Genomic DNA, 288,358 nt, shown 5'->3' on the forward strand with positions numbered 1-288,358 from the left:
TTTCTCTACATTTGGAGACTATTCATCTGTTAATGTAGATGCAAAAGAAAGTCTTGTTCAAGGACTCCAAAGACATATTTAACACTTAATATTAAACATTGAACATGCATTTTAAGCACCACTGCATTCTGGTATTGCTTAGTGCCCTTTTGATTATATTTGCTGGGGCTATTTGAATCAGTATGATCTATTTTTGTAAAATCCTTAATTTTTTTAATTAGAGGATAAGTTAGCACAGCCCTTTTAGAGGGTAATTTGAGAGTATCTGAAAAATTAGAATTCACAGTATGAACATTTAAACATACTAATGAATTACGTTACTGCATGCTAGGTAGTGAACTAACGTTAGATACCTTGATTGAAGCAAGGAGAACAATTCCGATTGCTACTGTGAAGGATATAAAAGGGGTTGGTGTATACTGCTCTTAGGACAGTAAATATAAGACCTTGGGGTCAGGCAAATTATACTTGGTAACTGAATTCTTAAGAGTTCAGTGCCGGGGGGCTAAGTCTGCTCCTGGATATGATAAGCCAGTAAATGGCTTGGGAAAAAAATGGTCTAAGACAGAGTTGTAGAGTTAGAGGACCTGTCATACAAGCCTTGTAAGCTATAGAAGGGAATTTACATGGTTATGCGAAGAACAGTTGAAAAATAGTAAACAGTTTGAAGTGACCTAGTTTTAATACAAATTGGCCACTGCTTGGAGAATAGATCAGAAAGAACTCTACTGGATGGGAAGGGAATAGTAAGAAGTGTTACTTAAGCAAATTAAAGTTATTACAAATTTATATGATCAAAACAGCACTAAATTTTAGGGTAACTACATGACAGAGACCAATAGTGTTTTAAGAAGTTTAAAATGTGAAAATAAAAGAAGTGGAAGTAGGTAATTTGAGCTGTTGTGAGATTCATTCCTCAGTAAATGGTAAAAGTACTATTTAAGTAGACTCTAATAAATCATGGAACCATATTTTAATCTCCATAACCACTAAGAGAATAATAAAGGTATAACAGTGGAGGAAAATGGAGTAATGAAAATGATTAATACAAATTAGTTTTTTAAGAGATAAAGAATGACAAAACAGCAAGCCAGTTAAACTCTTGTACCTAGAGGTGGATTATACACTCCAATTAATCCAGAGTATCAGACGGGGTTAAGATAAATTGACAGAACCAATTGTGTATTTGTAATATGTATTTTCAGTTTGGAAATAAGAGAATGGGAAAAGTAAAAGTTTGAAATTAAACATCCCCATGGGTCAGCAAATGTGGGATTTTTTTTTTTTTTTAATGAAAATACAATTTATCAGGCCGGGTGCGGTGGCTCACGCCTGTAATCCCAGCACTTTGAGAGACCGAGGCGGATGGATCACGAGGTCAGGAGATCGAGACCATCGTGGCTAACACGGTGGAACCCCGTCTCTACTAAAAATACAAAAAAGCCAGGCGTGGTGGCACGCGCTGTAGTCCCAGCTACTCGGGAGGCTGAGGCAGGAGAATCCCTTGAACCCGGGAGGCGGAGGTTTCAGTGAGCCAAGTTCGCACCATTGCACTCCAGCCTCTGTGACAGAGTGAGACTGTCTCAAAAAATAAAAAAAAGAAAGAAAAAAGAAAAGAAAATTTGTCAACACCTGTGAGATTGAGCTAAAGCAGTGCTTGGAATTGTGTGACTTTGAAAGCCTACATTAGAGAAAATTAAGTCAATTAAGCTTTCAAGAATACAGGAAAATACTGGCAGATCAAACAATTCAGAGAAAAAAAGAGCAGAGGACTTCTGCTTCAGGCCAAGATTTACCCTTCAACCTGTAACAAACTAGACAAAATTTATCAAGCAGCATTTTTCAGTAAATTGAATGTAAGCCTGTGGAGGAGAGGTACCTGAGAAAGGAAAACAAGGTGAGTCCTATTAATGCTTCCCAGACTGGCCAGATTTTCTCACAGCATCCGGCATGTGCACCACGGTGAGTACCAGAGTGCCTGGCCCCAGAATAGCCGCTGAGTGCAGGGACCCTAAGGACAGTGGTGGGGGTCTGGGTACAAGGCCAGAGGAGTCCCTGGCACCCCTCACCCACCCCGCGGGACACCCCAGTTGACACCGTGTGCCAGCAAAGTTGGGACCTGATGGTTTTGGGAACGTAGGTCATTGAAAGTGGCCTGCAGCACACAGCCTGTAGGGAGCAGGCAAGGAGGGTCCTTATCCATCCACCCCCTCAGGCTGTCCTTCCCGTGGTGCCATGCCACCTAGGCAGGAGTGTGTAGGACTTGCGTGGCTGGAACCCACCCTTGAAAACCGCCTGAGGACTTGCCAGCGTGTGGCTGCGGGCTCCAGACCACGTCGGCTCCACCTGCCGGAACCCAGCTGCCACCAGCGCTGGCTGGGAACACAGGCTTGCTGTCTTCTCTGGGTCTTGGGAAACCTGTACTTCTTAAGAATCATTCAAGATCAGCATGTCCATCCCAAGGACTTCTTCAGGAAAGGCACTCCCTCCCCACTAAAGGAACGTTCCTCAAAGCAACCTGAGAAGCGCAGCCCATCCGCCTCCAGCTGGGTGGCCGCAGACACATCAGGCTCCCGCCTCCCTGTATTTTCATGCCCCACAGTGAAAAACATGGTGGGCATTTCTTTCCAGTTATGTCCTGAGCCAAATGTGGAGCTTTTCTGCCCAGGAAGGGCAAAATTCTAGCACTTGCAGGGGTGCAACCCAAGGGGTGGCCGGGGTTCTCACTGCCCTTGGCCACGGGGCAGGCTGGTCTAGACAGCAGGGGGATGTTTTCAGGGTTGGAGTTTCCCTCTACCTAGTCCTGAACCCATTGGGTCATGGAGCACCGGTGTTCTCATGAGGCCAGTGTGGGCCACACATGACTTCAAAAGGCCCTTGAGGCTTGATTAAGTGTGCCAGTTTCATTCTGAACATGCTGCTCTGAAACATCCCTGCTGAGCCACAGGAGGATCAGATACTGTGAGCTTCTGGCCTGTTGATACTCAAGAGCCAGGGCGTGCAGGGAAGACTCCAGAAGTCCTAACTCTTGCTAACCTTACATCTGGGATTCTTACATCCTCAGCTGAAGAACTTGATGAATTTCAACTTTGAAGAGATTCTTCTAACACTTGGCCATTTCAACCAGGCTTTGCTAAAGTCCTCTGAAATTGGGAGACTGAAAGTCAATTACTTAGATCACAGGTTGCCTGCGAAATCTGCAAGGACCTGCTGTCAGGGCTCATTAAACCCCAAAGTATGGCACCTTGGCATGTGGACTACTCTGACCCAGAGGAGACTGGAAAGTCTCAGAAGCCTAGTCTTTGTCCTTCCCTCCTGGTTCCTGTGACCTTTTCTCCCGCAAAGTGAGTCACAGAAACCAGAATTTGTTTTCCCCAAGGCAGGTCATAGAAACTAGAACTCCCCTCTCCCAAATATAGCCATAAAACCTAGCAAGGTCACTCTCTCCCTTCTCCCTGGAAGACCCTCATTCCCCAGGGGTCCTGCCCCATGCCCAGGGGAAGGGGAATTGTACAAAGCAACCTTCCTGGGTTTCCCCACTCCATCCATCACCATTAGGCCACGTTAGCATGGGTGACAGAGTGAGACTGTCTCATTAAAACAAACAAACAAATAAAACAATAGAATTTCTGTGCCTACTAACTGAAAGAGATAGTCACACGTTCAATACAACAACGGCAACAACAAAGCTGCAGGAGTACTTGCAGTAATGATAGAGGAGAAAAGAGGTCACAAGGAAAAATCCTCTTTTAATCTCAGAGGTTTATAGTTTTAACAGGTACATTTAAGTCTATTATCTATTTTGTTTTGTGGTGTAAGATCTATGTTCATTTTTATATCCATACAGCTATCTGCTTTTTCCAGCACCCCTTGTTAAAAAGACTGTTCTCTTGAATCACCTTAACACTTTTGACAGAAATCTGTTGAATGTCTGCATATGTGTACACATATCTATATCTCTATATGTGTATATATGATGCTCTCTATAATACTCTTTCATTGATCTATAGATCAGTGTCTTAGTTTGTTTTGTGCTACTATAACAATACTACAACTGGGTAATTTATAAAGAATATAAATTTATTTCTCAATGTTTTGGATGTTGGGGATATTCGAAAGCAAGGCGCCATCATCTGGTCTCTGGTGAAGGCCTTCTTGCCCTGTCCTCACATGTCAGGATGACAACAAAGGGACCAAACTCCCTCTGTCAAGCTGTTTTATAAGAGCAGCTAATCCCATTCCCTCAAGAGATGTCCTCATAGCCCAACCACCTCTTAAAGGCGTCACCTCTTAATACCATCACAGTAGCCATTAAGTTTCAACACGAATTTTGGAGAAGACACATTTAAACCATAGCATGCCTATCTTTATTCCAGTATCACGCTGCCCTGCATATAACAATAGTAAAATATGGTTAAATTTGTAAAAACAAGTATTTGAATTTTATTAAACTATTACATTGGAAGGCATTGAAAAGCATACAGAAATCATAGAAGAGAAAAAAAGACCTGCAAATGAAAGGAGTAAAAATTATGACTTACTGGTTTTTGGGATCGAGGATCCTGCCCATTCTTCATGACTATGGCTATGGGAAATACTGATAGAAAAAAAAAAAATCACAGCCTTACTGGCAAAAAGTTCCAGAGACTGGAGTTAAGGCTTGAAAAGCCACTGCAAATTTAAGTAGGAAATCTTGGTAATGAGAATCAGAGAAGAAATGAGATAGAACTACCCAAATTCATGTCTCACAGCAAAACTCTGCATGAGTGAAGGAGACCCCATGAAGCCTGAGGAAAAAGCAAGCAAAACCCAGATAGAAATCTAGTCCCAGCACTTTGGGAGGTCGAAGTGGGAGAATCATGAGGTTAGGAGATTGAGGCCATCCTGGCTAACATGGTGAAACCCTGTCTCTACTAAAAATACAAAAAATTAACCAGGCGTGGTGGTGGGCGCCTGTAGTCCCAGCTACTTGGGAGGCTGAGGCAGGAGAATGGCGAGAATCTGGGAAGCTGTGCAGGGAGCCAAGATTGCGCTCCTGCATCCAACCTGGGCAACAGAGTGAGACTCTGTCTAAAAAAAAAAAAAAAGAAAAACCATTATTCAAGAATACATCTACTTTGATGCTTTACTTAAGGGGATGTATTCCTCCCTGTGCTGTGTGTACTTTGGGTGGGAGAAAGCTGAAGCTTCAGAAACTTGAAATGTCAGGGAATAGCCCTAAGCTGGCAGAGTAGCTGGAAATAAGAGGAGAATCCCTAGAATCGAGGAACCCACACAGAAGGTGATCTCCATTGCTAACTGACCAACAAATTACACAGGCATAGAGAAATCAATCTCTAGGAAGCCAAGCTAAAAGAGCATGGAAAACCATGAGAATGAAGCAGAGATATCAATAGCAGCATGCCCCAGGGGAGGCAATATTGGCAGTTTGAATCCGGACAAGTTAACTGTCAAACAGAACAAACAAACATAAAATCGATAATACTCAGGGAAAAAATCCCGGTAGACTCCAGAGTCATTACAATATATTACAATGTCCAGTTTTCAATAAAAAAATAACAGGCATGTAAAGAATAGAAAGAAAAGACAGGAGAAAAGGCAATCATAGCAAGCGACTCTTTGATCTAGCAAAGACTCCTAGGCATTGCTTTTATTTTGATACAGTAATTACGTTGATTGATGTTTAAATGTTAAGTCTACATTGCACTGTACTTCCATGGCAATCATTCTGAGAAGACAAAAGCCATGGGATCAGTGTTCTTTCTTCTGTTATTTGGCACTTAGAATCAGTAATTTTGCACTAAAATATGAACCCCATAAATACAGGGACTGTTACGTATTGCTTTTGTATCCCTAGTGACTGAAACAGTGTCTGACATAGATTGGGTGCTCAATGAATAGTTATTGAATGAATGAATGACTAAAATATAAACTAAAATTACTGGTTGGCTCCATGAAGAAAGACTTTCAGATATTTTCCATCCATAGTGAGGCAATCAAGGGCTGATCATGTGACTAGTTATTAATCTTATTTTGTATCCATATTTAAGATTTTTAAATAGATGTTTAATAGAAGTAAATAGCAAAATAAATTCATCACTAGCTAAATATTGACATACATTATACATTTTAAGCTGTAAGGTACAAGAAGGGTACAATTAAGTAATCTGTGAATTTAAAACATGTCCAGGGTAGAATTTCATTGAAAACATAATAGGTGAATACATACCTTAAATTAAAAAAAAAACATGAATATCTGGTCTTTCAGTTTAATCCTCTACTGGTTTATTGACTGCTAAACAAAGTTGCCAATTTGTAACCTCAAAGGAAAACAAAGTGACCACAATTATGTACTGATAGGTAGATCTCTAGGAAAGAAATCAGAGATTCCCTAAGCAAAGCATCCATTGGCCCTTTGGAAATTCTCTTTAAAACAGCATAAAGCATGTTATTAGCCTTTTGGTCACTAGAGGGTGGTGTTGTTTCAGACCAACACAATTCACACTATATCCTTAGTAACTGACCAGAAAGTACCAACCAGAATCCAACTGCCAGCTTCAGACTGTTACTCCACAAAACCTCACAGTCACTTGTTTACAAGGTGAATAGCTAAAGGCAGACAATATAGGATGAAGCAAAATGCTGAAAGAAGAGAAATGTTACCAAAATTATCTGAAATGCAACACATTTTGTTCATTGGCGTAGAGGTTAGTAAGAGGCTAAAAATTCTTTACTAATACATGCCCCGACGCTTACCATGCTTATCAAGTCCAATTGGCTACAGCAAGCACTTCAGTGGGAGAAGTAAAAGTTTCAAGGAAGTCAAATATTTGTGAATAAAAATGAGAATAGTTTTTGATGTAACTGGAAAAAGATAAGCCTTGCTTCCTTTGCTGTGTGAATGGTGATATGGTCTTAAATTTTAAATATTGAATTACACTAGAATTTTACTAACTGTAGACGGTATAAACTTGATAGCCACTTTCATCCAAATGCTTTGGATAAAGCTTTGTCTAACAATAACCTCAAATATTATTTTATTTTCAAATGATATTAGGCTAGAAAAATACTATCCCAAATACAGGTTTGAAATTAATTCAAAATAATAAGACAAAAGTTTGGGGAAGATTTTAGAATCAAACCATTTCACCCTTCCTAGCTGTTTTTCCCATTGTAAACATGACATTTTAGTCAATAAAATGCAAAAGTGCAAAACATTTTTAAATGACAGCAAAACACAAAATGAAATTCATGTTGTGATTAATGCATCTTATTAAAATGGAGTTTAAGTTGCATTCTTGTTTTTCCTTCTTTAAAAAACGTATAATGTTACCGTGATATTTTTTTCAAACTCTCATACAGAATCAAGACAACAGCACATAAAGAAAGCATGCAGAGGGACATATCCGGATCATTCTTACCTCTTAACAGTAATTTAAAAGTTAAGAACACCCATACAGAACATCAGCTAAGCTAGGAAAGGCAAAACTGATTGGTCTTGTTCTGAAAGTCGATCTGTGTCAATCAATCAAAATAATGGTCTTTAGAGTGCTATATGATTAAGTCTAATTTCTTAAATATGAGGAAAAATGAACTTTGCAATTACTTTTTAAAATCTTTTCATTTCTTAGTGTAAAAAGGCAAAAAACAAAACAAAAAACACAAGCCTTTCCCAAGATTAGGGGAAAACGATCTCACCGTTAATATTCATCTGCTGAGAGCAGTTATGGGACCCATGTCAGGAATACATGCTTCAAATAAGATGGGACTTGAGAATTGCTGAGAGACTTCAGGAACATTCTTTAACTTCATGGGGCCTCAGTTACCCCACCTTTAAGGGAAATAATAATAGCAATAGTACCTTGGAGGATTTCTGTGATAAAATGAGAAAATGCTTGTGAGAAGTACATAAAATATTGGCTTACTGAAAGATGTTACGAGGCAAGCAAGTATGCCTATTTTCATTCAATGTTTATTATTTCAAAGGCAAAGTTTCCATATAGATTAAGGCCTTCATAACATCTAAATACCTTTTCTAGTTCTTATTGTGTGAAGATAAGAAGGATGGTTGGAGGCTTTGTAAGGAATACCCTTCTCCTCTGCTCCCCTCTCACTCCCATAGGCTGGGAGCAGTTGATTTCACTATCTCAGATATGCAAATTGATGCCACCTTCCTGTAGCCACTTTTGCCATAGCTGACCTTTTTGTTGGGTGGTGGGGAGGGGAGCGGGCAGGATTAGGCGAGGGGTAGTAGTTGGGATTTCTTGGTCTTGGAATTCAACCATCCGATGTATTTGTTTCCCTGTGTCTATTCCCTTAAGTCTACAGGCACTGTCTAGTAATTTTATAGTTTTCAGCGGCACCCCAGGGGACAGGACACCTTGGCCTTTTTTATAATCACTCTAGAGTCCCAAAGCAGAAAGGAAAAAAGTTAACGGTCAGCTATGCAAAGGCTTGTGTGGATTGCTTAAGGACAGGCGATTTTCACTTTACCAGCGTTACTAAAGGACTTCAGGAGAAGGATCCCGTCCCTGTAGGAGCGTTTGTGGTTGAAGAAGCAGGAGGACGAGCGCTCGGGTGCGCCTCGGCAGTTTGCCTGGTGTCCGCAAGTCCACTGCGACTTATTAGCCGCTTGCCGCCCACCGACACTTTGGCAGAGAACTGGAGGAGGCGCCCAGTGGGCTCCCGATCCGGCCAGGAGCAGGGCGTTTCAAAGGAGCCCGTCTGGGGCTTCCCAACCCAGGCGATCAGGATAGGCAACAGCCAAGAGAGGCACTCAGTTGCTTTGCACCCTCCTCCCACCTCGGTTCTGTCCACACCCACGGGAGCCCCGCCCCCTCGGCCTTATAGAGGGGACTCGGCACCTCCGCGCGCCTCTGAGCCAGAGGTTTCCCGGAGAGGAAGGCGTGGCTCCCTCCCGGGCCAGTGAGCCCTGGCGCCGCCGCGGCCGCGGTCCCAGTAGCGGAGTAGGGCGGCGGCTGCGCCCCGCACCATGGAGGGCAGCCCAGCCTCAGCCGCGGTAGACGCCGACCTCCGCCGCCGCCCGCGCCGCGTCTGCCCCCTCCCACTGCGGCTCTCTGGACGCCATCCTCTCCTCACCTCGAAGCCAACATGAAGGAGACCCGGGGCTACGGAGGGGATGCCCCCTTCTGCACCCGCCTCAACTACTCCTACACAGGCATGTGGGCGCCCGAGCGTTCCGCTGGTGCTCGGGGCAACCTCACGCGCCCTCCAGGGTCCGGCGAGGATTGCGGATCGGTGTCCGTGGCCTTCCCGATCACCATGCTGCTCACCGGTTTCGTGGGCAACGCACTGGCCATGCTGCTCGTGTCGCGCAGCTACCGGCGCCGGGAGAGTAAGCGCAAGAAGTCCTTCCTGCTGTGCATCGGCTGGCTGGCGCTCACCGACCTGGTCGGGCAGCTTCTCACCACCCCGGTGGTCATCGTCGTGTACCTGTCCAAGCAGCGTTGGGAGCACCTCGACCCGTCGGGGCGGCTCTGCACCTTCTTCGGGCTGACCATGACTGTTTTCGGGCTCTCCTCGTTGTTCATCGCCAGCGCCATGGCCGTCGAGCGGGCGCTGGCCATCAGGGCGCCGCACTGGTATGCGAGCCACATGAAGACGCGTGCCACCCGCGCTGTGCTGCTCGGCGTGTGGCTGGCCGTGCTCGCCTTCGCCCTGCTGCCGGTGCTGGGCGTGGGCCAGTACACCGTCCAGTGGCCCGGGACGTGGTGCTTCATCAGCACCGGGCGAGGGGGCAACGGGACTAGCTCTTCGCATAACTGGGGCAACCTTTTCTTCGCCTCTGCCTTTGCCTTCCTGGGGCTCTTGGCGCTGACAGTCACCTTTTCCTGCAACCTGGCCACCATTAAGGCCCTGGTGTCCCGCTGCCGGGCCAAGGCCACGGCATCTCAGTCCAGTGCCCAGTGGGGCCGCATCACGACCGAGACGGCCATTCAGCTCATGGGGATCATGTGCGTGCTGTCGGTCTGCTGGTCTCCGCTACTGGTAGGTAGTTCCCGGGTTGGGGGAAGTCAGGATGCGTGTGCGAGTAAGCGGGAACCTAAGACTTTGCTAAGTGGCAGCACCTGCTGGGGTGTGTTTGCAACCGCAGAGCGCTGGAGTGTCCTTTCCTCCTGCCCGCGCTGTCTTGGTTACAGCTTCAGAGCTGAGCTCCTCACTTACTAGCTGAGCGCCTTCCAAGAGCCAGGATTCGCATTAGGCACTGGTTATGAGTACATAGAGATCACAGGGCTGCTCACATTCTAGTCGGGGAGAAGACAGGATGTGTCATTGAAATGACATATATGCAGAGATAGAGGTTTGTCCTGAGTGCATTAAAAGCAGAATTGCTATGATAACTGTAGCCTGATATTGTGGGTTTTTTTTTTTAATTTCAAATTCCTCTTTCACGTTAATGAGATTTTCAGTCTGCAACCCCATACAGTCACAGCCCTCCTGCAACTTCTGAAACACTGCGCGACCTAGGGGTGCCTTCAAGGTTCATTCTTGATGAGGCAGGAGAATGAAAGATGCGAGTTGCCTCCTCAGCCCTTCGCCATGGTGCTTGACCCTCTAGGAAGTGCCCGAACGACAGTCTGTGGGATCCGGAAGCTCAGCAGCTGCTTAAGGCCAGCATTTACTTACCCTTGTAGCACTCAAGCAGGGTTCGCTAATCCTGAGATAGGAGGTAGAGGTTTCTCCATGTCCTAGTTCCTCACACCAGAGCAGTGCAGAGGAGCAAGGGATGTTTGCAGAGGCTCTTTGCCTAACACCTGCCCTCACATGATATTTTTGAGATTTTTTGTCTGTGTTACTTTTAGCTAGAAATGTCCGTGTGTAAGTGCCGTTTACTGATTCCTGAAGAATGGATGCTTACTTAGGCCCTGGGGAGTCTGGGTTAATAGATGTTGCAGAAAGAGCGATTTGGTCACTGTTACAAAGGTATAACCAACTATATGTATTATACAATTGTGGAAAACCTTTGAAACACGTGAACACAGTTTTTTTTTTCCTAATTGTGGTAAAATATATTACATACAGTTCAGTATTTTAACCATTATTATGTGGGCAGTTCAGTGGCATTAGGCATTAAGTACGTTGAGTTTTTTGTGCGCCATGTATGCTTTTAAATCCCTTGCGTTTGAAAATAGAAATGTAATTTCTTTCACCTGGTTTGGTAGATTGAAGCACAAACCTTGGCTCCAAATCAGTGACATGAGGGGACAAGGAGAGTTATGTTGAGACCTAACTGCCCACAAGTCGCTGTATGGTCACAGTTCTTTATTCCAGGAGTTGGAACTCAGGCTGATGTCATCACTATGGCTTATCAAAACCAGCACCAGTTTTAGATATACGGTATTTACTTTTATGACTGAGGAATGGAGTGTACAGGTGGCCAACTATGAAGGAAGAAAGAGTTCTAAATAGTAAACGCTTTACTAAAGTGTGGTAATTAATATAACTTTAAAGGCAAACAGGGTATCTGAATTTTTCACAAGTGTCATTTGAGTCCCACATCTTTGAGTTTGCTGTATCACATGATTTATATCCTAGGGGAAAAAAATGCAGTTAAATCAATTGAACAAAATACCCATACAGTTAATCAGACTTATAATTTATTGTTTGTGTATTTTGTTTTTAAGTCAAAGCGAAACCATGTAGTGTGTTTTTGATTTAGACACTTTAATTCTAGTACCAAAAGTATGGTGGCCTCAGAAAGAAAGTAGATCAATCTTGAAAACTGTAATTTAGGATGGCCAAACTCACTCTTTCAAGAAAGACTGTATTTAAAACTAGTCTTACTTAATTTCGATTTATTTTCATTCGGATAATACTTATCGATTTATAGCATTTTACTGGGCACTTTATTAATTCAATTATAAAAACATTAAACAAAATAAATTCAACATGTGATCATATCAAAAAGGAGAATTTTTTTTTTTTTTTTTTTTTTTTTGAGACAGAGTCTCACTCTGTCACCCAGGCTGGAGTGCAGTGGTGAGATCTCAGCTCTCTGCAGCATCCACCTCCCAGGTGCAAGTGATTCTACTGCCTCAGCCTTTGGAGTCACTGGGATTACAGGCACCTGCCACCACACCTGGCTAATTTTTGTATTTTTAGTAGAGATGGGGTTTCACCATGTTGGCCAGGCTGGTCTCGAACTCCTGACCTGAGGTGATCCACCCGCCTCGGCCACCCAAAGTGCTGGGATTACAGGCATGAGCCACCGTGCCCGGCCTAGGAGAAATGGGAACTTTTTAAAGAAAATGGTTCCATCGGCTGGGCGCGGTGGCTTACGCCTGTAATCCCAGCACTTTGGGAGGCCGAGGTGAGTGGATCATTTGAGGTCAGCAGTTCAAGACCAGCCTTCCAACATGGCCAGACCTCGCCTCTACTAAAGATACAAAAATTAGCGGGGCATGGTGGCATGCGCCTGTAATCTCAGTTACTTGGGAGGCTGATGCAGGAGAATTACTTAGGCTGGGGAGACAGAGGTTGCCGTGAGCTGAGATCATGCCACTGCACTCCAGCACAGGTGACAGAGCAAGACTCCATCTCAAAAAAAAAAAAATCTCCAAATATCTTCAAAAAGATTTACTGTACAAAGTTGGAATTACTTCAAAGAAAAGAAACTGGCAAAGCTGCTTTCTTAATAGAGAATTGTAAGAATAAAAACACTAGAATTTAGTGAATTGAATTTTCAGCATATTAGTGTTAAAATGAGAGATTAATGCTGTTTTTTCTAACTATGAGTGTAATATAGATTTCCTGTTAGCATTTGTTAAGTTGGGTATAGGATACCATTCTAATTGTCCAAACTTCCTACTTGAAAGGACCCTGAGTATATCCTGGAAGACTATCATGACTATAAGAAATATTCAGTTGTTACTGCAAGAAAACTTGGTAGGACAGAAACACCATAATAAGAAAATGTCCCAACAGCTACAAGTTCACACTACATAAATACTTAAATAGAGGTTTATGTATCCTTAAACAAAAGCTTTGTTTCCTTTTTCTTTTTCTCAGAAACTTTGCAAAATACAATATAAAATGTGAAATTAAGAGAGTACAGTGGGAAATGATGTCGCCATGATAGATGATCTACAGTTTTTAGTTACTGCTTATGTAAGGCATCCCATTGTCATTCTGTTGCAATCAGCCAGTTGATCCAGCAATGCAATCTATTTGATTTTTATCATTATTGTTTTATATTTTATGAATGATGCTCACCATAGCTCAGTTGTTTGACCTGATAGCTAAATTTCCAGAAATGGGAATAACCTTAGGATTTTGTTCAAAGGAAGCTATAAGTACTTTGTACTTTTATAACTTGGCACTCCCAAACAGGTAGAATGTGGCTAATACTGTAAGCTATCTCAAAAACAGTAAATATAAAGCCAGCTATGAACATTGTGAAAAGTGGGGTATGAGCAACAAACAGTTTCTCATCATCAGTCTTGGAACTGGATAAAAGCAGCCTTAGAAACTTTTGCCTTTAATCTTGAACCACTGAATTCCCTGCTCAGTATCCACAAATACAGAGATGTTTCAGTTCAAGAAGATATTTCACAATGTAGTTGTAATTTTTTTTCGTTTTAGTTAAGGAATCACTGATGTATTTTGACAAGTGAAATTTGCCTTTAATATGCCACATGTGGTAGATATGTATGATGAATTATTTTCAGAAATAATATTGTTTTACAGCATATAAAAGTATTATTCAATTGCTAATCTCTTCTGCCTCTTTCTGCCATATTCAGGATGTTGCTTCAGAGAAAGTGATTAAACATATGAATCCACATTGTAGGAAAAATATTCTATAATTTTTCTCTTTTGAAAAAGGTGTGAAGATCAACAAAATATTCTATGATTATAAAACGGATTAATGTTATAATCTGTTCAGAAAAGCAGAATTTCCACATGTATGAGTGAAATATTTAAAGAACTATAATACAAGATAGGATGTAATTAATGCCTTTGGCTCTCAGAAAAAAGTCAATCTGAATTTGCCAGAGGAGATTTGCAGGAAGATGAATTGGCATAACCTCACTTCATGACTTCATGACTGAGAGCAAGTGTGTCCCAAAACCCAGCCCAATGAGAACAAAGGGTGCACACTAGATCAATGGGAATGATGTTTTAAAAATGTTCAAGAAAACAAATTTAGATGGTTAGTCCCTGAATGACAAGATGAGGACTTCACTCTTTTGAGTTTATCAGAAAGAGCCAAGAATTAAACACTTCTTAAGCCATCATCTTTGAAGAAATTCACATGGTCTGAAGTTGAAATATAATTGTGAGTCACTGGCCCTTCTCTTTTGAACAAGCTGTGAAGGTCAACAACTAAATTATAAAAGTTTCCATAGGTTTAGTTTTCTGGGACTAACACTCAGGAATATGCACCACAGGCATCTGTAACAGACTATGATTCATCTGACGGTGCAGAGGGGTGGTAGGTGAGGGATACTGGGTGCTAAGTTTCAGTTTTTAGTTCTGCCCTTGCATTGCAGGAAAGAAATGCAGGGAAGTCCCTCCTAAAATACTGTACATCTGTGTAACATTTTTGCAACCTGCCAGTGTTCCATATTTATCTCATTCATGCCTCACAACACTAAGATCTACAACTGTAACATGTCAAATTCTTACTCTCCCATTTTTTCCAATTGCTTTACAAAAAGACAGGAAGGAAGTTTGTATTTCAACTCCTGCCAGCTGTGCTTCTTGAGAATCATTAGACAATCTCTCAAGTCCTCCTTTTCCCTAGAAAATTCCAACTTTCATAAGGATGGTAACCAATGAAGGAGCCTTATTTTGGGGGGGGTTCTTCTTATATCTTGTCCCCTAAGTATATGGCAACATTTTACTGTAAACATAGTACAGACAGTCTCCGACCTACGCTTTTTCAACTTCATGATGGTGTGAAAGGAATGCACATTCAGTAGAAACTGTACTTGGAATTTGGAATGGCGATCTTTTATTGGGCTAGTGATATGCAGTATGATACTCTTTGGTGATGCATACACAGCTCCCAGTCAGCCATGCAAACACAAGATAAGCAACCAATACTCCACAGTGGACTGTGTTGCCAGATGATTTTGCCCACCTGTAGGCTAATGTAAGTGTTCTGAGCATGTTTAAGGTAGGCAAGGCTAAGCTATGATGTTCAGTATGTTAGGTGTATTAAACGTATTAAACGCATCTTTGACCTTACAATATATTCAACTTACAACATTTTCAACTGACAGTGAGTTTACCCAGACGTAACCCTGTTGTAAGTTGAGGAACATCTGTAATTGATTCTTATACAGAAATGACAGTTGGGAAGCATATGACTGAGATACATACAACATGGAAACTCTCTGTGAATTCCTGCACCCTGCTATCTTTACACAGAACACTTCTTTCTCCATTTTTCATTGCCACTTTACCCCTCAGCCATTCAGCAATATCTGCCAAGCACTCACCTCTCTTGGATTGGCTAAGATCTCAAGTCAGAAGCCATTTTCTAGCGAAGCCTTCCTTCATCCTCTCTAGGCCGTGATTGGGTGCCCTGATCTCATGATACCCCCCATTTCCCTTTCACAGTCTGAGTCACACTTCATTGGAGACATTGGTTTATTGGCTTTCTGCTCTTTTAATTCTGCCAAGGTCAAGTACAGTGTCTGTCTTGCACATTATTTTTTTCCTAGGAACTATCATAATTACTTGCCACATAAGGTCTGCCCAATACGTGCTTATTGACTGAATACTTTCTTTTTTCTTTTAAGACAAAGTCTCGCTGTTGTCCAGGCTGGAGTGCATTGGCATGATCTCGGGCTCACTGCAACTTCTGCCTCCTGGGTTCAAGCGACTCTCGTGCCTCAGCCTCCCGAGTAGCTGGGGTTACAGGCGTGCACCACTACATGCCCTGCTAATTTTTGTATTTTTTTTTTTTTTACTAGAGATGGGATTTCACCATGTTGGGCAGTTTGGTCTCAAACTCCTGTCCTCCTGTGATCCTCTCGCCTCTGCCTCCCAAAGTGCTGTGGCATTACAGGCATGAGCCACCGCCCTGGCCTTGATTGAATACTTGAGCAACCAAATCAGAAGACAGGGTCTGGTCCCATGTAAATAAGCAATTACTTTTTGGCCTTAGATAATTCATTTGATATTTTTATGAACCCTTCCCTTCCTTTCCTTTCCTTTCCTTTCCCTTCCCTTCCCTCCCCTCCCCTCCCCCTCCTCCTCTCTCTTTTCTTTTCTTTTCCTTCCTTTTCTTTCTCTTTCTTTCTTCCCTTCCTTCCTTCCTTTCCTTCTTTTTCTTTCTTTCTTTTTTTCTTTGTTTCTTTCTTTCTTTCCTTCCTTCTTTCTTTCTTTCTCTTTTTTTCTTCTTTCTTTCTTTCTTTCTTTCTTTCCTTCCTTCTTTCTCTTTTTTCTTCTTTCTTTCTCTCTCTTTCTTTCCTTCTTTCTTTCTTTCTCTTTCTCTTTCTCTCTCTTTCTTTCTTTCTTTCTTAAACAAAAATGCCTACCCAGCTCATTTCACAGTATTATAATGAAAACCAACAAGATTAACATATGTGAAAATAATGGGGTAGTATACAGTACTATGAAAATACTTTATTACTGAGTCCTTTTAGCAAGCTGGGAATATTCCTTCCATATGAGGAATACCACTGTGATGTTTTACTGGATAGTAATGTTGACTCTTGTGTTGAGATAGACCTTTCACCTAGCAAACTGGAGAAAAGAGGCAAGCAGTGTTTCACAGCTTCATTAGTTATAGTTCATTGGGGAAAAAAATGTGGTAGAGAATGCAACTTTCAGAAACAGAAAGAAAAATGGTAAACCAACTGTGCCTAATTTTTTTTTTTGTTTTTGTTTTTGTTTTTGTTTTTGAGACAGAGTCGTTCTGTCACCCAGGCTGGAGTGCAGTGGCGCAATCTCCGCTCACTGCAAGCTCTGCCTCCCAGGTTCATGCCATTCTCCTGCCTCAGCCTCCCGAGTAGCTGGGACTACAGGCGCCCACCACCATGCCTGGCTAATTTTTTTGTATTTTTAATAGAGACAGGGTTTCACTGCGTTAGCCAGGATGGTCTCTATGTCCTGACCTCGTGATCCGCCCGCCTCAGCCTCCCAAAGTGCTGGGATTACAGGGTGCCTAAATTTTTATAAGATATTGTAATTCATCCCTCCTTCCCGCCTCCTGCCACCATCCCTCCTCCGCATTCTCTCAGCCCTGTAATCTGTTCCCTTTTACAGCTTCTAGTTAGCTCTCTAACTCCAAAACACACTGATCACATTTCCCCTTTCCCTTACACCTGAGGGAGGAGCTAGTACCTTGTGTCCTGAAGACTTCTGTCACAGGTCTGGAATGCTCTTTTCTGCTCTATGGCCCTGAGAAGGTGAGGACTCATCTGCAGTGAGCAGTTCCCCTCCCCACCTGAACAGTCATTCCTCTGTGTTGGAGTTAAATGTGGGTCTTGCTAGCACCCACAGCTTCTCACGTGAGCTCTTTCCAGTCAGGGTCTTCTTCCTGTTATCCTATATGTGCACAAACCTATTCTCAATGGAATCTTGAGTTGAACTAATTGTGCATCTAACTGTTGTCTAGGATCAAGTCATTCTGCAAACTTCTTGAGAGAGTCTCTCCCTCAGTTGTCTTCATCTTTTCACAGGCAATTAGAAATGTTGGGACTGAACAGAACCTCTGCTGCTGACTGACAGCCCAGAATTGAATTTACACAAGCCTTAAGTCAGACCAAAGTGTGTGAATCATAGAGTTGTAAACTGCTTCACACAGTTTGACCAGGTCCTGACAACACATTAATATTATTTGCAGCCTGCAAATAGCACAATGTGTTATTTTCCTATCCAGTGGCCTTCCCAGATATTCTCTGGGACCACATTTATAAGGAGGACTTTTCAGTGACTTATGTGGGTGCTTACTTAAAATCCAAATATTATTTTAGCGAACTAATTTTATGATAGATATTTGAAGGATCATCGATCTAAAATGAAAAATGGTAGCAGAAATGGAAGAGGAGACTTGAGTATTCCCACTTTATATTGGAAAAAAGAAAATGCCTACTAATTTAGGCAAAAGTTGTGCAATATAAATACAAGATAAATTCTCCACCAGATACCATTACTGTTTAAAAACTCTTGGTAATACAAAAACAAAAGGCCATGTTGGAACTGGAAGCCTATTTATTTCAAGCAATAATTGGTCCCCAAATATTAAGTGTAATTTAAAACATATACTTTCCACTAATTTTTTGTTATATCCTGAAAGTAAATTTGATTTGTATATCTTTTTGTCTCTCTTTCTGTGCACATAATAAATGTCATTTTCTATGGTTGAGAATATGCTGCTGTTGTGATTCATAAAAATTTGGAAAAAAGAAGTGTGTAATTAATGTTGAAAATGATGAAAGAGTGATTGTAAAAGGTAAGATTCATTCTGAGAAATTCACAAGACAGTAAAGTGGAGCACTAATTGCTGTTTGATATATGAAATTTCATTGGTAACATCTTGCTACCAACAACCTTATTCGAGTCAGAGCTTCTGGCAGATCACACACTTTCATATTTCCGCAAATAGAAGAATGCCTCAACAGCCAGCTCCTCAGCCACAGAGTAGCATCAGTGATTAAGTGACCCCCGACTTGTGAGGACTCCTCTCTGCTTCATAAGAAGAACAGAAGAAAGTTATTTAAAAAGCAAGTGAGTGCCACAGAGAGAACAAGGCACTGGATGGCAAGAGACCTGGATCCGGTCATGGCCTTGCCATGTGATCTAAGTCACTTTATCTTGCCGGACTTTCCTTTTCTAATCGGTAAGATAAAACGATTAATGACTCTAATCCTCCTTTCAGTTCTCACTTCCTGTAGTTCTAAATAAATTAAATGGTCCCTATGGACATACTATTTCAGATATATGGGGGAAAATACGTAAAGACTTATTAGGAAAAAGCATAGAAATGTATGCAAATGGACAAAATAGATCACACATTCTTTTATCCAGTGATTCTATATTTATTGAGAGCTTGTTATGTGCCTGCCACTCTCGTCACTCTGGTAATACAGTGGTGGGCAGCACGGATTCATTTAGCTATACAGGTTGAGCAGTTATGTTGCTCGAGAGAGTGCTATTCACATTATATTGTAAGATAATGACAATCTTTGGAGTTGAGCAGTACACAATCTGTGCAGCTCTACGTGGTAGCCTCAATGGTAAACCAAATGGAATGTTATCTTCCTTCACGTAGCTTTCAGTCTGCTAAGGTAGATAGACAGTAGATCATCAGTCTTTCCAATAAGCAAATGTAACTAGTCTGATAGGTCTTACTGTGCTTGCCCTTACTACCACACATGAGACTGGCCTCATGTGGGCAGGACAGGGCTGGTCCAGTGCAGCGTGATGGCCCTAATGGAACACGCTTGGCCCCAGCAGTACTGGGTCTGTGCTTGGACTCCATAATTAGGGAGCACATTAATTCACACCTATGACTCCAGCTGTAATGCTCAGCTGCAATTCTCCAGAGCACAAACACTGCCAGAGTGAGTACATGGACTCAAAGGGCTGCTGACCTCAGGCCACACGCTGCTCTAGAATCAGCCTTACCTCTGGGGTCATTAGGCTCTGGGTGGTACTCAGATTATCTCCTGACAAATGTGTCTTTCCCTTTTTTTTTTTTTTTGAGACAAAGTCTCGCTCTGTCACCCAGGCTGGAGTGCAGTAGCGTGATCTCGGCTCACTGCAAGCTCCGCCTCCCGGGTTCACGCCATTCTCCTGCCTCAGCCTCCCCAGTAGCTGGGACTACAGGAGCCCACCACGACGCCCGGCTAATTTTTGTATTTTCAGTAGAGACGGGGTTTCACCATGTTAGCCAGGATGGTCTCGATCTCCTGACCTTGTGATCCACCCACCTCGGCCTCCCAAAGGGCTGGGATTACAGGCGTGAGCCACCACACCTGGCCCCTTTCTTTTATTTTTTATTTTTAATTAATTTATTTTATTTTGAGATAGGGTCTTGCTCTGTCACCCAGGCTATAGTACAGTGGTGTGATCATAGCTCACTGTAGCCTTGAACTATTGGGCTCAAGTGATCCTCCAGCATCAGCCTCTGCATAGTTGTACTATTAGGTGTGCACCACCACACCCAGTTTTTCCCTTTCTCTAAGTTTTCTTTTAAGGCTTGTATGTCTTTTCCCTGTAGTGAATGTGGCCAAATCCACTCTGCTCCAAGTTTTTTGGCTTCAAATCTTGAGAGAAGAGGTTCAGTTTCTTTATCTCCTCTTTGACCAGAAGGCCCTGGTTCCCCTTAAGCACCATCTACCTCTTCCCAAGTGACCAGCAGTCTATACCACAGAGTGTTGTGTGGGTTTTCCTTTGTTATACCACACAGTTTCCCATATGTAAAGCTAATGATTCCAAATTTACCAAAATAAGTAATTCTTCTGAAACTTCTGCTCCAATGTAATTTGCTCTGCCCACTTGACCAGAGAAGTGCAGATGGATGCTGGCATACCTTTTTATACATCAAAAACGAGCACTTTATGAAGGCAAGAGAAAGGTACTTTGAGAGAATGTCAAAGAAGATCTCCTATTGATGCATTGGGATTAGGGAGGGCATCTCTGGGAAAAAGGTCATGTATGACGAGTCTTACAAGATAAGACTTCAAGGAAGAAAGAGCAGTATGTGAAGGTGTCAGTGTAGGAATACACTGGAAGCAATGGAGGAACTGAAAGAAGGCCAGATGGATGGATTAGAGTGAGTGAAAAAGAGATTGCCTGCAAGGCCAGTTAGGGAGGGAGGCAGGGCCAGATAATTCACAACCTTGTCATTTTTGTTTGGGAGTTTAGATTTCTACCACAAGTACAATGAAAAACAACTGAAAGCTGTAGGGGAATGATTTGATCTGCTTTGTGTTTTAAGACCACTTAAGGTGGCCTAATGGATTAGATGGGTAGAGCATCAGAGCCCTCGAGTACTGAGGATAGATGGAGATGTAGAGACATTAATATAAAGAAAAACTTTCTTCCTCAAATGTTGCTTTAAAAGAAGAGTGGGAAGTAGCTTGGCCTAGAATCGGTGAGAGAGGGGAAGCGGCAGTGGATCTGTGCAGATGCACCATGGAAAATATTGAACCGGATGTGCTGGGAATGGTAAGCAGATCTGTTTTTGTAGAAGTACATTTGAGAATGTCAAAAACTATAGATATAGTCAAATAGAGACTGAAGGGAAAGGGAGAAACACATAAGTAGATTGCTTAAGATTAGGAATGAGAATTTGTATTTCATTTTGGGCAAGTTGTATTGATTTTCTATAGTGTTCTATATTTGTAAAATAAGAGAGTGTGTATTATAAAACCTGAATTCACAAAGCTCGTTTAGGAAAACAACTCATCTAATATTTGATATCTTTCTAGAATATTCTTAGTGAAATTGTTTCAGCTTTGTTTACACTTTGTTGAACACCCTTAATAATAGGAAATTTTTTACCTTTCAAGAGCTCTAGGAATTTTCTTAGAGCCAAGATTGTGCCAGGCTCTTTCTCACACATACTTTTTTTTTTTAATTTCTTGCAATAACCCTGTGAGATAGGCATTTTTGTCGCCAAAGTTATTATGATGAGAAAACTAAAGCTGAGAGGAATTGAGTGATTTGTTCAAGGTAGCAAAGCTATTAAGTAGACAGGCTGGGATTGAAAGGCCAATAAATTTTCAATAAAGAAACAAAGCTGAGAACCATTTGGAATTCATTTGTCCATGTTTCCTCCATGCCATGATGCCTTAGAATACCCCAATTCATCTTGAGCTGTTCTTTCTATTAGAAAAATTCATTTCCCTTATATTGACTGAGTCAGAATCTGTCCTCCCTTTTGCTTCCACCCTTCGGTGCTAATACTAGCTCTTGGATTAGTTAGAACAATACTACGTTTATTTTTATTTTACTATAAAGAATCCAGATACAGACACATCATAACAATACTAAATTTACTTAAAGACACCTTTCATTTTTAAAGTTGTTTTTAATTTTCAAAGATAAAAATACTATACCAATAACTAGTTATACAGAGTAGTATTACTAATGCAGCATTATATTATTAGGTAATGAGGAGTTCTACTAAGTTTATAAGCAGAAAAATAACAAAAAAATACCTTGACCACGGCAGAGGGAGGAGCCATGATTTATAATTTATTTAGCAGACACTTATTGAATACTGATTGTGTGTGAGGTAGTGCTACAATGACGTGACCCTTGTTCTCAAGGAATGCGTTGTCTTTAAAATGATTTCCTGGAGAAACTTGAAATTGACTCAAAAAAAAAAAAAAGCAGCAGCATTTTCCATCTTTAATTTTCAATAAAGAAACAAAGCTGAGAACCATTCAGAATTCATTTATCCATGCATGCAATCAATATTTGTTTATTGAGCCCATACAATGTGTCAGACACAGTTCTAGGTGCTGGAAATACAGCAGTGAATTAGGCTGGTTTCATGCTCTCAGGGAATTAGCATTCTAGTAGAAGGAGAGAGGCAATAAATAAACTAGAAGTCTAGTGATTGTGATAAATACCATTAAGAAAATGAAGCAGTGTGCCAGAATAAAGCCTGAAGCATCCTTCTGGCAGCTATGTGGAGCTGGATTGCAGAAAGGTATGTGTGGGAGCAGGGACACCAGGTAGAAGGCTGTTGAAGTCATCCAGGTAAGAGGCGGTGACAACTGGGATTGGAGTGGAGAAGTACCCATGTTGACATAGTGTTTTGGAGACAGAGTTTACCAGACATTTTGAAATTTCTCTAATCCGTGTCCTATGACTCTGACAAGAAATAGGACCTCTCTCTTCCTCTCCAGGCCTTTGGTTTTGAGGTGGCCAGCTATCTACAGATGGCTTTCCATTTGGCTCCCCAAGAAGGAAGTGACTGCTCTAAGGTTACACAACTAGGAAGAGATAGAATTAGGAGGTAAATTTGATCTAATAGATGTTATTTCCTTTTTTCTGAGACATGAATCAGAACAGTCACACAGAGACACAGAAGTCAGCAACGTTTGCTTATAAAATAATAGAATGTCATAAGATTCGTGATCCCCAGAAGATCTGGAGCATGCTGATTTCCAGGCTAGGTCTCAGAAGAAACTTTTTGTTGTCATTGTTCTTTTTAAACGGGCTCTGGTTATTGTTGGCCTCTTTTTCTCCTAAACGGAGAGCAGTTCTCAAATTAATACTCCCTACTTTTAAAATCAGGATTGTTTGGCTGCAAATGATCGAAAACTAATGCAAACTAGCTTAAGCAAATAAATAAATATAAAAAGGTAGGGGGAATTGCTTGATTCACATAAATTGCAGGAGTGTGAAGAGTAGAGGTGGCCTTATAGAAGATTGAAGCCAGCACTGTCTCTTTCTGAGCCTCTAACTTCAGCTTCTTGCTATGTATCAGAATCCCCACTTCAGGCTCTGCTCCTAAGGAACCAGCCTAAGCCATAGCTTTGCAGCTCTTTGGCTAGGTCTTGTGTTCTTTTTTCAAAGCTTCAAGCTAATAAGTTTATATTTGTGGTCTACATGTGAGGTTTTAATTTTGCTTTTATAATAATACAATATTTTACTGAATACATCATCTTGAAGCACTGTTTAGACATCATAGATTTTTTCTATTGTTTTGTTTTATAAACACAAGAAACAGTCATAGATGACAAAGTTGCATTTTCAAAGACTAGTATGAGTTTTCTAAGCTACGAGGAAAGATTCAGGCTCAGAGAATTTTCCAGAAGTAAGGATATAATGAGAGGTGGCATTATAAGACGAAAATCTCACAAATACTCCATTAGCACCATAGTGAGATGACTAGAGAAGAAAAAAGAAGTTCTTTCTTGATTTTTCCATAAAGGATGAGTTGTAGTCTGGGTTTTATGTTATTCTGGCAACGAGCTTTTTCTTTATAAATCAGTAGCTGTGCTAACAGCCAACATGCTGGGTGGCAGACTTTTGAATTTATTTAATGGTAGTAATTTTCTCCAAGAATAGACTACGGATTTGCCTGGATCCAAAAGTAAATTTCTTAATATTAGCTTTTGCTCTATAAAAGACATTAGGGAACATTTTAAAATTCTTTTCTCTAGCATCTATTTCTAATTAAATTTTGCTACAGATCAATATCAGGAAGCATGGAATACCTTCTGACTTCAGAATTCTACCCTCCTCCTTAGACATGGTTCCGGGTTGCAAACAAACAACTGTGACTCCAAGTGCAAAGAGCATATGTAGAAGGATTTCAGGAGCTCACAGAGTCCAGAGAAATCTGGCAGGTCAGGTTTGGAAAACAGGCAAGACCCAGGATGTTCTTGATGATGCACTTCAGGCTGCACAGCCAAAGTCCTGCTGGAAAAATGTTTGCTGCATGCCGCTGTGATGAATCCAATGTCTAAAAACCCCCTTCTTCTTTGTGTTGTGCTTGTAAAATTCAAACTTCTGTTGCCAGCCTGACTGCTGTAGCTTGGGTTATTTACCCCCACGCTATAACAAAGGATGAAGGCTCAGGCACCTCCAGCACTTGGTTTATGACATATGTGCTGGGATTTCTCTCCCACCCAGAATACAGAGAAACAGTTATCCAAAATTGGGATATTAATAATAAAAGGTGGGGGTTCATTTTTACCATCTATCTAATTTATTCATAGAAACATTATAATAGTAACATATTTTTGAAGCCTTGTGCACGTGTGTGTGTGTGCACGTGTGTGTGTGTGTGTGTGTGTGTGTGTGTGTGTTTTCCTGCCACATATCTGTTGGGAAATTGGGGTGGCAGTGAGACTGGTGGAGCGCATACTGAAGAGAGCCACAAAAAATAAAAGGACTTCTATTTACTGAATGCCTGTTATGTGCAGGTACATACTTGACAATTACCCTTTCCATATATTATCTAATTTAATCTACACAACAATTTTTGAGTTTGTTACTTTTCATTCCCGTGTTTCAGTTGCAAATAATAAGACAGAAAAGATTTGATAACTTTCCCTAATCATATTCCTAGTAATTGGTAGATCTTAGGCTTTGTACACTATAATGCTATGTGTCACGTTTTTCTCTCTTTCTTATTAGTTTATAAAAATATTTTCAAATCACTTCATTGAAAATATTGTACAAAAAAGAACAAATTGATTGAGAATAGTAAAAAAAAAAATCACTGAAATTGTCTGGGTCAGATAATTATGGTGATGAAGATTTCCTGTAGAATAGCTATTGATTCATCAACTGATTGACCTTTGTAGGAGCTTGAGTATCTAGGGAGCATATTCTGAAAAATCCCGTAGAAGGTGACAGGAGCTTTCACTTGTCTGACAGTAACTTGTAAAATGATTCCATTCACCATGATACTGGCAATTTAGGAAGTGTTTTTTGTAAAGGTGTGGCATCAATTTTATTTACTTCTGTGTGTCTTTTAGGCTTGGAACATTCACATCCAGTGATAAAGTTTTACTAGGCAAACATTTTTCAGCTAGTACAAGTCACATATATTATTCTTTTCACTAAACTATTTATAAAACAAATGAAACTGTATATTGAGTTCTCTTTGCTTGGTGGGAAAGTGTTTGACTACAGTCAAAATTAGAAACTTTGTTTTGACAGTTCTAAAGCCTCCAGTATGATACAGTGCAATTGGGATTCTTGCAAACTTACTTTCATCTTTTTTCTTGTAATTAGGGAAAAGAGAAAGAGCCTTAGAGAACCTCAGTGTGACCACGGTGACTCTCTAACAGAATTCAGGCATGTTACTATAGTAGCCTCTCACCCAGATTAAAAGGCTTCAGATTCCTTAGTTTAATCCTCAAGATCTTGGATTTGGCCACATTTACCACTGTACCATTTTTTTCCATCCCTACCCCAGCATCCTTACCTTCAGTGATAAAAATCAGTTTGCCGCTCTTATAATGATTCACACAATTTCACACTCAGAAATATGGACTTTGTCTCAAATACCTGCAAAGCATCTGCTGTTTTGGGAGACAGGGGTTTCTCTGAACCTAGAAACTTATTTATTTATTTACTTATATTGTTGTTGTTGTTGTTATTATTATTATTATTATTATTATTATTATTATTTGAGATGGAGTCTCACTCTGTTGCCCAGGCTGGAGTGCAGTAGCGTGATCTTGGCTCAGTGCAACCTCCACCTCCCAGGTTCAAGTGATTCTCCTGCCTCAGCCTCCGGAGCAACTGGGATTACAGGTGTGCGCCACCACACCCAGATAATTTTTGTATGTTTAGTACAGATGGGGTTTCACCATGTTGGCCAGGCTGGTCTCGAATTCCTGACCTCAAGTGATCCTCCTGCCTAGGCCTCCCAAAGTACTGGGATTACAGGTGTGAGCCACCACGCCCGACCATAGAAACTGATTTAAATGCCCCTCCTCTTTACTCCATAGTGCCTGTGCATACCTTTACACTTAATTATGCGCAGTTATAATTATGACAATGAGGATGATTGGCCACAATAGACAAATGCTTATTTTATAATTCATGCACATTGCATTTCACAGATATAATTTCATTTTGTTCTATTGATGACAACTTGAGGGGATACTGTAATCTTCGTTTTCGGAAGAGGAAACTGGTTTTGAGATGTAAAGTAACTTTCTTGGGGTCAAATCCAGATTTGTCTGATTTTATTGCCTATGTAATTAACCACTAAGCTTTATGGTCTCCCTCTATTTGTCTGATTCAATTTAAATCATAAAGTGCTTAAAATCAGAGATCTTGCCTTGTTTGTCAATAAATCTTCCTGGCCCAAAGAAATCACTCAATAAGTGATTGTGAAATGAATGAAGAAGGGAAGTGTAATTAAGTGAAAAGGGCACTAGAATAGGAATAAGAAGATCAAGGTATAAATCCTAGCTTTAAGAGTTTTGCATACATTAGATGGTTTTTAATCTTCACATAAATCTTGAAATGTAGGTGACATTAGTTCCTGTTTTTTGTTTTATTTTATTTTACTTTTTCACTGTTGAGTAAGCAACTTGCTTTAAGGCCACAGATGATAAATAGTGTTGAGTGAATCAAACTCAAATCTTCTTCATTCTAAAGCCACTAATCCAACTTGAATCTAATGAGTCATGGGTAGTATTAATACAGTAAAATTTGTTAGTATTTAAGATAATAGTACATATTTTTCTTTATTCTTTACTTTTATTGTTCCCACTTTGCTGTTAGTAATAAAAATTCTAGAGAAGATTTAAACATACCTTTAGGGTAGACAACTGTAAGAGAGACAACATTGTTTTTATAATGGAAGAGAGAAGTTAATTGGAAGCAATGGGAAGGAGCACAAGAAAACAGTTGCTCTAATGCCTGGTGTTCAAAGATGGAAAAAATGAAAGCGATGTTTGGAAAGGTGCCCTGGGGATAAAAATTAAACATGAGGAATTTCAGCGACAATAGGGAAACATAGTAAAAAATAAAAAACAAAGGAAAAAACATAATCCTTCAAAAGTTGCTCCAGAGTGTCACTATATTTTTGTTGCCCTCAGTCACTATTAGAGATGATGTAATATAGTGGTTTGGGAATAAAAAACATAACTGAAATCCAAAATTAGGGCAGCCTTCAGAGTTGGTTAATCCAAAAGCTCAGCATCATCATCTAGGACCAAGATTTGCCCCATCTCTCTTTCGCAGTACAGTCTTGGCCTCATCCTACGGCTTGCTCCCCGTAAGTGGTAGCAGAGTTGCTAGTACGTGCTTCCTGGTTAACTTCCAGCAGGAGAGAGAAGCTGTATTTTTCTATGACTTTCTCTTAAAAATGAGGAAACTGTTGGATCTCATTAGCTAGTATGGGGTCACATGATCATCCCTAACCCCGGCACATTCTTGTAGCTAGGGATGGGGTCAGCCCTGAAGCACATAGGATCCAGTGAAAATAACTCTGTCGATGAGCAGGGGAGATGGAAGAATGGACCCTGGGTAGGTGACCAATAGTGGACACTGCAGTGATGATACCTACACAGTTTAATTGACAGAATAAAGGTGGGAAACCCTCAAAAAGAATAAAGCACTAAACTTTCATCTATACAGCACAGTAGCCACTAGCCACATATGGTTATTTGCCTCTTAAAATGTGATTAATCCAAATTGAGATACTTTAAATGTAAACTACACAGCAGAGTTTTAAGATTAAATACAAAAAAGTGAAACGTAAAATATTGCATTAATAATTTTTATGTTCACTACATGCTGATGTAACATTTCAGATATATCGGGTAAATTAAAATTCAAAATGTTTCCTTTTACTTTTTAAAAAAAATCTGGCTACTAGAAAATGCAAAAGCATACATGTGCTGCAGATTTGTGGCTTGAATTACATCCCTCTTAGATAGTACTGCATTAGGCTGATGATTTTCCAATTGTTTTAACCGGGGGGGACTATGTCAACACATCTCTTTAGAGAAATAGATGAAAACAGACCTGTTCTGGTTAAATGGGATGGGGAACCGGATAGTTCCAAGTCTCAATAGATCTATTTGCCAATTCCTGCAAAACCATTCCTGAAAATATCTACTTCGCCTTGGTGAGGTGACATAAAATCTTTTGTTTTTAATTCCAGTGCTTTGAGAGGCCAAAGCAGGAGAATCACTTGAGGCTAGGAGTTCGAGACTAGCCTGAGCAATGTAGGGAGATGCCTGTCTCTACAAAAATTTAAAAAGAAAAAAATTAACCCGGCATGGTGGCACATGCCTGTAGTACTAGCTACTAGGGAGGAACCCTTGAACCCAGGAATTTGAGGCTACAGTGAGTAAATTATGATGGCATTACTGCACTCCAGCCTTGGTGACAGAGAAACCCTGTCTCTTAAAAAAAAATAACAAAAGAAACTTACATCAAATATAGGATTTTAGATGAATCCACCAAAAGCATTTTCCCTATGATAGTTGTAGGAACTGTTTTATTATTACTTGTTTAAGGTCCTCCCTAGAAAGGTAAGTAGTACAGTAAGAATTGCTTTCACTGGGTTCACACGTTAAGGAGAGAGGGAGTCAATGGTGTTGGGATCTGTTTATCTTTTTACAGGAGCCTGGGAGCCTGTGATCCTCATAGGAGTTAGGCATTTGAGTCATGGTAGGAACAGGTTTCTTCCTCATATTTGCTTCCTTCTTGTTCTTATTATTTACTTTGCTGTTGGACCAACCCAGAATACAGAGAAAAAGTTATCTGAAATTGGGATATTAATAATAAAAGATGGGGGTCCATTTTTACCGTTTATCTAATTTATTCTTAGAAACATTATAATAGTAACATATTTTTGAAGCCATGTCCAACAGCCATGTCCATGACCAAAGTCCCACAGCAAAGTAAATAATAATATAGTATTAATCTAAATAACATAATATTAGTAATAATATCGTATTAATCCAAATAAATCAATAGAGGAGACAAAAGCAGCCTAAGGGGGTAAACATAGAAGATGAACACATTATAATTTTCCATTTTCCTGCATTGCATACAATACAAATTGTGTCTTATTCAAACTTCCTTCAAACCTGGTATAAAATTGTAAGTACTAACCATTATTTAAGTGAGTTTTTAAAGTCTGATTTCCTGAAAAACAAAAGAAACATTTTTTTCAGAAGTTTTGGAAACTAAAGTTTACAATGAGTAATATAAATATCGCATGGCACTTGCTGGTTTTCAGCTGCCACCTATGTGTTGCTTCCGTTTGTAATACATAACATTCAAATAATAACAAAACAGCAAGTAGTACCTACATAGCACTTATATAGGTCAGGGACTGTGAGTATTACTCAGTTCCTATTTACAGTCAACAGGACAAGAGTTAGCTGTAAAGAAAGCTGGTAAATTTAGCCAGGGGTGTGTTTTGTGTTGGGAAAAAGAAAATGAATGAATATAATGTTAGGAAGTTCCTGATGCCAATACTGAGTACAAACCTAACCCTGGCAGGGAATTTTGCAAGTGCTGAATTAAACTGTTACTGATGTATTATCTCAGATTCTGAGGGGTATTTTAAATATTTATTACAGTATAAGCAAGGGGGGAGTAATCACACAATGCTAGATTCACAACTTGAGGAGCTGAAAGTGTCACACGATAGCATTGTGTGACACTCTTTAACGTTAAGAACAGTCTGTGATTTCCTAGTCATGACAGGAAGTTTGGCCTTCAATGCCTCAACCTTTCCAAAGAGAGCCATGTTAACTGGGTTTAACCTACAATTTTACTGCTTGGCTCTTGTGAAGGAAGGGAAAAAGTTGCAACCAAATATTTCTGGTGACTTTCTCTCCTCTTGGGGCTACCCAGTAGCAGCATTGAAGACATTCCTGCAACCCACTCACCTCACGGGTAAGCATAGTCTCTTATAGTAAGTATTATATAAGCATTAGTTTTTATTTTGTTATTCTTCTTCTTCAGTTGTTAAGCATAAGATATGGTCTTATATTTTTGGGCAAAACTTCTATAAGCAAGGAGTGCTAGAATCATATATAACACTTTTACAGTAATAAAAGGACTTTTGATACTAAGTATTAAAAATTTGATGGTATCCTCATTAAAGACTGTGTTAATATGCATAATATCTTCTTTTTTTTCTTGGGCTATATTTTTAATAAATGTTATTAGATAAGTAGTTAATAGAATATCTTCTTATAGATTCAATATATTTTATTTTAAATACTTGGTTCTCCTTTCATTCTATAACCCCAACTTACCAGCTTGAGGGTTACTACTGGCTGTCATCTGAACACCAGAACGTTCCACTTAAAATCATGAGTGATAAGAAAATGTGCTTATAGTACATTAGCACCTAGTTTGAAACTGTTATCCTGGCTAATTATAATAACAAGAAGGAAGGAAGGAAAAAAAGGAAGGAAGGAAGGGAAGAAGGAAAGAAGGGAAGAAGGAAAGAAGGAAAGAAGGAAGGGCAGGCCTGGAGTCTTGAAAAGGGCTGAATGTTGGTAGATTTGTCCATTAGATGAAAACTCTAGAATCTCTGCCCCCAAATGGGCAGGATGCACTGTACCCTTGCTCTCATTCACTTATTTGTTAATTCAAAAACTATTTATTAATCTGTTGGGCTTGGCCCTTGCTGTGATATACCTAGAATATAGGATAGAATTGATCCCTACCCTTGTAACAATTTTCGATTATTGAGAAAGACCAACAATTAAAAACAAGCAGCAAGATAAAATGTAGAGAAGTAGAGAATTATGGGAATCCATATGAAGATTGTATTAAGGCTTGCTTTTGTCAAAGGAAATATCAAATAAATTGATGTTTCAAGACCACACATGAAATAAGTCAGAATTTTTCAAGTAAAGAAAAAGAGGATGAGAGTTTTAAGACTTAGAGATCCACATTTGTAAAGCCTCAAAAGCAAGAAAGAACTGTCACTTTTAAAGACCTGCAAGAAGTTCAGGGTAATTGGAATATTGATGCATGAGGGTAAGAAATGGTGGGAACTTAGGCTAGAGAACACAACAGGTACTCACCAAGTAAAGAGGAGCTTTGAGTTTAAGTGTTTGGACTTTATACACAGGGCAATGTGTATGAATGAAGGACTTTTCAAGGTGGAATAACAAGATTAAAATTTCATTTTACAAGCATCTTTTCTAAGCAGCAGCATGGGCCAGGCCAGATGGAGGCCAACAAATCATGTCATAGATGATTGTGATAGTTCAGACAAGAGATTATGGAGGCCTCAGTTTATGGTCAATTGGGGGTGTAAATGGGAGAAGTGATAGATTAAAAAAAACCATAAGAGGTTAATTGGAGACTCCGTGATTGATTGGATGTAAGGAATATGGTGAATGTGGTGGAATGTGGAGAGAGACAGAGAGACATAGAGAAAGACACACAGAAAAATGAATCAAGGGTAACTCCCAGGTTTCTGTTTTAGAGATGGGGATTTACTGTGATAGGGAAGATTAATGTAGAAACATCTTTGAGGAAAAAGATAAGAATTTTCATTTTGAAAATGTTGAATTTGATGTAAGACATTTAAACAAAGCCAGGCAATAGCAGCTAAACTCATCCATTTGGAGCTCAGAGAAAAGGTATGGCCTATAGCACATAAATGGCCATCGAGATGAAAGACCACACATAGTCAGTTTATCCACAGTAAGGAGAGGAGGCTGTCTAAGATAGAATTCAGAAATGCTAACATATTTTGAGAGAGAGAGAAACAGGAGCATATAAAGGGGACTGTAGAGGAATACCCAGAAAGGTAGCAGGAAAATTAGTAATAAAATCAGAACAAATGGTGACCCGAATATTAGGGAAGAGAATGTTTCAAGAGACAGCTACACTCAATTAGGTCTGATGTTACAGACAAGTAAGACTGTGGCGTTGATTCTGCAACCTTATTGATGGCCTTGGGAACAGCCCTGTCTGAGGATTTGTGAACACAGAGGTCAGGTTGTAGCAGGTTTTGGAATAAGTTTAAAGATAAGGAGGGTAGACACCTCTTTTGGGAAATTTGGCTCTAACTTCTGGAGCAGTCTATATGTAGGTAGGTGAGAATTCCACAGCAGGTTTTATTTTCTCAAGGTGGCAAAAATTTGGACATGTTAAAATGTGAATGAGAAAATGCCAAAAGTGGGAGAAGTTAACTCTAAAAGAGGAAGGGAACACTTGAGAGTACATGGTCTCTGAAATTCAGGATGGATAAGATCCAGGGGCTAGACAGAGGGTATGCCTTAGACAGACAGGACGCCTCTTCCAGTCAAATAAGAGGAAGGAAAGAATGGATGGCTGCAGATGCTGAAGTTGGTGGCAAGAAGGTGGGAAGCCCCCTAAACAGATTCTGTTCATTTGTGTGTGTATGTGTGTGTGTGTGCCTGTGTATATGTGTGTTTGTGTGTGTGTGTAAGAGAGAGAGAGAGAGAGCACTGACTAGAGAATGAATTAGGATTGGGGAGCATACATTTAAGGACACCCCAATCTGCTCATATTCACCCGGTGTCTATCCTGAATATAAGATGCATCTATTTTGGATTCTTCTGTGAGATGAAGTCTTAATAGGTTTAACAGGTAGTGTCATTTTGGCATACCGCAAAGTTTAATAAGAATTTATCATATCAGATTAGAACCATATTTATCACCCTGCATTGTGTACCGACTGTGGCACAGGAAGGGATTCTTTTGTATGTCATGGCTGTATTGTCCATGAGGTCCATCACTGAGGCCAATAATTTATCACTAAATTTAGTAAGCCATAATTAATTTGTTGATCAAGCTAAATGTTTTGATCAATTATAGAGTGTCAGACTGCTTACCTCTTGTTAAATTATGCACACATTGACCTCTTAAGAATTCATCCTAAAATGACCACCTTATAGTTCTAGGATTGCAACACTAACACTTTACCAATACATAGATAGATGATTGTTTATAGCTAAGTCACCGGCTACTCTAAATTTAATGCTTTTTAAAGTGTAAAAAATAGCATGTGTATTGTAAAGAATTTGGGAAAAAAATACAGAGAAGAAAATAGATATTGCCATAATTCTCACCCAGAGAAAACTACTTCTGGCATATTTTACTATAAATAAGCACAGTTATTTTTTAAAGTTTGGATTATACTGTGCAACATTTATTTTCACTTTTCACATTCTGAACATTTCTTCATGTTACTAAATATTATTCATGTTACTAATATTCAACAGCATGATTTTAAATGTCAGCATTAGAATAGATATAAATTATGCATATGAAGGATGGTACATAGTTTAAACAGAGATCTATTGTCAGTCATCTAGGTTTTTCTAATTTTCTATTTTTATATTGAGGTGACTATCTCTGCACACACAATTAATTCACATCTCTGATTTTTTTTCCTTTAGGTGTTTAGTTGTTTTTAATTGTCACTAATACTCTGATTCTCTGAATGGATGAAAATAAAATGGAACATTTGGGGTTTAAATGAAACTATATTTTGGGAGGAAAAAACTCTGAAATCTAAGCATTTTTAAGGATTAATGTACTTTAAGCCTTGACAATGACATATTATCTAGACTTTCTTTTGACACCTGAGATATAGGTGTTTGAAATATAGTAAAGAGAACTCTTCTAACTTGTGTGTCACCCAGCTAATCCATCATCTATAATCCAAGAAATGAATCCTATAGAATAGATTTTGCCTTCCCCCTTTCAGCCAGAATTTGAATACTTACTTAGATATTGACATTCTGTGACTGTTCTAATAGAAAGATAAACATTTATCTAGACATATGTCTTGAGCTATTCTGAGCCAAGTCATACAGAATTTACAATTTATACTACTTGAAAGGGAAATATTTTATGTAGCAAATAGTGTGGTAGCGGGCTGCTGGCTTCTTTATAATTTTGATTTTCCATATCCAGTAACTGAATAATGATTCTGCATTACTAAACATTTTTAAAGTGCAAATTTGAGGTGAGTTTTCTAAAACTACTTTGTTAGCTAGAAATTCAAGGAATATAGACACAATGCATTTATTTCTTTGTAGTATTCCCCTAAGCATTTTTTGTTCTGTTTGTGAATGTTGCGGCATTTTGTTTTGGAAGTATCTGCAATAGTCTGAGTGCCTGAGGCATGGGAAGAGGTATGCTATATAAATTGAAGGTATTCATTATTCTTATCACATTTTAATTTTTGCAACTGCTCTACTAGATGGAGACAATACACAGTAAGTGTGTGTGAATCATGTTTTAGAGAAGGAAGAAGTTAAGAACCAAAATTAGGTAACTAGTCCCCAAACTAGAAGCAGAATTGAGTCAGACTTATGAAAGTTCTTTAACTCTTGGTCAGTATGTTTACCAGAATCTGCTATTTCTTTTAATAAAAATACCCCCACCCCACTACACACACACACACACACACACACACACACACACACACTGCTCACATACACCAAAGCTTTATGAATCTAGTCCCTTGTTCTCATACACTGTCTTCTAACTTTGTAATTTTTCTCTTTCCTCCATTTGCCCCTTGGAGTTTTTTTCTGAAGAGGAATTTTGACTTTTGTTTCACACCTATTTCCTGTAGGTTTTAATTATTTGCCAAATGAAATCCTTTCATTTTCCAGCTTTGCCCCAAAAGTCATCAGAAAAAAACTGTAGAAGTGTATGCAGAGGCCATCCAGTCCAGCCCCACTGCTTAGTAGTAAATTTAATAAAGTTCAGAGATAAATGACTTTTCTAAAGATGTAAATGATGGCAAAACCAGCAATATAATTTACTTGATTCTTAATCCATTGTTGTTTTAAAAAATCTTATAAAATTACGTAGTAAAGATGAAATGGCACAAATTCTAGTAATTTTTTTAATGTTTATGAGCTGTTTATTTGTAATGTTTTCAGTTTAAATAAGGCAGGGAAAGCTTTTGAAACAGTAGTCTAGGATCCAGAGATGATTTGACAACTGGAGAACAGTTGTAACTAGATTGGAGAGACTACAATTGTTTCTTATTCCACAGTGAAGCTTCTTCCCATGCAAATCCTTCAAATTATGTAATTAACTACTTTAAAGGGCCCAGACTGGTTTTAGTGTATTATGATGAAATACACTTATCAAATTATAGGGGGGAATTTCCAGTAGAGCAGGTTATTCTCCCGTAGCCTAACAACAGAGAATTACGGAAAACAAAACATCACAGATAAAAAGTGGCTTGTGAGGAAACTTCTCTTAAACACTTGCATTAGGAATAAACTGGAAATGCAGAAACACCCCAGAATTGAGCCTAAGGGCAGCTAACCAATTTATTTCCTCCCCCAGAAATTAATTTTTCTGGGTTTCCTCATTTATCATCTTTACTAGATATGTGCGGCCTACAACCCAAGGCACTTTTAAACTAATAAGTGAAGTACTAAAGATTTTTAAGTGTGTGATTATAAATCCTGCTGCAACAGAATAAAATCCAAGGATAGAATATTAAAGACAGCCTCCCTGGTTAATGCTTTGAACACTTAAAAGAACGTTATCACTGGGGAAAGGGTAAATCATTTTTTTCCTTTAGGATGGAACAAGGTGATTGTACTTGACAGTAGGCAGGGATGGCAAATTTAGAGGTCACTGATGTAGTTGTGTTCCTGGTTATCTCAAGTGCATAAAGAGCTCTCTATTACTGCTGATAACCAAGGGAGAGCTCTGCTAGAGGGCCTGGGAGAGTCACGTGGAACCTAGGGAAGGGGCGGACAGAAGAGCTGCAGCTCTGTTCAGCTAGAATTGGTCTCACCACTCCCTTGACCAGATCATTTGTTATATGAGGCTGTTTGAAAGAAGAAATAGTGCAGGGTATATGTGTGTTTGCTAAAACCAGTAAACAGTCTCTCTGTTAGCTGAGCATCCTGCTTTTTCTTTGGCCCCTCTCCCTTGCATGACATAGAATTGGACTAATAGGAATAATTAATTCTACCAGAAATCTACATATTCATGCCTAAGGTTTTCTCTCAAAGTCTAAACAGTCTGAAAAATATTTGCAAACACATACACAAAAATTATAATCACTGCTTAAATATAAAGACTCAACAGATGGATGCTAATTTGAATTTATGTTCAAAATTGGATGAAGAATTTGGAGCCCCACTTTCATCTCTGCTGCCATTTGGAAATGACAGTAGCATGCTCACTGCTTCTAATTCCAATTATCTCTATATTGCACATCTCATGATTTCTGGGGAAAGCTAATGTCTCTCCTCATGTGCCAGCTACTGCTTATAGAGCTTGATTTTATAACTTCATAATCATTGCATTCTCAATAGGAAATTACAGTGTACTAAACAATGTAAGGCATACGAAACCTATATTTGCCTCATAACAATAATTTTAAATTATTAGCCTCACAAAAATTAATTTTCAAATAATCAAGGAGGACTGTGTAAAATGACTGACGTATCATTTTAATAAGTAATTTTGTGAATTTTCCTGATCATAAAAAGTTAGAGAAATCCAATTCTTTATTTTATAGAGAAAATAAAAACATAATTTGAGTTTTTAGATAATTCTAGACCAGGCCCAGAACACTTTCTGGAGGATGGTAAGTGGTCAAATATATTTAACTATTGGGTGGGGTAAAGGACCGAAAAAAGATAAGCAAAACTTTTCTAATAGTTTTTAAAAAGAGGGGAAAGGGATTAATAAGCTTTTTTTTCATAAAGCCAACTGAGTTGAAAATATTAATTTTATACCTTTTAGTCAAACACATTGATGCCACTAGAATAACAGGCATTCGGTTTTGCATGTTGTAAATTTAGAAATTGAGATAATTTGGACAGGAGTTAGAATGAAGTTTACTTTTACTTTATTCATTTATTTTTAAGTTTCCTAGGAAAGTAAAAAATTTAAAGAAGCTTCCTAGGCTATTTTATCTATGAGAATGAGAAAATCGTTTTCAAGCTCATTCCTTCCATTCCTCTTAACATTGGTTGAGAGCTCAGTGTGTGGGCATATTTGTTTTCTACTGCTGCTGTAGCAAATTATTGTAAGCTTGGTGGCTGTATTAGTCCACCTGAGACTTACTGTAAAGAACTACCTGAGGCCAGGCGGTGGTGACTCACGCCTGTAATCCCAGCACTTTGGAAGGTCGAGACGGGTGGATTCCCTGAGCCCAGGAGTTGGAGACCAGCCTGGCCAATACGGTGAAACCCCATCTCTACTAAAAATACATAAATTAGCCAGGCCTGGTGTCACATGACTGTGATCTCAGCTACTTGGGAGTCTGAGGCACAAGAATGGCTTGAACCTGGGAAGTGAAGTTTGCAGTGAGCCAAGATTGCACCACTGCATTCCAGCCTCGGGAACAGAGCAAGACTGTCTCAAAAGCACATGGTTCTGCTGGCTGTACAGGAAGCATGGCTGGGAAGGCCTCAAGAAACTTGTGATCACGGTGGAAGGTGAAGGGGAAGCAGACACATCTTCACATGGCGGAGCAGGAGAGAGAACAGAGAAGAAAGTGCTACACATTTTTAAACAAGCGTATCTCATGAGAAGTCACTCAATATTATAAGGACAGCAAGGGGGAAGTCTGCCTCCATGATCCAGTCACCTCCCACCAGGCCCCTTCTCCAACACTGAGGATTAGAATTTGACATGAGATTTGGGCGGGGACACAGAGCTAAACCATATCATGGTGGCTTAAGAGCAACACACATTTCTCTAACTGTTCTGTAGGTTAGAAGTCTGATAGATCTCACTGGGCTAAAGTTAAGGTGCCACAGGGCTGCATTACTTTTTAAGTCTCTGAGAGAAAAGTGTTTCCTTGCCTTTTTCAGTTTTTAGAGGAGGTCATCCTCATTCCTCACCTCCTGGATCCCTTCCTCCGTCTTCAAAGCCAGAGATGCTGTGTATCTCTGACCATTCTTCTATAGTCATGTCTCCCTCTGGCCACAGCTGGGAAAAGTTCTCTGATTTTTAGGACCCTTGTTTTTACATTGGGTCCACCCAGATAATCTAGGATTATCTCTTCACGTCTGGGTCCTTTACCTTAATCACATCTGCAGAGTACTTTTTGTCTTGTGTGGTAATGTATTCACAGATTCCAGGGACCGAGAAATGGATATCTTTGTGTGTGGCGGGAGGGGCATTATTCTGCCTACTATGATGGGAGGTAGTATTTGGCTCATAGGATGATAAGCCAGCCAGCATCAGAATATATTGATGTAAATATATTTATTTTAAGTAAATTCGGTGTATAATTGTCCATATTTATCAAAGAAGGGAATAATAACTTTCTGCTTTCTTTAAATAAAAGACTTTCATTAACATCATTTGAAATGTTTTTATATACATATAATTTTTTTTTTTTTTTTGAGCCCAAGTCTCGCTCTGACATCCAGGCTGGAGTGCAGTGGTGCTATCTTGGCTCACTGCAACATCCTCCTCCTAGGTTCAAGTGATTCTCCTGCCTCAGCCTCCCAAGTAGCTAGGATTACAGGCACACACCATCATGCCCGGCTAATTTTTTTGTTTTTAGTAGAGACAAGGTTTCACCATGTTGCCCAGGCTGGTCTAGAACTCCTGGGTTCAGGGGATCCATCTGCCTCAACCTCCCAAAGTGCTGGGATTACAGGCACGAGCCACCGCACCTGGCCTGTGTACATACAATTTTAAAATTAAATTATATTGTTTAAAAGTAAATTATTGTTAAATAGCAATAATTCCATTGCCTTCCACAAGTCTGCCTATTTTAAATAATATAATAACAAAACTTTATATATAAAGTATCTTATATTCTGTTTTTTTCACTTAATACTTATATATACTATTTGTGAATTACTGTTTTATTAAACTTTACACCTGATGTTAGCAATGTATGCATTTGCAATTTCTTGCTGGTATATATAATGCTCCTCTGAACATTTATTTATTGTATAGCTACTATTTGCTTTTATTGGATAAATCATTTGGAAAAATTCCTGTGAAAGAAATTACACAAGAGGATTGCTTGAAGCCAGAAGTTTGAGATCAGCCTAGTTAACATAGTGAGACCCCGTCGCTACAAAAAATAAAAATATTAGTTGAGTGTGGTGGCATATACCTGTAATCCCAGCATCTCGGGAGGCTGAGGCAGGAGGATCATTTGAGCCCAGGAGTTCAGGACTACAGTGAGCTATGATTGTGCCACTGCACTCAAACCTTGGTGACAGAATGAGACACTGTCTCAAAAAACAAAATATGAGTCAAGCTCCAGAGCATAAGTTTGCCTTATAAGCCAAAACTGGAAATTCCCATCCCTTTTGCCAGGGATTTGTTTAAGAATAAAAACTGTGACTAAATAAGACAAAAGGGAAATGGCTGGAGACCAGTGTCACACAGTCTTGTAAGAATTTTGGTGTATTATTTCCTCTCTCTCTTGTCTGTCTGCTTAACCTGCTCTACCTGCTTTTTTGTTATATATTTGTATTTTTGAAATAAAATTGAGTATACATGAGCAGAATTGGCAATACCAGAAATTCTATGACTCAGCTTTCTTTTCCTGTTGACTTATCAACACTGGGACCAGTCATTATCAGCTTAGTGGAAAAAGACACAGAAGACGGGGAATTAAAAGAATCAAGTATTTACTTACTTCAAGCTAATATAGACAATTACATCTTTTATCTCACAATAGTAGTCAATTTTGCCAACAAGAGTAGAAAATACTCAAACCTGATGGTTAAGTATCCTTTTTCCCAAAGCAAATCGATTTCAGATATGTCAATACTTTGTTCAATTGCTTGCAGTCAAGTTCAGTAACCTTGGAGCCGGGTTCCTATGTGTTGATGTTATGTCCACTTTAAATCTTAGAGACCCACCTTTACTTCCCCCATACGTCCAAGTTTTTGAGGGACATGTGGATGCCTGCTAGTATTGTCTATCTGTCTGTCTACTACAAATATGTGGTTATATCACACACACACACACACACACACACACACACACAGTTGTAGGCCTTCAGAGGCCAGTGGTTTGGAATAATCAGGAACGACTGAGATAGTTCTGAAAGACATGGAAGTCTCAGAAGTAGAAATGACGAGGATTAAAAGTGTTCCAGGGGTAGAAAACAGAAAGAATAAAGGCCAAGAGGGAGGAAAGAATAAAAGGATCTTCTAGACCAATGGACTACAGCTAGAGTTTGGAGTCTGTATAGGCAATTAGTGGGAGACAAAACTGGAAAGAATAGTTTGGACAGTATTGTAGAGGGCTTTGAATACCAGAGTTAAATTTCTTTCGATGGACAATGGGAAGACATTGATGATTTTCTAGTTGGAGAGGATTTGATCACAGCTGGGATTGGAAGCTGCACCTGTGATGGGCAGATATCTGTATACACTGTCTTAGTCTGCTTAGGCTGCCATAACAAAGCTGTAAACCTGATGGCTTAAACAGCACACATTTATTTCTCACCATTCAGGAAGCTGAAGATTCTAAGATCAAGGTGCCCCCAGATTCAGTTTCTGGTGAGGGCCCTTTTCCTGGCTTGTAGACTGCTGTCTTCTTGCTGTGCCCCACATGGCTGAAGGAGAGACCTGTGGGTTCTTCTCCCTCTTCTTATAAGGATAATAATCCCATTATAGGCGCTCCACCCTCATGACCTCATCTAAACCTAATTACTTCCCAAAGGCCTCACCTCCTAATACCATCACATAAAGGGTTGGGGCTTCCACATATAAATTGAAGGGAGGCACACACATTCAGTCTGTACATGTACCATCTGGGTGTCTGTTATTACCACAATTCAAATGAGAGGAAGATCTGGACAAGGATGAGAGTGAAGCAAGAGCAAAAGGCATTGCAGAGGATGAGGAAAAGAAGAGTTCACAGACTCTGAAATGTTGAGCCAGGGTGAGTGTAACAAAGTGCCGTCACTGGAATTGTGGTTAAGTGGTTAGGGATGTTTTGGATGCTCAGGGATGTTGAATCCAATTTAAGTTATGTGACCTGAGGGCGGAACGTACAGATAAGTGTAAGCCTCGAGAGAGAGAGATTAGGTTCAATAGAAATGTACTGTGAGCAAAAAAAAACCACAAGCCACATATAATTTAAAGTTTTCTAGTAGCTGCATTTTTAAAAAGTCAAAAGAAACAAGTGACATTAATTTGAATAATATATGTTTATTTAACACAATATATAGAAATATTATTATTCCATTATGGAATCAACATATTCTAACATTTCAGTGTGCTTTGGCTACATGTCAAGTACTCAATAGCTGTATAGGTCTAGAATGGGAGCCAGTTACAAAGTCCGCTCATTTCTTTGCTTGGGATTGTGAACCCATGTTTGAGTTGTTCCTGGTTTTTTTGCTATTATGAACAATGCTGTTATGAAACAGTCATATACATTACTCTTGGTGCAGGAATTCTAGACAGTATATTCCTAGGAGTTACATAGCTGGGAAATAGCAGGTGAAATAATGCCAATTTGTTTTCTTTCTTTTTTTTTTTTTTTTTTTTTTGAGATGGAGTTTCGCTCTTGTTGCCCAGGCTGGAGTGCAATGGCACGATCCTGGCTCACTGCAACCTCCACCTCCCGGGTTCAAGCGATTCTCCTGCCTCAGCCTCCCGAGTAGCTGGGATTATAGACATGTGCCATGACACCCGGCTAATTTTGTATTTTTAGTAGAGACAGGGTTTCTCCGAGTTGGTCAGGCTGGTCTCGAACTCCCGACCTCAGGTGATGCACCTGCCTCGGCCTCCCAAAGTCCTGGGATTACATGTGTGACCACCGCGCCTGGCGTGCTAATTTGTTTTCTAGGTTGTTCCAGTTTACACACCCGCTAGTAGTGTGTAAAACAGTCCTCACCTTATTCCACATCCTCAGGAACAGTATAGTCACATTTCTTCATTTTGATCGATCTAGACAGTGTAAAATGGCTTTGCATTTTGTTGTAATTTGAATGTTTTCTGATGACTAATAATTTTGAACATTTTTCATATGCATAAGAACATCTTTTTAATTCAAATATAAATACATATTATATAACATACTGTCATTTGTGTGTTGTATATTTCTTCAAATATAAAAATTTGTTCTCACACAAATACATATAACTCATATACTGTCATTTATATGTTGTATAATATATTCCTTCAAATATAAAAATTTGTTCTCTCACAAATACTTATTGAACATCTGCTATCTGCTATATATTGATCTAGGCACTTGGGGAAAAAATAGTCCCAAATTCCTGCTATCATGGAGTTTACATTGTAGTGTATACTGGGTGGGGGCAAAGAAAAGTAAAATACTGTACATTATATTTTATTAGTCTGGCTCATCCAGAAGGAAGTGGTAATACTACCTGTCTTATGCTGTTTATTAAATGCATATGAAGAACTTGGCACCATGTCTGCTAAACAGTAAGGATTCTGAAAATGCTAGTGGCAATAATAATAATAATAATAATAATAATAATAATATTTCCTCCTTTCTTGCTTCTACTTTTTCTGCAGTAATTTTTTAAATTAGAACTACTGGAAATTTAAGATTAAGATGTTTTTGTTATTGTTGAAGTGTTGGCTCTCATTTGGGTGAACTTGTGGTGTTTTCTGCAACAAACATGACTTTGGCTCATTTTGAGATGTGTTATTTTCAAGCTTCTTAAATTCCAAGAACCAAGAGCCTGAAGACATGCATGTTTTAAAAAGCTACATCATGTTAAATAGCCACAAATGTGGGAAAATACCTAGGAATGTCTTGTATAATTCAGGACTGTGTTATCCGAGTATAAATGTTGCTTGAATTAATCATTTCAATTCAACAACCAATTTATTGAAAACCGACTGTGTGCAAAGTACAGTGTAGAGGAGATGCATATGACCTTACTAATCTTTGAAACAATTATTTGTCCCCTTTTCTTAGATAATGATGTTGAAAATGATCTTCAATCAGACATCAGTTGAGCACTGCAAGACACACACGGAGAAGCAGAAAGAATGCAACTTCTTCTTAATAGCTGTTCGCCTGGCTTCACTGAACCAGATCTTGGATCCTTGGGTTTACCTGCTGTTAAGAAAGATCCTTCTTCGAAAGTTTTGCCAGGTAGCAAATGCTGTCTCCAGCTGCTCTAATGATGGACAGAAAGGGCAGCCTATCTCATTATCTAATGAAATAATACAGACAGAAGCATGAAAGAAAACACTTAACTTGCATGTGCACAGCTTTTGGTAACAAATATCGCTAAACCTTACTGTGAATTTAGGCATCTCTGGCATGCCACTGTTTATGCATTGAAGTGGAATTTTTGATATAAAGCTAAATGGTCTTAGAAGCATAGAAAATCCCTATGTGCCAAAAGTAGTGAAACACAAACAAAGGAAAATATATTAATAACCGTCTAGTGTTTTTGTTGAGTCTGCCATTTGTAGCTGAATATGTGATTAATTATGTGATGAAAACATTTTTTATAGATGATCTTGGTCTATTGGGGAGCGAGGATAGTTAATATTCCAGTACACTGAATACATGAGGAATTTAACCACATATATCATTGAAGACAAGGGATAGCAGTTTGTTTTTATTCAGACATTGCTGTGTTCTCTTTCATTGCCTCTCTCGCTTTCTGTCACTTTTTTCCTCCTTACATTAAAAAAAGTTTAATTACAGTTAAAAAATGTATAATGTATTTATAATATTCATCGATACTGTTATTCAAATATTGCTCAATATAGCAAATTAGCTCCTAACCTAACAAAGTTTAAGTTTAGTTGGATTGATAATTAGGTTTACTGTTTATCTGAATAAGAACCAATTCCATTTGTTTGAAATATGGAGTTTGTGACTACCCAAATTGCTAATTATTCTTTCTTTTGAATATATTTTACATTTCTACGAGCCTAAGGAAGATTCATGAAACTGACCTATGAGAGTCATGAAGTGGTTTTTCAGAATGCTATGTAAGGACCGAGTTGAGCACTAACTATAGGTACTCTGAATATATATTTCCCTTGATTTTTCACCAAAAGTGTTCCCCAGTCTTTGACTCTTTAAATTCCATACTGATTCCAAAACAAATAAATATTTTGAAGATTCAGTGAATACTTTCCATATTTTGGCCTATTTATATAAGAAAATTAATAACATCGACCCTTCACAGCTCTTCTGCCTGCTCCTCAAAGTGGCTCTATCTAAATATTTATTGCTAAAATGTTTTTCCTACAGTCTACATGAATACAAACCTCAATAGCTAAGCTTGACATATCTGTGCACAAGTAGATCACTACACTAAGTTTTGGGAATTGCACTTCTTAAAAATATCTCCCCACCAAACATAGTAATCCTGTAGTTACGCCTATACAAAGCTTGTCATATTCTTTGGTGCATTCATTTTGTAAACCCATTAACATTTTATTGTGAAGATTTTCATTTGCGGTTTCTTGCACTGCTTTTCTAGTTTTTTAAAAGCTTGAGATTTATTTATACTTCTTGTAGTAACTGCATATTTGTGTGTGTGTTTAGTGGTCATTTGGTAAAGAATTAATTTCGATAGGTACAATATGTCTGTCAGATTGATATATACACCAGCCTATGCCAATCAGGATTAATCATTTTAAATGACCATGTCAAATTGAATTTGGAGACAAAATCTGCTGAGAGTGCTTTTGTAATTAATTATGGTTCTACTAATCTGAATTTTGGAAAAGGTGATAAATAGACTATACTAAAATCTCTCTATGCCGTAGAATTGGATTATCCCATAGGTCACCTCATTGGGTATAAGACAAAACTACCTACTTTTTTTCAAAAGTGCACTTAAATCACATAATAAAGAGGCTTTACCTCTTGAGTGGTCCTGTTACCCTAAGTTCTAGTCAGATAGACACAGAGGCAGTGTGAATTTGAGTGGCATGAGCATGATTAGGTTATTCCTTCTAGCATCTAGTATAGCACCTGGAATATAGAAATTGTCTAATAAATATTTATTCAGTGAATCAATGAGCAGAAGTTTGCCAGGACAGTACACATTGGCAAGGCACATACCATATGATTGAAGTGCTTCATGCCATTACAGTCCATCAGGCTGATAAAGTGAATTATTTCTGCTTATTTAATTACAGAAGTATGAATTTATCTTCAAGGGTGTAGTGTCATACTATTGTACAACAAAGTGTTTATTTATACTAATAATTTAGGAGACTGATACTTCCAAATGATAGTGGACATTACTATCAAAAGAATATCACTTTTCATCACAACCGCAAAAATGCAGAAAGGCAAAAAGCCTGAAACTTATTCTTAAGTGCAAAATAAATTCCTACCCAGGGGATATATTTTAGAAGGGGATGAATGGCAGCTTTTGTGTTTTTTTAACAAGCTTGAAAGGGAGGTGGGAAAGAAAGAAATTATATAAATGACATAGGAGTTTTATTGTCTAGGCATTCGTTAGTCCGGGGAAACCTGATAAGAAATGAAAGTCCCAAATGATTTCAGCCTCTTCATGATGGTTGAGGTTAGATTTCAGAGATGTACAGAGACTAGACCGGTGGTTAGAGGATATATCTAGTCACAGCAGAAAGACGTGTCTAAGTTCAATTTTATTGGCTTTCAAGTTCACTCGTGTATACTTAGTTTGTCCATACGTATGTCTAATCAGGAAACATGCATGTGTAGATTATGACAGTTCCTGAACTTTGAAGTATGGGATAAAAGACAATTAAAGGCCAAGAAAACCATGGTGGAAGAAGTAAGCGAATGAAATGTAGAAATATATGTAAAATTAGCAAGTGTCAATTTTACCAAGTAGTGTTGATGTTCCAAACAATTAATTTATATACTATGCTGAGTCATAGAGGAGAATGATCACGTTACTTAATGAGAGCAGTTTCCTTTTCAAATAAAATAGGTATGATGAATGTCTTAAAAATATCTTGAAGTTGAAGAAACAAAAATGAGTTATCTCGATATTTACCAAATTAACCTAGTGCTGTATATATCCCAAGATATTGTAGATAAATGTAAGTGTTCAATCATGCCAGATTTAAACTAGTCTGAAATATAAGGTATACATATATTTCTACTTACATTTCTTTATTTTATGAATAAAATAAATAGCTTGACCATGTTGCAGAAAATAATTGCAAAACCTCATGTAAGTTAACTATGAAAAATCCTGTGAGCACATTGGCATCGAGTGACAGACAAACTAAAAACTGGCAAAGAGTATTTTAATAAGGGGGTCACTCTGTGGCAGTATTCTAATATTGGATTTTCAAGTAGATTAGGCTTTTTATTTATTCAATGCTTTTTATAATTTTGTTCTTTTTGACTCCAAATTATTGGTCAGCTTTCAACCTTCTCCACATCAGCAATCACTTAATAGTTCTTTTGGTTGAGATCAACTCAGAAAAAGAAAATAGAAAACTTTTGTTCTTTGAAATTTTAGACATGCATAATATCTATTTATTTTCATAATTTAACCCCAAAAGCTTCTCCTGCAATACACAGGATTCTAGTTGCTGAATGACATAGGGAGACTACAGAGTATTTATTATTACAAACACATAAAAAGCTTAATTTGAAGAATTAAAATTTCTATTTTTTATCTATATAACAAGTACAAACCATCAACAATGACAAATTTTCACAGCTGCTTGTTTATTCCTTGTTTTATATGTTTACATAACTCAAAATCTGTTAAAACTGAGGTCTAAAAAATGTGCAGAATTGTGCAACTGTGACTTAGTCCATAAGACTTTTCTGAGTTGCAAAAAAGTGCTGACACAAAGTAACAGATGTCTGTGATGTTTCATGACATAGGTTATGATCGAGCCAATTTACAAAATTTAATAACCAACCTAAACTCACATACGTATTTGTTAAGAAGCTGACATCAGTTCAGTATTGTAAGGAAACTAACTAGGTGGTGATGATGATAAAAGAATTAGGGAAAATATTTTATTTGATATATTCTCTGTTTTATAATTCCTAAAATGTAGATTCTATTTAAGGGTTATAATTTATATAAGTTTAGTCATATACCATTACATTATGATACCATAAGCCGAGTGCATTATGATTCTCTAGAAATACAATTCAATCAGATATGCATCATATTCATTTATATGTCACACATTTTCTTTACTGAGAATAAAAATTATCTTATTTTCAGAAGCTTTGTATCAATCAGTTTCATGTAATAGGCAACTCAGATATCTACTAGATTACATATTTCTTCATTTGAAACTACACTGTTTTCTCCTAGTCCCCTTGACTCTGCTGTGCTTATCCATTCTTTCACAGAAAGAAAGTAACAGACATAATTCCTGTTGGTGAGGCTGTTTTTAAGAGGAGAGGTAATAACTTCATTTTTTTACATGTACCCTAAAACTTAAAGTATAATAAAAAAAACTTCATATTTTTAAAGTGCCAGTAGCCTAATATGTGAAACAGATCAGAATCTGTTGTGTAGTAAGTCTGCTTTGTTGAAGAATTTATTATGGGAGTAAAGATAAGAAGGAAAGAGATCACCATCAGAAACAAGTCAGCCTTTTCATGCTTTTTTGAGCATTTTGGAGTGATTCTATTTCTCAAGTTATTAACATTCGTGCATCTCTTCAATACTATTGTTAAATGCTTTAGAATTAGAATATTTTGATCCTTTAATTAAAGTAAGCCAAACGTCTAGGCAAAAACAGCCAATCATTAAACTTTAATAGTAATTCAAATATAGATTTCTCATACAGTTTTCCATGTCTGTAGAAATCAAAGTTGTAATGTTAAGCAGAGGGAAATGCATATGATTTACTAATACACTTCAATATTCTACTTTTGAAAGGATACTCATGTGGGTGGGGCAGAGAACATAGAAAAAGATATGATGGAAAACCTGTCCATTTTCTACCTGTTATCCTTCATCATTTTGCACCAGGCCCTGGAAGCAAAGAGAGGAAGAGACTGACTGCATTTATCTTTGAACACTTGAGCATCAGTAGTACTACTGAGTGGCCAGGGGTCTTGTCTGTCAAAGCAAATGATAAGTTCACTCAGGCCATTATTGACTGCTGAACTCTCTTCCTTCCCAACTCTTCCTTGAAAGAGAAAAAAATAGTTTGCCTTCTTGCTCTCCTTATCAAATGTTTTTGTACAAATAGTATAAGCCTGTTTAAGCAAACCAATTAAAATAGGCACTGATTATTTTGATCTGTTTGTAACAAATGAATGTAAGTACTATTTACATGGTGTGCCTAAGGAGGAGCTGAAATCATTGGCACTTTAATCCATATTGCAAAGATCAGTATTGAAAGCATAGTGTTCTTCACCTCTCCTCCTCAGCATCCATCTCTATATACTTGATTAAATGGAAAAGTCTCTTTTATCACCTCTATGTAAAGTTTTATGGGTAGTTATCATCAGTGTATTTAAATATATTTTCTAGTATGTTTTAAAGGCTGGTCTTCAATACTGTGGAGACAAAAAATGAAAGAGCGTATGAAAAGTACATTAGACTTTTGCTGGCATTCAAGTTATGGCTAGTCTGTGTATTTAATAAATGTGTGTTATTTATGTTGTGTTTGTCAATGGAAAATAAAGTTGAATGTTCTGAAATGTCCCTGCGTTTTCTTCCTGATGTCAACTCATGTCAGGAATACTTTACCTATAACTATGTTAAGTATTTTGCTGAAATCCTGTTTGATGTGCTTTGTCAAATAATAGCACAATGTAATGCAACAGCCCCATGCTATCTGGAAAAATTAGATCATTTTGTTTTATATTCCATAATCATGTACACAACAAATTATTGTTGATTTAATATAAATCTGAGAGTTGCTCTTTTCCCATTTTCAACATGATGTTTCTTTGTTTTATAATCTCAAGATTATTGTTCTTAACACAAAGTGCATTTATAAATTATTCTAAGCTTAGTTATTCCCCTTTCTTGTGGATTTTGGTGTAATCTACAGGCAGCCAAAATAAGAATTGTCCTTGCTCATAGTATAACCCTTTAATTGACTTGTGCCTGAGTACTGGTGTGAGCTGAGTATTGGTGATTATGAATACTGGGCTCCCCAGCTATTTGTTCATGTACTTATTGAGGTCACTATTGGTCTTCCTTCTTCAATGAAGGGAGAAGCTCTGTCAAATGTAGACTGCAAAGTCAAGCTCATTAAAAGTATCCCTCTTTCTTCCTGAGAAAAGGTATCCAAGGAGAATTCTGTCCCTGGTTCCTCCCATGTGGGGGTTCTAGGCCTAGGACCAGATCTTATTGTCTCTACAATCTTGATTCTTTAGCATTTCAGGATAGGCAGAGATTTGTTAAAGTATACAAAAATCATAGCTAGATAAGAGAGATAATAGAAATAAGTTCTAGTGTTCTATACTCCTGTAGGATGACTACAGTTAATGCTAATATACAGTTACAAATAGCTAGAAGGAGGCTATTGAATGTTCCCAACAGAAAGAAATGATCAATGTTTGAGATGATGTTGATGTGCTAATTACCCTTAGCTGATCAGTATACATTATATGTATCGAAACATCGCTCTGTACCCTGTGAATATGTACAATTATTATTATTAAAATAAATACATAAATAAAATGTAAAAGTCATTATGACTACTATGGCTATGGCTCACCCGAAATTTCCACCATCATGCTGGTAAACCTACAGGCTATGGGGTGAGACATTCCCCAGTTTCATGTCCTCAGAGGGCATGGGGCCAAATGTTCTTGGGGTCGGTGTGCTTGCTAGTACTAGCCTTGGGTAAATCCATTCTGGTTGGATGTTTGTCATGGAGAATTTAAGTCACTTCTCCAGGCTTGCTCTTTCCTTCAACAGATATTTATTGCATACCTATTATGTGCCAAGCTCTGGTAGGTACTAAGACCCAAGAATTAATAAAAACAGCAAGCTCTCAATGAATTTATAACTTGGTAGGGGAACAGGAAATAATCAGAGCTGCAATTAGAGTAAGCACATGGTATCATGAGAATACATGGAAACGTGATGCTAACATGGGAAGTATTCCTGTAGAAGGTGACATTTAATCCTCATTTTGGGGAAAGGAATAGGTGTTAACCTGTAAAGGAAGGACATCGTAGGATATTTTTTCACTTCACTCTGTCCAAAGCATTACAGTTTCCAAATCTGTCAAATGGACTAAACTTTAGTGGCCCTGTGGGTAGTGTGGCTCTACATAGAACCTATCTATATAACCTCTCAGGGTCGTCAAAATGGCATGGCTTTAGGGCAGGGTTTCTCAACCTTGGCACTATTGACACATGGGACAGGTAATTCTTTGTCGTAAGGACTGTCTTATGCATTGTAGGTTATCGCCCAATGTCCCTGACTTCTACCCATGAGATGCCAGCAATACCTCTCTAGTGTGACAATCAAAAATATTCACAGACATTTCCAAATGTACTATGGGGGACATAATTGCCCTCAATTGGAACCACTCCTTAAAAGCAAGGGCCAGGGCCACTAAACAGGTGCTATGTATCCAAGGGTTTGAGGGGTGAGGCCATCTGTGGGGCCTTGGTCCACATAGGCACTGTTCTGGCATTTCCTGAAGCAGCAGGTACTAGAATGCCAGTTTGTGTCTGACTGCACAAAAATGTGGTGCTGCCACTACAACAATGCCTGGATCACCACAGGCCCTGATCAGCTTCCATAATCACATAAACCTATTCACAGATGATTAGGCACAATTTCTTAGAAAGTATCATCTTTCTATTGATGACTCCAATCTCTATTTTCTTTTTGATAAAAGGACTTAGGGTTTGTATGTCTCTCAAAGTGATACCTAAAGTGAGTCCTTGTCTCCAAAGACCTTTAAAAAATCTGTTATAGGCTGGGCGCGGTGGCTCACGCCTGTAATCCCAGTACTTTGGGAGGCCGAGGCAGGCAGATCACGAGGTCAGGAGATCAAGACCATCCTGTCTAACACGGTGAAACCCCGTCTCTACTAAAAATACAAAAAACTAGCTGGGCGTGGTGGCAGGTGCCTGTAGTCCCAGCTACTCGGGTGGCTGAGGCAGGAGAATGACGTGAATCTGGGAGGCGGAGCTTGCAGTGAGCCGAGATTGCACCACTGCACTCCAGCCTGGGCAAGAGAGCAAGACTCCATCTCAAAAAAAAAAAAAAAAAAAAAATTTGATATAATTCTACATCTTTATGTACACATTTCCAGGCAATTCTCTCAGAAGGAGAAAACTAATTTAACAAACTATTTCTTTAAATTAGATGTTTGCATATTTAGTCTGTATAACAAAGCTGCAGAAGCTTCATTTTATCTGAAAGATGATTTTTATCAAAGGACAAATATTGGGCAATGCCTCTTGACGAGCCTGTGCCTTTCTGAGTTCATGCCAGTCTTCAATTCCTCGGGTCTAGAGTTATTATCATACATTTTGATAATAGAGTTCAAGTCATGATCTCTATAACTGACACTACTGAAACCTATTGTTTGTATAAAATGGGAAGATGGGTTTACGTATCAAACTGAAAATCAAAATCTGATAAAAAAATACAATTAGAATGAGGGAGCTAATCTGTTAACTGTAAGTTTCTGAGGCCAAGTAACAAAAGACTATGGATAATCAGTGTTCATGCATAATATTCTTACGCAATTTTTAAAAAGAAGGCTTTGAATATAACATACAAGGTTGTTTGAATCTGATTTTGCAAAGAACATTGAGAGAAAATAATTCTGAAATCCACAATTGAGGCCGTTTTAGATTATATTTAATTAGAAAGAACACTGGCTCTTAATCATTTTAGGATCAACGACCCTTCTGAGAAACTGATGATAGGTATGTGGTACTCCCACAAAAAGTGCAGAGGATTTTCGCACAGTGTCAGAAATTGTACAGACCTGCCGAAGTCTATCTATAGACCTCTTCAGCATTTATGCCTATAGGTTAAGAAATCCTTCTGTAAGAGTCTCTATGATTTAAGGAACTGCAAAACTTTCCATGTTTGGTTAGGAAGCTCAAACCTAAAACTGGAACTAAGTCAATGTAATTACTTCCCGGTGAATGCCAAAATTCCTTGACATCTAACTATATGTCCATAACAGTAAATCAATGTAATTGGAGGTAGAATTATTATAAGGAACTGCAATCATTTTTTTCTAAAAATTACTATCATGTGCTGATAAGAAATAACACAATTCAATCGGAGAGGAGCAATACAGGTTACTCACCCCAAAACAGGTTGAAAAGTGAAAGACCCATTTAAAATAAATATTACAAGTTATCCAATGACGCATTTGCCTTACAATAAAGAGGTTGTTTTAGTTTTGCCTTGTGCTGGCCCAACAAGAGAGATTTATAATGTAGCGATTTAAAAAATCAATAAAAAAAGTCATCTACCCACCTCCCTGGAAAAATGTAATCTCCTATACAGAATCAAGCTACATGGTTAAAATGTAACTTTATGATACTAGGATATATATGTAGACACATATCTATTTATACTTCTACAGGCACTAAATTTGTGCATTGCCATTCAGAGTGCAAGTGGCAGGGATGACGTTATTGATTGAACCTTTGAATAAGAAAGCAAGGCATGCAGTCACAGACCGTCTTACAAATGTATAATTAATAATGATTTAAGCCAACCTTTAAAGCTATTAGTAGATTGTCTTACTGATGTTTATGGTTTGCATTTCTCTGGAGGGAAAAATGCAGAGCAATTAATGACATGTATTTTTGCATTTGTCTTTCCTTATTAAAGAAGATGAAAATGGAATCTTAGAGCATTGAAGTATTTGTCAATCATAAACAGCTCTTTGATACCGAAGCATCCTACATTCTGGATGTATGTGCATGAATTGGACAGATACACAGTATGTGCATGACATTACAAGTTGATTTTAATGAGTCAGCAGTGGTCTGTGAGTTGGAGTCTTCTTAGAAGATCCAGGAAGAGCTGTTTTGAGAGGAAAAGCAATTGTCCTTTGTTAGTTTCAACATTTCCTGACCATTTAAATTTTTTGCCCAACATTTTTATTTTAAGAATTAAGGAGACAAAATGGGTTTTTACTTGAAATATTTTGGAGACATAATATTGGCATGTCACGAAGTGTAATCACTGCCTTAAATGTTGGGCAGCTCTAATTAGATATGCATGACTCTTATCCCTGTCCCAGATTTTCTCACACCATGACCATTTCGAATATCCCTATGACTATTTCAGACTATTAATAATTCAAAGCTGAACTAATTCATTTATTTTGGCCACATGTAATTTAAAATATTTTAAAGTATATTTTAAATACAGTCATTTTACAAAAATGCTCTCTAAAGTTTTGTGTGTCATAATGAAAGAGAAAATGTTCTACATTGGACAAGGAGCCAGAACACCTTGGTCCAATTATTTAATTTGTTATTTACTGGTTATTTGCCCTTGACAATTCATTAAACCCCTCTGAATCAACTTGAATTTTCTTATCAGCGTAAGATTGTTACAATTAAATGAGATAATGAAAATACAGACACTTTTTTTTTTAAGAGATAGGGTCTTACTCTGTCCCAAAGGCTGGAGTGCTATGGTGTGATCATAACTCATTGCAGCCTCAGCCTCCTGGGCTTAAGTGATCCTCCCACCTCAGCCTCCCCAGTGGCTGGGACTACAGGCATGCAACACCTCACTAGGCTTATTTTTTTATTTTTTATTGTTTCTAGAAACAGGTCTTACTATGTTGCCCAGGCTGGTCTTAAACTCCCGACCTCAAGCAATCCTCCTGTCTTAGCCTCCCAAAGTGCTGGGATTAGAGGTATGAGGCTTTGCACCCAGTAAAGACACCTGAAAGTGCTGTACAAGTGGTTAGTGTTACTTTGTTATCTTCATTTCATTAATGGAACAATATTAGAAAATTAATTATGATTGTTCTCATCTCATGTTTACTACAGCCTTCCCAGTTTAGTATTGGGCAATCACACATTCACCAGAACACACAAGTGATGTTAGAAAACTGGTTCTTATCACAGACAGGATGTGCAAACTTGGGAAAAATACACAGCTTCTTTTAGGCTTAGTACCTCATCTGTAAAATAAAGGGATGATATTTCTATGTGGTATCTTCTCACTGAAAAGCCATGATTCTCCTTTCTCTCTGGAAATGTCATGAAGGTGGTCTTGTCAGCTAAACACAGACAAGCTTTTTTCTTCTGAGTCCTGGAAAACAACTCACAGGAAACCTCTAGGAGACAAAAATAGCAAGACTCAAAAGTGTAGATTCTTTTTTCCTCCAAAAAGAAATTTCAGGTTCCCACTCTTTCTCCTGAATGAGACTGATTTCTTTTCTCAACCAAATTGCAAAATCCTTGAATACAGGTACCATGTCTTCCATTTGTTAAGATTTTCTGCCTCCTTTTGCTTTACTCTTCATCCTAACTACTAAATCTTATGCCGTTAGTTGTTAAATGATGGGTATTTATTTATTTATGGCTAAGGAACTCTTGTAACAAAGAGTAAGTTACATAGATTTTTATACACTTGTGCTTATTTGTGTGTGTGTGAAGGAGCAAGAGAGATATCTGTTATACCTCAAATGTGTATTTCTTTTCTTAAGTTTTTTCATAAATTTTCATTAAAATATTATGTGCATCTCTTTAAAAAGTCAAATAGTGCTGAAAGGCTTATCAGGCATGAAACCCACAGTCCCCATTCTAACCCTACCCCTATACCACCTGCTTTCCAGTGGCTACTCCTTTCAGCTTATTTTTTCAATGTTTTTTCTAGCATATGCCACCATAATTTTAAATAATATATTGTTATCTCACACTTAATCAACTTTATAGACATTATATGCTGATTTTCTATTTTGCTGGATTTAGCTCTCTCCTCACCCATTCTCCCATTATAGTTATAACTGACTTTCATTAAATCAACATTCAATGTTTGCATTTTCATGATAATGAAAATATCCTTCACTGCTGAATCAGTAGTACTGTGATTATGTTTCTTTTCTTGAATACATTTCTCTTTTTTTTTTTAGAGTTATGAACTCATCAAGTTTTGAATTTGCTTAAGTTTGCTTTGGGACAATGGCTAAATCTTAACAGTCTTCCAAGTGCCCAAACCTATCTGATAATCTTTACCCACTTTGGGAGTCTAACATTTTTCTGGTTTTCTCTGCTATTCATCTTTTTGCCTCTTTTTTTTTTAATTGATATCCCTTTGTCTAGATCCCATGTCTTCATCCTTCTTGAATTATTCACTCATTTTGACCACATCTGCTTTAAAATGAGCTTCTTTATAGTAAAGGATGTTAAGTAACCAAACTCCTAGAAATGGAAAGAGAATGCTTTCAGGGACACATGAACACTAACAACGTTGTAAAGAAATTTGAACTGGTGATAACGACCATAGTGGCAGATACCATTTTATGAGCACCTGCACTTTTCGTATGTTATCAAATTCTCATGTCAATGACAGCAGGTAGGTGTTATCAGCACTTTCCAGATAAGGAAACTGGGGTTCGTGGAAGATAAGTCACTTGACCAAATACACAAGAGTTAATGAGAAATAAAGCTGGGGTTCACACCTGATTTGGGGTTAGAATATAATCATTGTGTTATCCCTGGGCAAATAATTACTACTGTGATTAGTTTCAGAAGCTTCAAGTTTATCTTTGAGGGTTTGTCTAAAACCCCATGGAAGAAAGGTTTTGACTCTAGTATCAATGTCTGGACATTTTCAAACCACCAGAAATAATTTTGGGGAGCAGTTGTGAGGCAGCATTTCTAAGAGTGCTGATTAGATTAAGCAAACAAGATTCTCAGCAAAAAATGTGAAGGTCCATATGTCCAATCCAGGCGTGTGCACGTGACTGCAAACATTTAGATCCTTCCTTGTTTGATCCAGGACCACTTCTGCAGTGGAGAGACTATTGGTTTCCTGGCAGCAGATGGTTGTACGGAAAAACTGCACTTCTACTTCCACACAGGCCTGTGGTTTTTGCTAAAGCCAAGAGTTTAATTACAATTTGGGTTACTAAGGATACATCTCTTTTGGCCCTATTGGCTTCTGTGTCTTTTTTAATTTTTCCTTTTACCCGTCCTCTCTGACATGTAATTTGGGAGAATGCTTACTGAAAAGCAGAAGGTACTTGTGCTTCCTAGTTACAGAGGAACTCCTAAGAGACTGTAGAAAATTCAGGACCTAGGGCAGACTATTTGTCATCAGTGAAACTATTCTGATTATCATCTCTCCCTGCTTAATTTTGAAATTTGCTTTAGCTTCTTCTGGGAAAATACAATGCAGTTTGAGCGGAGCACATTTTGTCTTTCAGAAAGAAAAATTCTTGCCCTCTGTTCCTGAGTTTTCCATCCCTTTCTGCTAACAGGTGAAATCTATTTGATGCATTTGATATTTTATTCATTCATCAGTTTTCTCTTCAACTGACTGCTCTCTGATTTCCACAGATCTGATCAGACTGATTAGAACTGTGCAAAACATTTTGTTCAAGGAAACAAAATCTCAGTGTCTCCAAACTCTAATTCTATTATTATCGCTAAATGAATTCAGAACGCAACCTATCCATTGATATATAAAGTTGAAAAATTTGTACATCTTGATGTTTATCTTCAGTCTTATTTTGTACATTGTCTTTTGAATATTTCAATTTAAGTGTGACAATGGTCAACAGTTCTCAGGCATCTCTGGGTTCAACTGACATTTATTTGAATGAATTCAACCCAAGTAGCTGGGACTACAGGCGCCCGCCACCACGCCCGGCTAATTTTTTGTTTTTTAGTAGAGAAGGGGTTTCACCGTGTTAGCCAGGATGGTCTCGATCTCCTGACCTCGTGATCCACCCGCCTCGGCCTCCCAAAGTGCTGGGATTACAGGCATGAGCCACCGCGCCTGGCCACACGCCAGGTTTTAAATATGGTACTTATCCACCATCATCATAATAAGCACCATCGTCGTTCCCTGTGCAAAATTTTCATAGATGTATCGAGATTCAAGCAGAACAGTAATTTATTTCTGAGTACCTCAGTTCATCTCTAGCTGTAAAGTCACAAACAGAACTACCAGAGAATTTCCAGACTGTGATGTATTTGAGAAATACACAATTAAAAGGGGCATTAAATCAATTTGAATTAAGATGGAAGTGATTCTTTTCCTCTTAGTACTTGGATTCATAGTAGTAACAACTTGGTTCTTAGTGGAACTGTTACTTCCCAAGTGATGACTGTCTCCAAGTAGATTTTGACCACCGATTAAATGAATGATTTGTTGATTTATTTAGTCATATTCACATTTTTAATGAGCTTCTATCATGTGGGTGTAGGTTGTGGGGACATTGAGGTTTATCACTTGCAGATTTCAGATTTCAGATTCTCTCATACTTCAAAGTGAAGTCTCAGTTTTCACTGATTGCGTTTAGGACTTAAATATCTTTCCCAAAGTGTAAATAGCTCTACATTTTCTTTCATTATAATTAGAATATATATTCATGTATAAAATTTAAGCAATACAGGAAAGCACGAGGACCAAAGAAAAATTCCCTATACTTTACCACTCAAACTTAATCATTGTTATGGTTTTGATTAATATTCTTTCAAATATTTGTCTTCGTAAATTTCCCTTCAAACCTGACTGCATCTAAGAACCATGGTGACATTCTCTCAAATGCATGAAGGAGTGTCACATTAAATAGGGATTTATTTCATATGCCCTGAAGGGCAGACTAAGAAGCTACAGAGAGAAAGAGTCTGACTTAATCTAGAAAAGTGCTAAACCAATGTGCCCTAAGGTGGCAGGGCCGACCTTAAGCAATAATGAGTTTCCTGTCACTTCAAATATTCAAGCAAATACCAGAAAACCACTAGAGAGTTTGCTGTAGATGGATGGAATACAAATATCTTCTTTAAGCCTTCTTCCAACTCAGGATTTTATGATTCTATGTCTCAAAACAGTCATACTATGGCTACAATATTGGAATTGGTGTAAAAGAGAAAGATTTGTCTGAATATAGCTGCTGAGCTTAATATTCTGCTTTCAACCTCTTCAGATGTGGCTTATATTCTGCTTTATGTGTCACTAAATGCATTGTTGTTGACCCTAATCTCAAAGCTAGAATTTCAAGATTTCTATGTTCACTTTATCAGTTTACAACATTTTTGGAAAACTTTACTCATAAAACAGCAAAACTGTTTTTTTAAAAAGAACTACAGCAATTACTTTCCAATAATTAAATCAGAATATCTGGTGGTCATTAATAACAATTATAATTGGATTATTGGATTGACTTCATTGAATATGAAAGTCTGCCAACAATATGAATTTGATCAAACTCTGCTTATTATCTATTCTGATCATTTTTTGCTATGTGTAAAATATACACATATTTCAGAAGAATAAATCTATCATGAATAACAATCACCAAATTTTTATACAATATTATCCAACCTGTTATGTATATATTTTTAAGTTTCATAACCAAGAGAAGAGACGTATACCTTATTTATTTACTTATTTTATTTTTATTTTTTGGGAGAGTCTCCCTCTGTCACCCAGGCTGGAGTGCAGTAGTGCAATCTCTGCTCACTGCATCCTTCACCTCCCAGGTTCAAGCTATTCTCCTGCTTCAGCCTCCCAAGTAGCTGGGATTACAGGCATGCACCACCACGCTCAGCTAATTTTTGTATTTTTAGTAGAGACAGGGTTTTATCATGTTTGCCAGTCTGGACTCGAACTCCCAACCTCAATTGATTTGCCCTCCTTGGCTTCCCAAAGTGCTGGGATTATAGGCATAAGCTACCACGCCCAGCTGAGAAATATACTTTAAAACATAGAAACAGGCCAGGTGCGGTGGCTCATGCCTGTAATCCCAGCACTTTCGGAGGCCAAGGCGGGCGGATCACGAGGTCAGGAGATCGAGATCATCCTGGCTAACATGGTGAAACCCCGTCTCTACTAAAAATACAAAAAAAGGCCGGGCGCGGTGGCGGGCGCCTGTAGTCCCAGCTACTCCGGAGGCTGAGGCAGGAGAATGGCGTGAACCCGGGAGGCGGAGCTTGCAGTGAGCCGCGCCACTGCACTCCAGCCTGGGTGACAGAGCGAGACTCCTTCTCAAAAACAAAAACAAAAAAAATAGAAACAAATGATTCAGTAAATGTTTAGGGAAGATTTTAAAGTTTAAAATAATTATAAGGAACCAATACCATTACGTAAACAGGGAAGTTTTTTAAAATCTTTTTTAAATCAACAGTAAAATTATTCTTAAAGACATTATTTTGTCTCAGAGAGTAGGATAGAATGGGTAATTTTTTTTAGGTAAGTCAAGCCTAATTACCACTTACCTATTCAACCTGATTCTTAACAGGGTTAGAAAGAGTTACATCTCTTTTAAAGCACAAAACCAGACACTCATATCTTTGTTGGAAATGCTGAAATTTCTGGCATCATTAATCGTTCCCTGAAGACGTCATTTCAGTGTGCCACTGTAAACTCCAAGGTTTATAGCATCATCAATAAGGAAGGCAATAAGTAGCCTTATGGAAGGGATTTGGGGATTTAAAGACATAAATTTGAAGTATGGTTCTTGACTTACCAGCTGTGTAACTGAGTAGGTTTTAATCTCTTTCAGCCTCTGTTTACTCATCTATAAGTTGGAGATAACAACACCTATTTCACAAGATAGCAAGGAAATGAGATAATATGTATATATAAAGCCCCGTAGGAACGCAATCATTTATAGACAATATTAACATCAAATAACACTAATTTCCTTTCCAGAAATATATTTAGGAGTTATATTAGTTGAATAGTGATAAACATAAAATAATATTAATAGTCAACACTTATAAAAGTATTTTATACTTTCTAAGGCATTTTAGCATCTGTAGTTTTATTTGATCAAATTTTTAGTTAGCTAGGGAGTGTTATTATTCCTATTTTATAAATAATTAAATTGAGATTAAGACATATATCAAAACATCATGTTATTACTATAATTTTTACTTGTCAATTAAAATAATTCTAAAATCTTTTTAAAGAAAGACTAAGACTAGGTGTAGTATTTGGACGCTAGAGTGAAACTTCAGCTCAAATATCACTTTTATACTTTCTTTAGATGAGTTTCTTACTGCTTCTAAGCTCAGTTTTTTCATTTGAATAGTGGAGATAGTAGAGTGTCCTCGACTATCTATTTCAAGAGCAGAGACTTAGAGAGTCCTTTACTACTTTCCCAGTGCTCACTGTACAAAGCCCAAAAGGTTTAACTTGTTCAAAGCTCTCAGTAAACCAATCCCAATCTACCATTCCAATTTTTTTCTGGCAACGCTGATACCAGCCTTTTTTGAATCCTCTCCCCAAACACATTATGCACATTCACAATTCTGTTTCTAGTGTTTACTTTGCTTAAATGTTAATTTCAATGAAGAAAATTCTGCTCATTCATTAAAGCCCAGCTCAAATGACACCTACCCTAAAAATTGTTTCCTTATGCCTGATTCAGAATTACTGATTCCCTCTTTTGTACATCCATAAGCACCTCACTTATGCCTCGGTGATTACTTCTCACTGCTCTACTTATATTACAGTGAGCTGTGTGTGATTCTAGCTCCCCCACTTGATGTTTACCTTCTTGAATGAAAGACACATCATTTTAATCTTAGTGTCCCAGCCCCTCCAACTTCCTCTCATCCCCAGACCTTCAGCTTCCAAGAATGTGAAGGCTTTGAATTATAGATACACAGTAGACATAGAAATACTTATTAAATTGATTTAAATGACCAAACAAAATAGTACAAATAAAAAAAAATGCAATAATGCCCCAGAAGAGGTTTTAGTTTATAAAAATTAAGGTTTGGCTGGTCGCAGTGGCTCACGCCTGTAATCCCAGCACTTTAGGAGGCTGAAGGGGGCAGATCGCAAGGTCAGGAGACAAAGAATATGTTGGCCAACATGGGGAAACCCTGTCTCTACTAAAAATACAAAAATTAGCCAGGCGTAGTAGTGCACACTTGTAGTCCCAGCTACTCCAGAGGCTGAGGCAGGAGAATCACTTGAACCCGGGAGGCGGAGGTTGCAGTGGGCCGAGATCGCGCCACTGCACTGCAGGCTGGGCGACAAGAGTGAAACTCTGTCTCAAAAAAAAAAAAAAAAAATAAGGCTTACAGACTTACCACATTGATAGATACAGCATACACTACATGTTTCCGTAAATAGTTAACTATAATTAGGGACTGAAATTAGAGATAATGGCATCCAAACTTTTGGCATGCTTGCTATTCAGAATGCCTCTTTTTCCATCCCAGTAAAGATCCCTTGGTGTCAGCATTGGAGAGAATATTAAATTGAATGAACTACCAGTCTTAGTGGGTGCAACACTTCTTACATTCTTATATTAAGTTTCTGAGGTGATGTGAAGGGAAGACAGTTTTTGATTAATTCAGATGTCTGCAATGGCCCTAGCTGGAGAATGGCCAGGCTGAGAGGTGAGCGGCCAGGCTAGAAGAGAGAAGGGTAGCTGTGGTTGGCAGGAGCAGAGCAATTGGCAAAGAGCAGAGCAGCCTTTGGCCGCAGGGTCTAAACCCACATCCTTGCTCCCAGCCCTTTTGGTAACACAGCTATGAAGTCAGAGGCTGATAAAGAGTGAAAAAACACTTTCCTTCCAAGAACCAAGAGCCTTTGAAGAAAACTTCTGACCACCTCCTTTTGAGGCGCAAGGAAGTTGAACAGGATTTTGATCTGTTCATATTTAGAAATTCTTTTTGCTTCCTGCCATGTGTTCATATCACTAGACTGCAGTTTCTCCATCAATTCTTCTTACTGTTCACTGCACCCCTTATTCCTTCACTCACTCGGTTTGCATTCAGCTTCTAATTTTTGCTTATTATTATACTTACCACAGTGAGGATGCAAATGCCCTTGAGGAGCAAAGAATGCAAGTAACACATCTCAAAGACTGGAAAACTCCAAAGCACACCTGAGCAGCCTCCCAGTCATTCCTGAAAGTCTTTCTTCTGAGCTCTCCAGAGACTACAGAGCTTCTTGTTATTAACACTCTTCACCTACACCTCAGTTTTGTTAATGGGCTGCTGCAAAAGGAGAGCCTAACATGGTTAGACATTTTAGCCTAACTGTACAAAATGTAGACTTCTGCCCAAGACCAGTTCACTTTTCAATACTTGGTGAATTTCTCAGAAAATGAGTATAGCATGATTCCTCTAGCTTTTAGGGTGTCATAAGCTCTATCGCAGAGACATATTCACCCATGTCCCATGTATACACATGCACTTTACAAAGCAAACCAAAGACCCAGGAGTCTTGCACTGTCTCTCTAGAAGTTTTCCCTTTAACAAGGACACCATCTGTGATACATTCTGCTTTCTTAGTGGGGGATATGTAACAAATGTAGGACAGTAATACTGAAAAACAAATGGTTTAAACATGTATGTGTTCCACTATGCAGAAAAAGAGAAGTGAGATTCATAAGAGAATATCTGGAAGTGGGAAGAAAGTAAGTATATCCAGATCTATATCTAGATATGCTTGTTAGAAGAGGGGGGAATTTAACGTTGAGGGACCTCATGTCTAATTTTATTGAAGAAGAAAACAAGGTTAATTGAATTTATTTTCAAGTATCTAATGAAATTAATCTCAAAAAGTTCTACCCAGAGCAATGTTGTTGTTATAAATGTTTTGGGTCTTAGTTATACTGTTGCTATAGTATTCAAATTAGCATGGATGACCTTTCATCAAATGCTTCGAAGATGGTAGTCACTGTGCTAAGTGCTTAGAAACTGCATTTCTCATCTCTGCTTCTCAGAGGGAAATACATAGTGTAGGGTGAGGCTTTAATTAGCATCTTATATTTGGTTGAGCCCTGAAGGAAATCAAGTAAAATGATGACATTGATGTCCTTGGTTGCTCAAGTGTTGCCTCTTTTCTGTCTCTAACACTAGGCTGTTTCCACCTGAGTGCATGGTAGAGAAAAGAGCACATTTTGAGACATGAAGCTGCTAGGTGTGTCTACACAATTGGTTACATAGGGTCCTGTAGCTGAAAGAAGCAGTAGAGATCATTGAGTCAAAAGGAGTACAACTGGTTCAACAGAGCGCTGTCTTTAGTAAGGGGTGAAGGGTTCAATTTTGAACAACATGTGGGCAGCTATAACAGCAGTCTAGGCTCGATATCTCTTTTTTATCTGTTGTGTATATCAGGCTTTTAATTAGGATTTCATTTAAAGAAATCGTTCTGCTTCCAAAAAAACAAGGATATCAACCACAAATTCAGTTCAACTGAGAGAGTTTAATGGCTTGCTCAAAGTTGCATAGCTCCTTAGAGGCAGAGCCAGGTCTAGAACTCAGGCCTTCTGACTCCCAGACTAATTTCAGCCTTGATGCTGTTTTTTACAGCTATCTGGATGAATAAAGAGCAGGGATTCTGGAGCCAGACTACTTGGTTTCAAACCCCAGTTCATTTCTTACTAGCAGTATGACTGAGGGTAAATTACTCACCCTCCTCAGGGCTCAGTATTTTCATTTGTAAAGGTATTAGTACTTTCCTCTGGGATTACTATGAACATCAAATGAGCTAAAATGTGTAAAGCTTTTAGAAAAGTGCTTGATATTTAGTATAACCAATTAAATGTAGGCTATTTTTATTATTTAAAGGGTTTCCAAAAGCTTTCCTAACCCTATAGGATCCACCATAAGACCTACAATCTAAGAATTTTCATTTCTTTGAGCAAGAACACAAAAGGCCCTTCTTAGAAAGTAAATGCATTATCTGAGTAATAACACAGTAAATCACTGTCATTCTCTCATATCTCATAAATAATTATTTCCATTACCTCTAGCCACTTAGTAAGGCCATAGAGGAATGGGACGTAGAACAGTTAAGCCTTAATGATGAGTTAGAGTTAGGATTTCTTTGGAAAAACCTGGGAAAGACACGAAGGGCTGGGAGGGAGCAAATCTCAAGAGAAGACAGACACCTGAAGCTATTGTAGCCCATTTCAAAATTCTCTTCTGGGCCCACCTCAGAGACTGAGGCATGGAATGCATCTCCCTGCAGTTCCCAGAAAGGACTGGTGTCAGGGTCTCTGTGTGCTCATTCCCTAGAAAACTTCCCTCCCTGTCTCACTCCACATATATTCTCTATACCCTAGCATTCTGGCTCAGAGAGTGTAATGAAAGTAGTAGTGGAAAATTAAAGAAAGAAGGCAGGCTTATAAGGGAAGACTGAGGGTTTGGAGAGGAGAGGATAAGAGAGGAAATGTCTCACCAGTCAGCCTCGGGGATTGTGGGCAGAGAGTGAGTGGGGTTTCCAAGAAAGGAGCAGTAAAACCAAAGTGTAATGTCCACAGGCCAGCTCCTCTTTCCCCACGTTTCCTTGGACTGTCAAAAGTGTGAGGGTAGGGCCAAGCCCTGAGTATATGTCCTTGTAGAGTGTCTCATTTTTCTAGATTGTATTGGAGTGCGGGAGTTCTAATCGTATGTGTGTGAGTGTCTGAGAGAGAAGAATTGAGTGGAGTTTAAGGTTAGGTGACTTTTATTATTAATCAAATGGAAGCCCAAGGTCAATGAGATGCACATTGGAAGGAAGCCTATGAAGTGAATGACATTCAGAAGGCAGTTCTCAACAATAAATTCAAATAACCTGCTTTCTTTTGAGCAAGAAATTAAATCTTACCTTTACTATTTGTGAAATGGAATTGTAGCATTTTTCATTCTGCTCCAGGTAAACACAGATAATGTAGTGTTTTTATTGCTATTAATATTAATCTCCATTTATATGATTGTGGCGTGGTACATATCAGTTAGTTAAATATTTTAGTTCCAGGCAGGTGCAGTTGCTCATACCTGTAATCTCAGCACTTTGGGAAGCTGAGGTGGGAGAATCACTTGAGCCCAGAAATTCAAGAACAGCTTGAGCAACACCGTGAAACCCGATCTCTACAAACAAAAAAATTAGCCAGGTGTGGTAGTGTGCACTTGTAGTACCAGGTACTTGGGAGGCTGTGGTTATGCCACTGCACTCCAGCCTGGGCAACAGAGCAAGACCCTGTCTCAAATATATATATGTACATACATGTGTGTATATGTGTACATACATGTATATAAAATGCATGTATGTGTATATATGTATATTATATGTATACATAATATGTATTTTACATATATGTGTGTATATATATATTTTTTTTGTGAGATGGAGTCTTGTTCTGTCACCCAGGTTGGAGTGCAGTGGCACCATCTCGGCTCACTGCAAGCTCCGCCTCCCGGGTTCAAGTGATTCTCCTGCCTCAGCCTCCCAAGTAGCTGGGACTACAGGTGCCCGCCACCACGCCTGGCTAATTATTTTTTTGTATTTTTAGTAGAGATGGGGTTTCACCATGTTAGCCAGGATGGTCTTGATCTCCTGACCTCGTGATCTGCCCACCTCGGCTTCCCAAAGTGCTGGGATTACAGGCATGAGCCACCACGCCCAGCTGTATGTGTATATATATTTTCACATATGTACACATACATACATGTATTGTATATCATGCCCAGAAGCTTGATGTGTATATACACACATCCATACATGTATGTATATATTTTCACATATATATTTTTAAAAATACATGTATATATGTGAAAATATATATGCGAGGTGGAGCCAAGATGGCCAAATAGGAACAGCTCCGGTCTACAGCTCCCAGCGTGAGCAACGCAGAAGACGGGTGATTTCTGCATTTCCATCTGAGGTACCGGGTTCATCTCACTAGGGAGTGCCAGACAGTGGGCGCAGGTCAGTGGGTGCGCGCACCGTGCACAAGCCAAGGAAGGGCGAGGCATTGCCTCACTCAGGAAGTGCAAGGGGTCAGGGAGTTCCCTTTCCTAGTCAAAGAAAGGGGTGACAGACGGCACCTGGAAAATCAGGTCACTCCCACCCAAATACTGCGCTTTTCCGACGGGCTTATAAAATGGCGCACCAGGAGATTAATATCCCACACCTGGCTCAGAGGGTCCTACGCCCACGGAGTCTCGCTGATTGCTAGCACTGCAGTCTGAGATCAAACTGCAAGGCGGCAGCAAGGCTGGGGGAAGGGCGCCCGCCATTGCCCAGGCTCCCTTAGGTAAACAAAGCAGCTGGGAAGCTCAAACTGGGTGGAGCCCACCACAGCTCAAGGAGGCCTGCCTGCCTCTGTAGGCTCCACCTCTGGGGGCAGGGCACAGACAAACAAAAAGACAGCAGTAACCTCTGCAGACTTAAATGTCCCTGTCTGACAGCTTTGAAGAGAGCAGTGGTTCTCCCAGCACGCAGCTGGAGATCTGAGAACGGGCAGACTGCCTCCTCAAGTGGGTCCCTGACCCCTGACCCATGAGCAGCCTAACTGGGAGGCACCCCCCAGCAGGGGCAGACTGACACCTCACACGGCCTGCCAGGTACTCCAACAGACCTGCAGCTGAGGGTCCTGTCTGTTAGAAGGAAAACTAACAAACAGAAAGGACATCCACACCAAAAACCCATCTGTACATCACCATCATCAAAGACCAAAAGTAGATAAAACCACAAAGATGGGGGAAAAACAGAGCAGAAAAACTGGAAACTCTAAAAAGCAGAGCACCTCTCCTCCTCCAAAGGAACGCAGTTCCTCACCAGCAACGGATCAAAGCTGGATGGAGTATGACTTTGACGAGCTGAGAGAAGAAGGCTTCAGATGATCAAATTACTCCGAGCTACGGGAGGATATTCAAACCAAAGGCAAAGAAGTTGAAAACTTTGAGAAAAATTTAGAAGAATGTATAACTGGAATAACCAATACAGAGAAGTGCTTAAAGGAGCCAATGGAGCTGAAAACCAAGGCTCAAGAACTACGTGAAGAATGCAGAAGCCTCAGGAGCTGATGCGATCAAATGGAAGAAAGGGTATCAGCGATGGAAGATGAAATGAATGAAATGAAGCGAGAAGGGAAGTTTAGAGAAAAAAGAATAAAAAGAAATGAGCAAAGCCTCCAAGAAATATGGGACTATGTGAAAAGACCAAATCTACGTCTGATTGGTGTACCTGAAAGTGACGGGGAGAATGGAACCAAGTTGGAAAACACTCTGCAGGATATTATCCAGGAGAACTTCCCCAATCTAGCAAGGCAGGCCAACATTCAGATTCAGGAAATACAGAGAACGCCACAAAGATACTCCTCGAGAAGAGCAACTCCAAGACACATAATTGTCAGATTCACCAAAGCTGAAATGAAGGAAAAAATGTTAAGGGCAGCCAGAGAGAAAGGTCGGGTTTCCCTCAAAGGGAAGCCCCTCAGACTAACAGCGGATCTCTCGGCAGAAACTCTACAAGCCAGAAGAGAGTGGGGGCCAATATTCAACATTCTTCAAGAAAAGAATTTTCAACCCAGAATTTCATATCCAACCAAACTAAGCTTCATAACTGAAGGAGAAATAAAATACTTTACAGACAAGCAAATGCTGAGAGATTTTGTCACCACCAGGCCTGCCCTACAAGAGCTCCTGAAGGAAGCACTAAACATGGAAAGGAACAACCGGTACCAGCCGCTGCAAAATCATGCCAAAATGTAAAGACCATCGAGACTAGGAAGAGACTGCATCAACTAACGAGCAAAATAACCAGCTAACATCATAATGACAGGATCAAATTCACACATAACAATATTAACTTTAAATGTAAATTGGCTAAATGCTCCAATTAAAAGACACAGACTGGCAAATTGGGTAAAGAGTCAAGAATCATCAGTGTGCTGTATTCAGGAAACACATCTCACGTGCAGAGACACACATAGGCTCAAAATAAAAGGATGGAGGAAGATCTACCAAGCAATTGGAAAGCAAAAAAAGGCAGGGGTTGCAATCCTAGTCTCTTATAAAACAGACTTTAAACCAACAAAGATCAAAAGAGACAAAGAAGGCCATTACATAATGGTAAAGGGATCAATTCAACAAGAAGAGCTAACTATTCTAAATATATATGCACCCAATACAAGAGCACCCAGATTCATAAAGCAAGTCCTGAGTGACCTACAAAGAGACTTAGACTCCCACACATTAATAATGGGAGACTTTAACACCCCACTGTCAACATTAAACAGATCAACGAGACAGAAAGTTAACAAGGATACCCAGGAATTGAACTCAGCTCTGCACCAAGCAGACCTAATAGACATCTACAGAACTCTCCACCCCAAATCAACAGAATATACATTTTTTTCAGCACCACACCACACCTATTCCAAAATTGACCACATAGTTGGAAGTAAAGCTCTCCTCAGTAAATGTAAAAGAACAGAAATAACAAACTATCTCTCAGATCACAGTGCAATCAAGCTAGAACTCAGGATTAAGAATCTCACTCAAAACTGCTCAACTACATGGAAACTGAACAATCTGCTCCTGAATGACTACTGGGTACATAACGAAATGAAGGCAGAAATAAAGATGTACCAACGAGAACCAAGACACAACATACCAGAATCTCTGGGATGCATTCAAAGCAGTGTGTAGAGGGAAATTTATAGCACTAAATGCCCACAAGAGAAAGCAGGAAAGATCCAAAATTGACACCCTAACATCACAATTAAAAGAACTAGAAAAGCAAGAGCAAACACATTCAAAAGCTAGCAGAAGGCAAGAAATAACTAAAATCAGAGCAGAAATGAAGGAAATAGAGACACAAAAAACCCTTCAAAAGATCAATGAATCCAGGAGCTGGTTTTTTGAAAGGATCAACAAAATTGATAGACCGCTAGCAAGATTAATAAAGAAGAAAAGAGAGAAGAATCAAATAGATGCAATAAAAAATGATAAAGGGGATATCACCACCGATCCCACAGAAATACAAACTACCATCAGAGAATACTACAAACACCTCTACGCAAATAAACTAGAAAATCTAGAAGAAATGGATAAATTCCTCGACACATACACTCTGCCAAGACTAAACCAGGAAGAAGTTGAATCTCTGAATAGACCAATAACAGGAGCTGAAATTGTGGCAATAATCAATAGCTTACCAAGCAAAAAAAGTCCAGGACCAGATGGATTCACAGCCGAATTCTACCAGAGGTACAAGGAGGAACTGGTACCATTCCTTCTGAAACTATTCCAATCAATAGAAAAAGAGGGAATCCTCCCTAACTCATTTTATGAGGCCAGCATCATCCTGATACCAAAGCTGGGCAGAGACACAACCAAAAAAAAGAATTTTAGACCAATATCCTTGATGAACACTGATGCAAAAATCCTCAATAAAATACTGGCAAACCAAATCCAGCAGCACATCAAAAAGCTTATCCACCATGATCAAGTGGGCTTCATCCCTGGGATGCAAGGCTGGTTCAATATACACAAATCAATAAATGTAATCCAGCATATAAACAGAGCCAAAGACAAAAACCACGTGATTATCTCAATAGATGCACAAAAGACCTTTGACAAAATTCAACAACCCTTCATGCTAAAAACTCTCAATAAATTAGGTATTGATGGGATGTATCTCAAAATAATAAGAGCTATGTATGACATACCCACAGCCAATATCATACTGAATGGGCAAAAACTGGAAGCATTCCCTTTGAAAACTGGCACAAGACAGGGATGCCCTCTCTCACCACTCCTATTCAACATAGTGTTGGAAGTTCTGGCCAGGGCAATTAGGCAGGAGAAGGAAATAAAGGGTATTCAATTAGGAAAAGAGGAAGTCAAATTGTCCCTGTTTGCAGATGACATGATTGTATATCTAGAAAACCCCATCGTCTCAGCCCAAAATCTCCTTAAGCTGATAAGCAACTTCAGCAAAGTCTCAGGATACAAAATCAATGTACAAAAATCACAAGCATTCTTATACACCAAAAACAGACAAACAGAGAGCCAAATCATGAGTGAACTCCCATTCACAATTGCTTCAAAGAGAATAAAATACCTAGGAATCCAACTTACAAGGGATGTGAAGGACCTCTTCAAGGAGAACTACAAACCACTGGTCAAGGAAATAAAAGAGGATACAAACAAATGGAAGAACATTGCATGCTCATGGGTAGGAAGAATCAATATTGTGAAAATGGCCATACTGCCCAAGGTAATTTACAGATTCAATGCCATCCCCATCACACTACCAATGACTTTCTTCACAGAATTGGAAAAAACTACTTCAAAATTCATATGGAACCAAAAAAGAGCCCGCATTGCCAAGTCAGTCCTAAGCCAAAAGAACAAAGCTGGAGGCATCACACTACCTGACTTCAAACTATACTATAAGGCTACAGTAACCAAAACAGCATGGTACTGGTACCAAAACAGAGATATAGATCAATGGAACAGAAGATAGCCCTCAGAAATAACGCCACATATCTACAACTATCTGATCTTTGACAAACCTGAGAAAAACAAGCAATGGGGAAAGGATTCCCTATTTAATAAATGGTGCTGGGAAAACTGGCTAGCCATATGTAGAAAGCTGAAACTGGATTCCTTCCTTACACTTTATACAAAAATCAATTCAAGATTGATTAAAGACTTAAACGTTAGACCTAAAACCATAAAAACCCTAGAAGAAAACCTAGGCATTACCATTCAGGACATAGGCATGGGCAAGGACTTCATGTCTAAAACACCAAAAGCAATGGCAACAAAAGCCAAAATTGACAAATGGGATCTAATTAAACTAAAGAGCTTCTGCACAGCAAAAGAAACTACCATCAGAGTGAACAGGCAACCTACACAATGGGAGAAAATTTTCACAACCTACTCATCTGACGAAGGGCTAATATCCAGAATCTACAATGAACTCCAACAAATTTACAAGAAAAAAACAAACAACCCCATCAAAAAGTGGGTGAAGGACATGAACAGACACTTCTCAAAAGGACATTTATGCAGCCAAAAAACACATGAAAAAATGCTCACCATCACTGGTCATCAGAGAAACCAAAACCACAATGAGATACCATCTCACACCCGTTAGAATGGCGATCATTAAAAAGTCAGGAAACAACAGGTGCTGGAGAGGATGTGGAGAAATAGGAACACTTTTACACTGTTGGTGGGACTGTAAACTAGTTCAACCCTTGTGGAAGTCAGTGTGGCGATTCCTCAGGGATCTAGAACTAGAAATACCATTTGACCCAGCCATCCCATTACTGGGTATATACCCAAAGGACTATAAATCATGCTGCTATAAAGACACATGCACACATATGTTTATTGTGGCATTATTCACAATAGCAAAGACTTGGAACCAAGCCAAATGTCCAACAATGATAGACTGGATTAAGAAAATGTGGCACATATACACCATGGAATACTATGCAGCCATAAAAAATGAAGAGTTCATGTCCTTTGTAGGGACATGGATGAAATTAGAAATCATCATTCCCAGTAAACTATCACAAGAACAAAAAACCAAACACTGCATATTCTCACTCATAGGTGGGAATTGAACAATGAGAACACATGGACACAGGAAGGGGATCATCACACTCTGGGGACTGTTGTGGGGTGGGGAGAGGGGGGAGGGATGGCATTGGGAGATATACCTAATGCTAGATGACGAGTTAGTGGGTGCAGTGCACCAGTATGGCACATGTATACATATGTAACTAACCTGCACATTGCGCACATGTACCCTAAAACCTAAAGTATAATAATAATAAATTAAAAAAAAAGAAACAAAACAAAACAACAAAAAAAGAAAATATATATGCGTGTGTGTGTGTGTGTGTGTGTGTGTAGGTTCCATTGACTGGTAATATGTTTTTGATAATTCAGAAGGCACTTCAATATTTTGTAAGTACAGGGGCATTTTTACTACCATTGGTAATTGATCAATGCTATCAAAGTAAATGCTGCTATGTGAAATGTCTGGATGCTTGATTCTGGGTTGAAGAAATTTTACTGCATATAGCACTTGGATTTCAATCAGTAAGTGACACATTCTAACTGCACAGCCTTCTATAATTTGTTAATAAATTTATTTTTATTTTCAGTCTCAGTCCAAGTGCTTCTCAGCTAGTTTCAAAATAAGCAGTTATGAGTTAGCCAAATACAAATTCTCAATAATATTCTTTTAGCTAAAAATATTTGCATACATGTAGCTCATGAAAATTCAGACATCATAAAAATAAAATTGTTCTGCAGAACCATAAAAGTGAGAAGGTAGAGAAAATAAGATAATGCAAGCAAAAAAGAGTCCCTTTTAAAAGGTAGTTATTCCAGAAAACTGAAAACAGAGTGCCTCTCCCAGTGAAACGTAAGTGAGCACCAAAATGATTTTAGTAACAACAATAACACTTTGACATACATTTATTTTATTTGATTATTCGAACTTCCTTGTGTAGAAAATGGAGCTGCTGTTATCATTATCCTTATATTATAGATAAGAAAACCAAGCTTTATAAAATTTAAGCAACTTTCCAGGTCTGTAGTGTCTTAAGCTTCAAGCATTCTGATTTCAGTTCTGAGTTCTTTCCAGTGCCACTATCTGTATTGTAAACCCAGTATAAGGGCAGAGCAGATTTTTATTACACAGTAGTATGATACTGTGTCACCTCTCCTCTTTAAGAATGTCAAAATATTGTACAAGTTTTGGGGGGGAAATTACATGCAAACAATTTGAAATTATCATGGAACTTCTGGGCATGATACACAATAAAACCAGCCTCCTCATGTTAACTCCCAAAGCCTTGGTGACAGAACATTTTAGGTAATTAACTTCATTTTAGGCTAGCTATAATGAAAGTTCTTGGTTTCCTTATAAGCGTGGCTTCTCTTCACATTACTTTAAGTTTTCTCTTGATAACTGCTCAGAATTTATTCTGGCTGATGGGATGACTTTATCACTATGTTAGGTTTTGGTCAGCTTCAGAAAAAAAAAATAAATAAATAAAACAATGATTAAAAGAACACAGATGGGTATCTCTTTCCTACTTATATAAATTCTGGATGTAGATAGTCCAGGGCTGATCTGGCTACTTCCTGGTTATCAGAGATCGGAGCTATTTCTAGCTGTCATTCTTAGTGCACATCCTCATAATCCAGTATAGCTGCTTGAGCTCCAGCCATTATTTTGCCTTCTGGTCAGCAGGAAGGAGGAAGGAATAAATAAAGAAGGGTGTGCCTCTTTCCTTTAAGGAGACTTTGTAGAAGTCTCATCACTTCTGCTCACAAATAATTGGCTGGAATTTGGTCATGTTGCCACAGCCAACTGGGAGAGAGTCTGGAAATGCAGTGTTTTAGTTGGTACCCACCTCATAATCAGGGCTCTGGTAGAAAGAGAGGAGAGTGGAAGCTAGGAAGCAATTGGAAGCCTCTGCCATAGTCCAAGAATGGTTCCTTATTTTATGTACCCTTATCGCATGACTTTTAAAACTTCCTATGGGTTATTTTATGTGAAAGAATTTATCAAGGTTTTGCTTGAAGATCACAGTTACTACGTTATTAAGAATAAGAGAAGCTGAATGATAAGTAATTTGCTGTATTACTTCATATTTAAAATTAAACAACTGAGTTTTTAAACACTTTTATGTAAGATCCAGATTCCAAATGGTCATATTGTGACTAATGGGGCTTTAGTCATTTTTATTTTGATACTCCTATCACTGAGAGAAATGAGAATGCATTGTGAATTTAGATGCTTCATAATCACTAACTACATACAATTTACACTACATAATGAGAGCTGTTTAACAATAAAACATTTTTATTGGTGAGGAGTGAAAGTTTTCTTTTAATGCCTAGCACAGTGTCTTACACATGAAAGATATGTAATCAATGAGTGCTAAATTGAATTGACCTTCACTACTCAGTTAAATTTGTTTATCGGATGTATAAAAGACCCTTGACAGCTTCTGCTAGTATCCAATCGTTATTCTTAGGGCAGTGTCACACTAGCTGTGATTTAATTTGATTGTATTGGGTGATTGTGGTTATGCCTATGCACAGCTGGGACCACAGGGAACAAATCACTTCTCAGCTGTGTTAAGTGTTTTGCCCCAGACGGTGAACACACCTGCAGCTTCAGGGACTAGGAAATCCTCCAGAACACTGAAGTGCATAGAGATCAATCAAATCAGCTCTTACTTGGAGAATAAGGATTGATTTATCATGGAACTACTTAGTGCAATTACCATATTTATGATAGTCTTTAATCTTATTTAATCCTCCTCAACTATTGATGTGGTAATATACTAGAAGAGTGCATTTAATATTTTCTTTTTATCTGAGCTATATTTCTTGTAATTTACCTTGTAAAAAACTGTAGATAAAATTGCAATGAGACCCTTGATTGACTCCTATTACTGATTATACAACAAAACATAACTTACACGTTTTGTCAGACTTAATTTGTCTTTAGACATATATTCTTAACTTGTGTGGAATTAGAATGGCCTGTTTTTATTTGACATGGTTTCCATTTCCTTCCTGGTCACCTTTATAATACATCAAACTGGAAAAGAAAAGGATCATATTTACAGATTTAAAAATGGGAGAACCATAACCATATTTGTTTAAGGCCATTGATATCTGTTTGGCTCTTAGAGTCTCTGTTTTTGCTAATGGCCAGGGTGAAAATTATATAGTGTACAACTAGGCTGTAATACAATTACAGTAAATATTTTGTAAAATTAATACAATTTTAGGTGCTTAAAGATATCTGTTTAAAATTTTTCTAGATAGAACAAAACTCTCACAGATATTTGGTCTTTGCTGGCTGGAGCAGGAGCCAGGAGGTAGAAGAGTAGGAGATGGGTTCTTGATTTTGCAGTTGAAGATATTTTATCAATCCATTATTTTCTCATTTTGGGTTAATTCAGTCTCTTTGAGGCAAATGTTGTCTTTCATGGTTTCTCCCAGCACGCCCTTCCCTCAGCCAAGATGGCATCTTGGTATAAAGGAGAAAGCTCACATACCCTTGTGATAACACAGGTAAGTGAAGGGAGGTAGCTTGTCAAAAGCAGGTCCTGATCCTGCCCTTTGAGTCCTCCTGAAATCCCCAGAATCAATTGTTGTCTTGCCTGGCATCCACCATCGATTTCAGTGCTGGTGAAACCTGGGAACAGTTTCGTCAACATGTTCTAGCCTTGTGGTCCTGCTTCCTTGACTTGACCCCACTGTCATCTCAGTGGCACAGAAGACCCTTGAGGCACAGCCACTTCCTTCCTCCAGTCCATTGCCTTAGGCTCGTCCCCTCATAGGAACTGCTGTCTCTGCCATGGCGTTACAGGAAAGGGGTCACGATCCAGATCTCAAAAGACGGTTCTTGGATCTCAGGCAAGAAAGACTTCAGGGTGAGTCTACAGAGTAAAGTGAAAGCAAGTTTATTGAGAAAGTAAAGGAATAAAAAATGGCTAATCCATAGAAAGAGCAGCCCCGAGAGTTGCTTGTGGCCCATTTTTATGGTTATTTCTTGATGATATGCTAAACAAGGGGCTGAGTATTCATGTCTCCCCTTTTTAGACCATATAGGGTAACTTCCTGTTGTTGCCGTGGCATTTGTAAACTGTGATGGTGCTGGTGGGAGGGTAGCAGTGAGGATGACCTGAGATCACTCTCGTCGCCATCTTGGTTTTGGTGGGTTTTGGCCAGCTTCTTTACTGTAAGCTGTTTTAACAGCAAGATCTTTATGACCTGTATCTTGCACTGATCTCCTATCTCATCCTGTGACTTAGAATGCCTAACCGTCTGGGAATGCAGCCCAGTAGATTTCAGAGTTGCTCTGGTTCAAATGCCTCTGACAATGTCATCTTAGCCCTAATCATAGCTGTGACAGACTGCCACTGCTACTACTTGAGACCATCACTACTGTTACTGCCTGAGACCGTCATTAAAAGACTGAACAAAGTGACAAACATAGAAATGAAAACTTAAGACAAAAGTAACTATTTTAAGGAAGGGTCCAGGGGAAGAAGAGAGCTCCCTGCTTCTAGCGAGCAAAGGCAGCCCTTTGTATTTATTGGGTAGAAAGAGCAGGGAGGAGGAGGTAATGACTGGTCAGCTGCTTAATTGATCACAGGTTCACATTATTACTAACAGGCTTCAGATTTGCCTAATCACAAGAAACACTAGTGCCTGGATTGTGACTGCCCTCCTGCAGTCCTTCTGGGTGGCATACACAGTTTGTCAGTTTGCCAACATTCTGCATTTATGAGAAACAGTGTGCTGTTTACTCATATAGCCTCCAGTGGTACACTGAGTTGATCGCGACCCTCACTCTTTCGGCCTCCAACAATAGCAACTTCATGGCAGTCTCTATGGTGTTCAGCTTTCCACTGCCTTCCATAAGCCCCAGGGAGACTTCAGGGAGGCTGGAGGAGAGTCAGGGAATCATAATTGGCTTTCTCCTTCATGTCCACACACGCATGCGGTGACACCTCATGAGTCTGTGTACTAAACAGCTTGTGACCATTTCTTCTTTCTCTGTAATGTTTCTGTTCTTTCTCCTGCTTCTGGATTTTGACTCTGAGGCCATTGTAATGGAGAAGTAAGGATGTTATCTCCTACTCCTCTTTCTATGCTGTCTCCTCTTCCAGCACGAGAAGGATTTCGTCTGCAAAGGCTCTTCCTTGCAAAGGTTTCCTCCTGCTGCTGAAGTTGGCATTAGCTCTCCCATTTCCCAAGGGCTATCGTGATGGAAGGGTTTCCATGAGAGTGGGGAGGGGATGGAAGACAATATTATCACCAATTCAAGAAAATGTATTAGGAAGTTTTTGAAGATTTAGAGAGCATTTTTGTTGTTTCACTAAAATATCTCTTTAATTTTTCTGAATTGTGTAACTTTATTCTTAACTGTCTTTGAAAAATACATCTTTTTCTTATTTTTTTCCTTTAAATTATTAACTAAGAGGTGAGTTCTTGGGCTTTCCTCATTGACTTAAAAATTTTTTTTAATTTTATTTCTAGGGACAGGGTCTCACAGTGTTGCTCAGGCTGGAGTGCAGTGGTACAATCATAGTTCACTGCATCTTCTAACTCCTGGGCACAAGGGATCCTCTCATCCTCCCACCTCAGCCTCCTGAGTAGCTGGGACTATAGGCTCACACCAGCATACCTGACTAATTTAAAACATTTTTTTTTTTGGTAGGGACAGATCTTGCTGTGTTGCCCAGGCTGGTCTCAAATTCCTGGCCTCAAGTGATCCTCCCACCTTGGCTTTGCAGAGTTACCCTTATTGTTTTATTAGTAGAGCAATTTTGAATAGTTAGAATAATTTTGTTAATTTAATGAATTTTTTTTTTTTTAAGGCAGAGTCTCAGTCTATTGCCTAGGCTGGAGTGCAGTGGTATGATCTTGGCTCACTGCAATCTCCATCTCTCTGGTTCAAGCGATTCTTGTGCCTCAGCCTTCCAAGTAGCTGGGATTACAGGTGTGTGCCACCACACTTGGGTAATTTTTGTATTTTTAGTAGAGACAGGGTTTCACCACGTTGGTCAGGCTGGTCTCAAACCCCTGACCTCAGGTAATTCACATATATTGGCCTCCCAAAGTGCCGGGATTACAGGCATAAGCCACCACACCCAGCCTTAATGAACTTTAATAATGTTACTATTTATATTGATTAGCAACATAGCAGATAGTCACAACAGCTAAACCATACAGAACTCTTTATCTAGTAACAACATTTTCTATACTCAACCCAATGATTATGTGTACAGTTCGTCCTCCGGCCAGTTCAGGCTTTCCATGGCAATAAATCCCTGGGGACTAGGACCTTTCAGGAAGCAGCCTCTGGTTAAAGTCTACTTCCAGGGATATGGCTGTTTCCTCATGGTTCTGAGAGCCAGGAGGCTCTACTTGTGGAATGAACTGACCAAATTCAATGAATCAGGAAGTGACAAAGATAGTTCAGGGAAGGGTTTGTCTGTAGATTACTGTATTTTTGATACCAATAATTGTTCTTCCTTTTGCTTATTTTACCTTTACAGAGCTGGGAGCACATAAAAGATAAGGCAGGATGTGAATTTGACCAGGTGTGCGTGGTTATCACCAGGCTTAAAGAAAAAATATCTCCCTTTGACATATAAAGAGCCTTCTAAATCAGACAGCAAATCATAACTAGTGTCACTCAGTGTCAGGCATTGTGCTGGGTTCTTTAGAGTTACAGAACATTTATGATACGGTCTCTGATTTCAAAGAGCTTGAGTCTTGTTGAAAATATTATCCATTCATTCACTAAATATTTAATGAGATCGTACTATGGGAGAGGCACTGTGATATGTGGGCATAGAGCAGAAACAAGGTAGATTTGAACCCTGCCTCAATGGAACTGATAATCAAGTGGTACTGAGATTCAATAACTGACTCTGGATGTTTCCAAATATCCCCAATTCTAGCCATAGAAAGTTCTGGTTTTTTTTTTTTTCAGATTAATTAAAAAAACTCAAGCACATCCTGGGTGACTTCATGAAATGCAGTCCCTCTCGAGCACTCTGATGATTCCAGGGAGTCATTAGGTTCTGGCCGTCACCTGACAGGTCTCTCTCTGGGCTATGGTTTTGCATTTCCACAGGTCCCTTCAGGCTGTCTCTGATCTGTTTCTCTAGGTGGCTGTCCTGTCTCTACTGTGCTTCTAATCAGTCTGGGGAGCCTCCTTTTTTTATTCTTCAAAGCTTCACCCTCATAAAGCTCCTTATTCACTTAGTTGTTTAGCCTCTTTTTAGAAATTTGTGATTTATTTTATTTTTAATTGACAAATAATCACTGTATATGTTCTGTATTTATGGGGTATGTTGTGATGTGTTGATATATGTTTACACTGTGCAATGATTAAATTAAGCCAATTAACAAATCTATCACCTCTTTATGAGTCTTTACTGAGACCTTCAACTGAGCCAAGGGTGAATGGGGAAGGAGGAAGTGAAAAAACAGTGGAATTTAAAAAGCAGAGTTAACTACTCCTAATGTTTATTGACTGCTCCCTTGCATAGATGTCCACAAATGGACAGTAAATTTTTTAGCTCTGCTAACATGGAGTCGGAGACAGAGAGGAATGATGGTGGAAACATGACAGGAGACTTGTGGCCCATGAAATAGTTGTTTGTCTTTATTTTAAGGATAATAGAAAAATAAGAAGCAATTTTACAAAACATATATGTTGGGATGTCTGTGTATATATGTGTGTAATGAGCAGGCTGTCTTTAGAAACAATTGTGTGGAGAATGGCTTAGCTGCCAATATTAGGTGGCATATGCTAGAGGCTGGATGAGCAGAAGTAGTGTCATACACTGATCGATGTTTTCCCTCCCAAATCTGACAGTAGATCTGTCAGACATCAGGAATTTCTTCCCAACAGCCCAGGGGGGTGGAATACTGCAGTCCAATCACAAACGATATTCCCAAAGTAGGAGGCAGCAGGTGTAAGACTGAGCTTATTTATGGAGCAGGTCTGTATGATTACACACACTATTGTAAAATATACCTGGTAGAATAATTTCATGGAGAAAAAGTCCCTCTTAACCTGGTATCAGAAGTAGATGTACAGGGAAGTGAATGAAGCTGAAGTTTCAAAGTCTCTCACTTGCACAGGCCTTTTCCTAGGGACATAGTTTTATATTCATTTTATTAAAGAAAGTTTTATACTCTTCAGCTGCCACAAAACCTGGATCCACCTCTGTCTAGTATAGTCCCCAGGTATTCATGGAGAAAGTGGAATTTGAACTTGCCCTTGAAAGAAAATTAGTTTGTGCATATGTCAAAAAGAATGGGAGCCCATTCTGAATGAGGATAACTGTGGGGGCAGCATGGAGGGTGCACTGGAGGGCCATGAGTCAATTGACTGATGGGTACCAGGGATCACTAAAGCAAGGGTCGGATACCCAAACTCATCATCTAAGGTGTTTGCATTGGTTGGTTATTTACGTTCTTTGGGCCATAGGAAATAGATCACCACTTATGTTAGCTTAAGCAAGAGGAGGTTTATTGTAATAGAAACAGCATTATGGGCCATGCACAGTGGCTCATGCCTGTAATCCCAACACTTTGGGAGGTTAAGGTGGGAGGATCACTTGAGCTCAGGAGTTAGAGACCAGCCTAAACAACATAGTGAGATCCTATCTCTACAAAAAATAAAAACATTAGCAGGGTGTGGTGATGCATGCCTGTAGTCCCAGCTACTTGGAAGGCTGAGGTGGGAGAGCCCAGGATGTCAGGTTGTAATGAGCTGTGATTGTGCCACTGCACTCCAGCCTAGGTGACAGAGATAGACTGTCTGAAAGAAAGAAAGAAAGAGAGAGAGAAAGAAAAGAAAAGAAAAAAAGGAGAAAGAAAAAGAAAACATTATGGCTTGGAGTGTGTAGGCTGGAATTGGAGAGTAGATTAACATCCCCAAAATCAACAACTGGAGTAAATGGAATCTCTTGCCTATTGTCCACCATTATTGGACCCAGTTATTTTCTACTTGTCATAATTATGTTTCTATTAACAGTTGCCTATTCTTTCTCTGTATTGTCAATATAATTCCTTAGCTTAATCATCTTCTTCCTCATGGCTCTGTTCCTGATACTAATCTTCCTCATTTTCTTGACATTCTCAAGAAAGGAAGTCTCTTTTAAGGTCACTGTTCCTTGACTGGCAAAGTCATAGGTCAGTGGCTAACCTATGGCTTGAGCTTGCACACCTTGTCCAATCAGGTATGCCTAAAATGTACAGAATCTTTGCACAAAATAGATGACCTGTAGTTGCCTCTTCAGAAGTTGTGGGCCAGGGAATTTCCCTTACAAGAACCTGTAGGTGAGGCTAGCATAATAAATGGCCTGTCCATTATGGCTGAAATAGGAATAGATAATATCTTCTGAGTGCTTACTTTGTGTCATTGCATCAGATTCTGTTCTAAGTGCTTTATATACATTAACCCCTTTTTTAAAAATTTAAGAGTCAGGGTCTTGATCTGTCACTCAAGCTGGAGTGCATTGGTGCAATCATGGCTCGTATTCCTGGGCTCCCTCAAATTCCTGGGCTCCAGGAATCCTCCTGCCTAGGTCTCCCAAAGCACTGGGATTACAGACATAATGGGCGGCCTGCATTAACTCTTTAATCCCGCCAACAATCTTATAGGGGTAGTTACAACCTTTATTCCCATTCCACCAAGAAGGAAACTGAGGCCCAGCAAGTTGCAGTAACTTGCCCAAGGTCATGCAGCTAATAACTGGTGGATCCAGGATTCCAGCTGGACAATATGTTCTAGTTTACCCTTCTTCCTGCCTAGGGTTTTTGGCTATCATTCCCCCCAAACTATGTCAAAGTCCCCACTTATTTGAAAGTGGTAACAGTTCTATTTCTCCAATTGCCATCCAGCCCTATCCAATCTTAGTCCAAAAGTGAAACATCCACAATAACCAGCTGTATTTGCTTGCTGCCTTCCACTCTTGCTCATTCAGTCCTGTCTTCGTTCAAGACTTCCCCGCCTCCCTTCCAGTTCTTCTTTTCATGCTCTGCACCTCCTTATGAAACCTCAACTCCCCTCAATTACTTTTATATTTCCCTTTTCTCTGAATTCTTAAGACTTCCACAATCTGTACTATTGTAAAGAGACCAGTATAACTGCATTTAAGGTCTATTATCTTAAAAATATATTTTGATGTTTTAGAAAGAGAAAAACATAGAACCCCCTTAAAAGATGAAGATTCAGAAAGCAGTGCTAGAAGTTACAAAGCCAAGTAACTGTAAAATCTCTTTGGATAGTGAGGCTGTAAAAATTCCAAAAGATGAAATTAAATTGAGGAGACAGTTGTAAGGCATTAGAGTCTTTAATATAATTTGAGTTGATCAGAGTCTCATGAAGGGGTGTGAGAACATTCATTGGAAGGACGGTCCCTGGCCTACCCACTTTGTTTCTCCAGACAGTTTGAATTCTGAGAGGAAAGATAAGAAAGGAAGGAAACTTTGAAAAGTAAGAAGGGGAAACCGTTTATTTTTGTTGTTAGTGTGATATAGCAGGCCCCGGACTAGAAATGATGGCTCACACCCAAAAGACCAGCAAGTAAATAATGACAGTAGATAACGTGTCAACTGTACCCATTTCCTCAGAATTCTGCTGAAGTGACAAATCTGTCTGTATTCTCTGTACAGAATAACTAATTAATTTTTTTATGAAAGCAATCTTTTTACAACTAAATCATGAATTAGGCACCAAAAGCCTGGTTTCTAGTTCTGGTTCTAGGTCTAAATTTGAGCAAGTCAACTTCACTCAGCTTTAATTTTTTTTTTCACCTATAAAATAGAAATAATATCTACTCACTTATAGACATTGTATATAAAAACATGTAGAAGAAATCATTCATTCAAACACCACATAGTAATTAAACCACGTTGTGGCTGACTCTGGTTTACTCACTGAGGGTCCATCAACAAACAGAAATGTGAAAATCTCTGCTCTTGTGGGGCTCACTGAGTAATATAATTGGCTAGCTCACATGTTTTAGTTTTTTAACCCTGCTCAGTTATCCACACTTTTATTTTTTTAAGAAACAAGCATTTGCTGAATAAGGTATGTTTTAGGGTATTTATGCGTGGATTAAATCTACAAATATATTATTGGGCCTAGTGATAGAGCAGAAAGGGGAAGCTAGATTCCAGATAGGACTTTGCTGCAAGCTAGCTTTGTGACTGTAAAAAAATGTGGCTTCATATCCTCATCTGTAAATAAGAGAGTTAGATTACATCATCTCCAAGACTCCTTTTAGCTTTAAAATGTGCAGTTTTGTTTATGCCCACAGGGATCACTATCCTCTTGGTGGCAGCTGGCATGGTGCCTAAGAAGAACTTGCCAGTGCTCAGAATATACTCTGCAAATTCTAACAAAGTAAATGATGGTGAACATCACCATCCTATGCTCTGGAGTGTGACTATGTGCCATTTTCTATTATTTCTTGTTATTTCAATTGCTTCCCAACTAGAGTACACACTCCTGCAAGACAGGAATCAAGAAGTGCATTATACATATTATTATCCGGATCAGGAAAGACTCCTCTGATATCAGAAGCCTGGATTTGCATTTCTAAAATTATCTATATTTTCCCCCTTGAGTAGGTCAAATGCTGCTCCTACTACTTTACATGTTTTGCTTATTAATTTGACCAATTAACCCTATTTTATGTCATGAACAATATAAAATTTAGTTCTACCCTTACCAGAATAATGTGTTCATTCCAGCTTAATGAAGTTTAATTATACTTGCATAAAAAGAGGGGGGAGGTTTGTAAATACTAGAACTTAATATGCAATACAGGTATATCTAGCCTAAGTACTACAATCAAAGATGAGAGCATATACCAAAAGTTTCTAAGAGACTAGTTTTATTAGCACAGGAATGAAAACCAATTATAGAATTTGGAGGGAGTGAGGCAGTAGAGTGTGGTTAGGACATGTGTTCTGGAACTAGACTGCTGGCATTTGAATTCACACTCTGCCACTCATCTGGAGGTGACCTTAGGCAAGTTAGTTTACCTATCTATGCCTCAGTTTCTGCATATCTCAAGTGAAGATGATAAGAGTACCAATTACAAATAATTAAATGAATTATTATTTGTAAAGTGTTTGAACAGTTTCTGACAAAGGGAGAGGACCTTCTAATTCTGGTCAGTTGTTTAGGAGGGAGCTAAAAGGAGAGGAATTAGGAGCAACTGAGACTGCATGTCACTTAAAGAATCTGGTGTTAAAGGAAGGCAAAACATTCAACCGCAATTGTAGGAAGGAGTCGAGACAGTCAAGCACAGGTGTTTGTGTGTATTGGTTTCCCAAGACAAGGGAAGCCTCCACATATCTGAAAGTGGATGGAAAGGAGCCAGTGGTCAGGAAGTTGGAAGAGGGAGGGGATAGCTATGGGAGTGGGATGACCTGTAACAGGGACTCAAGTAATCAGAGGTGAAGAGAGGGAATTCTAGGATAGTTTTCTCTTTTTCCTTCAAAATCTAGCTAGCTTTATGCCATGTTACAAATCTGGCCTCAAAATTCTGAAGGTGACAGCACAGACCATCATAGTCCTCAGTTATTCAGGATCAAGCAGTGGATGCGGATAAATTAGTGAGCTGGTGTGGGTGAGCAGAAATAACTATTAACGACATGATGGAAAGTAGCTATAACCCTGTGGTACAGCTGGGTCATTTTGGAAGGAATCTCGTAGACAAACTAGCATAGTGTTCAGCCCACAGAGGCAGCATGGCTCTGTGAATGCAGGCATCAGGCATGGTCAGCTAAACCAAAAATGGCCACAGGGTTCACAAACGAGCAATAGCAGAAGGCCAAACAAATGAGCTATGTTTCTGGAGTCTCCATTTGGTGTCTGTGACGTCCCCATTCACACATCAATCATCTTTCAGAATTGCCATAGGAAAATAATTTGGCCCAAGAGTTAAATTCAAATTGGAAGATCAACACCGACCCTCCCTCCAAATACACAATTAAATAGCCTGCACCACCTTAACTGAATTATTTTAAAATATCCTGTAACACAGCTTAGTAAATAAAGCTGTCTAAATTGAAATCTTTGGGCTCTCACATCCAGAGGGAGGGTAAACTTTGCTGGAAGATTGGATATCTTATATACTTGGCAATTTGGGAAGAACACAACAGAGCTCCAAGTTTAGTTGAAAGAAGAACAAGATTTATTTCAGGCGGGAAGATCCTAGGGAGCATAAAGGAAAATCTTTATGGCTACAAGAGCTGATATGTGTAAGAGAGGCTCATCAGCACCTGCTCATCCTTATGATTTCAGGACACGCCATATTTGGTGTGAATGAAGATCAGTGTATTAAAGGTTTAAGCATGAAATGAAATTAAAAGCAAAGGGGCTTGGCATCACCTGACATATGGTAGTCTTTATCTTTTAGAAATGGGAAACTTTCATAGATATTTATGATTTGCCAAGATTTGCCTTGGAAACAATATGAAGGACATGTTAAAGAGAAGGAAAACTTGGGTCAGAAACAGTAGTAACAAGGCTATTAGTAGATCAAATCATATGTAATCTCCAATATACAATAATTTTTTAAAATGGAATTTATTTTTTGGAGCAGTCCATAGCAGAATTGAGAAGTACAGAGATTTTTCACAGACCCCCTGTCCCCACATATGCGTAGCCTCCTCCATTATCAATTTCCCCTACCAGAGTGGTATGTTTGTTGCAATTGATGAATCTACAATGACACCACATTATTACCCAAAGTCCATAGTTTACATTAGGGTTCACTCTTGCTGTTGTACATTCCATGGGTTTGGACAAATGTATAATGACATGTCCACTATTATGGAATCATAGATTAGTTTCACAGCCCTAAAAATCCTCTGTGCTCCACAGACAGTGCCACTAGGGAAACATGTGCTTCAGAACTCTTGGCTTTTGACAAACTACCTTGCAGTACCTCTTCTTTCAGGTTTTTTTTTTTTAATCTCCCGCTATTTGACATTGTACAGGTATGTGATATCGAAATTCCTACAGCTGTAGTCTGCTTCTAAAGTTTAGCCAACAAATAATGCAAGCCCAAGGGCATTTCCTTTGTTAAAGCAGGCCTCTAAATAAGAACCAAGCAGCATAATAGCAGGAAGAGGAACCTAGTGGTCAGCTAAGGTGAGAACTTATAATAACCAGATCGTTCTTTAGCAGTTGGAGAATCTTCTCACATAGGAGTACAAAGGGGGCTTTGAAAGTCTTGCAGAAAAAAAATTTTAAAAATCCCCAAAAACCTGTTCTCCTTTCTCCTCCAAGTCTGACCACTCTTCCAGAACCATAAAATTTCTGTGCAAATTGCCACTAAACTTTTTCTGTTTGCTGTGGAATAGGTATCAGTCAAAGTGTAATTTTTGCTGCAAAGAAAACATGGCATTTTATGATTCTTCACACAGCACTGCCTACCTAAAACGGAAATCATCCATTTGCTTAACACAGTTAAGGATTGGAAAACTATATGTCTGTCTGGACAGCTTGTATAATGCCATGCCACTTAAGATGGCCGCGCTGTTTAAGATAATCTTAATTAAACTTTTGAGAAAAAAAAAAAACTTTAGAAAGCCAATTAAAAAAGACTGAAGAAACACTGGATTTTATTTCTTTCTCCTTTCTCTTGTAACAAATTTTTATGATGAAGTCATTTTATTCTGTCTTTTTCTTATAAGACAATTACTGAGAAATCTATAAAAAAAGGAATCGTTTTTCAGCTGTGACATCCAATGAATTTAGGAGATGTGTAATATGGAGAATGCTGTTGAGGGATGGGCCTCAGGACTGGCTGTGCAGCAGTGTCCACTCAGGCCACAAATGCTTATCCACCATGATTTCTGTGCCAGGCACCGTGGTAGCTGCTGGAGACTCAGTGGTAAGCAAAACCAGGCACGGTTCCTGCTCTCATGAAGCTTATAGCTTAGGTACAATAACACATATTCAATAAATAATTACACACATAACTATACGTTTCATACAACATGAGTTCCTGAAAGAAAAAATAGTAGATGTCATATAGTGGGGGACAAGTCCTAGTCAACAGGATGTTCTCCAACAAAGTGATTCCCTAAGTTGAGATCTATCAGATGAGTAGAAGTTAGCCAGGTGATGAAGAAATGAAAGCATACTGCAGGCAGAAGAAAGTGCAAGTACAAAGGCCCTGAGGTATAAAGGAGAATGACACTGTTCATAATGTTCGAAGATGGCTGGTGTAGCCTGAAAGCGTAAGATCAAAAGGCAAAAAGTTTGAAAAGAGGCTGAAATTGCATCCCGAGGCCAGATAAAACAGCCTTTGATGTCATGTTAAGAATTCTAGTCTTTATCCCAGAGCAATGGGAAATCACAAAAAATAATCAGCTGGAGGGTGGTTGAATTAGATTTCCCTTCACCAATTACTTGAGGTCAATGAGTTCTTATTCAGCATTTAACAAGTGCTGTGATAACTTCCCCAGTCATATCAGACATGGTCTCTGCCCACAAGTGGAATTTGATGTGTAAGTGTAGGAGGAAATAAGTGTGAGTCAAAGCACGGAAGTAGAAATGAGATGGTCCTAGGAAGGTAATATCTAAAACATCCTTATTGATCATAGCCAATGTGACCTTGATATGCAGGTTTTGGTTTTGCTTTTCTTTAAAAATACTCAAGGAAGTGTCCTGTGAAATCCTCTGTCTGTTCACAGATCAGGTACCACACAAACAACTATGCATCCAGCTCCACCTCCTTACCCTGCCAGTGTTCCTCAACCTTGATGCGGAGTGACCATTTGGAAAGGTGAGATTTAGAAACTGCTGGGATTTACAGCATAGCCTTCCCCCATCTCTCTGTTCTAATCGGAGTTGATGCTACAAAGGCAGAGCATCTCTGAGAATTAAAATGCAAATTAAACATATATGTCTGATTAAGAGTACTAGATTCCTTAGAGGAGTTGTTGTTTTTAATACTTTACTTAAGTTTCTCCAACCAAGAGTTTTTTGAAACTGGCTCGAGTCTGATCTTGTGACTGATCAAGTCTCTTGCCATGAAAGAATCTGTAAGTCACTGATTTTTTCATAGTAAGGACAGTTTCCAGGAGTATGTTAAGGCTAAGCTACTCCTATTTTAATTAGGTATCAGAATCCAGCGTGTTCACCATATGGCTCATATGGCTAGCATACTCTTAGTCACATTTTTTATTAGATCTATTTTGAATAAAACATGTACTTCAATGAATGAGTACTCTAAAAGGCAGAACTTAATCCCAAATGTCATGTATGATTGGCCATATCAAATTTTGAGCTTTAGTTTCTTCTCTCAAGCACCTCTTTTTAGTATTTCTATTAATGGCTAATTGAATGGAAAGTCTGCTGGGTATTATAGCATTGTGTGATTTTTTTCTTTTTAAGAAAGACTGTGAAAAGGTTTATTTTTGCAGAGATAGCACAGTTGACTTATCAAATGAGTTGAACTCTTCATTTTAGTGAAAAAGCATGCTTATTTTATTTTATTCTCTGGGTAATGTCAGGTGCAGTAACTCCTCTGCCCAGTACAAGTTGTTATAATGGATATGAACATTCAAGCAGCTCAATTTCTTTAGACATTTATCCTCATGGTTGAGGGAACTGAGAGATAATCTCCTGTTTTTCAGAGGAAGAGATGAATGCGTTTTTTTCAATAGAGATATATAGTGTGCCACTTACAGGATAAGAACAAGCTGGTTGATTCTGGAAAATAGCTTAAAAATCATGAGGTCAATACAATTTTTACTCAACTCACATTTATAATCCTATATCCTTCCCCACATCTATCTATCTATCTATCTATCTATCTATCTATCTATCTACCTATCTATCTATCTATCTATGTATATAACACACACACACACACACACACACACACGTGCACACTGGGTACTGTTTTGCTATTAATACAGATTCCCCTAGAAAACAAATGAAGGGAAATGAAGAGAGATCCCTTGTTTCCATCTCTTTTTTGGTAGGTTCACTCTAACTCCATTTTTAATTTTTTAAAGTAAATCTTATTATACTTTTGCTCAGTTACAAAAATAAGCCCTGTTTTCTATGGAAACTTCGGAAAATGATGAAAATTAGAAAGAAAAGTAGCTTACTAAACTTTAGTCTCACTAGTCAGTAAAAATTCAGTATCATATTAGTGTATGTTTTTCTATTCTTTTTTTCCTACAGTTTTTTAATTTTGTTTTACACACTTATGTTAATATTATGATATACATTTTTTAATCTTGTTCTCATTTTATTTAGCATAAAGTAAGCATTTCTCAGACTATTTGCAAGTTCTTTGTATAGCCATTTTAATATTTACATAATAGGCTATCTAAATAATACACTGTAGTGTACTTAACCATATGGTCAATTTTGTGGTCAAATTTGCCACATTGATGAAAATATTACTGTATCATTACCCAAGTACTGAAAGGCAGAGGTTTTTAAAAACTGTTTTTATATGTATATATATATATATTTTACCATAAGGAGACTTTATGGAATAAGTAATATGTAATATTTAATGTTCTTTAAAGATACGTGTAGTCAGACTGTTTGCTAAAATAATTAGATTTAAAATTTCATCAACCATGTGTGATAAAATTTGCTTTATACTAATTGGCACTGTGTACTATCTTAAAAAAATAAACAATACTTTTATTTATTTATCTATTTATTTATTTTTGAGACGGAGTCTTGCTCCATCAACAGGCTGCAGTGCAGTGGCATGATCTCGGCTCACTGCAACCTCCGCCTCCCAGATTCAAGCGGTTCTCCTGCCTCAGCCTCCCAAGTAGCTGGGACTACAGGTGCACACCACCACACCCAGCTAATTTTTGTATTAGTAGAGACGGGGTTTCACCATGTTAACCAGGATGGTCTTGATCTCTTGACCTCATGATCCACTCACCTCGGCCTCCCAGAGTGCTGGGATTACAGGCGTGAGCCACCGCATCTGGCCTACTTTGATGTTTTGATAGGAAAATATTCTATTTCCTGGCTATTTCAGCTTCTATTCTTCCTTATTTCTTTTTAGACTAGAGTTATATACTAATTGAAACTTGTTTTTACAACAAGATTATTTGACCATTTATTGTGCCTACGATTGCTTTTTTAAAAATAAAACACATGTAATTACTTCAAATGAGAATGTTTTAAACGTTTAAAGCAAATTTATTACTTATATTTTACTCCTCACACCATACACAAAATTTAAAAAAATCCCCATCCATGCTTATTGCATCTTTCTCTCTCTATTCTAACAGATAATGAAAGAACGGAGTTGGACATTTTATTGCAATTCCTGCTTCCCTGAATTTATGTATTTCTTCCCACCTGAGAAGGAGAATTATATATTTTGATTTGGATTATTTCTTCATTTTTATCTTTTTATTTTAATGATTCTTTTGTCAGTAATACCCATGGAGATCAACTTTATTATTATAATCCATGCCTCTGAATATTAGATTGGTTTCTTGGATGGGATTTTGAATATGCATTTAAGAAGTTCGGAAGAATTTCACAGGTGATGATTGGAGGAAAAGTGATGAAAAGAAAGACCTGTGTTCCAGGAGTTTTCTCCAACTTCAAACCTTTACGTGAATCTTAACCAAAGTGGACATCTTTACATTTCATGATAGCTTGCTTTTACAATATGAGTTTGAAAAATCAGTATAAGCTTATGATGGTGAAAAGTCAACATATTGAGAGCAATAATTCAATTAATAGGATATGAACTTAATGAGATATAAAAGCAAATGAGGGCAGGAGGGAATTGTGACAAAAAATATTTGTGCCCAATTATGATTAATGTTTTACAGATGTTGTGTCCCTGTGGGCTTAGCATGGAACTAAAAGTTCCTAAGTCTCAATTCTAGTTATGTGTTATTTAGTAACTCAGGAATCTGCTTAATTGTTATTTCTAAGCTTTTGACAACAAAGGAGTGATGCAGCTAAGGGCATCTTTGGAGTGTCATAAAAAACAAATTTGAGGTTGAATGATTAGCTGCGTAGTTAGAGTGATAAAAAAAATCCAGGTAGGCCTTCGGATTCACCATGACCAAGTCAGGATTTCTTAATATTTCTTTGCTGGCAGCATATACAAAGGCAAAATTAATAAATAACATAGTTGTTGAATAACAAATTTTATCACATTTTTATAAAATGAAAGAATCTATTTTACCTGTATTAAAATAAAAACTTTGTGGCCTTTTAAAAGATATACTTGAGTCATCTAATAGTTTTCAACTGATATGCCGTTACCTGCTTTTAAATTCAAGCAGCCTTTCTTCTTCTTGTCCTTTTTTTTCTCTTCCTCCCTTTCTTCTGTCCCCTCATTTACTTAATTCACCACATATTTACTGAGTGTCTCCTCTGTAGGTACCATGCTAAAGGCCATGCTGTCACCTATAGGACATCTTGGGAAGCGATGAAAATATGGTATCAGAAGTTTTGCCGTAGTATCATATGCTGTGACTACATATCGTTTCTGCCAACTATAATGACTCAATAGTAGAGTCCTTCTTAAATAGCAGAAACAGTTGTGAATTAGCTATAAACTATATTTTCTTCCAAATCTATACTTAAAATGGTCTTAACTAGCACAAAGCTGATGCTGTACACAATCCCTTTACTTCGGTTTCAATTCAGTGAATTTTATTGAGTACATAGTATTTGCCAACATCAGAAGAATGCCCATTCTTCTGTTACTTCTATCTGTTCCTCATTCATCTCTGTGACTAGCTTTCATCTATTCACTATTTTATTTTTACAAAAGATGGTACAGTTTATAGAGGGCTTAACCGATTTTTCATACCTAACATAATTAAGAATTCAAATTCAGGTTCAAGTTTTTAAAATTCCAGGTGTACTGTTCCTTCTTACAGCACAATGGGATGAAAGATTTGCTGCAATGATATTCTGTTTACAAGACAAAGTGATGTGGTAACAGAAGCATGAGTTTTGGAATCAAACTTGGATTTAAATCTGGGTGTGCCACTCACAAGCTCTGTGACTCTGAGAAACTTAATTGCATCTCAATAAATTAATCTATAATTGAAGATAATAGTACTTACCTGTAGGGTAATTGTAATAACGTACATAAAATGAGTGTTACACGATAGATCCTCAGAAAGTATTTACTATGATTGATTCTTTACCCAGACTTATTTCTACCTATTTAATATGAATCTCAATTTCAACTATAAACTGGCTTCCTAACTGTGTGGGTTTAAATGTCATGAATGGAATCAACCCCAACCATCCTTTGGATGCTATTCTTGTTTTTAAGACCTCACGATAATTTTTGTCCATGCAAAACCTACCCACCTCCCACATGTTCAGATCTCACCTTGTCCTTAGGCCTTGAATACTTTAAGTATTTTTGTTTCTTCCTTACCTCTGTCTGCAACTTTGAAGTTACATAGTACTAATTTTAACTATTGTATTGTACTATTCCTTGAATATTTTCATTGTATATGTCTCTTCCCATGTGACAAAACTGTAACTCATGGTGGAGGGGACTCGTTTCTTAATTTTTTTCCATAGGTCTCTTGGCACTAGTGTAGTGTTTGACACCTAGAAAGATGTTACTAATTAAGTAAATTATCAGCAAAGGTAACATTTATGTACAAGATTAACATAAGTGAACATGATAGCTTTTTGTTTTTATGTTGTTGTTCATGTTAGTGGTTGTTGTCATTTCACGTTAAACTTTCCTGGTTTAAAAATGTCTACATCCAGGGAGAATAATCACAAGAAGTGCTTTTTGTTTGTTTGTTTTTAAGACAGAGTCTCACTCTGTTGCCCAGGCTGGAGGGCAATGGTGCGATCTCGGGTCACTGCAACTTTGGCCTCCCCAGTGCAAGCAATTCTCCTGCCTCAGCCTCCTGAGTAGCTGGGATTACAGGCACCCACCACCACTCCCAGCTAATTTTTGTATTTTTAGTAGAGATGGGGTTTCACCATGTTGGCCAGGCTGGTCTCGAACTCCTAACCTTAAGTGATCCACTCGCCTCAACCCCCCAAAGTTCTGGGATTACAGGTGTGAGCCACCATGCCCAGCCCACATGATGTTTTACATAGCATGTTTATTAAAGGTTTTTTTTGTTAAAGTAATAAGTAACAAAATAATTAGAAAAGTTAGAAAAATAATGACTATTTGGTAAAGATAATTTCTCATACAATGAGAAATTATCTTTGTCCAATTAGTTTAAAATCTGATGTAGAGAAACTATATATCTATATATACATATCAGTATATATATGATACTTTAAAAAATAGACTTTAGTTTTTAGAGTAGTTTTAGTTTCACAGCAAAATTGAGCAGGTACAGAGAACATTTTTGTTTACAATCTAGACAAATGTATCCATTGTGTACTAAATTCATTGAAAATAATGTTACATTATGTTATATGTGTACTCAAATACTCTGGGTTGTAATTCAGCAAAACACTGGTTTTTAACAAGTACCTTCGTCTTCATTTTCGTTATTTTCAATAAACACAAATTCTCGTCATTATGCAACGAGGTTATAGTAAAGATAGAATTAACCCTCAAAATAAAGTAAGATCCTTAAGAACTTTGCCAAAAAAAAGTTACTTGTGAAGAACTGATGCTTGATCTACAGTTTTATTGTAATTATAGTAACTACTGTAAAGTTCTGTGGGATACATATGTGAAACAAACATATAACATTAATATGCTTTAAGTGGGCTGTATAGACATGAGTCCTGACTATACATATAATATATTCCACGTACTTTTAAACTTACAGCTTTTGCATTGGAAGAAATGAACTGCTGCCTACTCCAGCCCCCGTCGTATTGCAGCATTAGTGCTTTCATTCAGCATTAGTGCAACCCAGCGTAAAAGAAAACAAACAAACAAATAAAGAAAAAACTCAGCTGTGCTGTTCCCAAGAGAGGTTGGACCAGGGTAATGTGAACAGGCATGCCAAGCCATGCCGATATCTGTTAGCCAGGGATAGTAAGAGAACAGAGAATATTGTGTTTAGAAGCTTTGGCTTCCGTCAGAAGGTATATTTATCTAAGTTCTCCCAAGGAGGGAAGAGAAAAGTAGAGTCATTATCTTTTACATAATAAAATATATCCACAGGATATATGAAAATTCAGACAGAGTTGACTTGGGTCTGTGTTTTTAGTATCTATAAGAAAAATTTTCAAAAATTAAATAAATAATGAAATAAAAGTTATAAGGAAATCAAATAAACTAAGAGAAAAAGTTTTTCAACATCCTTAGTAATTGGAAGCACATTTCAAAGAAATCTTTTCTTAAGATAATTGTCACTGTGCAGGTATCTTAAGGATCTGTATAAAATATACGCTTCTCATTATATTTTTAGTTATGACTACAGAAGTGTTTAATTGCCATCCTAAAAATATCTGTCCTCATATTTTTCATTAATCCAGGCTTTTACTGACTATTTTATTAATACAAAATATTTCTAGGCTCATCCTAGATTTTCTACAGCTTTATTTTCATTATCTGAATTTTTTTTACTTTAAAATAATTTGTACAAGATATATTTTTAAAAATTTCTGTATTTTTATTTAAATACTCAACCACATTGTAAGCTATTGTGGGCAGGACTTAAAGCATCTACAGAGAACCTATAGAGCCTAGCACAGTCAGTACTAAGCACATAGAAATTGCTCAATAAAAATGTGATGAATAGTCTCAGTGGACCAGACTGTAATATAAATGAATGATGCCTAAGACAAGTAGGTGATATCACACTGTGAGTAATGGTGGCATTTAGTTGGCAGCTGATTCTCTATTTACATTTCTTTTTTGATATTATGCCAGTTTGGTCAGTCTTATTTAAGTAGTACAAGGAAGTCTTTTTTTAGACTTCTTGAAGAAAACATCTGTATTTTTTTTAACATGGCATGACTGCTGTTAAGAAAAAATGTACATTAATTCAATCATTGTGGAAGACAGTATAGCGATTCCTCAAGGATCTAGAACCAGAAAAACCATTTGACCCAGTAATCCTATTACTGGGTATATACCCCCAAAATAGAAATCATTCTACTATAAAGACACATGAACATGTATGTTTATTGCAGCACTATTTAAAATAGCAAAGACATGGAACCAACACAAATGCCCACCAGTGATAGACTGGATAAAGAAAATGTGGTTCATATATACCATGGAATACTATGCAGTCATAAAAGGGAATGAGATCACGTCCTTTGCAGGGACATGAATGAAACTGGAAGCCATCATCCTCAGCAAATTAACACAGGAACAGAAAACCAAACTCCACATGTTCTCACTCATAAGTTGGAGCTGAACATTGAGAACACATGGACACAGAGAAGGAAACAACACACACCAGGGCCTGTTGGGGGGTCAGGGGTGAGGAGAGGGAGCTTACAGGATGGGTCAATAGGTGCAGCAAACCACCATGGCACATGTACACCTATGTAACAAACTCGCACGTTTTGTGCATGCATCCTGTTTTTTTTTTAAGAAGAAATAAAGAAAAAATGTAAACAATGAAAAAAATAGATAAATATAAGCATGCATATTAAATAACTTCTTTTTTTATATTCATTTTTTAAAATTTTTTATTTCTATAGGTTTTGGGGGAACAGGTGTTATTTGGTTACATGAGTAAGTTCTTTAGTGGTGATATGTGAGATTTTGGTGAATCCATCACCTGAGCAGTATACACTGAAATAACTTATTTTAGCCAGCTATTTAATTTCTTACCTTGGCAGAAGAGCTGAATTTTAACTTTACACCTGCAGGTAGATGAAGGTATTGCAGAAGATATATAGCCTGTACAATAAAATGAACATAATTTGCACAGATGAGAACAGGAGAAAAATATAAATTTTATTACTTCTTTGAGCAAAGTATAGTGTTCTCTTTACAGAAATAAGTACACCAGAGCCTTAGTAAATGAATAACAGTTTTCAGTTTATTTCCAGATAAAAGTTGGTGATTGCTAATTATGGCTTTAATCAGTTTATTGATTTAACATAAAACTCAAATGCTAAATCTCTTTAGATGCATTGGAATTACATAAGAAATATTTGTGGAGCATTACTTTGAGAAAGTAGTAAAAAATCAAATTCCAAGTACATATCAAAAACCTGAAAACTTAAGTAACAAGCTCTGAAATCCTACGGTCCTGGAAGAGCAGAAGAAAATACACACTAAACCACAGAACAATGAAAAATACAGGATAAAGCAAAAGTAAAGCAGAGAGGAATGTAAATTTGTCACAAAACAGGACAAAGGATAATTTAGTAAGAGGTGCTCCATAAACACTTGCTGCTTGTTGTGGTGGTGGTAGGGAGATGCTGCTGCTTGGTGGTGCTGGTAAAGAATAAGAAATAGGTATTCAAATAAAATTAGCTAACTGTCACACTAAGTATGGAGGGAATGGGGAAAAGACAGTAATATAGTCTTAAAAAAAACCTTTTGAAAAAGGAAGAAAAATAAAGGATTGAGTTAATCTCCTTTCTATGTATCTAATCATCCCGTAAGTTACATTAGTTCTACAAGTATTGCTCAATTCTGCCCCTCCGTCTTTGCTGGCATGGTCTACATCTAGGTCTCCATTATTTCCCATCTGCATTGCTTCAGTAACAGGTGTCTTTCTGCTGGTCTTGGCCCCTCCATCCATTTTCCACACCTGCTGCCAGAGTTATGTTTTGTTAATAAAATGAAAATCTGTTTTTTTTTCTTTTTTAAACATCTTTAATATTTTCCTGTGACTTTTAGGATAAAGTTAAAACAACTAAACTTAGTCCACAGAGCTTTCTACAACCTAGTTCCTGCAAGGTTCTGATTTTTTTTTTTACATCCACCTGGATTTACAGCAATGCCTACCTGCTCTCTCATGTCTCTGTGCTTTTCATATGCTGTTCTATCTACATCGGATACTCCCTTCTCCCTTTCTCTATGTGACTAACCCTCACTCACCTTTCATATTTCAACTGAAGTTCCACTTCCTTCAAGAAACCTCTTTCCTTTAGAAAACATTTTTCTGTGTTTAATTTGTTGGTTTATTTGTCCATCTTCTTTGCTATCCAAGATGGGAACCATATTTCTCACTTCCACATCTGGTGTGTCTATCACAGTGTATGGCATAGAGCTGGTACAAACAAATTCTTGCTGGAGAAAGAAAGAACAGAAAGAAGATATGCAACAATCAACTATGAAAGTTTGAGCAAAAATAATAATTCAAGATAATTCAAGACTGAAACCATCCTTTTGTTACTTAAAACCGATAATTAGTCACATTTTCTGAATAACCGCTTGATATGGTTTGGCTGTGTCCCTACCCAAATCTCATCTTGAATTGTGGCTCCCATAATTCCCACCTGTCATGGGAGGGACCCACTGGGAAGTAATTGAATCGTGGGGTGGGTCTTTCCTGTCTGTTCTCATAATAGTGAATACATCTCACAAGAGCTGATGGTTTTATAAAGGGGAGTTCCCCTGCACATGCTGTCTTTCCTGCTGCTATGTAAGACATGACTTTGCTCCTCATTCACCTTCTGCCATGATTGTGAGGGCTCCTCAGCTATGTGGAGCTGTGAGTCAATTGACCCTCTTTCCTTTATAGATTGCCCATTTTAGCTATGTTTTTGTTGGAAGCATGGAAACAGACTGATACAGTAAATTGAGTGTTGCTGTAAAGGGCACCTGAGAATGTGGAAACAACTTTGGAACTGTGTGATAGGTAGAGGTTGAAACAGTGTGCAGGGCTCAGAAGATAGGAAAATGTGGGAAAGTTTGGAACTTCCTAGAGAATTGGAGGGCTTAGAGGACAGAAAGATGTGGGAAAGTACGGAAGTTCCTAGAGACTTGTTGAATGAATGGCTTGGAGCAAAATGCTGATAGTGATGTGGACAATGAAGTCCAGGCTGACATGGTCTCAGATGGAGATAAGGAACTTGTTGGGAACGGGAACAAAGGTGACTCTTGCTGTGCTTTAGCAAAGAGAGTGACGGCTTTTAGCCGCTGCCCTAGATATATGTGGAACTTTGAACTTGAGAGAGATGCTTTGGGATATCTGGTGGAAGAAATTTCTAGGTAGCAAAACGTTCAAGAGGAAGTGAAGCATTAAAGTTTGGAAAATTTGCAGCCTGACCATGCAATAGAAAAGAAAAACCCATTTTCTGGAGAGAAATTCAAGCCTGCATCAGGAATTTGCATAAGTAACCAGGAGCCCAATGTAAATCACCAAGACAATGGAAAAAATGTCTCCAGGGCATGTTGGACACCTTCCTGGCAGCCCCTCCATCGCAGGCCTGGAGGCTTAGGAGGGAAAAAGTGGATTCCTGGGCCCCCCTGCTGTGTGCAGCCTAGGGGCTTGGCGCCCTGCAGCTGCTCCAGCCACGGCTAGAGGGAGCCAAGGTACCATTCAGGCAGTGGCTTCGGAGGGTGCAGGCCCTGGGCCTTGGCAGCTTCCACATGGTGTTGGGCCTGCAGGTACACAGAGGCCAGGAATTGAAGTTTGGGAGCTTTGTCCTGGATTTTAGAGGATGTGCGCAGATGCCTGGATATCCAGAGATTGGCTCCAGGGTCAGGGCCCTCATGGAGAGCCTCTGCTAGGGCAGTATGGAGGGGAGATGTGAGGTTGGAACTCCCATGCAGAGTCCCCACTGAGACACTGCCTAGTACAGCCATGGGAGGAGGGCTGCCAACCTGCAGTCCCCAGAATGTGGATCTGCCAAAGGCTTGTGCAGTGTGCCTGGAAAAGCCTTAGATACTCAATGCCAGCTCATGAAATCAGTCAGTAGGGGGGATGTACCCTGCAAAGCCAGAGGGACAGAGCTGTCCCAGATTATGAGAACCCACCTTTTGCATTGGCGTGACCTGGATGTGAGACATGGAGTCAAAGGAGATCATTCTGGAGCTTTAAGATTTGACTCCCTCACTGAAATTCATACTTGCATTGGGCCTGTAGCCCCTTCATTTTGGCCAATTTCTCCCATGTGGAATAGCTGTATTTACCAAATGCCTGTACCCCCATTGTATCTAGGAAGTAACTAACTTGGTTTTGATTTTACAGGCAAGAGACTTGCCTTGTCTCAGATAAGACTTTGGACTGCAGACTTTTGAGTTAATGCTGAAATGAGTTAAGACTTTGGGGGAGTGTTGGGAAGGCATGATTGGTTTTGAAATGTGAGGGCATAGATTTGGGAGGGGTCAAGAGTGGAATGATATGATCTGGCTGTGTCCCCACCCAAATCTCATCTTGAATTGTAGCTCCCATAATTCCCACGTGTTGTGGGAGGGACCTGAGGGGAGGTAATCGAATCATGGGGGCAGGTCTTTCCTGTTCTGTTCTCATGATGGTGAATAAGTCTCATGAGATCTGATGGTTTTATAAAGGGGAGTTCCCTTGCACACACTCTCTTGCCTGCCACCATGTAAGACATGACTTTGCTCCTCATTCACCTTCCACCAGGAAGTGTGAGGCTTCCCCAGACATATGGAACTGAGTCAATTGAACCTCTTTTTTTTTTTTATAGATTGCCCAGTCTCAGGTATGTCTTTGTTGGCAGTGAGGGAACAAACTAATACACTGCCCAGTTGATGGCTTTCCTGTAACAGACAGAGCTAATTTTACATTTAGAATCAAAGCACACAGAGTCCTGTTGAGATAGCAAACAAAACTAAGGATGATTGTTGTAATGTTTTCTCACTTGGTAGAATTTAAACACAATCTTGGAAACTCCAGGAAAAATAACAAATGAAAATGTTGCTCTCAAACTTGACCCCGCATTTCTTCAAAAGTAGAATAGAGTCATCTTGGAGGAGCAGCTCAGGCTTGTAAGTTGGGTAGCTGTGGGTTTGAATCCTGACTGATATTAGGCAGTTGTATAATCTTCAAGACTCTATATCTGATGTTGCTTAGCCTCAGTTTTCTTATTTGTAAAATAGAGTAACATCTACTTACAGTGCTGCTGCAAAAATTAGAGCTAAACTGTGTCAGGTCACTGTATTTAGAATCACTACAAATCCCCAGAAGGCAAAGATGGTCCAAAGAAAGCCATTTACAGGATGCCTCAACTTTGAGTTTGTGGCTGGAATTTGGATCTAAGAGATAGGAATTATGTGTTCTCAAAAGCAGCAGATGGGCATGATAGGGCCCTAAGCAATTTTACTACAATCCTTTTGGAAATTTCTAATTGTTCTCTAAAGAGTTAACTTCAATTATCATTAGCCATCTGCTGAACCAATGGGATTTCCTCTGTAAGTGCCAGCAAGAATATTCCTGCCAAATAAAGAGAAAGTGCTTTTGAAATAAAACTTGTAGAGCATAACTCACACAGAAATACTTTCAAAGTTAAGAGGAAACAGCCTGAGGCTAGAGCCACCATTAATATTCAGAGCAAAATACGCATGTTGTATGATAAGAAATATGAAAGATAAGCAGAGAATTACCAGAGAAGGCTACATCATCTGAATCTGTTTCAGAGTGGCCTCTGGGCGACATCATGATACCAGGGCCAGCTGGGATTAAGGAAGACTATCTCCCAAGGCACCTGTTCATAAAAAGAAAAAGCAGGGTACTGTGGTCAGCCAACGGGATTAGGAAATTCAAGGTACAGAACCTAGTACTTGTGCTACTCTTAGCTCATCACATAGCTACTGCCATATTGCAAAATTCACTGGAAGCAAGTGGAAAAATGACAGATGCTAAAAAAAAGGGAATTTATAGAGATTTGGTGTAGCATTTTCCAAACTCGCCTAATCCTATTAATCAGGCAGGGATTGTTGAAATAGAAAATTCTAGGCCCTTCCCTGGAGGTTGAGTCAGAAAGTCTGGCATAGGGCCAAGGATTTTGCATTTTTTTAAATCTTCCAGGTGATTCTTCTCATCAGGCAGGTTTGACATTGATATAGTCCAGTGGTTCTTAAAGTATTGCCCCCAGATCAGCAGCATCAGCATTACCTGGGAACTTGTTAAAAATGCAAGTTATTGGGACCCCACTCCAGACCTATAAATTGGCAACTATGGGGTGGAGTGGGAAGAGAGGACAGCAATCTGTGTTTTAGAAGCCCTCTGGTGATTCTCATCCATACTAAAGTTTCAGATCTACATTTGTCAAATGTGGCCCAGAGAGCTAGAAGTGGGGAGTGTAGCCGCTGATTAGGAAATTCTCCTGGCCCAAATTCTCCTAGGACTAAGAAGGCATGAATTAAATCCAGATACTAACTGTTGCTTTTCCCTTGACTTCATTATCTCCTTTTCTATTTTTTAAGGAGCAGTTTAATTTTGTGACCCTTTTTAACTTTCCCACTGATCAAGGCCAATCCTCTTTCTGCTTGATAGCAAGGATTCTTTATTATTTTCCTCCTTGATCCTCTTGCTTCTTTGCTCCCATCTTAAAGACATTGATAGAACAACATTGGTAGTATGGTTAAGGCTCACATTTCTGTCAAATGTGTTTTAATACTGGAATGTATCCAGAGATCTGCTATAATATTTTTTAATGGCAAGTTTAACAGATCTTGTCCTCCTTACCAAGCCTCACTTTTTTTTCACCTTTTGGAAGGTCAAGGCAATGCTTAAAGATATTATCCATTTTTAAAATGGCCATCATTTTGAAGGATAGATTCTGGCATCAATGATATGCAAATATTCCCACTCAATGTACAAAAGCAGAAATAAAAACGGAGTCACTAATCAGCTAATGAGACAATTTTCTGACGCAACTGTGAAGAAAGCGTATTAGTGTTAGTTTCTTAGGGTTGCCATCATGAAATACCACATGCTGAGTGGTTTAAGCAACAGAAATTTATTACCTCACAGTTCTGGAGGCTGGAAGTCCAGGATCAAGGTGTTGGCACTGTTGGTTTCTTCCATGAGCTGTGAGGGAAAAATCCGCTCCGTCCCTTTCTTATAGCTTCTGCCAGCAAGCTTTGGAGTTTCTTGGTTTGTAGATGCATACCCATCTATGTCTTAAGGTTCACATAGTGTTCTCCCTGAATGTGTGTGTTCCCACTTTTTAAAGAACACCAGTCATATTGATTTAGGGGCCTATCCTACCTCATCTTAACTAATTCTATCTACAATGACCTTATTTTCAAATAAGGTCGCATTAGGTACCAGGAATTAGGACTTCAATATATGAATTTGAAAGGGGGTGACAAAATCAATTTATAACAAGAAGGGTTCGTAGAGGGAGGAAACCAAATCTAAACTCCAAAATCATAAAGACCTGACATGATGTTGTCTGTGGGACTTAAAGTGTTTAAAAAATTGAATAAAAATCTCAATGACACGTCAGCCCTGGCTACAATTAAGAAATCTATAAAACATAGATGAAAAAAATTGAAGAGGGGCTGGGCATGGTGGCTCACGCCTGTAATCTCAGCACTTTGGGAAGCTGAGGCAGGCGGATCATTCGAGGTCAGGAGTTCAAAATCAGCCTCGCCAATATGGTGAAACCCCATCTCTACTAAAAGTACAAAAATTAGTCAAGCATGGCGGTGGGTGCCTGTAATCCCAGCTACTCGGGAAGCTGAGCAGGAGAATCATGGAATCATTTGAGCAGGGAGGTGGAGGTTGCAGTGAGCTGAGATCTTGCCATGGCACTCCAGCAGCCTGGGCAACAGAGTGAGACTCCATCTCAAAAAAAGAAAAAAAAATTGAAGAGGACACAAATAAATTGAAAGATATTCTATGTTCATGGATTGGAGAAAACAATCATTAAAATTTCCATATTACCCCAATCTACAGATTCAATGCAATTCTTATCAAAATACTGGTGACATTCCTCACAGAAATAGAAAAAACAATTTTAAAATTTATATGGAACCACAGAAGACCCAGATAGCCACAGCAATTCTGAGCAAAAAAGACAAAGCTAGATGCATCACACTATCTGACTTCAAAATATACTACAAAGCTCTAGTAACCAACACAGAATAATACTGGCATAAAAATAGACACATAGATCAATGGAACAGAGAACCAAGAAATAAATTCATGCATTTACAGCCAACTGATTTTTGACAAAGATGCCAAGAAAACACATTGGGGAAAGGACAATCTCTTCAATAAATGGTGCTGAAAAAAATGGATAGCCACATGCAGAGGCATGAAACTAGACCCCCATCTCTCACAATACACAAAAATCAACTCTAAATGGATTAAAGACTTAAACATAAGATCCAAACTATGAAACTACTACAGCAAAAGATAGAGGAAATGCTTCATGAACTGGAACTGGGAAAAGGTTTTTTGAATAAAACTTCAAAAGCCCTGGCAACAAAAGCTAAAATAGACAAATGAGATTACATAAAACTAAAAAGCTTCTGTACAGCAAAGGAAATAATCAATGAAGTGAAAAGAAAATCTACAGAATGAGAGAAATATTTGCAAACTATGCATCTGATAATAAGTTAATACCCTGATTATATAAAAAACTCAAACAACTCAACGGCCAAAACCCAAAAAATCAGATAAAAAATGGCAAAAGAACTGAATAGACATTTTTTCACAGGAGTACATACAAATAACCAACAGATAGATTAAAAAATGCAAAACTTCACTAATCACCTGAGGAATGCTCATCAAAACCACAATGATATCACCTCACCGCAGTTAAAATAGCTTTTTTCAAAAAGACAAACATGCTGGCAAAAGAAAGGGAACTCTTACACACGATTGGTGGAAATATAAGGTAATACAGCCATTATGGAAAACAGTATAAAGTTTCCTTTAAAAACTAGAAATAGACTACCATTTGATCTAGCAAGCTCATTACTGGGCATATATCAAAGAAAATGAAATCAGTATGGTGATGATACATCTGCACACCCATGTTTATTATAGTGCTATTCACAGTAGTCAAGATACAGAATGAACCTAGATGACCATCTACAGATGAATGGAGTAAAAAGTAGCTGGGATTACAGGCATGGGCCACCACACCTGGCTAATTTTTGTATTTTTTAGTCAAGATGGGGTTTCACCATGTTGGCCAGGCTGTTCTCGAACCCCTGGCCTCAAGTGATCTGCCCACTTCTGCTTCCCAAAGTGCCAGGATTACAGCTGTGAGCCACCGCACCCGGCCTATATTTATTTATAAAAGTTTCATCTTGAGTTTGGGTCAACTGCCTGTGCTGGTCTCTTGACTCCATAGTCCAGTTGTTGGCACCAATTCATCTTGGTGCTTTGGAAGCCTCTAAAGGCAGTTCATGATCATTCAGAACATTGTTCAGTATTGTTTCTAATGCATGTATTGTTAGTCTTATCCTGACCTTTACATTGTGTCAGTAAAATTCCATTGATTGTACTTTTTCATCACTGTATTTGTGTACCCATGCCCCACTTTTTAAATAAAAAAATAGTGTTTGAAAGACATGTACTTGTGTTCTAAGAAGTGATGCAACTATTTTTGGAAAAAAAATGAAACTTTAAGCATATTTCTAAAGTTCTTTTTGTATCAACACTTCTTGCTGTGTTTTCCCAGTTACGGTGGTATTTGACAAACACCCGGCTGATACTAATCTGGTACACAGCTAAACAAATCATTTTCCTAAAATGGTTCCCCCAAAAGGCTAATTATAAATATAAATGCCTGTAATTACTTAGAGTATATACAAATCATTATAGGAAATATAGAGGGAACTGCATTCGTATGATCCACTTAACATTCACAATATCCTGTAATGAACTCACATTTCAACTTCACTCAGACTTCAAAATTGTACAAAAAATTAACTCTTTCTCATGCTGGAGATAGCTGCCCAAACTTGTAATTGCTCTCCTTTACAGTGAAGTTGGAAATAGCTACTTGAGATGCCATAGACAGCCAAAGTCCAGTTAAGATCAATCCTAGACTGGGTGTTGAAAAATTTCTTTAGGTCTTTCAGGTTTACATTAGGAATCTGGTCGGTTGTCTAAAAAATAAATGTATAATTGTGCATAGTGATGGGATTAGTGGCCCTAGAATATATTTCTGTAACAATTCCACCCTTGAATGAATGATAAAATCAAATAGGGCCAAATATATTTCAAGCAAGAAGTTCTTCTTTGAGAACTAATGACCAATTTCTAGTGATATTATCAGAAGTGTTATAAAAGTTTTTTTATTTCCTGTATTTCTACTGGGGAAAGAGGACAAGGGCAGGATGGATAACTCCAAGTGCTTCCAGTCTCTAGTAACAGAACAATGTTAGATCATGCAGAGAAGGAACATGTCTCCATCTGATTTTAGTATTGTTTTTCTTAGGATTTTTCCCCTCTCTCCCTTCCTCCTTGTCTTCCTTCCCTTCTTCCTTTCCTCCATCTTTCTTCTCTGTCTCCCACTTTCTCTCTTTGAATACTTACTAAGTGAATAAAATCCACTTGACTGTGCATTACTTGGGAATAAGAATCCTGTTATTTCTAAAATGATGAGAATCTATCTGATGCAAAGAGAAAAGGGAAGTAAACTTTTTTAAAGCTTATAATCTATAAGTGCTTTATATCCACCATGTCATGTAACAGTCACCACCTTTCTATGAGATTGTTATTATAAACTTTCATTTCAGAGATAAGAAGCTTGAGGCTCATCTCTAATTTATGGCTTAATTAACTTACTTCCTCAAGGCCTATAGATTTATGTGGTGTTATTAGAATTCAAACTCAAGTTTGTCTGGCTACAAATTATGTATTTCCACTGTAAGTTTCAAACTATTTTCAATGTTTACAACTGACTGCAAATAGATTGATCTTAGAAATTATGTTAGCCATAAGAAAATAATTATAGTTTCTTAAAGAAATAATGAGACTAAAATCTTAGCTTCCTTCCCTATTCTCTTCTCTCTTTTTTCATATAGGCAGTGATTAAAATTCTCTGAAACTGTGGGTATTATTTTAGCCAGAAAACATGACAATATAGAATACCTTACTTTAATTTCATTTTCAATAGTATATTTGTAGTTCCTTTTTTTTAACTGTCATGTGTTTTTTCTTCCTTTTAGTTGTTGAATGTAGAAAACAGAATTTCAAACTCCCAACTATGTAACAACAAAAAAGAAATATTTGTATTACATGATAGCAAAATGCCGTCAAGAGACACTATTGAACTTGCTTCCTCACACAGAGAAAACTGTAATAGTGAAAGGGGAAAAAAGGATATTAGACTTGAAATCAGAGGTACTGGTTTTGGAATATAGACTCTTCCACATATCATATACGTGAATTTGGGTAAATGATTTAAAAGCTTTAAGCTTCTGTTCCATCATCTATGACAAAGATCTTAATGCCCATTTGCAGGATTGCTGTGAGGATTAATATGAGGAGACTATGTTAAGACTGTCTGAACATTTTTAAGAGTAATGTCGACATACAGCACTAGTACTGCCAGTCCCCAATCCTGACCCCACAGAAGATCCTGCCAAACTATAATGGTAGTCTTTCCAGCAGATCTGGACAACTTCACAAAATGAAGCCTCATAAAAGTCTTTTATAAAGACTGCTCCAATAGACCTGCCTAGGTTAGTGGACCTAACAAGTGGACATAATTAAGCTAGACGGATACTCTTGGCCAGCCTGGGTTCAGGTGAGAGATATCCACTGCCTTTTTCCACCTAAGGCCTAAAATACTAAGTTGGAGCTTTAGCCCTTTAACTTAATTCCTGTTAAAATGCAGCTATCTTAGTGAGTGATTTCTATATACTTTCCTTGGAGCAGCGTGTGACAGAGGAGTGGGAATGGGACAGGGAAAGCATGAGTTGAACACAGGAGAGACAGAAAGGCATGCCTATGACTAGGAGATGCTTGGTAGGCAGAACCGAGGGCATGAATGACAGTGTTCCCCATTTCTATAGTCTCTTCAGATTCAGCCATGCCTGTGTGGTTTATCTTTTGCTACACTTTTAGTCTATTTACCATTACCCCTCACAGAAATAGCTACTTTCATTGAACATCATCTGTGGTTTAGCATCCTGCTAGGAACTTCGCATATTAAATTATAGCAAACTTATACTGTTATTACTCTTTTTCAGATGAGAAAAAGAAGACTCAGAAAGCAAGTAAGTTGCAAAGATAGTATTAAAACTAGTTGCATTTGAATCCAAACCTCTTCACTTTCTGCCAACTGTACTGTTTGTCATATTTCCTTAAATTGAAAGTTCGTATTTTCCTTCCTATCAAGAATGTGAAAGAACCTATCCCAGTCACAAAGATTAGGATATATAGTAGCAGCAGCAGCAACAACAACAAATCCCCAAGTCTTAGCATTTAAAAATGACAAAAGGTCTTTGCCCCCATATAACATGTCTGTTGCGGATCAGCTGTGGGGACTTGGCAGCACATTGCCCTCATCAGAACTCAGGCTATTGGAGGCTTCAAGTGTCACTAGACTCCACAGCACACAGAAGGAAAGAATTGTATGGCAGCTCTTAACTACTGCCGGAGTGAGTATTATGTGATGCCAACCTAAAGAATTATGGTTGTTCCTCGGTATCCACAGGGGATTAGTTACATGACCATCTCCCCCATACCAAAATCCCAGGATGCTCAAATCCCTTATATAAATTAGAGTAGTATTTGCATATAACCTATGCACATCCTCCTGCACATTTTAAATAATCTCTGGATTATTTATAATACCTAATACAATGTAAATGTTGTATAAATAGTGATTATACTGTATCACCTTTTTATTTGTATTATTTTTATTGTCATATTGTTATTTTTTATTATTTTCTTTTCTCAATATTTTGATCTGTGGTTAGTTAATCTGCAGTTTGCAGAACCCCCAGATACAGAGGGCAACTGCACATTGTGGGCACGTACAAACCTATCGTGTGCTGAACAGAGAAGAAGTGGAGGTACTGGTGAGCAGCATTAATGTATACACCAGAATCTCAACAGTAAAGACAGAATAACAATGAAGAAAATAACTACAGGAGTGCTGTGTTTTAAAAAAGCAAGCTCCTCCAGCTGAGTTTGTGACTCTTTAATCCCTGCTTGGGCACTTTCCATGTGTTGATTGACTTGGAAATGTGGGAGATTACCAGCAAGCCAGGTCATTTGGGCAAACATGGGCATATTTTTAGCAAAGCTGAACAAACTGGTTGGTCACTCGAACTACCCAATTTAGATTTATGGTAAGAATAGCACATGGTTCAGAATTGCCAAGACTGCTGCTTTAGTCAACAGAAATTTTTTCATATGCATGCTGGTAATGCAATGCGTCTCTGGAAGAAATGCAAGAGTATTTTAACATTTGGTCCAGAAGAAATACGTAAAGGGTGTTTGTAGAATTTGGTGCCCTCCTCAGTGACATAAGGTTATGGGTTTGTGAATGGAAAATCTGTAATTTGTTCAGGTTATTAAAACACATTCTAATTCAACATCATCAGACTGGCAAAAAACTTCCACTTTTAGGACTCTCTAAAACCTACATTAACCTTGAATTAACAAAGCTAGGAAGTGTGATGTAGTAGGAGGGGCTTTAAGGAAGGCAGGGTTCATAACCCCATCATGAAGTTGCTTACTACAAGAACTTTAATTAATTCTGAATCTTTCAGTCCATTTCTCATCTGTTATGTGAGAATATTAATAAGTAAATGTGGCAAGTACGGTTGACTCTACCTTCAAATATATCTTGTACTATTCACTTCTCTCCATCTCTAAAACTCCTAATTCAGGCAAAACTAATTTCTCAGCTAGACCACCACACATGCTCCTAATACTTCTCCTCTTGCCCCCACCAGCCCACTCATTACTCAGCAGACATAAAGATCTTTCCTGCCCCAGGTTCTTTGCACATGCTATCCCACTCTTTTCCCTACCTCCTGCATGCTACAGCTCTGTTTCTTCCTTTGGTTAACAGCTTAAGTACTTTCTGGAAGCATTTTTTTCTTGATATTCCTATCTACAGTAGATTTCTCTATTATTTACTATCTCAGCTCATTTGTTTCCTTCATGGTGCCTGTCCTATTTAGTAATTTGTTTCTGTTTGTCTGTCTACCTTTTTGTTTTCTATATTAGAATATGTGTTTCCCAAGGGCAGAGACAGGCTTTGTCTTGTCTGTCCTTGAATCTACCAAGGGCAGTGCCTGGCACATTGGAGGTGCTAAGGAAATATTTGTGTAATGAGTGAAGGAATTGCTGTGAGGAATATGTGAGTTAATTAAGTGCATCTTTAGGTACCTGGGTAGTGCTCAATTAATATTGTTATTCTTTTCCTTTTCTTTACCAGTGCTGCCCAATCAATCTCCTTCTTCTACTCCATATATTTCCCTGCTGAAGGTATACTAGCATGTTTCCCCATCATATGCAAATATCCTAGAAATCCAAACTAAAAGGCAAAGATATTGAAGTACAGGGAACAGAAGAAATTGCTCTTGACTTTGATACATTGCTCTTTTAATACATCTGTGTTTTTGTGAATTATGCACTGAAACTCTTACATGACCTTTCCAACACCAAATTTAGAGGTTTGTAATCAGCAAACAAGTGTTTGTTTCTTATGATTTCTTTCTATAGGTTATACAGTATCTCTAAGTTTTCTTGAACAATGGTGTTAAAAATAATTTTAATACTTTATTGTTATTTTCTTTTTTATTCAAAAATGGGTGGAAAATGAAGATGTAAAAATGCAGAAACTAGTTATAAAGAGTTAGGTAAGGAACAGTAGAGTTAAGACAAAGGTAAAAGTAATTAAGCATGCAATCGATGGTTAACATTTAGTTTCTATTGGACACATTAAAATTAAACTGATTAATAGTGTCTTCATTTACAAAGGAAGCAAGTAAGTTTAAAGAATAGCATGAAATGGGCCTGGCACAGTGGCTTACGCCTGTAATTCCAGCACTTTGGAGGCTGAGGCAGGCAGATTACTTGAGGTCAGGGGTTTTAGACCAGCCTGGTCAACATGGTGAAACCCCATCTCTACAAAACAACAACAACAAAAATGAAAATTAGCCAGGCGTGGTGGTGGGCTCCTGTAGTCCGAGCTACTCAGGAGGCTGAGGTGAGAGAATCGCTTGAACCTGGGAGGTGGAGGTTGCAGTGAGCCAAGATCGTCCTGGGCAACAGAGCAAGACTTCGTATAAAAAAAAAAGAAGAAGAAGAATAGCATGAAATGCTAGAATTTATTGGGTATTATATCTAAAAGGAGAGGCATATTTATGAAATTTAAATCAGTTTTAGCTCTCTGTAGAACAGAATCTCCACTCTAAAATATATTATCTCTTGCATATTTGACTTTCTTATATGTTTTTAGTCTGATTTTGTTTGAAAGTAGTGGATTGCCAATACAGCTTGCTCCTTTTTCCCCTGAAAGGTGAGCAAACCCACCCTGTCATTTACTTATGAGGAACTTGTGACCCAGTGAGGTGAAGGAATTAGTCCTACTGGAATGCCTCCATTCTTTGTAATCAGTTGCCTGAATTATTTTAGAGTCTGTTTATTTTAAAAGAATCTTTCATAGTTCTGGCAAAAATTTATTTATAAATGGCTTTGAGTTTGGGGTAGAAAATATTAACTATTAGACAGCTGATTGTTCTAGATGCGCAAGAAGTAAGGCACTCAGGATGTCCTTAACTTTGTTTTCCTCTTGGTTGGTTAATCCCTCCAAATGCAATAAGTTGTTTACTTCAATCTGTTTCTTGTTTAAGACCACTGAAAGTTAATCCATGGAGATCACACTCTGTACCTTCTGAAATAACTCTAACAAATCAAGTTAAAATTTTCCTGACCCTTCTTTGTGTCTTCCTTCACTCCTTAACTCCTGCCAGTATGTGCTGGGAATTTGCCTCTGGACTTTGACACATTTACTCTTTAGATTTGTTATGTCCCACATTAACTGAACTTTGCTATATTCTTAATGTTGATCTGGATTTGCAGAGGTGGTTTTGGAGTTCTGCCCATATTCCCAGCGTCTAATCCCCAGCAAGCCTATCTCTGTTTTCCTCCACTATCCACTGCCTTACATTAAATTACCATTATGCTAGCTACATTTCAAGTTCTTGGTAGCCACATATAACTACTGGTAATCATATTGGACAGGATAGAAAGTTGTATTGAACAGTGCGACCCTAGAGTATCTAGACCTTCACCTACCTGTGCCAGTGTCAGTATCTCTCTCTATAGATGAAATATCTGAGCAACACAAACTAGAATGCCTCGAGTGTCCATAAAATCATTTGGCAAGTTATGTCTCAGTAAAAACGTCCTTGATGTTTTTTTCTTTGTAGTTAATGATGCATTTCATTGCTTTCCAAACTCTTTCACAAGGCTTACAAAATCCATCATGACCTTTACCATTTGTCTAACTTCATTATTTCTCTTTCCCTTGAACTGTACTCTTTTGAACTATTTTACATTTCTTGACTCCAAGTCTAAACTTGCTACTCCTTCTGTCTAGAATATTCTTCCTTTCCTGTTCAGTGTCTCAAGTATTCTCTGGTGCTATGGGACACTTTAAGAGGAGGAGCTTAATCCCTTTGGACAACTTAGAGATGTGGAATTAATTTAATGTTGCTTGATGATTTCTATCATTCAACCTCAGAAAGCAATTTAGGGCACAGGCAATGTGAAACTGCATTTTTTACACAGAAAATTATGAAATACTAAACTTCTTAAGGGAGGAGACCTTAACCTCAGAAACTTAGATTGTTCCTATTGTTTTATAAGAAACAAATCTTTTGTATATTTATCCGTAGATGTGTTTTTGTATGTAACTCCCTTCCGCTGTGTAAACTTTTCCCAACACTCCTTTACCCCACGCCTGAAGAGACAATGGAGGAGAGAATGGAGAAGCTCTGTGAATAAAATGCAAACGGTATTTGAATCCAGTCCAATATTTAACTCAAAGAAAATATTTTAATACTAGCCAGAACTTTTGAGAAGCTTGCTCTAATTCATCCTTTCTTTTTCTTTATGACATCTATCTAGAGGGAACATCTGTGGAAGAGACTCATCCACAGAGAGAGTAGGGTTGGCAGAAGCAGTGCAGCTCACAGATAGGCTGTGGTCCTTCCTGTAAGACAGCACCTGAGCTCTATCTAGTCAGAAACATTTAGAGAGAACAGGCTGAGTTGCAGCAAAGAATGACAAAGAGTTGGAATATCCCCATTAAAGATACTTCCTAGTATTATTATGTTTTTGTTTGTTTGTTTTGTTTTTTTTGAAATGGAGTTTGACTCTTGTTGTCCAGGCTGGAGTGCAACAGCATAATCTCAGCTCACCACAACCTCTGCCTCCTGGGTTCCAGCAGTTCTCCTGCCTCAGCCTCCCGAGTAGCTGGGATTACAGGCATGTGCCACCACACTCGGCTAATTTTGCAATTTTAGTAGAGACAGGGTTTCTCCATGTTGGTCAGGCTGGTCTTGAACTCCCAACCTCAGGTGATCCACCCACCTCGGCCTCCCAAAGTGCTGGAATTACAGGCGTGAGTCACCGTGCCCGGCCATATTATTATATCTTAAGCTAATATTTGAATGGATGTCAAACATGGGCTGGCACTTCACCTGTATAGTTTTTCACTGACATTCCCTGTTCTTCCTTTATCCCAGAGACCAGGGTAGAGATCTCTTCAGGAAATCTGTTTCCTTAATGACAATAAGCTACAAGGAGCCTTTTCTGATACTTTTACTCAAGACTGGAGAATTGAACCTGATGCATATGCTTCAGACTAATAAGAAAATGAAAAGAAAATTTGTGATGTTTTGTAATATACCTACAGTTGCAATATCATCCTGAAAATGCAGTCACTATGATGAAGATTTCCCGAATTCCATTCAATAGATCCCAATTTGACCAAGATCAGAATATTCAATTAAACTTTCAGTCACTTAAAGCAAGAACTCATAATCTTCATCAAGCCAAGAATGTACACCCATTTGAGAAACTATTCACAATTCAGATGAAATGACTCTGGTCATTTTTCTTTTCAGTTATTGCAAAATCTGCTTCAGTGAAACATGCCCATCTGTTTCTGTATAATTAAAAAAATATCTTGTACAAGTAATGAAGTACATGAAATCAAACACACTTGCTAAACTAATGGCATATGGAGTTATTATGCACGTGAGACTGAAGTCTCAGTGATTAGATTATGCCTCTCCACTTCCATTATGACTGCAAATTGGTATTCAGCCATTTTCAAATTAGTGACTGTATTAGTTAGTTTGCAGCCTGCTGTAAAGATCTGCCGGAGACTGGGTAAATTATAAAGGAAAGAGGTTTAATTGACTCACAGTTCCGCAGAGCGGGGGAAGCCTCAGGAAACTTACTATTATGGTGGAAGGGGAAGCAAACACATCCTTATTCACATGGTGGCAGGAAGGAGAATTGCAGAGCGAAGCGGGTGGGAAAAAGTCCCTTATAAAACCATCAGATCTCATGAGACCTCACTCACTATCACAAGACCAGCATGGAGGTAACTACCCCCATGATTCAATTACCTCCCACTGGGTCCCTACCATGTATAATTCAAGTGGAGATTTGGGTGGGGATACAGCCAAAGCATATCAGTGGCAACATATAAATCTCAAAGGCTCATGTCTACTTTTGCAGAGTGTTGGTTTTATATGATAGCAGTTACTGTCCCTATGCAGTGAAGTGTGATACAGGCTTTTTCTAAGGCATTACAGGAAACCTCTACCATTTCATCACACTCACTATGCTAAAAGCCATGATGAAATCCATGACTGTGCTCTCTAGCACTTAATTATGTTTTGATTACTACAAATAATTTATTTTCTTACATTTTGTTTCTTAGGATTCCCAGCCACAAACACCCATACATCCTATCAAAACAAAACAAACCATAGCACATATATGTAAACACTTTTAGAACATGTACACATAGATAAACAAGTGTATAGAACGTAACAAAGTTTCTAAACCATATCACATTGTTTATTTTAGTTGCCAGTACTCAACAATGATTCAAGAAATTCAGACCCCAACAGCATTAATGTCTCAGCAATGTAACCTGAAACTCAGCAACCCAAATCTACAGTAGTGGGAAAGCCTGGGTTTGTGCATTGTCCGATGTGAAGGTTAATTTGAATTATTTTTCCAGACATATGGAGCTCTCCTTTACTTTCAGAAAAAGAAAGAAAGAAAAAGTTGTTGCACACCTACTGTATTAGTCCATTTTTACACTGCTGAAAAAGACATACCCAACCAAGACTGAGAAGAAAAAGAGGTTTAATTGGACTTACAGTTCCGCATCGCTGAGGAGATGTCAGAATTATGGTGGGAGCTGAAAGGCACTTCTTACATCGTGGTAGCAAGAGAAGATGAGGAGGAAGCAAAAGCAGAAACCCCTGATAAAGCCATCATATCTTGTGAGGCTTATTGACTATCATGAGGCTAGCACGGGAAAGACCAGCCCCCATGATTCAATCACCTCCCACTGGGTCCCTCCCACAACATGTGGGAATTCTGGGAGATACAATTCAAGTTGAAATTTGGGTGGGGACACAGCCAAACTGTATCACCTACTTTAGCTTAAGCATGGTGTTAGTTAGATATATCCACAGAAGTTACCATGTTTAATTTTAACAATGACCCTGAGAGTAAGAATTTTTGTCCCTATTTTTACTGATGAGGAAAACTAAGGCATAGAGCAGATCATTGACTTCCCCAAGAGCACAGTGCTGAGGCTGAGATACAAACCTAGTCCTGGAACTCTTGAATTTATTCCTTTTCTAATGTACCATGCTATCCCAGGTCACTGAAAACCTACTTACATAGTTACTGCACCTGGATTATATAAGCCTGCTCAAGGACATACAGGGGCAAATCAACCAGTGAAAATAAAGTATAGCAGAACAGGGAACATAAGACCTGTGAGCATGCATATCTGATCCCTGGAATGCAAATGGTCAGGACCCCAGCCAAATGAACTGAAGGTTAGTTCTGGGCCACAGTCCAATTGGAAATAAAAGTGTCAAATAGAAAACCTATAGCAGAAGTCCTGGTAGGCAAACTGTGCCAGTTGAGTGGACTATTGGAGATCATTTTGGTGTGGTGGGTCCATGAACACCCAGCACCCACCAGATACACCAGCTTTACAGCAATGGACTAACTAATTCCAGACTCTGCAGACTGGCTTACTATATGCCTGCCTGTTAAATTGTGTAAGATGTTTTATGCAGATTATCTCAATGAAACCTCACCACAGCAGGAGGAAGCAAGATTGTTTTATTACTTGCCATAGTTTAACATGGCAGGTTAAGTAGTGGTAAAGAGCATGCACTGTGGAACCAAGTTTCCTGGGTCTGTCTTCTGGTTCTTACCGATTCTGTTATCATCTATTTGGGGAAATTTTCTTAACTCTGTCTGTGACCCACTTCATTTGTAAACTGGGAGTGAGATAGTGCTCAAGTTTTCAGCTTTCCAAGAGTATAAAGAGCTTCAAATGGGGCCTGGCTCAGGAAATTGCTAGGCAAGTGTATGATAAATAAAGGAGAAAACAAAGTAACTTGTGTAAATTCATAAAAGTGATATGTGGTGGGGCTGGGACTTAAATCCAGAGATATCTGACTCTGCAAGTGAGGGACCTCAGGGACTTCACCTCTGAGGGGACTAGGGAAAGCAGATATCAACACAATCCCAAGAGTCCTCTTATTTTCTCTCTCATCCTATATTGGCTACCATTTCGATGGAAGTCATGAAATTACTAAAAGGAATTTCAGAATCTCCTTTGCATAAGGCCCTTTCCAATGTTAGCTGTGCACTTAAAATATTTAACTTTGCAATACTGAATCAACCTCCATCTTACTTCAAGACTATTTTGCATTCTCTGGGTTCTGAGGAAATCACAAAAATCGGCCCTAGGCAAAAATTTTAGGTTAGAGTATGAAGAACCCTGTTGAGTTTATGCACATCAGTAATGCCTTCTCCAAAATAAGAAATATGCTTTCAATTTACATCATAAAATGAGATTTTTTTAAAAAGTTAAAGGTTTTATTGATGCACTTCCTTAAACTAGTATTTCAAAAGATAAAAACAGCTTTTCTCTGTTAAGAAGGAATGGCTGCTTTATGAGTATTTTCTTCTTAACTTGACATGAAGCAAATTTAAGCAATATATAGCTAGATCTGTTCAGTCTCACCAATATATGAGAAAGTAAATTTTCATAAAAAAAACTTTACCTGTGCCAAATCAAGTCCTATTAGGTTGTATAAGATCTGTTATCCCATGACTCCGAGTCCTTGGAATGCATCCCAGTTCAGTCTAGTAGAGTTACTTTCTCTGGATTTCATATGCATAGACATATGCTTGGTAGACAGAGACACAGTGTGAATTTGAAAGCAGGCATTTTCAAGCAAAAGCCATGACTGACAGCTCTAAATGAGAGCAAAATCTCCTGTGTTCCTTTTCACAAAACTGCAAAGCTATAAGAACAACACAGGTGTGTTTTGGTGCATTTTCTTGGATCAGCTTTTGTCTCACTGTTACTAGTCTCTCCAAGTTTGAAGAGACTGTGTTTAGTTTGTTTTTCAACTCAGAAAATATAAGAATTATATCATGAAGGGATGCAATATGTATAATAGTAGGGAAATTAAGCAAAGATTTTGAAGTCAATCAAGCCCCTGTGGGTTCGAACAGTTCCTCAGCCACTAGCTAACTATAGGACTTTAATCAAGTTATTTAAGCTCCCCAACAGATTAGAGTAGAAACAATCTGGAGACTTGGAGACTTCTCAGGAGGCTACTGCACTGGTTTGGATGAGAAGTTCTCTTTAGAATGGAGATACTACAATGAAGAGGGAAAATCTACTTAGGATTTGGCCTTTGGGAGGCAAATATTGTGATTGGCTCTGGTGGCAAGGACTCAAAACCCTTTTTACCTAATTTCTCTGATGAAAATCCACTGATTATAGAGCACAGATTTAGTACTTCTGATGAAGAGGTAAGGCTATAAAAAGACATATCAACAAATGGCACAATAGGTAGCATTTTTCATCTTCATTCAGTCTCAGCAGAAAGTTCTTGAGCATCCACTTATTTCAGATACATGGTTAGGCATTCAATTTGGTGTTAGGTATACATAATAAAACTTCACCAGCTCAAAGACATATAAAGATATGCTATCCATGTTTACCTGGACTTTTTGTTTCAAACAACACCAAAATTCAGATTTAAAAAATGACATTTATTGATGAAATAACCGAAAAGTCTAGGACTTCAGAAATGCATGGACCTTGGTGCTCAAATGACGTGTGAAGAATCTGGGTTTTTCTGTCTTTTGCCCTGACTTCTTCTATACTGGTTTCATTCTCAAAGGTACTCTTTTCATGGTGGTAACATGGCAACCAGGAGCTTCAAGCTGTTGTCTTTACTATTTGAGAAATTTCAGTGGGAAAAAAATTGCTTTGGCTTCTCACAATTTCTCAGAAGTTCCAGCAAATATTGCTGATAGAGTTATTGACATAGTTTAGGTCATATATCTCTATGTCCCTTCTTGAGCTATTACCTTGCACTAGGCTTGACCCTAATGAACTTTATAGACTAGAATAGAAGAAAGTGGCTCCAAAAAAGATGATTGAATCATTATTACTAGCATCAAGGAAGAATGACTTGAGTGATTCAAAATTACATATGTCAACTATACTATCTAACTGATTTAAGTAAGTACTCTTGTTTATTGCAAATGACAGAAATTCATTCCAGCTTAAACCAAATGAAATTTGATATAAAAATGTCATGGAACCCAAGAGCAAGGAGTGCCATAGACCTCATAAGGAACTGAAATGAGAAAATGAAAATTAACTGGTATTACTGCTGTCTCTCTCTCTCTCTCTCTCTCTCTCTCTCCCCCTTTTCACATCTGTATTTAGGATATGTCTCTGTCTTCATTCAAATATCTCTCCATCTCAATGCACATGATTACCCAACAATTCTCAGTTTCAGCCACTCAGAAGAGATCAAAACTAGTTTCCCTCACTCTCAATTCAAAATTTGTGGAAAAAAACATTATTAGTTAAACTTGTATCTAGTGACCACTCTTGTCCAACCAAGTATGACACAGAGACTGGGTTAAACCAACTGCTTGGTTTGGGAGTAATTCTTGGAAAAAGAGGGCTATTGTAATGTTGACAAAATACCAAAAGCAGTCCACTGCAACATCACAACCAACCTTACTGACAGAAGATCTTGTTCCTGCTATAAAATTCATCTTTATCTTCTGGACTTTAGTAAATCTGCAAAGGTATAGAAACTATACCTTTAAAAATATCCATGAAACAATATGAAAAATGGCAAGTCAATCTCCAATGATGAAATCGTGTATGAAAATCAGGCTACGTGATTGTCACCCTGGCCATATATGTAAAGAAAGTAGACAACAAATAAAAACTCAAACTACTTGCTTATTTGCTTGCTGGTAAGTAGAAAGTTGTGGAGAAGAAATTAATCCATTCTAATGAACATTTATCCATTTGTTATGAATTTCCAAACATACTGTCAGGAGTTAAGGCAGCAGATTTGTAGACAGAGTCACTTTCCCTGAAAGACTGACAGACTAGTTGAGGAGACAGACAAGTAAATCACGGATTGAAAAATAGCAAAGATATTTGATAAATGGGGTATGCTCAGGATGCTATGACATTTCAGAGAAGAAAACATCCTGCCTCGAGGAGTATATTAGTTTACTAGAGCTGCCATAACAAAATACCCACAGACTGGGTGACTTAATCGAAATGTATATTCCCACAGTCCTGGAGGTGAAAAGTCTAAAATCAACATGTTGGCAGGTTTAGTTTTGTTTGTGGCTTCTCTTTTTGGCTAGCAGGTGAACACCTTCTCTTTGTTTCCTGTGCCTGCACATCCCTTGTGTCTCTCTGCATGTTCAACTTTCCTTTTCTTATAAGGATACCAGTCAAATTGGATTAAGGCTCACCTTGAAGACCTAATTTAACCTAATTACTTATTTAAAGGCCCTATCTGCAAGTACAGTCACATTCTAAGATACTGAGAGTTAGGCCTTCAACACATAAATGGTGGGGTGAGGGCAGTGTGCACAATCCACCCAAAACAAGAGAAATTTTCGAGAGTAGTGATGCTTGACCCAGCCTTAAAGAAGACGGTATAACCCTGTGGACAGAACAGCAGGAACAAAGGTATAAATGCAAGAGTAAGCCTTGCTTATCTATGGAATTTTAAATAGTCTGGTAAGGCTGGAGCTTAGCATACAAATGAGGAATTGAAAATTAGTAAAACATGAAGTTGGAAAGGTAATTAAGGATTGAATTATAAAAGGTTTTGTATTGAGATGGGCTAAATTATGGTTAAAAAATGCCTCAAGATATAATAGCACAAACACAACAAAAGTTTATTTCTCTCTCAAGGAATAGTTCAGGGTTGGTGCTACAGGTCCACCAGCAACTCTCTTCCACAAAGTGATTCCTGGATCAGACTCCATTCATCTCAAGGCTCTCGTCTGTGTGATCATGCCTGGGTGGCTGTGCCCAAGACTTACACTTTAAGGTCTGAACCAGTAAGCGGCGCACTTCACTCCTGCTGTCCTGCCATTGCTGAGAACTATTCACATGACCTCTCCTGGTTGCTGGGTTATGGGGATTGTAACATAAGGCGGTTGGCTAGATAACCCCTTCCCAGCTGTAATTCTATTATTATGAAAAGACAGAAGGGCATTTTGTACATAGGAGCTGTCATCATCACAGTCTTGTAAGTCATAGTAAGGAGTTTGGGTTCTTATAAATTTGAGGATTTTTAAGGAGGACAGTCGTGATTAAATTTTAATTTTAAAACGTAATGCTAGTAGCATTATAAAGAAAGAATTTGTGAGGCAATGTCAGAAGCACAGATATAATATTGAGGAAGCTATTTCGGTAATTCTGGCAAGTGATTCTGAATTAAGGCAGTGCTAGTAGGAGTGGAGAAGAAAAAACAGATTCCAGTGATATTTCAGAAATAGACTCATCATGACTCCTGACTGATTTCTTTTGAGAAGGGAGGAAGAGGAAAATTCTAGTAACTCTTAATTCCTGGCTTGGGTGAATGATGAGATTTTGGTAACATTAAATGAGGAGGAGAGGGCTTGGGAAAGGCTCAGTTAAAAACATACTGAGGTTTGAGATATCTGTGGAATATCAAAGCAGAGGTATCCAGTAAGTCATACACATAAGACATATTTTCAGGGGCTGAAAAAATACATTTCATGGTTATTATAATAGTGACAAAATGTAATTGAATCACAAGGAGATGAGGTCAACTATAGTAATCATAGATTTATATAATGACATAAGAATGGTGATTTCCAATTTTCATTTTATGCCTAAACAAAAAAGGTCTTAGGCAAAACAGAAGAGTTTAAATACTACCAAATTATGAAAGCAGTGGTTTAGCCATTTTATAAGTATTCAATGGCAAAAAACACAAAAACTTCCCCTTAAAATTCAGAGATTCAAATTCTATAGAAAGATAATAATAAAACAGAAAATCATTACAAGTTAGAGGAGTTTTTAGACTTGACAACTCTTTATATATGAGTATTGCATTAGATATGCACTGTCATTGAAGTAGACATTTAATTAATAACCCTATACTCTTGCAAGTATCTATCAAGTGTGTTGAAAAAAGAAGCAACCAATTTTATTCTTCCATCTATCTTGCTGGCAAATAACTCGCTCCCTTCTGGAAATGCTGAATCATTTATCTTTACATTTTTTTAACCTGCCCATTTTGTAGGATAGGCTCAAGATAGTTACTACTAAATTAAAGATGATCATGTGACCATGAGTTAGAAACATGAATCTAAGACCCAAATGCAAGATCCTATAACATGACTGTTAAGAAAATGACAAACAAACAACTAAGTAATACCCAGGTGATATGGTTTGTCTGTGTCCCCACTCAAATATCAACTTGAATTGTATCTCCCAGAATTCCCATGTGTTGTGGGAGGGACCCAGGGGGAGGTAATTGAATCATGGGGCAAGTTTTTCCGGTGCTATCCTCATGATGGTAAATAAGTCTCACAAGATCTGATGGGTTTATCAGTGGCTTCTGCTTTTGCTTCTTCCACATTTTTCTCTTCCTCCCACCATGTAAGAAGTGTCTTTCACCTCCTGCCATGATTCCAAGCCCTCCCCAGCCATGTGGAACAGTAAGTCAAATTAAACTTCTTTTTCTTCCCAGTCTCGGGTATGTCTTTATCAGCAGCATAAAAACAGACTAATACAGTAAAGTGGTACCAGTAGAGTGGGGCATTGCTGAAAAGATACTTGAAAATGTGGAAGCAACTTTGGAACTAGGTAACAGGCAGAGATTGGAACAGTTTGGAGGACTCAGAAGAAGTCAGAAAAATGTGGGAAAGTTTGAAACTTCCTAGAGACTTGATGGATGGCTTTGCCCCAAATATTGATAGCAATATGGAAAATAAGGTCCAGGCTGAGGTGGTCTCAGGTGGAGGTGAGGAAGTTGTTGGGAACTGGAGTAAAGGTAACTCTTGTTATGTTTTAGCAAAGAAACTGGTGGCATTTTGCCCCTGCCCTAGAGATTTGTGAAACTTTGAACTTGAGAAAGGTGACTTAGGGTATCTGGCAGAAGAAATTTCTAAGCATCAAAGCATTCAAGAGGTGACTTGGATACTGTTAAAAGCCATTCAGTTGTATAAGAGAAGCAGAGCTTAAAAGTTTGGAAAATTTGCAGCCTGACTATGTGATAGAAAAGAAAAATCCATTTTCTGGAGAGAAATTCAAGCCAGCTACAGAAATTCGCATAAGTAGCAAGGAGCCGAATGTTAGTCCCCAAGACAATGGGGAAAATGTCTCCAGGCTATGTGAGAGATCTTCATGGCAGCCCCTCCTATCACAGGCCCAGAGGCCCAGGAAGAAAAACTGATTTCATCAGCCAGACCCACAGTCCCTGTGTTGTATGCAGCCTAGGGACTTGGTGTCCTGTGTCCCAGCCACTCCAGCTGTGGATAAAAGGGACCAATGTACAGCTCAGTCTGTGGCTTCAGAGGGTGGAAGCCCTAAGCCTTGGCAGCTTCCACGTGGTGTTGAGCCTGTGGGTGTACAGAAGTCAAGAATTGAGGTTTGGGAACCTCCACCTAGATTTCAGAGGATGTACGGAAATCCCTGGATGCCCAGGCAAAAGTTTGCTGCAGGGGCGGAGCCCTGATGGAGAACCTCTACTAGGGAAGTGCAGAAGGGAAATGTGGGGTCAGAGCCCCCACACAGGGGCCCTGCTGGGGCACTGCCTAGTGGAGCTGTAAGAAGAGGGCCACCTTCCTCCAGACTCCACAACGGTAGATCCACTGACAGCTTGCACCATGGTCCTGGAAAAGCTGCAGACACTCAACAGTAGCTCATGAAAGCAGCTGGAAGGGAGGCTGTACCCTGTAAAGCCACAGAAGTGGAGCTGCCCAAGACCATGGGAACTTACCTCTTGCATCAGCCTGACCTTGATGTGGGACATGGAGTCAAAAGAGATCATTTTGGAGCTTTAAAATGTGACTGCCCCACTGGATTTTGGACTTGCACGGTTTCCGAAACTCCTTTGTTTTGGCCAATTTCTCCCATTTGGAATGGCTGTATTTACCTAATACTTGTACCCCTATTGTATCTAGGAAGTAACTAGTTGCCTTTGGTTTTACAGGCTCACAGGGGGAAGGGACTTGTCTTGTCTCAGATGAGACTTTGAATTGTGGACTTTTGGGTTAATGCTGAAATGAGTTAAGACTTTGGGGGACAGTTGGGAAGGCATGATTGGTTTTGAAATATGAGGACATGAGATTTGGAGGAGCCGGGGTGGAATTTTCCATAAGGTTTGGCCATGTCCCTACCCAAATCTTGACTTGTATCTTCCAGAATTCCCATCTGTTGTGGAAGGAGCCTAATGTGAGATAATTGAATCATGGGGGCTGGTCTTTCCTGTGCTATTCTTGTGATAGTGAATAAATCTCATGAGATCTGATGGGTTTATCAGCGGTTTCCACTTTTGCTTCTTCCTCATTTTTCTCTTGCCACCATCATGTAAGAAGTGCCTTTCACCTCCTGCCATGATTCTGAAGACTCCCCAGCCATGTGCAACCGTAAGTCCAATTAAACCACATTTTCTTCCCAGTCTCAGGTATGTCTTTATCGGCAGCCTGAAAACAGACTAATAGACCAGATGTTTGAAAATATTTGAAATTTCTTAGATAATATTAATGAATTCAGGAAATGAAAATGGAAAATGTTTTTTAAGATACAGCATTATCATTAAGTACTTTCCAAAATATTTAAATTCTTTTTCAGTGAGAACCATTATAGTAAATTTTATGAATCATTATAATTTTAGTAAAGGTAACTTTACAAATTATATTTGAGTTCATTGTACTGAAAAACTCTATAGTGATTTGATTTTTCCCTGTCTAGACTGGTACTCAGGCTCAAGTGTGATGTTTGGGTATTGACCCTTGGGCACTGAATTTGATGTATTAGCTTCCTGATCCTCTTCTAAGTTCTGGTTTTCTATTTTTATTTCTATAGCATGAAGCTTTTTTTTTTTTTTCTTTTTTCTGGTGGAGACAGTAGCTTTATATACATAATTTTATCTGTAGCTAAACCCTAGCATGGTTAAATAACATGTTATCATACCTTATTTCTAAATTAGAGGTACTTTCTTTTATTTTTTCTTTTTATTATTATTATTATTATACTTTAGGCTCTATGGTACATGTGCGCAACGTGCAGGTAAGTTACATATGTATACATGTGCCATGCTGGTGCGCTGCACCCACCAACTCGTCATCTAGCATTAGGTATATCTCCCAATGCTATCCCTCCCCCCTCCCCCCACCCCACAACAGTCCCCGAAGTGTGATGTTCCCCTTCCTGTGTCCATGTGTTCTCATTGTTCAATTACCACCTATGAGTGAGAATATGCGGTGTTTGGTTTTTTGTTCTTGCGATAGTTTACTGAGAATGATGATTTCCAATTTCATCCATGTCCCTACAAAGGACATGAACTCATCATTTTTTATGGCTGCATAGTATTCCATGGTGTATATGTGCCACATTTTCTTAATCCAGTCTATCATTGTTGGACATTTGGCTTGGTTCCAAGTCTTTGCTATTGTGAACAATGCTGCAATAAACATACGTGTGCATGTGTCTTTATAGCAGCATGATTTATAGTCCTTTGGGTATATACCCAGTAATGGGATGGCTGGGTCAAATGGAATTTCTAGTTCTAGATCCCTGAGGAATCGCCACACTGACTTCCACAAGGGTTGAACTAGTTTACAGTCCCACCAACAGTGTAAAAGTGTTCCTATTTCTCCACATCCTCTCCAGCACCTGTTGTTTCCTGACTTTTGAATGATTGCCATTCTAACTGGTGTGAGATGGTATCTCATTGTGGTTTTGATTTGCATTTCTCTGATGGCCAGTGATGGTGAGCATTTTTTCATGTGTTTTTTGGCTGCATAAATGTCTTCTTTTGAGAAGTGTCTGTTCATGTCCTTCACCCACTTTTTGATGGGGTTGTTTGTTTTTTTCTTGTAAATTTGTTGGAGTTCATTGTAGATTCTGGATATTAGCCCTTTGTCAGATGAGTAGGTTGTGAAAATTTTCTCCCATTTTGTAGGTTGCCTGTTCACTCTGATGGTAGTTTCCTTTGCTGTGCAGAAGCTCTTTAGTTTAATTAGATCCCATTTGTCAATTTTGGCTTTTGTTGCCATTGCTTTTGGTGTTTTAGACATGAAGTCCTTGCCCATGCCTATGTCCTGAATGGTAATGCCTAGGTTTTCTTCTAGGGTTTTTATGTTTTAGGTCTAACATTTAAGTCTTTAATCCATCTTGTATTGATTTTTGTATAAGGTGTAAGGAAAGGATCCAGTTTCAGCTTTCTACATAAGGCCAGCCAGTTTTCCCAGCACCATTTATTAAATAGGGAATCCTTTCCCCATTGCTTGTTTGTGTCAGATTTGTCAAAGATCAGATGGTTGTAGATATGTGACATTATTTCTGAGGGCTCTGTTCTGTTCCATTGATCAATATCTCTGTTTTGGTACCAGTACCATGCTGTTTTGGTTACTGTAACCTTGTAGTAGAGTTTGAAGTTAGGTAGTGTGATGCCTCCAGCTTTGTTCTTTTGGCTTAGGATTGATTTGGCTTTTAAAATAAGACTTTTGCTAAAATTGACATTGACACCCGTGCCCCCCTACCCTGCCAAAACACACACTCTGTTCTTTAAAGAGGGGATTGTAAACAGTATTTCAAAATAGACATCTTATAATTTGGACTGTAGAGTCTTTCAGTTGTAGAATTTGAGTTCGACTCCAAAATGTCATATTTCATCTCAAAATAAAGGCCAATACTCTAAATAAGAACTCTTACCCATTTGGTGGGAATCAAACTATAAAACTACCTTTCTTTTTTTTAATAAAAGTGAAATATGCTTAAAAGCAAAATGAGACAATTGCTTCAGATGATGCATAAACATAATAAACAATGATAAACTTTTATTTCTTTAAAAGGATACTTTATTTTCATGTTTTATATTTAATTAACCATTAAATAAATGGTTGTAAGATGATACAGAAACAGTATGTTTTTAAAAGGGATATAGAGAGTCGCAGAACTATATAGACAGATATTCTATGTGAGAGTGACCACTTCAAATGACTAACTCACAAGTTTCCTTGGGACTAATGATACCTAAAAGGCAGTTTCAAGTACATCCAAATTCCAAATTCTCAGGATCTTCTTCACCTAACTATTCCTTTTGATTTTCCTCAGGGATTTATCTTGGTCCACTTTGCATAGCATACTTTATGGATTATGTGGCTTAAATTCATGTCCACATGCTAATGATTCCCAAGTCTCTGTCCTGTTCAGACCTCCCACCTGCACATCCAACAGCTGGCTGGCCATCACATTCAATTTAACCCCACACCTAGTGCCCGCCAAATAAATGATGTCCATTAAATGGTTTATTGAGGATGTTAAATGTTTTACAAAAACACTGGATTATAAACATCTTTGGCAACACAAAATAAAAACTACATCAGCTTACAGCAATTTTCATTCCAAATTTTCAACTGCCTCAAATAATTTCCACCAGTTATCCCTTCCTCACCCAAAATTCACTATGCTTATAATCATAACATTCACCTCTATGTTACTCTGAGACAAATTTCTAGATCTGATCCTAATTTCCTTGTGTCTTTAAATGGCGCCAACCTTGTTTTGGGCCAAAGGGGCCCTATTCAAGTGTAAAAATTGGGAAAAATATATTTTGGGCAGGAACTTCTTCCCCTTTTTGATGCTTTTTTTCTTCTGCTCTTGTCCCTTCATTCCCTTCCCCTCCTACTGAAATACTGCTTTCAGCCAGTTGTCAATTTCCTTCTTTACTGGATTTTAATTGATACAGTATTTACTCTCCTAGGGAACTGATGAAAAAACTCAAAAGAATGACTCTGCAATGGTGAAATTTAAAGCATTATGCTAAGGATAAAGTAGATATACTTCGGGGGTGAGGTCTTTCCTGATACCTTCCAAATAATACAGATTCCACTACAGAGAAGTATGAATTTACAGTGAAGAACACCTAAAATTTATCTAAGCCACCTTGGTTCTCTTGTGTTACATAGTCTTACTGCCAACTTCCTAAAATCCTGTTTTATTTATGTTGCTGTCCAATTGAAGAACATACAAAGCCTCTTCCATTTTACAGGCCATTGCAATTTAAAATGTCTGTCAGATCCTCAGTCTGATCTTCCCTTTACAGTCATTTTTTTTCTTCACTATGTAAAGTATCCAGACATTACACTTTTTGACTTTTGGAATTGTACTACGGGATTAAAATCCCCATTCTATACTTGTTAGTTAAATTGTTTCATTAAATGATGAATTAATAACTGAAATAATTAATGAATAAAACATTGCTATGCCTGCTCCTTGCATGCCACTACTACTCTCACTCCAGCCTCTACATTTTTGTGTGTACTATTCCTCACACCTGGAAAGTGCACTTTCTACCTCTACAACTATGGCTGTAGTGTGCACTAAAATCACCTGGAGGGCTTGGCAAAGCACACAGTGCTTGGTTTCATCCTAGGCTGGAGCCCAAGGGTTTGCATTCAAGCAAGTTCCCAACAGATGTTAATGATGCTGATCCAAGGACCACACTTTGAAAACACAGTTTAGAGCTCATATTATCTAGAGTTCTGAGATCCACTTTGTATTATTTCACATGAATTTTTGTGATGTCCTTTTTTCATACTAGAAGTTTTTCATACTTCTAGAAACTTGTTATGTATTGGTCCATTCTCCAAAAACTTGGTGCTCTTACAGAGTTAGTCCTAACCTTGCTGAACTTTTTACCTTCCTCTGAAAAGACCATACATTTTTGTAATTTCTTGCTATTCCCTTTTCCCAGCTTACTTCCCAGTCCTTTCATCTTGGTAAAAATCTAAGACCTAGTTCTACTGTACTCTCTTTTACCAAGACTCCTTCAAATTTCTTGGAAATCTCCACCCATCCCCATCTCTTTGATCCCATGGATCTCTGTACTTGTCAAGACCACTGAGAATATCTTTGCATGCATATTCTGAATGCCTAAAAGGTAGAAAGCAGAACATATATATATATATATATATATATATTTGTATCCTTAGTACCAACACAATGCCTCAATAGAAGTATTTTTAAAGTATCCCAATTATTTGTAAAATATTGTGTTAAGTAAAAGTAAACAATAAAAGCAAACCAAAATATTGCAAAAGGAATGTGAACTTACATACTGAGTTGTCATGCAGAATATTGAAAATCAGATCAATTTAGGTAGACTCTCCCAATAAGGCACAACCTCAGCTTCTATTCATGGCTAAAACATGCCAGATAGTATATTGATATATTTATTGCTATTTCTGATATAAATAAAAACTGAGAAGAAAGAGTAGGCAGAAAGAAGGAAGAAATACCTCTGCTTAGTCTAAATAATACTGACTAGATGAAAATTAGAGGAGGTTAAAGAATATTTAGATTTGCTTGTATATTATAAATGTATAAGAAAAAAGCACTGCTGATGTCATTGACAATGAGAACTTTCTGAAAACAGCTCCTATGACCTCTTATGAATTATTTCTTACTTTAACGTGCTTCTTCCCAAACATAGATTTGATTCTTTGCCTCAAGTCTACTAGATACTTTCTTGCACTTGACTTTAGGATCAAGGCATCTTGGTGGGCTCACTATGGACTTATTTCTCTTTTTCTATCTCCAGAATATAAACCACATGTAACTTCAACAATGCTTTGTACAAAATGGGTCTGTTTAGAGCTGGTGATCAACATTTATCTTGAAGGGTCAAAAGGGAAAGTTTAGAGCTGCTAGGTTAAACAAGGTCAATTAGAGGAAGCCATCATTTCGACGGCTGACATTATGTCTTGTAATAAACTTGGCCAACTGTTTTTTGTGGAAATTTTATTGTTTCTGTTGTTATGGCTGCTTCTGTCAGGGAGGGTGATCTGGACAGTGTTTTAGAAAGCATGCTTTTCATAATTGAACTGATAAATCATCTTACATAACTATCACACTCATTTATATCTTCACATTGAGGTAGGCAAATCTCTGGAAAGTAATGTTGTGTGTGTGGCCTGTATTTATGTATCAATGGAGACATCCTAATTTTCCCCACAGTTGATCCATGAGCATATTTATAGTTTAGTATTTTTAAATCTATGTTAGTGATGGACAGGCCACTTTCACTGATATGGAAACTATGCAGTGAGAAACTGAGTTTCCCAAGCACAGAGTTAATGAGAAACTACAGAGTCAGAGGATATAGAAGATTAAAATAAGCTAGTGTTGCCAAACTAAATTTCCTTAGCAGAAGTAGCTGAATTCCTGAAAGGGAGCCAGTCACTTTGAGACATGTGTTTTATTTATGCTGAGGCATCTTCATGATGATGCATATTATTCATGTGTATACTCAGAGACACATGACTGTGGAAAAAAAAGAAAGGAACAATATGCGGTAGTCTAATGTTGTTGTAATGTTGTTGGGTGACTTGTCAAAGTCTTGGTTGGAGTTGTTGGTTGAGATTATTTTGCCTTGTGGGTAGTTTAGTGTGTGCTCTAATTTGTTTCCTTTTCCAGGTAATTACAAGTTTAGTTTTGTAATTTTTGGTTTACAATACTGTCAAGATAATTAAATAAGAATATATTGTGAAGAGATTAGCACAAGGCTGGCGTATATACATTGTCAATAAATGGAGCTATTATTATAATTGTGAGAAAAATGAGATATTTGAAGATTTTATTCTCAGGGACAGGAGCCATCCTATTCTTCCATGTGCATATTTACTTCAGCACTTAGAGCATACTTCAACTTTTCAATCAATTTCCATGAAAGAGTCTGCCTCACCTATTTCCAATGCCTGGCAGTACTGTCACCATTTAGGGGACAGGGTAGTAAATTAAAAAGTTAATGTTTCTCCAATTTCTGAGTTAAAAAAACTTCCATCACCCCTTCCAAAGTCATTATTTCTAAGGATAGCTAGGCATTGGAACAAAAAGTATAGAGTGACTCTAGCTATTAAAACTAGGTGATTATAACTGCTTTCACTCCCAGTGTTCGCCAAAGGACAAATTGTTGCCAATGGATGAACAAAGACAAGGGTCTTCTGCTTCTGAAGTAGTCACTTTCTCCCTTCATGTTCCCAGCAACTGCTTATTTGGTACGTCCTATGCGCTGAGCCTAGGCAAATAAAAATGAATCTGAGATCATCTCTGTGCTGCATAAAAACTTTGCATTGTTTAATGATGTTTATTTGGGGAAAATATTTGGGAAATATATTAAATGATATCAGCAAACATTAAGAAGAACTTACTTTTTACAAAGCACAGTGACTTTGAGGGAAAAGATATTAAAAGAAGGTATGATCTTTTTTGTGACCTTTTTATGATAGGGTAGAGGAAATGGAATTAAATCTAGGAAACTCAGTGATAGCAGTCAGTCACAAGCAAGAAAAAAGTGTTATGAGAACTCAGAGAGGACAGAGTTTATTCCTGTCTTAGATGAATCTGCAAGAGTTCACAGAGGCAAGGGAAACTGATATGTCTTAAAGAATAATAACTTCATTCACTCTTCAATCAAGCAATTATTAAGCCATTACTAAATACCAGGTATTACTTTATACAAATAAGTAAGATACAGAGAAGACACAGCTCTGCCCTTTAGGAGCTCATGGTCTAGTTATAGAAGAGACAGGTATATAATTAAATAATTATAACACAATAGACATAATATTAAAATATAACATATGATACTGATATAATTTAGTATAGTTACTGACAGAACCCCTGACTCTGCCTTCAGTCTACAGTTGTGTGTATGTGTTCGTGTGTATGTTTTTATATCTCTATGTGTATATGTGTACAGAAGGGAAATTTAGAAGGTCTTTCCAGAGGAGATATTTGAACTAAGTCTTGAGGAAAGGTAGAATTCAGCAAGCTTCCCTGAGAATTGGGGCACAGTTGAAAGAGTGAGGTGACATGGTTTGGCTCTGTGTCCCCACCCAAATCTCATCTTGACTTGTACTCCCATAATTCCCACGTGTTGTGGGAGGGACGAGGTGGGAGATAATATAAATCATGGGTGCAGTTTCCCCCATACTGCTCTCCTGGCAGTGAATAAGTCTCATAAGATCTGATGATTTTATCAGGGGTTTTTGCTTTTGCATCTTCCTCATTTTCTCTTGCCGCCACCATGTAAGAAGCACATTTCACCTCCTGTCATGATTCTGAGGCCTCCTCAGAATCGTGCTACATGGGTAGCACTGTAAATCCAATTAAACCTCTTTTTTCTTCCCAGTCTCAGATATGTCTTTATCAGCAGCATGAAAATGGACTAATACAGTAAATTGGTACCAGTAGAGTGTGGTATTGCTGAAAAGATACCCAAAAATGTGGAAGCGACTTTGGAACTGGGTAACAGGCAAAGGTTGGAACAGTTTGGAGGGCTCAGAAGACAAGAAAATGTGGGAAAGTTTGGAACCTCCTAGAGACTTGATGAATGGCTTTGACAAAAATGCTGATAGTGATATGAATGATAAGGTCCAGGCTGATGTGGTCTCAGGTGGAGATGAGGAACTTCTTGGGAATCACAGTAAAGGTGATCCTTGTTATGTTTTAGCAAAGAAACTGGTGGCATTTTGCCCCTGCCCTAGAAATTTGTGGAACTTTGAACTTGAGAGGGATGATTTAAGGTATCTGGTGGAAGAAATTTCTAAGCAGCAAAGCATTCAAGACACGACTTGGGTGCTGTTTAAAGCATTCTGTTTTAAAAGGGAAACAGCATAAAAGTTCAGAAAAGTTGCAGCCTGACAATGCAGTGAAAAGAAAAACCCATTTTTTTGAGGAGAAATTCAAGCTGGCTGCAGATATTTGTATAAGTAGCAAGGAGCTGAATGTTAATCTCCAAGACAATGGGGAAAATGTACCCAGGGCATGTCATAGGTCTTTGTGGCAGCCCCTCCCATCACAGACCAGGAAGCCTAGGAGGAAAAAACGGTTTTGTGGGCCAGGGTCAGGGTTCCCATGCTGTGAGCAGCCCAGGAACTTGGTGCCCTGCATCCAAGCTGTTCCAGCCATTGCTAAAAGGGGCCAACATACAGCTTGGCCCATGGTTGCAGGTGGTGCAAGCCCCAAACCTTGGCAGCTTCCACGTGGTGTTGAGCCTGCAGGTGCACAGAAGTCAGGAATTGAGGTTTGAGAACCTCCACCTAGATTTCAGAGGATATATAGAAATGCCTGGATGCCCAGGCAAAAGTTTGCTGCAGGGGCAGGGCCCTCATGGAGAGCCTTTGTTAGGGCAGTGCAGAAGTGAAATGTGGAGTCTGAGCCCCCACACACTGCCTAGTGGAGTTGTAAGAAGAGGGCAGCCGTCCTCCAGACCGCAGAATGGTAAATCCACTGACAGCTTGGACTGTGCACCTAGAAAAGCTGCAGACATTCAATGCCAACCTGTGACAGCAGCCAGGAGGGGGGCTGTACCCTGCAAAGCCACAGGGGCAGAGCTGCCCAAGACCATGGGAACACACCTCTTGTATCAGGGTGACCTGGATGTGAGACATAGAGTCAAAGGAGATCATTTTGGAGCTTTAAAATTGCCCTGCTGATTTCAGACTTGCATGGGCTCTGAAACCCCTTTGTTTTTGCTAATTTCTCCCATTTAGAATGGCTGTATTTACCCAATACCTATATCCCCATTGTATCTAGAAAGTAACTAGCTTGCTTTTGATTTTACAGGCTTGTAGGCCGAAGGTGCTTGCCTTGTCTTAGATGAGACTTTGGACTGTGGACTTTTGGGTTAATGCTGAAATGGGTTAAGACTTAGGGGAACTGTTGGGAAGGCACGATTGGTTTTGAAATGTGAGAACATGAGATTTGGAGGGGCCAGGGGAGGAATGATATGGTTTGGCTCTTTGTCCCCAACCAAATCTCATCTTTAATTGTACTCCCATAATTCCCGTGTTCTGCGGGAGGGACCAGGTGAGAAAAGTTGAACCACGGGGCGGTTTCCCTCATGCTGTTCTCGTGGTAGTGAATAAGTATCATGAGATCTGATGGGTTTATCAGTGGTTTCTGCTTTTGTACCTTGCTCGTTTTCTCTTGCCACTGCCATGTAAGAAGTGTCTTTTGCCTCCCATTGTGATTCTGATGCCCCCCTAGCCATGTGAAACTGTTAAGTCCAATTAAACCTCTTTTTCTTCCCAGACTCAGGTATGTCTTTATCAGCAGTACGTAAATGGACTAATACAAGAGGATACCAAATTTTCTCAGGAAACTGGAAAGAATGTGAGTGTATGAGTACAGTGTAAGGAGATGGAGAGTGATACCCGGGAGTGGGAATTATAATGTCAGTTATGATTTAGGTATGAGGGAGAAGAAACTAAAACTCAGGTAAGGACAAGATAATAACAGGCTTTGTACAAAACAGCAGGGAATTTTTGAGGTGGTTGTTGTTAGCCACAGGGTGACTGAGCCCTGCCACTGGGGAGTCTGGGTCAGTAGAACGGAGTCTGCTTTACCCATGCCCCAACTTCAGTCACCTCTTGTTCCCAGTCCCACACAGCTCTGTTGCAAATATATGACCTCAATTTTAGGAGCCATGAAGCCAAAATCTATTGTTATTGTTTGAAATACTTCGGGAACATGAAATAACACTTTACTTAGTTTGGAACTAAGTAAGCTTCACCTTTTGATATAAATGTAATTTAGCCTGTTAGCTTCATCTTTTGATATAAATGTAATTTAGGTCTGAAAATCAAGAGACATAAAACAGAACAATATAAGAGGAAGCAATTTTAAGCTGATAAGAGAGCTTATATTTTTTGAGTAATATAGTTCAGAATGGTTTCTTCTACCTTGAGTTACTCAGAATAGTTAATTTACTTTGTTCTTCAAACAGAATATTTGTCCATATTTCATTTCCATTTAACTCATTTATCTCTCTCACTGTAGAGGTTTCCCTGCAAATACTTTTTCTCCACTGGAGGCTTTGGGAATAAATAAAACATTGGAGATAAAATTGCAAGTTAAAACTATTGTTTATTTCTCCATCGTTCATCAGTAACTTAAAGGGTAACAGAGATAAGAGCTGTTCCCTGGGAACTTCTGGGAATTTGGTAGGGGATTATCTTTTCACCTGTTTTCCAGCTCATGAATATAAACACTGCTCAGAGAGACCTGTTTTAGGGTAAAAGCAATGTCATTTTGTACACAGAGTGCTGTGTATTACAAAGTATTTGATTAACCAGGGTGACCAGTAACAAAGTTAATTATTTAGTCAATATTTTACTAAGTGTTTCAGTCATTACCCATTTTATTTTTAAGTACTTTATTTTTCTATTCTCTCCATCTACACATCTGATGTTTTACATGAATGTATTTAAATTATGAAATCAACTGCAAAAGCTAGCCACAAGATTTTAAGATTAGCCCAATAACGAAGATGTTACTGCTGAATGATAGACAAGAACTCTACAGTTTTTACAGTTTGAAGGTAAATGGGGAAAACCCTTTTGAGGGTTAATGTCATAGGAAAAGTGCGGAATCAAAACACAGCTGTATTTATTTGTCTTTAGAGCTGTTTTATTTCATAACTTTGGATTAGTCATTTAAAAATGCCACAGAAGTCATATGTTTTCTATGACAGAAGAGAATAATACACACAAGGTCAATTTACAAAACTCTAGTTTGCAGCTCTCCTGAGAAACGGAGTTCTGAAAAATCTCTGATCTGGAAGACTTAGTTCAAAGTAACAAGCAGAAATTTTGTTTAAGTCAAGTGTTAGATTTGGGTTCCCTAGTTCCTGGGTTATGAATATGTGTGTTTATATGTGTGTGTGTGTGTGTGTGTATATATATATATGTGTGTGTGTGTGTGTATATATGTGTGTGTATATATATGTGTGTGTGTGTATTTTATATATATATAGTGTGTGTGTGTGTGTATCTGTAAATTCCTAGGATGGAAAAACAGGCTAATGAAGCAATGTGAATTTCTGAAATTTTCTACTGAGTAGTTGTTTTTAAATTATAATTATTAGTAATGCATGCTAATTGTAGCAAGTCAAACAATACAGAAGCATTTGAAGAAAAATATTTAAGTTTCTCCAGTTTCCAATTCCTTTTCCCAAGAATAGAAAGTCTCTTGTGCATATCCTTCGTTTTTTGTTTTGTTTTGTTTTGTTTTGAGACGGGGTTCCGTTCTGTCACCCAGGCTAAAGTGTAGTGGCACTGTCATGGCTCAATGCAGCCTCAATCTCTCAGGCTCAAGTGATCCTCCAACCTTGGTCCCCTGAGTAGCTGTGACTATAAGCACATGCCACCATGCCTGGCTAATTTTTTATTTTTTGTATAGATGGGGGTCTCACTATATTGCCCATGCTGGTCTCAAACTCCTGGGCTGAAGTGATCTTTCCCCCCTTGGCTTCCAAAGAGTTGGGATTGTAAGCATGAGCCACTTTGCCCAGCTTCCTCTTCATTTCTTCCTCCCCACCCACTTTTTTTTTGTAATCAAAGGTATTTTAACCTCATTAACATGATTTATAATTTGGAATTTCTATACAAGGCAGTAGTTTTCAGCCCTACTGATATCTCTTACACACATATAAATATTATGTATACATATATATAAATATATATATATGATGAATGGATTTCTTCGTTGTTAACAGAAATGTTTCATAATTTATTTTTAAAGCCATAATCTTTAAACAGTACTTTATTTACATAGTACCTGGTAGATAAAAGTTGCTCAGTATTTGTGGAATGAAAAATAATATCCATCTAACCATTAGAATTAGCTCTAGCACACTCCAAGGCACAACTTAAAAATCATTAAATCAGTGTATAGGGTAAATACAAGAAGCTAAGGTGCTTGGTTTAGAGGTTTGGGTTTTGCATAGCCCCTCTGTGTTTCAGTCACAATTTCTATTTTACTTGATGTATCTGGGACAGTTAACGTCATTGGCCACATGACTTTTTCATATTTTCCTGTTCTCTTCTACCCCCCTGAGAGTTTCTCCAGAGTCTCCTTTATGGTGAATGACCTCTAGGAATCTAGCATAGCTCTCTTCTCCTTTTTTACTTGATATGCTCTTTTTTGAATGATCTCATCTACTTCTGTGGTCTTAGTTACTGATGAGTTGATGATATTTAGATCTTTATTTCCAGAGCCTGCCATTCTCCTGAGATCCAGAAAATATTTCTAAATGTGGCTGAACAAGTTCATTTTTATGTTATGTAGATGCTTCAGACTCTCCGATATATAATGCTATCCTCTCTATCATGGTATTCCATAGGTATGCTTTCTTTTTTACTGTCTTCTCTATTTTGGATAATGGCATTTGTTGTTCAAGCTAGAAAATTAAAAGTCATCTTAAACAGTTGTCACTTCTCTTACATATCATCAACTCCTGTAGGTTCTATCTCTTAAATAGTTCTTAAATACTCCACCTCATATAATTTGTCCCTACAACCACTATGTTGGGTCAGAACCTCAACATCTCTCACATGGATTGTCTCTCCTCTACAATGTTGATAAAAATATTTTCTTTTTAAAACAGAAATATGAGCATTTTATTTCCCTACTAGAAAAGTATCAGTGACGTCCTTTGCCTAATTTGGTAGTCTCTGTGTAGCCCCAGGGGATACATTGTGGTTCGAAAACGCAATATTGAGATTTCTACTTACATTCACTCTTTTTTAGTGCAATATTTAATATTCACTAAAGAATGTAACATATATTTTATAAAGTTCAATAATGAAATGAATGCCTATGAACCCATTACTGACTTACATCCTATATATTTCAAGAATATATTTAGCAGTGCAATTATTGTATTACAGGATACACAAATGTTCAAATGTTCAAAGCATAAGATATCGGTAGTGACACATGTACATAGCTTATTTTAAAATGTATTAAAGTTATACTAAGAATGAGTGCTTAGCCGAGTGTGGTGGCTTACACCTGTGATTCCAGCACCTTGGTATGCTGAGGCAGGTGGATCAACTGAGGTCAAGAGTTCGAGACCAGACTGGCTAAAATGGTGAAACTCCATCTCTACTAAAAATACAAAAATTAGCCAGGCATGGTGGCAGGCACCTGTAATCCCAGTTACTCGGGAGGCTATTCTGAGTACCAGCAATAAATAAAATTAGGAAAGTCTTCACCCTCAAGGAGCTTACAATCTAGTAGCAGAGATAGATATGTACTCAGAGAAACACAAGTGTATATCACTTAATGTAAAATGGGAAAACCGACAAGCGGCTGCCCATTTTTCAGTGTTGCTGCAAAGGGTGGGTCTTCTCTGGCCTCCCTGAGTGCCTCGCTTTCCCCATCTTGCCTTAGGCAATGCTTTCCTTTTTCTCTCTCTGCAAACCAGTTGAATGAATGGTAAAAATCACTGTTTATCTTCTCTGTAAAGTTTTAATTCCTCTCCTTTTGAGGTCCCAAGATAACTTTGGGCTCCTGGTCCTGTGACGTTGTTTACTTACCACAGGTCAGGAACCTCGTACAGGGACGGTGTAGTCAAGGTGTGAGGCCAGTTCCCCAAGGGGCTTTTATTGGCTCTACAAGTCAAATTTGATTTCTTAAAGAAAAGCATGCCATTCCAGTAAAAGGCTTGGTAAAATAACCAATTTCTCTAATTGTGTCCTGTTGCAAAAGAAAACAGATTCTTACTGCAGTCATGCACACAACTTTGTTGCCATAAATTAAGAATATTCACAGATAGTTTCCAAATTCTGGACAAATCAGGTAGAGAGAAACAAATATGCTCCAAATTTTGTTCATAGGAGTATACTTTATTCAATTGCTACAAGCTACAAATAGGTCAAAAGAAAAGTTTTCCTAACTCTGAATAACAAAACAAAGGATCAGTAATGTTTTAAGGAAAATTAAAAAGATTACTTTAGACTTCTATTAGTTTAGTCCATGCAGTTAACTTCTGTTTAATATTCATGAACATTTCAGCTTTCCAAGAGTGTTCTGAAAGATTTTTCTCTATCCTAACGTAATAATCTCCAAAGTTATCAGAAACCCACATTTAAGAACACCTGTTAGAGTTGTACAGTTGACTATAAAACCGTCTTCCAAAGAGTTAGATTAAAACAGGACAAAAATTGTCTGTGGATGATAAAAAGTCTTAGGACAGCCACTATTAAAGCCACAATTTATATGGAAATTTGATTACTTCTGTGGCATATAGCAATTTCACACAACAATTATAACTATTAATAACATACATTAAGCCATATCAGAATTACAGGAGTTTCCCATAATTTTGGAACACATACCAATAACACATTTATGCAAATAGAGCCCCAAAAAAACCAAGCACCATTTTATATTTGACAATGCTTCTTGTATGATTTTTATACCAAGTAAGCCAAATGTCACTGTTGTGTTCGTTCATTATTGATGTTAAACCCAATAGGCAAATATATTCAATAAAACCTTATAGACAAATATATTCAATCTAAATCAGTTTGACCATAGGTAAAATTTTAATAAACCTTTTATAATCCTTTACAATTTTTCTTACAGGTCAGATCATAAGCAGGTTTTTGCTCTAAGAAAACCTTGTTATGCTTTTATTCCAATGCTCAATATACAGAAAAAATGAAATAATACCCCTTTAACTTTAGCCAGTGTGTTCACACACAGGATTTCTTTTACAATTAATTTTTCACAAACCTTCCACAACTTCTGTAACACTTCAGCTTTATTCTAACTTAAAACAATCTTTTAACCCTTTAATCTAGGCAGAAAAATTCATATTCCCAAGACTTCTTATAATTTTTTTACAAAAAACACATTTTACTTTTTTACATGCCTTGTGTGTAGAACTGATTTTTTTTTTAGTAGTCTCAGATACATGTTATGGTATTAACTCTTAGCAACTTTTTTTTTTTTTGGTGAAAGCCTTGGTAAGTAAGGGGTTTTAATTATGTACTAGTGTGGAGCCTAGGACCCAGACAGAAGTGCAGATAAGGGCTGGCTTTTTCCAGCACAGCTAGGGGGCATGGCTAACTCCACATGTTCCAGGCCTTACCTAGCTATAAAGCAAGGAAATTGTATAGTAAGAGTCATAGTGGCATTTTATGAAGCATTTAGGAGGCCAATCACCTTTAAATTAATTATACAATGTTTCTTGCATAAATTCCTTTTCATAAATTCTTTCATGACTCACACAGACCATCTACAACATGCTTGGACTTTCTGACTTGTCATAAAGCTTCCTCTTGTTAAACAACCAGTCATTTTGCTTTAGGACAAGAATTTACCTAGAAGATCCTTTCTTATATAAAATATCTTTCTTTATAACCTTCTTTGCATAGCTAGAAGCTATGCTTGTTTCACATGTCCCCAGGCCTTATCTAGAATCTGATATCTCCAAGGAAGCCTAAATTGAACAATTTTTAAAAGCCAAAGAAGCAGTTTATGACCTTAAAGCATTTAGCAAACTTAATATCTGACCTGTATAATTTAGACTTAATGTTTACATTTTTGAAAAAATTTTAATTTTACCAACAAAATTGTCTTTATTTTAAAACTGTCTTTATTTCCCAAAGATTACTTAAGTCACATGAACTAAAAGGCATTACAAGTTTTACTTTTCTGACAAAATATTTGATTTAGCACTTATTTTTAAGCCAATCAATCAAAGCTCTTTCATATATAAATATAACACACATAATACATATAAATACATAGACAGAAGATAAAGGACTCATTTTCCAAGCCAGGAATTAACCCTTGAACCCGGGCTGCCATTGTGATGGCAGAGACCAAGAGAAAGTACTGCCACCTGGTTACAAGGTCAAGCTCCCAAGGACATACAAGAGACAAGAGGGAAACTTAATCCAGTTTTTGTTGGTTTGTTTTTTTCTTAGGACCTGAAGCAAAGTTTATAACTGACCAGTTTGCTTGGCCATCTTGAAAAGCAGGTTTAGGGGTGTCCTAAGCCCATGTTCTATTCTGAGTTCACCTTATTATGACAGAACAATACAGAAAGACCCACAAAGCACAGCAGATTTGCTACAGCCTATGTCTAGCCTCACAAATCCTTTTTTCCATTAATTAAAACTTTACAGAGAAGATAAACAGTGATTTTTACCATTCATTCAACTGGTTTGCAGAGAGAGAAAAAGGAAAGCATTGCCTAAGGCAAGATGGGGAAAGCGAGGCACTCAGGGAGGCCAGAGAAGACCCACCCTTTGCAGCAACACTGAAAAATGGGCAGCCGCTTGTCGGTTTTCCCATTTTACATTAAGTGATATACACTTGTGTTTCTCTGAGTACATATCTATCTCTGCTACTAGATTGTAAGCTCCTTGAGGGTGAAGACTTTCCTAATTTTATTTATTGCTGGTACTCAGAATAGTACATACAACATAATAGATTCTTAGCAAAGTTGCTCTTTTTCACTCATTTTTCAAAAATCATATTGAGCACTTATTATGTTTATTTACAATGTAAATGATGATATGTGTGAACAAATATAAAGTACATGAAGAATTTTAACAGTGATAGCACTGCATGTATCTAAACTTTACCAGCTTCTTGAGTAGTCTTGTCTGTAATTAGTTTATTTGTAAGAGTAAGAGTTAGCCTTGCATAGAATATGCATAGAGACAACAACATACAAAAATTGTCAGGATTCTTGATTTCCTCTTTAGTGCTTCTTGCCCTTCTTCATCTAACCACATTTCGTAGTCACTAATAAAATATGAACAACTGATGTCAAATTAAGGATCGTGTTTCAGAAGGGAAAACAGAAACATTTACTTTGTTCTTAGGACACACTATGCTCTTTCACAAGTGTCTGCCCATCTTGACTAGTGTTGTTGAAATGGCTTTCTTAATCAAATAATCTCAATCTCCAGCTTTGTAGCTATATCTAAAGTTCCCATATTACTTATACTTTGGGCTATAGACACTGATACCATATGTCAACATGCAAACATAATCTAGAGAGGAAACAAAGTGAAAACCTTAATTAATCATTAATAACTTTATTCAAATTGGTTTCTGAGATTTCTTTTAGTAAGCAGAACCCTAAAAAAGTGAAACCCTGGTCAAAATTATTTTGGAACCCTGCTCAATCCCAGTAGGACCTTGAAGTGAAGTCCTGAACAGCTGAGTTACACAAGGGCTAGAAATCTCTCCAGTTCTTCATTTCTCCAGCCTATTGAAAGGGTGCCGTTTTAACAAGAAAGAAGTAACCGAAAGTCTGGAAGGGCATGAAAGATGAGTTTAGTCTAGAGTAGAGAATGAATCTCCAACCTCAAGTTTCTTTAGAGACACTTAATTTGTTTCTTGAATATTCATTTCACCTTGTCACTTATATTCTCCATTTCACCTTGTCATCCATATTCTTCTGAAAAGTTTGTGACAGTTTCTACATATAATAGACAAATTGAGACAATTGTCAGCATTAATTGGGCCTCAAACTCAGCCCCAGGAAATATCAGAATCAACAGAGTATTTGCAAAAGACAAGAAAATGACTGTGAGCCAAGCTTGCCCCAGTAAAACCCAGAGCTCCTTTATAATTGGCAAGATATCTTACCTTAGGCTAGTGGAACTCAATACTTTTGGTAAGATTATTTCTTACCAATGATTTCTTTACAATTGTAATAACTGGTTGCTCACCTCAATCCTCTGCAATTCTTTTTCTTATGAAAGCCTAGGGCAATACAAATGGAACTCTCCCTGAAATTATTCTGGCTTCTAATGATTTTCCTCTCTACTGCACAGAGTATAGAATAGTAATTCCATTAAATACAGATTCAGTAAGCAATGGCCATATCTTATATTCATCCTCTTTTATCCTCCAGTTGTAGTAAAACTCAAAGTGAAAAAGAGATTTTTCTTCAGGAGAAGCAGAGATTACAAATGCCCACTTAACTGACTGAATTTTAGTCACTGTGGGTTAGTCATCACAATATTTGCTACCTGAATTGAAATAACATTCAATACATTTAAATACATACAATGAGATGTATTAGATTGGTGCTTAAAATCTAAATGGAGTTTTCTCTAGGTAAATATGCTTTGTAAGATATGCTTTCTATTCTGTATTTACTGACCAGCTGTGTTCCCAGATTTTTCAACTCCTCTCAGGTCACTGGAAAGGAAAGATATTTAATGATGAGTTCTGAGAACTAGAAAATATCAGGGAACAGACTCTTTGTGGCATAATCCAAAACACCTCCATCTAAATATACAGAAAGAAATTTCCTTTTAAGAAAGGAAAGAACTGACAAAATTATTACTTCTTCATTATTTCAAAACTCAGGGTCTATTTGGATTGGGTTAGATCCCAACAGACTAAATTGCTGGACAAAGTTGGGTGGTGGTTTACATTATTAGAGAAATAAATTGCAATGGGCCTGGCAGGGGCAGAGGGATAAAAGAAATATAGAACCCATGCTTTACAGATGGCCTAATTGAACAGAATGTAGTGTCATTTCAAATAAGCCCAGGCAGGAGTCCCAGGCTCTGTCATTCATGGCTCTACTTCTTACTGCAAACTAGAGCCTCTATTTGTATCTCTGAATACGTGTCCAAGAAACTATAACTATTTCATTGAAATGGATATTGCAGGCTTAATGTAATAGCAAATTGTCCTAATTCTCTGCTTCATTTTTCTTAGGCATTTATATACCATGTATCTAGTATATAGGGAGAGCTACCTATATATTAGCAATCATCATTTGCTTCAGGAACTTCAATAGAAATACATAACAAATTGGAAAGCTATTTGTTCATGTTCAAAATTCAACATGTTGGTGCTGTCAGGAGCTACAGGATCACCCATTCTAATGTTTTCTGGGTTTTGGTGAGTAGAGAAAGGCCCAGATTGTGAAGAGGCTTGCTCAAGATCGTACAGCAAGTTAGAAGGATAACCAGGTCTGAATTTGAGAATTCTGAACCCTATTTTCTGTGACTCAAGTCCGGAATGATCATTGCCTTGATTAAGAGCTCTAGAGAAAAGGTAGATTCTTGTTTGGGAAAAAAGTGAACAGCTTCCAAATTAGATTGACTTTGTAGGTAGTCTCCACTTTATTGATTGTTTCCTTGACTGTGAAGAAGGTTTTTGGTTTGATGTAATCTCATTTGTGTATTTTTGATTTTGTTGCTCACCTGTGCTTTTTCAGACCTTATTCAAAAAAATTCTTGCCCTGCCCAATTTCATGAAGCATTTCTCCTGTCTTCTTCTAGTAGTTTCATATCTTCAGATTTTACATTTAAGTATTTAATCTATCTAGAATTGATTTTTGTATATGATGGAGAGATAGAGGTCTAGTCTCATTATTCTGCATGTGGATATTCAGTTTTTCCAGAACCATTTATTGAACAGACTATCCTTTCCCCGGTATGTATTGTGTTGTTGGTGACTTTGTTGAAATTCAGTTGGCTGTAAATGCATGGATTTATTTTGGGATTCTCTATTCTGTTCCATTGGCCTATGTGTGGTTTTATGTCAGTACCAAGCTGTTTAGTTACTACGGGAGAAGTATTTGCAAACTATACACCTGACTTGCAAACTATACACCTGACAAGGCATTAATATCCAGATTATATAAGGAACTCAAATAACTCAATAGCAAAAGAACTCAAATAATTCCATTTTTAAAATTGGCAAAAGAAGAAAGTAGATAGTTATTGGAAGAAAATCCAAATGGCTGACAGATGTATGTAAAAATATTCAACTTTACTAATTATCAGGAAATTGCAAATTAGACTACAATGAGATGTCACCACACTGCAGTTAGAATGGCTATTATCAAAAAGGCAAAAAATAACAAATGCTGGCAGAGAAAAAAGAGCTCTTATACGTGGTTGGTGGAAATGTAAATTAGTACAGCCATCATGGAAAACAATTTGGAGGTTCCTCAAAAAAAATAAAAATAGATCTGTCATATAATCCAGCAATCTCTTTACTGGGTATATATCCAAAGAAAGTGAAATCAGTATGTCAGAGAGACATGTACACTCATGTTTATTGCAGTGCTATTCGCAATAGCCAAGATACAGAATCAGCATAAATGCCATTCTATGGAATTGATTATATATACACACACACACACACACACACACACACACACACACAATAAAATACTATGTAGCCATAAAACAGAATGAAATCCTGTTATTTGAAGCAACACAGTTGAACCTGAAGGACATTATATTAAGTGAAATTAAACAGGCACAAAAAGACAAACAGCACATGATCCCTCATATGTGGAATCTAAAAAAGCTGACTCTGAAAGCAGAATCTGAAATACCAGTTACCAGAGGCTGAGGAGAGAGGGGGAAAGCAGGGGTTGTGGAAGGACCAGGAAAGACTGGTCAATGTGTACAAAGTTACAATTAGAAAGGAAGAATAAGTTTTGGTGTTCTATTACACAGTAGAGTGACTCTAGCAAATAACAATGTAGTGTATATTTCAAGATAACTAGAAGAGAGAAGATTTTAAATGTTGTCACAAAGAAATGATAAATGTTTATAGTGATGGGTAAGGTAATTACCGCAATTTGACTAGTATATCATGTATACATGTGTTGAAACATCACATTGTATCCCATAAATATGTATAATTATGTGTCATTTGTGAATTTAAAAGTCATATTAATACCTAAACAAATTAAGTTAGCTTTTTAAAAAATTTTTTCAACTTTTACTTTAGATTATATATGCAGATTTTTTATATGGGTATATTGCAATCAGGTAGTGAGCATAGTACCCAATAGGTAGTTTTCCAACCCACATTCTCCTCCTCCCCCACGCTCAGTTATCTGCAGTATCTATTGTTCCCACATTTATGTCCATGTGTACTCAATGTGCCACTTTCAAGTGAGAACATATAGTATTTAGTTTTCTGTTCCTGTGTTAATTCTCTTAGGATTGTGACCTCAAGCTGCAAACATTTGCTGCAAAGGAAATGATTTTTGTTCTTTTTTATGGCTGTGTAGTATCCTATGGTATATATGTATCACATTTTCTGAATCCAGTCCACCACTGATGGCACCTTGGTTGATTCTATGTCTTTGCTGTTGTGAATAGCATGGAGATGAACATATGAGTGCATATGTCTTTTTGGTAGAATGATTTATTTTCCTTTGAGTATGCACCCAGTAATGGGAGTGCTGGGTCAAATTGTAGCTCTGTTTAAAGTTCTTTGAGAAATCTCTCAACTGCTTTCCATGGTGGTTGAACTAATTTACATTCCCACTCACAGTGTATAATTGTTCCCCTTTTCTCTGCAGTCTCAGGAGCAACTGTTGTTTTTGACTTTTTAATAGCCATTCTGACTGGTGTGAGATGGTATCTCATTGTGGTTTTGATTTTCATTTATCTGATGATTAGTGGTGGTAAGCATTTTTTCATATGTTTGTTGGTTGCTTGTATGTCTTCTTTTGAGAAGGTCTGTTCACGGTCTTTACTCATTTTTTTAAATTGGGTTATTTGTTTTTTGCTTGTTGATTTAAGTTCCTTATAGATTCTGAATATTAGACCTTAGTTAGATGCACAGTTTGCAAATATTTTCTCCCATTTTGTAGTTGTCTGTTTACTCAGTTGATAGTTTGTTTTGCTGCGCAGAAACTTTAGTTTAATTAGGTCTCACTTGTCACTTTTTGTTTTTGTTGCAATTACTTCTGGGGACTTAGCCAAAAATTTTTTGCCAAGGCCAATTCTGAGAAACAGACACATAGACCAATGAAACAGAAAACTCAGAAAAAAAGCTGCACATCTACGATCATCTAATCTCTGACAAGACCAACAAAAACAAGCAGTGGGGAAAGGAAACCCTATTCAGAAAATGGTCTTGAGATAGCTTTAAATTTTGGTTGAAATTGGCCAAATGGACAATTATATTTGAGTCACTTAATGACTGCTAACACATTTGGGAATTCCTCAACCGTCAAGTAAAGTTTATTGTGACTTTAAGATTGTTATCCAATAGGCAGAAGACAGTCAGGCTCTCCAAACTATCTAAACAGATAACAATCTGACTTCAAATTCAGTGACCTTAACCAGTATGCTCTGTTTGCATCCTCATCTCTTCTTTCTCAGTTGTTTCGTCATCATCATTTTCATGATCTCTTTTAAGGTCTTTGTGATTCTTAGCCAGTATCTTTCCTTTCCAAACTCTCCATGCATTAATGTGTTCATTCATTCATTTATTCAATAGGCATAGATAATTTAACACATTCCATGAAAGAGATATATAAGACCACTCTCCTCAGAATTCATAGCCTAGTGAGGGGGACATTGATTGTAACAGAAAATGACAATTAAAAAAAATCTAAGTTTGAAGCTCACATACCCATGGGAATAATCTATGCAGTTCTTGATTTTTTTCTAATAAAGCAGATTACAACGTACTTTTATGTAAATGCTTCTCATGCCAAGCTTATGAGGTAGATAGAATAAACAGAAGTCCCAAAGAGGTTAAAGCAAGGTCAGTAAGTCCCAGGTACTGTAAGTGTCCTGTTTACCACTTGTGACTTGCGCCTAGCATAGGTTCCTGGCATATATTTGGCGCTTAATAAATTTTTGACTGAATGACTGAACACAGCTAATAAATGTCTAAACTAGGGCTTAAACACAGGTCTCCTAATCTTGATTCCAGTATTTATTCAATTGCATCCATTTTCAGTGCCCCCTGTGATCATTACCTTACTTTACTCCTCAGAGCCACCTCTCTCATTTTCTTCAAGTTGCATCTACTTGATATAAATCATCCCAGTTAACTAATGCTTAGAAAGCTATTATTCAATATATTAACAAACTTAAAAACAGTCTCAGCTGAAGCAGAGGATGATTGATTCTCTAGGTATTGCACCTCAGTTGAGTAGATTAATTTGGATCAGGAAGCCCATCAAATCCTATCAGAGATATGATCACAGACTGCTCTTTTATAGAATCCCAGCCTTGGGAGTCCTGTGACAAGTTTTATGAGAAGAGTAAGGGGCCTGAGATGTGATGTTTTTTAATGACAAACAGCTATAAATTGGTTTGTGAAATGCTCATATTTTTATTATTAAATGGTAGAAATTATGAAAATAGTTATGATGATGTCATTGATGGCAGGAATTACATTGATAATTATAAGAAAATATGACAACCATTTACTGAGATCCAACTCCGTTCCAGCAATGTGCCAAATGATTTACACATGTTATTGCAATCAAATCCTAGCAATTTCATGACTAGATGTCTACTGCAATTTATAGGTAACAGAGGAACAATGGCTTCCATTAACTCCGAATATTCAGCAAACACAACTCATCCTTCAAATGATTCATCCCCAAACAGATGTACTGTTCTCATTTCCTCATAGCCACATTCATCCATTTCCCTCACACACACATAATATTAGAATACAGATATTATGTATATTATATGTAGTATATATATATACTATATATACTTATATATGCTATAAGAAAGGCCAAACTAGCAGTCAAGTAAACAAAATATTGAAGACCATAGAATACTTTCCAGCTCATTCTATAAAGCTGGCATTACTCTGATACCAAAACTCAAAAAAGACATTACAAGAGTGCAAACTACGTAACATTATCTTTCATGAAAATAGACACAGACGTTTTTGTTAAATTAGTTAACCAAATCCAATAATATACATAAAGCATAACAAATCATGACTAAGTGGAGTTATTCCAGAAAAACAAGGTTGTTTAACATTCAAAAATCAAGGTACTTCATCATATTAACAGACTCAAGAAGAAAAACCACATGATTTTTGAATACATGAAGAAAAAACATTGAAAAAAATCTATATTTATTCCCCTATAAAATCTCTTGGCAAACTGGGAATTAAAGGGAACTTCTTTTTCCTAATAAAAGGCATGAATAATATTCTGTGGCTTAATATCATACACAGTGGTAAAAAACTGAATGTGTTCTTCTCAAGTCTGAGAATGAGGCAAAGCTGTCTCCTTCAGTTCACATTTACTGGAGATTCCAGTCAGGATAATAAGGCAAGAATAAGAAATAAAAGGAATACAGATCAGGCATTTAAAAATGAACTTTCTATTCACAACTTCATCATCTATGTAAAAAGTCCTCAAGAATTTTTAAAAACCTGCTAGAACTAACCAGTGAATGTAGCAAGGCTGTAGAATACATGGTTAAAATTTACAAATCAATTTCATTTCTGTTTGCTAGCAATGAACCACTAAAAATTTAGATTTAGAAGACAATACCATTTATAATAGCGTCAAAAATATGAAATATTAATAGGAATAAATTTCATAAAAGATTCACAAAAAAATGGTACACTGAAAGCTACAAAACATTGCTGAGAAATATTTAAAGGAGGCCTAAATAAGTGGAGACATATATTGTGTTCACAAGATGAAAAATTAAATATTGCTAAGATGGAAATCCCTCAAAACTTATCTATAATTCAAGGCAATTTCAAACAAAATCCCAGCAGGCATTTTCTATAAGCTGATTATAAAATTCACAAGAAAATATCAAAAAACTAGAGTAGCCAAAACAATTTTTCAAAAAAGAAGCCAAATTAAAGGACTTATACTACTTGACTCCAAAATTTATTATGAAGCTAAAGTTGAATAAAAAGTATTGTAATACTGATATAAAGATAGACATATAGATCAGTGAAACTGAATAGGAATTAAGAAATAGTCTCACACTTACATGGTCAACTGATTTTCAATAAAAGTGCCAAAGCAATTCAATGGTGAAAGATCATCTCTTCAACAAAGATGCTGGAACATAAATCTATAGAGGCTAGAAAATAAAAACAAAAACATGACAAAATAGAAGGGTTTTTGCATGTTTCAGACTGAGTGTAAGTAATACAGGGCTTATATGTTCTTTCCATGATGTTGAGGACGTGGCCTTTTTCAATCTTGTAGCTCTGAAATTCTCTACATGTACCTTTCATTTTGAGATTTAAAATAGTGGTTCCAACCCCTTCTGTTATGTGTATATGATAGTCAGTGGGAAAGAAAGAAAAGCAATGATAAACAAACCCTTTAATTTAACATAAACTGGTCATTGAATACATCACTTCCGTTATCATCCCACTGAACTGAGCCACAACAAATATAAACATATATGAAATTTCACTTGAACCAGTTCAAGAAATGAGCTGTTGATTATGTTACAGTATTTTTCAAAGATCATAGATCAGAAACATTCTCTATTTTGCTTTTCATATGTAAGATGGGAAGAGTTAGGCTTTAGATTGAGGAGAAAATGAATGGTATCCTAGATCCTGCAATCAGAGTTCAAAGCTGTGTAGACTTTGAGAAGATGGGAAAATTTCATATAATTTTGTAACATTTTGTAATGACGTTATGTACTTAAGAACACCCAGTTATGATAACTTCAAGTTCTTTGATCCATGGCCATGCAGGTCCACCAATATTTCTATGAGTCAGCACAAAATGCTTAGATCTCAATGAAACATGAGAGTAATTTTTGATGTCATTATCAGCTATTTTCTGGGGAGTGATTTTTTTTCTTTGATCATGATGGTGAATATTTGGGATCATGAAAGTACAAAAAATTTTATAGGTCTGCAACAAAATGTGGATTTCTTTTTCTCCCTGAAATTTTTAATAAAAGATGAAGGCAATGTGCTGAAAGTGAAAAATGATTATAAACATTTATCATCTGGGGTCTTTTTGTTCATTGTGGAGTTCAAAACAAACAAATAAAATTTTATTTCTAGTTATGTCGTAACATGATTTCCTCTGAGTTTTTCAGTCTCATGAAATCTAACCTTGTCTAAGCTTTTAATAGAATTGGCTAAAAACCTTCATTTTATAAGTTCCTATCTTCCTAGTTCCCCTCCTCTTAAAAAGATGCCGTCAGTTTCTGCCATCCTACATTTTTTGTCTTCTCCCACTTTTTTCCCTGTCTTCAGAGAACTCACACTTTCTGAGTACTTTTAATTTAAAAGTTAATACTTGCCATTTTTAGAGGGACAAGATCAGTATGAACAGACAAAAAACCTATCTATAACTGTCACCTGGGTACTACCAGACTTCTAGAACTTGGGGAGAAAATTTTTCTTTAAGACAACGTGTTCTGTTGTTCCCGTAAGAATATTTGATCTTATCAAAACATGTGCTCCAGTTTTTGGTTTGGAAAACAAAAATGTCACTGTAACTGTAGGGGGAGAAATTTCATGCATTAGTATGACTGAGTACAAAAAAAAGTCTGACAATGAGGTATGAAGAAAAGAGTCTCTAATTGAGTTTGTTTGCTCGTCTCTCTGCAGGTCAACCAGTGTGATACTTTGTTCAGATTAAGCACTTTTTGTTCTCAATCTAGAATGATCAATTTGACACCAGTAACATCATTCATGTGTATGTGTGGCATTTGTTATGGTTAATTAGAATTTTTTTTTTTTTTTTTTTTTGAGATGGACTCTCGCTCTGTCACCCAGGCTGGAGTGCAGTGGCGCAGTCTCAGCTTACTGCAACCTCTGCCTCCCAGGTTCAAGTGAGTCTCCTCCCTCAACCTCCTGAGTAGCTGGGATTACAGGCACGCCACCATGCCTGGATAATTTTTGTATTTTTTAGTAGAGACGGGGTTTCACCATGTTGGTCAGGCTGGTCTCAAACTCCTGACCTCATGATCCGCCTGCCTTGGCCTCCCAAAGTGCTGGGATTACAGGCGTGAGCCATGGCCCTGACCAGTTAATTAGAATTTTACAACCAGAACGTGGCTCATTGACATTTTTTCTAACCAATGCTTGCTTAATTTGTTTATTCTGTTTTGTAAATGTTGCCTCTTTGCAAGCATCTTTAGCAGAAAGAATGGTTGAGATAATTTTTTAACATAAAGTTAGGTTGAACAGTTTTTAGATCATTGTATTTTCCTAGGCGAAATTAATATTCTGAATTTTTTAAGGTATTCATTCAAAGCTACAGTCAGTGGCTCATACCTGTAATCCCAGTCACTTGGGAGACTGAGGTGAGAGAATCACTTGAGCCCAGACATTTGAGGCTGCAGTGAGCCATAATCATGTCACTGCACTCCAGCCTGGATGACTGACAGAGTGAGACTCCATTTCTAGAAAAATAAAATAAAATAAAAAATAAAGTCACAAACACCATCAGTCATGGTTCACCAACCTGGGCGTAATTGGTGGACCAGAGATTATGGCACGTATGTTGAGGTTGACAGATTCCACAGCTGTCAGGCAGCCTTGTGGCTTTGGGCAGAACCTGGATGTCATTTGGGGTTTTGCTTCAGAGAAAGCCAATGAGATCATTTTGAGTGTGGGGTTTTCTTTTGGAGTAAAACTGTAGACCTTCATTTTCCTAGAGAAGTACTTTCTGTTCACTGTTTTCAGTTCCTTACGATATCAGTAAGGTTGTGATCATGTTGCAGTTGCTATTTGTCAGCACTTATTAGCAATAGTAACATGTAATGATTACTGAGTGCCGGCTAATCCCAAGCAATGTATTATAGTAATTGCTTTGCATGAATTATCTCAATTGATCCTTACATTAATTTTATGAAGGTCGTATTCTTATAATATGTGTTTTACAGATGAATACATTGAACCCATAGTGGGTAAGTGATTAAGTAAGCATTTCAAATCAGTTCTTTCTGATTCTTAACCCTCTGAAGTGAGCGAGAGTGAAGAAAGCTAATACTCTTTATAGGAAGCCTTCTTGAAACATTTTTTATTTTCCTTTCTTGTAATATCCCATGTGGCACACGTGGCCTTCAAAGATATTATAAAGACTCCACAGAAAAATATTTTTGTCAAGTAACTATTGACAGGCCTGGGTATTTCACTTCAGCTGTGAGTTAATGTATCTACAAATTATCTTATCTCAACCTTCCTAGCCTCATTTCCTGCCAACTCTACACAACAAACTGTACAGTTACCCAGCATCTTGTGAACTCACACTTGAGGAGCTTCAAAAATACTGCTGCTGGGAGAGGTCTTCTGCATTTACTCACACAGTATGTCCTTTTATGGGGCCTTCTGAGACTCTTCCAGGAAGAATGAATTCTTCCATGTAAATTCATATATAGCTTGATTACACAATATTTTTCATATGGCTTTTTGAAAGAGTAATATATACTTATATTAAAACAATAAAAAATGGCTTTCAGTGTAAATTATGTCTCCCTCTCATGCTCAATGCACAGGCTTCTCCTAAGGGAACAACTATTACCTGTGATGGTTAACACACACAGAAATATACACATACACATAGCTCTTTGGGCTTTGCAAGATTGGAAGCCTGTGTAATTTGGTGTTCTGCACCTTGCATTTTTCACTTAATATCTTGGACTTCTACATAGCTCATTGTATTAGTCTGCTTTCACACTGCTGATAAACACATAACTGAGACTGGGAAATTTACAAAAGAAAGAGGCTTAATGGGACTCACAGTTCCACATGGCGGCGGAGGCCTCAGAATCATGGTGGAAGGCAAGGAGGAGCAAGTGATATCTTACATCGATGGTGGCAGGCAAAGAGAGAGCTTGTACAGGGAACTCCTATTTTTAAACCCATCAGATCTCATGAGATTCATTTACTATCATGAGAACAGCACAGGAAAGAGCCACCCCCATAATTCAATCACCTCCCACCAGGTTCTTCCCATGACATGAGGGAATTGTGGGAGTTACAATTCAAGATGAGATTTGAGTGGGGACACAATCAAATCATGTCATTCCACTCCTGGCCCCTCCCAAATCTCTTGTTCTCACATTTCAAAACCAATCATGCCTTCCCAACAGTCCCCCAAAGTCTTAACTCATTTCAGCATTAACTGAAAAGTCCACAGTCCAATGTCTCATCTGAGACAATGAGACAATGATCCTATGAGCCTGTAAAATCAAAAGCAAGTTAGTTGCTTCCTAGATACAATGGGGGTACAGGCATTGGGTAGATACAGCCACTCCCAATGAAACAAATTGGCCAAACAAAGAGGTCACAGGACCCATACAAGTCCAAAATCCAGCAGGGCAGTCAAATCTTAAAGCTCCTAAGTGATATCTTTTGACTCCATGTCTCACATTCAGGTCACCATGATGCAAGAGGTGGGTTCCCATAGACTTGGGCAGCTTTGCCCCTGTGGATCTGCAGGTTACAGCTTCCCTCCCAGCTGCTTTCATGGGCTGGCGTTGAGTGTCTGAGGCTTTTCCAGGTGCATGGTGCAGGCTGTCAGTGGAGTTATTTTTCTGGGGTGTGGAAGACAGTGGTCATCTTCTTACAGCTCCACTAGGCAGTGTCCCAGTAGGGACACTGTGTGGGTGCTCCGACCCCACGTTTCCCTTCTGCACTGCAGAAGGTTCTCCATGAAGGCCCCACCCCTGCAGCAAACTTCTGCCTGGGCATCCAGGTGTTTCCAGACATCTGAAATCTAGGCAGAGGTTCACAAACCCCAATTCTTGACCTCTGTGCACTCCCAGACTCAACACCATGTGGAAGCTGCTAAGGCTTGGAGCTTGTACCCTCTGAAACCACAGCCTGAGCTCTATGTTAGCCCTTTTAAGCCACAACTGGAACAGCTGAGACACAGGGCACCAAGTCCCTAAGTTGCACACAGCACAGGGACTTTGGGCCCAACCCAGGAAACCATGTTTTCCTCCTAGGCCTCCAGGCCTGTGATGAGAGGGGCTGCTGTGAAGACCTCTGAGATGCTTTGCAGACATTTTCCCCATCATCTTGGGGATTAACATTCACTCCTCACTACTTATACAAATTTCTGCAGCCAACTTGAATTTCTTCTCAGAAAATGGGATTTTCTTTTCTACTGCATTGTCAGGCTGCAACTTTTCTGAACTTTTATGCTCTGCTTCCCTTATAAAACTGAATGCCTTTAACAGCACCCAAGTCACATCTTGAATACTTTGCTGCTTAGAAATTTCTTCCACCAGATACCCTAAATCATCTTCCTCAAGTTCAAAGTTCCACAAATCTCTAGGGCAGGGGAAAAATGTAGCCAGTCTCTTTGCTGAAACTTAACAAGTCACCTTTGCTCCAGTTCCCAAAAAGTTCCTCATCTCATCTGAGACCACCTCAGCCTGGACCTTATTGTTCATATCACTATCAGTGTTTTTCTCAAAGCCATTTAACAAGTCTCTAGGAAGTTCCACACTATTCCTCATTTTCTGTCTTCTTCGGAGTCCTCCAAACTGTTCCAACCTCTCCACCTGTTACCCAGTTGCAAAGTCACTTCTACATTTTCAGGTATCTTTTCAGCACCTCTACTGGTACCAATTTACTGTATTAGTCTGTTTTCACACTACTGATCAAGACAGACTGCTGATAAAGACATAGAGACTGGGAAATTTACAAAATAAAGAGATTTAATTGGTCTTACAGTTCCATGTGGCTGGGGAGGCCTCAGAGTCATGGCAGAAGGCAAGGAGGAGCAATTCACATCTTACATTGATGGCGGGCAGGCAAAGAGAGCATGTGTGCAGGGAAACTCCAGTTTTTAAAACCATCAGATCTCATGAGACTCATTCACTATCACAGGAACAATGCAGGAAAGATCCACCCTCATAATTCAATCACCTCCCACTGGGTTCCTCCCACAACACATGGCAATTATGGGAGTTATAATTCAAGATGAGTTTTGGCTGGGAACACAGCCAAACCATATCACTCATCTAATCTTTAAACCAACCGAGGGAAGAATTTTTATGCTCATCTTACAGAAGAGAAAACTGAGATTCAAGGAGTTTGAAATCTTACCCAGTATTACAAGGGTCAGTAGCTGAAACTCAGGATAATTGGAAAAAGGCTGTTTTTATCCTTATTTAGAATACCCTAATTGTGATCCCTTTTGGTTCCCTCTCTCTTTTTCCCTCCTCCTCTGGTTTATTCCCCAGTCTGGGCCTGCAAAAGCCTCTTGGATGCCATTTAAAGCTGTCAACCATGTATGAGTGGGAAAAGTGATAGCTGTGAGGACTGATTCATTACCAAAGAAGCATGGGTTAGTAGTGAAAACAGGGAGTTAGAGTTAGAGATAGAAGTTTGAATTAACTAAAGAAGGTGATTTTATTTCTTTGAAGCCCAGTTTCCTCAACAATAAATGGAAAAAGAAACCATAATTGCTACCTCATTGTCTTGTCATGAGAATAAAATAAAATTATCTGTACAAAGATTTGTAAATCGAAAGGCATTATATCTACGTTAATCATTACTATCTCACTTATAATGATTAGTTTTGAGGTGTTATGTTGCTTTTCCAGGGCTGTTGTAATAAATTACCATAACTTTGGTGACTTAAAACCACCCAAAACTATTTTCTTCCAGTTCTGGAGACCAGAAGCCTAAAATTAACATGACAGCGGGGGTCACACCCCCTCTGAAGGCTCTAGAAGAGAATTCATTCCTTGCCTCTTCCAGCTTCTGCTGGCTGTTGGCATTCCGTGGTGTTCCTTGGCTTGTAGTCACAATACTTCAATCTCTGCCTTCGTCTTCCCAACACCTTCCCCTCTGTGTCTGTCTCAAATCTCCCGCTGCTTTCTTTATAAGGGCACTTGTGACTGGATTTTGGACCCAGCTGAATAATCCTAGATGATCTTTTCATCTCAAGATCTTAACTATTATATATGCAAAGATTCTTTTTCCAAATAAGCTAACTTTTACAGGTTCTGGGAATTAGGACATGAGGCATATCTTTTGGGGGGCCAGCATTCAACCCACTACAGGTATTATGAGTGTTTCTCTTTTCTTAGGCTCAATATCCCCCTCTCTGATTCACTGACTGCCACTTGCTAGTGGATTTCAGTTCCAAATCTTTGATTTGGTAAATAAGTTGTCCAGTACATAAGTCAGCTCTGCCTCCTGCCCTAACCAACTACACAGAACTTTCTGGTGTTTTCTGAATATCTGTTGTACTTTCCTACCCTGTGCCATTCCTTTGATGCCTTTCCTCTCTTTCTGGAACTCAACACTGTTTTCCACCCTCTTCTGTGAAGTATTTCTAATCATCAAGAAAGACTGCTCTCTCTTTTCTCTCCAAATCTGTTAGATTTTTGGGCTTTCTGTCTTGATTCTAGCACTTATCACAGTGTGGCCTTTACTGTTGTAGCTGAGCACCTGTCTGCTTCTCCATGAAACTGAGTGTTGTTTTTCTTATGTCTTCAAGATACAGATAGTGACTCATTCATCTTTGTACCACCTACTGCCTATGGCCAGTTGCCAGACATGTGGTACCTTTTCAGCAGAGGTTGGTGAACCTCATGGAATCATGTAGAACTTCATGGCACCTGACAACCTCTTCCCTCAGGTTTCCCTGGTCTACTACCCTGTGGAGGCAGCTGAAATAAAACTGTAGAGTCTTACTGCCTTTTCAGTGGTGCAAATTCTACTGATAACTTTGTCTTATTCTCCCTATTTGGACATTTCTTTATTATTATTATTGTGGTGGCAGTAATTATTGTTATTTTTAAAAATTGACTTATAGATATCTTTTCTTCCTTTTTTAAGGAAGGTTTTCTTCTGTGAAAATATATTTTTTTCTGGTGGAGGGTCTATACCTTTACTGTCAGTAATAACTGATATTTCGGATATCATCTTATTTTGGTTAACTCCTGGTTGAGGTAGGGGAAGGTACAGAGAAGCTGTTTGAGTCTCTATTCTCTCCTCAAATCTCTGCCCTGAGCTTTGATTTAGGTTGATATTTTTGAAGTTTAATAAACTGGTTTTTCTCTTTATTTTCCCCTATCCTTTTTGTAGTGAAATCCTTATTCCATCTTACGTTTAAAATCCAAAATTATGTTTGGGATAAAGTAAACAGAAGACTGACTTTTGTCTCATTTCCTAAACATTACCAATGCTGTATGTGGTAGATACACAGTTGCCTTCATGATTTTTCAAAAGCTTTTCCTTTTGAAGTGAACACCTGTCTCAGAATCTCCTAGATTACATAGTTATACTCACATATTCCTTAAACTGTAAATTCTTTGAAGGTAGGCACTGCCTTTGCTCTTCACAATAATCATGGTGCCAGTGCAGCATCTGGCACATAATTGGTATTCCAAAAAGGTGGATAAATCAGTTAATACAAATAACTATTTTGGGAATTGGCACAACATCAATTGACAATGAATTCCTCTGATTTCTTATTTCTACTATAATACAACTTAATTTCGTGGTAGTATGTTAATGGACATAATCTCTCTTTTTACCAACACAATATCCAGGGAAGCCCAAATAAACTCTTGGTTGAAACCAACATATTTCATAATTCCTGTTCTTCATGTCCAACCGCCACATAACAGCTGATGATGACGTGTTTTCTTACAGCTCCTCTAGTCCCAATCTGTGAATTTAGGGACAGCTTAGATTTGCGAGCATTTGAGGAACCAGACAGAAGCCTGACCCACTCCAAAAGCAGTTAACTTTAGTCCACATACACCAGTGTCCCAAGTTTCAGGCCTACCACTTAAACCTCTGAACTCAGAATGAGATCTCTGGGGATTAGCCAGGAGACTAAGGGGTTTTCTCTTCCTGTTTTTCCTATGGGCTTGGACATCGGTCTTATCACATACAGCATGGTTTCTCCCAGGAGAAGTCCATTTGAACCTCACTAAATAATAATTTCTGGGCCATACCCTTGCAGTATGTCTAAGACACTCCTATCTGTTTCCTCCTACTGGTCCATCATACATACTTGCAATAAATAATCAAATAGCAGAAAAATCAAGTCCTGACCCTCACTGCTTTGTAACTTGGGCTTGGAGAGGTTTATCCAAGATAAATTTGTTCATGCATTATGATCACCTCCCAGTGCATGTGTGACATTCTTCATAGAGTACACTAAGTTCTGTATAATGGGGGTGCCCTACAGAACGCTGTGCTTTCTTCTCTCATTCCTCTTCTGCCTTCAAAATGAAATATAGAGCTGAAAGGCCATACCTGTCTTAACGGATGTGCCAAGCTGCATACATTACATTTTGTATCTCGCCTTGGACAGGAAAGAAATAGGATCTTTAAAGAAATGCTCAACACGCTGTGTTTACAACCTCTTTCCTCTCTAAGTTCATCATTTGTATATTAATATAACTATGATATAAAATTGCCAACAAAAGAGATATAAAAGCATACTGAAATAGTCTCTAGGAGTTCAATCTACATTTCCCATCACTCAGAGCCAGAAGCACTCTATCATTTGTTCCTGCATGTAAAAGAGGCTGACACTCAGAATGAGAATATAAAGCAGCTGTCCTTCAAGGTCCAGCCCTATTGTATACATAGTAGAGAACACCCCTTCTCCCCAACTCCAACAGCCTGACCACTGACAGAGTAGGAAACATGGTCATGATAGGAGCTGGGGGCTTTGCAGTCACCCAGCAAAGAAATAGGGGCAGTCGTCTTTAAGATAATAAATTAAAGTTAAATCATTTAGTAAAATAATACAAAAATAAAGACAAAAGTAAAGGCAATCTGAAACAAGCTTTGTATCAAAACAACAACATGCTGAAGAAAATAAGGAAGAAAATTGGTAGCTTTAGGTTTTTCAGTCCAAGTTTGCACCTCTATGGGAAATGCTAGTGTCACAGAAGTGTGGCTGAGGTGTTTTCAGAATGCTTTTAACTCACAGGTTGCTTCTGACATATTCAAAATTCCTACCATTACAGTCATTGCATCTAGAAAGTCTAGTGAAGTATTGAAGAGTCTAATACTGAGTCATTGCAGGATATAGTACAATTACACTCTATGACAATTGGTGTGAACTTTTATCTATTTTCTCTACTAATCTCTTCACCAGCCTTTTTATTTGCTTATGTCCCTTAGTTCCAGTACTTAGGATTTTTATGGGGGTTATTGTAACAACCTTACAAACTGATTTCTGTTTCTACTCTAGTCCCCTGCAACTTACTCTTCACATGGCTACTAGTATAAAACCCAAATGTAGTTCTATGTGTTCCCTCCCTAAAACTCTTGAAAAGATCCTTAAGAGTAAAATCCTGCAGAGTAAAATCCAAGCAGAAGCATAAAAGCATCATATAATCTGGCTCATACCAATCTCCTCTAACCCCTCACTCCCTCAGAACTCCTTGCAATTGCTTCAAAACACATTAGTGATTCATGCTTCTATGTCTTCTCTCATGAGATTTCCTGTTAGCCTGGGATATTCTTCTCCTCTTCCAAGGCTGATCAATTTTTATTTATGCTTTGAGACTCAGTCTGGGTGCCATTTCCTTTGGGAAGCCTTCTCCTGTTCCTGGAGTGAATTATACATATGCACCCCAAGTTACCATAGTGTTTTTTTCTCCCTCCTACACAACTCCTTACATTGTATCACAACTGTATGTGTAATTGTCTCTATTCCCCACTAGACAGTAAACAGTAGGAAAGCATGGACTGAATCCCCAGCACCCAGTAACATAATGCTAGGAACAGAACTGATGTTTAATAAACATTCCTCTAATGAATTCACAAGCTGTTCCTGAGACAGATTCTACCTGGAGCATTTTCACATATATTATGCCTTTTAATCTTTCAGCAACAAATCCAATCCTTTGCTTTTACATGAGAATAGTCCATTTCTTGGAGCATTCTTCAAGCATCAGGCTAAGGTAGGTGAGTATTATTACACCAGGCAATTATAGGAAAGAGAGGATGCTCAGATGGGAGGTGAATGATGAAAGAGGCAATAGTTAAGAAAGAGGAACATAAAACAGAGATCTTAAGACATTGCAACTTTGATGTTATAAGAAAATTGTATCTCCTTATTTGAGATTTTAGAGAGAAAAAGGAACATGAGATTATATCACTGTATATTATTAACTAGGTAATATGTTCACTATTTTATGTGCTTTTATGCATTAACTTACTTAAGCCTCAAAAAACTCCAGAATATAAATACTATTATTATCCTCATTTTACAGAGGAGAAAACTGAGGAACAGAGAAAGAACTAACTTGTCCAAGGTACATAGCTAGTAAGTGGCACAGTGATGATTATCAGCCTGAGCAGTCTGTAACCAAGAGACTGTGCTCATAACCACTATACTATGTTCTTTCTGCATGATGCAGTTACAGTGCAGAGGGGTAAATATTTCAACAAGTTGTAGCAGCAGCACTGATGGAAGACTGGTGTCAAGGAAGGCATTTGAGAGGAGATGAGGAATAATGAAGTCTTAGAGGAGTAGGAATTAACCAAAGGGCAGGGAGTATACGAGCATTTTAGGAAGAAGGAGTGATGTCTGTAGAGATAAGCAGGCTGTGGAGAAGAATCTACCATCTTGGTCTGGAGTTGTATTTATGGCTGAATACCAAGGAAAAGGGGAAAGGAGAAAAACAGGAAGACCAAGATGGACATCAGTGTGTGTTGCCCAAGTCCATACTCAGTAGAATTGGCCTGGGTTGCCCAGTGGGGATGTGGGAGAAGTCCTCCTTGACAAGACCACAGTTCCCCTCACATGAGGATGCTGGGAAACAAGCCTCAAATGGAAAATTCCCAGAGCCAGCAAAGGACTGGGATGCATAGGAGACACTAAATCACACTATTAAGGTAAAAAATATCCATAGAGACCCTCTTCCCAATTACCCACTCTCCAACCCCCACTTTTATTTTTATCAGTGAGGACCACATGTTCAAATACTTTAAGTGATATGTTCAAATAGATTAAGTAGTATAGCTCCTTGGCAGAAAGGTTGGGACTAGAAACAAGGGAAATCAAGGGAAATGCAGCTTTTTTCTTTGAAGAACTAATGATATTTTAGGTAGATACAAATCAAACAAAAACACGTTGAAGTCAATAACAGCACAGCATCTCAATAAATGCAAAACAAACAAACAACCAGTTATTTCACAATTTAAGTTCTAGGTGCTGAAGGGTTAACTGAGTAAAGGTGGAAACCAGGAAACATTCCTGGAGCAGATGAGGTTTTAACCAGGTTTTTGTGAAGTGATGGACCTTGGCTGGAGGCAAAGAGGACTGGAAGAAATGAGCTCCTGAAGGGGAGACATGTCTTATGATACTACGATATATACCAGTTTGGTGGGTTGTACGGGCAGGCAGCTTGATAAAGTGGAAAGAGCAGACATGTGGGAGTCATAAAGAACTGAGGTCAAGTTGCTGACATTCATCAGCTCCAGGACCATCAGCTGTGGTTCAATTATTTGATCCCATGTGTTCTCCTCTATTCAACGAGGGTAGAGGTTCTCATCACTTAGTGGTTATTGTAGTTATAGAGTCATTTGGTGACAGCAGGGATTGATATCCTTAGAACTCCTCTCTTTTACTATTCATTGAGTGAATTCACAAATGAATAAATGAGTGGATGGATTCCCGGTTAGATTTTCTTCAAGCTAAAGAACACTTCAACCCCCTCAAGCAATGGAAACGTGACACCAGTGCATTCTAGCATAATCAGCTAAAACATAACTCACTGTCCCTAACCTCCTCTTATGTAGCTTGCCTGGGAGGAGAAAGGAAAGGAGAATGGGCTCTCAAGACCACTGAGTGGTGGGCTGTTTGATGATACAAATATAAAAAGGAAGCGGCATCCACAGGCCTCAGGCACATATCCCTAAGCTTCTGAGAAACACCGTTCCTCATCGGATCCATGGGTGGAGGCACATCTAACTTTTACATCCTATACAAGGAGTACCTAGAGTTTTACTCCTACTTAAACTACAGGGAAAGAAATCCAGCATCCGCATTTAGACTATCAAGCCATATTGTGGGATATTTTCTCAGGTTTGGGTCTGAAACACCTAAATGTTGTGCTTGTTTGTACTCTGCTATGTCAAGGAGAGTCTGAGAAGCTCCAGTCCTGGAGGAACACTAACGCCTAGTCAAAAAATTAGAAAAGAGGTGTTGCAGTGTAAAATATCATAAAATCTTAGGGTTGGATGGGACCTTACGGCCACCCCTGATAAGGGTTTTCGGACCCTGTGATTTTAAGAACTAGTAGAATTTCAAAAAGCAAAACAAATAAAAACAAAAATAAGAATTTGACCTAAGAAGGCTGTATTAGCTTCCTAGGGCTGCTGTAACAATTTACCACAAGCTGGGAGGCTGAATGGAAATTTACTGTCTCACAGCTCCAGAGGCTGGAAGTTTGAGATCAAGGAGTCAGCATGGCTGGTCTCTACTGAAGACTGGGAGGGATAATCTGTTCCATGCTTCTCTTAGCTTCCGGTAGTTTTCTGGCATTCCTAGGTATTTCTTGGCCTGTAGATGGCATTATCCCTGTGTGTTCACATCATCTTCCTCTTTGTATACATCTGTCTCTGTGTCCAAATTTCCCCCCTTTGATAAGGACACCAGTCTTGAATTAAGGCCCACCCTAATGTCCTCCTCGAAACTTCATCATTTGCAAAACCACTATTTCCAAATAAGGCCACATTCATAGATACTATGGATTAGGACTTCAATATCTGTTGTGGGGACACAAGTTAACTCTTAACAGTAGCCAACTAGTAATTTAATTAAGTAAGGACATTTAAAAAAAAAAGAGAAAATACATGCATCCTACTGTCTTCATCATTTTGAAGAAAAGATATTTTAACTCCTAAAATTTTAGGAATGTTATCATTTCACTGCAAAGGGCAGTCTTTCCCAGAAAGAGTAGCTGGAATCTTACACCAGACAACATGAACATATGCACCGCAGCACTCTTCTTCCTAATCTTACTCCAGGTTGTCAGAGACATTGCCACCGACCACTAGGGATCTGTGAAAAAGTTTTCTTTGGTTCTCCTGGTCTAGTACAACTGCTTGTCCACCGCTTAAACCTCTTTTGCAACCACCTTAGCCTAAGCTTTGAAACCATAGTTCTTACATGTGATAACAGACACAATCAAAACAAGAGCTTATGCTGTTACCTTAACATCACACTTCTGTACCTAAAATTATGTCAGACCAAATTCCTTTCTTGTTCTCTGAAATTTCTTCAGCAAGTATGCTATGGGTTGTTTCTGTGAAACAGAAACTTGTTTTTGTGAAATCTCACATCGGGGACTGAGCCAAGCATTCTAAAGCATCTTTATTTATTTTTATATTTTGCAGGATCTGGAGTCTGAATTTCAGCTTTGTGTCTGTTCACTTGGTTTACAAAGTGATGCTGATTTAATCAGCCCTTACACTGGATTTTATGTAAATGATTTTGTAGTTGTATACCATGAGAAGTAACCACTATTCAAAGGCAATGAGTAATCATAGGCAGCCACTTAAATTTTCGGACTACTTTTCTCTTATTTGTGGCCAAAGACAAGTTTCCTCAAGCTGGCAGAATACTAACCACATGAAGCTTGGACTGTTTGAGTTGCTATTCATGACCAGCAACTCATTGCCTTATAAATGTCCAGAGAGCCTGATACACAAAGAGTGTGGACTATCACTTGTCAAATATTTTGAGAAAATAAGAAAAGAATGAGTAAAAATTGTGGCTTAAATATTATTTGTAATTTCTCCTATTTGTCATTTCTTTTGTTAAATGCTATGCTCTTGCTCCTGGTGCTGGGGGGAACTCAGTATTGAGATGTCAATAATCAATTGAAATCAATAATCAATTGAAATCAATAATCGAGAGTCATTTAGTGACAGCAGGGATTGATATCCTTAGAACTCCGTTATATTTGAATCATCAAACAGCCCACCACTCAGTAAGATGTCAAGAGAAAACCTTTGAGAGAAAACTAAGGGAATACTAAGAAACTCATGCTGTAGGTGAAAAGATTGGATTTTGGTGTCAGATATAGGTGGTTTAACCCCCCAACTTTGCCATTCAGCTTTGTGTGATTTCAGGCACAATACTTAAACTCCCTGGGTGTTAGTTTTATCTCCTATACAATGGAATTAACATCTACTCCTTAAGACTGTTATAAGGATTCACATACCTCTACTGGAGATAGGGTGGGATGAGTAGGGAGGGGACTTTCAAGAAGCAAACAGTAAACTAAATATACTTTTGCCTAAAGGTGAGACTTGATCAATTCCACAGGAATTGTTATCCATAATAGCACTTCACTAAAAATATTCTAATTTTCTTCCAGGAGTTGAATAATTATGTAACATACTTTTTGGAAAAAAAAATGAGTTTGCCTTCAGCAAGAGTAGAAGAAAACCAAATACGCTTCATACCAGACAACCAAAGTGTTCTGAAATATAATAAACTATTCAAGGTCATGTAGAAGACTAGGCATTCAATGTAGTTTTCTGGCAGACTTGCAGGCTCAAAAGGCTGTTTGGTAGTTAACAGAGTTAAAATGATGATTGTTACAAAACTTCATAAGAAAACAAATTTATCAGGCACTCTTTTTTTTTTTTTTTTTTTTTTGAGATGAAGTTTCATTCTTGTTTCCCAGACTGGAGTGCAATGGCATGATCTCAGCTCACTGCAACCTCCGCCCACCAGGTTCAAGTGATTCTCCTGCCTCAGCCTCCCAAGTAGCTGGGATTACAGGCGCCCACCACCACGCCCGGCTAATTTTTTGTATTTTTAGTAGAGATGGGGTTTCACTATGTTGGCCAGGCTGGTCTAGAAATCCTGAATTTAGGTGATCCACCCACCTCGGCCTCCCAAAGAGCTGGGATTACTGGCGTGAGCCACCACGTCCCGCCTATCAGACACTTTAAAATATTATTTTTCATTCCGACCAAAACCAAATTGTGGTTCTTGACATTTAATAATTGTTTTGTAATAAGGCTGTTACGTGTAGATTAAATTTTTTATTTTATTTTTAATAAATATTGTAGGATTTAAGAAAATGTTGAATGGGGTATGGAGGATATAGAAGATGTAATTAAAATATCAAGGAAGCAATCAACAAATGAATTTTCTCTGTTGCTGTTATTCCTAGCAGCAATAGACTTTGGAACATTTGCATACGTTCATCTTGGCAGTAGTTTTCAAAGGAATTTTTTCCTGACTTATTTTAATACTTTGTGTAATAAAATCCTATAAATTCACAGAAAAGTCCTGACTATTCAGGGAAGAGTTCTTACTCATGTAAAAGGCATTTCACATTTCTGCATGAACACTGACATATGAACTTAAAAGCTAGAATTTAACTTAAACAATGGTTTGTCTGTGATCTTGTCACCTAGTTGGATAAGGTAGATGCTGGGGAAAGTCCTGATGATGTAGACTCCTCAGCTCCTCAGGAATCACAAGGAAAGATGTGCAGAAGAAAGACCCTACTACCATTCCCAGCACATTGGCCTTGTCCTGATGTCTTTCTCCATGCCACAGTCCTATAGCTGAAACAAGAGGCAGTGTCCTGTGGCAGGAGGCAGCAGGCTGTTCTAGAATTAAATCTGAGCACTGGCACTTAGCTGCATGACTTTAGGCAAGTGTTTCAGACTCTTTAAGCATCAGCTTCTCATCTGTACCATGGAGATACCCGTATCTACCCCACATGGATTATTAGGAAATTAGGCTAGGTGGTACAAGGTGCCTGGCACATAGTGGGTAAATTATCAGCTTCTAACCTCAAACCACACAGTTATGGCATTTTGCATGAGGAGAATGAGGATCTGAGAAAAGCTGGTCAACTAGATTCTATTTGTTCCTTGTTTAGTTCTAGTTTGTACTCAATAATAATGAAACTTTGGACATTGTTTCTGCTTTCCAAGAGGCAATCACCTACTCACAGAAAGCACATAGATCAGATATTATTTAATATGTATTACAGGTTCTGCTGTGGATGCAGTATTATTTTATGTGCTAGGAAGATATGAAGGTGAAGTAAGAAATGTTCCCACTCTTTTTCTTTTCTTTTTTTTTTTTGAGAAGGAGTCTTGCTCTGTCACCTAGGCTGGAGTGCAGTGGCACAATCTTGGCTCACTGCAACTCTGCAACTTCTGCCTCCTAGGTTCAAGCAATTCTCCTGCCTCAGCCTCCCGAGTAGCTGGGACTACAGGCATGCCCCACCACACCCAGCTAATTTTTGTATTTTTAGTAGAGACGGGGTTTCACCATGTTGGCCAGGCTGGTCTCAAACTCCTGACCTCAAGTGATCCACCCACCTCAGCCTCCCAAAGTGCTGGGATTACAGGTGTGAGCCACCTCCTAAGGAGGTTACAATTTGTAGAGGAAGAAGACAGGGGATGAGGATATGTTGCTCCTTGGATAGCTAGTACAATCTATCTATGAACACTATAAGCACACTTTCATTCCTAACAGTTTTTCTGTATATGCTTCTCATTTGACACTAGTCATACCTGGTGCCAGCTGTGTTAAATACATGTCAACAGATGGCAGTCACCATTTACTATTCATTCTGTGCCAAGCACTGTGCTGAGCACTTTGAACACCTTATCTTGTTTAAACCTTAGAAGGAACCTGTGAGGTAGGGTTATCGTCAACATTTTACATGCGGAAACTCAAGCTCAGAGAGGTTAATGAATATGCCCAAACGTATTATCAACATATGATTATCAACATATCAAATTGATTATCAACATATCAAATCATATTTGATATCAAATGTGATTATCAACATATCAAATCATATTTGATATCAAATATGATTATCAACATAATCACATTCATTATGAGCAATAATGATTGCTCATATTATTATGAGCAATAGCTCATAAGTGATAGAACTGGGTTTGAAATGCAGGTCTGTCTTCCTCCAAAGCTTTTTTTCCCCTGAAACTCCATATTTTACAACCTCACCTCTGTGTATTTTTCACAAGAGGTTACATAATAGGTGCTCCAAAGTATTTATTCCTAGATAATTATAAAGAGGTAAGTAGCTGGTCTAGGAAGCCCTTTCAACATTAACTCAGCCGTGTTGTGGATTTCCCCTTTCAGCTGAGTGAGATTTCATAGTAAAGATTTTGTTTCCGTACAGCATTACTACCTCTAAGTGCAATTTGAAATGTCTTTTCCTAAGACTCGTGGCACATGTGTCTCATACATGGTTTTCCATATTATATAAAGCATTTATTAGGACCTTTTAAGGTCTCCATCAATCATCTTAAATTGGCAGAATTTTGTAATCTTTCCTTCCTTAGCTTATGACTAAGATTACAAGAAAGTCCATGCTATTTTTATAATTGTTGTTAGAGAAGAAGAATGCTATGCAAGCCTGCAAGCTCTAAAACAAGCAGACTGTATCAAAAACACAGTTCCTGCCCTGGAGGGTATCTGATCTAAAACCACAAATGGGTGTATTATATGACACTGACCATTTCCATACCCTTGGGGCAGCAGTAAAGATCATTGATATCCTCCTATTTTAAAAATGGAGAAATTTTTCTTTTTTTTCTTAAGATAGACTTTTATCAATTATAGTGAATGAGGGAGAGAATAGAATAGCAAGAACTGAGAAACAGAGCAGTGCTAGGAGTGTTGAGCCTTTAAAATTCATTGAAATGTTTCTAGCTGCTTCATTAATATCTGACTGTACGTCTGAGGGTGGCATCTGCAGTTTGTGAGTGGGTGTGTTTACACCAAATGGGAATTCAGGAAATGCATTCCAAAATCAAATAGAAATAACTTGGAAATTATTGTGTCTTTATTTTTTCATTAAACAATCCTTATGATTGTTTGATAGTGATGCTGATGAACGATAGTCCCTGCTGCTGGAAGGTCGTGGTCTAAGGCCAGAGACAACAAAGGCACTGCTGGTTGACACAGAATGGGGTGAGTTTTATGACAGTGGAATTGAAGGTTACAGTTGAAATCCAAAGGAGTGCCACTTAATACAGCCAGGTAGTGAGTGATTTAGGAAAACCCAGCCTGGAGAAGGTGAAGCAGAGTTTTGCACGTTGAGTAAAAGCAACTGCACTCAAGAATCAGGTTCCAGAGAGGACAGCATGTCAATAGGTATGAAGAAAGTAAGAGGGCTTATTATGTTTAAGGTACTTAAGGAACAAAGCAAACAAAAATTCCTATGAATATATAACTGGGTGCTCCTGCAGGTAACTCTAGAGATAAAACCAGAGGGAAAAACCATAGCCATATCTTGAAGGGCTTTTTATGCCAGCCTAAGGAGTTTGGACTTTGTCCTAAGAAGAGTGATTAAAAGGTTTTTAATATAAACATGATAAAAACCAATTTCCCTTATAGCACCATGAAGGATAGGTCAGGGAGGGCTGTGTGTGAGAACAGGCTGTTACAGTAAGAAAACATAGTGTTTGTGGAGATAAATATTTAAGTGCTAAAACTGATAAGACAAAGTAACTGGTTAGGATAAAGTTAGACGAACCATGCAGCTGAGTGGATGATTGTGCCGTTTACCGAGATAACATACACAAGAGAGAATTTGGAAGGGGTGATACTTAAGGTAGATTGTAGCATAAGTTAATGGACCAGTATTTTGTATTATAGTTGTTTTGATGTCCACTTTTTTTTTTAAATCATCCTCCACTAGTTTACAGAGGTTAGAAGATAGATTTTGGGGTCATTTCAAATTTCACATCACTTATTGGCTTTCTGATCTTAAGAGGATCACTTAATTCTATAAGCCTCAGTGTTGTCAGTGGTAAAATGATAAGAATACTTATGTTACAGGGGTGTCAGAAATAAGGGTTAAAAGAGAAAATGATATAGAGTCCTGAAACAAAATAAGTGTTGTTAAATAAATGGCAGTTGTTATTATCACTTTTGTTGCTGTCTGTTGAATGCTCACTGAGTGGAGGGTCTATGCTTCCTTCACTCTGTGTTTCTGCAGGACCTTGTCTAGTGGTCTGTGTATAAAAGACTAAGCCGTAATCACTGAATTGAGCTGAATTGAAGTGGTACAACATGGAAATGCCAAATAAAGTTTCTGAAAGACATGAAGTGTTCATGCATGTTTAATGTACTTCAGTTAAATAAGTAACTCAGAAAGGGTCAAGAGTAACATCTGGAGATGAAGGACAGGAGAAGAGCAATTATATTAATTAAGCAAGATGGGAAGTGGCTCCTAACAGTAAAAAAAAGTAAACTGACCCAAGGGAAGAAGCCTAAGAACAAGTCCTCACAGACACGTGGGGCTTTCAAGAGAAGTCAGTGATCTGATGGTTCTCCTCAGCTCAAGGTTTTACCTAGATGTCATATCAGCAATTATCTAACATATTGATCACTGCAAGAAGAAAACTATAGATCATAAGCCATATGAAAAGAATTAAACACTAGCCTAGTGTAGAAACCTAATCTGAACATTGATATACTGTCCAATTGTCATCATGATTCTTATTTTATTTTTCTTTTGGTCATTTAATTTTCTCTGAATGCGAGTCATGTTAATATTTATATGTAATTTTAGGTTGCCTTTGCATTTTATGCTAAACTTGTCCAACAGGGAAATCAAAATTATATTTATCATTAACATAAATTAAATAAAATATGAGCCAACAAAAACAGAGCACAATCTTTTTTTTTTTTTGAGATGGAGTCTCGCTCTGTCACCCAGGCTGGAGCGCAGTGCCATGATCTCGGCTCACTGCAAGCTCTGCCTCCCGGGTTCATGCCATTCTCCTGCCTCAGCCTCCTGAGTAGCTGGGACTACAGGCACCCGCTACCACACCCGGCTAATTTTTTGTATTTTTAGTAGAGACGGGGTTTCACCGTGTTAGCCAGGATGGTCTTGATCTCCTGAACTCGTGATCCACCCGCCTCGGCCTCCCAACAGAGCACAATCTTAAGTGGAAATCCGATTGAGGTACTGGTGCTGATTTAGATTTGAGGGGTTAATTTGCCTGTCGCTAAAGAGCTAGTTAGCATATATCTAGGTATAGTAGGTAAATCTAAGCCAATGGGGCATGAAAAGGGAGGAAATCTTTAACACCGCATAAATTCAGCTGTTCTTACGCACTTTCTTTTCTAAAAAACCTACTACACTCCTGCTGTGCACTATGGCCCACCCTATCTCAGGGCTGCTGCTGCAAATTGTTATGCACATTATTCATACCACGAGGGTGCCAGGCAGAGGAGAGGGAAGGCGAATCCCAAAGAAACAGACATCTTTTTCTAATTTGCACAAATCTATGGCTAAACAACAGCACAACTACATCCTACGCCCCACAGTCTTTTCCATCAGAAAAAAAATCCCGAAATTCACAAACCAAAGCCTAGTTTCTTAGCATAGGTTGTGCTTTTTTTTCACATCTCAGATGAATTTAAAAGCCTGAGAAGGGATGGAGAACAGGGAGAAAGTAGGTTAAAGGGAACATAGTTGCTGTTATGTAGGATAAATAAGTCTAGAGATCTAAATTATAGCATGGGGACTATGGTTAATGATATTGTATACTGGAAATTTGCTAAGACAGATTTTATGGGCTCTTAAAACACACACAAAGGTAACTATGTGAAATGATAGATACATTAATTTGCTTGAATGTAGTAATTATTTTACTATGCAAATGTATATCAAAACATCATGTTGTACACCTTAAATATATGCAATTTTTAAAATACCTGGGAGACTGAAAAAAACAGGATCTACATAGATAACATTTTGATGTTCCTGAACTTCCCTAACCTCCTTTTTAATTGTCTCCAGAAGCCTATTATTTATCCTTTTAAATGGTGGTTTTTCAGAGTCTTTGGATCTGCCTGAATTCATAAAAGGCCATCACTTTGATGCCCCTTCATGACTGTGAGGTGCCTACTGCAACACAACCATGACTGCTAGCTACATCTGCTAAGAGGGTTTGTTGGGTCTGTTCTCTGCTCCTGGAAACTCAGCTTGGAGAAAAGCCAGGAGAAAGCTTGCTAGTGTACATGGTACTCTTATGCTGATTTTCAAATAGTCAACTCCCACAGCTTTGCATGCTTTAACACCAAAATGAAAGACAGAAACAGTGTTATTGCTTCATTGCTTTCCAGTCAGGAACAAACACATATGAAGCTGCCTTTACCCATACCTATTTTGAGTTACTCAGAAAGATCTAAATAGAATCTTATATCCAAACATAATGGAAGAAAGAAAATATGTTTCTACTCTTTGCTTTTGTTTACATACTGGTCTGCAGTTTGGGTCTTAATATGAGTTTTGGAATATTAAGAAACAGCATAACCACCCAGCTAGAACATAATAGCTAATATAAATCAGCCAGCTCACAAGCAAAACAGATTTTTAAAATCTGCTTTATATTCTCTAATGCACCACAGAGAAGATGTCAAGAATTTGAAATTTATATACAGAGAAAAATTATTTAGAGACTTTGTTGAAAAATAAGTATATATAGGAGCAATAAACAAATCTATCATATTAGAACCTAGAATTGCACTGAAAAGAAGCAGATTTCAGTTATTTCCCATGCCATAAAAAAAATCAAAAACTATAGATTTAGAAACCTGAGCCTTCCTCATTCCACCAAAAATGGGGGAGGCAGGAATGTTAGCAACAGGACAAATTACACACATTTGGGTTGAAGGAAGAGAAAGAACTGTAATAAGCATAACCAGCAACATGCAGAAAATCAGCAAAAGAGCTTGGAGATCAAAGCAGACCATAACCTAAAGCTAAAGCCTTTAACAGACTATACCAAGTCATGCATGAAAAGTGCCAGGAAGGACTATATTTACTAAATTATCCACTTAGTCCCCTTGAGATAGCAGTATTCTGTAGAATTTCAATGGAAATGCAACAAGATCCGAAGTGTTATTAGAGTCCATATAAATGTCCTTTCCCCTCTCAGCTGTTCTCAAGCCCTCACCATTAGTACTTTGAGGGGCTCATAACTCTACTCAGTAAGCTTTTTCTTCATGCCTAAAGGAAAAATTATAGACTTCTCTTCCAAGACTTCCAGATGTTTCATTATTGATCCCAAACTATTTCCCTGGTTTCATCTTCAGGACCCTCCTTCTCACATCCCCTATGTTGCAACTTATTCTGTCTCTAGTGTTAACTTATTCTTCCTTCTAAACAGTGAGGAGAAGTATTTAAGAACTGGGGCAATGTGGTCAAACAGATCTTGATCCAAGGACCACCTCTGCCATATACCAACAGTATGACCTTGGCAAGTCACTTCATTCATTCATTCATGAATTCAACCATATTTATTGAGCATCCAGTGTGTGCCAGGATCTGTGCTTAGCCCTGGAGATAAAGAACAGTACAAAAATTCCTGTCCTCATGAGAGCCTTATTCTAGTTAGGGGAGATAGAAAATGTCTAATAATTGCCATGATGAAAACTAAAGCAGAGTAAAGATGCAGAGAATGATGTGGGAGTGAAGAGAAGAGAGAGAGGAGAGAGGTTGTGTTTTTGACAGATTGATCAAGGAAGGCTTTTCTGATAAGAAGACATTTAGATGGAAACATAAATGAATGAGGAAGTGAGCCTTGTGGTATCTGGGAGATGGTGTCCCAGGCAGAGGGATGATGAGTTTGTGGTCTGATGGTTTCAGTCTCTTCTTTAGGAACTAATCCCCATTGGTGTTGTATCCCTGTTTTGGTCAATTTGGGAAGCTATAACAAGATACCACAGACTAGGTGGCTTAAATAACAGAAATTTGTTTCTCACCGTTCTGGAGGCCGGCAAGTTCAGGATCAGGGTGCCAGCAGATTCAGTGTCTGGTGAGTGCCCTCTTTTTGGTTTGCACATGTCAGTCTTCTCATTGTATCCTCAAATGGTGGAGAAAACAGAGAAGGGAAGCAAGCTCTCTCTTGTCTCTTCTTAAAAGGGTATTAATCCCATTATGTGGGTCCCACCTTCATGACCCAGTTATCTCCCAAAGCTATATCTCCAAATATCATCACACTGGGAATTAGGGTTTCAACATATGAATTTGGTGGGTGGGTATGGGGGAGACAAATAGAGTCTTTAGAAATCTCTGATCACATGAAGTTGTTGTGAGGATCATATGAGGTTTATTAGTATAAAAGTGCTTAGGGCCATTCTTGGAGCACAAGAAATGGTCACAAAAGGACAGCAAGAATACCCCCTTTGAAAGCTCCTTTGCCATACGCTTCCTCCCATCCTCATTGCCAGCATTATTTCCCTCTCCATTTGGCTTGCATTGCATGTTGTACACAACACTGTAATAGCATTTATCATATTGTATATCTTTATTCTTTTCTTTTCCCTTTTTTTTTTGTTTCCTCAGCTAGACTGTAACTTGATGAAGGGAGTGACTGCACCTTATTCTTGGGCCCTCAGAGCCTAGCACAGTGCCCGATGCATTAAAGTTTCTAAATTCATGCTTGTTGAATGAATAAGTGGATGAGCTTAAACACTCTTGTTCCATGAAGTTTTTAAACTTACTCTCATCTCTACTTACATTTTGTATCAGTCATATGACATAATATATGTATCACTTAACCCATATTATTTTGTATGCAAAATTTTTTGCATCTATATCTTGTTTCCAACTAGATCATAAAGTCTTATGGAACAGAAATGGTATATTATATTCTTTGTATCTTTCTTGGAGTGTTATGTACATACATGGGTTAATTAGCATTGTACTGTTAAAAGAAAAGTTTAATGAATAAATGCACAGATGGACTTAAAAATCATTTGATGGAGTATTACACATTTTTTATGGATGGAATGAGTAATGATGTTAGAATACAGCTACTATTGCTTCAGAGCAACCACAGAGAACCTCAGAAGTCCAAACCAGAGAAGTTTTAGAATGCTCTCAGAATGAAATGGAACAATAAAAATATCAATATTATTTCAAAACTCCAAAACTTATTCCTGGTCACTAAAAGAAGTAAAAAGAGTCTAACTGTTTAGAATCAGACAAATTTTGGCTCTTGCATTTTCAGGAAAATGATCTTGGAATAGTTAGACAAAGTGCCAAAAATATACAGAATTCAATGGGATGTGATTTTAATATCTAGAATAGTTGTGTCCCAAATAAAGGAAGCATACAACAAATATAGAGGATTCCCCTCATGTTCCTATTTACAATAATCTAGGAACGTGATGGAGTTCCTTTACATAGAAAGACACCTAAATATCTCAGCCAGAAAATGATGCAAAATTCGATAGCAGCCTGTATGGGGTTTCCAATCTCTGTAAGTGGACAGAATTACACATGTATACACTGAATTTAAGGGACACAGATGATAAGACCACCCTAGTTAGAGAGTGTATTAATTTTCTATTGCTTCCTAACAAATCACCACAAATTTAGTGATTTAAAGCAACACAGCTTTACTATCTTACAATTTCTGTGCAGGAATCTGGGTATGCATTAGCTTGGTCTTCAGCTCAGGGTCTCACTAGGCTGAAATGAAAGTGTCAGCCGGGGCTGTGGTCTCGTTTGAGACTTGAGATCATCTTCTAAGGTCAGCAGGAAAGTGGTGATGCTGCTGCTGCTGTTGCTCTTGCTTTCTTTTAAGGTTTTGCCAGATTAAATCAAACCCACCCAGGAACTTTTCCTTTTTAATTAACTCAAAATCAATTGACTAGGAAACTTCATTGCATCTGGAAAATACCTTTGGCAATATAATGTAACATAATCATGGGAGTTATAACCCATGCTGCTCACTCACGGGGAGATGATTATACAGCTTGTGTATACCAGGGGGTGGATATCTTGGAGGCTATCAGAATTTTGTCTAATTCAGAGGACACTGAGACAGATAAATAAGAATCAGGGTGTCCTACACAACAGCATTACACATAAGTGTCTCAAAATCCTTTTTTTTTTTGAGATGGAGTCTTGCTGTGTCACCCAGGCTGGAGTGCAGTGGAGCAATTTCTGTTCACTGCAACCTTCGCCTCCTCCACTCACTGCAACCTTCGCCTCCTGGGTTCAAGTGATTCTCTTGCCTCAGCCTCCCAAGTAGCTGGAATTGCAGGCATGTGCCACAAAGCCTGGCTAATTTTTGCATTTTTAGTAGAGACAAGGTTTCACCATGTTTGCCAGGCTGGTCTTGAACACCTGACCTCAAGTAACCCACCCACCTTGGCCTCCCAAAGTGCTGGGATTACAGGCATGAGCCAACGTGCCTGGCCATGTTCTGATCTTTTAATGATGGCAACATTTAGTATTATAGAGCATGAAAATGTCAAAGTCACAACTCTAAAATGTTTTTATTTAGAAATATGTGCCTATTAGAATTTTAGTTACTAGTATTATTTAAGAAAATTGGACTTTTTATAATAACAGGTCAACATTGTAATTCCAAGCTAAAATGGGTGAGTAATTGCTTTAGGCTTGTAATTTCAGATTAGAATCTTACTTGGAACATTTAAGAGAACTTCAGGTTCATCATACCTATAAATTTAATTTATTAGGCTTATAAGAGTGACTTAAGTTCTTGGGAAGTTTCTTAAGTCGCCTAATTGGTACACTTAAAAAGAAAATAGAAATATATTACATTAATAAATGTGCTTAAATATTTAAGGAATTTAATTAAGTTGTGAAATCTTCCTTCAAAGTAATTATAAAATTTGCTATATTTATGAATGTGTTAATAAGATTTATAAACTAACATAAAAGCTTAAGAAGAACAAGAGTTTAAATAAATTGAACACTAATTTTGCACCAAAATTACATTAAATAGGTTTTTTTCTAGGCATAAAAACTGCCCTCAGGAAATACTCATGTTCAACAAGTTTCAACTATGCTATTTTGTATGACCTCTGTCAAGTTATTTAACTTCTCTTAGCCTCAGTTTCCTCATCTACAAAATGGGTATCATCATACTAACTTTTAGAGTTGCTGTAAGGATTGAGATATTTTGCATAAAGTGGTTGGAACAAGTAAGGCCCTCAATAATGAGAGCTCAAAGAAAAAGAGATTAGAGGGTCCAAGATGATAGACTAGAAGCAGCTCAGATGTGCTGCTCTCAGAGAGGAAACAAAAGGGCTAGTGAACACTGACCCTGCAGGCCAAATATCTGAGAAACCATGTTGGGATCCATTAAGGCAGCAGGGGACACAGAGCAGAGAGAAGCAAAGCTGGAAACCAGCCTATCGTGGCTTAGTGTGAAAACAGGAGAACCTCTCCCACATGGTAAAGGGTGAGTGAGTGAGAGCTCCCTAAAAGATTTGCACTCTCCACAGGGACCAATGTAAGACTGGGAATTGAAGAATCCCTCTGGCCCCCCACACTCCCATCTGTGATAATAAACTGAGGTAGAGAGCCACCTGGTCATTTTGTGGAGGCAACTCTTGAGTCCAAGAGGGCCTCTGCAAGCCTTTGGCCCCAAAGCGGACCAACACTGGCACCATAGCTCCAATAGAGGCCACATTTGCAGTGTCTGGGAGAAATAAGATTGATCTATCCTCATCTCATTGGACAGGGCCCAGTACCAGCTTCCAGCCCAGTGGTGCTGCTTCTGCCTGAACTTGGCCAGCAGCCATAGCCTCCTGCTGTCTCAGGAAGCACCCAGATGGCAGAACAAGTGATCCCACCCACCCCCACCACTGATAACCAGGTAGACAATGCCTGCTAGAGCTTCCAGCCCAACAGTCCCACTTCTATGTAAACTCAGCCAAGGGTGCAGCATTCTGTTGTCCTGAGAAATACCCAGATGGTAGGGTGGGTGACACCACACACCCACGCCAATGGTAGCCAAGGGGGACAATGCCTGCTAGATCTTCAAGCCCAGAAAACCCTCTTCTGCCTGAACTCAGCTAGCAGGCAAAGCCTGCCATTGTCCTGAGAAACACTGAGATGGCAAGATGGGTGACCCTACCAACCCCTATCACTGGAAGCCAAGTGGGTAATGCTTGCCAGAGTTTCCAATTCAGAGGTTCCACTTCTGTCTAAATCTGTTGGGGGTGCAGTTTCCTGTTGCCCTGGAAACACCCAGATGGCAGGGTGGGCAACTCCACCTACCCCTGCCTCTCATAGCAAGATGGGCCACACCTGCTAGAGCTTCCAGCTCAGTGGTTCTGCTTTTGCCTAAACTCTGTAGACAGGTGCAACCTTGTGTTTCCCTGAGAAGCACTCAAACAACATATTAGGGCCAACCCAGCAAGGAAATGGCTTGTCTGCTAACTGCATCCTCTGCCTAAGGAAGTCCTGTGGACAAGAACACCCAACAAAAGAAACACAGTCATGGAGACAGTAATTGGAGGGGTCTCCTCTAAGACCCAGGAGCAGACTATAATTGAAGCCAGTTGTCTAATCCCACCGAGAACAACAATCAAACCCTCAAGGGTACCAAAAAAGATAAAACCAAAAAGCCCATCCAAAGGATTGCAACTTCAAAGACTGAAGAAACATCAGCCCACATCGATGAGACAAAAACAGTGCAGGAACTCTGGCAACAACAACAACAACAAAAAAGGCAAAAATGTCTTCTTACCTCCAAATGACCACACTAGTTCCCCAGCAAAGGTTGTTAACCAGGCTGCGATGACCAAAATGTCAGAACTAGCATTCAGAATATGGATAGAAATGAAGATCATTGATATTCAGGATAAAGTTGAATCCTAATCCATGGAATCTAAAGAATATAATAAAAAAATACAGGAGATGAAAGATAAAATGGCCATTTTAAGAAAGAATCAAACTGAACTAATAGAGTTGAGAAACTCACTTTAAGAATTTCATAATACAACCAGTATTAACAGCTGCATCAACCAAGCTAAGGAAAGAATCTCAGAGCTTGAGAGACTGCTTCTCCGAAATAACTCCGTCAGACAAAAATAAAGCAAAAACAATAAAGAATGGATAAAACCTCTGAGAAATATGGGATTATGTAAAGAGACCAAGAGACCAAATCTATAATTCATTGGCATCCCAAGGAAAGGGAAAGAAAGCAAGCAACTTGGAAAACATATTTGAGGTTATCATCCATAAAAATTTTCCCAATCTCACTAGAGAGGCCAACATTTAAATCCAGAAAATGCAGAGAACCCCTACAAGACACTATACAAGACAACCATCCCCAAGACACATAGTCGTCAGATTCTCCAACATTGAAATGAAGGAAAAAATGTTAAAGGCAGCTAGAGAGAAGGGGCAGGTCACCTACAAAGGGAACCCTATCAAGCTAACAGTGGAACTTTCAGCAGAAACTCTACAAGCCAGAAGAGCCTTGGGGGCCTATATTCAGCATTCTTTTTTTTTTTCTTTTTTTTTTTTGACAGAGTCTTGCTCTTTCACTCAGGCTGGAGTGAAGTGGCACGATCTCAGCTCACTGCAACCTCTGCCTCCTGGGTTCAAAAGATTCTCCTGCGTCAGCCTCCTGAATAGCTGGGATTACAGGTGCCCACCATCATGCCTGGCTAATTTTTTTATTTTTAGTAGAGATGAGGTTTCACCATGTTGGCCAGGCTGGTCTCGAACTCCTGACCTCAGGTGATTCACCCACCTCGGCCTCCTAAAGTGCTAGGTTTACAGGCGTGAGCTACCTCACCCAGCTTCAGCATTCTTAAAAAAAAAAAAAAAGAAATTCCAACCAAGAATTTCATATCCAGCCAAACTAGTTTCATAAGCAAAGGAGAAATAATATCATTTTCAGACAAACAAATGCTAAGGGAATTTGTTACTGCCTTGCACGGTCATTAAGGGAGTGCTAAATATGGAAAGGAAAGACTGTCACCAGCCACCACAAAAGCACACTTGAGTATATAGGTCATTGACACTATAAAGCAACCACACAATCAAGTCTGCATAATAACCAGCCAACAATATGATTACAGGATAAAACCTACACATATCAATTTTTTTTTTTTTGAGAAGAAATCTCACTGTCACCAGGCTGGAGTGCAGTGGTGCAGTCTTGGCTCACTTCAACTTCTGCCTCCCAGGTTCAAGTATTCTCCTGCCTCAGCCTCCCAAGTAGCTGGGACTGCGGGTACGTACCACCACGCCCAGCTAACTTTTATATTTTTAGTAGAGACAAGGTTCCACCATGTTGGCTAGGATGGTCTCAATCTCTTGACCTCATGATCCACCCACTCGGCCTCCCAAAGTGCTGGGATTGCAAGCGTGAGCTACTGCGCCTGTCCACACATATCAATGTTAACCTTAAATGCAAACAGAATAAATACCTCAATTAAAAGGCACAGAGTGACAAGGTGAATAAGAAAGCAAGATCCAACTGTATGCTCTCTTCAAGATATCCATCTCACAGACAATGACACCCATAGATTCAAAGTAAAGGAACAGAGAAAAATTTACCAAGCAAATGGAAAACAGAAAATAGCAGGGGTAACTATTTTAATTTCAGACAAAATAGACACCAAACCAATAATGATCAAAAAACAAAGAGGGAGTCTAGACGTGGTGGCTCACCCCTATAATCCCAGCACTTTAGGAGGCCAAGGTGGGATGATCATTAGAGTTTGGGAGTTCGACACCAGCCTGGCCAAAATGGTAAAACTCCATCTCTACTAAAAATACAAAAATTATCCAGATGCTGTGGCTCATGCTTGTAATCCCAGCTACTCAGGCAGCTGAGGCACAAGAATAGCTTGAACCTGGGAGGCAGAGGTTGCAGTGAGCTGAGATCATGCCACTGCACTCCAGCCTGGGTGACAGAGTGAGACTCTTTCTCGAAACAAAACAAAACAAAAAACAAAAAGAAGGACAGAAGGGCATTACATAATTATAAAGAGTTCAATCCAACAAGAAGATCTTATTATCCTACATATATATCCCAACACAGGTGCACCCAAATTCATAAAGCAAGTACTTACAGACCTGTGAAGAGATTTAGATACCACACAACAATACTAGGAGATTTTAACACTCCATGACCATATTAACCATATCATTGAGGCAAAAATACTAACAAAGATATTCAAGACGTGCACACAACATTTGACCAAATGGACTAAACAGACATCTACAGAACACTATACCCCAAAACAGAATATACATTCTTCCTATCTGCACATAGCACATACTCTAAAATCAACCACTCAATAGGATGTAAAGCAATTCTCAGCAAACTAAAAAACAAACAGAAATCATACCAAATACAGTCACGGACTACAGCACAATAAAAATAGAAATCAATACTAAGAAAATCACTCAAAACAATACAATTGAATGGAAATTAAACAACCTGCTTCTGAATGACTTTTGTGTAAATAATGAAAGGAAGGCAGAGATGAAGAAATTCTTTGAAAGTAATAAGAACAAAGATACAATATACCAGAGTCTCTGGGACATAGCTAAGGAAGTGTTAAGGGGGGAGTTTATGGCATTAAATGCTCATATAAAAATGTTAGAAATATCTCAGATTAATAACTACCATCACAATTAGAGAAACTAGAGAAACAAGAGCAAACCAACCCCAAGCCAGCAAAGGACAAGAAATAACCAAAATTAGAGCAAAATGAAAGGAAATTGAGATGCAAAATAAAATACATAAAAGATCAATGACTCCAGGAATTGGTCTTTTGAAAAAATTATTAAGACAGACCATGAGCTAGACTAATAAAGAAAAAAGGAAAGAAGATTCAAATAAACACAATCAGAAATGACCAGGGGTACTTTACCACTGATCCCACGGAAACACAAAAACACCTCAAAGATTACTGTGAACACCTCTATGCATACAAACTAGAAAATCTAGAAGAAATGGATGAATTCCTGGAAACATATAACCTCCCACGATTGAACCAGGAAGAAACTGAATCCCTGAACAGACCAATAACATGTTTGGAAATTGAATCAGTAATAAAAAGCCTGCCAACCAGAAGAAGCCCAGAACCAGTTGGATTCACAGCCGAATTCCACCAGACTTACAAACCTATGACATCCATAGGTTTGTAATGAAGAACTGGTACCAATTCTATTGAACTATTCCAAAAAACTGAGGGGGAGGAACTCCTCCCTAACTCATTCTATGAGGCCAACGTGATCCTAATACCAAAACCTGGCAGACATACAACAAAAAAAGAAAACTTCAGGCCAGTGTCCTTGATGAACATAGATACAAAAATCTTTAATGAAATACTAGCAAATCAAATCCAGCAGCACAACAAAACTTAATCCACCATGATGTAGTAGGCTTTATCCCTGGGATGCAAGGTTAGTTAAACATACACAAATTTAAAAATGTGATTTACCACATAAACAGAGCTAAAAACAAAAATAACATGATCATCTTAATAGGTACAAAAAAGCTCTCCAATAAAAGTCAGCATCCCTTCATTCTAAAAACCCTCAACAAACTTGGCATTGGAGGAACATATTTCAAAATAAAAGCCATCTATGACAAACGCATAGCCAACACCATATTCAATGGGCAAAAGCTGGAAGCATTCCCTTGAGAACCAGAACAAGACAAAGATATCTACTCTCACCACCCCTATTTAAGATAGTACTGGAAGTCCTAGACAGAGCAGTCAGGCAAGATAAAGAAATATAAGGCATCCAAATAGGAAGAGAAGTCAAACTATATCAGTTTGTAGATCATATGATTCTATATCTAAAAAAACCCATAGTCTCTGCCCAAGAGCTCTTAGATCTGATAAAAAAAAACTTCAGCAAAGTTTCAGGATACAAAGTCAATGTACAGAAATCAGTAGCATTTCTATACACCAACAATGTCCAAGCTGAGAGCCAAATCAAGAATGCAATCCCATTCACAACACCACAAAAAGAATAAAATATCTAGGAATACAGCTAACCAGAGAGTGAAAAATCTCCATAATGAGAATTACAAAACACTGCTCAAAGAAATCAGAGAAGACACAAACAAACGTAAAAACATTCCATGCTTGTGGATAGGGAGAATCAATATTGTTAAAATGATCACACTTCCCAAAGCAATTTACAGATTCAATGCAATTTCTATCAAACTACCAATGAAATTATTCACAGAATTGGAAAAAATTGTTTCAAAATTCATATGGAACCAAAAAAGAGCTTGAATGGCCAAGGCCATTCTAAGCAAAAAGTACAAAGCTGAAGGCATCATGTTACCCGACTTCAAACTACACTACAGGGCTACAGTAATCAAAAGGGCAGGGTGCTGATACAAAAACAGACACATAGACCAATAGAACAGAATAGAAAGCCCAGAAGTAAAGCCACAGACCTACAGGCATCTTGTTTTTGACAAAGTTGACAAAAACAAGTAATGGGGAAAGGACTCCCTATTCAATAAATGGTGCTGGGATAACTTGCTAGCCATATGCAGATGATTGAAGGTGGACCCGTTCTTTATATCATATGCAAAAATCAACTCAAGATGGATTAAAGGCTTTAATGTAAAACCCACAACATGAAAACCCTGGAAGATAACCTAGGAAACATCATTCTGGACATAGGCTCTGGCAAATAGTTTATGAAAACACCAAAAACAATTGCAACAAAAACAAAACTGGACAAATATTTTCTCCCATTCTCTAGTCTATCTGTTTACTCAATTGATAGTTTCTCACAGCAAAAGAAACTATCAATTGACTAAACAGACAACTTAGAGAATGGGAGAAAATGTTTGCAAACTACACATCTAACAAAGGTCTGATATCCAGAATATATAGGGAACTTAAACACATTAATAAGCAAAAAACAAATAACCCCATTGAAAAGTAGGCAAAGGACATGAACAGACTCTATTCAAAAGAAGACATACACATGGCCAACAAGCATATTATAAAATGTTCAACATCACTAACTAGCAGAGAAAGGCAAATCAAAACCACAATGAAATACCATCTATACCAGTCAGAATGGGTCTTACTAAAATGTCAAAAAACAACAGATACTGGCAAGGTTGTGGAGAAAAGGAAACGTTTATACACTGCTGGTGGGAATGTAAATTAGTTCAGCCATTGTGGAAAGCACTGCAGTGATTCCCCAAAGAACTTAAAACAGAATTATCATTCAACCCAGCAATCCCATATTGAGTATGTGCCCAAAGGAATATAAATCATTCTACCATAAAGACTCAAGTGTGCGTATGTCTATTGTAGCACTACATACAGTAGCAAAGACATGGAATCAACCTAAATGCCCATGGATGGATATACAACATGGAATACTACACAGCCATAAAAAGAACTAGATCATGTCCTTTACAGCAATATGGATAAAGCTGGAGGCCATAATCCTAAGCAAACTAATGCAGAAAAAGAAACCCAAATGCCACATCCTAACTTATAAGTGGGAGCTAAACATTGAGTACACATGACCGTAAAGAAAGTAACATCAGGCACTGTGTCCTACTTGAGGTTGGAGGGTGGGAGGAAGGAGAGATTTGAAAAATTCCCTAACAGGTACTCTGTTGATTATTTGGATGATGAAATAATCTGTCCGCCAAACCTCTGTGATGTGCAATTTACCTGTATAATAAACCTACACATGTACCTCTAAACCTAAAATAAATTTAAAAAATAAAAAGAAGAAGAAGAAAGAAATTGTATTCTTCTCCTAAAACAAGGACACAGGCCTTTTTTACAGTCTATCCATGCCACTTTAAAAGTTCAATCTTCCATATACTTGCTTAAGTACTGATTAGTTTGTTACCTTTCTAGGCACAAATGATGTTTAGAGAATTAATTTTAATGTCAACAGCAGGAGAGTAACCTGTCAAACCCCAGGGAGGTTGATCACACCCTTCAGGTCTTAACCAGAAAGTGGCTGAAGGAAAGCAATTGCAAACCCATGTCTCATTTTTGTCCTTAAAATTGAGACATAGAAGGCAGAAAGTCAGCATCAGTCTTCAAGGACTTTTTGCAACCAGTATTTCTGTGCCAACATCTTAGGCCAAATTATTGGAATGAGGTTTAAAACACTAGGGGAAGGGAGAAGCTGAGTATTCCCTCTAGGCTAATAGTTGCCTGGTGAAATGTCACTGCATTTGTGTCAGAATGCGCAGAGGAATGCAATCCTGTCTGGGCAGAAGGCAAATAGAAAACCCAAAGGAGAGCTGATTCAATCACTCTGTATGATTTAGAATGTATTATGGTCAAATAGACACTGATCTACTTTTCCCAAGTTCCTATATTTAGGGACTGAAACTGCTGTTTCAAAGCAAAAAAAAAAAAAAAAAACCATAAAATGAATTATTCTGAGCGCTTATACAAATCTGTTAGTGTGTTCAGTTTCTCCTGGGAAAATGCAATGATTTGATGACAGCTCTGGAAGGGAACAAACAGAAGTATAGAAAGGGGTATGGGGAAGTTTCAGAGAGAGAGACAGAGACAGAGGGAGAGACAGAAAGAGATAGAAATGAGGAATATAGAAACAGAAAGAGTCTCAAAGAAAGAAAACAAAGAAGGACAGATTCAGAGACAAGTTGTAAGGCAAAAACCAGACAGAGAAAACAAACACAAAGAAGTAATATTTATAACACAGAGAGGCCTAACACTGAAAACCAATGACATAAAAACAAATGAAACACTGAAAAAATGTATATAACTTTTAAAAACCCAAGGAACCAGCCAGAGGAGCTGGGGAGGGAAAAGACAGGAAGGAAGATAACCCATGGCAACACGCAATTGAGTCAATATTTATTGAGTGCCCACAGAGAGCATGGCAACCTACTGGAACTTAAGTAGAAATAAATTCAATTCTCTCTGGTCCTGAAGGGTGGGGAAGTTCAGGTCTGCCGTGCTGCCTAGAGGCTGAGGAAGTGTGAGTACATGCAGATCTGCATTGAGCTCTGCTTGCTGCAGTTTGGCCCCAGCTCCACTTCCTTGGTCTGACCTGCAACCTTCTTCCCCAAATTCCATTGAAGAAAAACAAATACTTAAAGAGACACAAAGTTTTGTTTGTTTGTTTGTTTGTTTTTTGGTATTTGTAACATCAGGTCTAAAACAAGTACTATTATTAGTAATAATGCCATATTTCTTTATGAAACATAAAAATCTGGAAACTAGATGTTTTCAAAACAGAAAGGTTAAAATTTTAAGAAGAGACCAAACAAGAGACCACTTTCATTACGTATCTCCCCTCCCAGGTCCTGACATATATAATAATACATAGTATTTTAAAAGCACCAAAACCCTAGCCTGGCCAACATGGTGAAACTCTGTCTCTACTAAAGATACAAAAAATTAGCCAGGCGTGGTGGTGCGTGCCTGTAATCCCAGCTACTCAGGAGGCTGAGGCAGGAGAATCTCTTGAACTCGGGAGGCGGAGGTTGCAGTGAGCCGAGATAGTGCCATTACACTCCAGCCTGGGTGACAGGGCGAGACTCTGTCTCAAAAAAAAAAAAAAAAAAAACACCACCTCACAAATCACCACTAAAGAACTTACTCATGTAACCAAACACCACCTGTTCCCAAAAAATACCTATGAAAATTAAAATAAAATAAACAAAACAAATCTCTCTAAATTTTATACAATTTAGTCTAGAAAATATGTTGTAAGAATATCAGAGTACACAGACACATATCTGATCAAAATGTCTCCAAAAAACCTGCAGAAAGGGAAATGTAGTCTGTTATATGACTCACCATGTCCATGAAATAAAAATAAACCATGGTTTCTAAGAAATACAACCATTTCTGGCAGTGGGTGCTAGAAAATTGATTTGCAAAGAAAAGACACAATAATCAAAGCTCATTATGGTCCATCAATGGACCATACCTATTCAGACCAAACTATATCTGGTAAACCCAAAGAAAGAAGGCACATAGCAGAATAATTTGTGGAATATTAGCTTATTTATTCTTCCTATATTTTCCTACCTCTCAACTGGAATTTTAGAACTGCTCTGCCTCTAGGATTTTTACAGGGTGGAAAACCAAAAGACACTTAAAAGAGATTTTTTTTTTTTTGGTCATATGAGAACTTCTTGAAAAAACCATGCTACTATTATCCTGAGGATGCAGGATAGAGAGAATACTTTCAGAAGCTTGGGAAGAGGGAGCTATGTCTCCTGAACCAAAAAGAGGGTCAAAATCAAGAGCGCAGGCATTTCTCAGTAGCAAAATACCACCCCAGAGAGGTGCTATGTGTTAGTGGAAAGGATCACACAGTCTGGAACAGAGAGATTCTCAATGGTACCCAGTGGACCAAGGACCAATGACTACATCTCGGATGATGTGGCACTCCCTATAACTAACTTTAGGAATTCAGCACAACTCTATGGTGTGGCAAGTCCCAGTAGTGACTGCAATTGAATTCTCTACCACTCTAGCAAAATAGACTATGAGAACAATTTTAGTTAATTTTATAAAAAAAGAGGCTATTTCACATATATTGGAGTTTGTGGTCTAGATGTCGTATATGCTACACAAACTTTGGCATCAAATAGAATGAGGTCTGAGTTAACTTTTGGTCATCTTACTTAATTTCTCCAAGTCTTACTTCTGTCATCTGTAAATGGAGACCAAAGGTAGAATTTTATTCATTTGTTATAAGTAGCGAGCAATAGGTGTATGCTCAGTGCTTAGTCCAGTACCTGGAACATAGTCAGTGTTCAGTAATGGTCATTATTTTTATTCAGTTTGAAAAATGTCTCACTCTAGTAAGAAGTCAAGCAAAATTTTGACACAAAGCTTATATGTAACTATTACAGAGGGAAACACCATCAGTTATGCACAATTGTTTACAAGATTTAAAAATATGGACTATTAATAGTTCTTCAAGAGAAATACCCCTAACCATTTCATTAAGAACAATATGAACATAAAAACCAAGAAAAATACCAACCATCTCCTACAACTTTCTCAAAAGGGGCCCATGCCCATTCAGATCAATGTGTCCAATAAACCTCAAACTCATGGGAAAGAAAAATTTAAAAAGCAATTCAAAGTTTTAATATGTCAATGGCTTTTAAAAAGTCAACTGTCACATTTCCTTTCCTTTTTTTCCCTCCCTTCTCTCAACACAATCGTGTTTGAGGCCAAAGCTATTTATAATTCTTGGAGTGACTGACATTAAAAGACTTTTGACAAGCAGTCTAGTGACCTTGATGAAAGTATCTTAATCTGACAGATAGACTTCTCAAATGGAATGTGGGAGGAGAGAGCATAATTTAACTTTTGGTAAGCCAAAATAGCACCTTGAAAATTGAATGACCCTAGGTATGGATTTAGTAGTTGTACCCATTTCAGGTTATAAAAGCCCTAAGATTAAAAAAAAATTGTAAGTCCAGCTCAGGATAGAGGAAGGTTGATATTTCTGCATCTAATGATGCCTCTAGCTCATTAGGTAATAAGGTTTGCATTCACATTAAAATTCTTAGTGTGGCTTCGGGCTCTCCTCATTTTTGCTTTCCTCTACCCTTCTCAAATGATTTGGGACTAATGATTGGTTTCAGTTCTCTCACCAAGGGGCCCATGGTGAAAAAAATCGTGACTTAACAATTCAACAAGCGTTTCTTGAGCATTTGTTATGAACTCAATGCGAGGGATACTGACATGGACACAGTCTCTGCTGTCAGCCCTATCTCAAAACTTTGGCAGAGGCTTCTCCAGTTATATAGTTTGGATATTTGTCCCTGCTCAAATTTCATGTTGAATTGTAATCTCCAGTGTTGGAGATGGGGCCTGATGGGAGGTGTTTGGTTCATCCGGGCAGATCCATCATGGCTTGGTGCTGTCCTCATGATGGTGAGCAAGTTCTCATGAGATCTGGTTGCCGTAAAGTGTGGCACCTACCCACCCACTACTGTCTCTCTTGCTCTTGCTTTTGTTATGTGAAGTGCCTTCTCCCACTTCATCTTCCACCATGAGTAAAAGCTCCCTGAGGCCTCCCCAGAAGCCAAACAGATGCCAGAACCATGCTTGTGTGACCTGCAGAAGCGTGGACCAACTGAATCTTTTTTTAAAATAAATTACCCAGTCTCAGGTATTTCATTAGAGTAATGCAACAACGGCCTAATACAGAAAATTGATATTTAGAAGTGAGGCATTTCTATAAAGATAGATACCCAAAAATGTGGAAGCAGCTTTGGAACTAGGTGACAGGCAGATGTTAGAAGGGTTTTGGCATCTCAGAAGAAGACAGGAAGTTGAGATAAACTTTGCAAATTTTTAGAAACCCATTAAATGGTTGTAACCAAAATGCCGATAGTAATACGGACAACAAAATCCAGGCTGAGGAGATTTCAGACTGAAATGAGGAATTATTGGGACCTGGAGCAAAGGTCACCCTTGTTATTCCTTAGCAAAGAATTTGGCTGTATTGTATCCATGCCTTAGGAACCTGTGGAAGTTTGAACTTGAGAGTGACAACCTACGGTATCTAGATTGAAGGAAGACATTTCTAAGCAGCAAATTGTTCAAGATGTGGTCTGAGTTCTTCTAACAGCCTATGTTCAGATACCAGAGCAAAGAAATGACTTAAAATTGAATTTATATTTAGAAGGAAAGCAGAGCATAAATGTTTAGAAGATTTCTCAGCCTAGCTATGTGGCAGGGAAAGAAAAAGCGTTTTTCTGGAGAGGAATCCAAGCAGCCTGCAGAGAAACCACTTGCTAGAGAAATTTGCATAAATAAAAGGGAGCCAAGTGCTAACAGCCGAGATAATAGGAAAACAATTTTGAAAGCATTTCAGAGACATTTGAGACAGCCCATCACAGGATCAAAGACCTAGGAAGGAAGAATGATTTTGTGGGCCAGGCCCAGGGCTCTGCTGCCCTGCACAACCTCAGGACAATGCTTCTTGCATCCTGGCTGCTCCAGCACTAGCCATGGCTCAAACGGGCCCAGGAGTAGCTCAGGAAGCAGCTCCAGAGGGTGCAAGCCATAAGTGTTGGTGGCTTCCACATGGTGTTAAGCCTGCAGGTATACAGAGTGCAAGAGTGGTGGAGGCTTGGCACCCTCCACCTAGATTTCAGGGTACATATAGAAAAGCTTGGATGTCCAAGCTGCTTATCAGGGCGAGCCCTCACAGAGAACCTCTATTCAAGTAGTGCAGAGAGGAAATGTGGCATAGGAGTCCCCACATAGAATCTCCACTAGGGCATTGCCTAGTGCAGCTGTGGGAAGAGGGCCACCATCCTCCAGACCCAAGAATGGAAGAAGCACTGGCAGTTTGCACCCTCAGTGTAGAAGAGCCACAGACATGCAACTCTAACCCATGAGAGCAGCCACAGGGACCGAACCCTGCAAAGCTACAGACCAGAGCTGCCAAAGGCCTTGGGATCTCACACCTTGCACTGCTGTGTCCAGCATGTAGGGCATGGAGTCAAAGGAGACTATTTTGGAGCTAGAAGATTTATTGACTTCCCTGCTGGGTTTCACACTTGCATAGAGCCTGTAGCCTTTTTCTTTTGGACAATTTTCCCCCTTTGGAATGGGAATGTTTACCCAATGCTTGTACTCACATTGTATCTTGGAAGTAAATACATTGTTTTGACTTTACAGGCTTATAGGTGGAAGGAACTTACCTTCAGATAAAACTTTGGACTTAGACTTCAGACTTGGAACTTTTGAATTAATGCAAGAGCAAGTTAAGATTTGGGGGTACTATTGAGAAGGCATGATTGTATTTCGCAGCATGAGAAGGATGTGAGATTTAGGGGTGGAGAAGAGGGGTGGAATGATATCGTTTGGATATTTGTCCATGCCCAAATCTCATGTTGAATTGTAATCCCCAATGTTGGAGATGGGGCCTGATGGGAGGTGTTTTGGTCATGCATGGAGGCAGATCCCCAGGACTTGGTGCAGTTCTCATGATAGTGAGTGAGTTCTTGCAAAATTTGGTTGTTGTAAAGTGTGACACCACCCCTGCCCCGACACACATACACTCTATCTTGCTCTTGCTTTCACCATATGAAGTGCCTTCTGTTTTGCCTTCCATTATGAGTAAAGCATGTACAAGCATGGCACTGGAATGTACTGCAGGCTGTAATACGTGAGACTGGCTCATTTATTTAAAAAAAGAGGTTTAATTGGCTTATGGTTCAGCAGGCTTTAAAACATGGCACTGGCATCTGCTTGGCTTCTGGGGAACCGGCTTCTGGGAAGCATGAATGGCCTAATACACCCGCTTCTTACAGCTGGGCCCATTCAGTCTTGTCTACCACCCAATCTCCTGAGCCACTTCCTGGGGCTCCAACAACCTCCCACTGTGGCATGGTATTTTTTCTTTCCTGTATGGTTACAGAGCAGCTATAATTCAAGATTTATGAACTTTTGAGGTTCATTCTTCTGATGATGATTGGAACTCATGCATGAGTTTCCACTGATGTTCCATTTTATAGAATAGGGCTTCCATTTTTATTTTGGTTTCCATTTTCATTCTTGTTCTAGAAGTCTTCATGATTTTCTAGATCCTTCCTAGGAAGAGTTTCCTTTCACTCAGACAGTCCTGCCTCTCTGGAGATAAGGCATTATTATCCAGAGCACAATCTTAGTGGCTGTGATCTTTCTACCTGCACACAAGCTTCCCTAATGACATCTGTTTGGATTTCTATGTTCTATTTGTACATTACTTTGTGCCCACCTCCAGGGGAACTCAGTGTCAGCTTGTAAATAATAAACAGACACTGTGTCATATTCTAAAGCTATGGAGATAAGACACAGAACCTACAATCAACAACTACAGTCTCAAAGGGAAAACAATAAGGAAATAGACAATTATAAGTGATTTATAAGTAGCAGAAGTATTCAGAAACACCATGAGCATAGAGAGGAAAAGCCCAAGTCTTCTCATGAAAGTGAAGGTGGGAATCACAGAGGAGGTGAGGTTTGAGTGGAATTGTAAAGGTGACATAGGAGTATACTAGATGAACTAAATTGTTGATAGGAAAAACAGGACTGGGCAAAGGTACACAGATTGGAGGCAGTGGGAACAGTGTATGCAAAAGCCTGGGATATACAACAGCATGGTATATCTAAGGTATAATAACCCTGTATGTTTTGCTTAGGAGTTTGACTTTTATCTTATAGGCCAAAACAGCAAATAAAATTAATCTGGAAGGCCTACAGACTCCTGCCTCTCATGGTTTTTAGTAATGTCTATTGTGGATGAGGAAGACAGGACTGTGAATCAAATGCTGTCTGTTTGCAATCTAAGCATAGATAAACTTGAGCCTCTGAAGGATTTTGTTAATCTGTAAATAATGTACCTGCAAGTTTCTGTCTTGTGACTCCAAGTAGGAGAGCTTCCTTAAGATCTAGCCTGGCCTTGTGGACGTATTTACTGACCATGTCAGGACTTTTATCTTTCCAGACTTTTTTTTCTCTTCTTTTTAGATGAAGTCTCACTCTGTCACCCAGGCTGGAGTGCAATGGCACCATCTCGGCTCACTGCAACCTCTGCCTCCCAGGTTCAAGCGATTCTCCTACTTCAGCCTCCCAAGTAGCTGGGACTACAGGCACCTGCCACCACACCTGGCTAATTTGTTTTTGTATTTTTAGTAGAGATGGGGCTTCACCATGTTGGCCAGGCTGGTCTCGAACTCCTGACCTCAAGTGATCTGCCCCCCCTTGGCCTCCCAATATGCTGGGATTACAGGTGTGAGCCACCGCACCTGGCCCAGACATTTTTAATTGCAAGTAAACAGCCTGTAGATTTCCTTGAAGGTTTTAATATTTGCCCTCAAAGTGAGAATATTAAACTATGGAAGAGGAATAAGCAAACAAATAAATATGAATAGTGTGATAAGTGTCATAATAAAGGTACATTCTTAAAAGCCTGCAACGTAATGCAGAGAGAAGAACTCTACCTGGATGATTAGAGAACTCTTTATCAAGTAGATAATACAAGAGCCTTGCATGACAAGTTAGAACTCTTAGAGGTGGAGAAGGGAATTTGCAGAAGAGGAAACAGCCTGAGCTAAGAGCACTAGTATGGGGGCGTCCGTGGTCTATTCAGGAAACAGCAGAGAGTTTTGTGTTGACAGTGTGGTGGTGAACCAGGACTGGTGGCAGATATACAACTGTAAAGCAGGTTGAGGCAATTGTGAACAACCTTGTATAACATGCTTTGAGCAGAGCTGTTTCTTAGACACACCTCTGATGTGGTAAGGAGAACAGGCTGTAATTTAGCATGGAGACAGAGAGGATAGTTTAAAATCCAGTAAGGCATTCGGAGCAGAGAAGCTGATCCAGAAGTAAGAGCATGTACCTCCTATCCCGCTGCCTGGGAAAAATGCAGAAGTCCAGGTTGGAATTATAGTTCCATCACAAATGGCCTATGATTCAGGCTGTGGGAACACCTCAAGCAATCTCAGCCTGCTAGAGCTGCCAGTGCCCTCTGACAGTGGCCCGTTTGACGGCCAGAAATCAAGGCACCATCTAATTCCTCTTCCATTTCCCAAGGTTTTACCAAATGCTTGGCTGCTGTGATAACTGCTGGAGCCACAGATCTTCAAGACATTTGTCTTTTAATCGAAAAGCTCATAGTCTGGTCATCCTGATGTAAGACACAGAGATAAGCATATCATTGGTCTGTGCAATTAAAAAAATGCATAAGACAGTTTGTATAGAAGGGTGATTAATTCAGGACTCGGGGGCTTTGATGGTGGTTTGATCTCTGGGTTGGTAGTGAAAATATACCCATGGAAGATGTAATTGGCCTCTGAAGCAAGATTAGGACTTCAGAAGGTAATTAATAGGAAGGCTTCCATTGAGACCAACATGGGTTATTTGGAAAACTGAAAGTAAGTCTGTGTTCTAGAAGCATTAACAGTTGGCACAGATTTTGCAGTGGCTCTTCTGAGGAAGTCTTAATGATACTCAATGTTTCCTACAGGGCTTCACTCAGCAAATATGTATTAGGCATCTTCTACAGGCCAAGCCCTCTGGTGAGCAATGTGATATGGAACCCCCAAGGTGCTTACAGCCAAGCATTAAGACAGGCATTCAGACAGAAGGATATGAAGGGGTGCTTTCTTTAAAGTTCAAGTTGTACACAAGTAGCAGTTGGCAGCAAAGGGAAACAGGCTTTTACATGGAAGGGGGAAGTCAAGGAAAGCTGCCCAGAGAAGGAAGTGCTTGAGTTGAACTTTGAAGAAGAAATGAGTAGGAATTTCCCAGATGACAGTCCAGGAAAGGTGTGGCATCTTTGTTTCTCTGATGCGGCTCTAGATGAGTGTCTTCCTGCCTCTCTAGTCATGCAATCTCTGCTCTTCTCTTCAGGCTCCTCTTCTTCCCACCCCTACTGTGATTGGTCCTTCAAGGTTCTGTGCTCAGCCTTTCCATTGGTTCTTGGATTTGTCCTTTCCCGCCATGTCTTCAACACATCCACGACTTCCACTAACACTTGCGAGCTTCAAACTTCTTAGTAAGTAAAGACTCCACATTGCCAAGTACGGGACTTTTTACCCAGGAAGTCAGCCTATCTCTAATGAAACATGCTCCAAAAATAACTTACCATCTTTCATCTCTGTTGTCCCACCTATCTTTTTGTGGCCTGATTGTATAAGTCAAGAACCTTGAAGAGATCCTTAGCTTGCTTCCTTTCTATTCCCAACATCCAGTGACTCTCCAAGTTCTGCAGTGCTCTTAAATCCTTTCTGTGTCCACTATTAATTCCTTAAATGGGTCCCTCATAATCTCTTGCCTGGCTGATTGCAGTCACCTCCTAATCTGTCTCTCTAGTTCCAGCTCACACTCTAAACCTATCCTTCCTCACTACTGCTGGGGTGGTATTCCTAATCAGCAAGTCTGATTTTGGATCATATCCCACTTCACCACACCCCTACTGCTTATGATATTCCTATGTTCTTGACAACCTTTGGAATTAGGTCTCAATGCCTTAGGGTGGTAGACAAACCTCTCCTGCTGACCTCACCAGTAGGTTTATCTGTTGTCCTCTCCCTTCAGGAATTCTTCAGAAATTCTAAACGGATTGTAGATCTCCCAAAACATCATGTTTTTTCATATTTTCTTGCCTTGAAATGTTATCACCTAGAATGTTTTCCCTATCACTCTTTGCACATGACACTGTCACGTCCCCTTCCTTGACTCTCCCTTCTGGATAGATGGCCACTTTCTTTTCTGGGCTACCTCTGGACCAGGTATTCTGAACTATCTATTATCATGCCACTTTGCGAAAATCAAAGAAGCAATACAGCTTAGTAGTTAGGAAAAAGCAACCAAATCCCAGCTCTGACAGTTACCAGTGTGAACTTAGGCAAGTTATTTAATCTCTCCCTGGCGTCATTTCTACAAAACTTACCTATAAAATGGGAATGATAATAGTATCTGCCTCATACAGTTGTTGTCCAATTAATGTATATAAAGTGCTTTAAACAAAAAAGTACTTGGCTTATAGTAAGGATTATATAAGAATTTGCTGATTGCCAACTGTGAGCATCTCGATTTGAGGGAACTATGTCTTACTCATCTCCATGTTCCCAGGGCCCAGCACCAGTGCCTTACACACAGTGTATGTGGAACAAATGTTTGTTTACAGAGGAATGACTGAATCTCTGGCTTTTCCATTCCCTTGGTGTAAGACCCAGTAAATCCCTGAGTCATGCTGATTTTCCTTTCCAATGTCCTCCATGTTTAATTTTTTTCTATGGTAACTGTCACAGCTCCTTCATTTATTCAGCAAAAAGTTATTAGTCAACAGTGTGCAAGGCACCCTAATTGCTAGAGATAACTGCTGTAAACAAGACAGACTCCTTCTGCTTATGGACATTGCATTCTAGCAGAGGACACAGACATGAAATAACAACACATTAATTACCTGATCAAAAGAGTGATATACATAATAGGAGTCTTGGGGAGGTCAGAAAATTTCTCTTAGATAAAAAATTTGACTAATATAAAACAAACTAGAAGTAAATAGCTAGAATAAGGTGGTAAAAGCTGTGGTAGAGAGTGACCCAGGCAAAGAGAATGGCATGTGTAAAGCTCTGAGGTAGGAAGAAATTTGACATGTAGATTTTTAGTTCCCTGTGTCTGGATTATTGCTACAACTGCTACCTGATTTCTGTAAAGAATGATCCTCCCCACTGCTCTCATATTAAACTTTCCATCATGTAGATTCCCTGCTCAGGAACCTTCCATGATTCTCCATTGCCTACTGAATGACATACTAATTCCTGAGTTGTTTTTCATGTCCCAATATAATATGGGTTTTTAGTGATTATCCAATTTTATCTTCCACAAATCATCTACATCTATACTCACCATAGCCATCATGAGCTACTTGATATTCTCCACACATTCTTTATGTTTTCCTACCTTTCCACCTTCATTCAGGTTGTTATTGCTACCAAAATGCCTTTCTTCTCTGATCCCATCCATGCTTGTTTCACAAAAAAAAATCCATTTGTTATATATGTGATGTGCTTTGATATTTTCTATTCTAGTCTATTACATTCTAGTTCAGTTTTTAAGACAAGCAAGCAAGATGCAACCCACATAAGTGACTTCATAACTCACGAACGGATCTTGATCCAGGGTTGAAAACATTGTCCTAAATAGCTTTAAAGATTTTTTCATGATCTATGATTTTGAAGAGAGTTGGCTTTAGTAGAGTCAAAATTTTCTTCTAGCAGTAGAATCCTCTAACCAGCTACATCTGGATTATTAGTCATCTGTATTCTCTGAAGACAGGACAGTGAAATTTGGCCTGAACACATGATCAATGGGGAAGCTAATCATACAGATCCAAAGCACCCTGAGGATGCTTAGTAATACATCTTAATTTGTAGGTGATATCACACTTTGCTATTTCAATCCTGCCAATGATCTGAACTGAAGTTGCTAATTGTATTGAACTGTTCCGGATCACATCTTGGGCAAAGATGAACATGGGAGAGCATTTGTTCCAGCTGAGACTGAGAAAAAAAAAATCCTCTTTTAGCAAATAAATCCATAGCAAGTAGACGCAACTGTAGCTCATGTTATGGCCCATCATCTCTTTCTCTAAGACAGAGAACCTGGGCATCGGCCGCCCCCTTCTTTAAATAACCTACCACCAATCCTCTTGACTTTACATCCTACAAGTGTCTCCGATCTGTTGACCTCTCTCCAACTTTCCTGCCTCCCCTGGAGTTCAAGCCTCCTATATGTTTATTTGGCAATCTTTCTTAGTGTTTCACACAGTGAAAGATCTATTGTGCCGTCCTCCTGCTAAGAACCATTCAGTTATCCACTGTTTGTTCCCTTAGGAGAGGGTCCAGTGGATAGTACATAAAATTGCTTGCAAAGCCCTTCCTGATCCATCCTCAGTAAGCTTTCCTGTCTCATTCTTACTCCCTTCTTTCCTCTTTTCCTCCTCCTTGTCTTCTCTCCCTCCATTCATCTTCTACCCTCTGATAATTAAAAACAAAAAGCTTTGTTCCTCAAACACTTCATGTTTGTTTTCTTTGGTTTGGTTTTCTGGTCTAGAACATTCCCTTCTTTATTAGACAGCTCTTATCCTTCCTTCAAAACACATCTTGGATATTTCATTCCTTGAGCCTTCTAAGTCAAAGCTATGAGACTCTCCCCTGTCCTCCCTTAATTCCCTATAGTTCACCATTACACTATATCGAAATTATCCATTCACTTCACTTCAACAGTATGAAAGCAGGACTTTTTCAGCACAATATTTCTATTGCCTATCACATAATAGCCCTGCAGTGTCCAGCTAAGCTGATGACTTGGAGATAAATCTGCCTAACCCTGGGATGAAGTATCTGTAAACTATTTTGACAACAGATGTAAGTCATGATCTCCAAAGAACTTACCAGTTACTATTAATATTTTTTTATTTAGTATGTTTAAATCTCCATTTGTTTTATGTATCTCATTTCATAAATTCAGGAGTGGGTGAAAAAAAGATGTGCTAATTTTGGTTCTCTAAAATTCCAATATTTCAGGTAATCTCTCTTAGACACTAAATTTTACTTCTTACCAGGCCCACCCTGGACAATATATAGATCCTCAGATTAATGAGGCTTTCACAACAGTTTTATTCATTTATTCTCAATCATCCACTTTTCATTGATTAAACAACTACTAAGTGCTAGATACTGGAAATACTAGATGGTTAAGATGTCATCCCTCCCCTCTAGACCTAGTCTATCCTGAGATCCAAGGAGGGAAGGGACCAAACAGTAAGCTATTATGAAATAGAAGTTCTTATGTAAACTTTAACAGCCAAAGAGTTCCACAGAAGCATAAAAATGTTAAGAAATGAGAGTTTGCTTTCTGTACAAAAAAAAAACACTAAGTAAGTTTTATGAATGATAAATATTCTGAGAGAGAAACACACAGCAAGCTGCAGATACCATACAGAGAAGTTTGTTTTTGTTTTTGTTTTTTTGCTAATGGAACCATGAAGATTCTCATTGCATCTGCTCACATTTAGTCAGTGATATTTCAGTTAATTCTAATGGATTCTTTTCTCTTTCAGTTAATTCTAATGGATTCTTTTCTCTTTAAGTTTTATTTATGTTTGATTGACACACAATGATTGTGCAAATTTATGGAGTAAAATGTGAATGTTTCCCTTTATAACTGAAAAGCAAGTAGCCTAGCAAAGTCTACACATTTCTTCAAAGGCATAAAAGCAAAATATAGCCAAGGTGATGCAGCAGTTAGTCACGGGTGGTCAACACTTACAGGTTGTGCCGATTATTAAACTTTGAATGTTAATGTGGAGGCTGCTAATGCTAACACCAGAAAATTAGAAATGTATTCTGAAGGATTTTAGACTTAAGCAAAATTAGAAATGAGCAAAACCTTTGTGGTCAGAATGATTCTACAATTTTCACAAGCCAAAAATTCTTCAAAACGCATCTCTGAGGCTTTTGCATAAGTATTTAGGACCTCTTTGAATTTCTTGCTATTCCTTTAACATATTTGCTTTATAATACGTTATCCCTTTGCAGTTCTTTCTAGCTGGAATAGCTCCCTGCCCCTCAGATGCCCAGTAAACTTAATTATCACTTCTGTGAAGCATTATAAGATCAGTGGGTATGCCTTAGGCTGAATTAATAACTTCCCACTCCTAGTGGCCATACCACTCTTTGATTTTCCTTTTAAATTGTCCTTACTCCATTATAGTATTCTTTGTAGAAGTGTCTCTGTTCCCTAACAGACTGTGTAAGCTACTTAATAATTCCTTAGCTACAGGACCCAACAGTGCCTTATATAAATTTCCATATAGGCAGGTTTAATGGGTGAATCATTCTACTTTTTTCTTTGCCTCTTCCATGTCACCATAGTACTAAGTCTCTGTTCTCTTTCATGGTCTTTTCTTCTCCAGTTTGAAAAACTTTATGATGTACAATAAGGTCTCACGTAACATTATTGGTAGGTTCTTGAAAACTGTAACTTCAAGTGAAATGATGACTATTGAAGTCAATTTTACCATAGGCTAATTAATATAAAAAAAGATAAATTCTTAGGGCGTATTTCTGCTTACAAAAATGTCACCAAACTTCTAACTAAAAAACAAAACCCTTCTAATCTTAAACCTTGAGATAAATGTAAGCTATACATTCATTTAAGAAAGATTAATACAAACAAGTAAGATAATTATTTACCCTATTATTTCAGTTCTTGGTCACAGGTGGCCAAAGTCCTTCCTGGCCGCTCAGGTAGCCAAGCAGAAACCCATCCTGGACAGAACAATGTGCAAACTCCACACAGACAGTAGCCCCGATGGGGAATCACATTTTTTTCTCATCAATGTTATAATGAAATGAAGTTGAATAAAATGACATTGAATAAAATATTATTTGAGTGCCTGTTGTACATTATTAAAAATTTCTAATCTCACAATTAGAATATATATTATTTTTAATTAGTTACAAATTTATCTCAGAAAAAAGTAGGAGTTCTAGTTGTAAGAGCCATTTTTGTCAGTTTGGGGCAATCACTTTACTTGTCTTGACTTCAGTTTCCTCATCCAAATAATGAGGACATTACCAAATGATCTGCAAACCCAGCGCCCACTCCCCCCAACCCACTCTAATACTACAGTCCTATACTCTTTCTGAATTCATGAAAAACGCATAGTCTAGGTCACATAATTGTACACTTAATTAACAGTTTTATTATCTTGACTCATTTCTTCTTTCTTTGCTCTTCCTCAAAAACACATTACCAAATAGTAAGTTCTATGATGTCTGAAGAACTCGGAAAGTCAAACCGATACAGATTCAAGTCCTGATTCTGCCATACAAAACATCTTTCTTGGCAACTTCCTCAACATGGATAAGGTTCAGTTTCTCATGTGTAAAATGGGAATAATAATAGTAGTACTTTTTAAATAGAGTCATAGCTAGCCTCCTTCTGCCTTTCTTATGAGTTCCTGCAATTGGCAGTTGTGTAAGAATGCAAGGTCTTAATAACACAGATACGTTCACTGATGAATTAATCACTAGTCTGTGTTTTTGCCCATTATGTCAAAGCATTTTTATCTGTTTCTTTCTGATTGCCAGATACTGTAAATACCTAATAATACAATAAAATTCCAGTGCCAACTACATATAGTGCCAATTAAAATTGTAAATCTTGCAATATAAGCAAATCTTCTTGAAGTTGATAAAAACGGAGCTAAATAATTGTAAGGCACACAGGTGAAGCCATTGACGAATTGAAAAAAAGAAAACTAATGAGAATATGACAGACTAGGCACCATAAAGACACTGAATGGAAAATGCTGATTAAATAGATACATGACTCTAATATTTTTCACAAAACTAAAATCATGTGGCAAATCTCTAAAAAGGATAGTTTTGTATTGTTATGCAAATGCTCAAATTAATTATTTAATTCATTCTTTGCTCTTTCTAAGGAATAATTTATGGAAGTAATGAGCAAAAGGATGAAATTCAGCATGAGAATAGGAGCATCTCACAGTGGGCACTGCAGAGAAAGTGGGGGACAGTGAGAAGCAGCAAAGGCAGCCCACTCCTCATTCTCAATTCTGACACAGGCCAACTCTGGTGCTTGCCCTTAGTAGCAAAATGAGAAAGCAGTGGAGAAAAACACAAGGCAGATCATTGAACTCTGCGTGTCTGATACCTAACACCTTATTGAAGTTTCAACCTAAGCAAGTCTATTCAAATATTAAAAAACTAATAATTTTTAAACTTCCATAAAACCTTAGTGAACACTAATTATTTCTATAGCATTTTGCAATAAATAAAAGTAATTTTATTGCTTTTTGTTCAATGAATAACTCTGTGAGGTAGTTGAAACAGATATTACCTCTATTTTACTACTGAAAAACCAAATGTTGGTAGGAGCTTACTCAGGTACTCAGAGAAAGAACACAGGTCCTGGACTCCAGGGCATATTGATAAAAATGTTTTATGTCATTTTCATCTGACCAGTAATGTAGTTCAAATTCTCATTATAATCTTTTTAGGGTATATTTTGTTGGTCCCAATTTTCTGAAAGATAAGAAATCTGAGGATTGAAGAGATTTAATAAACTGGCCCAGAGTCAGTGGTAAATATCAGTTTCCTAATTCCATGGTCCCTGCTTTTTCCAGGACACTCTCCCCTTTCACTATGTCAGGTTGTTTGCTAAAACTCAGAATCAAATGTCTTTATTAATAATAGGAAAACTATACCAACAGAAACGAGGTTTTCAGAGAATAATAGAAATTTAGAAAGTTTGTCTTAGAAAAAGTGACTGCAGTTCACACCTCAATTATAATTACTGGTACATTTAGGAACTAAAGTTTAAAAGTGATGCATTTGTTTCAACGTTGTTTCCTTTTTCTGTGTACTTTCTATAGGTGATACTAAAGAGCAATGAAATAAGCAAAAGCTATGTTGTGCCAAAAACAAACAAAAAGAATCTGTGTTTTGTATTAATCCCTGAGCTCAGTAGGTCATTGCCTCTATCATCCCATTTTACCAATTAAGATGTGAACTATAAAGAGAGTAAGTGAACTTTCTAGGGTCACAGAGTTCCAAATCGGCTGAGCAAATATATCAGTGGTTCTTGAGACATTCACTGTATTTTATGACTATCTTTTCTCTAAGCATATTGTAGTAAAAATATAAAATTTTGTTTAATAAAGCAACAAAGATAATACATAAGCAGAAATTATCCCCAGTAAACTGGCCTGAATTTATGTGTTGTGAGTGATGAGTATGTTTCTATTACTATTGCCAACTGTAGTGATGAATTATTTGTGAACAAGCGCCAAGAATATATAGTTTAGGTTATATTAAAATTGCAGTTAAGAAAATATTTTCCTTTGGGAAGCTGAGGTGGGTGGATCACAAGTTCGGGAAATCAAGACCATCCTGGCTAACACAGTGAAACCCCGTCTCTACTAAAAATACAAAAAATTAGCCAGGCGTGGTGGCAGGCGCCTGTAGTCCCAGCTACCCAGGAGGCTGAGGCAGGAGAATGGCGTGAACTCGGGAGGCGGAGCTTGCAGTGAGCCAAGATCACGCCACTGCACTCTAGCTCGGGTGACAGAGTGAGACTCTGTCTCTAAATAAATAAATACATACATAAATACATAAATAAGAGTGAAATCCAAACACAAGAAATCCATGCTAATCCACATCAAAATAAAAAGAAAACTAAGAACAAAAAAATCTTGAAAGCACCAAGAAATAAATGACACCTGAAATATCAGGGGGAAAAACAATTTGAATGACAGTAGATTTCTCATCAGAAATCACAATGATCAGAAGGAAATGGTACAACAATTTTCAAGTCCTGAAAGAAAAGAACTGTCAAACCCAGATTTTGTATCTGGCAACATTTTCCTTCAGAAATGAAAAGAAAATAAATGCATTTTCAGATTAATGAAAATTAAGAGAATTTGTCACAAGCCACATATTAAAACAATGGTTAAAGAAACCCCTTAGAGAAGGAATCTTAAAACATCAAGAACAACAAATATAAGTAACTACAAAAGACGTTCCTTCTCTTGTGTGTTCTAAATTTAGTTTAGTAGTCAAAGCTAAAAGTACAATATTTTCCAATATGAATCTAAATGTATGTAGCGAAAACATTTAAGACAACTATATTATAAATGGGTTGGGAAGATAGGTACAGAGACTTAAAAGAAGACAAGTTTTCTACATTTGACATAAATTGGTAAAATATTAACACCAACAAATCTCTGTGGTGGTGGAAGAATTCTGTATCTTGCTTCTAGCGGTTGTTACAGGAATGCATACATATGAAAAAATGGCACAGAACTATACACCACATTGTACCAATGTCAATTTTCCAGTTTTGACATTGTACTATAGTTAATATAAGATGTAACCATTGAGAGAAAGTGAGTGAAGGGTACCCAAGAACTATCCATTTTGCAAATTATGAATCCACAACTATTTCAAAATAAAAAGTAAAAAATCTAAGCTTTTAAGAAATTCTTATTAAGTCACATTCTGAAACACCTTCTAACCTTAAAAAAATGGGAAAAAAACCCATAATAAAGAGTTGGTATAAAGTTACAGAGCAAATTTCTTCAGTAATTGATTGTTTTGCTTTAGTTAGGTTTTTGATCATCATTTGTGACCTATTTGAATTGGGGAAAAGCAATTCTGTTTTGATGCTGATGTTACTATCAATGTCTGCATTTTTTTTTTTTTTTTGAGATGGAGTTTTGCTTTTGCTGCCCAGGCTGGAGTGCAATGGCACAATATCGACTCACTGCAACTTCCACCTCAGCAGCTCAAGTGATTCTCCTGCCTCAGCCTCCCAAGTAGCTGAGATTACAGGCCCCTGCCACCACACCCAGCTAATTTTTTGTAGCTTTTTTATGTCTTCAATAATCACATTGTATAAAAGCTAATGAGTTATCTTGGCTAGGTCATAAAGATAACTGACAACTTTGTTAACAGTTCCTAAATAAAAATATTATTTATAATCTTCAGCTATCAGAGTATAGTGATAGACACCTTGGAAGTCTACAAGCATTTTTTTCTCTTTCAGAGAAGTGAAAAAACTAGCATAAGAGTCTCTGGATCTCTTAGTGGCACAACTAGATAGTGACATCAAGCTATGAAACATCCAGGCCATATTACCAAACTTTTTATCTACCATGAAAATCCTTCTTGTCCTTTTAATCTATAGTAAACATTTTTTTGAAAACTCTAAAAGCTCATATCGCTCCTCTCAGAACTGACCCCACTTCCCCAGTACAACTCTATTTGGATTATATAATCTCCACTGGTCTCACTAGACTAGTTAATATGATTGTCTCTCCAGATAATTGAGAATTATGACCCATAGATTCAAACTGGGTAAACTTAACGTTCTATGTTGCCAATTGTCTACTGCTATTACTTTTGGATTTTATCAATGATGAGATATTCCAAACATACAGAAAACACCCATTTGCTCCCTTCCCTGAATGAACAGATACTAATACTCTGACATAATTGTTTCAGATTTCTTTTTCCCTAAAAATCAAAAAAAATTTTGATATGGACACTAAAGTAGTACTAGATACACCAATCACCAAGATAAAACAATTATCAATATTTTGTCGCATTCGCAGAACTTATTTATTTTTAAAATTATGGTAGAAACATTTTAACATAACATGTTTAACATAAAAATTAGCATCTTGACCATTTCTAAGTGTATAGTTCAATAGTGTTAACAATAGTCACATTGTTGTGCAATAGATCTCTAAAAGTTTTTCATTTTGCAAAACTGAAACTCTATACCCATTGAAAAACAACTCTCTATTTCCGCTTCCTCATAGCCCCTGACATCCACAATTCTGCTTTCTATGAGTTGGACCAATTTAGATGCCTTATACAGGTGGAATCATACAGTGTTGGTCTCTTTGTGACTGGGCTTATTTTACTTAGCATAATGTCTTCAGGGTTCATCAATGTTATAGCACATGACAGAATTTCCTTCTCTTTTTAAGCTAAGTAATATTCCACGGTATGTATATACTCCATTCTCTGTATCCATTTATATGTCAGTGGACATTTGGGTTGCTTTCACCTCTTTGGTATTGTGAATAATGCTGTAATGAACATGGATATGAAAATATGTCATCAAGAGTCTGTCTTCAATTCTACTGGATATGTACCCAGAGTGGGATTTCTGGATCATATGGTAATCGCATTTTTAGTTTCCTGAGGAAACTCTATACTGTTTTTCATAGTGGCTGCATTGTCAATTCCCATTGACAGTGCACAAGAATTGCAATTTCTCCACATTTCAATACCACTGGCTATTTTCTGTTTTATGACAGTGGCCATGTGTATTAGTCCATTCTCACACTGCTATAGAGAACTACCTGAGACTGGGTAATTGAAGAAAAGAGGTTTGACTCACAGTTCCCTAGGCTGTACAGAAGCATGTTTTGGAGGCCTCAGGAAATTTACAATTATGGCAGAATGCAAAGGGGAAGCAAGCACATTTTACCATGGTGCAGCAGGATAGAGACAGAGCGAAGGGGGAAGTGTGCCACACAACTTTAAACCATCAGATCTCATGAGAACACACTAACAGCAAGGGGGAAATCTGCCCCCATGAGCCAATCATCTCCCACCAGGCCCCTCCTCTGACATGTAGGGATTACAATTTGACATGAGATTTGGGTGGGGACACAGAGCCAAACCATATCACCATCTTAATGGGTGATATCTCATTATAGTTCTGATTTGCGTTTCTCTAATGGTTAGTGACATTAAATATCTTGTCACTTGTTAGCCATTTATAAATCTTTGGAGAAATACCTCTTTGAGGATTTTACCCATTTTTTTAACTGGGCTATTTGCTTGTTGTTAAATTAGAGGCATTCTTTATATATTCTGAATCTAACTCCTTATCAGATATATGATTTGGAAATATTTTCTCCCATCTCGTAGGTTACTTTTTCACTCTACTGATTGCTTCCTTTCATGTGCAAAAGGCTTTAAGCTTGATGTACTCTCATTTGTCTATTTTTGCTTTTGTTGCCTGTGGTTTTGGTGTCATATCCAAGAAAACATTGCCAAATCCACTGTTATAAAATTTTTCTCCTGTGTTCTTCTTATAGTTTTATATTTTAAGGTCTTATGCCTAGGTCTTTAATTCATTTTGAGTTTATTTTTGTATATTGTGTAAAGTAAGGATCCGACTTCATTCTTTTACATGTGGATATCCAGTTTTCTCAACACCATTTATTGATAGGACTACCCTTTAAGCCCATTGTATGGTTTTGGCACTCTTGTCAAAGATTGATTGAGTGCGTGCACAAGGGTTTATCTGGGACCTCTATTCTATTGATCCATACGTCTGCCCTTATGTCAGTACCACACTGTTTAGATTACTGTAATTTGGGATCACTTAACCTATTTAAAACACATTTTTTCTTTTTCTTATTTGAAGTATTTTTCAGCAAATATCAGATGGTATTATTTTACCCCTTCATAATTCAGTATAACTCTAAAAATTATGGCCCACTACAAAACCACAATATTATTATCACTCATAATGTTTCTTCGGCATAATCTCATACCTGGTCTTAATCAAATGTATGGATTTTCTCAAAAATGTGTTTTCTGGCTTATTTGAATTAAAATCTAAACAAGGTCCACATTTTAATATGTTTGTTTTTTAGGGCACTTGTAATTTAGAATAGTTCTTCCTCTGCTCCCTTTTCCTCCAGCCATTGACTTATAGAAATTAGTTTAGTTGTTCTATAGAATGCCTCCCATTCTGGATTTCTCTAATTCTTTATTATGTCTTTTAACACTAAATGGAAATTAGCTAGTGGCTTAACTCTGTGGTCATTTAACTATAAATTGAAATTAGCCTAGAACCATGATTTTTTATGTCTGCAAGCAGTTTTTTAATCTTATCTGCAAATTGAAGATTCTGAGGACTTTTCCCAGTTTCACTGGGCATTCTCACACGTCTTCCCACTTTTCCACCCAAGGAAAATAGGATCTTCTTCTTTTAGTAGATGTTTGTAGAAAAATTTTTTATACCCCAAGTTTGTGGCATACATAGGTTGTCCCTATTCATTTTTCACTATTACTGCCACACAACTTCATTCTTGTTCTTGTTATACTGCTGTAAGTGATTTACCACTCCTCTTCATAATCTGAAATTTATGAGTATTGCCTTTGATTTTTATTTAAGATATTAACAGTGCATTTATTATTGGCTATCCTAATTGATTTGTTTGTTTTCCAGGAGGAATTTTGGGGAAATTAAAACCTGCCTTTCTGCCAGGATCACATCACTGGAAGTTCCATGACCCTCTTTTTGTAAAAGAAAAAAAAAATCACAGAAACACCCCACCTCCCAACCTATTCTCTTTTACTTCTTCCCCCAAGCCCACCCCCAAATATAACTGTTATCCAGAAGCTGTTATGTCCTGTTTCCATACATGTTTTTGTGCTTTTACTATATCTACATACATCAATTAAACTTATGTCCTATTGTTTTGTGAATTTATATTTGCATATACATTTTCATATGTATAATTTGCATTTTTTTATTGAAAATTATGTTTCTTGAGATTTATCCACATTGAAACATGGAGCTCTAAACTGTTAATTTTAACTGCTATAGAGTATTCCATAATTTGAATAAAGCATAATTTGTTTGTACAATCTCCCGCCAAGGGAAAATGATTTCCACTCTCATGACAAGGAGCACTGCAAAAATAAAAATAAAAATTACATTCATACATGTTTGCCTGCTCCCATCTGCCTGATTTTCTCTAAAAGAAATATCTAGGATTGGAAGTGCCAGGTCAAAGAGCATGTGCATCTTCTTATGCCCACATATATGAGAGTTTTCCCCAAGTATATCTACATCAACATCTATGATGTTTTAATTTTCTACATCCTTCACTGTATTCATTTGTTTTCATGCTGCTATGAAGAAATACCCAAAACTGGGTAGTTTGTAAAGACAAGAAGATTAATTGACTCACAGTTCTGCGTGGCTGGGAAGGTTTAACGAAACTTACAATCATGGTGGAAGGGGAAGGAAACACGTCCTTCTGCACATGGTGGCAGGAGAGAGAAATGCCAAGCAAAAGGAGAAAAAGCCCCTTATAAAACCATCAGATCTTGTGAGAATGAACTCACCATCATGAGAAGAGCGTGAGTGTAACTGCCCCCATGATTAAATTACCTCCCACCAAGTCCTCCTATTATAAATAGGAATTATGGGAACTAAAATTAAAGGTGAGATTTGGGTGGGGACACAGAGCCAAACCATATCATTGTCAATGTGAAATAGTACTTTATTGTTACTCTATTATATATTTTACTGAATGAAATGTGAGGTTGAGGAGCTTTACAAGTCCTATTAATCATTTTATCTTCTTTTTCTGTGTATGGTCTGTTTATAACATTGATAATCTCTTGGGTTTTATGTCAATTGCTTAATGATTTGTGAGTGTTTAAAAATATATTCTAGATAATGATTCTTTTTGATATTTATTAAATACAATGTGTTCTCATAAAAATCTCTATTCCCTTTCCTCTTCCTTCATCTCTATCTCTACATCTACCTCTACCTCTAGCTCTATTTCTAGTTATAGCTCTAGCTCTACCCCTATCCCTAACTCTATCTCTACCTCTAGCTCCACCTCTACCTCTACCTCTACCTCTATGTCTAGCTCTATCCCTACCTCCACCTCTAGTACTGGTACCAGCTCTAGCTCTACTTCTGTCTCTACCTCTACTTCATCTCTATCTCTAGCTCTACCTCTAGTTCTACCTCTAGCTCTAGCTATACTTATATCTCCACCTCATCTCTATCTCTAGCTCTAGTTCTAGCTCTACGTCTACATCTAGCTCTAGCTCTAGCTCTACCTATCTCTATCTCTATCTCGATCTCTATCTCTATCTCGATCTCTATCTCTATCTCGATCTCTATCTCTATTTCCATAACCCTTTCTCTCCCTACAGTTCAGATTTTGTTCTTGGAAACAGCCTGGGAAACAGGCAGTTTACTATACTTTCCATTTTCCCAAATCTCCATCTCTAACCACACCTCATCCCTGCTACCACCACACAGATTTCTTCATGGAACATCCCTTGTTTGTGAAGCATTGACACTTATGCAAAAAGGTATTAAAAGTAAGTGTCTGGCTGGGCACGGTGGCTCACGCCTGTAATTCCAAGCATTTTGGGATATGGATCACAAGGTCAGGAGATCAAGACCATGCTGGCTAACACGGTGAAACCCTCTCTCTACTAAAAATACAAAAAATTAGCCAGGCGTGGTGGCAAGCACCTATAGTCCCAGCTACTCAGGAGGCTGAGGCAGGAGAATCGCTTGAACCTGGGAGGCAGAGGTTGCAGTGAGCCGTGATCACACCACTGCACTCCAGCCTGGATGACAGAGCAAGACTCCATCTCAAAAAAAAAAAAAAAAAAATAGTAGAAGTTTCCTGCCGTTATGGACAAACTGTTTGTCAAATATGATCACATTCCATAAATTAGTTTTAAGTTCAACTGGGGTTTCCCTCCTTTCAGCATACATATTATCTCTTCCCTTCCTCTGGACCTTTCCTATCCATGTCTTTACTAGGATTATTACATGTCTGTTGAGCTGTAAACAAAATGTTATGTGTGCAGTTAATGCTAATTTGGATGATAGGAAACAGAAATATTAATTCTAATTACTTTTCAAACATAACTCATGCATTAATAAGAGAATCTGATGTCACTGCAAGACGATTTGGTTGAGATGATAATGCTAATTTATTGAAATGGGTGGGTGTCATAATCAGTTTAAAAAAAAGAGAAACATTTCTAAGACATACCAGATCATATTAATACATCATCTCCACACACAAAATTGGTGTTAACATACAAATTCCTCTGGAAGTTTAAGAAGCAATGCCTTCTTAAATATTGAGATCTAGTGAATGCACCTTTTAAAACTGTAATATATGGGTCAGAGGGTTTTTTGTTTGTTTTGTTTTCCTATCTTTCTATTTGGCTTTTCTCTTAACATAGACTAGAGAAATAAAGGCACATGCAAATGCATAGATTTATTTAGATTTCAACCGAAATTTTTCATTATGTTTATTATTTTTAAACACAGGCATCTGCTTGGCTTCATGTGCAAAGCCCTGAATTTCATTCTCTTCTTACTGAAGTTCTTTAAATGAAAGTAATATTTTAATATTTGATAATAATAGCCCAAGAAGGATGGTAACATCCAAGTGTAAGTATTACATATTGAAGAATAAATTTTTTACAAGAAAATGCAATGTATTAAGAATCATAGAAGTTTTTACTCATAATAACAAATATGGAAGAAAAAATAGCTTGCAATAAACATACCCAGTCCATATTTGTATGCAATATATATTTTTTCTCTAAAGCAAAATTATAACATAAAAACAAAATTTAGATTCCAAATGGTATGTCATATTAGACAGAAAAATAGTGCAAATGAACAGTTTAAAACTGTCCAAAAATATGAGTAATTTTATTTGAAAAATGACAAGCATTCTTCAGAGTTCTGGGCCACCCAATTATTTCAATAAGACAAATTGTCTTGGAGAAAGGCTCTTAAACTCTGAGCCATTCATTAGTTTATTTTTGTATCATCAGGGAGTTAGCTTGGGAAACTGGCAAAATCCTATCTGGCTTGAAAAGTAAATGCCCTTGGATTAGGGTTCTGTGCAACAAAAAATGCAAAAGGCTAATAATTTCACTTAAAAATTTTATGATTATTAATTTTCATTCTGTCAGCCTACATCACAATTAAAAGAAATAAATCATTTTGGTGGTTTGTGCCTGATTTTTCCCAAATTTCTTTGTTTGTTTGCTTGTTTTAATAGTAAGTATATTTCTATTAGCTGGCAACAGCTGTTATTTGGGTGCCTCAGCTGACTGCTCCCAGAATACCCATAGCTTCAGTGTATACTCTTTACTACAAATTCTTAATGTCTGGATTTACTAAATAATTAAAATCATTCTTGCAAATGTCCAATATAAGAGGGAGTAGATAAACTTCTTGCTTCATACCTTTTTCCAAAAGCTTTTATTTTCAAGTAAAATTGATTCTTATTTTCTTTTAATTTACCAGCCACAAGCTTAATATCATTTAACTAGCTAGCTAATAAAGCCTTGTAATTAAAGCTTTGTATTAAATCTTTGTATACACAATGATTTATTTGGGACTTCAATTTTGAATTCTTTCCTCCTTAAATTAATAAAATTTTGAGTTTCTGTTTTAATCTTCAAATATTTCAATTATTTGTTTTTTTAAACAAACAAGCCTGAATTAAAGGAACGATTGAAATTCATAAATACCATTTTTTCTCTTACATGATCATACTATTAAAACTATAAAGTTTACACATCAAAATAAGAAGATAACTAAAGACAAAATAAAAAATTGTGAAAGCACCAAGAAATAAATGACACCTTACCTAACAGGGGAAAAATCTTATGGACTCTCCATAAGAAAGAGTAGTAGCTCCTCCAAGGTCCCTGAAGGATAATAATCTGTGACACTACAGTAGATACTCAGACATAAAGTAGTTCCAAGAACAAAGACTATTGTCTGTCAAGAGCTGCTTATTTTCTTATTTTCATGACAGCCAGGAATACATTCAAAAGGTATATTTGTAATACATTAGCCACAATCTAATTGTGCTACCACTGGAGAGCTTCTCAGTGTCTGGTTCATCACACAATAGGGGATGGAATTTGAATTCATTCTTTTTGAAGGTTTATATGGTTTGGCTGTGTCCTCACCCAAATCTCCTCTCCAACTCCTACATGTTGTAGGAGGAACCCAGTGGGAGGCGATTGAATCATGGGGGCAAGTCTTTCCTATGCTGTTCTCATGATAGTAAGTCTCATGAGATCTGATGGTTTTAAAAACAAGAGTTCCCTGCACAAGCTCTCTTTGCCTGCTGCCATCCATGTAAAATGTGACTTGTTCCTCCTTGCCTTCTGCCATGATTGTGAGGCTTCCCCAGCCATGTGGAACTGTAAGTCCAGTAAACCTCTTTATTTTGTAAATTGCCCTGTCTTGGGGATGTCTTTATCAGCAGCATGAAAGCAGACTAATACAAAGGTCTAATCAGAGTTGGATTTGTGTTGGTTTTGTTGGTAACACTCTGCTAAGACTGAACACAAGGAGGTCCAATTTTTTCCATGTTACTAGCTTTTTCACCTCTTTTACACAGTAGCACAAATTCATGCTAGGAAGTTAACTGTGTGGGCATGAGAGCCTGTCTATACCATGATCTCCAAAAAACTGATTTTAATTCTTTTTACCTTTCCTACCAATATACTTGCCATTGCTTTCCTCTTCAAACCTCAACTATTTAGTCAGTGGATTCAGCTTTAATCTTGTCACCTTATATGTACACAGACATTTTTATGTGTTTTACGTGAAACAAGATAGAGCATGAGTAAGTAAATAAGCGTGTGTGTATGATGCACATGTGTGCAGAAAACTGTAATCTCAATTTATTATTATTATCTAGTGCAATTACAGAGATGGTCAAGCACAGGTAACAAAAGGATTTAACAGAAAACAGATAACGTATATCTTTAGGGAAGAAAGGATTACAAATTTCACACTGGTCAAAATTGAAATTTCATAGAATAAACATCTGCAGTTTATGCTAAAAGCTGCATGTAGGGTTAAAATATGATATTATTATAGGTAGATTTCAACCTTTGGTTGCAGCTGGCTGAGGGGGCTGCTGGCAACGGCTGTTATTTGGGTACCCCAGCTGACTGCTCCCAGAATACCCGTAGCAGTTACATGCTGGGAGGAGAAGGAGGCAGGTGCTATCAGATGACCCGTAGCAGTTACATGCTGGGAGGAGAAGGAGGCAGGTGCTATCAGATGACTCCTCAGGAATGTGCCCTGAAGGGAACACTATTTAGCATACAGGAGACTTGTCATGTGACTTTCTTTGGAGGGTCATTTTAAAGACTTGTCTGCAACTAATGATGTCTGTGATCTGTACAGAGGTCACCTTCAATAACTTCTCTTCCTGTAAACAGGAAAAGCAATGCTGGAAAATGGGTAAGAGAGAGAAAACAACAGGGAGCCCCAGTCACTTGACCTAGTAGCCAACTGTTTGCTATCCCTGGAGCTGAGTTTTAGTAATCCTTAGATATTTTCAGTTTACTTTGTTGAGAAATTGAACTTCAACACAATGAACACTAGTGAGGTTGGATGTTGCAGCCAAAAAGCCTAGGATTTGAAGGAATCCTACGAATCCATCTTCACTACTTCACAGCTTTGTGACACTGGTCTCATCATATAACTTACCTACATGTTATTATCCCAGTTTGTAAAATGGTGATTATAATAACTGCCTCAATACATTAATATAAAGATGAAATGAGGAAACATGTAAGGTGTCTGGCATATATTAGATGCTCAATATTTATGGTTCCTTTTTCATCATGTTGTAGGCTAATTGAACCCAATCTTTCAACCCTCAGAGACTGAGTTGGGTATTAGAAGACATTCACATGTTTATGTTAGGAATCAATTCACTCTATCCACACTGGCCATCCTTGTTGCTCCTTAAACATGGTAGGCATTCTTCTACCTTAGGGCAATGGATCTGGCTATTCCCTCCTCTGGACCTTCTCCCAAGTATGCATACGAACTGACTCACTTCCTTCAACTCTTCACTTAAATGTATTCTTCTCATAGAGGTTTACCCTGACAACCCCACTTAATACTGTAAACTGTATGTGGCCCTCTTCACTGCTCCCTCAGTGCCATACTCCTGAGTCCCCTTACCATGCTCCTTTGCTTTTTAAAAAAAAAAAAAAAAAAAAAATACATCTATTGCCTTCTAGCACTTAATAAAATTTTAAAATTACATTTTCTGTTTATTCTTTGTTTTTCCCCAGGAAACTGTTGTATTAGTCCATTTTCATGCTGCTGATAAAGACATACCCAAGGCTGGGAAGAAAAAGAAGTTTAATTGGATATACAGTTCCACGTGGCTGGGGAGGCCTCAGAATCACGGCAGGAGGTGAAAGGCACTTCTTACATGTAGGTGGCAAGAAAAAGATGAGAAGGATGCAAAAGCAGAAACCCCTGATAAAACCATCAGATCCTGTGAGACCTATTCACCGCCATGAGAACAGTATGAGGGAAACCACCCCCAAAATTCAAATGATCTCCCACCGGGTCCCTACCACAACACATGGAAATTATGCAAGTATAATTCAAGATGAGATTTGGGTGGGGACACAGAGCAAAACCATATCATTCTATCCCTGGCCCCTCCAAATCTTATGTCCTCACGTTTCAAAACCAATCATGCCTTCCCAACAGTCTGCCAAACTCTTAACTCATTTCAGCATTAACCCAAAAGTCCACAGTCCAAAGTCTCATCTGAGACAAGGCAAGTCCCTTCTGCCTACAAGCCCGTAAAATCAAAAACAAGCTAGTTACTTCCTAGATACAACAGAGGTACAGGTATTGGGTAAATACAGTCATTCCAAATGGGAGTTACAAGGCCCATGCAAGTCCAAAATCCAGTGGGGCAGTCAAATTCTAAAGCTCCAAAATGATCTCCTTTGACTCCATGTCTCACATCCAGGTCACGCTGATGCAAGAAGTAGGTTCTCATAACCTTGGGCAGCTCTGCCTCAGTGGCTTTGCAGGGTATAGACCCTCTTCTGGCTGCTTTCATGGGTGGCTGGAGTTGAGTGTCTGTGGTTTTTCCAGGCACACAGTGCAAGCTGTCATTGGATCTACCATTCTGGGGTCTGGAGAATGGTGGCCCTCTTCCCACAGCCCCACTAGGCAGTGCTCCAGTAGGGACTCTGTGTGGGGGCTCTGACACCACATTTCCCTTCTGCACTGCCCTTGCAGAGTTTCTCCATAAGGGCCCCACCCCTGCAGCAAACTTTTGCCTGGGCATCCAGGCATTTCCATACATCTTCTGAAATCTGGGTGGAGGTCCCCAAACCTCAATTCTTAACTTCTGTGCACCTGAAGGCTCAACATCAGATGGAAGCTGCCAAGGTTTGGGGGCTTGCACCCTCTGAAACCATGAGCCGAGCTATACCTTGTCCCCTTTTAGCAATGGCTAGAGTGTCTTGGATGCAGGGCACCAAGTCCCTAGGCTGCACACAGCACAGGGACCCTGGGCCTGGCTCACAAAACCATTTTTACCGCCCAGGCTTCTGGATCTGTGATGGGAGGGGCTGCTGTGAAGACCTATGACATGCCCTGGAGATATTTTCCACAGTGTCTTAGGGATTAACATTCAGGTCCTTGTTACTTATGTAAATTTCTGCAGACAGCTTTAATTTCTCCTCAAAAAAATGGGTTTTTCTTTTCTACTGCATCATCAGACTGCAAATTTTCTGAACTTTTATGTTCTGTTTCCCTTTTAAAATGGAATGCTTTTAACAGCACCCAAGTCACCTCCTAAATGCTTTGCTGCTTAGAAATTTCTTCCAACAGATACCTTAAATCATCTCTCTCTAGTTCAAAGTTCCATGAATCTCTAAGGCAGGGGCAAAATGCTGCCAGTCTCTTTGCTAAAACACAACAAGAGTCATCTTTGCTCCAGTTCCCAACAAGTCCCTCATCTCCATCTGAGATCACCTCAGCCTAGACCTTATCATTCATATCACTATCAGCATTTTTGTCAAAGCCATTCAACAAGTCTCTAGGAAGTTCCAAACTTTCCCACATTTTTCTGTCTTCTTCTGAGCCCCCCAAATTGTTCCAACCTCTGCCTGATACCCAGTTCCAAAGTTGCTTCCACATTTTTGGGTATCTTTTCAGCAATGCCCCATTCTACTAGTACCAATTTACTGTATTAGTCTGTTTTCATATTGCTGATGAAGACATATGCAAGACTGGGAAGAAAAAGAGGTTCAATTGGACTTATAGTTCCACATGTCTGGGGAGGCCTCAGAATCATAGCAGGATGTGAAAGGCACTTCTTACATGGCAGCAGCAAGAAAAAAATTAGGAGGATACAAAAGCAGAATCCTCTGATAAAACCATCAGATCTTGCAAGATTTATTCACTACCATGAGAACAGTGTGGGAGAAACAACCCCCATGACTCAAATTATCTACCACTGGGTCCTTCTCACAACACATGGGAATTATGGGAGTACAATTCAAGATGAGATTTAGGTGGAGACACAGAGCCAAACCATATCAACTGTATACTCCATAAGGGTTTAAAATCTTTATTCACTTCACTGATGTATATCACGCACCTGTTTCCTTGTAGGTAGTTAGGACAGAATAAATATTTTTTCATGAATGAATGCACTGAGGCATTTCAGAATACATCAATCTACAGTGTTTAGGAATTGACTACGACCTGAATTAACATGCTTTATTCACCCCACATCCCCAGATCCCGGAGTATAGTAAGTATGACATGTATAGTAGAATGAACAAAAAATAATGGATTCAGGCAAAACACAGCTTCCCATGAGGCTAGGGAATTACCCAGACTCAGGCAAAATTCAGTACCATCATTCTCCTCTTTATGAACCTGAAAACCAAACATAATGGCTTAGGAATTTTTTCTGTTAAATATATTTGATTGATATTATATACCCAGAAGGTCAAGATAATGTGGAAAATATTATCTACTGCCCTTGAGTCAAGGACTCTGATGTATATCATGGTGAATATTTATGCTTACTATGTCATTTCAAGTTTGAATGTTGACATTTAAATTAAAATAATGTCCCTCATTTTTGTAACACAAGAGCAATAGAAAGGTCAGTTGTACCTTAACAGTGGATAGTGCTACATTGCTCCCATGTCATTTTGAGCTTTGCTGAGCAGGAGACTGGCTTCTAATCTCATGGAGTGATCCTAAGTACATCACCCAGTTTAAGAAACACAACTGATTAAGCCTTTCCTAAAAAGCTATTCTTTGTTCTTGAAAGTTTCTGCTCTACATAGTAGCAAGATGGCATTATCTAGTACAACCTTAAGAAAACACACCCTCTCAGCACTCAAGATGAAAATGCTCAGAGGATTTGTATAGAGTCAAATCCAAGGTGAAAAATAACTTTATAGTTGTGTTATTGGGAGGAGTGGTGACAATAAGACATAAAATAAGGAGGGGTAAATGTTATGAAAACAAGATAGAAAGTTTATGGTAATCATAGTAAATTTCTGTCAAGAGAGCTGCAATTCAGATATGCTCCATTCTTACTTGACCTTTATTTACCTCTACTCCTGGTCATTAAAATGATGGTCTTCCTCCTGAGATAGTTCTATAATGGATACTTTGGGACATATTAATCTGATTTCACACAATTGCTGTGCTCAATCATCTGTACTCAATGTGTCATATATGCCTGAACAACCAGACGTCATACAAAGGCTTTATGTGATGCTAGTATGTGATCTTGCCTTATAACAACACATTTATCACTTAAATGTGCCTTTGTCTTTTCTCCTGGAATTAAGACAGCTAAAGATTTCACAAGTTGCACCTAAGAATGATACCCCAGGGAAGCATTGTACCTGTTTATATTCCACCTCATCATGAACACAGTCATTCACTTATTTAATCACACAGGGTAAAGGAGATATGCAACACTTTTCTGAAACAATGTGAAGAGAGGAGAATAAATCAAGCATTCTGGTAAACAATTCATGCCCTCAAAAACATGTTCTAATGTGTGCAACTGTCTTTAAGTGCTCCAAACCCAGACATCTTAGAGTCAGAGCTCCCAAGTTGCAAACAAAAGCACCAACTTGCTCATGATTCATTCTAACCTTTTTACATAAAACTGGAACTAGGAACCATAGTCGGGGAATAAGAAAGCTGATCCAGAATCTACCACTGTAAGTTATTCAGCTAAAAAATATTACATAAATGCATGCAGAAGTCAGGAAGAAGAAATCAAAACATAAGATCATAATCCCAGTAGCATGCTGTTAAAACACGAATGAACAAAGACTGTTGGTTCTATGTAGAGATACTGTATTGAATGGAAGACGTGAAAAGCTGTCTGCTCCCAAGACTCTGATGACATAAGTATCAAAGAATGAGAAATGGACTGGATGATTAGTGCTAAAAGGAACTTTTAAGGACATCGAATGCAAACCCAGTAATTTTACAGAGGCTTTAAATAGATTTGGAGAAGTTGAATAATGTGCTCTCAATCCATAATTAGTTGATACTGGTGAATATACCAGAAAAACAGAACAAACCATCTTTGCCATTAAAGTGTATCTGTCTTATTAGGTTTAACTAATATAGTCAGACATCAGGTCATGTGATACCAAATGCTTGAACTGGTCAGGTGTTGCACTTTTTGTTCCCAGAATTGATAGATGGTTGTTATTCCATTCTGCCATTGCCTTTGTTTTTTATCATTGTAATTATAATGCCCTATTTACTTCAGCTAGAGGATTAATGTTTCTGGATATCTTTTCTTCTGCCTAGACATAGATTATTTGTATAAATACTCTATAAAATGGAGTTCTCAGGTTTTGTTCCTATTCAGTTATTCTACTTTCTATCTTGCAATTAACTACAAAGAGGTGAATACATAGCACTGAGAATGAGGTGAACCAAGGGCCTGCCATCAGGTGATTTTAAACATGGAACATTGGCACAGCAATTAAACTCAACCAACTGTAGAGTTAATAAAAATACAGATCCAGATTGCTAGTCAACTATTTCAGATGCATGGTTCTGGTTACACAGTGAAAACTTAGGAGCCTTAAGGACACTATAGAGGTTGCTGCAGCCAGTTTAGTCAACACCTTACAAACCATTACAGCTGAAAGGGCTGAGAATGATCTAATAGACAATTCTCACTCAAGGTCAGAAAGATAACTGATGGCTGGACCAGAATGGATACCAAGAATTTCTCACACGAGACCAGGAATCTCTCCAAACAACTCTTACCTTGAGGATAATGTAACTTTGAAAGAAATTTGTACATATTTTTCTTAGTTCTGTGGAATATTTAAATGGTCCCACATAATTTCAAATAAATCCTGGTTGAAGTTTCGTGGATCTTAGTTTTTTTTCAATCTACAAGTTATTTTCAAGTTTTGAAACTACTGGGTTAGGTTTTCTTTTGTTTGTTTATTTAAGAAAAGGGAGAACAAATAGCCCCAAACTTCAAGCTGTTCATGCTGAGGAATTGGATATTATATATTAAGGACACAAGAGGTATGAGAATTCCTCAGCTGCAGTCGGCAGCAAATGTGTTCGACTACCTGAAATGTTTAGCACTAAGTACAAGGCAAGAGAGATAGAAGATAAGGAAGGAAAGCTAAGGAAATAAATTTTTCTTACAAAACTCCTCTAAAGTACTCTTTTTATAACAGGTCTTGCCAGAACTTAGATAAGCCAGAATGACTACGTTATTCTTCCAGAAAACTGTTTATGAATCAGTCTGCTATTTTCTACCCAAAAAAAAAAAAAAAAAAAAAAAAATCACAGTACTTCAGCACTGAGGGGATTAGTGGCTGAGCAATCCCCTTCAGAGTGCTACTCACTTAATTTGTTAAAGGACAAAGTAGTTGAATCACCTTACTTGCTGAATCTACAGGAAAAATACTGTCACTTCTTTATTGTTGTCATTTTCCAGTGTTTATTATGTCATAAAATGTTAGGCTTTAAAGTCCCAATCTGACTGTTTAGAGCAGGGATCTCCTGCCAACTGCATTATGTCATCAAATGAGCAAACATAATAAACATAATTAACATAGCAAGCATTTTTCAAGTCACTGGAATTTAAAAGTTGTTTGTTATAGCTACTGGTGTTACTTACCCTGACTTATGCACAAAGGAAAATAGTTTCATTTCAAATAGGTAGTTTTTTTCCCAAATAGCTATACATATTTTTTACCAATATTTTATTCTCCTCTTCTGTATACCTAGAGGATGTGATTACTGTCTTCCATGAAACTGAATAAAGTATTGTGACTAGATCTAGCCAATAAATTGTAAATGAAAATTATTAGGTTGGTGCAAAAGTAATTGTGGTTTTTTTCCATTACTTTTAATATGTGTGGCTGTGATTGTGGATATCTCGTGTTCAATTATCCAGGCTTTCTTTTGGTGATCGAGACAGTTTCGTGTTCTAAATGTTGCAGCTACCACATAGTAAAGCCCCTGTTGGCCTGGGTTTCTGACTGACTCTAGAGTTGAGTCCCATGTCAACCAAAAATAGTTACCTAATTTGAGTAGAAAATAAGGTTATATTGTGTTAAGCTGCTGAGATTTTCAGTTTGTTATCATAGTACAACCTACCCTATCCAATATATATGACTCATGGGATAAAAAATATATATGTATATATTTGCATATGTGTGTATATTTGTATATAAGCATCTATGTGTATGTATATATATGTACATATGTGTATATGCATGTGTATATGCATACATAGTACATATATACACACATAAGTTTATGTATGTGTATGTACATAGACACATAAGTACATATAAAAGTGTATTAGTCAGAATATACATGTATATACAATATGGTTACTAAATTGTTGCATAAAGAATTCTGATAATATATTAGTGCTTTATTTTACAGAAACGTTTCTTAATTATGTCTTTAAAAGAAAACAGTTTTCAACAATTTAGGTTACCTTTTATAACATTATACCAAAAAAGCCTAGCCTAGATGGCAGAGCCTAGATGGCAATCTCTGCTGGAGGTTCTGCAGGTGCTAATTATACCCCTTGATCTTTTTACATTTTAACTAGTATGAAAATAAACACAAAAAAACGTGGAATTGTGAGTCTCAAAATATTAGCTTTTAACCCTAAACCTCTGTACTACCTAATATGAACTGACTCATCCTTCTACTTACAGGGAGAGCCGCTGGAGGACTGTGGGCTTCCCTTTGCAGAGCTAAAAATGCTCTTCTGTAGTGAGTTTACTGCACAGAGGAGTAAGCAGAGAAAAGCAAGCACTGCTTGAGGACATGTTAGAGAGGGAGCAAGAGGCTACTGTCTTGCACCACAGTGATACTCACCTCATCTCATCCTTAGGAGAAGTAGAAAACAGGGCAATTGGGAAGACAGACTCCTGGGGTTCTTCCAATATTGTTTCCTCCTGGAAAGACTCAAATTCTTTTTTAGCTATGAAATTTTAAGAAGTTGATTAATATGCTTTCTCTTCCACCCACAACAACCTTGCATGAGTCTTCCACATCTTTGGCATTATTACTATTCAACATTAAATGCTGTGTCCTCTGACTGAAGAGACATGATGACTAGGTGTATGTGGTGTTCTCAGTTGGATACTGAAACAGAAAAAGAACATGAGTAGAAAAACAGATAAAATTTTAACAGTCTGAAGCTTAGTTGATAGGAATGTACTGATGTTAATTTCTTAGTTTTGATAAATATGCCATGCTTATATAAAATGTTAACATTTGGGGACACTGGATGAAGGGTATGTAAAAACTCTGTACTACTTTTGCAACTCTTCTGTAAATCTAAAATTATTTCAAAATAAAAGTTTAAAGAGAAATATTTTTATTTTACAGGATGGGGAGCACAATCATTAGAAATTTATCTTGTGAATAGAAAATTCATTGCAAATCCTGCCTAAAGTCAAAGTGAATTAAGCGGGATGAACCTAAAGAGATATTTTGGGGCTCCTCTTTTAATATTCTGACTTAAGCATAATAATAATACGCTTCTTGTAATGCTCTGTGACTTTGAATAGAATGGGAGGCAGGTTTGCCCTAAGCAATATCCAGCTTGAGTTTTCCTTAGTGATCTTGGAGGTCCAAGATATTTTCCTTTCACAGGTCAATGAATAAGAAAAGGAGCAAATACATTAAAAAGCTGACTTACCGTATGTGCCTGACTTCTCATAATTTTGTGAATCCTAAAAGGTATTCTTTCTTACTTTGTTCCCAGCTTCCTTTCATCTGAGAAAGTTCTTAAATATCTAGTATCCAAGAATCTTATCTACCCTTCTCAACTCCTAGATGAAGGGGGGATCTTAAAGTTTCATCCTCACCATTCCTTGACGGGGGGTTTATAGACACATGGAGTTACACTGGCTGGATGAAGCCACCCTGCAATTAACCTCAGTGTTCATGTAATAGATATGAGTTTGTCACTTAATTTCAACAACAAACAACCTCATAAAAGTCAAAACAGTAGGGAAAAAATGGTTAATAGCTTTGGAATTAGAAACAACTAGATTTAAATAGCAGATGTGTCACTTTCTAGCCAGCTTCTATTAAGCAAAAAAATTTATCAGATTCTGAGTCAGTTTGTTTGTCTGTAAGACTGTAATAGCCTACCTACAAGGTTGTTGTGAGATTTAAATGACACAGCATATGTAAAATAGTTCCTGGGATTAAGTAGTGTATGTCAATATATTGGCATACACTGCCTCTGAAAAAAAGCAGGGTTTGATAGTAGGACAGCTTGAAAGTATGACCGTCAAGTTGGAGGGAGGGGCCGAGCGCAGTGGCTCACGCCTGTAATCCCAGCACTTTGGGAGGCCGAGGTGGGCGGATCACGAAGTCGGTAGATCGAGACCATCCTGGCTAACACGGTGAAACCCCGTCTCTACTAAAAATACAAAAAATTAGCCAGGCACGGTGGTGGGCGCCTGTAGACCCAGCTACTCGGGAGGCTGAGGCAGGAGAATGGCGTGAACCCGGGAGGCGGAACTTGCCGTGAACCGAAATCAGGCCACTGCACTCCAGCCTGGGCGACAGAGCGAGACTCCGTCTCAAAAAAAAAAAAAAAAAGTTGGAGGGAGGAATAAAATGTCAGTGCAAGAAGTCTAGGCATACAACTGCGTGGTGGTTTTACCGAAAGATGTGTACAGTACTTCACAATTATATAAATGTTGGATTATGGTCACAGGTATAGCTTAAGCACCTTTCAATCTATTTTCACCCTCATGCCACTGCTCATGGCATCATGGAAAGGTGTACAAGATGCATGCGCTGGCAGAATCAAGATTCATTGAAAGACACAACTCAGCTGCTTCTAAATGGCAACTTCTTTTTATGTTAATTGTATAATAAATACTGTTTAGTCAAAATGAGTTTACCAGTTGTTACTTTAAGACTTTCAGTACTCCCATTTGGAATAGAACAAATTTTAAAATAAGATTGATACAAAATGGTGTTCATTTACATGAATAGAAGGTTTTTGCCCAACCAGATCAAAGCACATTAGTGGATTTTGAGCTCAAATTTCAAGCAATTTGCAACTGTATACCTGACAATTCACAGATTAGAAATAATTTTATGAACATTGATCATAGTGGAAATAGCTGTAATACAAACAAGAGCTCTTAGCAAAAGGTTTCAAGGCCTTATAAAACCAACTAATCATGTAATGATGTTTTGTTCTGTTTAATTACAAGTCATAATGCAATGTAATTAAACCCAGTGGCAGGAGGATAACAGTACTGAGATGCAGACAATTAAGTTAACTACAACATATGTAAGATATATTTATGTACCCGATAAATCTTCTGACAGGAAGGATCTAGATCTACCTTAATTAAAATAAGCATTTTTCTTGCATTTGCCCATAATAAAAAGATACACAGTTTCCATATTCTAAGCAGCAGGATAAACAGTCAATGACTGATGTTTAAGAAACGTGTTTAAAAACCTGAATTTAAGAGTCTAAGAATGATTTCTTCTAATTCAGATGTTTAGAGAAACCCTGGATGAAGGGGAAAAAAGTAATATTGTTTGGTAAATGTAAGTGTTTCTTTTAAAAAATTGATTTGCAGTTTACTACACATTCTGGGTAATAATTATTTGTTATGTATATATTGCAAATATCCACTCTCAGACCTGTAACTGTTTTTTTACCTTTATCTTATCTTTTGAAATACAAATTTTTACATTTTAATTTTGACATATTTATCAATATTTCTTACATGGCTAGTGCTTTTGTGCCTTATTTAAAAATACCTTTCCAACCATATGGTAGCATATATTCTCCCACATTTTCTTCTAATAATTTTTTGTAGTTAAGTTTTTTATTTCTCTGATGTTAATTTTTGTGTTTTGGGTGAAAGTGGGGCCAATTTCACTGTTTTAATGGAAATCCATTAATTCCAACACCATTTTCTTACTTTCTTATTTTGTTCAATTGAGACAAGCTAGTTATTTTTTTTTCACCAGCACCATTTTTTTTGCTGTTTTATAGCATCGTTTCTATCAAATCTTTATATATTTATGTATTATGGGATTCTCTACTCCATTACATATCTCTATTACTATACTAACATATAACTATTTTAACTTTTATAACATTGTAATAAATCTTGATATCTAGCAGCCCAGCCCTCATTCAAATGAGTCTTGACTTTTCTTACTCCCTCAGTCTTCCATATTAATTTTAGAATTCTCTTCTCATGTTCAATGAAAAATAATTACATTTTTATGATATTGAGTCTTCCATATACATGGCATAAATCTCCATTTATTCAGATTTTTACATGACCTTTAATAATATTTTTAAATTGCCCCCACAAAATTCATGCAATTGTTATATTGATCAATTCCAATGAAATTCATAATTTTGGACAATTTTTAGTAGGATATTTTTTCTCTTATGTTTTCTAATTGGTTGAAGAGCAGGAGTAGGCATCCTTGTTTTTGACTTCAATGAGAATTCTTCTAAATAGTAACAAATATTTAAGAAATGTTTAACCAGTAGACTGCAAGCTCCATGACAACAAGGTCTTGATTCTTTTTATTGCTATATCACAATGCTTAAGACAAGTATCTGATAAATGTGGATATAAAATAAATATTTATAATCTGAATAAATAAAGATGTGATGCAGGTTTTTTGGTAGAAATCTTTTATCTTTGTAATCAAGTTTTCTACTCTTGCCAGTTGTGTTTTAAAAAATCATGAACTACTGTTGAATTTTGTAATTTATTCTTTATATACTGATATAATTGTATGAGTTTTTGTCCAATAATTGCTATTGTTTTGAACTGGTGACTTCCCTAGTATATAACTATCTTTACTAGTTATGAGGCATTACATTTTTGTATATTGTAGAATTTGTGTTGCTGATATTTTAATATATTTCCATCTCTTTCAAAAGTGATATTACTCTATACTTTTGCTGAGTCTGATTATGTGTCTTTTCTAGACAATATGTAGTAAGACCATGTTTTATTAATTCATTTTGCCAACTTCTGCTTTTGACTAGAGTATTTAATTCCTTTACATTTAATATAATTACTCATAAGGTAGGATTTATATCTGCCATTTTACTTTTTTTCTATATATCTTATACTTTTCTTGTTCTTCTAATCTGTTCTGCCCTTCTTTTGTGTTAAATAGACATTTTCCACTTTACCTGTATTAGTCCGTTTTCACACTGCTGATAAAGACATACTCAAGACGGGGCAATTTACAAAAGAAAGAGGTTTAATTGGGCTTTCAGTTCTACATGGCTGGGGAAGGTTCACAATCATGGCATAAGGCAAGGAGGAGCAAGTCACATCTTACATGGATGGCAGCAAGCAAAGAGAGGTGTGCAGGAAAACTCCCCCTTTTAATAACCATCAGATCTCATGAGACTTATTCACTATCACAAGAACAGCATGAGAAAGACCTGCCCCCATGATTCAATTACCTCCCACCAGATACCTCCTACAATATATGGGAATTAAAGATGAGATTTGGGTGGGGACATAGAGCCAAACCATATCATTTGGCCCTGGCCCCTCCCAAATCTCATGTCCTCACATTTCAAAACCAATCATACCTTCCTAACAGTCCCCCAAAGTCTTAACTCATTTCAGAATTAACTCAAAAGTCCACAGTCCAAAGTCTCATCTGAGACAAGGCAAGTCCCTTCCATCTATGAACCTGTAAAATCAAAAGCAAGTTAGTTACTTCCTAGATACAATGGGGGTACAGGCATTGGATAAATACAGCTATTGCAAATGGGAGATATTGGCCAAAAAAAGGGGGCTACAGGTACCATGCAAGTCCAAAATCCAGCAGGGCAGTCAAATCTTAAAGCTCCTAAATGATTTCCTTTGACTCCATACCTTACATCCAGATCACACTGATGTAAGAGGTGGGTTCCCATGGTCTTGGGCAGCTCTGCCCTTGTGGCTTTGCTGGGTATAGCTCCACTCCTGGCTGCTTTCATGGGCTGACATTGAGTGTCTGTGGCTTTTCTAGGTGCATGGTGAAAGCCGTCAGTGGACCTACCTTTCTGGGGTCTGGAGGATGGTGGCCCTCTTCTCACAGCTCCATTAGGCAGTGCCCCAGTAGGGACTCTGTGTGGGGGCTCCACAGAGTCTTTTGCACTGTCCACATTACACTTTTGCACTGTCCTAGCAGAGATTCATGAGGGCCCTACCCCTGCAGCAAACTTTGTCTGGACATCCAGGCATTTCCACACATCTGATATCTAGGTTCCCAAACCTCAATTCTTGACTTCCATGCACCTGCAGGCTCAATGTCACATGTAAGCATCCAAGACTAAGGGTGTCTACCCTCTGAAGCAATAGTCCAAGCTGTACCTTGCCCCCTTTTAGTCATGGCTGGAGTGGCTGGGACCCAGGGCACCAAGTTCCTAGACTGCACACAGCACAGGGACCCTGGGTGCACGAAATCATTTTCTCTTAGGTCACCACACTCATGCCTGTGCTTTGAAGGGGCTGCTGTGAAAACTTCTGACATGCCCTGGATACATTTTCCCCCTTGTCTTGGGGATTAACATTTGGCTCCTTATTACTTATGCAAATTTCTGCAAGCAGCTTGAATTTCTCCTCAGAAAATGGATTTTCCTTTCTATTACATTGTCAGGCTGCAAATTTTCTGAACTCTTATGCTCTGCTTCCCTTATAAAACTGAATGCCTTTAACAGCACCCAAGTCACATTTAGAATGCTTTGCTGCTTAGAAATTTCTTCCGTCAGATACCCTAAATCATCTCTCAACTTCAAAGTTCCCCAAATCTCTAGAGCAGGGGCAAAATGCTGCCAGTCTCTTTGCTAAAACATAACAAGGGTCACCTTTGCTCCAGTTCCCAACAAGTCACTCATCTTCATCTGAGACCACTTCAGCCTGGACTTTATTGTCCATATCGCTAGCAGGCTTTTAGTCAAAGCCATTCAATAAGTCTCTAAGGAGTTCCAAACTTTCCCATATTTTTCTGCCTTTTTCTGAACCCTCCAAACTATTCCAACTTCTGCCTGTTACCCAGTTCCAAAGTTGCTTCCACATTTTCGGGTGTCTTTTCACCAGCTTCCCACTCTACTGGTAGCAATTTTCTATATTAGTCTGTTTTTATGCTGCTGATAAAGACATACCCAAGACTGGGCAACTTACAAAAGAAAGAGGTTTAATTGTACTTATGTTCCACGTGGCTGGGGAAGCCTCAGAATCATGGTGGAAGGCAAGGAGGAGGAAGTTACGTCTTACATGGATGGCAGCAAGCAAAGAGAGCTTGTGCAGGAAAACTCCCCCTTATAATAACCATCAGATCTCGTGAGACTTACTCACTTTTATGAGAACAGCATGGGAAAGACCTGCCTCCATGATTCAACTACCTCCCACCAAGTCCCTCACACAACATGTGGGAATTCAAGGTGAGATTTGGTTGAGGACACAGCCAAACCATATCAGTACTATTTTAATTCTATCAGTTTCTTTAATTATATATTTTGGTGTTATTTTCTCAGTGGTTGCCTGGGGACTGCAATTAGCATCTTAATTTAAAACAACATCATTTGGATTAGTACCAACTTAATTGCAACAGTATATGAAAACTTTGGTCCAATATGCATCCATTTGTTTTTGTTCTCTGTGTTATTGTTATGCAAATTGTATCTTTATATATAATATGCCTTTAAACATGTTTTATAATTATTGTGTTATACAGTTGTCTTTTAACTACCATATTGTTTCCTTTATGAGTACTATTTCTTTCCTCATGTGGATTCAAGTTAATGTCTACTGTCATTTTATTTCAGCCTAAAGGACTTCCCTTAATATTTCTTGTAGGACAAGTCTGCTAACAACAACCTATCTTAGTTTTCATTTCTCTGAGAATGTTTTAATTTATCCTTCAGTTTTGAAGGATATTTGAATATAGAATTCTTGGGTGATAGTCTTTTTCCTTTAGCAGTTTAAATATATCATCCCACTGCCCTCTGATCATTATGGTTTCTGATGGAAATCAGTTTTAATCTTATTGAGGATCCCTTGTATGTGATAAGATATTTCCCTCTGCTGTTTTCAGGATTCTTTGTCTTTCAATAGTTTGATTATAACATGTCTAGAAACAGATCTTATTATGGTTCTCACCTTTGAATTTTTAAGCTTCCTGGATCAATGTTTTTCACCAAACTGGATGAAGTTTTCAGCCATTAATTTTTCAAATATTCTTTCTACCCCTTTCTCTCTCCTTCTTCTTCTTCAGAAACTCCCTCTGAGTGTATGTTGGTAAGCTTGATGGTGTGCACAGGTCTCTGTTGATTATTCTTGATTATCTTTTCCCTGTACCCCAGACTGGGCCATCTCAATTGATCTATCTTCGATTTTACGGTTTCCTTTTTTTTGGAGGGGAGGGTGCTATCTTAAGTCTGTTTTTGAGCTTCTCTGCTGAGTATTCTCTTTTAATTACTGTGGTTTTAAACTTTATAGATAGATAGATATATGTAATGTGTAGTATTGTATATGTAATTTCTGTCTCTTTATTGATCTTCTCTATTTAGTGAGATATTCTTATATCATACTTTCCTTTTTTTAAAATACATGGCTTCTTTTAGTTCTTTGAGCATATTTACAATAGATTATTTGAAGTCTTTTTCTAGTAAGTCCAAATCTGGACTTATTCAAGAACAGTTTCTACTGACATTTTTTTTTCTATATATGAGCCATACTTTCTTTTTCGCATGTCTCTTTTTTTTTGGGTGTCAACTCAACATTTTAAGTATTATTGAGTAACTTTTGAAATTATATTAACCTTCTTTCCAGTGTTTGTTGTTTTGGTTAAATGTTGTTTTGGTTATGATTGTTGTGGTTGTTGTTTTTTCTCTTTATTTATTTAGTAACTTTTCTTTTCTGATTATGTAAATTCTGAGTTTTTTGGCTGATTATACCACTTGACTTCAGTAAATTCTTCAGGACAGAGACTATGTTCTGTACCAACAATGCCTCAGATAGTTTCTGGTCATGTTATAAGCTCAATACATTTTTTATGTAAAAGATGAACAAATAGTATCAATAACACTTTTCTCTGATGTGGATAATGAGGAGACGGAAATAATAGTATACAATTTGGGTATTGCCATTTATGTGGTACTTACTACAAATTGACACATACACTATAATAATTTTAAATACAAACACTGAGTTACGATTTAGTAATGTTTTAATTTTGAATTTTCTTATTCTGCTTTAATAAAATGTTGGACTATCATCATTTAATATTTGAAAGCTGAAGTTTGTATGCAGCTTTTGGTCACTAGCAGTTAAAATGTCCCTTGCAATTTTTCTCTATTTGCTTTTAAAATTAAACCCATTTAAATCAGTAACTATGGAATACCAGTTACTCCCAAGTTGAAAGTCTCAACATTTTCTGTTATTCGCACTTGGAGAAATGAATTTCTGTTGCATGTAGCTAGCGTCGACTGCCACAAGAGAGGTAATGGCCATTGGATACACATTCACATCTCTGACAGACTTTCTAGGACAAGGAGTTACCAATTAGAGGTTCCTCAGGAAGCTAACTTTTACCCCAAGAGCTAATTGACAAAAGAGACCGTGGTTTCCCTAGTAATAGCTGTAGACTTTTGAAATTTAACCAGACTTACACCTCTGCATCAGATATAACCAGCTTATTAAATAGGTTGTATAGTTTGCAAGAACCAAAAACTTTTAAAAAAATCTGAATATTTACCTTTTTCAAGTGAAAATATTGAAAGTTTTTAACAGCCTCTGAGCAATCAAAAGTTATCATAAAATCTAGTATGTAATGTGTCCAATATATTGAAGTGTGTCAGTTATTCTGGAATAAGGCAAGGTACACATAAATATATACATATATCATGGGAAATGCAGATAACTGTGGTAGAGGAGAAACAATGGGATATAACTCATGAATGAGAAGTCAGAGCTATCAGCCTGGAGGGGAGCTAGAATAACTATGAATGCTTAGCTGTAAATAACACAAAGAAGACAATCATTTGAAGGAGTTTCAAATTTGTGAAGCCGATGTGAAGTGGAGAACAAATTAATTTTTCATTAATCCAATCTGATACCTTGTGTGATATTGACAAGTGCTTCTGCATTCTATGTTAATTTAATAAAGTCATCTTGAAGAATCTGCATTGACTATTTACAACACTCAAGAGTCCCCTTAATCCTTAGATCCTCATAAATGTGGCTTTTGCATCCTCTGCTTATTTACGATTAGATGTAACATTACAAAATTTAAAATTTATCTTTCTCCCTCAGAAAGAAATAGAAGTCACAGATATCAGCATTCCCTACACTTGCCAGCCACATGGGAACTCTGGAGTAAAGAAGGGACAACACAACTCAGAAAGCAATTGCTTTGCTGAAAGAGCTGACTATAGGTTAAGGCACAGCTCAGCAATGAGAAAAATAATAAAAATTATGTTTTTGTATTCACTGTTGTCTAGTCTTGAAAATTAAAACCCATTTCCATTCTTATTTTCTAAATAGTATTTCAAAGTTTTGATTCTCATAAAAAGTAAATATTATAAATCTTTAATTGTATTAATGAATAATGAATGATTATGTTCCAATTAACACTAAATCATAAAGTTCTTCATGTCATTATTAGTGCCAACATGCTTGAGATAATTACAAGTTTACCTTCAGACAATGTGGTTTTTATTGCATCACATAAATAATCTGGTCTTATCCCCATCAACTCCCTACAACAAAATAAATTCCTAAAAAGCTGAAATTCCCACTTATCAAAGTCTCCCTTTATGAAGCAAACATTGATGTACCTAGAAGTTTCTTGTTCAAATATCAATAAACTGAAAGCAGAGTATATCAAGACTTAGAAATATTTAACACTTCAGTATGGATAGCTCATCAGCGTCTTTTTTTTCCTCCAAGAAACTGGGAAGAGAAAATTCTGAGGTTCATAAATGTCCTGAGCAGTTAGAGTTTCACCAAATAACTCACAGTCAACTATTAACTAGTAGCAGTTCAGAGGGAGTGAGACAGACTGGAAAGACATTCTTGATGAAGTAGAAGAGGGAGAGATAGGTCCAGAGCTTCTCACACACACTAACCTCTAGGTTTTTATGCCTTCTCCTCTACTGAAACTCTCTACTCCTCTGTCCCAACCCCACCTCTCTACCTGGCTAATTCCCTCACCTTTGGGTCTTAGCATAAGTCTCATTTCCTCAGACAAGTGTTCTCTGGCTCCTAAGATTAGGATGCTCTCAAAGGGTACTTAAAATCTCTGGTTTTGCCTGTATCAAATACCAATTAATTCTCTGTCTAACTATGTTTTAATATCATCTTTCCAACTGCACTGTAAGAAACACCATGACAGAGCCACAGCTGTTTTACTCATGATTCTTTCCCAGCCCCTGAAACAAAGTAATAACCTAAAAATATCTGTGGACTGATTGTTGGGTGCAATGCAAATGCATGCAGTAAGCTTGGTAGCAAGTTCTGCATGGCAAGACGGGGATAGAAATCTGGGTGGTTGTGTAAGCCTTGGAAGGTTATGATTAGGAATGGAAGGGAAAGAGAAGAGAAAAGGAGAGAATATTTTCAACTTCACAATTTGCCTAAACTTTGTTCATGTTATTTCTTATTGGCCCCCACTTTTTCTATTTCTTGTGGCCTCCTCTTTGTGTGCTTTGGTAGGAACAATGCTAAAATTACATAAAAACTTACGTAGTGCTCGCCAGGTGCCAAGCACTGTTCTAAATGCTGCACATATTAACTCATTTGGTCATAATAATAACCCTTATAGAAAAATAACTTTGTTATCTCCATTTGCAGTTGAGGAAACTGAAGCGTTGAGAGGGTAAGTAATTTCCCAAATTCACACAGATAGAATATTGTAGACTAGGGTTGGAACTCACCACTCTGACTTTAAAATGCATGCTCCTTCAAGACCATCCTGGCTAACACGGTGAAACCCCACCTCTACTGAAAATGCAAAATATTAGCCGGGTGTGGTGGTGGGCACCTGTAGTCCTAGCTACTTGGGAGGCTGAGGCAGGAGAATGGTGTGAACCCGGGACGGGGAGCTTGCAGTGAGCTGAGATCGCGCCACTGCACTCCAGCCTGGGTGACAAAGCAAGACTCTGTCTCAAAAAAAAAAAAAAAAAAAAAACAAGAATGCATGCTCTTAAATGCTTTGCTAAGGTTATGTGGAAAGATAGTGTCGATGACATCCCTGCTTAATTAACTTCTGTTTCCAAACTTCTTTTCCCTTGCCCATATCCTTTATAGGAAAAGTTAAATTTGATTCTTTCCCAGTCTCTTGCATCTAGGGGTGGCTGGTCATGCCAATTCTGATACATATGGCACAAGTAGATGTCTTTTGAAGAGAGAATACTTCTGGGAAAGCAACTGCTTTTCTGAAAACATAATGGGATAAATGTGGGTGGTGCCATATTTTCCTTTGTTTCATGTCTGGAATACAGATATGAAGCCTGGAGTTCTAGTAGCCATTTTGTATCCATGAAGGAAAACCGAAGAATCATAGAGGTCATAGCCAAAGCCTTGATAATATAAAGGCAATGAACCAATGTCAGCACCTAATGGTATAACTTGTCCTTATTATGTCATTAAAAATAAACTACAGTTTGCTTATTCACTCTTGGTAATGTTTTCTGTTAGTTGTAATTGAAGACAAGCTGAAATTATACAAGCAACAAAAAACATTATCAAGAGTGATAAACAAATTGAGATTTCTTTTTTAAGTTAACTTCCTAACCAAAAGAATGGAGACCTAAGGGACTTCTGAAGCAATACCAAATTATAATGATAATTTGTAAAGGAAAATATTGTGAAGGGCTAGAATTATACCACACTATACTAGTCAGAATCTCAGCAGAGAATAGATCAAACATTCAGAAGGGCTTAACGGAAGGCAGTGTAAATAAGATCATTTATAGAGAGATTGACAGGGTCAAGGAAACCAACAACGGATGGTGAAACACCCAGAATCAAGCAATGAGGAGGAAGCTGGGCCTGATAAAGCTAACAAGGGAAAAGAGTTACCAGAGGCCAGAAACACCTGGAGTTGTGAAAGCGGCTTTACCACAAGGGAGTTTTGTATGTAGAAATACTTAGTCTCTGGCAGAACCACAGTAGTCAGGGCTGGAGAAGGGGGTAGGTAGGTAACTACACCAATACTTATCCCTTCTGACTCCTGCAGGAGGCCTCCCATGAGTAAGCCCAATTAGAAGCCAGAGGACAGGAGACTCTGGGAGATCTAAGTGGTAGAGATTGGCCTGCTGGGCACTGAGAGGGCAGAGAAGGACTGAGAATAGATCTGGAGGTGGGAAAGTGGGTGGTGGAAGGGATACAAATGGAGAATATAATCAAGCTTGCTCTGGCACAGACAGCAAGGAGACTGCCTTCTTCTCTTTGTCTTCTTTTCTTTTACAGATATCCCAGAGATTAAAGTAGAATATTTGATAAAAATAATAAAGGTAATCAGTTCTACCCCCCCCCCACAAACTGTGACCTGGGGCAAGTTACTACCCACTGTCTCAATGCATCCCAAGCATGCTCCATATCCTGGTGGCTTCAGTGTCCTAAAAAATGGCTCATCTGATATTCTAGTTATTTGCTTTCTTGATTGACTCAATGACCTTCATTCACTCCCACTCATGACTACACTTCGGACCTTGTTTTCACTGGGAACCGCTCCACTATTGAAAGTTTAACAAAAATAACCCACAATCTGCATACAATGTTGTGGTAGGTTGAATAAAGCACCCCCGTCCCCCAAAATGTTCACATCCTAAACCCTGGAACCTATATTACCTTATACAGAAAAAAAAAAAAAAGTTGAAGATATAATTAAGTTAAGGATGTTGAGATAGGGAAGTCATCATGGATTATCCAGGTGGGACCAGTAACATAGTGACAGGCATCCTTATAAGATAGCTACTACTAAAGAAGAGGAAACAGCAATGTGATGATGGAAGCAGATTGGAGTGATGTAGACACCAGAAGTTAGAAGATGAAAGACAGATTCTCCCTGGATCCCCCAGAAGGAACTAGCCATGGAGACACCTTGATTTTAGCCCCATAAACTCTTCAAACTTCTAGTCTCCCAAACTGTAAGAGAATAAATTTCTGTTGTTTTAACCCACTAAGTTTGTAGTAATTTGCTAAAGCAGCACTAGGAACCTGACACAAATGTCCTCTCTTCTAAAGCTCCCCATACTTTCAGTAACTCAGAAATGCTCATTGGTGCTTTTACTTTACCCTAGCCATGTGCTGTTGTCCTTATTCCATCTCTCTTTGCATGCTCACCTGAACATGCCTCCCATCAACATCATCATTTCCCAAGCACCACCCCCCTCTCCTCACACCCACTCAGCAGACACCAACTCTGGGGTCAGTCCTTGTACCTGTCTTCTCCATTCCTACACCTGGAATTCCAAGAACTTCTGAAGAAAACGTCACCATCTCAGGAAAAATCTATGTTCTCCACCTAGTTTGGGACAGCTTTTTTCTCTGATTTTCATAAACATCTATGTCAGTTCTTTACCACTCTTCTTTATCCCCTCCCCCAATCTCCTTCTATTATATCTCAGCAGGTAACCTCACCTATTTCAGAAAACTGAAGAAAACTGAAACCAGTCATGAAAAACAAGGATATTTTCTTTGGTATTTTCTTTCTAAATACCTATTTACATTCTTTTCCACCTTTACCTCTTTTTGTTCAAATTTCTGTTTCCTGCCTACATGCTTAGAAGTTATATGAAAAGATATACACATAAATGCAGAGATAAATGTAAACAAAAGCAAAATGACAGCAGCAGACTATCCCCACCAACAGCAGTAGGGAAGGCAAAAGTCTGGCACATTTCTTAAAAACTGCACTAATTGTAGTAGGCTCTTTGGAGTATAAGACTCTCATGCAACCTATTGGGAGAAGCAAATATTTAAATGTATACATTGTAATACACTGTGCAATTGTAATAGGTGATGTAGGTATGGATACGGGAGAAGCAGAGAGGAAGGAGTGAGCAACTCTTCTAGAATAGTTAGGAAAAGAAGCCCAACATTGGCCAGAGGCTTCATGGGGACTACTATGATGGAGCAGGACCTTAAAGGCCAAGTGCCAAAGAAAGTATTCACCAAAGAGGGACCAGTACATCCAAGAGCTGGAGGCATTGAAATGCATAGTGTTTCCAGGGAACAGTGAGAGGACTGGAATTGCTGGAACATTCCACTGGTGTTAGGAACTGGAAGGAGAGGTTCTGGAGACATAGTCAGGAGCCAGGTTCTGCAGGCCTAGGCTAAGGAGTTTCAATATTAATTTGAGGCTAATTTTCCCAAATTGACCTGATCAAAATAATCACATAAAATATTTGTTAAAAATATACGTTTTCAGGATGTTTCTCTAAAGATCCTGATTTAAGTATAGGATTAAGCATTGCCCCCAGGAATCTGTATTGTAATGAAATGTAGGAACTGAAAGAAGGAAAAATTTTAGAAATAAATTTTAATTTTAATTTTGCCACCTATTAAATATAAGATCCTTTAGAAAAACATATAACCTCCTTGAGTTTCATCTTTGAAAAGTGGAAAATGACCCCTACTTTGCAGAACTACTATCGGAAGAAGAAGGGATGTAATAAAGTGCCTGGCATACAGGAGAGAGGCCAAAGTAATAGCTATTACTGTTACTTTTGCCATTATTATGTCCCCTATTGTTCATGAGTTCAGGTCCTCTCTTTTTCTGGACTATTATAGTAACTTTCCAACAAGTCTTCTTACCTCCAGCGTCAGCTGAACAAGCAGCAAGAGACTGTGCAGGCACAGGAAATTAAAGGCTGGGATGAAGGATAAGGGGTAGGGGCCAAAAGAAAGACTGGGCAAAATAAGCCAGACACAGAAAGACAAAAACTGTATGATCTCATTTGTATGTGGAATTTAAAACTCAAACTTACAGAAGCAGAGTGGTTGACAAGGATTTGGGGGGAAGAGAAAATGAGTTTTTGGTCAAAGGCTACAAATTTCCAGTTATAAATGCAGTAAATTCTGAGGATCTAATATATAACATGGTGACCATAGTTAATAATACTCTATTGTTTAACTTGAAATTTGTTAAGAAGGCAGATTTTAAGTGTCTTCACCCTCCCTCCAAAAAAAACACAAACAATGGTAACTATGGGTAGTGATAGATGTGTTAATTTGACTATGGTAATTAACACTCACACAGTGTTTACATATATCAAATCGTCATGTTGCATACTTTGAATATGTACAATTTTTATTTGTCAATTAATTATTTAAAAGAAAGAAACAAACAAAAGACTAAGCTAAGCCATAGCTCTCATATCAGGCAACCGAACTCTGAAGAATTCACATGTGCTTCTAAGAACAGTGTCAGAGGAAGAGTGACAACCAACAGACAGGATTTCGGATGTGAAGTTTTAACTTGTTCAGTACTATGGTTTACAAACAACCAAGAGGTAGAGAACCTTCCCAAGGTGGTCTTCAGGGGAAGAAAAGGAGATGTAATTTAGCACCCTTGAATGCAGAGATTCTAAAAAAAACCTAAGACCATTTTAGGTGTATGCTCCTTCAATTTAAGACTGTTCAAGAATTTGGTAAGAGGGCTGATGCTATCAAAGATGACATGCAGGTCTCTGGCCTGGGAAAGTAGGTGAATAGCAGTGCTGTGACATGATGTGGAAATCTAGAAGCCCAGGTCTGGGCATAGAGATTTGTGAGTTGAATGGCTGAAAATGTTAGTGAAAGCATCATTGGGGATGTGATGACATGGGCAGAGTAGAATTAAGGGGATCCAAGAAGAAAATCATAGGAAGTCTTACATTTAAGAGGCAGTCAAAAGAAAAGTAGTCAATGAAGGCACCAGAGAAGAGAGAGAATAATACACAAAGGGGAGACTACGGCTCTTGAACCCAATTTCACTTCCACAATTGTGCCAAGGACCAGACTAGTTGAGCAAGCTGTGATTTTCTCATTCCCTCCAGGAAGACAAAGGGTTTTGTGTTTCAAGAAAGTTCTGTGATGTGTACTAAAGGTAGGCAACGTACACTTGTCATTTTCTTTGGCTTAGAACTCTAGATAGGTTCATTGGTCTGTAAAACAAATGCCCAAGAAAGAAAACACATAATGTATTGTTTCCTCAATGATTTGGGTACATCAAGCACCAATTATTGCCTCTTCATACACTGCACTGACCCTAGAGTCATAATTCTATAAGCCAGGAAAAAGGGTAGCTAGAATAAAAAAAATGCATTTGTTATGAGTTCTAAAATGTTTTTCTCAATTTGAGAATGCCAGATTGTGAACTGGTAGACAGATTTAGTGCTGCCTTCTAGATCACATGTCCCTCTGTCCAACTCATAGGAGAATGTAAATAAAATATATTCAAGATATATTTATTGTGAACATAGGTCAGTTAGAGCTACAGAGGAGGAGAATATCTGGTGTCATGAAGACAAGTGTCCAGGTGCTGTGCGGGCCCTGGCATGTTAGCAAGTGCCCTGCAATGGAGGTTCTGTTATTGGTGATTGCAGGTACATAGGTATGTGGTGGTGACTGCACCATCTGATCATTCTTGTTTCAGCAAATTGGCTGTTAAGATCTCTCTCAATTCCTGCCAATCCTAATCCTCCATGCTTCCTAGATTTCTGTGAGCTATGAATGCTTTCTCTACCTAAGTTAACCAGATCTAATTATAGACTTTTTTTGTTTGTGCAACAAAGGGCCCAAACTAATACAGCACTACTTTGGACTTAGCCTTCCTGGCAATTTGCCTTCAGGGAGCTAGTTCTATAGTGTTTTAGGATAACATATAAGACTTGTGGGATGGGAAGCTTAGTAAATATCTATGGTATCTGTTTGCCTAGTATTTCTTTCCCTGTGTTTCTACTAAGGTACACTCTTACTCTGGTTTTCATATAGACACATGACCTAAACTTGATCAGACAAAATATTTTATCATTACTTTGTGTCATAGTGATATAAAATGATATACACTTACAGGGTGAGTGTAACTTAAGGCTTGACAATCAGACTTGAGTCTAGAAGACTTGAGTCTTTTTGTTGAGAGAGATAGGTAAGAGTAAGATAGTGTGGTAGGAAGGAAGAGAAGATGTAGTAGATGGTGTTCATACCTCACCCACTTTCTTATAAATCTCTTTACCATTTTCATACACCTGCACCTCTTGGTTGGAGGATTGCCCTCAGGATGTGAGATTCACTTTGTATGTGCACATATTTAGCTGAAAGATCTTAGAAATTTATGATTCCCTAGAAGCAGCTCTTAACTAATAACTAGCATTTGGTTATCAGGACAAGGCGAGGGGAAATCTCCATTTCGGAGTCCTCCTGGGGGATTGAGCCAAGGGGATTCGCTTGATTTCACACCTGTGCACCTTAGTTTGTCTGCCTTTCCTTCTCTGCCCCCATCTCTACTCCCTCACCAGATTTTCCCAGAAACACTTCCTAATAAATTCCTTTCAAGGTCTGCTTCTGCATAATTTAATCTAACATACCAGAGAAGCCAGAAGTTATCCCTACTTACCCGTGGATAACAATGCTTGAGAAAATAAAGCCAACAAGCAGAGAGATAACTTGAATCTGCTTCCGATCACTCCAGCCTTTCCAACAGAGGGAATGATAAATTCCCTTTTATACCTAAGCTAAATTGAGTTTCATTTCTGTCACTTGCAATCAAAAGATATAATTCATCAGGGTGATGTGAAGTGACTCCTTTTCTTGCTTAATCCAACAACAAATCTCATAGATATGATGTATATGATATCACTGTGAAGGGAAATAAATCAGCAGTGTTTTCTGAACAGTTATTAGGAGGCCACTGTCATATTTACTGTGCCTTAGATGCCATGTGCCCAATTCATGATTTGTGATTTTTGTATCTTTCATTAGAGCTTATTGTGCTGTTTCCAAACTTTTCCACAGTATAATCAAATTTAAAAATTCAGTCTGTCTTGATATATTCCATAACACATATCTTGAATATGTTAGGAAAGAAAAAAGTATAAAGAGCAAAATCTTTCTGATAATGCAAATACGATCATGTCAGACCAAGTTTAAGGACCTTCAATACCTCATTCTTGTCCTCAAAATAAGGTTCATACTCCTTAAAATAGCCTCAAAATTGTTCATTATGTAGGGTCTGTTGCAATCTCTGCCCACAGTCTTCCCATCCACCCCACATTCTACTCACAATGAAAACTTTTCATTCCTTGAATGACATGCTCTTTCTTGGCCCTGAACCTTTGTCCTTCCTCTTTCTCCATATGCCCACACCCTCAGATTCTCAATTCACTCAGATTATCGCATTTTAGGTTTCAGAACTTAACTAAGGTGTTACTTCTTCCAGGAAGCCCTCGTTGATGTCCTGCCTTCCCCCAGATTCAGATTACGTTTTCCTACTAGGTGCTCCCATTATTCCCTATACTTTCCTATAATTGTATATGCCACTATTTATTGTGACTAAATAGTGTTCAAATTAAGAATATATGGCCTTTGACAGAAGATTTTGTCTGTCTGTCGAATGCTATATTTCTGGAGTTTAGCACAGTGCAGACACAATAGTATTGAATGAATGAATGAATGAGAGATGTTGAGAATGTTGAATATTGGCCCCCACTCTCTTCTGGCTTGTAGGGTTTCTGCCGAGAGATCCGCTGTTAGTCTGATGGGCTTCCCTTTGATGGTAACCCGACCTTTCTCTCTGGCTGCCCTTAACATTTTTTCCTTCATTTCAACTTTGGTGAATCTGACAATTATGTGTCTTGGAGTTGCTCTTCTCGAGGAGTATCTTTGTGGCGTTCTCTGTATTTCCTGAATCTGAATGTTGGCCTGCCTTGCTAGATTGGGGAAGTTCTCCTGGATAATATCCTGCAGAGTGTTTTCCAACTTGTTTCCATTCTCCCCGTCACTTTCAGGTACACCAATCAGATGTAGATTTGGTCTTTTCACATAGTCCCACATTTCTTGGAGGCTTTGCTCGTTTCTTTTTATTCTTTTTTCTCTATACTTCCCTTCTCGCTTCATTTCATTCATTTCATCTTCCAGGGCTGATACCCTTTCTTCCATTTGATCGCATCGGCTCCTGAGGCTTCTGCATTCTTCACGTAGTTCTCGAGCCTTGGTTTTCAGCTCCATCAGCTCCTTTAAGCACTTCTCTGTATTGGTTATTCTAGTTATACATTCTTCTAAATTTTTTTCAAAGTTTTCAACTTCTTTGCCTTTGGTTTGAATATCCTCCCGTAGCTCGGAGTAATTTGATCGTCTGAAGCCTTCTTCTCTCAGCTCGTCAAAGTCATTCTCCGTCCAGCTTTGTTCCGTTGCTGGTGAGGAACTGCATTCCTTTGGAGGAGGAGAGGACTCTGCTTTTTAGAGTTTCCAGTTTTTCTGCTCTGTTTTTTCCCCATCTTTGTGGTTTTATCTACTTTTGGTCTTTGATGATGGTGATGTACAGATGGGTTTTTGGTGTGGATGTCCTTTCTGTTAGTTTTCCTTCTAACAGACAGGACCCTCAGCTCCAGGTCTGTTGGAGTACCTGGCCGGCCGTGTGAGGTGTCAGTCTGCCCCTGCTGGGGGGTGCCTCCCAGTTAGGCTGCTCGGGGGTCAGGGGTCAGGGACCCACTTGAGGAGGCAGTCTGCCCGTTCTCAGATCTCCAGCTGCGTGCTGGGAGAACCACTGCTCTCCTCAAAGCTGTCAGACAGGGACATTTAAGTCTGCAGAGGTTACTGCTGTCTTTTTGTTTGTCTGTGCCCTGCCCCGAGAGGTGGAGCCTACAGAGGCAGGCAGGCCTCCTTGAGCTGTGGTGGGCTCCACCCAGTTCGAGCTTCCCGGCTGCTTTGTTTACCTAAGGGAGCCTGGGCAATGGCGGGCGCCCCTCCCCCAGCCTCGCTGCCGACTTGCTGTTTGATCTCAGACTGCTGTGCTAGCAATCAGCGAGACTCCGTGGGCGTAGGACCCTCTGAGCCAGGTGTGGGCTATACTCTCCTGGGGCACCGTTTCCTAAACCCGTCGGAAAAGCACAGTATTCGGGTGGGAGTGGCCTGATTTTCCAGGTGCCATCTGTCACCCCTGGAAGGGGAACTCCCTGACCCCTTGCGCTTCCCGAGTGAGGCAATGCCTCACCCCTGCTTCGGCTGGCGCAGGGTGCACTCACCCACTGACGTGCGCCCACTGTCTGGCACTCCCTAGTGAGATGAACAGGGTACCTCAGATGGAAATGCAGAAATCACCCGTCTTCTGCGTCGCTCATGCTGGGAGCTGTAGACCGGAGCTGTTCCTAGTCGGCCATCTTGGCTCCTCTGAGAGATGTTGAAAGAGAAGAAATAATATCTTTTTGAACACCAGCATAGCTGGTCATTAAATTCCAAGCAGGAAACATCTTCTTAGAGGAAATGTGCTGATGGGAAATAGATGACTACATCTATTCCTCCCCAGCATATGTCTCCCTGGGTATCATCTTTTTATGAGAGCTAAAGTTAATAACCATAAAATGTGTGCTCAGCAACAAGATAACTCCTGTGATTTAACAACAGGACCTACAGTTATTTAGCCATGATACCTGGCTTCCCTCCCAGAATAAGATACCCAAGTTCTCTTAAAAAAAAGAGCAACTGAGATAAGGGTACCCACAGCTGAGAGACTTAGGTTGATCACTTAACCTCTTTATTGTTATATTAATTTATGGATTAATGTCCAGAGGCAGCTAGCTGTAAAGACTTCTCTTCAAAACAATTTCATTTTTAAACTTGTCTCATCTAGTACCAGATAGATTAAGGAATAAGGAGACTGATTTACAGAGCAAGGTGTACGAATGGAAATCAGAAGTTCGTGAACTATGAAGAAAATTGTAATATATTGTTTCTTAGCAGGAGAAAGACTAGACAGCACTTGTGTATCAGATTGAAGAACAGCATTTATTGAGAGGAAAGTTACTATACACACAAATGGAAAACACACATAACATGATGACCTTCACCATAAGGTACAGGCAGCCAAACAAATAGAAGGCACTACCTATGTATGCTCTTTTTTATCTAGTGAAGTAAGACACTTACCCTCTCTCAACACAGTTGATTTGTTTTAAGCTGTCAGGTTTGCCCTGACCAGGATCACTATGCTGGATGTTATATACTCAAACAATAGGCTAACCAATCTCAGAAATGGAAGCTATGACTTGTACTGCCCTCCTCCGTGCAGTATCCTTGATTGTTTTGCTGGATATCAGTCATCATTTCTTAGGAGTATTAATCCCAAATCAGCATAACTGAGGAAAAACACCGAAATAAACTTTCTTCCAATCCTCAAAAACTTTCACTAGAAAGGAATAGAATGAGGAGAAAAAGTATTCCAAGTCTGAGGATTGACAGTGGCACGAATCGTAATGCATGCTTATGAATGATTGGGTAGAAGACCAGTTAGGTTGAACTGAAGAGCTTGTGTAACGGGCTATTGAGGGAAAAATGCTGTAGATTGAAAGCCTTTTTTAAAAAGTGTGGTTATAGGGTAGAGGCTTGCCAAACTTGTGCTTTAGGAATAAGAAGTTGGAAATGTTGTACAGGATACATGGCAGGATGGAGAGAGTACAGGCAAGTCATATGTAGTATTCTATACAAAAATCATGATGGTAAGAAAAAAAAGATGTTAAGGGTACAGAGACATTTCAAGCAGATGTAACAAATGCTTACAGCATGGATTGTGAAATGTAGGGATAAAATTTAAAGATAATTAATGAAAGTGGATGACTTGTCCTTTGAAGTGAAATTACTTATTTAACCCAAACACATATGAATACCTAATTCCGGAAACATTTGCTGTCATCATTCTATTTCTAGTTCATGACTTGAAGAATAAAATAAGGCATCTTGCACAAATAGCTTTCTTTTCCTGACAAATCTTATTGAATAAGAGATTGTCAGATATAAAGAGTTTAGTCATTACAGATGGAAATGAGAGCTGTACTGCTAAGACTCTGACTTATTTATCTCATTTATTGGCAGTTTCCCAAAAGGGAAGACAGAGATATATTAAGGTTTACTTATGTTTCTTCCCTTTGTGCAATCTAGTTCACCCTCAGCCTGATTCCAGGGAGGCAGCATTACGGTCAGATTAATCATATATTTAGAAAAAAAAAATGTTCTCTAGGTTACTTAGCATTGAAAAAGTTATATTTTTATATTAAGCTCTTGAACTCAGATCAGTTAAACCCATAAAGAATGAGCTTGAAATGCAAGAAACACATCCTGGAGTAATTCTGTTGGGATTGCTAAACTTTTCATCCTGGGTATACAGCAGATAAAAATGATGCCTCTCTGATTTAACAAAAGAGTAACAGGCGTCAGACATCTGCTGATGAAAGGTGCAGGCATTTTGACTCAAGGGGGTCCCTTTATAATGTTTGAATGGAAACTGTGATACACCATATCTTATCATCTTTGAAAGTGTTCAGCCTCCTCCAAAATGAAGTGATTATTCTGTTTCTATGGAAAGATAATGCACTGGTTTAATAAAAGCTGAATGCCAAAGACATCAACAGTATAATGATAGTAAACTTGGCATCTCTGTCCTTTAGTTACTGAGAGAAAAAATGTGTTGTACATATTTAGGACACAATAAATGCCAAACGCTTTGATAGGTACATTCACATACTTTTCTTATTTTAACCTCATAAAAGATTTGAAAGTATTATCGTTATTACTTTTACAGATAAAGAAATGTTCCTCATATCACATAGTAAGGATCAGGCCTAGAATTTGAATACAAGTCTGTACTTTTCTAAGCTATCTTCTATTAACAAACAGCGATAAAGCATGATGCTTGAGAGTGTGGTCCCCAACAGCCACTTACTGTGAATACTGGGAAGGAATTCTCTTTGTTTGAGGTTAAAAGAGCCATGGCTCAGCAGAACATTGAGGCTCAGAGGAAAGCCTAGAGTTACTACTGTGATCTCCCTAGATCTGTGGGAAGTGAGAGGACTTGAGAAACATTCCCAGCTGACCCCACATTTCCACACATGTCAGGAAACAGTAGCTGACAGAATGTGGGTTAGAATTAAATACTAGTGATGATGGTGGAGTTGGAGTTTCATTAACAAAACCAGATGGAGGTTACCCTCATACCTCTGAATTTTTTAAGTTAAGCCCTTGATTATTTTTTTCTTTCTGTCCCTCTCTCCCTGTCCCTCCCACCCACCCTTTTCCCTCCCTCCCTCCCTCAGTCCCTTCCTTCCTTCCTTCCTTCCCTCCCTCCCTTCCTCCTCCTCCTTCTTCTTCTTTCTTCTTCTTCCTCTTCTTCTTCTTCTTCTTTTTCTTTTTCTTCCTTTTCTTCTCCTCTCTCTTCCTTTTGCTGCTTGGTAACTCCCAAGAAATTTTAGCTCAGAAAACACTTACTTGATACATTTGTATGTGATCTTTACTTCCCTTCTGTTCTTTCTTTCCTCTCTTCCTTCCTGTAAGTTTTGCCAGTTTCAAAGGCAGAATCAAATAGAAAAAGACTACCCTTCATGAAGCCGGTCTTAAAAGAGAGACTGCTGGGACTCTGTTGAAGTGGAAGACTTTTTTAACCAAGATGACAAGGAAAGCATTGCTAAAGGTAGAATCAAAATCAAAGCAGTGTTTAAGAGGGCACATTCCCATGAACCTGGGAAGTTGATGTCGATGGTCAATTCTGAAAAGTGAGGTGAGGATGAAAATAGGAGGATGAAAAGCTCTGGGAATATCAAGAGTAAGACAATGAATGTTACAGGAATAAATCAGGACAAGCTAAAGTTCTGGAAAGAAGAGAGTGCTGATGCTCTAATTTTTATGTGGCATTTGGTATACAGTGTAGGTGATTATGCAAAGAAATTTTATAGGACTAGGTATTTATTTTGTATTGTGTCAAATATCTTGTGCATCAAAAAGCTTCTTATGGATGAATTCTACTTATAACATATTGAGCCTTTCTTTTTTGTCGTTTTGACTTTGAAAAATAGTTGACCTACTCATAAAGAAAATATATTGACAGTTATTTTTCCCCTAGAGGGAGTATATGTGTATGAACTAGCAAGAGTGAAGTCATAATTTTGGACCTAATCTTAGAAATACCATGACGTGTCACTTCTCTGACTTCTAAAATTGAAGTCAAAGAGAGATGCAGGATCATTTTCTACTCTTTGGCAAAAGGTATTATAGAAATGCAGAGTATCGGCCTATCATTTACACAGCCTTGAACTGTGCTGTCCTCAGAATACAAAACAGAAAATTGCAGTTGGAGGCTATTGCAACTGGCTTCCTCTGATTCATGAATAATTTCCATTCAACTCAAATAGCAGAAATAACCCTCAATAAGAAAGAGGCACATGATAGCTCCACCTATCAATCCATGCAGGTGAACATAAAACTACCAACTTTTACATGGACAGATGTGATTTGTTATCTCCATCCTAGTGGAAAAATAAAATCAAATTTATACTTTACGGTGCTTAAGAAGACACCGACTCATGGTTAATGGCTGTGATTCATTCCTAAGCCATTGCTCTTCTTTCAAAGCTGAAGCATGACCCAGTCAGGTTCACTACTAATTCATGCAGCAGCCACATTTACAACTGAAATGCAAAGGTGGGGGTTCAAGGTGGGGTGAAGGTGGAGGGGAGGGGAGGGGATGGGGAAGTAGCTCTAGGAAATATCAGATGATTATCTGTTATCTAGTTAATAGAAAAGTGATAGGTAACCAAACAGATTAAATGTAAAACACATATTTGTAACTATAGGTTACAATTTGTAATTGCTATTTGTTATTTGTAATTGTAGGTCAATCCAGAAATGGAGACAATTCCTGGCTGCGTACATCCACATAATGTAATTTACTGCATAGATTATTAACTGCATAATACCTAGTTCACTGCAATAAACTACAATAATTTACAATAAACATTTTTTTTCCAAAAGCATCAAGTTATATTTTTGTTGTTGTTTAAATGTGTCTGGTATATAAATGGAACAACATTGCTCTAAGTAGAATTGTTTCTTTAAAAGTAAGATCCGAGAAACGTTCATAACTACTCTGCATCTCCATTAAAATAGTAAGAGTGCAGAACATCTCAGCTAAAGGGTGTCTAGTACCCAGCATGATGACCTGGCAGTAAATGAAGGATGAGCCTTCGCTACTTCAAGTCCTTTCATCTAGAATGCTTCAGTGAGTTTTTATGGGGAAATCATTTTCCCCTCTTTCTTAAGATCATTTATCATTTAGTTATATAAACTGATATTTACATCTGTCACAAATGCTCAACCCTATCCCAGAGCATATTAAGGGAAACTTGTGGAATATTTATGTGTTATGTGTATACAAAAAGAGGTTGTCTACAAAACCTCTATAAAAGACAAATTGCCATTTCCCATACCTTGGGGGAATAGTAGAAGCACCTTTCTCTTCTCCCCTATGCTGAATTTACTGCCATTTTCTTGCCTTCTTTATAGGAAACTCTACATTTTGTGTATTTAAAACACTGCTGGGTGTTTGTGGAAAAGAGAAGAAGAAACTTGCTACTTTCTAATTTTTGTTGTTGAGAAGACACAATAATATGGTATTTTATAGTTAGGGTTGTCAAAAGCAAATCTGTGCTTCGCCACATAACAGCAGGACCTTTGGAAAATTATTTGACTGTTCTAAATGCCAGTTCCCTGTCTGTAAAATGGAAACATAATAGCATTGAGGTCTCAAAGTTGCTGTACATGAAATAATGTACATGAAGCACATTGTACATTGTCTCGTTTAATTCCCAAACCACTCCATGAAGTGAAACTATTTTTATTTCTCATTCAACAGATTTGTTCATTAAATTTCCCAAGTTCACTCTGTTAACTAGTAGTGGACACGGTATTCAAACCCAGCTCTGCCTGACTCTAGGACCCGAACTCCTTATCACTGCATGAGACTCCTCCCTAGGTACTTCACTAGTTTCTAGCGAGGAAGGATTTAAGTCACTGTCAGAGCTCTGCTATATAATCAGTCCTTGTATTTGTGATATTTGTAATTTGATCTAGCCTCATTGTATAGAAACCTGTTGTATTAGTCCATTCCCACACGGCTATGAAGAAGTACCCAAGACGGGGTAATTTATAAAGAAAATTGGTCTAATTGACTCACAGTTCCTTATGGCTGGGGAGGCCTCAGGAAACTTACAATCACAGCAGAAGGCACCTCTTCACAGGGCAGCAAAAGAGAGAATGAGTGCAAGTAGGGAAAATGTCAGGTGCTTATAAAATCATCGGATCTCATGAGACTCACTATCACGAGAACAGCATGAGGGGAACCACCCCCAGGATCCAATTGCCTCCACCTGTTTCTGCCCTTGACCTGTGGGGTTTTTAAAGATTATAATTCAAGATGAGATTTTGGGTAGGGCACAGCCAAACCATATCACCTGTCTCCAGTTTGCATACCATACTACAGATACAGTCATTTCACATCCAATCGTTGGTTATTGTTTTAAAATCACACATCTAAAAATCTCCTCAAGCATTGCTCTAATTCGATATCTAACAGGTAATACCCAAAGGCTAGCTGCAATGAAGGTTCTGAGGCTCAGGGTAGGCAGAGCAACTCAGCAGCTGGTATAAAATGGGCTCTTCTCCAGGTGTCCTGCAGGTTACACTTATATTCACAAATGTTAATCCAGCTGCTACCTGTTTGAAATTGCTAATAGAGTTATAATAGATTACCTTTCTTCAAGCCAATACCAGAAAATTCAAACCAGAGACAAAATTAGTCCTGCGGGTACTGGCAGCTTAATAACAGCTTATCCCTGAGGATCTCAATCTTTGTGGTATCAGGACCCCATGTGCTCATAAAAAGTATTGAAGATCCAAAAGTAGTTATGTGTGTTAATTATGTATTACTAGGCTCCATAGTAAAAATTAAAACTGATACTTTTATTTGAAATAACAATAATAAACCCATTAAGTTAGTATAAATTAATGTTAACGTAAATATCTTTAAATAAAAAATATATTTTTCAAAACAAAAAAAAATTAGTGAGGAGTATAGCATTGTTAAACATTTTTGCAAATCTCCCTTATGGCTTAATAGAAGATAACTGGATTTTTACATCTGCTTCTGCATTCAATCTGTCACAGTATTACACTTCCTGTAGATTCTGGAAAATGTCATTCTTCACTCATGAGGGAATAAGAAGGAAAGAAAAAATAACATTTTAGAATGATGATTAAGATAGTTTTGACCTCACTGAATCCCTGAAAAGATCTTGGGGACATACAAGAGTCTCCACCCCACACTCTGAGAACCACTAGCTAGAAGTATACTTGCTATGGCTAGAAATAAACTTGATGCCATAAGGAATGTCCTACTGATGCAGTTGGTTTGATTGATAGTTCAATAATATTCATGACTAAAATCATTCAAGCTTTAAAAAGTAGACTATTTAGTAACATAAGGTTTGAATTTGTGAGTTCCAAAACTTTTACACAAGTAGTAGGAAGGTCTGGGACCTTTGTCATTATAGCTTTTGCAGATGTGAGAAATAATAATATTTCTTTCCTATGATCTTTGTTCACTTAGAGTGTGATCTGACTGGTGTCAAAAGTCACTTAAAAGACTAGTTGTGAGATTCAAATATATATTCCTTCCAGTAAAGGAGTATTTACTGGACAGTGAGGTATCCATCTTCAAAGGATCCATCAGGCATCTGGTGTGTAAACAAGTCTGTGGTGGCCCAGTTGGCTTTCTCTTCCACAGGTTCCAAGAGAGTCCAAATCTCCCCCTTTTTTCCACCGTGTCCTTTAGCAGACCACTTCAGCACACATAGCCTGGTTCTCTTGCACTGTGACAGGATCACAGAGTCTCTGGGTACTTATGCTTTCCTGCTTCTGAGCATATTCCTTATAGTTTCCATGGTTACATTGGTGAAGCTCCAAGTAGTCCAGATGGTTGCAGAACACAGTTCTCTGATTACCTCTCCTCAGAGTACCCACCTGCTTTCTTCCGTCCCATTTGATTTTCTTTCATCCTTGGCCCAAGGAGGTCTTTAACAGCCTGCAGTTCCTAGTGACCTTATTAATTTGTGAAGCTCATTCCAAATAGTCTCCATTAGTAATATTCAGCTAATTCTGCAGTTAGATAGGCATATAATAAACCTTGAAAATAATTCTGACACCAGTGTTATCAATATTTATAAGATTTTCTTAAATCTTATAAAATCATTATTATTGCTGCTATGCACAAGTTCTTAAAATTTAACATACTCATATCATGCATCTTGCAATTTGTAGGACTTTCTTAGAACTACTGTGATATAAATCATAATATAAAATACCAGTTATGATGTATCAATAAGTGATAAGCTAACATATTTATAACTATTTTCAGTTTAAAAAGTCCTTTCATAGACATTATTTCATTTAATCCCCAACAAATGCTCTTTCAGATAGCTACTTCTTATGCCTATTTTACAAATGAGAAAAAGAAATGAGGCAATGGGAGGTTAATTAACTTGTTTGAGTAATCAACAGGCTGTTTTCTAATTATGGGTCTTCAGATTAACAACTTAGGCCCTTTCTGTTATACTGGTGTTTTGTGTATTTAAGGTATTTCCATATTATTTGCCATATCCATGTACTTGAATTTGCTATATCAAATCAAGCTATTTAATTCTAGTTGGAAACTGTTGCCTACTAAAAAAACAAAAACAAAAACTTAACTGGAAAATAGCTTGAGGTTGAGAAGTTGTTAAAGTCATACCAACACCAAACTGTGGCTTCCTCTTTAAGAACTGAAAGGAAATTGAATAAGGAAGAACTTTACTAATACACTACATATAATCCTTTTAATATCTACCCATGCTTACTCATTGAATTTTGAGCGCTGTCTTCAATCATCCCGAATCCCTTGTCTCAATGGGTTCCAAGTATCTCATAAAGCAGGTGATCAACCAAAATCTATTAAAACTGTTTGAAAGTGGAGACCGCCCCCAAAAGGAAATCAATATGTGACTTTCAGCATAAATTGTGGCATGGCATATTTGAAAAGTTAACGGAAGTAAAACACATTTAGTTAGCGATGAGCGTCAAGTTGATAATAGAAGTGATTGTTGAGAATGTCACCTAAACTCACCCAAAAATTCACTGCAATTGTCTAGGAGGAAGGAAGTGGAGACAACATATAGCTGATTCAGGTCTCATTTCAAAGAGCTTCTTTATAGGAGAGAAACATGTATATCAAGTTAGGATTCTAGTTAGGAACAAAGATAGGATGAGCCCATGTTTCCCAATCTCTTCTGTGAGAGAACACCGTAATACTAGAATAAACATAAAGAGGCTGCGGTAGCTGTAAGAACTTCCTTAGAGGCTAAGAGTCCCTGAGTGGCTGCCAGAGTCTGGGGGATCAACATCTCTGGAAATTTGCACATTACTTGTGGCTCACTAGGCTACAGCAGCACATTGGTGGCAAGCTCTGCTGTAGGAAACTGATGAGAGAACCATGGAATAAGAAGAAAAAAACATAGCCCCTGAAAACAAAGAATTAATCCTTTCTTCTAGAAAAAAATGTATAAAGCATTGATGGTGGCAGTGGCCTGTCTGGAGCAGCCACTGTGAGGACACCAGCTGTAGCAGGGGAGTCACAGCCAGGGCTGCATGCTCCGTGGAGCTGGCAGGGGCAGGGCACAGGTGATCCCAGTGGGAGCCCCACACCCTACAGAGTTGGCAGTGTGGAAGCCCACACTCCTGGGTGCAGCTGCAGTCACTCAGCTGTGGCTCTGGACTGGGGCATCCCTGTGCTCTCAGGGACCCAGGAAGCTCCCAGGGACCCAGGAAGCTCCCTGCCCCTGCAGGCTCGGAAGTGCTTTTCCCACTCCCTGGCCTCTCCCTGCTGCCAGCACCCACTATGGATGTGTCTCAACAGCCAAGCCCAGGCACTGTTGTGACCTGGCTGGGTGTGTGCACACTCAGGATGGTGCTGACATGCCAGCCCCCTGCTTCCTCGGCCCCCCCCCCAAAAATAACCTCTAAGGCTGAAACTTTGGGTGCCAATGAGCACAGGAGGGAGGCTGGGGGACTAAGAGTGGCTCAAGGCAGGCCTGCAGGTGCCCCTTGGTGCAGACAGCCTGGGCACCATGGATGGCATGTTGATGGTGGCAAAAGGCAGAAAGGTTCCTAGGCAGCAAGGGTGGGTCCCCACTGAAACATCACCTTCAAGCCAGGGATGGCCTAAAGTCTGGGGGCTGGGCTGCCAGTTCCAGGTAAAGTACGAGACCCTGAGTGAGAACTTCCTTGATGCCTTTCGGCCAATCGGATGATGCTTTTTCCAGGCCTGCCATGGCTGCTCATGGATCAATCAGCATGCCCTTCCACCCAAGAACTAGTCAGCATGCACATCCTTCATTCTGAGCCCATAAAAACCCCACATACAGCCAGACTCACACACTTATTGGGACTACCTGCCTGTGGATAGGAGCTTCCCACTTTAGGTCTCCTCTGCACTTGTTGGGACTACGTGCCTGTGGATAGGAGCTAACCACTTCGGGTTTCCTCTACACTTGTTGGGACTACGTGCCTGTGGATAGGGGTTAACCACTTCAGGTTTCCTCTACACTCCTTGGGACTACGTGCCTGTGGATAGAAGCTAATCACTTTGGGTCTCCTGCCCACTGAGAGCTGTTCTGTCACTCAATAAAGCTGCTCTTCACCTTGCTGACCCTCCAGTTGTCCATGTAACTTCATTCTTCCTGGGTGCTGAACAAGAACTCAAGACCTGCTGAACAGAGGGAGTTAAAGGAGCTGTAACACATTCCTGGCTGGCTTGCTGAGCTGCAGGGATAACATGCTCTCAGACTGTGGTAGTGAAGAGTGGTGACCCTTCTGGGGGCCCAGACCTCAGGATTTCCCCAGCCAGGGCTGCTGTAACACTATAGTCTTCCTGCCCTCCACCAGAGCCAGGCAGCCACCCCATGCAATGGGAAGCAGCAGCAGGGCTAGGAGCCATGGGCTGGAGCGGGGCAGTGGGACTGAAAGAGTGGTAACACAAACAGGCTGAAACATACCCCCCCCCATTTGCCCTTCCATTTGCCGCTCTGAGGGTGATGAGAAGGAGAGAAGAGCTGTGGCCCTTCTGGGAGTCCAGACCTCAGGGCTCCCTGAGCACGGCCGTGACATGCTGTAACACCCTTTTGAGGGCTCGGCGGTTCCTCGTGTCTCCAAGCTTTTGATTGCTACCATGTTCCCCTCACCAGTCACTGGTACCCTCAATGGAAACCGCTTACAGTACGTCTGGCCCAGTTGTAACCTCATACAAAGCTGGTGCCTGTGCCAGCACCTGTAGCTGCCTGCCCTGCTGCAGCAGCCAGCATGCCTGGCTGTCCACAGTGGCCGGACACCGCACTCACACACCCTTTGCTGCACCATACCTGGCTTGCCCTTGAGAGGTGTAGAAATGCAGCATCTCAGGTTGCTGCCTGTGGTGTGAGCCAAGCACAGCCTGCCAGGTCAAGCATGCGAAACAAGCCCAGCAGGCATAAGCAAAACTCAAGCAGAGGTGCTGCTGGCCACAGAGGTTTCCAGCTGGAGAAGTGACACCCAAAGGACCCTGTGACAGCATCTTTTATGAGGAAGGCACTGAAATAGATACCATGGACATAAGGCAGATTTGTATTAAACAGAATTTTCAGTTTTACCTTGGAGAAGGAAAACATTGAGCACCTACAACTTGTGACTCACAGTGACAGACATTTTAAATTTCTCAGAGCTTACAAGTATTCAAGAAATGACTACTACATATTTCTTTGCCAAATTAAATTTCTTTTCCACACTCAATTTTTATATACTTTACAGTCATTAATTTCATGGTATGCATTTTACTTCTTCCAATTGCCTCATCAAATAATATATAAACACTTTAATCTAAATTTATTTCTCTCTTTCCAGGAAAAGTTTATTGGGTACTAATAATATAAGAGGTATTCCACTTGTGCCTTATATAAACTATTTTAAACTTACATCAACTCCACAAAACTGGAATAATCACCCAATTTTACAGATGAGAACATTTTGGCCAAAGAAAAAAAGTAAATAATAGACAATAAACCAGCATTAAAATGGAGGCATTTCTGACTTAAAAGCCAATCCCTTTTCACTACCATATATTGCAGTTTTGGAATCTGTCTCCATTCATCTTTGTATTGAGTTAATAAAACAAATATGGAAAATTATCCACTGTTAGACTAATGTTCTTCCTCTATTTACTTCACAGACTGACAGATTGATAATCACATACATATACCTATACATATGTGTATTAGTGCCTTTTTATGCTGCTAATAAAGACATACCTGAGACTGGACAGTTTACAAAAGAAAGAGGTTTAATGGACTTACAGTTCCACATGGCTGGAGAGGCTTCACGATCCCAGCAGAAGGCAAAGAGGAGCAAGTCACATCTTATATGGATGGCAGCAAGCAAAGAGAGAGCTTGTGCAGGGAAACTTCCATTTTAAAAACCATCAGATGTCATGAGACACATTTACTATCACAAGAACAGCACGGGAAAGACCCACCCCCATAATTCAATCACCTCCCACTGGCTTCCTTCCACAACATGTAGGAATTGTGGGAGTTACAATTCAAAATGAGATTTGGGTGGAGACACAGCCAAACCATATCATTCAACCCTGGCCCCTCCCAAATTTCATGTTCTCACATTTCAAAACCAATCATGCCTTCCCAACAGTCCCCAAAAGTCTTAACTCATTTCAAAAGTCCACAGCTCAAAGTCTCATCTGAGACAAGGTATGTCCCTTGCACCTATGAGCCTGTAAAATCAAAAGCAAGTTAGTTACTTTCTAGACACAATGGGGGTATAGCATTGGGTAAATACAGCAGTTCCAAATGTGAGAAATTGGCCAAAACAAAGGGGCTACAGGCCCCAAGTAAGTCTGAAATCCAGCAGGGCAGTCAAATTTTAAAGCTCCAAAATTATCTCCTTTGACTCCATGTCCTGGATCCAGGTCACACTTACGGAAGTAGGTTCCCATGGTCTTGGGCAGCTCAGCCCCTGTGGCTTTGCAGGGTACAGCCTCCCTCCTGGCTGCCTTCATGAGCTGGCATTGAGTGTCTGTGGCTTTTCCAGGCATACGGTGCAAGCTATCTGTGGATCTGCCATTCTGGGGTCTGGAGGAAGGTGGCCCTCTTCTTGCAGCTCCACTAGGCAGTGCCCCAGTAGGGACTCTGTGTGGGGGCTCCAACCCCACATTTCCCTTCCACACTGCCTTAGCAGAGGTACTTCATGAGCACCCTGCCCCTGCAGCAAACTTCTGCCTGGACATCTAGGTGTTTCCATATATCCTCTGAAATCTAGACAGAGGTTCCCAAACCTCAATTCTTGACTTCCATGCATCTGCAGGGTCAACACCACATGGAAGCTCCCAAGGCTTGGGGCTTGCACCCTCTGAAGCCATGGCTCAAGTTGTACCTTAACCCCTTTTAGTCATGGCTGGAGTGGCTGGGATGAAGGGCACCAAATCACTAGACTGCACACAGCAGAGGGACCCTGGGCCAGGCCCATGAAACTATTTTTTCCTCATGGCCAGTGATGGGAAGGGCTGCCATGAAGGCCTTTGGCATGCCCTGGAGACATTTTCCAGGCCAGTGATGGGAAGGGCTGCCATGAAGACATTTGGCATGCCCTGGAGACATTTTCCCCATTGTCTTGGGGATTAACATTCAGCTCCTCATTACTTACACAAATTTCTGCAGCCTGCTAGAATTTCTCCTCAGAAACGAGATTGTCTTTTCTATCGTGTTGCAAGGCTGCACATTTTCCATATTTTTATGTTGTTTCCTTTTTAAAACTGAATACTTTTACCAGCACCCAAGTCACCTCTTGACTGCTTTGTTGCTTAGGAATTTCTTCTGACAGATACCCTAAATCATCTTTCTCAAGCTCAAAGTTCCACAGATCTCTAGGTCAGGGGCAAAATGCAACCAATCTCTTTGCTGCAACATAACAAGAGCCACCTTTGCTCCAGTTCCCAACAAGTTCCTCATCTCCATCTGAGACCATCTCAGCCTGGACCTTATTGTCTATATCACTATCAGCATTTTGGTCAAAGCCATTCAACAAGTCTCTAGGGAGTTCCAAACTTTCCCACATTTGCCTGTCTTCTTCTGAGCCCTCCAGACTGTTCCAGCCTCTGCCTGTTACCCAGTTCCAAAGTCACTTCCACATTTTCAGTTATCTACAGCAGCACCCACTTTATTGGTACCAATTTACTGTATTAGTCTGTTTTCATGCTACTGATAAAGACATACCCAAGACTGGGCAATTTACAAAAGAAAGAGGTTTAGTGAACTTACAGTTCCACATGGCTGGGGAGGTCTCACAATCATGGTGGAAGGCAAGGAGAAGCAAGTCACGTCTTACATGCATGGCAGCAGGCAAAGAGAGAGCTTGTGTAGGGAAACTCCCATTTTTAAAACCATCAGATCTCGTAAGACTCATTCACTATCATGAGAACAGCACAGGAAAGACCTGCCCCCATAATTTAATCACCTTCCACCAGTTTCCTCCCATGACATTTGGGAATTGTGGGAGTTACAATTCAAGATGAGATTTGAGTGGGGACAGAACCAAACCATATCAACGTGTTAACAATATAACTTTTAATAATATACTTTGAAAATATAAAATCATCTTTTCATATAAAAATTAATTTTGGGGCAATAGGAGTAGATCTGTAAAAACTCTTTAATTATTAAGCAACAAATATTTATAGGATCCCAATAAAATCCTTGTCTTATGTACTGAAAGTCACATATTATTTCCTTTTGGGGGATCTCCACTTTCAAATAGCTTTAATAGATTTTGGTTGTGCACTTGCTTTATGGGAGACTCTGAACTCAGGAATCAGAATGATTGAGGATAGTGCTCAAAATTCACTGAGGAAGTTCTTACTCAGTAGATCTGAGGTAAGGCCTAAAATGCTGCATTTATAGCAAGCTCACAGGTGAGGCTAAAACTGCTGGTCCTGGCATCACATTCTGAGGAGTAGGGGTCCAGGACATATCCATTAAAGTATGGTCCACAGACCAGTGCTAGTCAGGAAACTGTTGGTTCCTTATCTGCAATGAGTTTATGGTAGAGACTAAAGGTGAGCATTTAGACAATTTTAGCACTTTGTGGAGTAATTTTATGTTTGTTAAATTTAATAAAATAAAAAAATTGGGGCTTGCTTCCATTTCATATGACTTTTAAAAAAATTTCATCTTTCCAGTAATTGTTTTTATTATATTTTATAAAAATATTGGTCTGTGATAGATTGAAGATGATATATATAACTAGTTATATATAATTAACTATTTATAATATGTATATTTATTACATATATAATATATTACTATATATTATATATTAGTCATATATAGCTAGTTATATATGTAACTTGCTATATATATAATTATATATAGCTGGTTTTAAATATAATTATATATAATATATAACATAAATATATAATATCATTAATATAGCTAGCTATATATAATTAATATATAGAACACATATAACTAGTTTTATATATAACATACACAACTACTTTTATAAATTAATATATATTATATAAAACATATATAAAACTAGTAACTCTTGTGGTGAAGGACTACTATGTGTATATGCATGTACCATATGTATATAGTAGTCCTTCAAAAATGTGTTAATACACATATACCATAGAATACCATACAGTCATAAAAAAGAATGAAATCATTTGTGGTGAAGGATTAGTCACGTATACATAAAACTAGTCCTTCACCACAAATGACGTAAGAAGTACGAGTCTAGAACAACGCCCCTGGCTCATGAAACTTACAATACAATGGGAGAACTATGACAAGCAACAAAGGTACCAGTGCAGAAAGAAACATGTAGTCACAATATAATCTTAAGGTTTGCTTACAAAGGTGTGTTTCTCCATCAAACAAACACTCCATTCACTGAAAGAAAACAGCTTATGATGCATCCTTAATAAAGAATGCTTACATTTGCCTTTTTAGCTTGACATGTATTCTTTTCTGATACCAATGCAGAAAGAAACATGTCACAAGACAATACAAAGGAGAATGTGATGAAGACCATTTAAGAAATGAAGAGTTCTAAGGCTTCTGAGAACTGAACAGAAGTAAAAGGATCCAGCATTTGTGGAGTTTCTGTTTATGTACACACACAATGTTAAGTCCTTAACATTTAGGCCACATAAAATCCCATTTTAAAAATGAGGAAATTGAAGACCAGGGAGATTAAGTAACTAACTGAAGATTCAGAAGGAGCAGGGCTGGAATTGAGACCTAGCTATAATGTATATGTATGAACTGTAGATCCTCATATTTTTGAACAACCTCTCTACATTCTGCTAGGATCCCACACTGTGAGTCTCATCTTCCTAAGGTGAACTCCAGAAACTAGATTTCCAGCCTTCATTACAGTGAGGGTGCAGGTACGTGATGTAGGTTTTGTAATATGAAGACTGGACAGACCAGAGATTGGAAACATGGGCACCAGACTATGGATCAAACAGAAGACACTGTTGGTTTCTGCTGTGGGTTGAATTGTGTCCCTGTCCCCACCCCTTAGGTTCATATGTTGAAATCTTAACTCCTAGTAACGCAGAATGTGACTTCATTTGGAAATAAGTTCATTGCAGATGTGATTTGGACTGAGCAGGCCCCTAATCCAATGTGGCTGGTGTCCTTATAAGAAGGAGAATTTTTTTTTCATTTTTTTCTTTATTTCTATTTTTATAATCTCAACTTTTATTTTAGATTCAGAGGGTACATGTGCAGGTTTGTTACATGGGTATATTGCATTATGCTGAAGTTTGGGACATGAATAATCCTGTCACTCAGATAGTGAGCATGGTAAGCAGCAGTTAGTTTTTTTAACCCCTGTCCCCCCATTAGTCTCCAGGGTCTATTATTGCCTTGTTTATATCCATAAGTTCCCAATGTTGGCCTGGCACAGTGGCTCACACCTGTAATCCCAGCACTTTGGGAAGCCGAGGTGAATGGATCATGAGGTCAGGAGTTTGAGACCAGCCTGACCAACATAGTGAAACCCCGTCTCTACTAAAAATACAAAAATTAGCTGGGCATGGTGGCGTGCACCTGTAGTCCCAGCTACTCGGGAGGCTGAGGCAGGAGAATTGCTTGAACCCAGGAGGCAGAGGTTGTGGTGAGCTGAGATCACGCCACTGCACTCCAGCCTGGTGACAGAGCAAGTCTCCATCAAAAAAGAATAATAATAACAAAAAATAAATAAATACCAAAGTTCCCAATGTTTAACTCCCACTTATAAGTGGGAATATGTAGTGATGGAATTTCTGTTCCTCTGTTAATTTGCTTAGGATAATGGCCTCCAGGTGCATCAATTTTGCTGCAGATGACACACTTTCGTTCTTTTTTATGACTGCATATGTATTCCATCGTGCATATGTACATTTTATTTTTCCAGTCTACCACTGATGGGCACCTAAGTTGATTCCATGTCTTTGCTACTGTGAATAGCATTGTGATAAACATTTGAGTATATGTGTCGTGTTGGTAGGATGATTTATTTTCTTTGGATATATATCCAGTAATGGGATTGCTGGATTGAATGGTGACTCTGTTTCAAGTTGTTGAGGAAATCTCCAAACTGTTTTCCACATTAGCTGAACTAATTTTCACTCCCACCAACATGGATAAGTGTTCCCCTTTCTCTGCAGCTGTTATTTTTTGACTTCTTAGTAATAGCCATAATGAAGTAAAACACCCCTCAGCAAATACAAAAGAATGGAAATCACAACAAACAGTCTCTCAGACCACAGTGCAATCAAATTAGAACTCAGGATTAAGAAATTCACTCAAAACCGCACAACTACATGGAAATTGAACAACCTGCTCCTGAATGACTACTGGGTAAACAATGAAATTAAGGCAGAAATAAACAAGATCTTTGAAACCAATGAGAACAATGACACAATGTACCAAAATCTCTAGGACACAGCTAAAGCAGTTTTAAGAGGGGAATTTATAGCACTAAATGCCCACAACAGAAAGCTGGAAAGATCTAAAATCAACACCATAACATGACAATTAAATGAACTAGAGAAGCAAGAGCAAACAAATTCAAAAGCAAGCAGAAGACAAGAAATAACTAAAATCAGAGCAGAACTGAAGGAGATAGAGACACAAAAAACCCTTCAAAAAATCAATGAATCCAGGAGCTGGTTTTTTGAAAAGATTACCAAAATAGGTAGACCACTAGCCAGACTAATAAAGAAGAAAAGAGAGAAGAATTAAATAGACACAATAAAAAATGGTAAAGGGAATATCACCACTGATCTCACAGAAATACAAACTACCATCAGAGAATACTATAAACCCTTCTATGCAAATGAACTAGAAAATATAGAAGAAATGGATAAAGTCTGGGACACATACATCCTTCCAAGACTAAACCAGGAAGAAGTCGAATCCCTGAATAGGCCAATAACAAGTTCTGAAATTAAGCAAGTAATTAATAGCCTATCAACCAAAAAAAGCCCAGGACCGGAGAGATTCACAGCCAAATTTTACCAGAGGTACAAAGAGAAGCCGGTACCGTTCCTTCTGAAATTATTCCAAACAATAGAAAAAGAGGGACTCCTCCCTAACTCACTTTATGAAGCCAGCCTCATCCTGATACCAAAACCTGGCAGAGACACAGAAACAAAGAAAATTTCAGGGCAAAATCTCTAATGAATATCGATGAAAAAATCTTCAATAAAATACTAGCAAACAGAATCCAACAGCACATCAAAAAACTTATTCACCACAATCAAGTTGACTTCATCCCAGGGATGCAAGGTTAGTTCAACTTACCCAAATCAATAAATGTAATCCATCACATAAACAGAACCAATGACAAAAACCACATGATTATCTCAATAGATGCAGAAAAGGCCTTCAATAAAATTCAACGCCTCTTTATGCTAAAAACGCTCAATAAACTAGGTATTGATGGAACATATCTCAAAATAATAAGAGCTATTTATGACAAACCCACAGCCAATATCATACTGAATGGGCAAAAGCTGGAAACATTCATTCTGAAAACCAGCACAAGACAAGGATGCCCTCTCTCACCATTCCTGTTCAACATAGCATTGGAAGTTCTGGCCAGGGCAATCAGGCAAGAGAAAGAAATGAAGGTATTCAAATAGGAAGAGAGGAAGTCAAATTGTCTCTGTTTGCAGATGACATGATTGTATATTTCTGAAACCCTGTGGTCTCAGCCCAAAATCTCCTTAAGCTGATAAGCAACTTCAGCAGTCTCAGGATACAAAATCAATGTGCAAAAATCACAAGCATTCCTATACACCAATAATAGACAGAGAGCTAAATCATGAGTGAACTCCCATTCACAATTGCTACAAAGAGAATAAAACACCTAGGAATACAACTTAGAGGGACATGAAAGCCCTCTTCAAGGAGAACTACAAACCACTGCTCAAGGAAATAAGAGAGAACACAAACAAATGAAAAACATTCCATGCTTATGGATAGGAAGAATCAATATCATGAAAATGGCCATACTGACCAAAGTAATTTATAGATTCAATGTTATTCCCATCAAGCTACCATTGACTTTCTTCACAGAGCTAGAAAAATCTACTTTAAATTTCATATGGAACCAAAAAAGAGCCCATATAACCAACACAATCCTAGGCAAAAAGAACAAAACTGGAGGCATCATGCTACCTGACTTCAAACTATACTACAAGGCTACAGTAACCAAAACAGCATGGTAGTGATACCAAAACAGATATATAGACCAATGGAACAGAACAGAGGCCTCAGAAATAATACCACACATCTGCAACCATCCGATCTTCAGCAAACCTGACAAAGACAAGCAATGGGGAAAGGATACCCTATTTAATAAATGGTGCTGGGAAAACTGGCTAGCCATATGGAGAAAACTGAAACTGGACCCCGTCCTTATACCTTATACAAAAATTGACTCAAGATGGATTAAAGATTTAAACATAAAACTTGAAACCATAAAAATCCTAGAAGAAAACTAGGCAATACCATTCAGGACCTAGGCATGGGCAAAAACTTCATGACTAAAACACCAAAAGCAATGTCAACAAAAGCCAGAATTGATAAATGGGATCTAATTAAACTAAAGAGCTTCTGCACAGCAAAAGAAACTAACATCAGAGTGAACAGGGACCCTATATAATGGGAGAAAATTTTTGCAATCTATCCATCTGACAAAGGGCTAATATCCAGAATCTACAAGGAAGTTAAATTTACAAGAAAAAGACAAACAACCACATCAAAAAGTGGGCAAAGGATATGAACAGACAATTCTCAAAAGAAGACATTTATGCAGCCAACAAACATATGAAAAAAAGTTCATCATTACTGGTCATTAGAGAAATACACATCAAAACTACAACGAGGGACCATCTCAGGCCAGTTAGAATGGCGATCATTAAAAGGTCAGGAAACAACAGATAATGGAGAGGATGTGGGGAAACAGGAATGCTTTTACACTGTTGGTGGGAGTGTAAATTAGTTCAACCATTGAGGAAGACAGTGGCGATTCCTCAAGGATCTAGAATCAGAAATACCGTTTGACCCAGCAATCCCACTACTGGGTATATACCCAAAGGATTATACATCATTCTACTGTAAAGACACATGCACATGTATGTTTATTGCAGCACTGTTCACAATAGCAAAGACTTGGAAGCAACCCAAATGCCCATCAACGATAAACTGGATAAAGACAATGTGGCACATATATACCATGGAATACTATGCCTCCATAAAAAAGAATGAGTTCATGTCCTTTACAGGGACATGAATGAAGCTGGAAACCATCATTCTCAGCAAACTAATACAAGAACAGAAAACCAGGCCGGGTGCAGTGGCTCACGCCTGTAATCCCAGCACTTTGGGAGGCCGAGGCGGGCGGATCACGAGGTCAGGAGATCAAGACCTTCCTGGCTAACACGGTGAAACCCCATCTCTTCTAAAAATACAAAAAATTAGCGGGGCATGGTGCGGGGTGCCTATAGTCCCAGCTACTCGGGAGGCTGAGGCAGGAGAATGGCTTGAACCCGGCAGGTGGAGCTTGCAGTGAGCCGAGATAGAGATCGCGCCACTGCAGTCCGGCCTGGGAGAAAGAGCGATACTCCATCTCAAGAAAAAAAAAACAGAAAACCAAACACTGCATGTTCTCACTCACAAGTGGGAGGTGAACAATGAGAACACATGGACACAGGGAGGGGAACATCACACACTGGGGCTTGTCAGGGGTCGGGGGCAAGGGGAGGGAGAGCATTAGGACAAATACCTAATGCATGTGGGGCTTAAAACCTAGATGACGGGTTGATGGGTACAGCAAACTACTATGGCACATGTATACCTCTGTAACAAACCTGCACATTCTGCACATGTATCCCAGAACTTAAAGTATAATAAAAAAGATAATAATAATAGCTATAATGACTGATATGAGATGGTATCTCATTGTGGTTTTGATTTGCATTTATCTGACGATTAGCTATGCTGAGCACTTTTTCATACGTTTGATGGCCACTTGTATGTCCTTGTTTTGAGAAGTGTCTGTTCACGACTTTTGCCCACTTTTTAATGGGGTTGTTTTTTGCTTGTTGATTTAAGTTCCTTATAGATTCTGGATATTAGACCTTTGTCAGATGTATAGTTTGTGAATATTTTCTCCCATTCTATAGGTTGTCTCTTTACTCTGTTGTTAGTTTCTGTTGCTGTGCAGAAGCTCTTCGGTTTACTTAGATCCCACTTGTCAATTTTTGTTTTTGTTGAAATTGCTTTAAGGCCAATGTCCACAAGGGTGCTTCCTAGGTTTTCTTCTAGAATTCTTTCTTTCTTTGTTTCTTTCTTTCTTTTTTTATTTTTGAGATGGAGTCTTACTCTGTCACCCAGCCTGGAGTGCAGTGGCACAATCTCGATTCACTGCAACCTCTACCTCCCAGGTTCAAGTGATTCTCCTGCCTCATCCTCCCGAGTAGCTGGGATTGCAGGCATACGCCACCATGCCCAGCTAATTTTTGTATTTCTAGTAGAGATGGGGTTTCACCATGTTGGCCAGGTGGGTGCCGAACTCCTGACCTCTGGTGATCCACCCACCTCGGCCTCCCAAAGTGCTGGGATTACAGTTGTGAGCCACCATGCCTAGCTTCTTCTAGGATTCTTACAGTTTGAGGTCTTATGTTTAAATATGTAATCTGTCTTGAGTTAATTTTTATATATGGTAAGAGGGGTCCAGTTTCATTCTTTTGCATATGTCTAGACAGCAATCCCATCACCAATTATTGAATAGGGAGTCCTTTCCCCATTGCATATTTTCATCAACTTTGTCAAAGATCAGATGGCTATAGGTGTGCAGCTTTACTTCCAGGCTCTCTATTCTGTTTCATTGGTTTATTTGTCTGTTTTTATACCAGTATCATGCTGTTTGGACTACTTAGCCTTATAATATAGTTTGAAGTCAAGGAATGTAATGTGATGCTTACAGCTTTGTTTTTGTTGTTGTTGTTGTTTTGTTTTGTTTTTGCTTAGATTGCTTTGGTTATCCAGTCTCTTTTTCGGTTCTATATGAATTTTAGAATAGTAGGAATTTTGTTTACTCTGTAAACAATAACATTGGTAGTTTAATAGGAATAGTGTTGAATCTGTAGATTGGTTTGGTAAGTATGGCCTTTTTAATAATATTAATTCTTCTAATCCACGAGCATGGAATATTTTTTATTTGTTTGTGTCATCTTGATTTCTTTTAGTGGTGTTTTGTAGTTCTCCTTGTAGAGGTCTTTCTTCTCCTTGGTTTAATGTATTCCTAGGTATATTATTTGGGAGAGGGCTATTGTAAATGGAAATGCATTCTTGATTTGGCTCTCAGCTTGAATGTTATTGGCATACAAAAATGCTATTGATTTTTGTACATTGATTTTGTATCCTGAAACTTTAGTGAAGTCATTTATCAGTTCCAGGAGGCTCTTGGTGGAGTAATAGATCAATATTGTTAGTAAAGAGAGATAGTTTGACAATTTCTTTTTCTATTTGGATGCCTTTTATTTATTTATCTTGCCTGATTGCTCTGGCAAAGAAATAAGGGGATATTTTGGGTGTAGACACACATACAAGGAGAGTACCACGTGAAGATGAAGGCAGATGTCACGGTAATACAAGAGAAGCCAAGGAATGCCAAAGATTGCCAGCAAACCACTAGAAGCTAGGAGAGGGTCATGGGATGGATTCTCCCTCATAGACCTTAGAAGGAATGGACCCTGCTGACACCTTGATCTCTGATTTCTAGCCCCCAGAACTCTGAGACAATAAATTGCTGTTATTTAAGCAAATGTTAACAATTTCTAGAAGAAATATTTCAGCCATCAAATTGAAAAATCTCCCTACATGTGGAGCAGAATTTAAAAAAAAACACCCAGTACTATCAAAGTAGCATGGCAGAACATCAAAGGTAATGGGAAAAATATTAAAAATTGATATAAATTGTATGTTTTGTGTATTTTGTCACAATTTTTAAAAATTGCAAAAAATGATCATATAGGAAAGATATAAGTGAACGTGTGAGTTTAATCCTGGTGTGATTTTATAGGGTCTGAGAAAGGTGTGGAAGCAAGAGCAAAGGGCATCTGCTTTTCAAATATTGGCAATACCTCCATCTCGACTTCATCTTCATTGGATTCTGGCAGCACAGTAGCTGGTGAAGCTCGTGTTTGGCCACAGAATGTAAGTGTAGGACTAGAAAGTTAAGGGAGTGTCGGGTATGTGTGTGTAGGGAAAACTCCTCTTTCCATAATTAGTAGTTCCTGGGTATGTTGGAAAGAATAAAGCTCAATATATCAGTATATATCCATTCAGTCTGATACATATATATATATAAAATACCTCATCTAAGCCAGGCACTACCCTAGGTTTATACACACAAGGATAAATAAAACAGGCTTTCTTCCTTCATTCATGGGTAATTTCACTCTGTTGTACCATTTATTACAGTTACAGAAACAAGATACAATTTTTGAAGGTAATCTATTCAAGGTAAATATTCCATTCAAATGGCTTTAAGGATATTTGCTGGAACCTTTCTTGAATGTAGACCTTCTTTTCTAGAACTTTGCTACATGCCTTTGCACTCCATCTTGATGAGATGGTTAAGAAAAAAAACACAAATAAGCAGATCCATGTGCTTATCATTTAGGTATCAATATTATTGCCTCAATTTTTTCTAAATACTTTACGGAGGCAGATAAATATGATTTATACACTGAATACACTTGAGCATCGGTGTAAAAATTCAATATTAAGGCATTACTAAATTTACTTTCAACATCCAAACTAAATGTGTTTTCAAATTAAGTTGAAGCAACTGCAGAGAAGTCAAACATTTGCTCTAATTAATAATACGTTGGTACTAAAAAGAGTAATAATGACAATCTCATAAAGGTTTTCTTTAACATCTCTAAAAGATTACTAATAATATTTTATTCATCCTTACCACAATTTGTTTTTGTGGACTACTTTATTAGATTTATTTCATGGAAGTTTGTCTCAAGTTTCAGCAATTGGCTAAACAATCAATACTTCAGCTATCAAAGAAAAGTTTCCTGAGGAGGAAGAGATTTCTTTTTGAATGACCTTTTTTTCAGGGGAGCACCCATCACAGATGAAGAACCAGGTCACTCTGAAAGTCAAGTCTCACTAAAGCTTGAAGCTTCTTTCTCTTTCTTTCTTTCTTTTTTTTTGAGACAGTCTCACTCTGTTGCCTGGGCTGGAATGTAGTGGTGCAATGTTGGCTCACTGCAACCTCTGCTTTCTGGGTTCAAGCGATTCTTTTGCCTCAGACACCAAGTAGCTGGGATTACAGGTACATGCCACCACGCTTGGCTAATTTTTGTATTTTTAGTAGAGACGAGGTTTCACCATGTTGGCCAGGCTGGCCTTGAACACTTAACCTCAGGTGATCCGCCCTCCTCAGCCTCCCAAAATGCTGAGATTCTAGGAGTGAGCCACAGCTCTGGAGCTAAAGCTTCTTAAATAGAGAGCTGTGTCACACAGAAAATGCCCCATGGGCAGCAAGTCATGTTTCTAGGAGGCTTTCTTAGTGACAATTGCGCAGATATCAATGGCATGCTTTTTTGTTGTTGTTAGCATCCAGAAGAAAAAAAACCTACAAGAGGGGTTGAGCAAAGGGACCTGAAGGCAGGAAAATTCAGTGTAAGAATGCATAAAATTTAAAGTAAGTTTTACTGAAGCTTTTGTGCTCAGAGAGATATGTGTGGGTAGATTCCCTCTCAAAGCCAAACATTATCTCCTAATTATGGCTTTAACAAATAACACTAGTATATAACAACAACGACAAGTTAAAAAAAAGACCTAGTTTATTTTGAGATCTAAAGTCACAAACTAGTCCTATTTAGTGCCAATAGGACTAGCAATGTTGTCTACAATTTGTGAAGGGGGTTCTAATAACGCTACTTTTATTTTTTAAAATGGTGATAGAAGAAGGCTAAGCATTTCATGCCTATAAACAAGGCACTGAAAATGAAAGGTAAGGTAAGATAATGTAAGGAGTTAATTAAGAATGGCTTTTAATCTTTTCTTTGATTTTTCTTTTCTTTTCCTTTAGCCTTAAAAAATTCCAAACTATAACAAGGAGAGGAAAAAGCCAGCAGAAGGAGAGGAAGAGGGACTCACTATGATGGAGTATCAGCATTGGAAGGGTGGGAAGAACAGACGGGTTGGAAATCAGAAGATATGGCACTTACTTCCTGGGCATAGAGATTTTGGGGAAGGATGCTTACTGTCTTTGTATACCCATTTTCTTAGCTGTAATATATAAATAACAATATTAGACCATGCGATGAAAGCCCTTGTAAACTGTCACACACTATACAAACAGCAGTTACCATTATTCATACACCTAGAGCCCTTGTAAACTGTCACACACTATACAGAACACAATTATCATTATTCACACACCTAGAGTGAACACGGTGAAAAACCTTTGCCTTAAGGGAAGTGGGTTAGAACGTCTACCACATCACTGGGCCACATCACCCAGTCACAGATGAACAACTAGGCCACTCTGCAGGTTGTCCCACAGAAGAAGAATAGAGATGTGTCACACAGAAAATGTCCCAGGGGCTGCTGGGAGGCTTTCTTAGGTGATAATTGGGCAAATATTTTTTGTTACTTTTAACACCCAGAAAAAAATGTACAAGAGAGGTTGAGCAACAAGATCTGAAGGCAGGAAAATTAAGAGTGCCTTGTGTGTAGAGCCTAAAAAGAGAATGCTGTAGATAAGAAATTGAGTAATACCACAAAATGCCCACAGGGTACAAGGAACACTCCCTTTTCACCTCCCATCTGAGCTGCAATGCCCATCCGAGTGCTGAATACTGACTGGAAATAAGGCATGGTGATGCATCATTCTGTTAGATGTGCAGCCTCCCTGGTTTTGTCCACTTCCCTCACCAAAATACTGATTTCAAATGCTACTTGTCCTCTTAGTCTTAGTATCTATTTATAACTATACCTGGAGAAGTTCTCTAATTTTGACATCTCAAATCATATTTTCCCCATATTAATTCTCTCTCTCTCTTCTTCCCACAAGAATATAAGAACCAAGAAGCCATGAATTTTATCTGTCTCATTAAGGAATGTATCTCTACTGCCTAGAACAGTGTCATATTGTAGGCATTGAAGAAACGTGTTGATGAGTGACTAAATGAAGAAAGTGATGAAAGACTTAGTTACTAAGCAGCTACAAATAATTTACAAAAAGGAAATATTATGATCTTATTATTTCCAACATACATAGATTCAGATGATATAAAACATTTGTTTTCCCAAAAAGTCCCTACTAATGTCTCTTGGTGGATAGTTAGTAGTCTCTTTGAAGTTTGGTCTCCAGTGTCTTTTCCCCCATTTCTTCCTCCTCCCATCTTTCCTTTGGTCTTTTATTCCCTTCTATTCTTCCTTGCTTCATCACCTAATCCAGAGTCTCAGTTCTGTCCTGGAGAGGAGCTCCATCTTAGACGGTAGGTTTTACTTTCCACCTAAGAGTAGATGCAAGTGTTCAAAGTCTTAAGGGAGGAACATCTATAAGAAAAGCAACTCTTGCTAAATTAATTATACTTCCATAGCAGAGTTTCCGTAGCATATTATGCTAACAAAGTCTCTATTGCTTTCATTTTCCTGTCATAGATGAGGAAGACAAGGGAAAAAAGACAAGGCTAGAAACTAGTGCAGAAAATTCCATTGTGCAACAAGAGTTCACCTCATGGAGATGGCAACTCAAGAACTCTACAAAGTTTTCTAAAACTGCTTCTCAAAGTTTAATGCGCACAACAATTACCTGAGATCTTGTTAGCAAATTTTGTTTCAGTAGTTCTGGGGCAAAGCTTCAAGTTCTGCATTTCTAATAAACAACCAGGTGGTCCATGGGTCCACACCTTGAGTAGTCAATCTCTAAAAGAAAACTTTTCATTTTGGACCTCTACTTTACAGTCTACTGAAAGTAGTCTACTTTACATTATGGTCTACTGAAAATACACTATGTAAGGGAAAGAGCAAAAGGATTTGGGGTCTTCTAGGACTGGGTTTGAAATCTGGCTCCGCTGTTCCTTAAGAGACACTGGGCAAGGATTATTTTTAAAAATATAAATTTCCTAAGCTTCAGCATCATCTGGAATATGGGTATAATAATATCTGTCTTATAGGATTGCTATAAAAATTAACTTTTTTTAAGGCACTTTAGCATGGGGTGAAGCTTGATCCCTTTCCCTTTCTTTTCCCATTTCAAATTCTTCAAAATGGCCCGATTCAGCCTCAAATTCTGTTTCAAACTTTGTCTATTTCTATTCTTGAAAACTGAAAGCATATACACCCAGACAGCTTACTGTCTATATTAACACAATTTAACTTTTCAACCTGTGCATTAACCTGACTTAATTATTCCAGGAAATCCTTGCCCAGGAAGATGGAGTTGCAAATAACTGTTTATTTCAGAATCTCCTAAAGTTATTTATCTGAAAAATCAATTCATTCTCTTTAAGTAAATAGCCTCTTCTCGAAACAATAGATTATTAAGCTGGGCTCAACAAATGATTATTTACTCTTAAAGACTCTTCAGTGTACTCCCTTTACTGTGTCCATTAATTATACACTATTATATTATAACATCTTTCAGTACCAATCAGACCACTTCACTGAAAGACATGCCTTAAAGTAGACTCTAAATCCTTACAAATGCCAATTTTGATTCTTCCCTTGCAAAACACCACTAAGACTCCGCCAAGGTAGTCAGTGGCTTCCCTTACTACAGTAAGAAATAAACTTGTCTTTGCTTGATCAAACATGTGATCTTGAGAGTTGGCAGTTGACAATCTCTTCTAATAAAACTGTCATCCAGACAAACGTACTTATTTCCTGGAGGTGCCGTGCTTTTTAATATTCCATGCTTTTGCACAATCAATTTCTTTTTTCCTGGAATATCATCTTTTATTTAACCTTCAAGACTCATAATAAATGTTGGTTCCTCTGTGAAATATTTATTGAAACCCTTTAGCAATATAGATTTTTCATGCTTCTGTTCTCCCATAGCATTGAGTAGGCCTTTTCCATCATACCCTATTATTTCCTGATTGCTTGGTTACACATTTTTCTTTCCCAAACATAGTGTGCTCTTTAAAAATAGGGACTGTGCCTTATCCACCTCTGTCACCAATGTCTTAAAGAATTAAAAAAAAAACTATTAGTTGATCAATAAATATTTGTTGAATGTTGAATGAAACACAGTTAGCCTGGATATTTAGAGGAAGAAAAATGGGTAAATAAATATTTGTTAAGAGAAACTTGAGCTTCTTTTCATAAGGATTTCCTTTGCATCTTCTTACCCTTTTTGTTTTAGGTAATCCTGAGAAATGTTACCTCTGAAGTCTACTATCCCTGAAATAGTAGCTCTCTGAGCCAGCAAAATAGGACCTTTTTGATGTCTCAAATCCTGTCAAAAAGGTGATTTCTCATTTCTTTCTCATCTAGTAACTATTGATGGCAAGTATGAGCATGCAGTTGGGCCAGTCCTTCTATCAAGGTAGCAGATAACTTCTATTCCCCCTTCAGGGAAATTTTACCTCCTCTGGCATCAGTCTAGATATAAATGTTGCTGGTTTCATGATCTGAAATTAAGAGTGAACATTTTGTTTAGCCCAATGAAGGCTGGTAGAAGGACAAACTTTTATAATGTGAAATTTATGACCCTGTGATGGCTGATAAAAAAAATCCCTGGCATAGTTATGCTTCTATTTAAATGTTAATTATTCCCTATGCACACTGTGTACTCTTTTTGATAGCCACAATTCAACACTTAGGCTATTAAAGGCAGATTTATGCTATAGCAATAGAATATTTTTTATTTCCATCTAAACTGAAATCTAGAAGTTCCATAAAAGTGTAAGAGCTCCTGTCATGGCTAACAGGTTTTGACAAGAGCTAAGTTAATGTTTGTAGCAGTAAACCATTTCCTGGTTGACAGTTTGTTGAGACATCAGAGAAGTCTCTGGGGAGAAAAATTAAGTAAATCTAAATGGTACATTTGACAAACTATAAGCCTGGACTGACATTTTACTCTAGCAAAAATAAGCTGTTTGGAAAAGAGTACAAAATTATATGTATCATATCTCAGTTTCTGATCATTTTAGATCATTTGGGGTAGAAATATTTAATAAATATGTTTAATGTTCAGCAGTATGTGAACACTACTTTCATATCTCTCTCTTCTTGGCTGTCATCAAAAAATGAAAGAAATAACCTTCATTATAACGTAAGCTAGTTAGCCCTCTGAGTACTCCATGTAACATTCGCTTGATACCATAATAACAATAAGCATTATAACATATTTGTGTGAAGTCCCAATGATCTTGATATCTGGGAGGCTTGTATTAATCAGATTTTTTCAGGAATGTAGGTAGCAATGATAATATTTCATTGTAAGTTTATTGTAATTTTTGCCATTAACATGCATGACGTGTGTGATCCTTAAATACTCCTGTGAAGTATTAATGTACCCATTTTACAGAGGAGAAGGAGACTCAAACAGAAGATGTGCCTTTTCATAGGTCACACAGAACACGGCAGAGCTAGAGCCAGAACTCAGAACTCCTGTCTCCCAGAAACAGTCCCCTTTGTTCTACAATACACAGATCTCTGTTAATGTATTTTAAAATGATTATAGAAGAGATGTTACAGACCCTTCACATAGAATTTGATCAATGTTTATTTTGAGCAAGTGAACTAAGACAGCATTAATTTTAATTGCATTCTCCATTTGAGAACAGTAATCATGAAAAGAAATTAAAAGGCTGAGTTCAAGATTGATTTTCCAGTCTTTGTAGTAACCCCTGAAGCTTCAAAAAGCTTGCAGAAAGACTTTTTCCAGAGACTGTTTTGACTTCCTCATATTAGACTATTAACGACCATACTTAGTACTCAGTAGAATATTAATAATACTGTGCTTGAACTGAGACTTTTTTTCTGTGGGTACTTCTACATTTTGAAGAGTATCAAGGCAAATATGTGCCCATGCAGGGCATAACACAAATTGATGAAGTGGATTGGTAGTTTTCAAGCACTAGTATGTGCCAGGAACTATGCTGGACACTTATTTTATATGTAATTTTTCAATTAATGTTCATAACAATCCTACATCCACTGTATGGGTATAAAAACAGACTCAGTGGAGTTAAGGAACTTGTCAAAATTCACAAGATGTTACATAACTGAGTCAAGATTTGAACCTGGGTCTATCCAATTTCAATAATTCCACTTCAGTATGATGTTTAGTTCTTTTCAAACTCACAACAAAGGAAAAAATCTTTGCCTAGTCAGGTGGGGCCTACATTTAACCTGGATAACTTACATTTGGAAAGTGGGGGAAATGCAATTGCTTTCACTGTTTCCCCGTTCTCTCTTCCACATCTCTTTCCACACTTGCTGGCTACTATTTCTCACTCTTTCACCCCTTCCAGAGACTGACCAGAAGAAAGAAGCCATTAGAGAAAAAGAACACAGTTGTACATGCCCAACACAATTGCAATCCAGTATAAGAGGCTCCCCTGGATTTGACTGATGTCCAGAGCTGACCTGTTCCACCATGAGACTCTTTAGTTGTTCTTTGTAGATCTGTCCAGTGGGGGTCTTTTCTATACCATCCTAGATACAGAAAATGTCTCCCTGCTGCTGGCCACTTACCCCCCACCATCAGCCCTTAGGTTTTCAGTGGTTCAGAAGCTAATGGATCTTCTTTGACTCTCCAGCCAGTCCTCTTAAAAGCTTCTTTTCTTGGAGTCCTCTTTTGATTTCCAAGAAACACACAGCTTTGCTCCCAGTTTGCTCTGCCTGGTGAAAATGCAGCTCACTCTCAATGCAACCATTTTTATCCTGTTGTCAGCAGACACAGCTGAAGCCACAGCCTCTTGTCTTTCATTTTCCTCTCAGGCTTCAGATGTTATTGAATTGGTTTTGTGGCTTTTTTCCTTTGACCTATTGTTAAATACATTACATAAGTAGGATTTGTAATACTAATTTTTTTGTATATGAGGAATAAATTCTACCTGTTTTTCATGTAGTTTTTTTTAAGAATCTATTTGCTAATATCTCATTTTGTAGCTTTGTGTCTCTGCTCATAATTAGAGAATAATTGATTAGTACTATTTTTTGGTTAGATTTTGCTAACTTTCTAAAATTATGTAAAAATGATCCCATCTGGTTCCATGCTCTGGAAAATTTCTATAAAATGGAAGTCAACATCTCCTTGGATATTTTAAACACTTTCTCATAAAACTCACTATGTTAAGTGTGATCGATAGTCATTAATACTATAATTCTTAGTGTTGCTCTTTGTATTATTAAATACACTTAATTTCTATTGCTTGATTTATCAGCTTTTAAAGATACATCTGATTCCCAGTTATTGCAACAGATGAGGCAACAATAACAATAATGGAATGTAATCCTATTGTTAGGTACTCTTGATAATGCAATAATGTCAAACTAACACGTAAATGGAAGCAGAGGGGGGAGACAAAAGGAAAAGTAGAGAAAATAGGAATTAGCCAAACACACACACAAAAAACATGTCCAACATCATTAGTAATCTGAAACGTACAAAACAAACTCACAATGAGATAGTATTTTATATGCACCAAATTGGAAAATCTGAAAATATCTGATAATATTATGTTAGGCCAGGCACAGTGGCATGCACCTGTAGTTCCAGCTGCTTCAGAGGCTAAAGCAAGAAAATCACTTGAGCCCGGGAGTTCAAGGCTATTGTGCACTATGATCATGTGTATGAGTAGTCACTGCACTCTAGCCTGGACAACATAATGAGACTCTGTCTCTAAAAAAAATTAAAAATAAAAATAAAAATACTCTGTTGGCATGGATATGAAACAACTAGACATCTATGTCTTTGGGTAAAAATGTAAATTGGTACGACTTTGTACCAATACTTAAGTCTTTTTGTGGGGATGTAAATCAATATAAAATGATAACAACAACTTATTTTTTAAATTACAAATGCACTCATTCTATGACACAGGGATTAAGCTCCCACAACTATTCCATAGAGAAACTCTTGCACATATATATGGATAGAAATGCCATACAAAATATTCAAAGCAACATACTTTATAATATCACAAAACTAGTGTTACAGTTTGAATGTCTGTCTCCTCCAAATCACATGTTGAAATGTGACTCCTAATGTTGAAGGTGGGGCCCAGTAGGAGGTGTTTGGGTGATGGGAGTGGATCCCTCATGGATTGCTTAGTGCCCTCCCTGCAGTAATGTGTGAGTTTGCACTCTATTCACGAGAGCTGGTTGTTTAAAATGAGACTGGCACCTCCTCCTCTCTCTCGTGCTTTCTTTCTTGCCACGTGACACACCTGCTCCCCCTTCACCTTCCACTATGATTGTAAGCTTCCTGAGGCCCTTACCGGAAGCAGATTCTGGGGCCACATTTCTTGTACAGTCTGCAGAACCATGAGCCAAATAAACATGTTTTCTTTAGAAATTACCCAGCCTCAGGTATTCCTGTATAGCAATGCAAAATGGACTAATATAACTAGAAACAACTCAAATGTTAATTAATGGTAGAAAGGCTAAAAAACATTCCATATAACACTGTATATTATACGTTGTACTTTAACAGTGAAAATGAATGAAATACAACTATATAAAAAAACAAGTCTCTTAATGTTGACTACAAAGGAGATTTGGGGTATGTGTGAAAGTTTTTGTACAGTATGAGACCACTCATACGGCTTTTTAAAATACAAAAATAAGCACTATGTCATTTGACATAGAAATGTATGTGGTAAAATGCTAAAGTAAGAAAATTATAAACTCCGCTGGGCACGGTGGCTCATGCCTGTAATCCCAGCGCTTTGGGAGGCCGAGGCGGGCAGATCACCTGAAGTTGGGAGTTCAAGAGCAGCCTGGCCAACATGGTGAAACCCTGTCCCTACTAAAAAATACAAAATTAGCTAGGTGTGGTGGTGGGTGCCTGTAATCCCAGCTACTCAGGAGACTGAGGCAGGGGAATCATTTGAACCCGGGAGGGGGAGATTGCAGTGAGCCGCCATTGTGCCACTGCACTCCAGCCTGGGTGACAGACTGAGACTCCATCTCAAAAAAGAAAAGAAAAGAAAAGAAAATGATAAACTCAAAGTTGAGAATAGTACTTTCTTTGGAGGGGGAAGGATATACTAAAGTGCACAGAGGTTTGAAAGGTAATAAAAGTATTTATTTTCTTAAGATGGGTGATGAGCATTTGGAGCTTATTTTCTCTTTTTTCTTTATAAAGATTTTATACATTCTTTAAATTTACTTAACTGTCTTAGTCCTTTGAGCTGCTATTACAGAGTACCATAGATTGGGTGGTTTATAAGCAACAGCAATTTATTTTCACATTTCTGGAGGCTAGGAAGTTCAAGACCAAGGTGCCAGCAGATTCAGTGTCTGCTGAGAACCTGTATCCTGGTTCATAGACAGTGTCTTCTTGCTGCATCCTCACATGGTGGAAGGGACAAGGGCACTTCTGTCATCTCTTTTATAAAGGTGCTAATGCCATTTGTGAGGGCTTCACTTTCATGACCTAATCACCTTCCAAAAGCCTCAACTTCAAATACCATCACATTGGGGATTAGGTTACAACACATGAATTTGGTGGGATATAAACTTTCAGTCTACATTTAACTTTAAATGTAAATGATATACTAATTCATTAAAAACACAAAAATCTTCAACCTTATTGATAAAAAAATGAAAATTAAATATATGTGTTTTAACTTCCATCAGCACAGATTAACCAAAAATATGATGATGTTTGCAAGTGTAGTTGAAAATAATTCTTTTCTACACTGCTAGTGAAAAAGTAAATCAATCATTTGGGAGGAAGCAATTTCAGAATATCTTTTGACTCAGAAAGTCTACTTTAAGAATATTAACTACACAAATAATCAGAGCCACACATACAAATTTATATTAAAGATATTCAGTATAGTAGAAAGATAGTGAACCCAACCTAAATGTACTATAGTAGAGAATTGCATCAATTACAGGACTGCCTAAAGGAGCATCTGGAACACAAGTGCTTAGTAGACAATTACTGAATGAACCAGTGAATAAACATATGTACATATTTATATGTATGTGCACAAAATATGAACAGTGATTATCTTTCAGAGAAGAGCTTATGAGTGATTTTTTAAACTTTACTTTTCTATATTTTTCAAAAATTTTTGCTATGGAGATATATTACTCTAGGAAGCCAAAAAAGAAAAAATGTTAAGCTCTTGTTTGCTTCAAAGCAAAATTTGCCCCTATATCTTCTATCTTCTGGAAATGTACCACATCTAACGCCACCCTTTCCACATAAATTTATTTTAATACATCCAATAGCTATTCTTTCTCTTCCTGACATTCCCTTCCCCACCATAGTCCCAACACCATTGCTTGAATATTTAAAATTCACGTTTCTTCACTATCATGATTGCTTTTGTTAATCTCTTTTGTTTCTATGATGAGGTTAAGGTCACTAGGCAATGGTGCTCTCATCTTAATAGCAAGCTGAAAACCAGGGAACAACTTAGTTCTTTTCATTTCAAATAGGAACACATTGCCTTGTGGCATTGTGTGCTCACTTTCCCCATATCCTCTGTATATACACAAATACCTAGGTGCTTGCTTACTGGTTTACCCTCAACTTTCTCATAATTTGGAGCTGTCTCTTTATGAAAGATAAACTGTAGAATCTAAAGTTTACGTCTTTTAGGAAAGCATTTGTTTATTTTATATATTTTTAAATGTTCCTATTTTTATCTGTTTAAATCACAGTATACGGGTATAAATCAATTAAGGAATATGGAGTTCATTTGTTTCAATTTATATTCAGTATCACTATTTGGAATAAATGGATTCACCTGCAGCTAAAACAGAATTATAGTGAAGTTTAAAAAAGATAAATGGAAATATCATTTGGTTTCTCTCCATGCATGCATAAATAAAAATACTGTTTTGTATGTTTTGAAAGTAAAGTCTTTTGTTTACAGTTTTTTTCTAAGTACTTAGTATCAGTTAAATGGGATCATCATAAGGTAAATCCTTCCTGGATTCAAAATATCTTTTCTAATGAAAGAAATGTGGTTGGGGTGGGAGACAGGGTTTATGTATCCTTTCTACATATGAATTTATGTCTGTATAGATCTTTCCTATGAATTCTGTATTTATATGTCCATCTGCATACTTAACATATTTTCTTCGATGTCTCAGGCATCACACACTCATATATTCAAAACTGAATTCATGATTTCCACCCAAAACCACTTGGTTCCTCCCCTTGTGCTTAGTACAAATTGAGAAATAGAATAAAGAAAGGATAGATGGAAACCAAATATGGCTGCTCAGCATTCTGAGGAATCCAAGCTGCCAGTCTTCCATATCTTGTTATGGTGCCGTCTGTGTCCTTCTCGGCTGCCTAGCAGAAAACAGCCTGCAGAATCTTGTGTCTTTGGTGCTTCTACTAAGAGGTAAAAAGCATCACTTCTGCTCACATGTTATTGTCCAAAGTGAAGTCCCATGGCCATGCCTGATTTCAGGGAGTCATATGCCCAGAAAGAAGGATGAATGGGGAATCTTGATGATCACTTCCACGAGCAGCAACTTAGATCATCTCATTCTGTTTACTTGATTTGGTGCAATGTACTTTCATTCTCTCCACACTTACTATCTTCTTCCCGATTCCCACTCTGAGGCAAGGCCTAGGAGATGATATATGTTGAGGCAAGAGGAGGCCCAGGTAGCATCTTCACCTGGTTTTACCCTTTTTCAATCTTTCTCCAGTTCCTCACACCTCCCTGAAAGGACTTTTTTGTCTTCTTCATGGGGCTGGAACTTCAGTGATTCCATTGAGGAATACAGTCCTCCCTGTTCTATAGTTTATGCTCTCCTCAATCCTCCAAGCTTTACTCTCTGATATTTAAAGGAAAATTTTTAGGATTCAGAAAATCTATTTCTTAAGTAAAACTAGCTTTCAGGACAACTGCTCTAAATGTACTTAAAAGTCTAATTTGAAACCCAAACTCAAGTAATATCCCTTTCTTCTAGGCAAGAACTGCATTCTTTCTGAATAAAATTAATGTTATTCTTTTAATGTGTGAGAAGTTTCAGGACAACAAAATTTAGAGAGAACTGAGAAGACAACAGATACTGTTTTTTTTTAAAATGATATTTTTGCTGCCCCTGTGTCTGCTACTGAGCTACAAGATTCATGAGGGCAGAAATCAAATTGTTTGGCTTGAAATTGTTTAGCCAAAATATTATTTGAATAAATAGAGCGATGAATGAACAAAACAGTAGATCCAGAAGATTGTTACTTACATAAGTACGTTAGTAATTTTGGATAAAACAAAGGAAACACTTAAACTTACAATATAATCTAAGGTTCTAAAGTGAGTCACAATATATAAAAGACTGACAGAGTGCCCTGGATAAGTATGAAACTCACTGTGATGAAAAAAAGAATGGAGATGCACAGAAGCACAGTTGGGACACTGGGTGCAAGATCAGAGGAGAGGGATTCTTTTCAACGAGACACAATAAGAACCATTGAAATATTTTCTGACCCAGCACTGGGGATTTGTCCTAGGCTCCTTGAGAGGGATGTTGCAAAATATAAAACAGCGGCTTGCTTACCAGGATCCACCTAGAGAGATGCACTCTCTGCAACCAGTCATGCGGACCCTGGCTTAGAGATGCTTCATCAGTTTTACGGCCGTGAGGCATTGGCAGCAGAGCACAACAGTCATGGATGGAGAATGGTGATGACCAAGACAACAGCCATATTGTTCCTACCACACTTTTGAGGTCAAGAATTGAGTCTTACTCGTTTTGAATCAATGAGTAAGTCCCACTAGGGACTGCACAGGAAATGCAGAGAGATTTGGAATCTCTCTGTGAGGAGTTTAGGGGCCAGAGATCATCAAGATTACTATCTGCACTTTAAATTTTCCCCAAGGCTTGAGAGACCTCGGCAAGCAAAGGTCACATGTTGAAGCAAATTGCTACATCTTAGCAAATCTTCTCTCACACACTGCATAATTCAGATGAACAAATAGGTCCCCTTGTGAGAGGGAAATTTTATAGAACTTTTTCAGACTGTCCTGAGAAAGGGCCGTATGACTGCTCACTGGGATTTGGAATGAATTTCTCAGGTTTCATCTCTTATCAGCTACCAGAAGATCATCTGGTAAGACAAGTATTGAAACTTTAATAGTATGAATCTGGCACTGTCTAAAATCAGCATGGGTTAAATTTCAAATTTCGATCTATCCCTACACGATAAAGTTTTCATTTGAAGCCCCAAATATTAGTACTGTGTTGTGACATCATTGGTAAAAACTGTCCAGGATTTGAAATTGGAAGTTTCTTTGTGTCTAAATGGTCATGGTCATTAAAATTTTTTAAAATGTCCAGCTGGTTCCAATCATGAAGTTAAAATTTCTCTCTCTGGTTCCCAGAAGCCTATACTGGCATGTTTATTTCATGCTTGCCTATGAAGAATTAAGCTTTATTTTTATGCAAGTTAATTTTCTCCTTATGGAGTCATTATTAATATAAATAGCAATATAAATGGCAATTTATATTAATAATGACTCCATAAGGAGAAAAAGCATAGAAGTGGTTACATTCAGTAACTTTCTAATCTACAAATTTGTCATCACTTTAAAATAATAAACAAGTACCAGAAGATATCTGAAAGGTGTCCCAGAATATAATTTTTTAAAGGGTAATTAAGTATGACAAGTAACTATAAAGGTGATTATAATTCAGTTCATTTGGATTTGAGTTGCCAGATTTAACAAATAAAAATATACGATGTCCAGTTAAATGTGTATGTTGTACATATACATCCAACATGGAGCCTGGTCATCGGAGGTGCCCCTGGCAATTTTTCTAAGTCCACCTACAAGGGCCAAGACTGACTAAGAACATCCTTTCACTTAAAAAAAAAAATTATAGTTTATCTTAAAATCACATTTAACTGAGTATCTTCTACTTTTATCTTGCATCTCTAATTTGGAGGAACTGGCTGCTTGCCATGATGCTAAAAATATTACTGTAATTTTTTCATCTTGAATTATCTTTATGTCATTCAGCTTATTTATAAGAGAAAAGAGTAAATTAACTTGTACCAGAAAATATTAACTGAGTAAGATCACCCTGGATTTTACTCTGTTGGCATTTTCCTTCACATAATTTTGAAATCAGTGTTGGTTGGAGAAGAGGATTTGTTGTGGAGTATTTTGGGGTGGGAGAGTTCAGGATGCAGTCAATGGAACCATTTTAGGAAAAATTTCCCAGCATCTTACAGGGCCATATTCTTGCCAGCACACAGCTCTTCACTCTAGTCATCGAATGTTCCCAGCAAGAGGAGTCATAATTTAGGTTCACTGACTTACTTCCACTTACATCCTGGAAATTCAGAGCTTTGTGTCTTTACGGTGGCCTAGGCCTGTACTTGATTGAGGACAGGATTAAATGTTTTCATTTCATCAATAGGTTCAGAGAGTTAGATCAATTTAATAACATATCACATAGTTATAGGGGAGATATGAATAAATTGTAAACCTGTTGAATTCTTAAAGAGCAGGGAGCACTATTTAGAGAATGTGGTGCCTTCAGTTAGTTTTATTATTTGTAATAATAAAAGCCACAGTTTATTCAGCTATTAGTATGTTATGGGAACAGGATAAATGATCTAGAGCAATTATTTCCCTTATCCACACAACATTCTCCTCAGATAGGTCTTATCATCTCCATTTTATAAGCGAGGATTAATCTGTCATCCCTGAGTCATGCAATTGTCAAAAACATAACTGAATTTTAAACCAAGCTCTGATGCTAAGGCTAACTGATATTAACCACTATGTTGTATTTCTCACCAATTATGTTTGTGTGTTGATTTTGTCTTAAAGAATGAGATGTCTGCTAGCAAAGCTCTCATAATAAATCCCTCTACCTTCACTCCAAGTTACAACTTCTTCCCCAAAATGGCAGACACATTGAAGGTTTGCTCACTTGAAACTCAAAACACATTTTTCCAAGGTGCTAGGGAAAATGAAACAGGGTAAATATTTTTCTGCCTGAAATAAATCACATTTCATATCAATTGATGGGTCTGACGCAAGACAGGTGAGCCCCAGCATTGGGGCTTAGCCCAGAAGGGTTCTTGATTTCACTCAGAAAAGAATTCCAGGGAAAACTGGTGTTGTTAGATAGCAATCTTTTATTAAACGGTACTGCTCCTTGTGAAGTAGGGCTAACTCATAGGCAGTGCACCCAGAGGCTGCAATGTATGGGTTGTTGGCAACTGTATGGTTACTCACCTCTACCCACTTTCAATTACATACAAATTAAGGGGCAGGTTAATGCAAATTGAGGGATGGGTTATTTAGAACTTTCTAGGAAAGGGGCAGTAATTTCCAGGCCATTGCTATGGAATAAAGTCATAGCTTCTGGGTCACCGTCATGGCATTTTATATTTATTTATTTTATTTTTTTATTTTTATTTTTTTTGAGATGGAGTCTTGCTCTGTCGCCCAGGCTGGAATGCAGTGGCACAACGCCGGCTCACTGCAACCTCTGCCTCCTGGGTTAAAGCGATTGTCCTGCCTCAGCCTCCTGAGTAGCTGGGACTACAGGCGCATGCCACCACATCCAGCTAATTTTTGCATTTTTAGTAGGGATGGGTTTTCACCGTGTTAGCCAGGATGGTCTCGATCTCCTGACCTCATGATCCACCCACCTCGGCCTCCCAAAGTGCTGGGATTACAGGCGTGAGCCACCACCTCTGGCCTGTCATGGCATTTATAAACTGTCGTGGTGCTGGTGGGAATGTCATATGCTAATGAGAAATGAGGGCAGCTAGGGATTGCTTTTATTGCCATCTGCTGGTTCTTGCCATTTTTTTCACTTCATCCTATATGGGTGAGATCCTGTTTTGGTCAGCAGGGCTGTGACCAGAAAGCAAGTCCTGCTGGTCTCCTTCATTCTTCTCTCAGAGATTATATACTCCTTAATCTTAAGGGGGCTGCAGAAGGGGAGAGGTCCATCTTCTGAAACTGCTTCTTGCTGATTCTATGGGCATAGGCTCTTACTCCTTCTACTGGAGGTGTAAAAAATCTCTGGATACCTGATGTAAGGGGCCCAACACCAGGATGTTTTTATTTTCTGGGTAAGAAGACGGAATGGGTTGGAAGCCTTGTGCCAGCATCATCTTCATGTGGAATTGTTGTAGTCTAGAAGATACAAACTTAACTAAGAGGTTAAACAAGCAAGGGCCAAAAATTAGTAATAATAAAGGAGTTATCAAAGGTCTTAGGAAAAGTAAAAACCAAGTGAGAATAATAGGTGTGGTTTATTATTGCATATGCTCTTCCTTGTCATGTTATTTATTTGTGTATTTGCAAAACAATACCTTTAAGTCTTCTAGGGGTTCACAAATGTAGGGTGTGGGGTCTTCCTCTTATACCTGTGGGGAGTCACAAGAAACAGGTTTAATCCTGGACAGGTGTCCCCAGCTAGTGATTGTCTGAAGCTTCACAGCAGTGGCAGTATTTAACAATAGCTGATAGAGGTGTTTTGGTTGTAACTGATTTTCAAGGGATTTTTTTTTTTTTTTTTTGATGGAGTCTCTCTCTGTTGCCCAGGCTGGAGTGCAGTGGCACCATCTCGGCTCACTGCAGCCTCCACCTCCTGGGTTCAAGTGATTCTCCTGACTCAGCCTCCCGAGTAGCTGGGACTACAGGCATACACCACCACGCCTGGCTAATTTTTTTGTATTTTTAGTACAGACGAGGTTTCACCATATTGTCCAGGCTGGTCTCGATCTCCCAACCTCGTGATTCGCCTGCCTCAGCCTCCCAAAGTGCTGGGATTACAGGCGTAAGCCACCATGCCAGGCCTAGGATTTTTTTTTTTTTTAAGTCTTTAGTAAGACTAAGTCTTCCAGTTAAACAAGAGAGTTTTTTTTTTTGGGGGGGTGGGGAAAGGGCAATATTTCATTTTAATTTCCAAAGGCCTTTTGATCCTGGCCTAAATTTAAATTTGGGGAGTAAGCATGGTGAAGCGTGTCTGACCCCCTGTTTCCTGTCATGGTTTGAGTTAGTTTTTCAGGTTTCTTTGGGATTTCCTTTGGCCACAGGACTTAGAGCCAAAAAACTGATAGCCAATTAAACTTTTTTAGACCATATGGGAATGGATGTGGGCAGGCACTCATTAGCCCTTAAAATTTGTCATGCAATATAAGAGTCAAAAACTAAAAGCCAAAAATAAGGTCTATATTAAGAAAAACCAATACGCGGGTGGCCAAGATAGCCAAGTAGAAGCAGCTAGTGTGTGTGTCTCTCATGGAAATGTACAAAAGGGGTAATACAGCACCTTCAACTGAAACATCCAAATACTCACATTGGGACTAATCAAGGAAACAACTTGACCCACGGAGAATGAAGAAAAGCAAGACAGGATGATGCCCCATTTGGGAGCAACATGAAGCCAGAGGACCCTCCCCACTCCCAGGGAAGCAGTGAGTGAATGTACTCCTCAGGAAACCATGCTTCTCCCATGGATCTTTGCAACACTTGGGTCAGGAGATCTCCCTGTGAACCCACTCCACCAGGGCCTTCAAACTGAGAGACCTACATGGAGTCTCAGCATAGCAACTGCTCAGGTATGCATGGAGACCCAGGAGCCTTAGATACTCAGGCTTTCCAGCAAAGTAGCTGCAGCCTAGCCAAGCCACATACCGTATGTACGGTATGTGGGCTCCCGTACATACCCTTAGGAAAGATGCTGAATCCAGGGGGCTGAGCAGCGATAGTCTGCAGACCCCACTTCCATGGCACCTCACAGGATAAGACCCACTGGCTTGGAATTCCAGCCAGCCACCAGTAGGCAGGGTTACACCTCCCTGAGATGGAGGTCCCAGGAGAAGGAGTGGACTGCCATCTTTGCCGTTTGGGTGACTTAGCTCTCTAGTCTTTGGGCTTTGGAGAGTCTGTGCTGACCAGGGGCAGAAGGGATCCTCCAGCACAGCAAAACTGCTCTACCAAAATTTGGCCAGACTGCATTGTTAAGCAGGTCCCTGATCCCATTCCTCCTCACTGGGTGGGGCCTCTAGCCACCCCTGCCTGTGTTCTCCAGCCAAGAGAGATTTGAAAACTCTCTGGGACAGAGCTCCCAGAGGAATGGGCAGGCTGCCATCTTTGCCGTTTGGGTGACTTAGCTGTTCCAGCCTTTGAGCTTTGGAGTGTTCAAAGTGAGCAGGGGTTGAGGCAGACTCCAGCACAGCACAACTGCTCTACCAAAATGTGACCAGACTGCTCTTTGGGTGGGTCCCCGATCTCATTCGTCCTCACTGGATGGGACCTCCCAACTAGTCTTCAGCCACATCCTACAGGTGTGTTTGGCTGGCAACAGACCTTTACCTCCCTAGGATGAAGCTCCCAGAGGGGGAAGCAGACCCTCTTTTCTGTTTCTCAGCCTTTACTGGTGAATCCTCCAGGTACTGGAAAATATGAGTTGACTAGAGACTGCAACAGGCCCCCAGCATACTGCAGCAGCCCTATAGAAAAGTGGCCAGGGTGTTACATGGGTGCCTGTTCCCTTATCTCCTCACTAGGCAGGTGTTCCAGGCCTAGGCCTCCAGCCACATGCTATCAGAGCTATCAAGCCAGTAGTAACTCAGCAACTCCCTGGACAGAGCCTCCAGGGGCAACTGAATGCCTTTCTACTACTGCCTCTGCAGTGGAACTGCCCTTGCCACCATCAGACTAATGAAGGAGAAAAGACCCTAAGTGCCTTATCCACACCTCCAACAAGCTGCAGTTGACCCAAGGAGATGAGGCCAATCTGTCTCCCCTGGGTCCCAAACACCTCCCACTGCTCATCACCAGACAGGAAACCTGTGACTTGGGCCCACAGCACAGACCCTCCATTCTGGGCTGATTGCACTGGGTGATTGCTGACCTGCATCTCTCTGGGGTGAAGCCTCCAGGAAACAAGCAAATGACCCTTGGCTACAGCCACTACTAAGGTCCCTTCCTCTACTGCCTCAAAGTTGAGGAAGAAACACTGAGATCACCCCAGAGCTGCAGTGGGCAGCACAGGAGTCCCAAGCCACAATCTACAGCCAGCACTCAAGGGGGAAAGAAACCCACACTTTCAGAGCATTGAGAGGGAACATGGCTGCAACTGTCAGGAAACATAGAGGAGCTACACAACTGAGCTACAGTCTACCAACTGACCAGTCAGCCTAAGTGCCACCTGCTGGATCATTCCCCAAAGCTTCAATACCAAAAGTACCTTGCTAACATACTCGCCTCTGAAACCAGAGGCAAGAAGTCAGTTTCAAGTGAAGACCCTGCACAAAGCCTCTGCCCAGTGAAAACATTTAGAATAGAAGTCTGTTGACAGTACTCAATCTACACTGCAGTTAAAGGAACACCCACATGCAGAGATTAGAAAAAAAAAAAAACAACAAAAACTCAAAAGACCAGAGTGTTTTGTATATTCTCCAAATGATTGCATCTGTTCTCTGGGAGTTCTTAACCAGGCTGAACTGGCTGGAATGACAGAAGTAAAATTCAGAATATGGATAGAAACAAAGATCACTGAGATACAGGAAGATGGCAAAACCCAATCCAGAAAAAAATAAGAATTACCATAAAGCTATACAGGAGCTGAAGGATGAAATAGCCAGTATAAAAGAAAACCTAAGAGGTCTGACACAGCTAAATAACACAATACAAAAATTTCACAATGCAATCACAAGTATTAACAGCAGAATAAACCAAGCTGAGGAAAGAATCTCAGAACTTGAAGACTGGGTCTCAGAATAAGATAGTCAGGCAAAAATAAAGACAAAATAAAAAGAAATGAACAAAACCTACAAGATGTATGGGATTATGTAAAGAGGCAAAATCTATGAATCACTGGCATCCCTGAAAGGGAGGGGGAGAAAGCAAACAACTTGGAAAACATATTTCAGGATATCATTCATAAAAACTTCCCCAATCTTGCTAGAGAGGCCAAGAGTCAAATTCAGGAAATACAGAGAACTCCTGCAAGATTCTACACAAGATTATCCCAAGACACATAATCATCAGATTTTCCAAGGTCAAAATGAAAGAATGTTAAAGGCAACTAGAGAGAAAGAGCAAGTGACCTACAAGGGAACCCCATCAGGCTAACAGTGGGCCTCTCTGCTGAAATCTTACAAGCTAGAAGAGACTAGGGGCCTATATCCAACATTCTTTAAAAAAAAAAAAAGTTTAACCAAGAATTTCATATCCATCTACACTAAGCTTCCTAAGTGAAAGAGAAATAAGATCCTTTACAGATAAGCAAATATTGAGGGAATTCATTACCACTGGACCTGCCTTACAAGAGATCTTGAAAGGAGCACTAAATGTAGAAAAAAAAGACTGCTACCAGTGAGACAGGAAAATAGGGTTTGGAGGCAGGGAACATAAGGCTGATTCACACTTCAGCTATGATAGGAAATATCCTCTCCATAGGGCATAGACCAAGTAAATGACTTTGTAATTTTACTTCCTGCTCTCCATTTACATAGGGCATACCCCAAGTAGAGGGCATTTAAACTCACAAAAACTCTGTAACAGGGCCTTTGTGCTCCCATGCTTGCGTGCACTCCCACACTGTGGAGTGTACTTTCATTTTTTATAAATCCCTTCATCTCTTCCTTGCTTTGTTTGTGTGTTTTGTGCAATTCTTTGTTCAAGACACCAAGAACCTGGACACCCTCCACCATTAACACCAGCTAATACAAACACACACTTAAACACACAGACCAATATCACTAGAAAGCAACCATACAAACAAGCCAGCATAATAACCAGCTAACAGCACAATGACAGGATCAAATGCACACATAAATACTAACCTTGAATGTAAATAGGATAAATGCCCCACTTAAAAGGCACAGAGTGACAAACTGGATTCAAAAAAAGCAAGACCCAATGGTACGCTGTCTTCAAGAGACCTATCTCACACATAATGACACCCATAGGCTCAAAATAAAGGAATGAAGGAAAATCTACCAAGCACATGGAAAAAAGAAAAAAGCAGAGGTTGCAATTCTAATTTCAGACAAAACAGATTTCAAACCAACAAAGATAAAAAAAGACCAGGACATTACATAATGGTAAAGGGTTCAATTCAACAAGAAGCCTAACTATCCTAAATATATTTGCACCCAACACAGGAGCACCCAGTTTCATAAAGAAAGTTCTTAGAGACTTACAAAGAGACATAGACTCCCACACAATAGTAGTGGAAAACTTCAACACTGACAGTATTAGAGAGATCACCAAGGCAGAAAATTAACATAGACATTCAGGACCTGAACTCAAAATTGGACCAAATGGATCTGATAAACCTTTACAGAACTCGCCACTCAAAACCAACAGAATTTACATTTTTCTCATTATCACATGACACATACTCTAAAATTGGCCACATAATTGAACATAAAACAATCCTCAACAAATGCAAAAGAACTGAAATCATACCAAACACACTCTTGAACCACAGCATAATAAAAACAGAAGTTAAGACTATGAAAATCACTCAAAACCATGCAATTACATGGCAATTAAATAACATGCTCCTGAATGACTTTTGGGTAAATAATGAAATTAAGGCAGAAATCAAGAAGTCCTTTAAAAATAATGAGAATAAAGATACAACATACCAGTATCTCTGGGACACAGCTAAGACGGTGTTAAGAGGGATATTCATAGCACTAAATGTCCACATCAAAAAGTTAGAAATCTCTCATATTAACAACACAACTGAAAGAATTAGAGAACCAAGAATAAATGAACCCCAAAGCTAAAAGAAGATAAGAAATAACCAAAATCAGAGCTGAACTGAAGGAGGTTGAGACACAAAAAAAATTCAAAAGATTAACGAATTCAGGACTTTGTTTTTTAAAAAAATTAATAAGATATATAGGTCCACTAGCTATACTAATAAAGAAAATATAGAAGATTCAAATAAACACAATTAGAAATGATGAAGGGAATGTTACTAATGACCCCACAGAAATAAAAACAACCATCAGAAATTACCATGAACACCTCTATGCACAAAAACTAGAAAACCTAGAAGAGATAGATATATCCCTGGACACATGCACCCTCCCAAGACTGAGTCAGGAAGAAATTGATTCCCTGAACTGACATATAATAAGCTCTGAAATAGAACCAATAACAAATAGCCTACCAACCAAAAAAAACCCCAGGACCTAATGGATTCACAGCCGAATTCTACCATATGTACAAAGAAGAGCTGGTACCATTCCTCCCAAAAAGTTTAGAAGGGACTCCTCGCCAACTCCTTCTATGAGGCTAGCATCATCTTGATACCAAAACCTGACAGAGACACAACAGAAATAGTAAACTTCAGGCAATATCCTTGATAAACACTGATGCAAAAATCCTCAACAAAATACTAGCAAAAATTCAGCAGCACATCAAAAAGCTAATCCACCATGATTAAGTGGGCTTCATCCCCAGGATGCAAGGTTTATTCAATATATGTAAATCAAGAAATATGATTCATCATACAAAAGGAACTAAAGACAAAACAGACATGATTATCTCAATAGATGCAGGAAAGGCTTTTGATAAAATTCAACATCACTTCATGCTAAAAACTCTCAATAAACTAAGTATTGAAGGAATATACCTCAAAATAACAAGAGCCATCTATGACAAATCCACAGCCAACCTTATACTAAATGGGCAAAATCTGGAAGCATTCCCCTTGAAAACCGGCACAAGACAAGGATGCTGTCTCTCACCACTTCTATTCAACATAGTATTGGAAGCCTTAGCCAGAGCAATCAGGCAAGAGAAACAAATAAAGGGCCTCCAAATAGGAAAAGAGGCATCCAAATTTGCAGGACACATGATTCTATATCTAGAAAGCCCCACAGTCTCAGGCCAAAGGCTCCTTTAGCTGATAAACGACTTCAGCAAAGTTGCAGGATAGCACTCTTATACACCAACAACACCCAAACTGAGAGCCAAATCAGAAAGGCAATCTTATTCACAATTGCCACAAAAAGAACAAAGTACTTAGGAATACAGCTAACAAGTGAGGTGAAAGATCTCTACACAAGAATTACAAAACACTGCTAGAAGAAATCAGACAAGACACAAACAAATGGAAATACATCCCATGCTCATGGACAGGAAGAACCAATATTGTTAAAATGGCCATACTGCCCAAAGAAATTTACGGATTCAATAAAAACAACCATTATAAGTTATTCCTATCAAACTACCAATGACATTCTCACACAACTAGAAGAAACTATTTTAAAATTCATATGGAACCAAAAAATAGCCCAAATAGCCAAGGCAATCCTAAGCAAAAAGAACAAAGCTGGAGGCATCACGTTTCCCAACTTCGAACTATACTACAGGACTACAGTAGCCAAATAGCCTGGTACTGGGACAAAAACAGACACATAGACCAATGGAACAGAATAAAGAGCCCAGAAATAATGCCACAGAACTACAACCATCTGATTTTCAACAAGGTCAACAAAAAAAAAGCAATGGAAAAAAGACTCCCTATTCAATAAATGGTGCTGGGATAACTGGCTAACCATATGCAGAAGATTGAAGCTGGACACCTTCCTTACATCATATACAAAAATCAACTCAAGTTGGACTAAAGATTTAAATATAAAACCCAAAACTATAAAAACCCTGGAAGACAATCTAGGCAATACCATCCTGGACACAGGAATAGGCAAAGATTTCATGACAAAGACATCAAAAGCAATCACAACAAAAGCAAAAATTGAAAAGTGTGGCCTAATTAAACTTAAGAGCTTCAACACAGTAAAAGAAGCTATAAACAAAGTAAATATACAACCTACAGAATGGGAGAAAATATTTGCAAACTATGCATCCAACAGGGGTCTAATATCCAGCATCTATAAGGAACTTAAACAAATTTACAAGAGAAAAACAAAAAAAAAAGTTAAAAAGTGGGCAAAGGACATGAACAGACACTTCTCAAAAGAAGATATACATGCAGCCCAGAAGCATATGAAAAAAAAGCTCAATATCACTGATCACTAGAGGAATGAAAATCAAAACCACAATGAGATGCCATCTCACACCAGTCAGAATGGCTACTATCAAAAAGTCAAATAATAGCATGCTGACGAGGTTGCGAAGGAAAGGGAACACTTACATACTGCTGGTGGGAGTGTAAATTATTTTAACCATTGTGGAAAGCAGTATGGTGATTCCTCAAAGAGCTAAAAGCAGAACTACCATTTGACCCAGCAATCCGATTACTGAGTATATACCCAGAGGAATATAAATAATTCAACCATAAAGACACATGCGTATGAATATTTATTGCAGAACTATTCACAATAGCAAAGACATGAAATCAATCTAAATGTCATCAGTGACAGATTGGATAAAGAAAATGTGGTACATATACACCATGGAATACTATGCAGCCATAAAAAAAGAAAAAATTCATGTCCTTTGCAGGAACATGGATGGAGCTGGGGGCTATTATCCTTAGCAAACTAATTCAGGCACAGAAAACCAAA

The 288,358-nt window shown here is 38.3% G+C and overlaps 1 protein-coding gene across 3 annotated transcripts; it reads left to right on the forward strand.

The window, feature by feature from the left end:
- Positions 1 to 8,707: 8,707 nt before the first annotated feature.
- Positions 8,708 to 205,550, forward strand: PTGER3 (prostaglandin E receptor 3). Of its 3 annotated transcripts, XM_009249016.3 has the most exons (6): positions 8,708 to 10,008; positions 43,309 to 43,488; positions 106,791 to 106,817; positions 192,105 to 192,253; positions 195,541 to 195,628; positions 205,050 to 205,550. In XM_009249016.3, exons 1-5 carry the CDS (start codon positions 9,112 to 9,114, stop codon positions 195,557 to 195,559), a joined length of 1,272 nt encoding a protein of 423 aa, XP_009247291.1. In that variant the 5' UTR covers positions 8,708 to 9,111; the 3' UTR covers positions 195,560 to 195,628; positions 205,050 to 205,550. The 3 variants fall into 3 exon arrangements, with proteins under 3 accessions (XP_009247291.1, XP_002810749.1, XP_002810748.1); XM_002810703.2 differs by lacking the exons at positions 192,105 to 192,253; positions 195,541 to 195,628; positions 205,050 to 205,550 and adding an exon at positions 107,523 to 108,148; XM_002810702.3 differs by lacking the exons at positions 106,791 to 106,817; positions 192,105 to 192,253; positions 195,541 to 195,628; positions 205,050 to 205,550 and adding exons at positions 87,472 to 87,563; positions 90,055 to 91,008 and having other exon boundaries at positions 8,709 to 10,008.
- The last annotated feature ends 82,808 nt before the right edge of the window (positions 205,551 to 288,358 follow it).

This window comes from Pongo abelii, chromosome 1, assembly GCF_028885655.2.
Source record: "Pongo abelii isolate AG06213 chromosome 1, NHGRI_mPonAbe1-v2.0_pri, whole genome shotgun sequence".
Taxonomy (NCBI): Eukaryota; Metazoa; Chordata; class Mammalia; order Primates; family Hominidae; genus Pongo; species Pongo abelii.

Coding starts and splice junctions, on each gene's coding strand:
- PTGER3 (XM_009249016.3), top strand. CDS start 9,112: ATGAAGGAGACCCGGGGCTACGGAGGGGATGCCCCCTTCTGCACCCGC. Junction 43,489..106,790: donor TTCTTCGAAAGTTTTGCCAG/GTAGCAAATGCT, acceptor ACTCTTTTTCAG/ATGAGAAAAAGAAGACTCAG. Junction 106,818..192,104: donor AAAGAAGACTCAGAAAGCAA/GTAAGTTGCAAA, acceptor TCTTCTCTTCAG/GCTCCTCTTCTTCCCACCCC.